This window comes from Mesoplodon bidens (genome assembly GCF_964165515.1).
Source record: "Mesoplodon bidens genome assembly, chromosome: 6".
Classification (NCBI taxonomy): Eukaryota; Metazoa; Chordata; class Mammalia; order Artiodactyla; family Ziphiidae; genus Mesoplodon; species Mesoplodon bidens.
Genome location: NC_138162.1, coordinates 37,729,446 through 37,938,753, shown reverse-complemented (window position 1 = coordinate 37,938,753; position 209,308 = coordinate 37,729,446). Strand labels below are relative to the sequence as shown.

Here is a 209,308-nt window from a genome sequence, read left to right as displayed (position 1 = left end):
TCAGCACCTAAGATACAGGCTGCTAAAATGCATTCATTTGTGCATTGAACACTTCATTTTAGAGGCTATTCCTCTAAAATCATATAAAGGAATTTTCCAAAGACACTTGACTTTTTCTTTGTTTTTTTCTTTTTTCTTTTTTGGACACGGTGCGCGGCATGCAGGATCTTAGTCCCCCTACCAGGGATCGAACCCGCGTTCCCTGCAGTGGAAGCGTGGAGTCTTTATCACTGGACCACCAGGGAAGTCCAAGTTTTTTCTAGGAAAGTATATAAACCCTTGGAATCTGGTCAATTATATTTAAAATTTTTTAAATTATATATTTACTTATGTAAGTTGAAAATATTTATATATTTAAGGAAAAATGCATGGTGATTATTAATGACCTTTTTATTTATTTTTTGGCAGCTTACACTATCTTATAAGAGGACCTTTATTTTTACTAAGAGGTTAAAAATAACCTGGAAAAGAGTGATTATTTTCTTTAAAATAGCTACCAGCAAGTCCTGTGATGCAGTGAATATCATCGGTATCCCCAAAGTATCAGACAAGTCCCCATTATCACTATCTTCCTGAACAGTGATTTTTTTTTTTTTCTTTTTTGTGGTACGCGGGCCTCTCACTGTTGTGGCCTCTCCCGTTGCGGAGCACAGGCTCCGGACGCGCAGGCTCAGCGGCCATGGCTCACGGGCCCAGCCGCTCCGCGGCATGTGGGATCTTCCCGGACCGGGGCATGAACCCGTGTCCCCTGCATCGGCAGGCGGACTCTCAACCACTGCGCCACCAGGGAAGCCCCTGAACAGTGATTATTAAAGAAGGTTCCCCAGGAGTTCTGAGTTTACAGTCATTGAAACAGAAATAATGTCCGATCTTTTAGCTGTAGCAGCAGAAATGTACCTTCACATGTGTGTTTTCAGCACTGGTATTGAGAGACGCGTTGTTTTCAGTCTGTAACAGCCTTCATTTTGACACAGGAATGGCAAGTATAGAACTCAGGTCACTTGTTTTTTAAATATTTATTTATTTATTTGGCTGTGTCTTAGTTTCAGCACACGGGATCTTTCGTTGCAGGGCGCGAGCTCTTTGTTGTGGCACAGGCGTCTCTCTAGTCATGGCGCTCGGGCTCTCTAGTTATGGTGCACGGGCTCTAGAGCACGCAGGCTCAGTAGTTGAGGCACAGGGGGCTTAGTTGCCCCACGGCATGTGGGAGCTTAGCTCCCCAACCAGGGATCGAACCCACGTCCCCTGCATTGGAAGGCGGATTCTTAACCACTGCACCACCAGGGAAGCCCCCACTTGTTTTTTTTAATCTTTTAACACTGAGATAAAGGAACTTAGCTTTTTCTGAATGGCCTTTTTAAAGCATAATTATCAAAGAACACCTTCATCATTAAAACACAGCAGACTGTTAGTTGTTCCTGAAATGGGCACTTCTTGGCATGGGCAGTCCAGCTAAGACAGCATTCCCAGCTAGGCACAGCCATAAGAATAAGTTGGTTTCAGTGGAGTGTGAGTGGAGGTGATGTAACTTCCACCCTATTAGCTCAAAAGGAGTATGTTTGTCTAGGATTTCCCCTCTGAGTCCCTTCCCACTAGATGGGATGCAGGCTGCCAGCAACAGCTTCAGCTATTCAGATAAGGATAAGATGATGCAACAACAAGAAAGAAGGAAACTGGGGCCCCAAATAACCTCCAGGAGCTGAGCTGTTCCAACAGCCTGACCAGCTGTACTGTGACTTGAAAGAGAACTTCATTCTTTTTAAGCCACACACACACACACACACACACACACACACACACACACACACATAAACTTTTAATTCAAGTTTAGCCATCACAGAGTTTCATATGTCTTAAGTTTATAGCTGGCTGAATTTTCTTAAACTGAACACACTCTAGTAACCTAGATGAAGAAGCATAATACATCCAGGAACGCAGATGGCCTCCCTCACACTCCCCTTCAGAACTATCTGCCAAGGTATTTGTAACAGCATAAACTGGTTTTGTCTGCTTTTCTACTTTATATAAGTAGAATCATATTGTAGTAGATGGAAGATATGGCCACAAGCTTCTCCCATCCCTGTATGTGTGACCCTTTGCAAAGTAACTTCTCATTAGTAGATGGGATCTATTTTCCTAGCCCTTGAATCTGTGATGGCCTTTGACTTGGTTTGACCAACAGAATGCAGAAGAACAAATGCTATGCAAGTCTGAGGCTCAGCCTTAGAGAGAGCTTGCCGCTTCACTTTCACCCTCTTGGAATGCTACTCCAAGGCTGCCACGTCAGGGAGTGACCTAGGCCCTGTGGAGAAGAACCCAGTACCACCACACATGTGAACAAGGTCACCTTGGGCCTTCCAGCCCTGCCAAACCTGCAGCTAAATGCAGCCATAGATGAAATCAGAAGAGAAACTGCGCAGCTAGCCCACAGAATCATGAAAAACAATAAATTGTTTTAAGACTAGTTTTGGGGACAGTTTGTTATCCAGCAGTAGAGTTAGGTGAAACAATATGTGCGCTTAATTTTCGTCAGGCTTCTTGGGCTCAACATGTTTGTGAGATGGATTGACATTGTTTGATAGTATTCTATTGTGTGACAATATTATAATTTACCCACTTAACTACTGATGGGCATATGGGTGTTTCTAGTTTGGGGCTCTTATAGTTAGTGTTGCTATGAACATTCCATTAGTATGTCATCTGGTGAAATATTCAGGCATTGTATTCACTGTAGAACCAGGGGAGGCCATTCTGGGCCATAGGGTAGAGTGCATGATCAGCTTTAGTAGATACCACCTGTTTTCCAAAAAGTTTGTCACAGTTCACATTCCCACCAGCTGTGGAGGACCTTCAGCAGAGTTTCTGTTGTTCCATACCCTTGCTAACACTTTGTGCTCTTAAACTTTGCAAGCCTCCGTTTTAAAGATCAGTGTGTAAATGTTGAAGACTGTACGAGGGAAGTGTCAGCTCTGCAGGCCAACATTAGAAAGAAGCTGGACCAGCTGGTTTTGATTGTACCTTTCTTCCTGATACCTCCAGTTAAGAGGCCAGAATTTTAACAGTAAAACCTTGTATGCTCTATACAAACTACTTTCACAATCATAATTTCATCTGAGTCTTCCAATAAAATAACACTGGTGTCAACTAGCCCTGCATGTCCAGGTGCTGAACTCGCAGTCCATCCAGAAATAGTCTTTTGGAAACCAGCCACCTTCACATGACTAATAACCTTGTACACATTTAAAATGGGGCTGCATGAAATGTTGTCCACGATTCACCCTAAGTGAAAAACACAGGTGACAAAACAGCCCCATATAGGCTCATCCCATTTTGGTAAAAATATATCTGCACATATGTCTATACATTCATAGATGAAGGTCTGGAAGAAATAGAGCAAAAATGTTAACAGTGCTATCTCTGGGTATTGAGTTTAAAGATGAATTTATCTTCTACTTTATGCCTTTTTTGTAATGAGAATGAATCAGTTTCATTTTAAAAACAGTTATTTTTGAAATAGATAACTCATTCACATAGTCATAATCAAGACTGCAAGAGTTTATACATTACAGTCTCTCTCTCATCCACATCTGCCTTCCATCTGGCTCCCTCCAGAGGTAACCAGTGTTACCAGCATCTACTGTACTCTTTCAGAGACATTTCACGCATATACTACAAGCAAATACATAAATTTGTTCTTTCCTTTGTCACTTTTATGATCAAAAACAAGACTATTTTCATTTTGAAGAAAAGGTTGTAGAAGACTATTTTATGATGTGGAAAGATAAGCGGAAAGGCTACAAAACAGTACATAGAGTATGACATATTTTATAATAATGTATGAAAAAAGTTTGCATTTAAAATACTTATAAAGGGACTGAAAGGCTATGATAAACGTACCTTTGTCCAGAAAGAATTTTTCTTTGTTTCTAATTACCATCGGTAGAAAATTTCTTATTGTGAAACCATAATTCAAGTTTCATACTGAAGATTCTATGACCCATTCGTTTGAACGATGTGATAATTAGGATACAATAATACAATTACAAAAACCACTTTGAGTTGCCTCTCATCCAGAAGATGTTATTTTTACAGTCTTATTTATTGTGGCGAGGGCTTTATGTTAGACCCTTCCCATTGTTTGGGTCCTGAGCTTTATTTTTTCGGTGGTCATCTCTGCATGTAGGATTTTGGGTGAGTTTATTTTCTCCTTAGAGGTGGCAGTGTGGCCTGGTTTTAGGGCGTGGACTCCAGCACCACCATGCCTGGTTCAAATCCCAGTCTGCCTCTTCTTAGCCTCACGACCTTGGGCAAGAGACTTAATCTGTGTCTCAGTGCCGTCATCTGTGAAATGGAGATGGTATGATGGCAGCACCTACTCACGGAGTTGTCATCAGGGATGTCATACGATTCAGGTAGAGCCTCTCGGATAGTGCCTAGCATTGTTCCTAAGTGTCAGTGTTATATTCATCTGAGTTGCCTAATTTCTCCATATTGGACATGTACTACGATAAAAGTTAAAGAATAAACTCCCATGAGAGAAGGGAAACTAGACAGATGTAGAGACCAGCACAAATGAGAAAGTGCCATAGAGAAGAGTGCCAACCATGAGGCCCTGGGAACCCAGAGAGGAGGGAGGGGCCCGGCTTCCTGATTTCGACTAAAAGCCCCGTGAAAGGATCCCTCTGTCGCTTTTGCAAGCTGAGCATTCCAAGAGCAGAGATGGACTTTGGCCCAGGAGCCTTCTCTCCGGGCATTTGGAGAAGGCCTTTTAGACCTTCCTGGAAACTGCCCTGGCCCTTTCTTGTACAAACGGCCTCTTGCAACTTTTTGCCACTGTCTTCCTGGCAGGGGTCATGTGGAGAAGGGCTTCAGAGTAAGTGTCAGGACTTACCCAGCTGTGCCTGGCCCAACTCACTCCAAGGACCTGCAGGGGCCAATTACTGCCGCCTTGATGTGGCAGCATGTCTGGGGGACTGGAAGACAAGATGCTTCATTCACAGCCCAGCTGGAGGAAGAACCGTCCAACTGCAGTTCTGTGTTTCTAAACACACCAGGTGGCATGGGCAGGAGGCCTGCTGTCCTGTGTCCTCAGCCGGGAACCCTCTGCCTGGGGACAGAGAGGGGAGGGGAAGGCAGATGAAGGGAGAGGAGGAAAGCGCAGGGCTAGGAGCTGGAGGCCCTGGGGTCTAGCCTTAGCTCTGACGTTTCGCACTGATGTTAGCTGGGATAAATTCTTAATTTCATCAAAATCCAGTCACTTCTCACAGAATCCCTTGAATCGATCTGGGAATAACAATGCCAGATGTGACCTGCTTGATGAAAGGAATTATGTGAACTACTTTATATTTGAAAGAATATCCAGATCCTGTAGTTCCTGCTAAGTCTGAGGTAAACGAGGGCTGGGAAATAGTGGTATATCAGTGTTTCTAAATTTATTCAATTGACACATTTTTAAAATAAAATAAAATAATAAAACAGTTCATAATCCTTATCCACAATGCTTAAAATCCCCCCATTCTGGAGACAAAGGTTTTTTTCATTAAATTTGGTGCCAAAACTGACCTGATGGTGCTTATCATTTTGGGTATCAATCTTTAAAATAAATTGCAGAATATTAATGCGTTTGATTACCAGGTGCTGCCTCAGGTCTCACTAGTATATGGTAAATGCATCATATTATCTTCCTAAAATATGAAAAATTCTGAATTCTGAAACACATCTGGCCCCAAGGGTTTTGCATGAGGATTGTGACGTGTAAAACAAACTCAGATGCTGCACACAGGAAATGGGGAGGGAGGGACGGTGTCCATTCCCAGGCTGAGATTCACCCAGCCCTGACTGGGACATCTTCTTCCTGGTGTCAGATCCTTGAGAAGTCTTTAAGAACCTGAAGACAAATGTACCCGGGATGAGTCAAGGAGCATATACTGGGGATATTTTTTTCCTAAATTAGTCCTCATACTTCAGTGTGTCTCTGAATCCCCCTGGAGATCTAGTGAAAATGCAAATTCTGATTCAGTAGGTCTGGAATGGGCCTGAGCTTCTGCATTCCTATCAATCTCCAGGTGATGCCTCTGCTGCTGGGACTGTTCTGGCCTCCGGATAAGCCTAAGACATGGCTCCAAGTGATAACAACGTGGTGCCCCACAGGGAGAGTTGCCCCCTGCCCTTGGCGGGGGTGGGAGCTCACTCAACACTGATCACCTGACCAAAACCTGCCTCGTCACCGCCTTTTCTCCATCCTCCACTGCCCATTTACTGCCTTCTGCTGCCTCTTCCTCCCCGCGTGGTTCATGCCACCCTCCGCCTCCATTCCCGACCTTGGCTGGGCCTCACCAAGTCTCATGACTTCACTCACCCGGTTCCAAGGTACTGCTTAGACGAGGTGCTTTTCCACCTGACTGACCTCACCTCCGAAGCATGAACTAAATTAGTTCAACTCTCAAATTCCTGAGATGGCTCACTATCTCTCCTGGGTATCTCCCCGGAAAGTTTTCCACTGTTTGCAAAGTACTCCCTCGCCCTGACCACCCAGCGATATTAATGATAATGCATTTGCTCACTAGACAAGCAGTGACCCGGGAAAGGGCCATGGGTTATTTTATTTTTATGTCAATGCTTGCAATGCCCTGACTGGTTTCTTACACACCCTCCTTGCTTCTTTTTAAGTTCTGGATTTCCGGGTTGCAGAAAACTCAGATTTCCTTGTTTTCCAAGTGAATTTTCCTATTGCAAAAATAATACATATTTATTAATAAAAGTCTAGAAAATATAGTTAAGAAGAAAATGGCAATACCAGTAAACTTAGCACGCAGAGATAACCATGGGGACATTTTGTCTCATGGCCTTTCAGGCTTTATGTATAAATTTTGTTTTACAAACTCTGGATCATACATATAACATTTTGTAACTCCTTTGCCCCCCTCCATTTATAGTATATTGTGACCATTTTCACAGATCAATAAAAATTCTTCTGCAATAGCATTTTAAATAAGGGACTTCCCTAGCGGTCCAGTGGTTAAGACTTCACGCTTCCACCACAGGGAGCGTGGGTTCAATCCCAGGCCAGGAATAGAATGAAGGCCAAATATACATATATTTCTTACTATAAATCACAATATCACACATACCTTTTGGATACTTACAGGGAATTATATTATTATGTAAAAGTGTATAAACTTCTTCATGGTTCGCATGAGTTGCCAAACCAGAAAGCATGGCTTCCAAACTCTCAAATACGAACCAGATCCTTTGGGCTGAATCAGTGTCTTGAATTCTCACTAACCTTAGTTAACCCGAAGTGATACTGGAAAGCAGGGCGTTCTAGGGCTGAGAGGGAATTCCAGGCCACCAGGTCATGCCTTGAGGTATCCCTCTGTCTCCTGCTCAGAAAGAGGAAAAACGCTTAGAGGTCTTTGTTAGGGATCTACAACTTCCCAAAGAACACAGCTATTTTTCAGACAATTCAAGGCTAATCTAAATCCTGCAATCATTTTGGCATTTATTTTTCCAGCCAATATTTATATATTAAAAATGAAGGGAGGGCCTCCCTGGTGGTGCAGTGGTTGGGAGTCCGCCTGCCGATGCAGGGGATACGGGTTCATGCCCCGGTCTGGGAGGATCCCACATGCTGCGGAGCGGCTGGGCCCATGAGCCGTGGCTGCTGAGCCTGCGTGTCCGGAGCCTGTGCTCCGCAACGGGAGAGGCCACAACAGTGAGAGGCCGGGGGAAGAAAAAAAAAAAGAAGGGATTAGGGGAACTTCCTGGCTGTCCACTGGTTAGGACTCAGCGCTTCCACTGCAGGGGGCCCAGGTTCAATCCCAGGTCAAGGAACAAAGATCCCGCATGCCTTGAGGTGCGGCCAAAAAAAAAAAAAACAAACAACAACAAATGAAGGGATTAGATCAATAAGGGAATGGTTAAGTAATTTGTGGTACAGCCATTCAATGAAATATGATACAACCATTAAAAAACTGAAAAAGCTCTTAATGCACTAACACAGAATGATATCTCAGATACATGGTTAAGTGAAAAAAGCAAGGTGTAGAACCATGTATACCAAATGCACATTTGTGTAAAAAGGAGGAATAGGAATACATAGACGTTTTGACATAGGAGTTTTGCTTGTGTATTCATAAAGCATCTTTGGAAAGATACACAAGAAACTGATAGTATAATTCCTTAATTTTTAGGGAAATTAGGTAGCTGGGAGAACAACATTTTCATTGCAAAATGAAACCTCTTGTGCTGAACATGCAAATGTATTACCTCTTCTAAAATAAGAATTTTAAAACACAAAATAAGGGGACTAGGGCATTTGATTACATCATAAAATACAGTTATTTCTGTTTATTCTCCAAACCCCAATTTAAATGGTCAATAAAGGAATAAAAGAAGAGGACCAAAAGAGAATAGGAGAGGGAACAAAAGATGGATCGTATGAACACACTTTTGGGAGACAGTGAGGCAACGGCACAGATTTCAGAGTCATACTTGCAGTCTCAGCTCTTTAACTCGCTTCTCATGAGCTCTTGGGCAAACAAACCCCTTACTTGCTTTGAGCTTCTGATTCCTTATCTGTGGAAGAGTAAGGACAAGTCATTTATTTTATGTGATCCATACTGTGCCTTGTGAGAGTGTTGGGAGGATTCATTGTCCCAGATCAGAAGCATTTAATAAAGCACATAAACTGCTATTATTACTTTTAATAATAGTAGCGGGTTTTAGTTAATATTATGTTAATGTTTGTCAGTCTGATAGGAAAAATAGCAGTATCTTATTTAAAATCTGAATTTCTCTAATTATAAATGAGGTTGAACAATTACATATATATTCCACTTGTATTTCTTTTTCTGTGATTTGCCTGATCATCTCTTAATAATAGTTAACATTTACTGCATGTTACTGTGTACCAGGCACTGTGTTATGATCTCTGCATGCATTATCTCATTTAACCTGTGGATCAAATAGGTAAAATTATTATGCCCATTTTCAGCTGAGAAAAATAATATTTAGAGAAATTAATTTGCTCAAGTCTCCATCACTAGTAAGTAGAGTCTGGATTCTGGGCGAGGACTTGACTCTGACCCAGAAATCTGACTTGACTGAGAACCCAGGCTCTTCAGGCTTATGCTTCAGTGACTCTCCCCTAATGGTTTTCCTTTTGGATTAAATAATTTTCTCAATATTTTACAAGTGCCCTTTGTATTTTAGTTGCAGGGCGCAGAGTAGGAAAGGATCGATCTGCGCCGAGGGGCAGAAGTGGCATCAGAGACAACCTGCCTGCCTGTCAACTGCCCATAAGGCTGTGTGTGAGCCAAGGCGGTGCAGTCAGAGGTGATGCAGGAGGCCAACCGGGTGCAGAACAGAGGCCTGCAAAGATGAGTGGACTTCGACCCCCTTAGAGAAAAAGCAAGAGTGACGCACAGGAGGAAGATGAAACCAAAGCTTCCAGGCTGTCCCTGGTAGGCTCAGACAGTCCAAAGGCAGCAGAGGGAAGGGAGAAAATCCTGAGATGGAGAGCTGGCCGACAGCTTCCTGAAGACCATGCAAATGAGGCACGCCCACAGCCGCCTGGAAACCGGGCCGGGAGAAGTCAGAGCCCAGAGCACATGCTGCAGGGCCGTGCTAGGCAAAGGAGCTGGAGGAGGTGGAGGAGGCGCTGAGGGAGCAGGTAAGGAACCAGGGAGGGTCATGGAGGGACGGCTCACAGGGCCCTGCATCCTGAGAGGCAGCATCGTCCACCGACCGGGTGAACGCTGTCCTGGGAGGCAGGGCTCCTGGGATCATCTTTCAAGCTCAGCCATTCTTTAGCTGTGAAGCCTTGGGCAAGTCACTTCACCATTCTGAGCCTTGATGTTCCCATCTATAAAATGAGTGTAAAAATAGCACGCTACTTATGTATGGAGCATCTGCTGTGCTTTGCTGGGCACCTAACAGTCATTATCCCCTCCTCACAGCAAGCTCATAAGGTGAGATCATTAGCCTATATTACAGAGGAAAACAAAGCTCAGAGAGGTTAAGCCATTTGTCTAAGACCTCACAGCAAAGAAGTCTGGTTCCATAGCTGCACACTGTCGACTCCTGATCCTGCTTCCTTCAGCGGGTGGTTTTACAGAATCAAACGGTCTATGCAAATGGAAAAAAATTGCAAAACGCAAATTATACCGTCAAGATGTGAGTCACCACACTTAGATCCTGGCCAGGACTGAGGCCCTTTGTAAACTGGGAAGTCCTATAAAAAGGCTAGTTCTTCCCCTCTCTCCTCTGGAGGTTGAAAGTATGGGGGTGATGCTACAGACAATGGATATTTGGCTGACTGACCTGGCCACAGACTGAGGCGATGTTTTTGGGGTGGTATTGGGATGTCCTGGCTTGAGAGTGAGTCGTCAGTGGTTAAGTGGCCAGAGTCCCTCCTGGAGACAGACTCTGAAACCACAGACAAGGCCTGAGGTGACCATGGCAGATAAGGGCCCAGGTGCTGATTCAACAGTGATCATCTCTCCTCTTGAGCATCCCTTTACAGCTCTGGCCATGGAACTGCAGAAAATGGAAGCCTGCTTTGTGGGGAGGGGAAGATCTTTAAGGGTAGTAATACAAGCTTAGTGCAATAAAGTTAGAATTTTCAGGCAAGAGAATGGAAAACAAACAAACTAACAAACCTATAATCTTACCCCCGGAGATAACCACTGTTGACATTTCAGTGTTTGTTTTTCCACACATTTTTTTTCCATTGCGCACATATATCGAAAACTTAGATCGTACCGTAATATGGTTTTATTACTGGTTCTTTTCACTAAATGACAGGTCGTGGACGTGTTTCCACATCAATAGATGTATTATCACATCATTTAAAGGCTGCAGAATGTCTCTTCGTATGGATGGAGCAGGATTTATTTAGTAAGTGTCCTACTATTGGATAATTAGGCGGTTTTCAATTTTTAACCATTAGAGCCGTGCTTTCTACCCAAATCTTGGCACAGGTCCCGGATTATTTCCACAGGATAAATTACCAGTGGGGGAACTGCTGAATCAAGGTTATGTATATTTTAAGGCCTTTGATAAATACTGAAGGTCTGCTTCTGATACACTCTGGAATTCAGGGGCTCCTCAAAGCTCAATGCAGAAAATTTCATGGCCTCAAGGTCAGCCTTGAGCCTTCCTCTCTCTCAAATCCATTTGAAGGCATAATGCAACCACCTCATATATAGTCTTTACTGGGTGCCAGGCTCTGTCTAAGAGCTTTACCCTCTGAGGCACCACTTTTAGCTTCCTCTTCAGAAGAAACTGAAGAACAGAGAGGTTAAACAGTTCACTTGGAATCACAGCCCTAACAAGCAGTGTGTTGGGGGTCAATAGCCTTGACAACCTGGTTCTAGAATCTATGCTGTCCACTGCTTCATGGAAAGTATATTTGATTGCATCTGCAAAGATATCTTTCACCCGTCCCTTTGATCTTCTCCACCAACGCCTCACATGCATCAAGCCCCACCATCCCAACCTGGACCACGGCTAGAGCCCCTAACTGGTCTTCCATTTCCACTCATCCCTTTCACTCTGTCTTCTGCTCTGCAGCTGGAATGTTACTTTAAAAATGGAAATAGGATCGGGTCACCCCCCCCAACCCCCACCCTTGCCGGCAAGCACATACATACACACAAGCTCAGCCCTAGAATAAAACCCAGACGCACTCCCCAGCCTCCAGGGCAGCATCTCTGGCTTCTTCCTAAAAGCCACTTCCCCATCCAGACCCACCCACTACACCCCAGTCACCCGGCCTCCTTTCACCTCCACAACGACGGAGCTTTTTCTCACCCTAAGGCTTTGGCACGTGCTGTTCCCTTGAGCTCGAATGCTCTTCTTCCACCCTGCAGGGCTGGATTCTTCTCATCCTCTGGTCTTGGCTTTCATATCCTCTCTCTGGAGAAAGCTTCCCTGGTGATCTCACCTGAAGCAACAAGTCCCCTAAGCCCATTTTCCTTTTTGTCCTTTATGGTATTAATTAAAATTGTGTATTTATTGCCCACCACTCATTAAATGTCTCTTTCCCTCACTAGACTCTAAACGTCATGAGGTCAAAGACCATGTCTATTTTGTTCCCCATTATTTACCCAGTGCCTAGCACAGCACCTGGCATGTGGCGAGCTCTCATTAACTCAATGACTGCTCGTAGAAAGGACGAATTGTCCACAGAAGGAGGCATTCATTGTTGAGGATCTTTGGCAAACTCTCCGAGCTTCAGCCAGAGCTGTTCCATCCTCCTCCTGCGTGTCTTCACTTCCTCTTCCCTGTCACGAGGCAGTGACAGAGGTCTAGGGTCTAGAAGGAAACCAGGAAGCCATGGGTGAGAATGTAAACAGGTTTTGCTTCAGGCACCAACTCAGTCAGGGTAGATGATGTCATATCGGGGGCACAAGGGAGACTCGTTACCCCCAAGTGCCCCCTGCACGGTTCCTGGATTCCTACCATGAGAGACTTCTGGCCACGAGGAATCTCCTAGTGAAAGGCAAACACTCACTACCCAGTTAATAACACACATCCAGCAGGTGGACTGAATGGCTGAGGGCTCTACCTTTCTGACAGCAGCATGGTGGTGGCCTGGAAGTCCAGGTGTTGCCACTGACTAGTGGGTGACCATGGGTGAGAGTCACTTCTTGCCTCCCATCTGCAGAGTGAGTGGTTAGGATGGAGAAGAGGTTTTTAAACTTCTTTTTCCTCAGAAGCTCAAGTCTTCAACTTGTTCAGATGACCAATATGAGAAAAGTCAAGTGTTTCTGGTTGAAATAGGGATGTGGGGCTGGAGTGGTCCTCCTCCCTGACTCCCGCTTTTAAGTCCCAAGCATGGTGGGAGGGCTGGGTCTTGGACTCCAAGATCTCAGCAGTCAGTGCCTGCCGGGCTGACCATCTGTGTCATCTAAGGACAAAGAAGGCAGCCGGGCTCGCATGTTCTGGGTGTAGCTCCTTGGGCACATTAAGTGATCGGAAGGGGATGGGAGAGGACTTGTTGAATCTGATATTCAGAGAGTATTCAGAGACTTTAGGCTGTGCAGCAGGTGAACTTCATAGCCATTGAAGGGCAGGGCAGGCAGCCCCTTTGAGAAGGAGGTTTCAGCCACTTTAGAAAAGAAATGAGGGCCCAGGAGAGAGGAAGCCCAGAGAAGGCTCACTTACCCTCTCCACAATCTAGAAGAAGGAAATTGCCACCCCTGCCTTTCCAGGCCGGCAATCCCAGGTCTTGAAGAGACTGCCCACAATCTCACAGATAACTTGGCTTCCAGGGTTGGTTGTTTGCCACGCTCCAGAGGAACACTGTTTCCTCACCTCACTACCCGCCACCTGGGCAGCTCTCTGGCCTTCGCTGCAGGCAGGTGCGCTCAGGAGACTGCAGCCTGGGCTACCTGGCAGCTCCAGGTGCTGCGTGTACGCTGCTATGGAGATGGGCCCCGGGGTTGGTGGTGAGAAAGCAGTCTCCTAAAGCTTTGCAGATCCTGGAGGGGAAGAGGCTGGAGCCTCAGGCCCTTCAGGGTAGTCTGCCTGACAGCCGTAGTGCCAAGGAAGGCCAGGTGGGTGCTCTGGGAGTTTCTAGGACAAAGGGGGGTGGGGGGAGGAGGAGCCAGGGGAGGCCAAATCTTGGGAGGAGGCTCTGGAAGGGCTGATCTGGGCAGGGGAGCCTCTCCATGTTTCCAGGTCAAGGGGAAAAGCCTTCCCAGAGGCCCCCTTGCCAGGCCAGTGCAGTGCCCTGCACAAAGACTGGGCCAGTCGCACTGAGGATTGGCCCTGCAGCCCAAGGGGAGGAGGGAGAGAGGGCCTGGCATTTGCCTCCAGAGGAGGGGTAGACCAGGGAATTCGCAAAGCCCATCTCTGGGCTAGTCAGGACCCGAGGCAGCAGGGAGGGAAGTATTTGCCCTGTAGCGGGAAGCACTGACTGTGGCTCCTCTCCCTCTCCCTGGAGCCCAAGAGGCCAAGGGCAATCACGTGTAGCACAAGGAGCATTTTTATCCATTTCCAAAGCCAGGGGGCCGTCTCCTCGCGGGAGCTCGATGATCGTGGGGTGCCTGAGGCCTGGGCCCGGTAGAGGGGATGCTGCAGGAGTGCCACACCTAATTCTACGGCTTAGGGACTGGGTGATCTGAAACAATCGCTTCATTTTTAAATTTTTATTGGGGTATAGTTGATTTACACCTGTTAGTTTCAGGTGTACAGCAAAGTGAATCAGTTATACATATACATATATCCATCCTTTTTTAGATTCTTTTCCCATATAGGCCATTACAGAGTATTGAGTTCCCTGTGCTATACAGTAGGTCCTTATTAGTTATCTATTTTATATATAGTAGTGTGTATATGTCAATCCCAATCTCTCAATTTATCCGTCCCCCCCTTACCCCCGGTAAGCATAAGTTTGTTTTCTACATTTGTAACTCTATTTCAGTTTTGTAGATAAGTTCATTTCACTTCACCTTTGAACCTAAGTTTTTTCATCTGTGAAATGTGGGCGATAATACCAGTTAACAACCCACAGGACACAGCCTAGGGCCAAGTACCGGCACGGAGCTTAATGGGTGTTCCTTTGCTCCTTTTCCCTTTCTGCCAGGACGTCTCCTGCCAGACCTCCCAGTGTCTGGTCTGAGGATGGCGGAGAAGCAGGGCCGGGAGCCGGAGTGCCCTGTGTGCTGGAACCCCTTCAACAACACGTTCCACACCCCCAAAGTGCTGGACTGCTTCCACTCCTTCTGCGTAGAATGCCTGGCCCACCTCAGCCTGGTGACTCCGGCCCGGCGCCGGCTGCTGTGTCCGCTCTGTCGCCAGCCCACTGTGCTGGCCTCCGGACAGCCTGTCACTGACTTGCCCACGGACACCGCCGTGCTCACCCTGCTCCGCCTGGAGCCCCACCACGTCATCTTGGAAGGCCGCCACCTCTGTCTCAAGGATGAGCCCAAGAGCCGCTACTTCCTGCGCCAGCCCCAGGCCTACATGCTGGAACTCGGCCCCGGGCCTGGGAGCCAGACTGGGCCCCCCCAGGACGTGGCCCCTACCACCATCCCCAGCCCCAGCCCCAGCCACGACTCTCTGAGGGGGTGTTTGCGCAACCCGCAGTTCCGGATCTTTGCCTACCTGCTGGCCGTCATGCTCAGCGTCACTCTGTTGCTCATCTTCTCTGTCTTTTGGACCAAGCAGGTTTTTGGGGGTGTGGGGTGAGCATCTGTTCCAGACAAAGGACCAAGCCTTTCTTGGCTGCCGCTGGGTATGAGGACTGCAGAGCCTCATTTGGGGTTGTCTTCCTTTGTAGTATTTTTCCTTTTTTACAATCCAGGGGTCGGCTAGGCTGTGCATCTGCTTCTGGGAGCGGAGAGAGTCCTATTATAATGAGAACCTCTGAAAGCTAATGGGAAAAGATACGAAGAGAGCTCTGGGTGTGAACCACGGGTCATGGAAGGGCCGAGAAGCAGATCTGTGATGACAGGGCTACATAGCATGTTGTACCAAAGGGCTGGGCGATGGCATCCAGGAACCTGACCCACTCAGACAGCAAGCTGCAACTCTTACTGGAGCTGCTTTAAACTCAGTTCACATTTTTTGGAGTTGCTAAAAAATTTGGAAAGTGAACTTCAATTGTGAGCAAATGTGTTTGTCTTCCCCTTTCAGTTTTCTCTTTGGATGTTTTGCCACCAGTCCCAGTAAAAATGGCCTGCATTCATTAATTCATTCACTCACTCATTCAACAACCAGTTGGCTGGTCCTCTGTCAGAACTAGGGGCAGAGAAGCGTAGGATGAGCCAGGGGTGGCAGAGTCCTTACCAGCAAGGAGGGCACGTTCACTCAGCTGCTGCTCGTACAAGACGACCTCTTGTCAGTGTGTAGTTTATGGAGTGTTAAGAGTAGAAAAGTTTAAAGGTGAAAGAAACCAGAGTCAGTGATCAAAAGAAATCTGGGATTTGGAGGAAAAGATTTTTATTCCTCCTGGTAGGTGCGGGGTGGAGCTCTGATTCCCCTCCTCCAACCATTGTAATTCTTGCCTTGAGAGGTAAGGCAGGGAATTCCCTGGCGGCCCAGTGGTTAGGACTCTGTGCTTCCACTGCAGGGGGCACAGGTTTGATCTCTGGTCGGAGAACTAAGATCCCACATGCCGTGTGGCATGGCCAAAAAAGGAAAAAAAAAAAAAAAAAGGGGGTAAGGCAGAAACCCCGCATAGAGTAAAAGCCTTAGTTCCCATCCCAGGCCATGCAGGCAGGGGATTCTGGTTTTCATTTTACATGACAGAATCTAGGAACCAAGGAAAACTAGATAGGATTTGGATGCTTCTTGACTACAGGTTGCCACCTCTGCAGTATCTAAAACTCTGATTTCTTCTTCACTTTTAATACTGCCTGGTGGCTCAGGGCTCTGAAACAATCTCAAAGCGGTTAAAACACCATCACAAAAAGATAACATTTTGTTTTTGGGGATATGTAGAATAAGCTTTCAGAGGCCAGAAATTGGTTTTATTTGCTCTAAATAACATTTTGTTAAGTTTAATGAAACCAGCTTCTATAAACTCTTAGGGGTCTTAATGTACAACAAAGTATCATCTGTCCCAAGATGCAAATAGTTTCCTGTTGAATAACACTATAGGCTCCTTGCAAGTTCACAAGGTAGAAGTGGTAAAGTTAACTCCCTTTTGCATGAAGTCAGAGTAAGAGATGCAGTGACTCCTCAAAAGGGCAGTATAAACGGTAGAGCAGGCTTTCCCGGTAAGTGGTCTGAGGTGACCGAGAGGTTCAAATCTTCATGTTCACTTTAAGAACACTCGTGAAACCATCCAGGCCATGAAGGGTATGCACATCCGAAAAGCCACCAAGTATCCGAAGGATGTCACTTTACAGAAGCAATGTGTGCCATTCTGTCATTACAATGGTGGAGTTGGTAGGTGTGCCCAGGGCAAACAGTGGGGATGGATGCAGGGTCAGTGGCCCAAAGTGCTGAATTTTTACTGCACATGCTCAAAAATGCAGAGTAATGCTGAACTTAGATGCAGATTCTCTGGTCATTGAGCACATCCAGGTGAACAAAGTCCCCAAGGTGCAGCACAGGATTTACAGAGCTCATGGTCGGTTCAACCCATACATGAGCTCTCCCTACCACACTGAGATGATCCTTACTGAAAAGGAACAGATTGTTCCTAAACCAGAAGAGGAGGCTGCACAGAAGAAAAAGATATCCCAGAAGAAACAAAAATTTACGGCCTGGGAATAAATGCTGCAAAAAACTAAATGCAAAGTTTTTTTTTTAAAAAAAGGTGGAGCACTTAAAAAGTTCAGACTTGGTACAGGGAACAGGCCATGCTGGCTGGACTGTTTTTTTTTTTTTTGGTCTGGCCCATGTTGCCGGCATACTCAGTAAAGCCCTATGAAATCTCTTATAAGGTCACAGACGGACCAGACTCTACCATTTACTAACTAGGTAACCTGGAACAAGTTACTTATCTTCTTTGAACTTCAGTTTTTTTGTAAAAGAGGGAATAATAATTAACTCCTAAGACTGTGAGGATTAAACAAGATGTCTGAATGTGCCTGGTGGTGTCTAGACGGCGGTTAAGTGTCCTATTAAGTGATGGCGGTGACGTTTGTCTCACCGTTAGCACGAAATGACACACTTGGGATATGCTCCTCAGCTAACGGCTTTTGGACACTGATACTCCCAGTAAGGAAGTGTATATCCAGCAAGACATTCGTCTGGCCAAAGGCTTAGATGAAATCTTTTCATCCAGTTGCTACCCCTCTAGATCTCTTGGAACCACCCACCCCCTGCAAAACAAATGACAAGTTTAATGGAACAAGTGGTAAAATTTCAACTTGAAAAACTGAAAACCTTCAACACACTATATTTGAAAGTTGCACGCTAATACACTAACATTCATTATTAGTTTAAACACACTACAAAGGTAATAATGAAAAATAATTCCTTTTCATGGCTAACTATGGAGGAAATAGAGTCCATTAATACTTAAACAGTGAAGTGCCCAACACAGAGTAGAGCTGATAATCCAGAAGCTTAACAGGTACACAGGATATGCAACTACTTGGTTATAATTGAAATCAGATTAAACAGACTATTTAGCTACATTTCACACATTCCTAGCTTGCACGACAGAGCCAGACAAAGTCACTCTCATCCTCCCTGGAACAGCAAAGGAAAAGTGTTTTGAACGTTCAAGGAGAAGCCATCATATAAGCCCTTCTTGAATTCTCTATACACAATCCTTTCTTCTTGCCAATTCCTCTATTTTTTGTGTGAATTTACTGTGTATTTCCAGAGTTCAGTGGTTGTATACCTGGGGTGGAAAGAGCTGAAAGTAACTGCTGCTTGGCCAGTGCGTAAGAATTAGAGTCCTGATACAGTTCACTGGTAGTCTCGCCCACAATGCAACAGCCCCCCATTTTTAAAAAAAATTACTAACAGAATGCTTACTAAGGAGACAGAATTGGAGTACGCCATACCTGAGATCATTTGCTGTATCTCAGACTAAAAAAAAGGGACCTCTGTGGACCAATGCCTAGGATTCAGAAAATGCTTAACTATACAAGATGATTCTTTAAAGAGCAGTTTTTTCAATAGGATTTTACTCTGTAGCAAGTGTATAATAAAGAAAAGGTTTATGTTTAGGAATATCCATTAGGGATTTTTTTCCAGAGTAACCTCAACATGAAGGGTATATCCTTTAAATAACCAATAGAAAAGAACTTGCACAATAGAGACATCATGTTTGCTTTCTAAAAATTTTATTGAAATCTTGGCACAATGGCCTAGCTTTTGGGTAACACAAAGGACGCCAAACTTGAAAGCAAAATGGAAGACATCTTCTGACGAGGAAAATGTTCAGTTCTGAGCTTCCTAATGCAGTTAGCATTCCCAGTGAACTCAACAGGAAGAGGTAAAATACTCTCTACTGCAGAACCCTGAGCATAGCTCTTCACCTCTTCACCTTCTGTTCTCAGGGTTCTTCTGTCAGGCATGGTTTAGCCAGTGCATGGTGAGGTGTCTCTCTCTACTCGAGGGCTTCCAGAGTATAGTCCAGCCACCTTGCTCTCTGGGTCACATGTAGTCCTGAAGTATGTACCATGTAATGGAAAGCCAAGTTTCAAGAATTAAAAATGGAGTCAGTCACAATCCAGAGTGCTGTGAGGGAAGCAATAGGGCATTCAAACAAAAGATTAATAAAAACAATGTCTACAAAGTTCATGGCAGGGCTGGAAGATGAAAGTTAAAATTTCAACCATGAAAGGGATTCACCAACACCCAGGGACTGGGCTGCCTGCTTGAAGTGGGAGCTGACATGGAAATCCAATTCTTTTGAATCTATATATGGTAATTAGCAAAACACATGACAGAACAAAACACATCAACTCCTTTCCTTTGAAAATGGCTCTAAAGAGAGAGTGAGGCTAGAATCCTTCTTCCATGGTCCTGCCTATTCAGCCATCCAGAGCTTGAAGGTCCTGTCATATGAGCAAGTGGCTATGAGCTGCCCATTGGAAGAAATGTCTAGGCCCATCACTTTGCCTTCATGGCCGGCCAGAGTCTTCAGTGGCGACCAGCCTGGGTGGGTCCAGATCTTGGCTGTGTTATCATAGGCACCAGTAAGCAAGAAATTCCCATGGATAGCTACAAAAGAAAAGGGGAGTTGCTTCAGGAATTCAAGTACTCAAAAAAGCGTAAGAAAATAAAAGACCCAAAATCTGCTAGAACATACTATTTTGAAAAAGAAGGTATCTACATTCAGAAAAACTCAACACTCTGATCTGTATTCCTACTAGACCTCGACGAAAAAGAAGACAACTACAGGCAGACTTAGGGAAACAAATAACATTATTAAGGTCTTTTGGCTCTTTCCCTGATAGACAACCTATTCAGAATAATATTAAGGATTCAGTGCTTGGACCTTCCATGGAAAAAAAATAATAAAGCAAAACATTCATGGAAGTCTTCTTTACTTCCTAGGAACAAGACGCAGGCTGTGTCATAGCTCTGTGTGAAAGTGTGGTGGAGGGAAGGAGATTATAATTTGCTCCTTCAATAGAGTCCAAATTCTCTCCTGTTCCACTTCCAAATCTTAACACCCGGACTGCATTCCTCAGAAGTGCAATTTGTCTGTCTTGTAATTAGGCCTACAACAGGAGGAAAGCTTACGCTCAAACTTGACACCAGTCACTAAGTTCTGGTGGGCAGGAATGGTATAGACACAACGCCGCTGTCGAAGGTCCCACACTTTGCAGGTGTTGTCACCACTGCCAGTTGCAACGTGGTAGCTGTGGATCAGATGTAGTACTGAAGTTAGAAACAAAGAATACTTTCTGGCCAATAACCCTCTCCACCCCTCACTCAGTGAGCTTATTTACCCATTGGGGGAGAAATTTATTCCATAGATTTCCTTCAGGTGACCTTCTAGGAACATGATGCAACGTCCTGTACGCAGGTCCCAAACTCGACCAAATGCATCCAGTCCCCTGACAAAATAATTTATGAATGAACATTTTGAATCCAGTTCTCTGTGGAAGCAAGTATACTTAAGAGGTGAGACTACTGAGCTGCCCCCGCTACGTGGAAGAAGCCTTACCCAGTGCCAGCCAAAGAGCCATCTTGATGGAAGGCAATGTCATACACACCCATGCTGTGGCCTTCCTGATGTAGGATTTCCTCTTGAGCCTCCAAATCCCATAAGCGCCATGAACGGTCATAGCTAAAAAAGTCAGACTAACGGTTAACCAGCAGATGTTCAGTTCCTACAATGTATAAAGTGCTATAAACAGCTGTAGCTCAAGTTATGTTTCTGAAACTACTCATACAACCATATTAACAAACTCTTTTCTGGCATAAACAAGGTCTCAACAACGAAGCATATCTGTCTTGGGTGCTAACTGGGAAACCATGGTTCCTATAAACCTACTTCAGTAGCTATTTTATTTTATATTTATTTATTTAGAAACATTTATTTATTTATTTAGTTATTGGCTGCGCTGGGTCTTCACTGTTGCACGTGGGCTTTCTCTAGCCGTGGCGAGTGGGGGCTACTCTTCATTGCGGTGTGCGGGCTTCTTATTGTGGTGGCTTCTCTTGTTGTGGGGCACAGGCTTCAGGTGCGTGGGCTTCAGTAGTTGTGGCTTGCGGGCTCTAGAGCGCAGGCTTAGTAGTTGTGGCGCACAGGCTTAGTTGCTCCGCGGCATGTGGGATCTTCCTGGACCAGGGATCAAACTCGTGTCCCCTGCGCTGGCAGGCAGATTCTTAACCAGTGCGCCACCAGAGAAGTGCCTTCAGTGGCTGTTTTAAAAACAGAATTCCTTAGAACGGCCCAGCAAAGATTCTGTTGCCTTCTTTCTTCCCTAATTTCACTGTTATGTCCTTCCATTCATTGAGCATTTATTGGGTCCTAAACTGAATGCTGGGCATATAAAAATCAATCACAAACAAATAGATCAATAGAATAGAATAGAGAGTATAGAAATAGACCCACATATACATGGTCAAATGATTTTCAATGAGGCCATCAAAGCAATTTCAATAGTGAAAGTCTCCTCCATAAATGATGGTAGAACTGTAATACATATGGAAATAAAGACAAAACAAACAAAAAACCCTCAATAAAAAAAATGGGCAAAGCACCTGGACACTGAACAAAAGAGAATATACAGTCAATAAGCATATGACAAACTACTCAACACCAGTAGTCATCAGAGTAATAAAAATTGAAACCGTGAGATTTCACTACATACTTGCTGAACTGAGCAAAATGATAAGATTGATTAATGACAAATGTTGGCAAGGATGTGAAAAAAACCAGAATTCCAGAATTCTGGGAATGTAAAATGGCACCAACACTATGGAAAACCACTTGGAAGTTAAAAAAAAGTTACATATACATCTACCCTATAACCTTGCAATTGCATTCCTAGGTATTTATTCAAGGAAAGAAAAACACATCCACAAAAAGCATTGTACAAGAGTATTTATAGCAGCTTTATTCTGACTAGCCAAAAGCTGGAAACAGCCGAAGTGTCCATCAACAGGAGAATGAATAAACAAACTGTGGCAGAGTTACACAATTGGATACTTCTCAGCAATAAAAAGGAATTACTGATACATGCAACGACATGAATGAATGTTAAAAATGTTATGCTGAGTAAAAGAAGCCCATCAGGGCTTCCCTGGTGGCGCAGTGGTTGAGAATCCGCCTGCCGATGCAGGGGATATGGGTTCGTGCCCCGGTCTGGGAAGATCCCACATGCCGCGGAGCGGCTGGGCCCGTGAGCCATGGCCGCTGAGCCTACGCGTCCGGAGCCTGTGCTCCGTAACGGGAGAGGCCACAACAGTGAGAGGCCCGCGTACCGCCAAAAAAAAAAAAAAAAAAAAAAAAAAAAAGAAGAAGCCAATCAAAAAGAAGCCAAATGAACACAAATGAGTTCATAAACTATGAATAGATAGAATTAATTTATGGTGACAGTAATCAGGTCAGTGGTTGCTTTGGAACAGGGAGTTGACTGGGAAAGGGCATAAGGGAACTTTCTGGGGTGATGAAAATGTTCTCTCTGTTGACTAGTGTATGGCTATGAGCATAACTGATGCTGTCTTGGGCCTGTACAGTTCTTCCTGTCCTTCTGCTGACCCGACCCAGAACTATACTGTGTGGTAAGTCACTTTCCTGTAGTCAAGGGCTTTGTAGTTAATTGATATTGTTTAATAATCATTAGGACCAGGTGGCCTCTATGCTCTGTTAGTCCTCCAACAATGATGAAGACCTTTGCTGATATATTCCCAGCACCCACTAGTTACCCATTCTTCACTTAGGAATGTACTTCCTGTTTCCAAACACGTACCCCCCATACCTTAGGTTAACTATAAAATTGCCTCAATGGTCTCTTGGGGGTGCAGAGTGCAGCTATGAATGCTTCTGGATTGCTGTCTGCCAGATCCCACCCTGTGAGTAAGTGACCCTATGATAAACGGATCCATTGGATATATGGAGCTGCTGGCCGTGTTTTTCAATCTCAAGGTGACTGCTCAGTTTGGTGGGCACCTTCTGTTCCCTTGGATCTCCAACAACAGGGATGTGGGCCACATGAGTGTATGAATTTGTCAAGACTGACTAAATTACACACTTAAATCCATTCCATTGCATGTAAATTGTATCTCAAAAAATTCTTTAACAGATTCTGGCCTCACTGAATTTATAGAACCAGAAAAGGGGACTGATTTGTAAGCAGAGAAATTACACTGTATAGCAAAATATATATATATATATATACCTCTAGTATTGGCCAAGAAAGAGAAGAAAGAGGGAAAAATAGTTTTCCGGGAGTCAGTGACTCTGAAATTTCAGATTAACTGCAATTTAAAACCAAATACACTTAGCCCTGACTATGTCATATATTATTTTCTGATTCTGATTTATTAAAGTCCAAGAAAATCTCTTGAAGATCTCTGCTCTAAAAATTTACTTGGCAGTTTAGCCATAAAAGGTTAACAAGATGCCACAGGCCTGTATGGATAGAACAATAAGAGGATGGCTTACCAGGTGGTACCCAAGAAACGTCCTGATGGATGCCACATTACACGGGCCACACGCACTGTATGGCCTTCAATATCTGCCACTGGTTCATCACTGAAAAGGAATCACATATATGTAAGTAAACTATTCTACAGTCATGGAAATACTCATTGAATTTATTAACTGTTGAGCACATATACGCCCATTCTGCATGGTTTGACAGGCCAAATTGTAACTAAACCTGTAATTTGTTAAACTTTTAGGACTAATGATAATTTAACTCACTTCCCAAGGTCATTATAAAAGCTTTGGGACTATTTCCTGTGCCCACGGGGCAAAATTGCTCTTCAATAAACACTGCCTATTTCAATTCACTATGTTAATAAACTCTTAATGCTGTATCATTTGCTTAGAGAAAAATAAAAGATATTTCAGCCTGACAAGCAAAATAAGCTCTCTGCACCAAAGGAGCGCTGAGATTCTAGAAAGAAAACATACTTTAATAGAGATGCAAGGCTACATCAAAAAGTTTTGGTGCAAGTGGATTACAGATAAATTTATCTCAAACTTCAGCTTGTCCAAGGATCCACATGAAAACAGGAACTCCTAAACAGAGGCTTAGTTTCCTTTTGGTGGCCATTAAATTCTACTACTAGCAACGACAGAAAGAAGGTCTGAACACCAGCAAGAGGAAATAAACATGAACCCTAAAGAGGGCAATTAAAAAGGGAAATTTGTCAATGTGCATACACAGAACTAACTAAAGCCCTAGGGGAACAAATATTGCTATGTATTACCAAAGCCAATTAAAACTTGCTGTGCTCACAGGTAAGATCTTGTCTGGCAAAGAGTGGAGACACTAATTAGCTCCTCACAAAATCCTGGAACAAAAGCCTCATGTGCTTTCCCAAAGAAAGAAAACTAAGCAACTGAATTCAGTTGTCTTTTAGGCAAACAAAGTGCTTCCAAAAATTTCTTGGAAAACAATAATCACAAACACATTAAAAAAAAAAAAAAACTGTTGCAGTTGGAAAATGTAGTCTAGGTAAAGGATGATGCTTTTGGAAGTAGACATCACTTCCTTGGCAATACTGCCAGACAGAACCTCCTTCCTCTCCCCTGTGGCTGTTTGCTAAGAACTAATGTGCTGTCTAGAATATTATTTTTAGTCAAGCTACCAAACAGTGCATTTCTCCAATGTCAATCTATTGCATGGGAGGTATAATGGATCCTTCCAGAATAGCTGGAGCCAGGAAACAGTGGCTACTATGTTAGAGGCAAAAATCAAGGTACAAAGTTAACAAAGAAGGAAACCTGACACAACTCCTCTGGTGAGAAAAGGTCTAAGAAAAAAATCCTCCATTCTATTTTCACACAAGTTACCTTGACTCAGAGCATCTCTGGGGTTAAATGGTAGATTTTTAAGTCTCAAGGACCAACCAATCAACTATTTACTTTAGCGATCGCAGTGTGGACAGAGGGTAATATTCACCTGTCAAGGCTCCAAAGCTTCACAGAACCATCAGCAGCACAAGAGGCCAGATTGACATCTTTCTGGTCCAAGGAGACAGTGGATTTTGGATGGAATACAATTGCTCCCACGTTTGTGTTATGGCCTGAAGGAGTGTGAGAGATGCAAATTAAAGGGCTCCTGCTCCCTTATAACTTAAGTGTAAATACAGACATGACAAATATTATATATACACATATCAGAGGACATGTGGACCTAGAGAGTATTAAAGTAGCTATTCAACTACTAAAAAATTGAACTACTTTAACTTAAATTAATATATAAATTGCATTAAAAAAAGCTAAACACACAAAAAAATGTTTCTTGGTTTAGAGATTATAAATGCCAGAGTGGGGCTTGACATGAGAGAAAAGTGGTATGCGTATGAAGTCAATATCATCCAGCCCTGCAGTCAGAGAAAAGCAAACCAAGTCAAATCAAATCAAGAATTAATCTGCGTGTACTGGGTCTGAGTGTCAGGCAGAGTTTTAGAGTTGTATTGCTTGAAAGAGTTCACACTGAGAAAAAGACTGAGATTTAGACAAGATTCTAACTCACCTCGAAGAGTATGGAGGAGGTTGCAATCAGGAACAGACCAGAGCTTGCAAAGCCCACTCCTAACAAACACAAAGGAAAGCATCTCAGCCAGGGTTGGTCTGGGAAGGAAAAGGTACCTTGGTAACATTACTAAAGGACAATCTCTCTCACCACCCCCACTCCGCAAAAATGTTACAGTGGCAGACAGAAAAAGAAACAGAAAAGGCTTGAAGGCTTAGAGAAGAAAGCTACACCCAGGTCTCATGCAAACAGAGGCCTCTACTGGACTGTAAATATTATAGCACAAGTTGCTCTTCTCCTTAACTTTTGGATCAATTTCTGAGGGAAGGTAGGACAAATTAAACTATCTAACATTAATATTAATAATGATACTATCTTCTTAAATACCAATAGCATTTTGCTGCTTACCAAGTACTTTAATTTTTTTTTTTTTTTTTTGGCAGCACTGTGAAGCATGCAGGATCTTACTTCCCCAACCAGGGATCGAACCCGTGCCCCCTGAAGTGGAAGCACAGACTCTTAACTACTGGACTGCCAGGGAAGTCCCCAAAGTACTTCAATTTTTTAAAAAATGTTTTACTTTGGAAAATTTCCAACAAATTACTTTCATATCTATCATCAAATGATCCTTATAACAGACCTGTGAGGTACATATAAGGCAGGAATGATCATTTCTACTTTATTATTTTTTTCTTATTTTATTTTTATTTTATTTTTTGTAATTAATTTTTTAAATTGGAGTATAGTTGATTTACAAGGTTGTGTTAGTTTCTGCTGTACAGCAAAGTGAGTCAGTTATACACATACTCATTTCTACTTTATAATGAACGTAACTGAGGCTTGGAGGCGGGGGCGGATCTGTGTAGGTCCCTGGCTTTCTCCTGAACCACAGTCTCAATTTCTGCCTAGTCAAGTAGTTCTTGTGCGTACAATGCAAGCGAGTTTCCCCCTCACTAGATGACAATGTTCCTCAAGAACAACTAAGTAACTAAATAGGACAAAACAACAAAGTTATCACATCCTAAGAGTTTTCTGCATATGTGGTGAGTAGAAAACAAAATGAAGATAAGAACAATAATTCAAGTTTACTGAGTCCTTACCACATACTAGGCACTATCAAGGCAAAATGTTTACGAACATTATCTCACCTTACTTTACAGGTGACAAAAGTGAAGCTTACAGAGATTAAGCATCTTGCCTAGGTCACATAACCAAAAAAGAAAAGTTATATCAAGGTGTGTATACTAGTCTATAAGCTCACTATCTGATCCAAAATGATGCTAATGCCAAGAATATGACTGACACGTCATGGGCCTCTGGGGTACCTTGTGAACAGTAAGAACTGCTAATTGAAGGCTATACTGTAAACTACAGTGGGTAGCTACTAGCATCTCTAGTTTGGTGTGATCATGAGCAGCAGAGGCAAATGGTACTGAAATGGCCTTCTAAGACAAATACTGATTTCTTCCCCTGAACCCCATTTAGAAAAAAATGTTACTGTAAAATGGGACTTACCAACAAGCTGTGGCCAGCATTTTGGAATTGGGACTAAAGTGACAGTAGGAGATAGGCCGATCATCCCCAATCTGACTGCAGAAATTATTCAAAGACTTAAAGACAGACAAACAAGGGATCATTAACAGGCTAACCCAAGACTTTCTTGGCTTTTCCACCATAAAAACAAAACCAAAGACCATTCCAGTTTTAACCCTCCCCAAGAATCTTCTACCACCTTTTTGTTGTTGTTGTTAGGAGACACTTATACAAATGAATGGAGTCAAGGCTTATCTGGAACTCCAGCATGCTGTCTCCTACAGTCTTAGTATCACTAGCTTCTATGTCAGCTAAATACAAACAGGAAGGCCATGGCGAGATCTGAAGTACAGTCTGACATATTAAAAGGGAGAATTAAAGAGGAGACCCATAGGTCTCTGCCTAGTACAAAGCACAGTAGGTTCCCTGCCACCTTAGCTGATGGCTCCTCCCACATAGCAACAGTGTAAGCACAGAGGAATAAGTATAGCTGCCTTTACTTGCTAGAGGTGGGCCAAAGTAGAGCATCTATTAAATACTTAAGAATCTTTAAGATATTAGACAATTATATATATGAGAGCATCTTATATATATAAGATGAGAGCATCTTACCCGGAGAGATTTGTGCAGTTCTTGCATCTGGGAGGTTCTCGTCGTCTCAGGAATCTCTTTATGAAGACGGGCCTCTTCCAAGCGCTTCATTGCCCTGTGACACAGAAATAACATTATTAACCCTGAGCAAATGGGTTGGAAACAAAGGTCCATACAAGTCTCTTTACCACTCAACTTCAATTAACAGCCACAGTCATTATAAAGCAGCTCCTCAGTCCTTGAGAGGAAATAAGAAAAAGTATGTTTCTTCCTCCTTCTCGAGGCTCTCCTTACCTGGGCAGTGAGTAATTAGCAATCCACAGTCTAGCAACCTTCAGGCTGTTTGGTCCTTCATGGTACCAGGTTTGCTGATACTGAAAGTTAAATTAAGAGCAGAAATGTCAAGTCTGAAGCATTCCTGCCCCTTTCATAGCTGTCAATTCCCTATTGTTAACTGCCCAGAAAAAAGATGAATTAGTTCAGTAATAGGATGAAATCAGGTATATGCGCTTTCCCTTGTGTTTCTTTCTATGAACTCTTATTGGATAGTTTCTGGTTACTTGTTAAAAGTGACACCAGGAATGCTATGGTTCTTTCCTGAATGGGGAACTCACTTATCTCCATTTATACCTACAAAGGAACCACAAACTATTGCCAACAACTATTCCGGAACAGTAGAGTCTCCAACTCCCCCTGTTCCCCATCCCACCGAAAACAGAAAATGAGAGAACTACCCCCTTGTTTCCTGCATGTTTATACTATGAAGCCAAAGACACATTTTTACCTCTTCTTTGGACTTCTTTGATTTCTCATCATCTTTTTTGGTCTTTTTTAAGGCATCAGTACCGACCACTGAAAGGATATTTCTTAACCTGCAACAAAAAAGATCAGAATTTAAACAGAGTTAAGACTGTGAAAAGTATACCTAAGAAGGCGGCAAGCCTGCCCTACTCTCTCACCATTCAAATCCCAAGCAACCTTCTTTAAGGGTCAAGTTGTGATGCCTAAACTTCCAGTGTGATTTCTCTCACTCAGTAGTCTTTATTTGAAGATTCCCTAAATTGAACTAAAAGCAATTACCCTGTTAAACTTAGAGTCAACTAGCTCCAACACTGCTACCACTTGGGCTGTGAATACAGACAACCTTCACTCAGTGCCACAATGTTCTGGATACTGCTCAGGTGCTAAGTATAAAAAATGACTAAGAAACAGTCCTTGATTTCAAGTAGCATAGTGGGGGGTGAGGGAGTGGGGGGTGGACAGGACATACAGAAAGTATCGGGGAACTAGAGTACGTTCCATTAAGTACTATGACAGTGGTAAGTGCATGGTGCTAAGGGAATCATAAAAGGAGTAAACAACCTAGGCTTGGAGGGAATCAGGGAAGGCTTCATGGAGAAGATGTTACCTGAACTGAGTCCTCAAGTAATCAAGTCAATGGGTCAAAAATGGGAAAGGACAGTTGAAGCAGAGGGTTCAACAAATGTAAAGGTCTGGAGGCAAGAAAAGCATGTTGAACTTGGAATCACAACAATTCAATATAGCTGGAGCACAGCGTACTGGGAAAGGGTTGGTGAGAGATAAGGCTGCAAATCTAAGCAGGGGCCAGGTCACAAAGAGCTCCTAATGCCATGGTAAGGAGGGTTTACATTTGAGAAAGACCCCTGGAAAAGTATGGAGAATGGACTGAAGAGGGAAGAACAAAGGCATATTATTGTATCCCCTGGGTCTTATGGACTGAATCAAGACAGTGGCAGTGGGGACTCAAGACATTCATTTAAGGGACACAATAAGACAGACTTTGCTGGTGGAGAAGACAAACAATAAACAGTAGAAGTAAACCCTCTGAAAGGCTATTAAGAAAGTATGTTACTTTCTTAATAATGGCAGGACTTACTTTACAAGGGGTCAGGTGTTAGGAAAGGCTTTTTTGAGGAGGTGGCATTTATGCTGAAACTGAAAGAATAAAAAAGCTCTAAAAGGCAAGAGAGGGGGACAAAAAGAGAAAAATTCAGTGGAAAGACAGCAAAAGAGCTTGAGTATCCCAGCAGGACCATTATGGCTGCTAAGTCTAGTAACCTGGGGAAGAGTGGCACAAGGCAAGGATGAAGAGCATGATTAGGAGCTTTTTACTCTAAGTTTAATAAGGAGACTCTGTAGGGGGCTTCCCTGGTGGCACAGTGGTTGGGAGTCTGCCTGCTAATGTGGGGGACATGGGTTCGAGCCCGGGAGGATCCCACGTGCTGCGGAGCAACTGTGCCTGTGCACCACAACTACTGAGCCTGCGTGCCACAGCTGCTGAGGCCTGCGAGCCTGGAGCCCGTGCTCCGCAGCGGGAGGTCACCATGATGAGAGGCCCGTGCGCCGTGATGAAGAGTCATCCCCGCTTGCCGCAACTAGAGAAAGCCCGCACACAGCAATGACAGACCCAACACAGCCAAAAATAAAATAAATTAAAATAAATTTAAAAATTAAAAAAAAAAGAAGACTAGGATTTTAAGCAAACAATTAACACAACACATCTGGGGCTATTACAACAGTCTAAACGTGAAAGCAATGGAGGTAGAGAAAAGAGGACACACTGGAGGTACATTTCAGAAGCAGAAGAGACAAGATTTTGCTGATGGGTTACACAGAAGGTGAGCAGGTTTTCAACTGAAAACTGTGTGAATGGTACTGTTATTTGCAAGGAGAACTGGAAAATAGATGAGTTCAATTTAGACATGTCAAATTTGAGTACCTATAGAATATCTAGGTTACAGAGACCTGGGGGTCATCAGAATATATATATACATAGAGTAAACCATGCCATGGGAATGGATTTGATCACTCAGGGTTAATGTAGGATAAGGGCAAAAACCAGCAGTTTATAAACAGGAAAAAAAGAGGCTTAGAAGAATTAGCTAGAGAAACAGGAGGAAAACCAGGATGATTTGGTCTTCTGAGAGCCAAGGAAACAGTGTTTGAAGGAGGGAATAGGTGGCAATGTACTAGGGCTATTCTTGATAAAGATGAGTTGATGACCTTAATTAAGAGCAATTTCAACGTGGTAGTTGGTCGATCAGTTTGCAGTAGGTTGAAGAGTAAATGAGCAGTAAGGGCCTTAAGAGAGTAAATGTAATGAGTAAGGAATAGCTGAGCCCCAAGTCCTAAAGAGGCAGGTAGGCAGGCCAGGTCCGCATAACTGCATAGAACCAGCCTGTCACTAAGAGGTTTTGTAACTTCAAAATCACAAGAGGGGCATTATATGAGGACAGTGCCTTTTTGCAATAACACCCAAAAACCACTTATCATTATGTCTTATGTTAATGACAAAGAATGTGTTTGTTGTTTAAATTTTCAGAGTTCAGTGACGGATGTTTACCCAACTCACAACTCCACAGTGAGGAGAGGAAGGGAGGGAATGTGTTAACATCTTCTTCATAGTTTATAAAGAAAAATTAGTAGTGGAGTAAAAACTGGCCTAAGACTTAAATTATGGGCTGAAACATATTAATGCAATTTAATAAGGTATTCTGTCAACATTATGTGAGACATTCTATTAAAGTTTTAGCTACAAATTCCAACTGAAATTTGGAACTGGAACCCTGTGATTAAAAGAGAAGACAGTAGATACTTAGAAAGGGCACCTTTCTCTTCTTTCAGCAGGACCCTCTCCAAAAAGTGTGATGGGTTCCCCCAAGGCCCTAAGGCAAGCCTTGACCTCTGAGTCATCCGTGGAAACATTGATTTGCCGGGCTCGCTTCCTCCTCTCAAACTCAGCTAACACTTCAGCCTGTCGCTCACTGATGTGGTCTTCAATTTCAAACACCTCTCCTGTACAAAGAACCGGCAACATCAGCATAATCACCAGACCTTCCTCAAGTAGGGAGAAAGAAATAATTTCCATTTTTTTTCTTTTTAATTTAATTTATCTTTGGCTGTGTTGGGTCTTCGTTGCTGCGCACGGGCTTCTCATCGCAGTGGCTTCTCTTGTTGCGGAGCACGGGCTCTAGGCGTGTGGGCTTCAGTAGTTGCATCAGGCAGGCTCAGGAGCTGCGGCACGCAGACTCTAGAGCCCAGGCTGAGCAGTTGTGGTGCACGGGCTTAGTTCCTCCGAGGCATGTGGGATCTTCCCGGACCAGGGATCGAACCCGTGTCCCCTGCATTGGCAGGCGGATTCTTAACCACTGCACCACCAGGGAAGCCCAGAAATAATTTCTTACATTTGGAGTCTGTATGCCTCTAGGGAAAGTTAACTGTTTAATCTACTACAAACTTTACAGTTTCTCAGTTTATTAAAGTATGCCAGGGACTCCCTGGTGGCTCAGTGGTTAAGAATCCACCTGCCAGGTGGATTAAAGTATGCCAGGACCTCCCTGGTGGCACAGTGGTTAAGAATCTGCCTGCCAATGCAGGGGACATGGGTTCTATCCCTGGTCCGGGAAGATCCCACATGCCTCGGAGCAACTAAGCTCATGAGCCACAACTACTGAGCCTGCACTCTAGAACCCACGAGCCACATGCACCTAGAGACCGTGCTCTGCAACAAGAGAAACCACCACAATGAGAAGCCCACACACCGCAACGAAGAGTAGCCCCCGCTCACTGCAACTAGAGAAAGTCTGCGCACAGCAATGAAGACCCAAGCAGCCAAAAAATAAATAAATAAATAAATAAATAAATAAATAAAAATAAAGTATGCCAAACACAGAAAACTAAACGAGGTTTTAAAAGGCAGAAAAATAGTTGAAGCCATCTTGTTTCATTTGGCAAACTTACATAAACACATAGCTTGCATGAGACAATAAGAGTATGGAGCATCTTTAACAAATAAGTTATGCAGAGGCTTTCTATCCATGATAAAATAGAAACATTATTTTAACAATTGCCAAGGCTACTCTCTGAAATAGTCTCAGTATAGGGACACTAACTGGAAATAATTACCATGAAAATGATATTCTTTGACTGTAAGGTTTTTTGGATCATCTATCAGCTAGTTTTAAAACTCACACCAAATACAAGCATTTCGATGAAAAAGGAAAAGTATAGTAGTGATGCAGCTACGTTTAAAATAACATAAAAGGTTTAAAAAGTCACTAAAGTGCATGTGTATAGAAAAGAAAATGCATGGGAGGATCCATGAGAAACTTGACAGAAGTCCTATCTGCAGAGAACTCTTTTTATACCCTTCTGTACTCTCTGAATTTCTCATAACATGAATAATTTTATTTCAAAAATATAGTGGACCACTAGTTACTGACATGAAAAAATATCCTCAACAGTATACAGAATGACAAATGCAGGTTACAGAACAATTTGCTTATCGTGGTTTCATTTATGGAAAAAGACTTGTATTCTGATTTCTTTCAAAATAAAAATGGCTACTACTTTTATAATTTAAAAGAGATATTTCATTTTGGGTGAAAAATAACTGGAAAACTAAAAAAGGGAGAATATTATGAACCATAGTAGCTCCAAACCAATGCCACAACTATGCTAGATCTCCAGAAGACAAATGGAATCAATTTGAATCCAAATACACAACGAATAAATTCCTAGTAAAATTACTAACAATTCACAGAAGAAAAACTGTATAAAAGGTTTTAAGAAAAAGGTTCTCCAGATGATACTGAGTGAGCAGAGAGTATGGCCTTATGATAGATGCAAGTTTAATATTTGAAAATTTTTGACACTAAACTAGTGATATCTAAGTTTAGGAAGGTAATCATTACAGATAATTTGAGCACCAAAGGTAAAGATGGACTCACAGTTTGCATCTTACCGGAGGTTATGTTAATGTTCCCTGCTTCAATTCCTGCTTTAAGTCCTTCTTTTCCCAAAATCCCAGATTCTCCTTTGGCCAGGCGCTCCCTCTCCTTCTCTTCCAAACTTCCATAATAGATGTGTGGTTTCTTCACAACAGGAGCGACTAAGTCATCAGATGCCTTAGTTTTGGTTGCCTGCTAAATTAAAGACCTGGATTAACCTAAAGCTTAATCTTAGCAATTTACTAGACCTCCCAGAAGGATGAAGCTTATCCAGAGCTTCAATCCCATTTCTTCTCTAAAGAAAAGACAAATTGGACACCGGTTAAGATGTGTCTTCCCTGATTTGGACGTGGTCGCGGGGTGATTCCAGTCTCTCGGTCACTTAAGTTTTGCAGATAGGAAGAGATAGATAAAACTAGTGAATTTCTCTTGGTGATTTTTCTATCAAAGGCGTGCTTTGGAACATGTTTACTTAATTCAGTTGCAAGTGCAATCTCTTCCTGGGTTTTACGAAACTTCCAGGGTTACTGCTCATCACAGGCGATATCAAGGATAACTGAAATAACCAACGCGATGGTAAGGGGGACAAGTTACAAAGTTACTGTCTATACATTTCAAACGTTTTCAGACGTGGGGCAGTAGATAGGAAGTTAGGAGGCCTCATTACAATTAAGAGGCCTGACATTGTCATAAATCTTGGCCAAGACACTACTCCCTTTCAGAACTCCGTTTCTGAACCAGACGGAAAAGGGGTTGTAGCAAGAGCTGAAAATGGGCTAAAATAGGAAAGCACTCAGGGATCAGGAAAACGCTGCTCCGCTCTCTAAGACCAGACCGAGTCTGGCAGCCTTCCTCCTTAGCCCTCCACCGCCGTAGCCCGTTCCCTAACGGCCCTGTTCCGCAGGGACCCCCACCCCTCCGCGCTCCCTGCCAGAGTTAGCCGAGACCTGTACCGCGGAGGAAGCTCGTGAGGAGGCCATGCTGGGCTCCGGAGCCGCGCAGCCCCACCGAAAGCCGTGCTCTATATTTCAGACCATCCACCGCGCGCCCAGGAAGGCGGAATTACGACACCTACCGGAAGTGGGCCGCGGGCGGACGTAGAGTCCTGCGCGGCGTGGAGCATGATGGGAATCGTAGTAGGAAAGAGTCTGGGCGCGTCGAGTGGTTTGTTCCGTGGAGCCTCCGAGAAAAGCACGCGGAGGACGGGGTTCTGCGAGGAGAGAGACTCAGAGCAGTCTGGGAAGTGTAGTCCAGTTGGCTTAGCCGGAGATTCGGGGTGAGCGCCGAGGTTCCGGGAAGGGGCTGAACAGGTCTGAAAAGAGGTAGGTGCGGCGAGTCGCGCGGCTACGGACTGAACTCGGGGAGTGAATAGACGGCTTCCGGGGCCTGCTGTTGCTCCGGGCCCTGCGAGGGGCTTTAAGTCCTACGGGAGCGAAGGACCGTGTTGCCATGGAAACCCTCGCTCTGGACCAGCGAGTGCGGCCTTGGAACTGCGGAAGGAGTGCTATTCTCTCCCGCTGTCAGGAAGTTCTCTCGGCGGTTTCTTCTGAGCTGGGTGGGTTTTCGGTGGATTTGGGCAGTGGCGAGAGAATAAGTTCGAAGAGCCCTCTAGCGCCAAAGGAAAATAAAGACCTGGCGGAGGAGCCAAGGCCTGCTTTTGCTGTCTTCAGCCCGGTCTATCTTACTCAGAGTGAGATGATGAATGTGAGGCGTCAGGTAAACTGCACGCTAGCCCTGTGTGCGCTGGGTGCTGGGGCATCAGAGATGGACAAGACAAGGTTTTGTCCCCGTGTCGGGGGTGGAGATGGTCAAAATATTGGTGTTTCCCGAGCTGGACAGAGCCCCCTACCCTCCCCGAGGACAATTACAATAATAATGCCTGTTTATTGAGCGTTTACTAAATGCCAGGTTATGTTACAGGAATTTACGCTGCAATACGACATTCAGTCCATACAACAATAGAGTACAGGTACAGACGAGGAAACCAAGATCTAGTGAAAGGTGAAGCTGATGGTCCAAGAGCAGTGGCGATGGGATTAGAATCTGCGCCCTCTGCCCTTTCGCCTCCAGAACAAGCACTTTTACCCATTACTCTGTACTGCTCCCTAGTGGCGATCTTTTCATAGTTTGCAGAAAAGTTAAAATGTATCACAGTTGTTTTTTCTTTTCCCTTTTTAAAAATAATTAATTATTTTTTGGCTGCGTTGGGTCTTCGTTGCTGGGTGGGCTTTCTCTAGTTGCGGCGAGCAGGGGCTACTTTTCGTTGTGGTGCGTGGGCTTCTCATTGCGGTGGCTTCTCTTGTTGCGGAGCTCAGGCACTAGGCGCGTGGACTTCAGTTGTTGTGACACGTGGGCTCAGTAGTTGTGGCGCACCGGTTTAGTTGCTCCGCGGCATGTGGGATCTTCCCGGACCAGGGATCGAACCCTTGTCCCCTGCATTGGCAGGCAGATTCTTAACCACTGTGCCACGAGGGAAGTCCCTGTTTTTTCTTTTAAGCATTCTCCCCCCTTGGAACTTGGCTTCCTCTACCTTTTGTCTACTTTGGAATCAAGATAGTATCTGTATCAATTTACATTCTCACCAACAGTGCAGCACTATTTACCATAGCCAGGACATGGAAACAACCTATATGTCCATCGACAGATGAATGGATAAAGAAGATGTTGTACATATATATAATGGAATATTACTCGGCCATAAAAAGAAATGAAATTGGGTTATTTGTAGAGATGTGGATGGACCTAGAGTCTGTCATACAGAGTGAAGTAAGTCAGAAAGAGAAAAACAAATATTGTATATTAACGCATATACGTGGAAGCTAGAAAAATGGTACAGATGAACCTATTTGCAGGGCAAGAATAGAAAGGCAAACGTAGAGAACGGACGTGTGGACATGGGGGGGAAGGGGAGGGTGGGATGAATTGAGAGGTTAGGTTTGACATAAATACAGTACCATGTGTAAAATAGATAGCTAGTGGGAACCTGCTGTATAGCACAGGGAGCTCAGTTCCGTGCTCTGTGATGGCCTAGTTGGGTGGATGGGGGGGAGGGAGGTCTAAGAGGGAGGGGATATGTGTATGCGTATGGCTGATTCACTTCTCTGTGCGGCAGAAACTAACACAACATTGTAAAGCAATTATACTCCAATAAAAAAATAATAAAAGAAAAAAAAGATAGTATCTGATTTAGTACAAAGCAATTTGAAATGTAATGTGTCATTGTTTCGTGTTGATAACATCACTTGTATCTGTCCCAAGCTTCGTGGTAGAAGGAGGAGACATTTCTTCCTTTGTATACTTCACAGTCCCTAGCTATATCCTAGATACATGTAATAATAATTTATATCTGTACATATTTTAAAGGAGCCTTCACTTACATCATTTTCATTTAATCCTCACCATGTGACCTATATATAATTTTCACAGGAGGCTGACTTTTGTTTTTGGTTGCTCTGCTGCGGCATGTGGGATCTTAGTTCCCTGGAGAGGGATCAAACCCGTGCCCCCTGCAGTGGAAGAAGAGTGTAGCCAGTTTATTCAACAGAACATTTAATGGCTGGTTATTGCAGACATTCTCTACTGGATGCTGTGAAAATATAAAGATGATGCCTTCAGCAGCTTTTAAATTCAGCTGGGGAGTTTTATTTTCTTCTAAAAAAACCCAGCTCTGGGCTTCCCTGGTGGCGCAGTGGTTGAGAGTCCACCTGCCGATGCAGGGGACGCGGGTTCATGCCCCGGTCCGGGAGGATCCCTCCCACATGCCGCGGAGCGGCTGGGCCCGTGAGCCATGGCTGCTGAGCCTGCGCGTCCGGAGCCTGTGTTCCGCAGCGGGAGAGGCCACAACAGTGAGAGGCCCGCGTACTGCAAAAAACAAAACAAAACAAAAAAACCCCAGCTCTTCTTCTTTTTTTTTTTTTTTTTTAAAGCATAAGCATTACTTTGGGTTTTCAGATTCTAGAGTGTTCTCTTGAGCTTCTGTGCGTACTTGTTCTCTCTGCCTGGGATGCCTTTAATCCTCTCTGCCTGCCCTTCACAAGGCAACTAAGACATCATCTCCTCTAGGAAGTCTTCCACATCCCTGTTCACCCCACTGGATTGCGTGTCTGTGTGATGCCATTGCATTACTCACATCAGAGTTCTTATTACAGTATACTGCAATTTTCCATTTTTGTGTTTGTTTTCCCCACAGACTGTGACTATGCCTCTTAACTCTGTAGCTGGAGCATAAGAACTGTTTGTTTAATGAATGACCTATCCATTTAGGACCTATTTAGACCCTGAGGATAACCCTGTGAATTGGTGAGTTAGAGGGAGTTTTCATAAGACTTAGTAAACTGATTTTAGCTTTCGGGAGTGATCACAAATCTCTCATAATTCCCACGTACTGTTGTTGATCAAATTTAATGGTTTGTATACTCTCCTACTAACTGTACCAAATTAAAATGTGATATTTTAACTTTATTCTCTTAGCTAGAATATTTCTTTGTGAATGGAGCATGAGATTAAAGTGATTGTTGCCTAGAATCCTCTTTTACAGGCACCTTGCTATTTTAAGTTCTGGAAGAAAGCTTTTGGGAATTACAGAGTGGTCAATCTCCATCACGTAATAAAATTGTAATAATTATACACTTAAAGACTTAGAAGTCAACGTGTGGATCCAAATGAGTCTTTTGTATCACCATTCGTTTAGTGTGCATGCTTACAAATTGAACATATTTGTAGCTGAGATTTATCCCTTCCAATTTTTCCTCCTCTCTGCCATTTTTAACAGCTGATAGTTCACTGGGTCTGTCCCTTAGTGTTGGTTTCATTATGCTGAGACGAAAACCAACCCGTCTGGAGCTGAAGCTTGATGACATTGAGGAGTTTGAAAGCATTCGAAAGGACCTGGAGGTAAGAGTGCAACTTTCAAACCGTTAGGAATATTTAAAACAATAACTCTAACTTTTGGACTCCAGATTCTTATACCAACAGCTTATTCGGAATCTCTATTTGGATGCTTTACAGGCATCTTAAGCATAATATATTAGTTTCCTGTGGCTGCTGTAACAAATTACCACAAACTTGGTGGTTTAAAGCAACAGAAATTTATGCTTTCACAGTTCTGTAGACCAGAAATCTGAAATCGGTATCACTGATCCAAAATCAGGGTGTCAGCAGGACCACGCTCCCTCCAGAGGCTCTAGGGAAGAATCTATTCCTTGACTATTGCAGTATTTGGTGGCTGCTGGCATTCCTTGACTTGTGGCCATATCACTCCAGTGTCTGCCTCCGTGATCACATTGCCTTCTCCTCTTCTGTCTGTGAAGTCTCCCTCTGCCCCCTCTTATAAGGATACCTGTGCTGGCATTAAGGGCCCACCCAGATAATCCGGGATAATGTCCCCATCACACCATCCTTAATTTAATCACATCTGCAAAGACCCTTTTCACATACAGGGCAACAATTACAGTATCCAAGGATTAGGACCTGATAGCTTTGGAGGTCATTATTCAGCAAACCATACTTAACATGTTAAAACAAAAAACTCTTGATTTCTTCCTCAAACCAGTTTCACCTCAGAGTTCCCTATGTCAATATCTAAGTAGTTGCTCAAGCCAGAAACCTAAGAGTCAATCTTGAGTTCTCCCTTTCCCTCACCTTTTGTATTCAATCTGTCCATAAATCCTCCGGCTCTACCTCCAGAATATTTCTAGAATCAACCCATACCTTTTCATCTCCACCATTAGAACCCTAGTCCAAATAACCATCAACTCACTCTGTACAATTTCAGTAGCATCCCAAGTTGTCTCTCTACTTCCATTTTTGTGTCTTCAATCCATTCTCCATCAGGTGTCTAGAATGATCTTTAAAAAATTTCAGATCATGTCATTCTCATGCTTAAAACTCCTCAGTGGTTTCCTGCACTTGGAATAAAACCTCAGTTCCTTATCATGGCCTACAAGCTTTTAAATGTTCTTTCACCTTCTGTCACTCTTTGCCTTGCCCTCTGTACCCTAGGCACATTGGTTTTCTTTTATTTCCTTGAATATGCCAAACTATTTATAACTCATGGCCTTTGCACATATTATTTTCCTCTGCCTGGAGTGCTTCCTGTTTCTTCATGTCTCAGTTTGAATGTCACTTCCTCAGTCTGAAAGGCCTCTTCTGACCCTATCCAACTTAGGTGTATCATTCCTACCCATGCTGCCTCCATCTCATTAGGGTCTCTCAAAGCGCTTTATTCTTTTATTTCATAGCACTTATTATAAATTATAATGATTTGTTTGTTTATTGTAAAATCATTTACATTAGGAACCCTGATTGTAGAAATCATGTCTGTCTTCTCCACCGTTGAGTTCCCAGCATCTAGTACATAGTAGGAGTTCAATATGTATTTTTTAAAATTAATTAATTAATTAATTAACTTTTGGCTGCACTGGGTCTTTGTTGCTGCGCACGGGCTTTCTCTAGTTGCGGCAAGCAGGGACCACAGTGAGAAGCGGTGCGTGGGCTTCTCACTGTGGTGGGCTCTCTTGTTGCAGAGCACAGGCTCCAGGCGCGCGGGCTTCAGTAGTTGTGGCACGTGGGCTCAGTAGTCATGGCTCGTGGACTCAGTAGTCGTGGCTCGTGGACTCTAGAGCATGGGCTCAGTAGTTGTGGCACACGGGCCTAGTTGCTCCACGGCGTAGGATCCTCCCGGACCAGGGCTCGAACTTGTGTCCCCTGCATTGGCAGGTGGATTCTTAACCACTGCGCCTCCAGGGAAGCCCCAATATGTATTTTTAAGTATAGCCTTATGCCACGGTATTAGATGTCCATTGACAAGACTTAAATTCTTTTATTGGCCTTCAGAATAAAGTCCAAATTCCTTAGGATGGCATGTAAGGCCCTTTGTGATCTGGTCCTTGGTCATCTCTCCACTTTATCTTCCACTGCTGAGCTATCTTTAATCTCAGTGCCTATGCACACTCTGCTCTTTTCCTGAAGTGCCCTTTATGGCTCACACTTCAGTTGTAATGAGTCTCATAAAGTGTTAGTCTTATACTGAACTTTGACTCTGCAGAGTCAGCTCACTATTGAGTTACTTTTTTTTTTTAATTGAAGTAATTTTTATGACTGAGTAGTATTCCATTGTGTGTATGTGTGTGTGTGTATATATATACACCACATTTTCTTTATCCATTCATCTGTCAAGGGACACTTACGTTTCCATATGTTGGCTATTGTAAATAATGCTGCGATAAACATGGTGGTGCACTTACCCTTTTGAATTAGTGTTTTCTTTGGATATATACCCAGGAGTGGAATTGCTGGATCATATGGTAGTTCTACTCTTTATTTTTTGAGAAATCTCCATACAGTTTTCCATAGTGGCTGCACCAGTTTACATTCTCACCAACAGTGTGTGAGGATTTCCTTTTCTCCACATCCTCTCCAACACTTATTATTTCTTGTCTTTTTGATAATAGCCATTCTAATAGGCATGAGATGATATTTCATTGTGGTTCTGATTTGCATTTCCCTGATAATTAGTGATGTTGAACATCTTTTCATATGCCTGTTGGCCATCTGTATGTCTTCTTTGGAAAAATGGTTATTCAGATTCTTGGGTTGTCTGTTTTTTTGTTGTTGAGTTGTATGAATTCTTTAGATATTTTGGGTATTAACCCCTTATCAGATAAATTGTTTGCAAATATCTTTTCCCATTTGTTAGGCTGTCTTTTCATTTTGTTGATGGTTTCCTTTGCTGAGCAGAAGCTTTTTAGTTTGATATAGTCCCATTTGTTTATTTTTGCTTTTGTTCCCCTTGCCTGAGGAGACATACTCAGAAAGATACTGCTAAGACCAATGTCAAATAGCATACTGCCTATGTTTTCTCCTAGGAGTTTTATGGTTTCAGGTCTTACATTCAAGTCTTTAATCCATTTTGAGTTAATTTTTGTGTATGGTGTAAGATAGTGGTCTAGCTTCATTGTTTTGCATGTGGCTGTTCAGTTTTCTCAACAGCATTTATTAAAGAGACTGTCCTTTCTCCATTGTATGTTCTTTGCTACTTTGTCATAAATCTATTATCCATACGTGTGAGGGTTTATTTCTGGGCTCTCAGTTCTGTTCCATTGATCTGTGTGTCTCTTTTTCTGCTAATACCATGCTGTTTTTTGGGTTTTTTTTTTTTGTGGTACACGGACCTCTCACTGTTGTGGCCTCTCCCGTTGTGGAGCACAGGCTCTGGACGCGCAGGCTCAGCGGCCATGGCTCACGGGCCCAGCCGCTTCGCGGCATGTGGGATCTTCCCGGACCGGGGCACGAACCCGCGTCCCCTGCATCAGCAGGCGGACTCTCAACCACTGCGCCACCAGGGAAGCCCTACCATGCTGTTTTGATTACTGTGGCTTTGTAGTATAATTTGAAATCAGGGACTGTGATACCTTCAGCTCTGGTTTTTTTTTTTCCAAGATTGCTTTGGCTACTCAGGGTTTTCTGTGGTCCCATACAAATTTTAGGAACTTTTGTTCTATATCTGTGAAAAATGTTGTTGGGATTTTGATGGGGATTGCATTGAATCTGTAGATTGCTTTAGGTAGTTATAGACATTTTAACTGTTAAATCTTCCTATCCATGAGCATGGAATACCTTTTCATTCCTTTGTATCTTCTTCAATTTCTTTCAACAATATCTCATAGTTTTAAGTGTACAGGTCTTTTCACCTTCTTAGTTAAATTTATTTCTAGGTATAAATTTATTCCTAGGTATTTTTGTTGTTTTTAGTCTTTCTACTAAAGGCAGTTATCCAATGGGTTTCACCCATTTTAGAGCAACTTAGGAGAGAGGGATAGTTTTTGCCCTGCACTAAAATAAAAACAGTAGAAAACTGGTATTTCATTTGTTACTGAAATTAGTTTGATTACATTTTGATGACTCTGGTTATTATTATTATTTTTTTTGGCTGCGTTGGGTCTTCGTTGCTGCGCATGGGCTTTCTCTAGCTGCGGCGAGCTGGGGCTCCTCTTTCTTGCGTGCACGGGATTCTCATTGTGGTGGCTTCTCTTGTTGTGGAGCATGGGCTCTAGGCGCATGGGCTTCAGTAGTTGTGGCACGTGGGCTCAGTAGTTGTGGCTCACGGGCTCTAGAGCGCAGGCTCAGTAGTTGTGGCACATGGGCTTAGTTGCTCCTTGGCATGTGGGATCTTCCCGGACCAGGGCTTGAACCTGTGTCCCCTTCATTGGCAGGCGGATTCTTAACTGCTGAGCCACCAGGGAAGCCCTGACTCTGGACTTTTTTTTTTTTTTTTTTGCGGTACACGGGCCTGTCACTGCTGTGGCCTCTCCCGCCGCGGAGCAACAGGCTCCGGACGCGCAGGCTCAGCATCCATGGCTCACGGGCCCAGCCGCTCCACGGCATGTGGGATCCTTCTGGACCGGGACACGAACCCGTGTCCCCTACATCGGCAGGCGGACTCCCAACCACTGCGCCACCAGGGAAGCCCGACTCTGGATTTTGAAACAGTCAGCAGTTGTTCATAGTGGGAAGCCTTTTAAATGATTTCACCCTACTTGGATATTCCAACTTTCTCATGGCTTATAAGATGAAACGATATCATCCTGTGCCTTTTAGAACTTGTTTTCACAAAGGTGTTTGGGGAGAACTTTCTAATGTTATTTATTGGGTAATGTAGCCTCGAGAGTAACTCAGGAAGGTCATTATGTTTGTATATATATAAAAAGTAATACCTCACTTATTCACTATAATACTTTGACGCTGGCATTTAAATGCTCACGGTTCAGCAGTAAGTGGTGAAGAATAGCAGTGATTCCAGGGATTAGTGTAGTGGAGCCATTCTTCTGGTAAGGAACTCTCAGGTAGTGGTAGTTGTGGGGTGTTAGTTTTTCTCTTTGAAAATGAGCAAACTGAGACAGACTTTGTGAATTCTGCAGTTACTTGTGGCTTAAGAGCCAAACCTTTTATCTGAAAACAATGAATTCCCCAAATCAGGCCTCATGATAAGATAGCACAAAACCTTCTTTTCCTGCATTACATTTAATCTCATGGTGTCAGCTAAGCTGTTAATTTCTGGTGGTTATTGTTTTACTGGTCGCTTTATTTTTCCATCTCTTGTGTGGACATTCCTGTGTCATAGCCCTGATCACCCTGTGTTGTAATGGTCTATTTACCTGTTTCCCTATTAGACTGTGACATCCTGGCGGGTAGGGGTTACATCTTTTATCGCTATATCCGTATCCCCCTTGTGCCCCTAACCATCTAAACCTAGGATTTCAGTTTATTGTTCTGTACACCCAAACCCTATCCTTTACCCTGTGCCTAATACATGGTAGATGCTAAATAAATGTTTGTTAATGAATAGAATATTGCCTTAATACTAAAACTTTTATACTTTCAGACCCGTAAGAAACAAAAGGAAGATGTGGATGTTGTAGGAGGCAGTGATGGAGAAGGTGCCATTGGGCTCGGCAGTGACCCCAAGGGCAGGGAACAAATGATTAATGATCGAATTGGTTATAAACCCCAACCCAAGCCCAACAATCGTTCATCTCAATTTGGAAGTTTTGAATTTTAGAGGTGGATTATCTTGTGTGCAGAACCCTGGAATGGAGTAAAATGATGGCAGAAATACAAACAAGATTTAGAGAATTGAGTGCTTGCAGTCAAGCCGGATATTTTACGTCCTGCAGAGAGAGATACTTCTGCATGAGATTGCTGATGCTTAACTTTCACTCCGAAAGCTGAAATTCAAACTGTGGTTTGTCTCTGGAAAATCTGACTCGATAAAACTTGTCTGATTTTTGTTTTTAAAAATAAATATATTTTTGGAAAAGTGTGCGACATCCTTAATGAAGTATAATAGCACCGTTAAATTGCTACATCATTTTTCCCATCTTTATTAAAAGACCCTAAACAGAACACTTCCAGTTGATCCCTGTCACTAATTTTTGTTTAACTCGTTTATTCAACAAGTATTTATTGAGAGTGCCAGGTACCATTCTAGGCACTTGGTAACATCAGTGAACAAATCAAAGATCCCTGCCCTTGTGGAGATTAGATTCTCATGACTTTGTATAAACACGATCAAGTTGTGGACTTCCAGTATCTTTACACAATGGCTTTGTAACCAGTTTGGGTGTAATTTTGGGAGGACAGGCAGTGGAGTATCAGTATTACCGTCATTCCAGTTTTCTTTCCTTTCCCAAATCGCCTAAGTTTTTCTGACGAGCCAATCTGCGAGGCACCTCAGAGGCCAATTTAGAATCATGTCTTATTGTTCTCACTCTTTAATTCAACTGCTGGGAACTGCTAACTGTGGTAGCAAGAACCTCTGGAATCATCAGTTCCAAAGAGACCTGTTAGCAGGATTTTACCCAGCCTTTCTGGGGCAGTTTAAGTCTGCGAAATAAGAATGTGGGAGAGAGGCAGGAATAGAGGATGTATAGTTTCCCTTCTTCCTCCAACCATTCTTACAAAACCTGTTCTTCCAGTTTTATCTGGGACCTTCCATTCAACCTTGAAAACACAGCAAGAATGGGCTCCAGATAAGGAAATTGAGTTTGATTATTTTGAATCCTACAAAATTCAGTCTGGAAGGGCAAAAGAAAAAAGAAAAGGATCAAATAAGACTGCTTCAACATGTCACTGTGACTTCCCAGCATGAACAGGCACAGAAGCATGAAACCATGGTGCCTCCTGATACCAATACTCAAGAGGAGTCTGGGTGGAAGACACTGTACCAAGTGCTTTATGCAGATTCTCTCATTTATTTTTTATTTAAAAATTTTTTTAGATTATCTCATTTAATCTTTAACTCTTACGAGGTGAGTACTTTTACCTAATTTTATAAAGGCAAAACTAATCCTCAGCTGTTAAGGGATAGAGCTGAGATTTGAACCTGGGCAGAATGATTTTTGAACCTGTGCTTCTAAACCTTGCTACACTGCTTTCCTGGTCTCCCACTAGTAGGTCTCACTCCCTCGGGGTAGAGTGGGAGGTTGCTGTTTCAGTTCTCAGGAAATATCCATGCTATTTTATTTATAAAGAATGAGGCAATTACCAGATTAGTAATAAATCTGAGCAGCTATAAATTGTTTTATTTTTTTGGCCGTGGCACGTGGCACGTGGGATCTTAGTTCCTCAACCAGGGATCGAACCTGTGCCCCCTGCACTGGAAGCGCAGAGTCCTAACTACTGGACCACCAGGGAATTCCCTGTAAATCTTTTTTGACACCACTGAAATCACATGTATTGATTTTTTATTTCTTAGGTCCTAGTGTTCATTTCTGGGTTGCCCAAACCCAAGAAGATGGTCAAGAGATACCAACTGGAGCCAGAAGCACATACCTTTCATTTTCCTGAAAGCTGGAGTGACAATAATCAGGAGATTAATTAAAATAGGTACTATTATTGCCTTTTTATAAATGAGAAAACTAAGGCTTAGGGATTATTAAAATAACTTGCCTAAGGTCACACTTCTAGTAAGTGGTGGAGCTAGGAGTCAAAGCCAGGTGTACCTGACTCCAAAGCCCATGCTCATCACACTACAGTCTAGGAGTGGTGCTGAATGGCAAGATGCCCGTCTTGGGGCCAACAGGAAAGGGACAAAACACCACCATTCTGGCACAAAGCGGACAGGCAGGGCCAATTCCTAGCCTCTCGCCTGACAGCAGAAACACAGGGAAGCGATCATATGACAAGTTCACTTTTAAATTCAGGAATCCTTGGTATACTGAGATACTGCAGCTTCATGAAGACCCTGTATCCTGTGCAAAAGGTCATGTAGATCTTCTGGCATGTACAAGGCTTGTCATGTAGAGTAGGAGAGTAGGAGGAGAGTGAGATGAAAACATAAAGGGATCACGCCACCTAAAAGGTGGACATCTTAAAAACCGATGATAATGACCAGACTCCATGTGGACAATGATGAGACCACTTATTCTGATGTCACTCTGGGTAGAAGACATGCATAGAATCACAAAATCAAAATATTTATTTGTTCTTTTGCACATGACACTGTTAAAACATTCCTACTACAGCAATACTGCCCTCCAGGAGCTTACAATCTAAAACAGTCAACATTAATTGTAGACCCAATGATTAAGGCATTATATCAAATGCAGACTCTGTATCTTTAGGTGTATCTTCTGAAGGAAGCAGCTGGAGAGGGCAGGATCAACATTAAATGACATGAAAGTGTACTCCCTGCTAACTCCCTTTCCAGCTTCTACAAGGAACCCCTGTGGCTAGAACCCAAAACCAGTACCCCACAGCCTAAAAGGGAATTCCAGACAACCCTACCATAGAAGTAGTGAAGAAACCTTCATCTCTAATTCCCTGGTGGACAGAGAGGACTCTGTTTGTGGGCAGTGTGGGGCTGAGTGTTCTTCCAGCATAGACTGGAGACGGCACCTAAGATGCTGTAACTTTGTGGATGGTACCAGGTAGCCCCTTACTCAGCCTTATAGAAATTCCAGTGGGACAATTGCTCCTCAAAGTGTGCCTAGGGTCTCTATCAAGTTTTAAAACTTCTGGCTGGTATCTATATCCACATCTACTGCACAGCATTATCCACTGCATCAGGAGGGTGAGGGAGATTTAATAAACCAGACACATGGGATAAAAAACTGAAAGAAAGGGAAAAGGAGAGCAGAATAAGGGGCCAAAGATATGGGGATACAGCTTCTAGTTGTGAACAGGAGGAAGAGAAATTTGGATTCAAAAGGAACAAAGAAGTCAGGCACTAAATTCTAAATGAACAGGGTTACAGAAATGAAAGTCAACAAGATCATTATATTATCACAATCCAAGAGCTCAAGAAAGATAGAATTTAAGCTTTACTTTTCTTCTTTTCCTCGCTAGTTTCTTCCTTTGGCAACCTAGCTCAAGATCACTACAATTCAGGTTTTTCATGAGACTCTATCTTGAATACCCGAAGACTTATCCCAAACTGATGTTTCTCTCTGAGAGTTTGAAATTCACAGCATTTTGTCTAAACTGGCCTTGATTTTTCTTACCTTACTGATAAGGTCCTGTTCCTGAAAGAGTATTTTATAACAGATCATGTCAAGATTTCTAGAGAGTACCCGGGTCACTACTAAACATTGATTTCTCAGGGTTTTATTATTCCTTGGCTTCTGAGGCAATAACAGGCTATTTGTACCTTAATGTTGGATTTTTATTAGTACCTGTCATTCCCTTTACTTATGCTAAGTATCAGCACTACAAGGGGTTGGAATGAGGGAAAAACATAAAATGTTGGTTCTTAGATTTTAACCTCGATCCAGTAAGCTCATAACCCTCTCTTGGTTCAAAGCCACGGAAGTACACATTTCTCGCCCTCCAATATTTAACTGGCACCAACAAAGAAAGTACAAACTTCAAAACCACAAGAGGCCAACAGGATAGCTGTGTTTTGTCTCTCCTGCCCTGAGGCACAACTGGAGTCTAGCACCAAGGAGGGCAGGATTTAATATACCAGCACAGGAAGAGTCACTTTACAGAGGTAGGTTGGACTGGGAACAAGACTGCGGCATAGACTAACAACAGAATAAAAATCCAATGTGATTCTTACTGAGGAAAGTATTTTTGGCCACTTGTGATCTAATTAAGTCCCCCCGAGAGTAACAAAGATGGTCATGCAGAGAGTGAGGATCTGCCTGGTGTGGGCATGGATGCCCATCAGTCGACCACACCCTAGGCCTCTCCAAAGAGAGGGCTGGGCTTTTGCCCCTCCAACCCATGACTGGCTGATTTACATTGCAGATCAAAGATTCTCAACCTTCAAGCCATTTCCAAGAAATTACAGATCTTTAAGAATAAGGACTAGTGATTTCATACATGATAATAAAAGTTACTTTGGCTACAGCCCTTTGTGCTTGTGTGCCTGGGCACAAAAACACAGTTGGGGCTGAATAAATGTTTGTGGAATGATTAAGTATTGACCAGCAGCATTTAGTACATGAGTTAAGCCCAGAAACACCACCAACTAATAACAAGTCAAATTCCTGTGCCCAGTACCAGGTAGCTCACCCACCAGGTGATACTCCCTCAGTTTAAAGCAGAGATGCTCAAAGTGTGGTCCCCTGATCATCAGTAGGAGCATCACCTGGGAGCTTGTTAAAAATAGCAATTTGGGGGCTCTGGGTGGAGGCCCAGCAATCAGGGCTTTAACAAGCTCTCCAGGTGATTCTGATGCATGCTGAAGCTTGAAAACCACTGGTTTAGAGGCAGACACATGAAAACAATAATGGGAGAAAATTATTTAAACGCTTACTTCAGCTGTGACATACGAAGGTACCAAGTCAAAGTAAAATGTCAGTGGTTTCATTTAAAAATATCTATTTTCTCAAATTGATTGTCATCTTTTTTTTGATTGACAAGTTCAATCTAATCAAAATGTTAAGTGGGAACACAAGTTGATGAGTCAGCCTCCCAAGAATGCACACTCCTGCAAGGTCTGGGCCTGTATTTATACAGTTTCAAACCACCTCTCTGCCCCCTACAGAGATTTCAGTTCAACACGTCACACCTACGGAAAGGCACAATCTGTCTCCCACTCATTGAGCCCAAAGACTAGAACGTACTTTTAAATGTTAAGTTTGGGTTCTGGGCTTAGCTGGGCAAGACCCTTCCTCACCTGCCATCAATCCTGGCTAAAGTTAATCCATTTCCATCACTGACCCAGGAAAAACCCACCAAATTCGCAAACTGTTAAAAAAAAAAAAAGAACAGAAGACTAAAAAAGGAAGCAGGTAATCAAGCCATCGAATAGAAAGCTACCTGGATTAGATAAGAACATATAACTTGGATCTAAGATAATGGGGGAGGAGAGGACATCTCATGGGTGGCTTCACCTCAAGAGAAATGGGAAACTCAGCTCATTAGGGAAAAAAGGCAGGGAGGTTACCACTTTAGCTCAGAGACTGTAAGCTAAACCTCTGTTGAGCAGGCGTGTGTGTGTGTGTGTGTGTGTGTGTGTGTGTGTGTGTAGATAAGGAGCAAGAAGAGAAGATTGGAATCCTGTCTTCCAGTCTTGAACTGCTTTCCACTGCAATCGATAAGGCCACACCATAGAGTTAGACGTTAATGGCAATGTTCTGTGATGTCCACTACCACTGCCTTCTTCCAGCTGAAGAGAAAGTACCCCATGCCAGCCCCTGCCGCTACAGCAATGCAGAGGTAGCCGTTGTAGGTCATGAAGATGAGCATGAGGAAGTAGCTGATGACCACCTGGATGATGTGCAGCACTGTTTGCAGAAGGTGAGGAAAGCTCAGCATCTGTTGCCTGGAGAGTAAACAGGGACACAACAGTCAGGGCCCCAGGAGTGCTCAGGCAGCTCTGCATGCAGATCAGGAGAAAGGGACAACAGTTGTAGTCATGAGCTCAGCTTGAGGTGGACTCTCTCATAGCCACCCTGGCAACTCACGGGTACTTGTGTCTCTGCAGGTTGTTTATTGTCCTTGGAAATGAAACATGATAGGGTTGTGAGGTTAATAAGCATCGGCCAGATATGATTATATGGCAGCAGAAGGAATGCTCTTCAGGAGGAGGGGAGAGGAAGGAGGAGTAAGCTGACTTACCTCCACCTTGGATACTGAAAGGGATGACCCACACCCTCCCATACTTATTTGCCTGAACTTTCTCAGGCCTTCCACCTTTGCAGAGTTCATACTCTATGTAGGGGACACGGGTTCGAGCCCTGGTCCAGGAAGATCCCACATGCCGTGGAGCAACTAAGCCCGTGCGCCGCAACTACTGAGTCTGCACGCCACAACTACTGGAGCCCGAGCACCCTAGAGCAGGCACGCCACAACTACTGAGCTCACGCACCACAACTACTGAAGCCTGCGTGCTCTAGGCCCTGCGTGCCGCAACTACTGAGCCCGCGTGCTGCAGCTACTGAAACCCGTGCGCCTAGAGCCTGTGCTCCGCAACAAGAGAAGCCACTGCAATGAGAAGCCCGCACACCACAACAAAGAGTAGCCCCTGCTCGCCGCAACTAGAGAAAGCCAGCGTGGAGCAATGAAGACCCAATGCAGCCAAAAAAAAAAAATTGGAAATAGAATTGAGGGTTGGGTGGTACAGTAGAAAGTTTTTAATTAGGGATCAGGAGACCCGGCTGTTTATCCCCTTTGTCACTAACTAGTTCTCTCACCTTAGTTAAGTCACAATGTTTGGCCCTCAATAAGCCCAATCACTGGTACAATTGGAATAAATAATATTGTGCTTACTTGAAAGCAGGACATCGGTCTACAGGATTCCTTGAATTCCAGTTTAGCTTTAAGACCTACATTTCTATTATAACTAAATCTTAAAGCATTTACCAATCTGTGGGAAAAACCAGTAGTCATCCATATACTTTCTTAGGTGGAATACAGACATTAGTACAGTCTTACATTGTAACAAAATGAGACTAGAGCTGGGCAGGTACAACTTTTTATAGAAAGGAATGAATTGGCTTCTGCCATTCTTCTATACCCTGACTTGAAATTTCTTAACTTGTTTATTATTATGTTGGCTAATATGTTAAAATATGGATTCTTTTCCTTTTTCTAAAGTGATCAAACTTAAAATTTGGAATAAATGTTCATATTAGCAGAAGGGTTCCTATCATTCCTCTTTTGGCCTGCTAATGACCCACAACCCCAAGCCTCCAAAAACAGTTTTTTTTGTTTTTTTTTTTGCGGTATGTGGGCCTCTCACTGCTGTGGCCTCTCCCGTTGCGGAGCACAGCCTCCGGACACACAGGCTCAGCGGTCATGGCTCATGGGCCCAGCCGCTCCACGGCATGTGGGATCTTCCCGGACCGGGGCACGAACCCGTGTCCCCTGCAGCGGCAGGAGGACTCTCAACCACTGCGCCACCAGGGAAGCCCCAAAAACAGTTTTGATTAAGGTCATATAGAATCATTAACTCAAGAAGAGGGCTGTTGCTAATAAAATAGCTGCTTTCCTATTTAGCTAATTCAGCTCTCCAGAACTTCCATCTGGATCTGTTCAATCTTCTTACCCAACAGTTTTGTGGGTCTCCATAAGGATGGTTCCATTCGGTCCTGGGACAGGCATGGAATTGTACCGAATGTTGACTTGTGACTTGCGCAGGAGGCCCTCTCGGGCTATCTTGAGTCCTTCGTAGAACATGGCTAGTAGAAACACTGCCACAAAAGCTCCAGCCATTTCTAAGTAGGGAGGGAAAAGATGGCGGTAATGTCAAACATGCAAAATCATTAGCTGGTGTGCTCTCCAAGCTAGAAAGACAACATAGAAAAACTGCTACTCTTTTTTTTTGAGGGGGGGGTTATGCCACGTGGCCTGTGGGGGTCTTAGTTCCCCGACCAGGGATTGAAACTGGGCGCACGGCAGTGAAAGCACTAAGTCCTAACCACTGGACTGCCAGGGAATTTTGAAAAACTGCTACTCTCTACTCTTAATTTCAGAGTATGTTATATTGTTACCTCTTCAGTCATACAGATGGAAGAGAAGAACTAAGATGGCGTTAGTGAGGATTACTGCCTCCACTGCAGATCATACTCATTTTCTGATTAAGATACAAAAAAATGAACAATAACCTTTTGGTCTGGCTGCTTGATGTCATTAAATTAGCCTGTCACACTGAAACACACAATGTAGAATATGCAAAAGAGGAAGAAAACAACTTATTTTAAAGTGCTGACCATTTCTTGAATGGGCGTTTCAATCTAAGTCTTTCACACTGTGAAGCACTGGTAACAATACGAATGTAGTCAAACTGATTTAACATACTACCTGAATTCAATGCTTCCCTTCTTCCCAAAACAAATTGATTTTGTGGGTCCAGAGATTTATCTTGTAACCTAAAGTGGTCCACCTGACTACTAAACTTGTGCAATTTGAATTTAAGGCACACCAACTCAACGTTATAGACACAAAAAATGGGCGATTAGCTACCCCAAAACTAGGACTGCCCCTAAGATGGGCCAAGAGTCAGGAATGATGTATACCAGTTTGGTAAGCTAGAAAGAGCACTGGATTAGGCAGCAATAGAAGCCCTAGGTCCCTGTCCTAGCTCTGACATACTAACTTTATGGGATTTAGGGCTAATCATTTCACTATTTGAAGCTTAATTTATCTGTAAACTGGAAGGATTGTACTTGATTAATAGTTTTCAAGCTAGGGTTATTTTGTGGTATGTATATATATAATGCTTTTTATGTCATTTGAACTTTGGCTATAGTCTTATATCCAAGATCAATAATTTATCAAACAAGGAAACACTCTGGAAAAAGATGAAAGGAAATGGTCTGCAAAAGACTCCTACCTGGTATCTAAATTATGTTTCAGAAATTCTACAACATACACATGCTATTTAAGGGAGGTTTACTGTAGGACCAAAATAAGCACCGTGTATCCTTACCTTCCAGGTAGGAAATAGGAAGCAAGATGGTTACGATCATAACCATAATGACTCAGTAATTATGGCAGGAAGAGGTGTTGGGTTTCCAGATTCTTTGTCACTGTCTCTCATGTGAGTGTCACCTTCAAACAAAACCTGATGGCTTACTCACCTCCAGCTGTATTGATCACCAAACCAGAGAACAATAGTTCCACGTTCTTAAAGCCAAAGTAGAAGGTCATAGGCTGCCAGGAAACCAAAACATGTCAATTAGAAACAATTGAAGCTTCTACATGAGAATTTCAGGTCAAGAAGCTTAGAACATTTAAAAGTAGCAGTTCTGGGTAATAAGAGGCATTCACTGAAGTGGGAGGCTTTCTCCCTCATCATAGTATAGTATTAACCACAGGCACTTCTCCACATGTATTCTTCTTTGTCCCCACCGTCAACTTTTGTCTTTTTCTCTTTTCTGCACAAAGTGTAAAAGACCAGAACTTAATCCAGAAAAAGGTCAATTTTGACAGAAAGGAATACTGAGGAAAGAACCATAGAAATCTTGGTTCTGGTGTGGCTCTGAAATTAACCTGCCACATAATCTTGGGCAAATCACTTGACTTCTCTAGGTCTACCTTAGTTTTTTCTCATTGGTAAATTGATCTTTAAAGATAATCATCTTCTAGTCCTAAAGTTGGATTATTTCTATTCCCCAAGTGGGTGGGAAAGGGCCTGGGCTGCCTCTCCTGTGGCACTTACCATCATCATCATCATGTGATCATGGGAGTGGGAGGCTGAAGAGGTCGGGTGATGGTGAGAAGGTGCCATGGTACTGTTGTCGTCCCCACTGCTCATCCCCATGCTCATCCCCATGTGGTGGAAATGGCCCATTTTTCCGGGAAAAGTTGAGTCAGCAGAAGATTCTTTTAAGAAAAAGAATTATATATAATAATTAAAAATACAAAATCTTGATTTTTAAAAAAAATCTTCACGATGTTTTATCTTGTCCTTTTTTGTTTTTTTTTTGGCCAAGCCGCACGGCATGCAGGATATTAGTTGCCCGACCAGGGATCGAACCTGTGACCCCTGCAGTGCAAGCACGGAGTCCTAACCACTGGACCACCAGGCAAGTCCCCAAATCTTGATTCTTGATAAATACTTTGTCTGTGTGGGATTTCAGCCAGTGAATACATGCTCTCCTAGCCTCTTTACTCAGAATTATTTTTTATAATCTACAGATGGAAAAAGAAGTAACTGTATAATAGGGATCACCTCTGGAGACTGCAGCAAAAGGGATTTGCACGTAGGGTTTCAGAACCTAACTCTTTTTTTTTTTTTTTTGCGGTACGCGGGCCTCTCACTGCTGTGGCCTCTCTCATTGCGGAGCACAGGCTCCGGATGCGCAGGCTCAGTGGCCATGGCTCACGGGCCCAGCCGCTCCGCGGCATGCGGGATCTTCCCGGACCGGGGCACGAACCCGTGTCCCCTGCACAGGCAGGCGGATGGTCAACCACTGCGCCACCAGGGAAGCCCCTAACTCTTTTTTTTTTAATTAATTTTTATTGGAGTATAGTTGCTTTACAGTGTTGTGTTAGTTTCTGCTGTACGGCAAGGTGAATCAGTTATACATTATCAGAAACCTAACTCTTATTCTGCAGAATTGTTCCTTTACTAGATATGTTCAATGTATGTTCAAATTTAAATGTGAGATAAGGAGAAGAAAAGTAGCTTCTTCGGGTTGCAGGAAACAATTTGTAATAATGGACAAATTGATGCCATTAATGAAATTTAACTGCTTTTCTAATCATAAATGTCAGTAGATAAAAAGCAAGTATTTCAAGATAATTCACCTAATTGGATGGCCTGTGTTCGATCAGGATATTAAGAAAACATTTTCACATATAGGACAACCAGCCTTCAGCTAATTTAAATTAGAAGAAAAGGTCTATTGCTGCCCTAGGCAAGCAGTGTGCTATGAATTTAGATACAGTATCAATCCCAGCAGGGCATTAGAGCTGAGAACACTGAAAACAAGGTATAAATTGGATATTCGCTATTAAATTAAATTCGCTATTAAATTAAGTCTAGACAACCTGCACATTCAGTCTTGTGTCTTTACTACCACTTCACTGTTTTACTGCAAAAGTCCATCTGAGACATAATCCAAGGAGCAAAAACTCCTATAGCTGGGGTGGGGAGTGGGAAGTTGAGGAAGGTGGAGGGGGAGGTGTTGGTGGATTCTCTTAGTGTCCCTCAACTCCAGTTTGTGGAGGAAAGAGTGCTTTAGAAATTCCAAGTAGATATTCATGTTCATGAGCCTAAGTGTGCCTCTTATTATTAATTATCAAGCTCTTACACGCACCAAACTCTGAGCTAAGTGCTAGTAATTCAACAGTGAATAAGACAAACAAGGTACAGGATGGAGAAACAATAAAGTAAACAGAACACTTTCATGAGGCGATTAGTGCTGTGATGGAAAGAAACAGGGTAATATGGTAGTATTACTAAGAGGTTGAAAAGAAGCATACTTTAGATAGGAAATTTATATAGATTCAGGGAGTCTTGGATATCTAATCAAAAGCACAAATATTCAGCCATCTATTTTCCCCTCTTCAACTCCTATCCTATGATACTATGACAGCAAGCTTAAAAAATAGGTTCTTATTGGGACCTCCCTGGTGGTGCAGTGGTTAAGAATCCGCCTGCCAATGCAGGGGACACGGGTTCGAGCCCTGGTCCGGGAAGATCCCACATGCCTCGGAGCAACTAAGCCCGTGCACCACAACTACTGAGCCTGCACTCTAGAGCCCACGAGCCACACCTACTGAGCCCGAGTGCCACAACTACTGGAGTTGTGGCGTGCCTAGTTGTGAAGCCCACGTGCCTACAGCCAGTGCTCAGCAACGAGAGAAGCCACCGCAATGAGAAGCCCGCACTCCCTGCAACTAAAAAGAAAGCCCGTGCGCAGCAACAAAGACCCAACGCAGCCAACATATAAATAAATTAATTAATAAAAAAATAGGTTCTTATTTCCAGCAAAGGAAAAGGCAAAGCATCAGTTACCAATAATCAAAATTCAACTCTGAATTTAAATAACTTTCATGCCAGACACTTTATTACTTCATAATTGGGGAGCTGGACAAGCTGGTATCATTGCCATAAAGGGACTAGATTGGAGGTACAAAGAGAGACATAATAAGATCTTTGTCCACAAAGGTTTTATAGCGAACAGCAAAAAAAAAAAAAAAAAAATACACACAAAAATAATCAACAAGTGAGAGCACACACAAAGTTTCAATGATGGAACAAATGGTAAGAGGACAGCAGTTTTCAGATAAAGAAACATAGTAGGATGGAGAGATCACTGGTATCTGAGTGATCATAAATTATGATGTTGAACCAAGCAAATGAAGTGAAATAAGAATGAAAAGACTTTTGCCTGCCAAGAAAATTGATAGCACATCCTCATGAAGAGTAGAAGTCACAAGTTTTGTTCTCTTCCAATAAGGGTCTAGAAAATGATTACATCATAAGAAAACCATAAAGGATAATTTCATTTCATGTTATCAACCTGAATCCTTGCCTTTGATTCGGTGAATATTGGTGGAGTGCCTTTTGGTGTAAGAGACTGAGGGACATACAGAGATGAACCAGACATAGACTCTTTCCTCATGGAGCTTCAAGGCTAAAAGCTAGAAAGGGAAACTGAACAGTCATAATTTTCATTTTGGGGCATAAGATGAAACGCAAAGGCCAATTAAAAAAGCAAGAATACAGCTCCAGAAACTACTTAAGATTTGTACCCTTGATTTCCCTGATAAACTTTTATAGTCTCCCCATCAACAGGTTTTTGTTTTTTTTGTTTTTTTTTTGTTTTTTTTATTGTGGTACGCGGGCCTCTCACTGTTGTGGCCTCTCCCGTCGCGGAGCACAGGCTCCGGATGCACAGGCTCAGCGACCATGGCTCACGGGCCCAGCCGCTCCACAGCATGTGGGATCTTCCCGGACCGGGGTACGAACCCGTGTCCCCTGCATCGGCAGGCGGACTCTCAACCACTGTGCCACCAGGGAAGCCCATCAACAGGTTTTTTTGAAGACCCAAGGTTCCTAATTGTTCAGGCACCTCACTACCAATCAGAGACACCCGCTCAGTGAAGATCCGTAATCAAATCTCTTTAGACATATCAGTGACCCAGTAATTCATATGCCCGAATCTCAAGAAGGCCTTTCAAAGTATGCACCTATTTTGAAGTGTCATCTTGTAGAATATATTTCACATTGAAATATACTAGGAAATACAGCAGGAATAGAATCTATTTCCTTTCATTGCAGATGGACAATGGATTTCTTTCTTCTTTTTATTTTTTTTCAAAAAAACCTTTATCAGGGGACTTCCTCGGTGGTCCAGTGGTTAAGATTCCGTGCTTCCACTGCAGGGGGCACTGGTTCGATCCCTGGTCAGGGAACTAAGATCCTGCATGCCCTGCGGCAAAAACAAAACAAAACAAAAAGCCTTTATCTTAATTTCTTTTTGGCCGTGCCATGCGGCTTGTGGGATCTTAGTTCCTTGACCAGGGATTGAACCTGGGTCCCCTACAGTGGAAGCAAGGAGTCCTAACCATTGGACCACCAGAGAATTCCCAACAATGGATTTCTTATAACAGAATCCTAGGCAAATGTCAGTTTTCTGTTAGCTTCTCTCCTGCAGAGTATGCCAGCCAAGACCACTTTCAAGCCCCTTTCTGCCTATCCTGTCTCCTGAAACCACAAAGTGACTATCGACACATGTGGATAGTTCATAATAGCTCCTTATTCTAGCACAGAAAACTTCTTTGATTTTTAAGGAAACAGAATAGAAATGGTCTAGGAGTTGGCTATAGAAAAAAATCAAGTATGAATTTCTATGGAAATTTGTTCATACGAAATAGGTGAGAAGTTTATTTCTTAGGAAGGCTTTACACTATTCAGTTTTTAGGGAACATTTAACTTCAGCTGGGTACTTGAAGTTGGCTATATGCCAACTTGTTTGTATTGCCCTGAATACTATTAGATATGGAAAATGAAATGGCACATTCTACATTGAATGCCATATAGCTTTGCACTTCTTTCTGCCTTCCCCTTTCCTCCATTTAGTAAGTATGGCGCAGCATTTATAAAAATAGGTTTCAAAACTTCCTTGTATTCAAGGGTCTAATTCCTTCTCAGTCTACTTCTGAGGATCATGAAAAAGAAGTTTCCTCTGTTCCTGTCAACACTCCCCCCCAACACACGCATTTTAAAGCTTAACTAGAGGGCCAGATTCTTTGCAAAATCTAGCATCTCTAGAAAAATGAATATCCATTTATAGACAGAAGTTAGAGAATTAGCAAGAAGGCTAAATTCTGATACCCATTCTGAGTCTTAGCACTGACCTTACTTCTAACAGGTTTAGTCTAAACTTCAAATTCTCTTTTATTTTCCTGGTATTGCACAATGATGAATAAGAAACAATAATCCATAGGGACTATGGAGATTAGACCCCACAAAAAGACTACACAGAAGTAGTCATACATCTGCCACATGGGCCCTCTCCTCCAGCTCAGACAGATGTAATCTGGAGTCTCATAATTCTTTTGGAGACTGCCTCCAGTCTTTCCTGACTTCAATGATAAGGAAGAAAGTTTTTATTCTTAAAACGATTAGGGTCGGGACTTCCCTGGTGACGCAGAGGATAAGACTCCGTGCTCCCAACGCAGGGGGCCCGGGTTTGATCCCTGGTCAGGGAACTGGATCCCACATGCATGCCACAACTAAGAGTTCGCATGCCACAGCTAAGGAGCAGGCGAGCCACAACTAAGGAGCCCACGTGCTGCAACTAAGGAGGCTGCCTGACGCATCTAGGACCTGGCGCAACTAACTAACTAAATAAATAAATATTTTTTAAAAATGATTAGGATCACGTTCCTTTTTGGATTTTTAAAAATATTAAACAAAGGGAAATCTATCTAGTCACTCTTCTGCTTTCTGTAGTCATTATTTATGATTGATGACAAAAGATTTTGGCAAGCACAGATAGGGGAAATTCAAGGTCAAAGATAATATACTACCATAAACAGGGATTCATGGTTATGGGCTATGTTCATGTGATCAAGCAATAAGTTTCACTGGACTAATCCTGCCTTTTTATGACCTGTATGGGGCCAGCAGATATTCTGAGATATGGCTCTGGCTTTGTTTCAAGTGCCTCTATAGGTGAACTTTGAAATTCTCCTATGGCTTTATGAATTCTGCACTTATGTTGTTCTTTGGGGGAAGCAGGTGGTAAAGGAGATGCAGGAATAAAGGGGAGACTTTTTGACATAATGCAATAACAAATAGGGCTTAGGTGCCTCTCCAAAACTTGGCATTCCAGGCCAATACACTGGAGTTGTTTAGAAAAAAATGTAGTAGTTCCCAGGGAAGGGAAATACAATTTGATGAATATATATGGGGAAGACCCTTCCCGTTGATGGCTATGATGTTGTTCCACTCATCCTCTAGGCCCTGGCCTCATATTCTTACTGCAAATTGACTGGCAGAAAAGTGGTCATAATTGTTCGAATATAACCACACCATGCTTTGGATATTTTAGCTGCCTTTCCTTGGCCTGTGTCCTTCTTGAGGTGCAGTAATCATAAGGATACTTACACCAGTTTCATTTCCAAAAGGTATCAGGCTGAGAAAATCATAGGTTTACACAGGTTCTAGCCAGAACTGGCAAAAACTTTTGACTCCCAAAGTTCTGCCATATCACTGTACTAAAAACAGTTCAGTGAAATGAGGCAGTAGAGGTACTGAGAAGACAAGTCAGGCCAATAAGAGAAAAGGAAATGGAAAAGACCTTAAAAATCACACACACAGAGTTCTCCCCAGACTAAATGTGGCAGGTGATAGGAGTTGATAGGGCACTTGCTACAACTGCAGGTTTATAAAGACAGAACTCTGGAGAATAACTGCCAAACCCCCACCACCATCACTACCACTACCACCAAAAAAAGTAAAAAAGAAAGAAAACTTAGATTTTATCCTTTTAAAAATCCTTCAATAAAACTAAGGCTACCATTTTCTCTTCTAACTTTGTGCCTTTGTTGATAATAAAAATAATTCCAAGGGATCATCTACAACAACAACAAATTCTCACTTGCTTTTCTTTGTGTCAGTGGTTGGGTTGAGATGAGAAAGATGTTGATAGACCTGGCAGAGAATTAATTTAGTGATTACTTGCAGATTTCAATATTATTTTCTCTTTCCACACCATATACCAAAGCGAGCTCTACTGTAAGCAGATAGTGTAGGGAGTCCCCGGAGAAAAGAGCCAGATATAGCTTTTTGTTATAAGAGAAGCCATTTTAGGCCAAAGCCATCTTGTCATCTAAGCCTGGCTACCATGCTTGCCCTTGAAAAGGTCTCAGTAATAATGACCTTAAGGGAACATAAGAACAAATGACTGTTTATCAGGCAAGAGAAGTAACAATAGCAAAGATTATAAACCAGTTGCAGGATTCCTTGAAAGCACTTTTTGTGGAAAGAAACCAACCTATGCACAGTCTACATATTCAAGTAATAAGCAGAGTCTATGTGGCTGTATTACTCATACATCAGACTAATGGGATGCATCAAAAGTAACCAACTGCCAGAGACATAAAGGGGAAAACTACTTCAAACAGTTACACTTAAAGGGCCTTGATTTATGAATGGCCAATGATCTAGGCAAACAAGAAATGCTCCATGGACTGACAAGTTTTTAGAAGAATAAAAGAGCAGCTATAAATTAGTGAGAGTAGCTCTTTAACATAGAAGTTCTTGGCTAAGGATACCTATTTTAGTAAAAAAGATGATAACTCAGGAGCTGCCCTGAGAATCTCTTTCTAACTATCCACAGAAAAGACAGAAAGCAAACCTGTGATTCGATTCTAATCAGAATAAGACGAAGAAAGGCTTTGCTTCCAGATAGTGGTTCAAGGTCACCCCCTTCTACCAAAAATTTTATCTTTCCATATGTCCACTCCACCTTATTAAGCTGCTCAGGCTGAGCAAAGGAGATGAGAAGCCTGTTTGTCTTGGAGGAACTGATTACATGGAGAATTATATGTATAATAATGGAGGGCTATCATTTTTAAAAGAAAGCATGCTAAGGACAAACTCAATTTTTTAAATACCCACTTTCCAATCTCTAAATCATCTATGCCTTCCAGGCAAACATGAATGGACCAGGCTACTACAATATAAGAAACAGGAGGATTGGTTCAAGATGGAGGAGTAGAAAGACGTCACTCCCTCTTGTGAGAGCACCGGAATCACAACTAACTGCTGAACAGTCATCGACTGGAAGACACTGGAACTCACCAAAAAAGATACCTCACATCCAAAGACAAAGGAGAAGCCATAATAAGACAGTAGGAGGGGCGCAATCACAATAAAATCAAATCCCATAACTGCTGGGTGGGTGACTCACAAACTGGAGAACACTTATACCACAGAAGTCCACCCACTGGAGTGAAGGTTCTGAGCCCCACGTCAGGCTTCCCAACCTGGGGGTCCGGCAACGGGAGGAGGAATTCCTAGAGAATCAGACTTTGAAGGCTAGCGGGATTTGATTGCAGGACTTCGACAGGACTAGGGGAAACAGAGACTCCACTCTTGGAGGGCACGCAAAAAGTAGTGTGCACATCGGGACCCAGGGGAAATCAAAAGAAAGTTGGAGCAGCAATACTCATATCAGATAAAATAGACTTTAAAATAAAGAATGTTACAAGAGACAAGGAAGGACACTACATAATGATCAAGGGATCAATCCAAGAAGATATAACAATTATAAATGCACCCAAAATAGGACCACCTCAATACATAAGGCAACTGCTAACAGCTATAAAAGAGGAAATCAACAGTAACACAATAATAGTGGGGGACTTTAACACCTCACTTACACCAATGGACAGATCATCCAAACAGAAAATTAATAAGGAAACACAAGCTTCAAATGACACTATAGACCAGATAGATTTAATTGATATTTATAGGACATTCCATCCAAAAACAGCAGATTACACTTTCTTCTCAAGTGCACACGGAACATTCTCCAGGATAGATCACATCTTGGGTCACAAATCAAGCCTCAGTAAATTTAAGAAAATTGAAATCATATCAAGCATCTTTTCTGACCACAACGCTATGAGATTAGAAATCAATTACAGGGAAAAAAACCGTAAAAAACACAAACACGTCCCTTGGGATGTTTCCCTTCCAGAAACATAAGGAAACAAACACTGTCTTTCCAGCCAAGCCAAGTACAGGAGATGGTTCATAGGAGCCTGCATTTTGCTATTTTTTGGTGATGGTGTTGATAATAGAACCAGTACTCCCACCTAAACTAGTGTCCAGATACCCTTTGCATGTATTTCTCAAGCTGTAATTTGCATTTTAGGTTGTACTCCCAGAAACTAATCTCTCTGCAAAGAGACACATAAGTATCCTCACCTCCAACTTCTCATATTGATACACTTATTTTATGTTCACTACGTGGCATTTATGTCTCTGTTACAGATTTACTTTCCAGCCTTATCCCAATCTCATCCTCTTCACATTCAAATATTCCACTGAAATTGATTTACTCAATTTCCCTGAATAAATTTAGTACTTTGACACTTGTATGCCTTTTTGGCCATGTCATTCTCTGTAGTCCCCGCCCCCCCCACCCCGGTTTTCTGAATATGAGCAAATCCTATCATTATTTATTCAACATTTACAGTGCACTTAAAATGTGTCAGAAGTAGGATAAAGTTAAAATACGGCCCCTGCTCTTTTGAGTTTACAATCTAGTTCATTCTTTAAGGCTGAGTTAAAATGTCACCTCTCCTATGAGGTTTTCCTTGAATTCTTGACAGAAGAAATCTCTCTCTCTTTTCTGAATTTTTCTAGCAATCTTCTCTTATGGAAAATTTGACTTAAGTTCTTAAAATACGAGATAAAAAATACCATATATACACAGCAAGTTCTTAGAGGGCAAGTAACTAATTTATACCTCCTTACTGCACCTGGAAGAACACTGGACAAATATTCACTCACTCAAAATGTATTTAATTCTTACAAAACCCATGTAGGTTTCATATCTCCTTACAAGGAGCCAGCTGCAAAAGACAAGATTCTTGCCTTTACGGAACCTACTCTAGAGGAGGAATCCTCATTAAATATGGAAACAAATAAATATGTATACGTATATATAATTATAAATTGTGATAAGTAATATGAAGGAAGTAAACATGGTACTGTGATAGGAGAATAACAGTAAAAGAACTAATTTAGATGGAGGCGGTTAGGTGGAGAGAGAAGAGAGAAGCCCTCTCTAAGGAGGTAACATTTAAACAGACTGATAAATTACTGGAGTTGGGTAGAAGGGCAGAGAATAGCACCCTTGAGGCAAGAAAAGAATCAAAGTCATTCAAGGTCAGTATGAATAGAACACATTGAGTGAGAAGAGAGGCCAATGAGGTTGAAGAAAGAGGCAGAAGGGGTATACTGAGGAAGGCCTTATAGGTCATTTAAAGGAGACTAAATTTTATTCCAAGGGCAACTGGAAGCTATTTAGGCGTAATAAGCAGGGGAGTGATGTGACCAGATTTATATTTTAACAGAATACTTTGCTGTGTAGAATAACTGGCCTTTATTTGTTCTTCCCTAATAATATTTCCTGCTCAAGTTTTCTGTGAGGCATTCACAGATGGAAAAAAAAAAATTCCTTACAGAGCCATGGGCCATAATCCTTTAATTTACCAGAATCCAGAAAGACATCTGTTAAAACTTTCAAAGGATTAGAAGAACCTTCTAATTTCTGGGTTATTTAATGGTTTGAGGGGCAAAACTGAAGGATATTCTACAAGGACTGTCCTGGGTTGTAAAAGCTTGTAAAGTCACACATCACCTTTCGTAGGAGAGAGTTAAGCTTACTGAATATTGTTAAGAGCATGAGTTTGGAGTCAGATAAGATCCAAATCTTGGCTCTGCTAATTTCTCTCTGAGTATCTTGGTGACATTTCCTATAAAAGTCCCATGAGTCTTTAGGTTGGCAGTAGGTACTATGCATAGAGGCTACTAAAGGGGCCATATCCAGATTTCAATACCATTTGGGTAAATTACTCAAATTTGGTAGTTGCTCAATAAGTTAAAAAATATGATGAAGGTAGATTAAGCTCCCTGTGGGGACATGGACAGCAGACTGTAAGACATACAGCAAATGTTTAGTAGATTTTTATTGGATTATACAATCTGTACTATACATGGAAACCTTTAACAGTGATATATGACAAACCCCACTTTTCACTCACACCTCCACGAAACATTAGCAATAAATCCAGAATTTATGTGACTGCAGTTTTTAATGCTAAGGGCAGTGGAGAATATACTAGACTGAGTCCAAGATCTGGATTCTGGTTCATCCAACTTTGTCACTTTGTATTCTTTTGGATAAAACACCAATGTCAGTTTCTCAATTTTAGCCTTATTGACATTTGGGGCTGGATAACTCTTTGCTGTATGAGCTGTCCTGTGCGCTGTAGGATGTTTAACAGTAAGTATCCCTAGCCTTTACTCACTGAATGACAGTAGCACTGTCCCATGTGTGACAATCCAAAATGTCTCCAGACTTTGCCAAACATCCCCTGGGGGGGGCAGAATCACCCTACTTCTTTGAGAGCCACTATTGATCTCTGAGTTTTAGCCTCTCATCCGAAACTCAGGGGAATGAGATAACATCTGTCTTGTTCTCCTTTAGGGTTATTGTATGATTCAAATAAGATAATGAACGGGGGGCTTCCCTGGTGGCGCAGTGGTTGAGAGTCCACCTGCCGATGCAGGGGATGTGGGTTCATGCCCCGGTCGGGGAAGATCCCACATGCCGCGGAGCGGCTGGGCCCGTGAGCCATGGCCGCTGAGCCTGCGTGTCCGGAGCCTGTGCTCCGCAACGGGAGAGGCCACAGCAGTGAGAGGCCCGCGTACCGCAAAAAAAAAAAAAAAAGATAATGAATGGGAAGAAATACTGAGAGAGAAAAAAAGACCATATAACATACATAAAAGCATTATTATTACTCTGTGAGTTATTGTTATTATTATGTTCTCTGAGTGCTCAAAAACAAGGCTGAAGAAAACTACTCACATCTTGTTTATGGAATGCACTGTAAGGCCTACGTTAGGCTATGTGCAATCTAATACACCTTTTACATTTGTATTCAATAAATATTTGTTGATTGAATGATTTTAAGTCTGGGCCCAGTAGTAACTTCATTTTCTCTTCTGGCATGTTCTCAGGTTTTTCTGCTGAGCTACTACAATGTAGTATGTTTCTAGACCTAAGTCCACATGAAGGACAGGCCTGGATTAAACAAGAATGGCTACTTATTTTACAGCTGGAAAACTGAGGTACACGAGGTTAACTGACTAGCCAAGGTCACGTGTCAGTCAGTCTGGAGGCAGTCTGCAATTAGAATGCAGATTCTGACCTCAAGTCCGGTGACCTATTACTTGTATCATTGTACTTTTACCCAACTATTTGCGTCCCTGTCTCTTAACACAAAGGCAGCTATTTTACTTTATGGGGGCAATTCTGAAAAATTGAGATAAGGAAACAGAGTTATAGTTTTTAGGGAGCTTAGAAAGAAATGTAGACCTATTTCTATTGGGAGGCACAAGTGAATATTCCCTACATTTGGGGTAAACAAAGATCAAGTTATCCAAGGGCACTGTCAAGTCTATAAACCCCATTAAGTTGTCCAGGAGGAGCTAAATCTAGTTGTTATCTACCTGCAGAGTAGTTGTGTCTTGCAACACTTTACACCATGCTATGGCCTACAATTTGTGTTAAAACTATTACCTGCAGTATTCTTGGCTGCCCTGCCTCTGTAGCTCTAAGTGAGAATGGACTTCCACATAGCCTGAGCTCCAGGCCACATTTCAGCATTCCATTAAAATTCACAAAAGCCCCAAATGCCATTCTACTCTATATTTTCAGTGTCAGAAACAGAACTTATAAAGAATAACTCATAAAAATGTCACCGTTAAAAAAAGTCACCATTTATTCTACTCCTTTAAAATACCAGAACACATTTAATTATTATGCCTCTGTGTGAACTTTCAAATGGTGAATGTCACAAAGAGTCATCACTCTCAACCATTGATTCAATAGTCTTCTGAGTAATTCTCAGGCAACGTATGGGTTGTAGCCTACCTTAACCTTTATAATTATTACAACTTGAAAGAAAGTAAGACCCGGGTTCTAGCCCGGGTGTTTCCATTATACTAAGCAATTTAATCTTTATGGTCACAATTTCCTTAGTGAAGAAATAGAATAACTCATCTTTAGGGCCTATTTCAATTAGAAAAGTTTACGTGTGTGTAATATCATTTCAAAGAACAAATGCATACTTGTCTTTTCTAGGAACATTCTGAATATTAGATGATATGCTTTAGACATTCCAACATTTCAGTGGCTTTAACTTAACAGACTGTTCATATCACTTTCTAATATATTCCAATTCACCAATCTTATACAATCATTTCTTCTGAGAAATACCTAAAGCAGAAATACTAAGAGCAACAGCCCTTCTGGTTCTTGGAGTCAGACTGCTGACTGTCATAATGCAATGCCATCTTTGGAGTTCAGAACAAGTTACTAAAACTTTGTGGGGGTAATACATACAAATAAACCTGGGTTAATAAAATCTCACAATTTTTTTGAACATCAAATGTAAAAATACATATGAAAGCGACTGGCACATTAGTAACATACATAGTAAATAATAAATGTTAATTGCTTCCCTCCTAACTCAAGGGTTTCTCAAAGTATGGTCCAAGGACCACCTGAATCAGAATTATTTGAGATGTCTGGCTAAAAATGAAAATTACAGACCCCACTCCAGACTACTGAATCTCCTCTCAGGGAATGGGGTCTCAGACTCTAGGTATATATCCAGATATATAGGCAATTCTTATGTGCTCTAAAATTTGAGAACCAAAGTTCTGGATTACAGAGATGTACAACATAGATATAGTACACAGGCTCTAAGGACTGTATGTTTAAGAAGAGGAAGCTAAAAAAAAAAAAAAAAAAAGAAAAGAAAGAAAGTCACGATTCAACCAGGAACTAAAATAAAACACTTGTTTATTCTGATATTCCAAAAGGGCACAAAGCTTGCCCAGTCTCACTTAGAATTTACACACACCACCACCTACTAATCAAAGAACTTTCTGGGCTAATACTAAATTTAATACCAAATGGCTCATCTTTGGGATTTGAGAGAGGTTTCTTTCACCCACTGTGTGAATAAAATCTGAGTTCCAGATGAAGGGGAAGATATATATCTTCTACAATTCTATTTTTCTAGATTAGTTGTGAAATACAGGAATTGAACTAACAGACTTTATTGCTGACTAATAAGACAACAAAAAACCTTCTGTGTGAAGAAAATGTTGTATATAGTTCCCAACATGATTAATGACGTTAAGATTTGTTCCCAGCTGAGCACTCCAGGGCCTGTCCCTAACCATCAACTCCTGCATTTCTGAGAATGGGAGTTCAGTTAGAGATCCTGAATAGGCCACTAAAAACAAACAAACAAAAAAAAAAACATGAGGAGGAAGCGGCGGGCAGAAGAGATATTTTCTTTCTTTTTTATGGCAGCTTTCCAAGTATGCAAGGAAGTTATTCTCTAACTGGTAAAACTGTACCTTCTGGTTGTGGGCCCTTGGGCAAATTACTTAATACCTCTGGGCCTCAGCTCTAAAATCAGGTAATAAAAGTAGCCTCCCTTGGGCTTCCCTGGTGGCGCAGTGGTTGAAAGTCCACCTGCCGATGCAGGGGACATGGGTTCATGCCCCGGTCTGGGAAGATCCCACATGCCGCGGAGAGGCTGGGCCCGTGAGCCATGGCCGCTGAGCCTGCGCGTCCGGAGCCTGTGCTCCGCAACGGGAGAGGCCACAGCACTGAGAGGCCCGCGTACCGCAATAAAAAAAAAAAAAAAAAAAATGTAGCCTCCCTCACAGGATTGTTACAAAGAGTTCATTGAGGCAACAGCATAGTGGTTAAGAGGGTAAGTTAGTTTCCTCTAATACAGGGATGACAGTAGCCCCTACCTCGTGACAGTGTGCATTTAAACACCAACTTAGCACAGTGCCTAAACACAGTAAGCCCTCGATAAATAGTCATTACCGTTACTTCTTAATCTACTGTTCTTTCTAAACTTGGCATAGGTATAATCCTCCAAATCCTTTGATTTGTCCTTCACCCATTGCCCCATAGCTAACCTTTCTTTCTAACCTTTGCTGTTCTCATTTTAGGAGTTTTCAGAATGTGCTAGTGAACTCTATCCACTTCACTTCACAGGGAGGGATGTTCTTCACCTATAATGAATCAGGTGGTCAGTAATTTGTTTCAATTTGATTCCAGTCTGCATTTATATTCTTTGAAATATCTCGAAGTTTCAGGCTTCTTTCTCTCTGTTTTCTAATGATAAAGGATACTTTTCTTACGGGTGGTTTCCCCACTGCCAAACAATTCTCCAACACCAGCTGGGTGTCCTACAGTTCAACTCAATTCTGACACTATCTTCTCAGAGATAGCATTAGATTACACAGATTTAGGACCCAGTCCTACAAGACTGCTCTTCACTTCAGATGCCAATTGCAAGCCTGTGCTTGTGATCAGCTGGCTATAAATCAGAGGCTCCCACAATCCCCTCTTCTTGAGTTCTACAAATTTGCTAGAGTGACTCACAGAACTAAGGAAATCCATTTACCCACTAGATTACTGATTTATTACAAAGTATATTAAAGGAGACAAATCAACAGCCAGATGAAGAGATATATATAGTGAGGTCCTGAACAAAGTAGCTTCTGTCCTTGTAGGTTGGGGCCGGCATGGTGGCACTTGGAAGCGTTCTGGTTCCCCAAACCAAAAGCTCTCGGAACCCTGTCCTTTTGGGTCTTTATGGAGGCTTTGTTACATGGGCATGATTGATTCAATTTGGCCACTGTTGATTAAACTCAATCTCCAGCCCCTCCCGTCTCCCAGGAAGTCAGGGGCTGAAAGTTCGAACCCTCTAGTCACTTTGGTTGGCTTCACAGGCAACTAGCCCCCATCCTCACAGAAGTCACCTTATTAACAAAAGACACCTTTATAGCTCTAGTCACTTAGGAAATTCCAAGGGTGTTAGCTCTGAGCCAGAAATGGGATGAAGACCAAATATATATTCATTATAAATCACAATATCATTCTTTTTCTTATTTTTATATTTCTAAAGTCATTTCATTAGGATTTTGAGAAGGAAACGAGATATGCTCAAAGCGCCATCTTGCAATGAAAATACATACATTATAAGATGTGCCGTGGACTACTTTGCAGCCATAAACAAGAATGAGGAAGCTCTTTGTATAGTGATAATGATCTCCAAGGTACCTTATGAGATGAAAAAAGAAGGGGCACTATATGCTATCATTTGTAAAAAGTTTTGAAAGGGAAAAAAGTATATACATATTATTTGTAAACACCTATACTACCTCTGCGCATGGGGGAATAAGAAGGTAGTAACATTGTGATCCCTAGGAAGGCAACTGGTCAGATGTGGGTTGGATTAGAAGCAACATTTTTCATTACTTATCCTTGTGTACCTTTTGAATTGTGAACCATGTGAATATATTTCCTACTAAAAAATTAAATTATCAAGTCCAACTCCTTTATTTTACAGATGGGGAAACTGAGGCCTAGGTCATTGAATAATGATGCTAATATACTCTTTAGTCAACTGAACCTATAACATCTGCTTCTCGTACGTTGCTTCTGTAACACTAGGCTAGCTACTTTCTCCAGCCCTCCCATTTCTCCAGATAGTTTGTCGGGAAGCAGCTAAGTAGGAGGGGTTTCTGAGCTTTATATATCCTGTTTTAGTGGCAAATAATATAGAAGTTCCTGTTTCTCTTGCCCACTCTCACCTTTCTGTACAAAGAAGATCAAGTGTACAACTACATTCTTCACAAAGGCCTTTGGAAAGCTTTTATTTGCCTGGTCCGAATAGGACAACTCAAATTTGATATGTCAAACAAACAAACTGAAAAGGTCTTTTAGTTATGCAATGATGGAAGGGCCTAAGTCCAATGGGGAGTGGATCTCCCAGTTACTATACTCTACTTCTCTGATACCTTTTGTTGTTTCTTAAGCCACATCCTGGAATAAAGCAATCCTGAGATGCACCCTTTCATACCCCTCTTACTGGATCCTTTTGTAGTCTTGACACATTTCCACCATGCTAACCATGAATGCTTAAGTATGATTTATGTAAAGATCTGAGTGTTTTATAAAAAGTGTGATAAGAGTAGAGACAGCCCTGGACTAGGCATCAGAGACTCTGAACTATAGACATAAGTTTGCCATACATTAGCTATGTGACATTAAGCAAATCACCTGAACTCAACATGTACTAGTTCATTTATTACAAAATGGATATAAAAATACCCACCCTGCCAATCTCACAGGTTGTGAGAATCAAATAAAATATGTCAAAATACTTCTTAATTCTAAGGTACAGTAAATATGAGATATTATTAATGGTAGCTTGCTTTCTCATTAGAGGACAAAATTAATCTCTGAAATGAGACGTCCAAGTCACACATAGGGCTCACTTTCATGTCACTTAAAACACAGACTCTTATAGCCTGATTTAAAGAACACTAGCTAGTCAGATATGTATAGGTTGGCAAAGCATTGTTTTAAATGCCTCTTTGTTATAATCAAAGGCAGACAAAGGTCCCCCTTGCTAAACCTTCCATTTAGTTATATTATACGGGATTTCAATCGTCTATATCACAGTGTTGTTGGTTTGCCTATGGAGAATGCTGGGAATTAATTTGGTGTGAGGCAGAAACTAGAAAACATTTTACCTTTTCCTTTTTTACTCCTCCCTCCGAGAGAAAAGTTGTTCAAAACCTCAGATAGAGGCTGCATGGCATGGTAGAAAAGTACTGGGCTAGGAATCAGGAGACCTGGGTTCTATATCTGGCTCTAGGGGTTTATTATCTGTGTGACAGGAGGAACTAAGTCTCTTCATTCATTCATTCATTCATTTGTTTGTTCATTCATTCAGATTTATTGTGTACCTACTGAGTGAAGGTACTATGATGAAACCCTATCCTCAAGAAGCACAGTCTGATGGAGAAGGGAAATATACAAATAATTAAAATACAGTATGAGATGTACTAAGATATAGATTATGCACAGGGTTGTGTGGGAACTGATAAAAAGCCATTAGAAAAGGTAGGAGACAGGAATAGGTGCCTACAGGTACACTTAGCAGCAGTAAACTGAACGGATACATGCTAGATGCTCTAAACTGTTCAAAATTATACAAATACTCTGTATAGTTCTATAATAACTCTACTACCTATTTAGGGAAAGACTCAAACTGGCTAAAAAAAGGTCCCGCTAACGTTTCACTGGTTGCTAAAGTTTTGCTCTTTATGTGTTCCCCCCAAATCATTTCTCTTATTTACTTTTGTCATGCAGGTTTCTATCTCATTATGCTGTATTGCACAATGTCCTCAGCCTACAAAAGCAGGTTGTATACAAAAGCCTAGGGCCTTTGTGCAAAGGAAAAGAGGTAGGGTGGACCCTTCTCAACCCTTTCCTTCTCTGCAGGGCTTTGTATTCCTAAGGATGCCCCCCCACCCCTGCTTGGGGATGTTACCTAAATCATGAAATGGTATTACTCAAAGCAATGGAACTTCAAAAGCATTTCCTTCCCAGTGCCTACTCTAAGATTTCTTTTGGCATAAACTGCTCACTTTAATGGATTAAGTATCAGACCCTTGCTGACTTCTCATACTTAGTCACAAACTACAGAAAACTTCTGATTTTTTTAATGGCTTTTTTATGCTAAAAGCTGCATGTGGGGGTGCAGGCATCAATCAGCAACCTGCCCTCTCCCTTCCCTCCCTTTTCCCCAACCATGCCTGGCTTGCCAACTTTAAATGGCAGAGTTATCTGGGTGCTGCCTGGTTATTGACTTATCTGACATCTTCCACTAGTTGAAGTCATCGTGTCGCTGTAAACACTTACTTTTTCAGGGATAACTATGTCATCTTTTTCTCTTTTGAGGCATGTCTGGTGAGGAAGGCAAAAAGAAGAATCAACAACAGAGGTAAACTGGAACAAGGAGAGGAACAGACTTAAGAATCAGAGACTCTTAAGAGTATGGTATAAATTGTTACCTTTAGAGAAGTCATTTAATTTTATTCACATTCAGTCTAGAACATTTATTTTTCTCAATTCAAAATTGAGATTATAATCAAAAGGAAAACTGGATTGAGGTCATTTAAAATAAAAAATTCCATTTCCTACTGGGCTAAGTACAAACTTGTTAGCTTGGCCTTCAAGGTATTTGACAAATATGGCCCTGGTCTCCTTTTCAGCTTTAATCCACTGTTTCCCTATGTATACTGTTTAAGACAACAGTAAACTATTAGCAAACTATTGCACAGAACTCTCTTAACCAATTTAACTGATCACACATTAGCTAGGCTATTCTCCAGTATCATGGGAGCAACACTTCTGCTCTCCCTGTCGGTGAAATTATGTGCTTATTGAGGGTATCAGTTGTGTTTATTCACAAAACAATTTATGCCGATTGTGTTTATTATTCTAAATATATAATTTAATAAAGTATTATATAAAGCAATGAAGTATAAATGAGAAGAGGAAAACAACAGCAGCAGCTAATATTAACTGAGTACTTACTACCTGCCAGGCACTGTTCTAAGTGTTTTACGTGAATTAACTCATATAATCTTCATAAGAACCTTGGGAACTACATACTATTATTGTCCCTATTTTACAAAGGAGGAGATTGAACAACATGCCCAAGGCCTATACAACTCAAAAATGGCAAAACAATCTGGCTCCAGAGCTTTAACTACTATGCTATACAAGTTGAAAGCTTAGGAAAGACTAGATAAAGATACACATAACTATACTCCACTCTACCTTGTATGTGAAAGTAGCCACAGATAATACATAAACAAGTGAGCAAGGCTGTGTTCCAATAAAACTTTATTTACAGAAAAGGCAGCAGGCTAGGAAAAGATTTAGCCCTCACACTGTAGTTTGGAGATCCCTGAGACCCACACTCCAAGAAAAGGCTTATGTCAAAAGAATGGCAAAAAGATGTTCAAGTTTTAAGTTAAAATAAAATGTTTAAGATCTACGGGTAACGAATATCTGTATGATTCCCTGCTTTGACTTACTTTTTTTACTTTTCCCTTCAACCTGGAAAGCCTTACTTCCTTACTTCCACTTGGAATCCCACTCATCTTCAAAGCCCATTATCTAACCCACACCTTCCTCCAAACTATGTAGATTTGATCTCTTCTTCCTTTGATATCCTACAATCATTCATTTCTACTTATGAGACTTACTTTGCTATATCTTCTATTATGGCTATTTGTATACTTCAATTATCGCCATTATTCAAGTATAAGCACTTTGAGGACAGGAACAATGACTTACTCATTTTCTCATCCCAGGCAACACCCAGCACAGCGTGTATACATAGCAGGTTTTCAGGTGATGTTTCCTGAATTGTGTTCTGACATTCTTCTGTTTCAGTGACTGAACAGAAAGAACACTATACCCCCCCAAACCTACGTTCAATTCATATCCCTAACACCACACCTAAGATCTAACTTGGTTATAATTTTAAACTATTAATTTTAAAATGCATCCACCAGAACAGATTAATATAGGTGTACCTGTATATAAAAACTGTCATCTAAATGGTAGCAAAATTGCTGATAATTCTAAAGGAACTGTTAAAATTGATGCTTTCTGGTTAATCTTCAGGGGGTCAATACATTTTATAAACACATCTAAAAGCCGTATACTTAAGCAAAACGAACAAACAAAAATACTTTATTCAAACTTGAGACAGGGTTGTGCCTATTTACCTTCCAGCAGTACTATTTGATAGATATCTGGGAGTGTCTAGGGAGCCTGGCCCAAGCTCAGAGTGAGTTAGAAGGGCTGGGACAGGAATTCAGGTTTCCTGATTCCTAGTCCAATATTCTACTTCAGGAAGACAGTGGCTTTTTAGGTACACTCAATCCTGCAGTTCAAAGCCTGGAAGACTGAGGAATCCTCACCACTATCTTCCCCTTCCTCATACTGCCAATCAGAACCAGCAGCTGTGTCCCACAGTGGCAATCTGGGCACCCATATTTGTGGTGTTTCCATCACCAAAAAGCCTGATCCAGATTTTAGGATTCCAGCCTATCTAGAAAGGCGACTTAAACACCCTGGATAAAAACACTCCCAACTCAAGAATGCAAAGTAAGTGCTCAATGATCCCACTTAGCATTTTTCCCCCCTTTAGCATTTTTACAAAGCACTCTTCAGATGTTGTGGCGCTGGAATGACAATGACCAGTACTGGGGAGAGGGGTAAGAAAGAGCTGTTACTTATGCAGCTTATTCTTTTTTTTTTTTTCCTGAGAGTAGCCAAGCTCACATTTAACAGAGAGCTACCACAAAGGGTTCCAGTTCCAGTGCTTAGATTCCAGTTGCATCATTGCTTTAACATTGTCAGCCTTCACTGCTTAACCATCTTAATCTGTACAATAAACACAGGAAGCAGACAACAGCCCTATCCTTCAGTGTAACAGAGGAATACTTTACTAACAAAAATTAGACCTACATATAATATTTTTAGCTATCCTATTTCTCTTTCCCCTCCCCTAGAGCTTTAAACAATAGGAAAATCATCTTCAATTGACACAAGAGACTAAGCAACCCAGACAGTTCACAGCTAGTACAGCGTTTTTATCTTTCTGGAAGCTACCTATAAAAGGCAAGAGCCATTGCTGGGCTCTCTGGGTCACACGGAAAAAAATATCCTAAGAGAATAAATTAAGGAATAAGGAAACAAGGATGAATTCCACTACTTGGTCTAACAAAGAATTAATGAGGACCCACAACGGGCAAGAAGGCGTAGTGCTCTGTGACACAGGAGACACCAAGATGAATAAAACTGTCATCGTCCTTGAGGAGCTTACAATTTAGTAGAAGCACACAAACTATAATAAGAAGCAGAAGAAGGCAAGTGCCAAGAGGTATAAAATCTCTGGGAAGGCGCTACCAACCACTTCCCTTTGATTTCATGCTAACAGATTAAAACATTCAGGTAAGGGACACCTGTTGTACTAATCTGATTGAAAGGAGAAGCCCAGAGTGAAAGCACTCCTGAGATCTATGGAAACAGAAGCTACAGTGGGACATGATCTGCTTATCCACACCTCCGCCAAGCCAGGCCTACCCCGAGATTGTTCCAAGAATGACCCTACGTTAACCAAAGAAATGCTTATATAAGATACAGAGAGGGTGGAAACCGGAGGCAGAGAAGTCGACAGCAACTGATGTTGTCTTAGGTCTGTGGCAAGAAGACTAAGCGAAACCCAGGCCAAGGTTGGTGCTGGGGGTTTTCAGCTTCTGAAGTTTCCTCTTTTCCATCACCCACCCCCAGAACATTCCAACTCTCCTGCTCATCACCTGCATAGGTGGACTCTAGGGAGGGGACTTCTCTCCAGATGTATGCCACAGTGGAGCAATAACCACTCTGTGAGAGAATACAGTGCTTAAGGACTGGTAAGGTTCTTGTTGACCCGGCAGCCCGCTAATTCCCGAATCAAGAGACTAGGGGTCCAGCCCCAGTCTGCCCTTTACTCTGTGTGACCTCGGACTAGTCATCCAAGTGCTTAGTTCCTCTCTTTCCCTATCTGTAAAGTCTGGGATTATGAGGAGACTGGGATTGAATTCGATGACCTCTGAGATCTTAAAGCTTCTTGACCAGTCGGCACACGGAAGCACTGGACAAATAGCCCGTTGAATAAATAGCGAGGGCGGCCACAGGGGACAAGCGGCAGGGGGATCAGGCTGGTTTTACAGACGGGGAAACTGAGGCACGGAATACCTTGCCCCAAGGTTACTCCGGCTATGTTACTATGGAGGCCGGGCCGAAAGCTCAGGTCTCCAGACCTCCAGTTCCGGGCCCTTTTTCCTTTCGCCGAGCTGAGAAGAGTGGCGTGGAGGTCCTCGTCTCGGAGGGGAAAGAACTGTGCTCGTGCCAGGGTTGCGAGAGGGGCGGGAGAGGCCTTACCTTCCCAGATCGAGTCGAGCCACCGGCGCCTCCCTCTCAGAACCTTATTCTGTCACACCCCCAGGACTCTTCAGAAGCCCCCTCCACTTCTGACCCTCTCGACGTGTCCAAGACCGCCACCGAAGCGCCGATTCCCGCCCCTACCCCGCCCCCTGCCTCTCCGGCCAATAGCCGCGCAGGGTTTCGGAGCGCCTGTGCGTCTCGCCGCCTCTGAGGACCGGAGAAGCCTTTCGTCACGCGGCGTGCCTCCCCCTCCAGGTCCTCTCATTTGCCTTTGCTCCACCTTCTCCAGAACCTAGTCTCCTCCTGGCCGAGTCACCGTGCGAGAGTTCGTCCTGCCGGAAAACAGCACGGCGCGGCGGCGTTTTACGACGTCGGCGGTGAAAGGCTCTGGAAACCCTCCGACTTCCTCCCCGAAACGGGGCGAAAGGCTGCGCGATGTTCGGTGCGGGCGACGAAGACGACACCGACTTCCTCTCGCCTAGCGGCGGGTGAGTGACACACGCGTGGGGCAGAGGGCGTGGCTGAGAGAGCCTGGCCGTACGGTTGGAGGGGCCGCTGTCTTATCAGACCTCTTCCCAACTTCCGGGTCCAGACCCTTGCCACATTCCGGTGCTCCACAGGTCTCAGAATCCAGGCACAGCTCGAAGCTGTGCTGCGTCTGTCCACCTGGATTCTGGACCTGGCATCTCCCCTGACGCGCGGTAGGACCCTGGGGTTCGACTTTTGCTTTCTGGGTCACAGTTTCTCCTTCTGTGAAATGGGAGTGATTATTGATGAAAATACCTGTCTCAGAGTTTTTATGAGTCAGCTGGTGCCTATATGAGACTTTCTCTTCTCCGTGGACAAGGCGGTGTCACTTCAGAATTGGAGCTGGTGGGTCGGCTTCAGCATCCTTCAAGGCCTAGCTCGGGTGTCATCTTTTTGGTGCTTTCCTTTCTCCCACGGCCCCAGGGAGAATAAATTGCTTTCTCTTACTTATTCCCACAACTAGGTGTGTTTACCTTTATCTTTGTACACAGAACCTACTAGATTTTGAGCCCTGACAGGACGAGAACTGTTTACGTTGTTCTGCGCTCGGCACGGTTCACCGTTCCTGGCACATTGTGAGTGCTCAGGAGGTGCCTGTTGAGTGAATAACGACTGTGAAATTGCACTGTAAAGCTTAAAACCAATGTAAGAAACTGCAGTTGCTGTCCCCTGTCCCCAGTCACTATATAAACTAGCCTGGGGTACAGGTCTTCAAGAGGCAGGGTTTTCTCTCTTCCACTAATCAGTTTAGCCTTTTCCCTTATGTTGTGTCCATCGACACAACAAACTTGTGAGCTGCCAAGTTCTGATCCTTGCAGAGTCTTTCTTTGAACATCTGGTTAACCAATTTAAGAATGTACCGAAGAATGATGAATACACCAATATATACTCCTCATTCTACTAAATACTTAGAGGTTACAAAAATGATTAAGCTTCTCTCTCTGGTCTCTGGTCTCTGGTCTCTCTGGTCTCAGGTTGCTTCTAGTCCTGGTGGAGAGTCCAGTACGTGATTGACCTAAAATGACACTGGCTCTCTTTTGGTCTTTAATAGGATCTTTTGACTTCCACTGTGATCAGCTCTACGTTAGCCATCCTAAGTCCTCTTTTCACTCTCACTGCCCTGTTCCACCCCTACCCTCACTTTGGACGTCCTACATCCACTTAGTTCCCCCTTGAGTTCTTTCAGTTGCTCAATTATTTTAGAGTTAAGCAGTGCTTTGGTTCCTTTTTTCCCTGCTCCACCCAAAACATTCACTGTTTCCACACATCCAGCCTGTTGCTGTTGACTATGTAGTCAGCCATTTGAATTAATGTTTTTTCAGACAAACCTGTTTTGTTAATGGCTGTGCCTTTTGAAAGTTTACAAGATATACTTTATTTATTTATTTTTAATAAATTTATTTATTTACTTATTTTTGGCTGTGTTGGGTCTTCGTTGCTGTGCGCAGGCTTTCTGTAGTTGCGGCGAGCGGGGGCTACTCTTGTTGCGGAATGCGGCCTTGCTCAGTAGTTGTGGCTCACGGGCTCTAGAGCGCAGGCTCAGTAGTTGTGGCACACAGGCTTAGTTGCTCCGTGGCATGTAAGATCTTCCCGGATCAGGGCTCGAACCCGTGTCCCTTGCATTGGGAGGTGAATTCTTAACCACTGTGCCATCAGGGAAGACCACAATATATACTTTAAATTCACATTCTTCACTAGGTGAAAGTCTTTGCGGGAAGTCTGTAAATGAATGTTATGGCTCCCAACTTTATTTTTAATTTAATTTTTATTTTATATTGGAGTATAGTTGATTTACAATGTTGTGTTAGTTTCAGGTGAACAGCAGAGTGTTTCAGTTATACATACATATATCCATTCTTTTTCAGATTCTTTTCCATATAGATTATTAAAGAATATTGAGTAGAGTTTAGGGCTTCCAGCTTTGATGCAACAAGCAGTACACTGCTGACTGAAAATTCCCGGGTAGATAACGACAGTCATGTGCTCTTCTCCAGGTTCCTGGTGGCTCAGCTATGCTGATTTCCTGTGCAGGCTCCTCAAGGACCTGAGAAACTAGTTCTAGGCAGAAGACTGTACTCCTAAACACAGACAACAGCTAATTGAATGATAAAAGGTTTAGTAAACAAAGTTATACAGGTAACTTATTTTTGTTCCCCTTAATAACCAGAAAAACTAAATCAAGTTTAAGATTGAGAATACAGAAAGTTTCACCAACATTCCCTGATTCAGCTATTCCTTTGTCAGTTTTCCCTAAGGAAGTAAAACATATGACAGTACTGCGGCTGCTTTTCAGTTCCTCTTGTACAACTGTAATTTACTGTAAATGTTACTTGATTATTATTTTTTAAGTATCTTGACTTAAATGTGTGACTTACTTGATTCCACTTAAGATAGTCAAGCCTGGGCTTCCCTAGTGGCGCAGTGGTTGAGAATCCGCCTGCCAGTGCTGGGGACATGGGTTCGAGCCCTGGTCGGGGAGGATCCCACGTGCTGCAGAGCAACTAGGCCCGTGTGCCACGGCTACTTAGCCTGCGCTCTAAAGCCCGCGAGCCACAACTACTGAGCCCATGAGCCACAACTGCTGAGCCCACGTGCCACTACAGAGTCCACATGCCACAACTGCTGAGCCCGTGCGCCTAGAGCCTGTGCTCTGCAACGGGAGAAACCACTGCAATGAGAGGCCCACACACCGCAGCGAAGGGTGGCCCCTGCTCACCGCAACTGGAGAAAGCCCGCACGCAGCAATGAAGACCCAACACAGCCAAAAATAAATAAATAAAATTAAAAAAAAAAAAGATAGTCAAGCCTAATAGAAGTGAGAGTATTAGTGTCTAGGATGGCTGTCTAGATGATTGATAATCTGTGTTCCAAATTTCCAGGCCTCTTGGTCCATGGTTAACCTAGCAATAGTAAAGTGGTAATCAGGAGGTTTGTGGTTTTTTTTTTTGGTCTTAGCCCTTTCTTTCCGTTGAGACTTTGAAATGAAGAAATATGTGAATGTCTACTAAATGTATGGTACTTGGCTTCAGCTAATATAGATAGGAATAAGGAACAGTTCCTGCCCCTAAGAAACTTCCAGTTTAGTAGTAGAATAAAACAATCCAGTAATGATAATCAAAAAGCATTCTTAAGGGGCCAGTAATGTATATACTTACGTTGTAGATTATATAAAAGTTATATCTAGGCAGGGACTTCCCTGGTGGTCCAGTGGTTAAGACTCCGTGCTTCCAATGCAGGGGGCGTGGGTTCGATCCCTGGTTGGGGAACTAAGATCCCACATGCCGCGGCACTGCAAAAAAAAAAAAAGAAGTTATATGTAGGCAAATCTGATTAGCATAATGATGATAAATCACCAGTGTAGAGGTGGAAAAAAGAAATCTGGAACTGATCATCAGAAAGCATTTTTAAGTTCTGTAAAAGATACAGAAAAGCCTAGATTCTGATGTTGATTCTGCCCCCAGTTAGGAGTGTGACTTTATGGACAACTCACTTACCATCCTTGACTCTCCATTCCCCAGTCTGTTAAATAATGGGGTTGCTCTAGGTGATCTTTGAGACTTTTCCCAATCCTGTAGTTTGTATCTATGCTAATATCAGCTTATAGTTGCAGGTCAGTTTGTGCACTGATCAAGCATGGTTTCTTCCTTCTAGGGGTATCTGAGTTGAATTGACATTTTAAGGTAATAGGATGTGTACACATGTGTATAAAACATATTGTGTACTTACTGTGTGCAAGGTACTGTACTAAGTACTATATATACAGTATGTATTAATTTCTTTCTACTACTCTCTGAGGCAGTTTTTACTAATATTATACTCATTTTGCAAATGGGAAATTAAGGCTGAGAGAGGAAAGTTGCTCAAGGTCAAACGGCTAAAAAGTAAAAGAACCTAGATTTGAAATCAGGCAAGCAGATTTCCACCAGACTGCCTGTATGCCTTATTATTATTATAGAAGTAAATGTTTGATACCACAGTTTGGAAAAGAAGTACTTGAACAACCAAAAGAGTCCCCGTTTATTAAAATACGTTGATACATCATAAATGCATGTATTACTGTTTCGTTGTTTTGTTTTTCATTTTTGGCTGCGTGGGTCTTCGTTGCTGCGCGCGGGCTTTCTCTAGCTATGGTGAGCAGGAGCTACTCTTTGTTGTGGTGCGTGGGCTTCTCGTTGTGGTGGCTTCTCTTATTGCGGAGCATGGGCTCTAGGCTTGCAGGCTTCAGTAGTTGTGGCATGCAGGCTCTGTAGTTGTGGCTTGCGGGCTCTAGAGTGCAGGCTCAGTAGTTGTGGCACATGGGCTTAGTTGCTCTGTGGCATGTGGGATCTTCCCGGACCAGGGCTCGAACCCGTGTCCACTGCATTGGCAGGCGGATTCTTAACCACTGCACCACCAGGGAAGTCCTGTATTACTGTTTTTAATGAGAAAAGAAAAGGAGTATAAAATTAAGGTTAGATAAGACTTTGATAACTAAATGCACAGGCTAACATTTATTTTTTAAATTTTTAAAATTAAACAAATCTTTTTTATTTTTTGGCTGTGTTGAGTCATTGTTGCTGCACACAGGCTTTCTCTAGTTGCGGCAAGTGGGGACTACTCTTCGTTGCAGTGCATGGGCTTCTCATTGTGGTGCCTTCTCTTGTTGAGGAACACAGGCTTTAGGTGTGTGTGCTTCAGTAGTTGCAGGCTCAGTAGTTGTGGCACTCAGGCCCTAGAGTGTGAGGTCTTCAGTAGTTGCGGCTCATGGGCTCAGTCGTTGCAGGGTGCAGGCTCTACGGCATGCAGCCTTCAGTAGTTGTGGCTCGCGGCCTTTAGAGCGCAGGCTCAGTAGTTGTGGCACACGGGCTCAGTTGCTTCGCGGCATGTGGGATCTTCCTGGACCAGGGATCGAACCCGTGTCCCCTGCATTGGCACGCAGACTCCCAACCACTGTACCACCAGGAAAGTCCAACATTTATTTTTTAAATGTGATTAATGCTGGAATGACTTTTCCTATGAATTATAAACATAGAGACTAAAGTCCAGAGTTAGCAAGCTCATTCTTGCTAACATAGTTAGGGAGATGTGTACATTTGAAAACACTTCAGAAGTGGAAAGTGTAATAATTTACAAAAAACCTATGCCCCTAAGTCTGTGTAGAGTTCATTTTAAAAAATTAATAGGGCTTCCCTGGTGGCACAGTGGTTGAGAGTCCGCCTGCCGATGCAGGGGACACGGGTTCGTGCCCCAGTCCGGGAAGATCCCACGTGCCGTAGAGCAGCTGGGCCCGTGAGCCATGGCCGCTGAGCCTGTGCGTCTGGAGCCTGTGCGCCGCAATGGGAGAGGCCACAGCAGTGAGAGGCCCGTGTACCGCAAAAAAAAATAAAAATAAAAATAATAATAGAAAATAGAATTAATCTGAACGATAATTAGGTTGACCTGGCTTTTGGATTGATTTTGCAGTCATCAATTGGCTGGCCTTTAGGGCACCTGTGGAAACTTAGTTTACCTACAACACTTTTGTCTTTCCATTGAAAAAAAAAAACAAAACGCACCTGCAAAATTAAAACAGCAAATCCAATACCCATAGTTTACGGAAGCTACCAAGGACATTCTTTCTTATCAATGATTTGTGCATAATCTGTTAATCTTAACTAGGTTCTAAGCTTTGCAAATTTTTCACAAGGTTAAAGGCATTGCTCAACTTCCTAGAATCTTATTCGTTTAGGGAATCTGCTCAGATTGCCCTGGGTAAAAGGAGAACTGTTGGTCTTTTCTAAATTTCATTAGCATTTGTTGATGTCGTAATGTAGGCCAGCACTGCTCTCTACAATTGCAATATCATTTAAACTTCTTGGTCCTTTAAATTAGGCATTGTTGGCCCCATTTACAGGAAACAACACTACCTTGAGAAAACAAGGTAATAGTTTCAAATCATATTAAATTTATTTTGCAAAATGCTAGTATGTATTATACATTAAAATTATCAGGGGAAAAAAGACCAAAAAAAGTTGTTGGGATGTTTCAGTATTTAACAGTAACTAATTACCATGTTAGATGATAAAGACTGAATAAGTTTTATTAATCTCTATGGAGTGTAACTCCATATAACAGCTGCTTGTTATATATCTCATGTTATAGTTTGCAATTATATAGTATATACCTAATTCCCTTGTTAGAGTATATAAGCTACTTGAAAATAGAACCGAGTTTTGCTCACCAACGTATACCCAGCACTTAACACAGTGTCTGATGCATATTTCTTGAATGAATGAAGTATAGAGTTCTGTGGGAGCCCCAAGGAAGATCACCTAACCTAGACTTTGAGATTAAGGGTCAGCTTCCAGGGGAAGAATGTTTCAGGCAGAGAGAACAGCATATCCAAAGGCTGGAGATTAGAAAGATCTTGCCTTATGTGAGAAATTAAAAGTTCCACAGTGTGGGCTTCCCTGGTGGCGCAGTGGTTGAGAGTCCGCCCGCTGATGCAGGGGACACGGGTTTGTGCCCCGGTCCAGGAAGATCCCACATGCTGCGGAGCGGCTGGGCCTGTGAGCCATGGCTGCTGAGCCTGCGCGTCCGAAGCCTGTGCTACGCAACGGGAGAGGCCACAACAGCGAGAGGCCCGCGTACCGCAAAAAAAAAAAAAAAAAAAGTTCCACAGTGTGACTGTAGCACGCAGTTGGAGATGAGAAATGGTCAGATAGGAATCTGGGGAGGTAAGGAGAGGTGTGGTCTTGAAGGGGCTTGTAAAACTGTCTTATGGAGTTTGGACTTTTATCTTGGTAATATTGAGGTGTCATTGAGAGTTTTAAGGAGGAAAGAGACTTGGTCAAATTTGGTTTTGAGAAAAGTCACTGTGGGTGTAGTGGGAAGGATGGATAAGAAGCAGACCAGGGTAGGGAGATGAGACGGGAGGTGGCTGCAGGAATTCAAGCTCTGTAGGTGTGATGGTGGTCTGAAGTAGGGAAGTGTCAGTGAGGCTGGGGAGAAGTGAACGAGTTCGAGAAATAGCAAGTAAGATCAGATGGACTTGAGGATTGATCATGAACACCAGGGGAAAGAAAAGTCAAGGTCGATGCCCAGATTTCAGTTTTGGTTGTGGATGTTTGCAGAAAAGGGTTAACATAGTAGACCTAAGACCGTTATCCTTAGAAAGTCTTGCTTACGGGGTTGGCTGGCAGCTGGAAACTCGATTGGTAAACAGTTCCCCACACTAAAGCTTTCCACAAATGATAAGAGCAGCTCGCTGTGCCTAAACTGTTTGTACAGACGATATGGTTTATTACTGAACCTTGTCTTCCTTCTGGGAGTCTAGAATTTTGGTACATGGTAGAAGGTTTCTGTGTGACTAGTCCACAATAAAAAACCTTGGGCACTGAGTGTCTAATGAGCTTTCCTGGCAGACCACTCTCACACACGTTGTCACAACTTATTGCTGGAGGAATGTAACATGTCCTGTGTTACTCCACTGGAAGAGGACTCTTGGAATTTTGTTCCTGGTTTCCTCTGGACTTTGCTCCAGTGTGCCTTTTCCCTTTGCTGATTTTGGTGTGTATCACTTCCTTGTAATAGACCTTAGCCCTGAGTATATATATATTATATGTATATATATATATATATTATATATTATGCTATAACTGTATGGTAAGTCCATTGAGTCCTTCTAGCAAATCACTGAGCCTGGGGGCAGTCTTGAGGATCCTGACACAAAATGTCATTCATCAAGAGAGGGAGCACAAGGGCTTCCCTGGTGGCGCAGTGGTTGAGAGTCCGCCTGCCGATGCAGGGGACACGGGTTCGTGCCCCGGTCCGGGAAGATCCCACATGCCGCGGAGCGGCTAGGCCCGTGAGCCATGGCCGCTGAGCCTGTGCGTCCGGAGCGTGTGCTCCGCAAGGGGAGAGGCCACAACAGTGAGAGGCCCACGTAACAAAAAAAAAAAAAAAAAGAGAGGGAGCACAAGAGTAAGAACAGGTTTTGCTGGGCAGTGGGCATTGGAAGATATGAGTCCTGGTTTGGACATGTTGCATTTGTGTTCCCTGTGGGATATCTGTGTTGTCTGCACTCAGGAACAAATTCTGGGCTACGAATACAGATTTAAGCACCATCAGAATTTGGATAGCACTGATATCAAGGTAAATAAATTAGATTGCCAAGGGAGAGAGAGTATGAAATCTTGGGGACATGGATATTTAAAGGTTGGGCAATAGTAGAAGAGTCCAAGGAGTTAAATGAGGAGCCAGAGAGATGGAAAGACAGTAAGAGAGGGATCCCATTAGCATTTATTGATGTCTTATTTGGGCCGGTCCCTCCTCACACCCCTGCAGGTATCCCCACAGAAGTCAAAAGAAGAGTTTGTTTAAAGAAGAACAAGTTAGTTGACAGTGTAAAAAGGCAGCACGAAAGCCAAATAAGATAAGGACTGATAAACTGTTTATTAACAAAGAGGTTGTTGGTGATTTTAGTAACAGCAGTTTCAGTGGAATAGTTGGAGCATAAGATTCATCACAAGGGATGATAAAAGAATGGTTCTGCTGGGAAAGATAAAAGATGAAATCATATATGGGACTATGTGTGATGCAGTAAGTTTGTAATACGTTTTTTTTTTTTTTTTTTTTTTTTTTTTTTTTTTTTTTTTTTTTTTTTTTTTTTTTTGCTGTACGCGGGCCTCTCACTGCTGTGGCCTCTCCCGTTGCGGAGCACAGGCTCCGGACACACAGGCTCTGCGGCCATGGGTCGCGGGCCCAGCCGCTCCGCGGCATGTGGGATCCTCCGGGATAGGGGCACGAACCCGTGTCCCCTGCATCGGCAGGCGGACTCTAAACCACTGCGCCACCAGGGAAGCCCATACGTTTTTTTTTTTAAGGTGGTGATTTTCTTTCTTTCTTTTTTATTTTTTGAAAGCGTGGAGTCCTAACCACTGGACCACCAGGGAATTCCCTGTAATACAGTTTTACTTCAATGTAATACACTAGTGAAAAATAGGAAACTATGACTTGCTAAAGGCAAGAATGTACAGTTTGAGGAGACCATAGAGAGCACCTGGACTAATCACCTTACTTTACAGATGCAGAAACTGAGGTCCAGAAAGAAGAGATGCCTTGACCAAAGTCCTGTGGACAGGCAAGGTCATTTGATGCTGTTCATATCAGAGATACAATCTTGATTTCGAAGAGACTTAGTTGCCACTTCTGATACTGAGTGGTGGGATATATAGTCAAGGAGGTATTTGTTCGAGGTAGGAGCATGAGCAGCTTTTATAATGATTCCAGGTTTGAGTTATGTCAAATGAAATGTCATTTTCATTTTCTACTAACAGTACCAGATTGGCCTCTCTTTTCGGACTGGATCAGACAGCTGCTGGCCATGGAAATGAATTCTTCCACTACACAGCCCCAAAGCAGCCTAAGAAAGGCCAGGGAACAGCACCAACAGGTAAGTTACGAGATTAGGATTGGCCCCTGACAGGTCAGTTGGAATGATAAACAACCTTCTAAAAGTGACATGCCAGGTCATCCCTCCTTGATCAGTCTGGCCAAGCTCACCACCAGTGAGGTGCATGCTGCTCTGAGCTCTGAGATCCCGAATTCCGGCAGCTGGGTAGTATGCTGTTTTTTGGAAACTGATGGAGGAAGATCACAGGCAGGCTCTTCTGCCCCGTGTGGACACCACTCTCCAAAACTTTGCCCGGGGTGCTCTGCGTAGGTGCCGTCCAGTATTTTGGCAAGAAGGAAGAGCTGCTTTTCCCATCTTTCACCTGGGTGGGTTAGATGTATGCTGACAGTGAATTTTTCCCAACTAGAGAATGATGCTCAATGCTGTATCCCCTGAACATTTCATCAGGATGAACACAAGACATATTGAATGAAAATTTGTTGAACGAAAGGAGAAAAGGGGGGACTAATATTTCTAGAAAACCTGCTATGTGTTTGGTCTCAGGTGCTTCACCTAGATTGTCTTATTTAATTCTCACAACAATTCTGTGAAATAGGTGAGACTACCACCATTTTAGAGGCTCAGAGAGGTTTAGGTACATGGTTAAGGTCATACAGCAGTAAGTGACAGAGTTGAAATTTGAACCCTGATCTGACTCACTCCAAAGCTTGTCTACCATCCTCTACACTTTGCTGTCTTTGTGTAAGAATCTGAAGAGGAGTGAGGGACTGATAGAAATAGCCCAGAGCAGAACAGGGGGTAAGGGACATTAAATTAAATATTTGTTGAATGAAGAAGAAAGTATTGAATGTCTTTTATGTGCTAGGCACAATGCCAACACTGAGGATGTTGTTACGATATTTAGAGTTGAACAGTTGCAACAGATACTGCTATGGCCCATAGCCTAAAATATTTACTGTTTGGCCCTTTACATACAATGTTTGCTGACCCCTGCTCTAAGTCTTACCTGTCACTTTTGGCAGCTTTGCTGTAGATTGCTGGCCCTGTTCTCCAAGCCATAACCTGGCCAGATTTCTAGTAGGCTATGCTTTTACATTTCCTGTGGCACATCTCTTCTCAGCAGTGTACTTCTAACTCAGTTTAAAGTGGTTGAGTTAATGAATGTGGATAAAAACAAACAATCTCAGTCCCCACCCAATGAAGTAACTTGCTTTTTAAAATTAGAAAACAACAACTATGAGTTAATTATACTTTTAAAGAGGAATTATAGAGGCATTTCAACTTAAAAATTACCTATACTACTGTCTTATTTAGGCGTTTACAAATAAAATAAAAACTTGCGGGCCTCCCTGGTGGCGCAGTGGTTGAGAGTCCGCCTGCCGATGCAGGGGATACGGGTTCGTGCCCCGGTCTGGGAGGATCCCATATGCCGCGGAGCGGCTGGGCCCGTGAGCCATGGCCGCTGGGCCTGCGCATCCGGAGCCTGTGCTCCGCAACGGGAGAGGCCACAACAGTGAGAGGCCCACATACCGCAAAAAGAAAAAAAAGAAAAAAAAAAAAAAAAAAGAACTTGCAATACAGGAGGCGCTCTCTGTTCAAGGAGTATTTATAGAACAAGTCTTTTTGGGAAAGGAGGTGGCTGCAGCATAGTTCTTGAATCTCTTAAAATCTCTAGAAAAACAGAGCAACTGGACAAACCTTGGATAATATTTACAATAAAGCCAATTGAAAAGATATCCTTATGAACCCCCCCAATACAAGCAGGTATGGACACAAGGCTTGCATGGTGTCAACATTTGCATGGGAGAAAACAAGGAAGCAATGGGAGAATATTTGAATCTGAGAATGGGCGAACCCAAAGTAGCCAACAGGTGTTCATGGGAAATGTGGCAGGCCAAGCTGGAACTGCAAAGCATTTTGCCCATTTTAGTTACGGGTAAGTACAAGGGGGTGATGATGGTGACTAGAACAGGAGCAGTCTTGCTCCTATGAAGTGTTGAAACTCATCCACTATGCTGACCTTCCAGGAGAGGTCCCCACCTGAGTAGGACCTGCTGAGAGTGGAATTAAAATGAAGGAGGATAGGGATATTAAAAGTGAAGAAGAAAAGATCCAGATAAAGGTAGCTCTAGAATAGAATCAGGAAGTCTCAGGAGGAAGCCCCCTCTTCCCGCTTTTTTGAACTCTGTATGGCAACAGAACAGTGAGTTCAATGAAGTTAGGAAAGCCACCCTGAGCCATGCCTCTGTCTAAAAGTTCAGAAAAGCAAATTTCACATAAAAATGAACAATAGAAAAGTATCAGAGTCAAACTCCATGCAAAGTTATTATAAGAGCAAGGAACAGAATAGCATCCCTACAGTGAGAGCTCTACTCTGTGAGAATGTTTCTTACTGAATAGATCAAAACTACAACCACCTATTACCATTAAGAAAATAACATAAGACATGAAATGAGAACATAAGTGAGAATTTTAAAATCTCAGAAGTAAGTGACAGGACTTAGGCAAGAATTAGAGATGTCAGAAAAATTATTTCAGAAATGAAGACTAAACTAGAAGGAACACAAGAATGAATAAACACAACAGATTATGCCTTAAGAGAAATAGAAGGTTAACAGGAGGACATTTTTAAAATAAGAATTAAAAAATTTAAGAGATAAAAAGTTTTGAAAGGGAAGTGACCAATATTGAAGATAGCAAAGAACTTCCAACATGTGGAATATACATATGTATATTCCCTGAAGAATTTAAAAAAAAAAAGTAAGAGGGGGAAAACAGGCACCTAAAACTATAATTCAAGAAAATTTTCCTTGGGAATAAAAAAAGATTTGAAAATACATATTAAAAGCAGTCCTCACGAGCAGGGAATTCAAGAATCTGTACAGTATTGATTTCCGAGAGGAAGAAATGCTTAACCAATGAGAAGATCACATGATTGTGGCATCTGACTCACTTACCCCTCTAGCAAATCCATGAACAAGGGCGTTAAGTAGGGAGATGAGAGTGTACTGGGAAAAGTTGAACTGACCTGAAGGAGGATGCTAGGCTGACCTTGGGGAGACAGTAATTTTTCTGTGTTTCAGACTTGGCCTGATAACTGAGGCCTTAGTTCCTCCTTTTTTTGGTATTCACTGCTTCTCAGGAGAGGAGTTTTATTGTAGCATTACATACAACTGGAAAGTACTGATTGAATTTAAAACTATGTTGTAGGTTTTTACAAAAGAATAAGGAAAACAAGAACAACCCAGACTAGGAAAATAAGCCAACAACATAAAATGGGCAATTCATCAAAATAAAACAAAGTAAATGGCCAATACAAGTCTAGAGAAAATGTTAAATTTCTCCTTCCCTGTAATCAATAAGTGCAAATGAAAACAACAGTGAGGTGGCATTCCCCTTTCCCTGATGCCACCGGTATCCCATTGGTAAAGATTTAGAAAGAATATCTCCTCTTGCTGGCAGGGATGCAAAGCTGGCCTACTCATACTGCTGGTGGGAGTGTAAACTGGTAATGGCATTTCTCAAGGGCATTTGGGCAGGTTGTAACAAAACCTTAAAAATGTTCACACTCTTGCATGCGATAATTCCATTTTGGGGAATTAATTCTAAGAAAGTAATTAGAGGTACATACAAAAATGTGTGTTTTAAGGATGCTCATCACAGTGTTATTTATCATAGAGAAAAATTGGAAACAGCCCAAAGAAATGTCAAACAATAGGAAATTGGATGAATTCTAGTAGAGTCAACATGGTATTTAACCATCAAAAAGTGTTTTTAGGACTCTTTTGTGTTTTGGAGACTGTTTTGAAAAGTATAAGGAAATGCTTACACTAAGTGAAAAAAGGAGATTGTCAAATCATTAATTTTCTTTAAAAAAAGATAATAAAGCTGGAAAGTTTATGTGTATAGAAAAAAGACTATGACTAAATACATCATATTATTAATGTTCATTTTTGGGTGGTGAGATTATAGGTCATTTTTTTATGTGTTTCTGTATTTGCTAAGTTTTCTACAGTTGTACTCTATAACCAGAAAAAGTTATTTCAGTACTGTTAACAAAATTCAACTGAGTAAATTTTAAAGATCTTATTGGCTGTATTCAGCAATTCACGAATTGAGCAGCATCCAATCTAGTAGATAGGGGCTCTGACAAAATGAAAGTCTTTTATAGGCAGAAGGGAGCAGGAACCAGGCAGAAGGGGGAGTCTAGCGTAACACTAGGCAAAAAAGTGGGTTGCTTATTACAAGGTTACTTTCCTTTAGGGGATAGCAGAGGTCTATCAAACAGATTACCTAACTAGTGTTGATCAGATCATTCTGGTTTAAGATTCCATTTCTGGGGGAGCCAAAACTGTAATTACATTGAATCTCTGTTTGGTGGGGTGGGTCTTAGGCTAAGTGACTCCATTTTGGGCCTGTTGTCTTGTTTTTAATAACAACAAAAAGAATCAAACAAGGATACTTTTGAAAATAAGTTCTTGGTTGCTATGGCCATGCCTGTGTTCTCAACAGATTCATGTGGTGAGTGTGAATATGTGATTTACTCTAAATACACTATTTTTAAATGTTAGTGTTACTTTATGCCACTGAGAAAGTAAAGTAATGGATGTAATCTGAATATCATAAATTTTCTACCCCAGAAGTAAGGGAAGGGGAAACAACTTCATTTTTATTTATTATAGCTGTCAAAATATTAGAAGGAGAAAAGGAAGATGGAATGTGACCTTGTTTTCTAGACAGTGCTTCTCGTCCAGCCCAAAGACTTGTTTGGAGTGGAGCCAGAATCCTGCGTTCTAGTCCTAGGCTTGCTACTGTCATCGTGTAAGGCACCTGGGGGGCTTAGAGCCTCAGTTTCCTCATCCCCAGACACGGCCGTAGGGCCATTTTGTGGATCAAATGAGGACAGTGGTCATGAAAGCATCGTAACACAACCACAAGGTTAAAGAAGAACTTTGAAGCTGCTTTAAGGGTTAAAAATCAGTTTCAAGCAAGAAATGAATGACAGCTTTGTTTTCTGCTTCATCTCTTCGTCTTCAGGAAATCAGGCGACACCAAAAACAGCACCCACCACAACAGGCACTTCCACGGTATTGGTTGCAACAGCAGTCCATGCATATCGCTAGTAAGTAGCTGAGAAGGAACTCTTTATAAAGTTGGTGGGGGTGTGGGTTAAGCTCCTGCTTTTTGCAGTAAGCCTTTCTGTTCATTGCAAAGTCGCTACTCAGTCCTGCCGTAGACAAAGTATCAGTCATGCTTTTTAATGTTTCATTTGGAGAATTTTGCACACAAAACTTTGAAGAGCCATTATCTTGTGTACTCTCTCCAGGAACTGCTTATACCCTCAACAACTGCCTTTTTAAGTGCTCAAAGAAAGCCACTCCACTGAGATATCATGAAGAGTAGATGTTTAAAGAGTAAAGAAGTTGTATATGAGTTTTAACTTATAAACTGCTCACCTCTGTCCCTTTCTAGAGGCTGAATGACTAGATTCCCCACTTTATATGGCAGAAAAGAAAGCTGGTTCTACTTAGTTGAAGGAAGTATTAATACCTGTTTTCCTTGCTTCTGTAGCACAAATGGTCAGTATGTAAAGCAGGGCAAATTTGGTGCTGCAGTCCTGGGAAATCACACAGCCAGAGAGGTAAGGTTGTCTCCTTGTCTCATGTATATTCACATGTCCCAAATCATATCAGTGAGCTGGTTTTTATCGGGACTTCTCTGATGTCTTACATATCAGAGGATTAGATTGATTGTACTGAACGTGAATTTTTAATGTTAGGTATATAATAACATTTATAGTCACATTTTGCTTACTGTTGTGCATTAAAACAAATTCAACTGCTCAAAGTCAGTAAGTTTGACCTTTGTGAAATGGATCTAGCTTAAGAATTTGGAGAGTTTCAGAGTAAACCATTTACCAAGGACATCCTTTTTTTGGTAGTGAACAACATTGAGTGTACCACTTAGAGCATGACCACCATTTATCCTTTGAAAGTTTGATGAGTTGGGTAGTCGATCACACAGCAAAATATTGGTTTGAGTCAAAAAGATGTGGATAGAAGTGCGGAGACTGATTTCCTTGTGTGGGTTGTATCTAGCTTCAAATTCTGCTCCAGAAGGTTTTGAACATTGTTGAAATATGCATAAGAAATAATAGAGGGCTTCCCTGGTGGCTCAGTGGTTAAGAATCCGCCTGCCAATGCAGGGGACATGCGTTCGAGTCCTGGTCCGGGAAGATCCCACATGCCATGGAGCAACTAAGCCCATGCACCACAATTACTGAGCCCGTGCTCTAGAGCCCGCAAGCCACAACTACTGAAGCCTGCGTGCCTAGAGCCCGTGCTCCGCAACAAGAGAAGCCACTGCAATGAGAAGCCCTTGCACCGCAACGAAGAGTAGCCCCCGCTCGCCGCAACTAGAGAAAGCCCGTGCATAGCAATGAAGACCCAATGCAGCCAAAAAGTAAATAAACAAACAAACAAATAAATAAAATAAATCTATTTAAAAAAAAAGAAATAATAGAATTTCAGAGGTCCAGGTAACATGGAGTCCATGCACCTCAGAGACTCTGAGACACTGAGAGAGAAGATGACCTGTTCAGGGTAACTAACATAATGGACAACACTCATTTGTATTAAAAACAAACAAAAAGCGTAATTTTGGAAATTTGGAAACACCTATAAAAATAGTGGGTCTAGAATAACAAACACCCGTATACCCATTACCAGACTCTAGCAGTTATTAATCTTGTTTCATCTGAACTGCAGCCTGTTTTCCTTCTTCCCCTGCTCAGATTATTTTGAATAAATCTCCAGCATACACTTTTAGCTATAAATATTTTAGTATGTATCTCTACAAGGTAAGGATTTTTAAAAACGCAACCATTACGCCATTATCGCACCTAAACAAAACCTACAAAAATTCTTTGATCTCATTCACTACCAGTTAGCATTCAATTTCCCTGATTATCTCTCTCTCTCTCTTTTTTTTTTTTTTTTTTTGCGGTACGCGGGCCTCTCACTGCTGTGGCCTCTCCCGTTGCGGAGCACAGGCTCCGGACGCGCAGGCTCAGCGGCCATGGCTCACGGGCCCAGCCGCTCCGTGGCACGTGGGATCTTCCCAGACCGGGGCACGAACCCGTGTCCCCTGCATCGGCAGGCGGACTCTCAACCACCGCGCCACCAGGGAAGCCCCTCTCTCTCTCTTTTTTTTAAAACAGTTTGTTTTAATCTAATAAGGTCCATGCATTGTAGTTGGTTACTGTGTTCCTGAAATCTCTTTCATTCTCCCATTGGGAGGTAAATAATGTCTGATTGTCTCTCATTTTGTTATGTTAGCAGCCATTGTTGATTATTATCTACATCTATTAATTCATTAGGGGTTGCCATTTGGATTTCAAAAATCTGGTATTGGGACTTCATCACCCTTCACCTCCAGATAGGATGTAGCATGTTGTGGCAGGCAGCATTCCCACTGTGACCATTATAAAAAGACAGATAAATTGCAAAAATTATATTTTAAAATTCGTTAGCTATGGAAATTATGAGGACTAGATGAACTAAAATTTTTAGAGGAAAGAGCCAATGAGCGGAGTGTTTCCTCTTCCCTTGGGGTCTTTGCTGATGCTTAGGAGTAGACTAAACATCAGGTATGTCCCAAACAGAGAGAGACTACTGGGGGAAGGAGACATTGGTAAAAACTAGAGGAGCTCCAAACACAAGATCAGTTTTTCCCCATGGGACATTTAATGAGTTTGGGGGTGGTGTGGAAGTCCAAGGGCTGTGCCAGAAAGGCAGAGGGAAACTTCTGCAATCTTGTGGGGCATAGGAGATAAAATCCTACTGTAGGGTGGGAAAGCAACAACTTTCCTCTCAATACATTTGCTAGATTTTGAACTTCATGGGGAGGAGGCTAAAGAATCTCAGCTCAGAATCTCTGATGGGCAGAAAAGTCAAGACTGAGGAGTCAGAGACCTTCCAGACTCTTAATCAACAGCCTACGAAGATAGTGCTCGAGAGTAGGGACAACCAGAAATGGACCAACTCTTAATAAATCTGTGATGCTTTCCTGACCAGCTCAGTCTATAAGATTAGCTCCTCACTCTATCTGCTTCACATAGGGTAAAGAAAGTCCTTTCTGGTGCAAGATTGTATATGAGCCCCCGTAGTGAGTCCCTCCCTGCCTTCTGGGGTTGAATTTTAATTTCTGTGTGTGTGTGTGTGTGTGTGTGTGTATGTGTATTTGTGTGTGTAGTAAATATATAGGAGACATAAAATTTGCCATTTTAACCATTTTTAAGTGTACAGTTCAGTTGCATAAATTACATTCACAGTATTGAGCAACCATCACCACTATTTCCACTTTTTTGTCACCCCAAACAGAAAATCTGTAATCACGAAGCAATAACTCCCCATCCCCCTTCCCTTATTCCCTGGTAACCTCTAATCTACTTTCTATCTCTATGAATTTGCCTACCCCAGGTATTTCATATAAGTGGAATCATACAATGTTTGTCTGGCTTATTTCACTTAGCAGAATGTTTTCTCAAGATCCATCCATGTTGTAGCATGTATCAGAACTTCATTATTTTTTATGCCTGAATAATATTCTATTGTATGTATATAACACATTTTATTTATCCATTCATCATTTGATGGACACTTGGTTGTTTCCACCTTTTGACTATTGTGAATAACAGGCAGTGAACATTGATGTATAAGTGTATGTTTGAGTCCCTGTTTTCAGTTCTTTGGCATGTATACTAGGAGTGAAATTGCTGTGTCATATGGTAATTCCTTGTTTAGCCTTTTGAGGAACCACCAGACTGTTTCTACAGCATCCATACTGTTTTACATTCCCACAAGCAATATATGAGGGTTCCAGTTTCTCTACTACCCTGCCAACACTTTATTATTTTTCCTTTTTTTTATAGCCATTCTAATAAGTGTGAAGTGGTACCTTATAGTGGTTTTAATTTGCATTACCCTAATGCCTAATGATGTTGAACATCTTTTCATGTACCTGTTGGCCATTTGTATATCTCGTAGTCACCCCTCATACAAATAAAAACACCAACAAAATAAAGACATAGCTAACTATATTTAAAAAGTAGGGTCAAAATGAGAAGAGATTAAAGTGGATGGTGAGAAGATGTAATTTAAACTCTAAGCTTTAAGGGATGAACTGAGTTTTGAGTTTTATGCCTGTATGAAGCATGACTCCTGACATCTTACTGCTGATTTTGTATTGCCTTTTAATTTCTGTTCTCTCTTTTTTTCCTGCCCATCTTTGCTTGAGTACAGTATAGGATTCTTCTTTATATCAGTCAGCAACAGCCAGTTACTGTTGCCAGGATTCATCTGAACTTTGAGCTAATGGTAAGACTTCCTGTATTGGAATCATCAGTCCTTTGGGATTGGTTTGTAGGAGAGATTGATGTGTGCGTACCTGGTGGGAACTAGGTCCACTACTTCCGCTCTGGAGAGCAGAGTGGATACCTTTTTTTTTTTTTTTTCCTTTTTTTGACTGTGCTTTGTGGCTTGCGGGGATCTTAGTTCCCCAACCAGGGATTAAATCCGGGGCCCCAGCAGTGAGAGCACCAAGTCCTAACCACTGAACTGCCAGGGAATTCCCCAGAGTGGATATCTTAACAGAGCCTCTTGGATAGGTCTCTTGGCTGCCTTCTGGGAATGTGGACTAAGGGGTGATTGGTGGAGGGTGGGAGGGAAGAAGAAAGTTCCCTGATAGCTCTCTTTGGGTCCACCTGAGTCAAGGCCCTTCTACATGAGCTTAGGCAGCCAGATTTATCTGCTACGCTGCCTGCAGTTGAGTTAACCCAACATTTCTCCTTTCCCCAGGTTCGGCCCAATAACTATAGCACCTTTTATGATGATCAGAGACAAAACTGGTCCATCATGTTTGAGTCTGAAAAGGCTGCTGTGGAGTTCAATAAACAGGTAATATCTATATATTTTTTAGTGACAAACATTAAAAAACCCACTAAATTCATCAGTTGAGCTTACTGTATTTTAGGGAAATAATAAGAATACTTACTGAAATTGCTTGAAAATGAGACTTTAAGGAGAAAAAAATGGCTAAATGTAAACTTACATCTTTAAAACCCTTTCCACTTCATAAATTATCTTAAGGAATAAACACAACTATCTTTTCAAAATAGTGTTTTAAGAGAATTTTTTTTTTTTTTTTTTTTGGCAGTACGCGGGCCTCTCACTGTTGTGGCCCCTCCTGTTGCGGAGCACAGGCTCCGGACACGCAGGCTCAGCGGCCATGGCTCACAGGCCCAGCCGCTCCGCAGCATGTGGGATCTTCCCGGATCGGGGCACGAACCTGCATCCCCTGCATCGGCAGGCGGACTCTCAACCGCTGTGCCACCAGGGAAGCCCTAAGAGAATTTTTTAAAGTTATTTCATGGTCATTATAGAAAATTTAGAAAAGCATTTTTTTTAAAAAGAATCATTCATAATCTTACTACCCAAAGTAATCACTGTTAATATGTCATGTTTCTTTTTTTTCTATTCATGAGTTACATAAGTAGTTATAGTCCTTTAAGAGCTCTTGCTTATTTTATTTAATGATGTAAAATGCATCTTTCCCCACCTCATGAAAAATTATTTAGAAACATTTTTGAAAGCTGCATAACATGAATGTTCCTTAATTTATTTAATCATTCCCTTTCTTTTAGGCAGTTAGATTATTTTCAGTCTCTGAGATAAATGATACTGTAGTGAGCATCTTTGTATACAAATCTGTCTTTTTTTTTCCCCTCTCATTATTTCTTAGGCTAGAAGAAGTGAAAGATTGAATCAAAGGGTTCATATATTTTTAGGTTCTGTATACACTTTGGCACACTGCTTTTCAGAGAGATTGTACTATTTTACATCCCTATCAGTTCTCTCACTATGCCTTTGCCAACATTTAGAATTACTATCTTTTTTCCTTCTTAGTCTTATTTGCTTGATAAAAAATGACTTCTCATTGTTTTAGTTAGCATTTATGTGATTGCGATAATGAAATTTTTTAAACAAAATGAGTAGCAAGTTTCTAAGGTGTACTATGTTTAAACATTGACTGTAGAAAAATTATTCCTAAAGATGTATCTGACTTCCTTGCCTAGAATCTGTGCTAAGGTAATATGGGTAAATCTGTAGGTGGTAGAGATATGAATTCTGGGAATACAGCATGGTTTTGTAAAGGGCCTTTATTTTATTGTCTTTAGAAATGCATTTTGAAATTTTTTAGAGGCTCCCCTAGCTTTCACAGGTTCCCAAACACTGAAGCAGTAAATCAGTATAGTAATGATAGCTAATGTTTATCGTGTACTTACTGTTATTTGCCAGGCACTGTGCCAAGTACTCTACTTGTATTAACTCAGTCTTCATAACTGCCCTAGGAAATACGCAAAGCTTTTATCTCCATCTTACAAAAAAAAAACTCTGAAATAAGGTTCACAGGAGTTAAGTTATTTGACTGAGGTCACAAGTTAATAAGTGACAGTGCCCAGATCTGTACCCAGACAGTCTGACTCCAAAACCATACTTCTTAGGCACTTTGATTCCTGGCAAGATTACTGACTTTGGAATGGTTTACTTCTAAACATGTAATATGTTTTGCTAGTGGGTGCCACTGTTCGGAAAAGAACATTAGCAATAACTGAGTGAGTACTTACCGAGCTTAAACTAAGTTTATGCTCCTTTGATTTCATCGCACAGGTATGCATCGCCAAGTGCAACAGCACCTCTTCCCTGGATTCAGTGCTGTCACAGGACCTTATTGTAGTAGAAGGCCCTGCTGTAGAAGTTGGAGATTCTTTGGAAGTGGCCTATACCAGCTGGCTCTTTCAGAATCACGGACTGGGCCAGGTAAGAAAATGTACCCTGCAAGTTCTTTTGTAATTTAAATAGCATGAGAGCTATTCAAATGTAAGGTATTATTACTATGAATTGGTGCTTTTGGCAAATAGAAATCTTTTAGGAGCCCTGCTTTAGTCTCTACAACTGCCTTTGGGGCATAGCCATGAAATGCTAATGTATAAAATCTGCTCAATGCCACTATGTCTCTTCTACTTAGAAAAAGGAAACCAGTTTTGCAAGTATCATTTTTGGTAATTGTTCATAGGTATGTCTCTTCCTATACCAGTTTTAAACTTGAATATATTCTTATGGGATTAGGTCTTAAAACTTTTTAGACTTTCCTCACAGTTGTTTCTCCGTTTTTCTTATACTAGATACTGTGAATACATTGGGCTTGTTTTGTATTTATATTATTAAGCCCTCAAAAGTAGTGTGGTATGATAGAAAGAGCTTTCGACTGTGAGTCCAAAAAATGTGGATTCGGGTCCCAATTTTATCCTAACTTGACTTTGTCGAGTCATTTAAGCTCTTAATTTTTTTTCCTGTGAATGGAGCTTAGTGGTGCTCACCCTGCTTTCTTGGCAGGATGGCTGTTGGCATCAAATGAGATAATTTATTTGAAAATTCTTTATAGATGAAAATATTTTTAAACACTTGGTAGGAGAAGTGTATTTTTTTCTAAACCTGGAAAATCCTTGCCTCAGTGATATTCAGTGTGATAACACCTTTAACCATGATGTGGTCTCTTCTTTTCAGGTCTTTTAAGAAGTATTTTTCCAGTTTATTTGACATTACCTATTTCAGAAGTACTGTGCTGGTGTGTATTAAGTTGAATATCATAATGATTATTATTATTTTTGAAATTGGCTAATCTTGTTTATTTTGATCAACTTTCAGGTTTTTGACTCCACTGCTAACAAAGATAAGCTGCTTCGCCTGAAATTAGGATCAGGAAAAGTCATCAAGGTAAAGGCTTAACTATGTTATTATTATATATGGGTTTATCAGTTGCAGCGGGCTTAATTTAGAGTGAATTTTGTAAAATTTCTAACCTGGGTATATTTTTGGAGAATCTGGGAAGGCTTGGTTAAAAAAATAGAGAAAAATGTGCTATGTTACCTACATTTGGGAAATTTTTACCTGTAAAACAATATATTGAAGAAGGGTACATTTCTTTTCTCTAGTCCCTACATTTTATTTTTCATCCTGTGGTTCTGAGGGAACTATTAAATTCTTCCTATCACCTAATTGAGAAAGAGGTGAAACTGTTTCTTCTAGAAGTGTATCATAATGGGTGATTCTGATCTGTCTGGGATGCTTTAAATCATGGTGAGAAGCAAGTACATCATAGCAAGAGGAACACTGGGATTGGAGTCTGAGGACCTGGGTTCATGTTGTGAATTTCTTTGTTAGCAACTGTGGAAGTATTTTATAAAGTAAAGAGTATTTTAGGGACTTCCCTGGTGGCCCAGTGGTCAAGACTCCACACTCCCAATGCAGGGGCCCTGGGTTCAATCCCTGGTCAAGGAACTAGATCCCGCATGCTGCAGCTAAGAGCCTGCATGCCGCAACTAAAGATCTGGCACGTGGCAACAAAGATCCCGTGTGCTGCAACTAAGACCTGGCGCAGCCAAATAAATAAATATTTTTTTTAAAAAAAGAGTATTTTACACATGTGGGGTACCATTGTGTCAGGACATACTGATACATTGTGAAGTACTCATTTATCCATGTGGCAGAATGGTTTTCTCCATAGCTTTGTTTATGACTCCTTTTCCCAGAATCCTTTGGAAACTTTTTCCTGTAGATCATAGCAGTTGGGGCATGACCCTTAAAGTTAGACTCATCTAGTGTTGAAATCTTGGCTTAACAATTTACTAACTGATCTTGGGCTAGTTACTTAACCTCCTTAAGCCTCAATTTTCTCTTCTGTAAAATGGAGATATTGCTATTAACCTTATGAAGTTATTTTAGGGATTAAACAACGTAATGGAAGTAAAGCACTTAGAAAAATGTGTTTAATAAGTGATAATTTTTGGGCTTCCCTGGTGGCGCAGTGGTTGAGAGTCCGCCTGCTGGTGCAGGGGACACGGGTTCGTGCCCCAATCCAGGAGGATCCCACATGCCGCAGAGCGGCTGGGCCCGTGAGCCATGGCCACTGAGCCTGCGCGTCCGGAGCCTGTACTCCGCAACGGGAGAGGCCACAACAGTGAGAGGCCCGCATACCGAAAAAAAAAAAATGATAGCTTTTATTTCTATTTTAATGCCATTCTTCTGTTCCAATTTCTCTCATCATCTAAGGTAAGTGTATTTCATACAGCCCCGGATATGCTGGCTTTTACAAGTGAATTGAGAAGCAGATGTTCGTATAACCAGTTGGGAGGGGGGAATATAAACCCAATGATCCTGTACTTTGTTTTGTCTAATGAAAAGATTTGTATCTGATGAGCTTTTCCTCTTCTCTGATTCCTAAAGAGCTGGGAGGATGGAATGGTGGGCATGAGAAAAGGAGGGAAGCGGTTGCTCATCATCCCTCCAGCCTGCGCTGCTGGCTCTGAAGGGGTAATAGGATGGACTCCATCAACAGACTCGATCCTGGTGTTCGAGGTGGAGATTAGGCGGGTGAGTGAAATTGTGCTGTGTTGTGTTTGATGAGTCCTCTTTGCTGGTTAAGTAAAATGAATAAATAAATGTGTCAAAAAAGATTCTGAAGATATCTTTTTTTTTTTAAGTAGAAATGGTATAGTTGGAAAGAACAACAGCTTTGGAATCTAAAGGCCAAGGTTTATGTCCTTCTTGGCTCTGTATTCATAGTCACTTCTCTACACTAACCTTCTTTTTATTTAAGCTGTAAAATAGTGATTCCTGCCCAATGTTCACACCTTTTGATTTAGTAATTCTATGGCTACAAGTGTATGCTATCAATATATTTACATAAGAGTGCAAAGATACCTGTATATAGATAGATAAATAGAGATAGATACATAGTTTCCTCCCTCTGCCACATTGTGATAGTAAAAAACTGGAAACAGCTTAAGTGTCTATTATTATGAGACTGGTTAAATTATGGTTCTTCATAGAGTGGACTTCTATGTAGTTCTTAAAGAATATCCAAAATCTATTTTTAAGTGAAAGAAGCAAGTTGCTAGACAGTATGGGGGGACTTCCCTGGTGGTCCAGTGGTAAAGAATCCGCCTTACAATGCAGGGGACGCGGGTTCGATCCCTGGTCAGGGAACTAAGATCCCACATGCTGCGGGGCAACTAAGCCCGTGTGCCACAACTACTAAGCTCCCGTGCCACGAGACAGCCCTCATGCCACAAACTACAGAGCCCACGCACCCTGGAACCCACACCCCACAACTAGAGAAAACCCACACGCCACGACTAGGGAGAAAACTGCGCACCACAACAAAGAGCCTGCGCCTTGCAGCGAAAGATCCCGCATGCCTCAGTGAAGATCCTGCATGCCACGACTAAGACCCGATGTAGCCAAAAATAAATTAAAACAAACAAACAAACAAAACAGTATGGGTAGTATGATCTTGTGTTTGTGTGTCTGTGTGTATACAAATGAATATATGCATATGCCCATATATTCATATAAAATTTCTGGAGGCATTAAAAGAAATGAAATGATTTTCTCTGGAGAATGGAAATGGAGTTCAGATACTTCTACTTTTTTACATTCTACCCTTTGTACCATTTAAAAATTTTATCAAGAATAATTTCTATAATAAAGTTTGTAACAAATTGCGGTTAATTAATGTCCCCCCCCACCAAAAAAAAGGCTCTGTTTGCTTTATACTGTGATTATTAGGTCTGAATGTGATAATGTTTGTGACTATAAACTATAAAGTACAATGCAAATAAATATTATGACCATCCTCATTGTGGTGGTTATTCCTGCTGCAACAAAGGATATGCATTTTTTATTAATGACTCTTTCCTAATTGGACACCCTTATCTCTGGTGGGCATTCCGGCCCTCTTTGACTGACGTGCTTCCAGCTGCCTTTTTCACAGCTTTTATATTCTTTCTCAATTTTCCTTTGAGTTTGAGGAAGTCAAGGGTGGTAATAGATAACAAACCATTTTGAATCCATTAAGACTGACATTTTGTAAACATAAGAAAAAAATACCCTATTTTACCAATAATCAAAGAATTACAAATTGATTATTAAACTGACGAGGCTGGGGGAGTTCCCTGGTGGCCTAGTGGTTAGGATTCTGGCTTTCACTGCCATGGCTCACATTCAGTCCCTGGTCGGGGAACTGAGATCCCGCAAGCCGTAAGACGTGGCCAAAAAAAAAAAAAAAAAGACAGGGCTGATACAGAACGATAATACCCAATGTGACAAGAGTGTTAAGAAAGATTTATATACTACTTACGGAGTATAAAGTAGTTCACCCTTTATGGTGTGAAATTTAGTGGTATATATCAAAAGTTTAAAAAATAAGCATACTTTTTATCTAACAATTTCACTTCTGGGAATTTGTATTTTGGAAATGATTATGTGCGAAGAGAGATAAAGCTATTCTTAAAAGTATTGTTTGGGGCTTCCCTGGTGGCGCAGTGGTTGAGAGTCCGCCTGCCGATGCAGGGGACACGGGTTCGTGCCCCGGTCTGGGAAGATCCCACATGCCGCGGAGCGGTTGGGCCCGTGAGCCATGGCCGTTGAGCCTGCGCGTCTGGAGCCTGTGCTCCGCAACGGGAGGGGCCACAGCAGTGAGAGGCCCGCATACAGAAAAAAAAAAAAAAAAAAAAAAGTATTGTTTGTATAGAAAAAATTAGAAATAAATTGAATATCCAACATATAGGAATTGGTGAAATATATTTTATGATAACATATTTATGACTTGTGTTCCCAAAATCCTTTGGAGACTTTTTCCTGTAGATGATAGCAGTTAAAGGCATGACCCTTAGACATACTCTTCAGTAGTTAAAAAGGATGTTGTTGATTAATACTTTAGTTAACGTGGAAATATGTTAATATATCAGTGAGTGAGCAAAGCAGGGTACAAAACAGTATGGCCCCATTGTTGTAAAACACATGCACTTACACACACACACACACACACACAGATAATATAAGTGCAAAATATTACATCCAAAATTCTAACAACGTTATTGCTTAGTGGTTGAATTGCAGGTGATTGTTACCTTTTTTTTCTCTTTTGGCTTATCTACATTTTCTGATTTGCCTACAGTGAATAGGTAATGACTTGTATAATGAAGAATAAGTAAAATGAAAGGAGAATGGAGGGGGAAGCATGCCTTTTTTTGTGGTTTATTAGCCTGTTCCATCTGTGGTTGATCTTTCCCTAGGTCAAATTTGCTAGAGATTCTGGCTCTGATGGGCACAGTGTTAGTTCCCGGGATTCTGCAGCCCCTTCACCCATACCTGGGGCTGACAACCTCTCTGCTGATCCTGTTGTGTCACCGTCCACATCTGTTCCTTTCAAATCAGGGTAAGATACTGGAGTTGTATAAAGCTCTTTTATTGTCCATGTAAATGATTCTTAGAGGGGTTCAGAAATAGGGACATAGTTGAAAACTAAAATAATTTTAAATAATTGGGAAAAAATGGGATGAGGGAAATGGGGAAAGTAATTGCATCAGATTTTCTGACAAAGGATTAATATTCATACTCTATAAAAGCACTAACTTAGATATAAAAGAATACCTGCCAAACTCTGGAAGAAAATTGGGCAGAAGGCATAAACACAAAATATATATCCAAGGAAAGAAATGTAAATGATAAGCATTTGAATGGAAAATTGTCCATCTTCACTAGCTTTCAGAAATTATACAAACTAAAGAAGAGTTAAAACTCTGTTTTACAGCGATTAAATTGGCAAACATTTTAAAAAACAATTTGTTTATACAGTATAATCTAGACTCATGATTATGGATTTTGTTTTTATCTCAGGATATGTCTTATTTGCTTTCAGGGAGTCAGTTCTTCGTTCCAAATCTAACTCCCTCAGTGAACAGCTTACAGGAAATACAGTGAGTATATAAGTCTATCTCCTCATCCCCAGTTGGCTAGAAGGGTTTCGTGTACCTAGGGTATAGTAGGTTAGAGAAAAAAAAATGTTGAAAAATGTTGATTTAGGCTAGAAATCAGTGGTTACTTTATTCATTTTCCCTTACTTGAGAGTCAGTATAAATTAGCTTGGGCTTCTGCATCAACAGACTTGGATTCAAATCTTTATTCTTATAAACATGTGGCTTTGAGGAAATTACCTGACTTCTCTGGTCTTCAGCTTCTTCATATGTCCACTCTTGCCACTCTTATTCAACATAGTTTTGGAAGTCCTAGCCACGGCAATCAGAGAAGAAAAAGAAATAAAAGGAATACAAACTGGAAAAGGAGAAGTAAGACTCACTGTTTGCAGATGACATGATACTATACATAGAAAATCCTAAAGATGCTACCAGAAAACTACTAGAACTAATCAATGAATTTGGTAAGGTTGCAGGATACAGAATTAATGCAAGAAATCTCTGGTATTCTTATACACCAATAACAAAAAATCAGAAAGAGAAATTAAGGAAACACTGCCATTTACCATTGCAACAAAAAGAATAAAATACCTAGGAATAAACCTGCCTAAGGAGGCAAAAGACTTGTACTCAGAAAACTATAAAACACTGATGAAAGAAATCAAAGATGACATAAACAGATGGAGAAATATACCATGTTCTTGGATTGGAAGAATCAATATTGTGAAAATGACTATACTACCCAAAGCAATATATAGATTCAATGCAATCCCTGTCAAACTACCAATGGCATTCTTCACAGAATTAGAACAAAAAATTTTACAATTTGTATGGAAACACAAAAGGCCCCGAATAGCCAAAGCAGTCTTGAGAAAGAAAAATGGAGATGGAGGAATCAGGTTCCCTAACTTCAGACTATACCACAAAACTACAGTAATCAAGACAGTATGGTACTGGCACAAAAACAGAAATATAGATCTTTGGTACAGGATAGAATGCCCAGAGATAAACCCACACACATATGGTCACCTAATTTACAACAAAGGAGGCAAGAACATACAATGGAGAAAAGACAGCCTCTTCAGTAAGTGGTGCTGGGAAAACTGGACAGCTATATGTAAAAGAATGAAATTAGAACACTACGTAATACCATACACAATCCAATTAAAAAATGGGTGGAAGACCTAAATAGACATTTCACCAAGGAATACATACAGATGGCCAAGAGGCACATTAAAAGATGCTCAACATCACTAATTATTAGAGAAATGCAAATCAAAACTACAATGAGGTATCACCTCATGCAGGTCAGAATGGCCATTATCAAGAAATCTAGAAACAATAAATGCTGGAAAGGGTGTGGTGAAAAGGGAACCCTCCTGCACTGTTGGTGGAAATCTAAATTGATACAACCACTATGGATAACAGTATGGAGGTTCCTTAAAAAACTAAAAATAGAACTACCATATGACCGAGCAACCCACTACTGGGCTTATACCCTGAGAAAACCATAATTCAAAAAGAGTCATGTACCACAGTGTTCATTGCAGCTCTATTTACAATAGCCAGGACATGGAAGCAACCTAAGTGTCTGTCAATAGATGAATGGATAAAGAAGATGTGGCACATATATACAATGGAATATTACTTAGCCATAAAAAGAAATGAAATTGAGTTATTTGTAGTGAGGTGGATGGACCTAGATTCTGTTATACAGAGTGAAGTAAGAAAGAGAAAAACAAATACCGTATGCTAATGCATATACATGGAATCTAAAAAAAAAAAAATGGTACTGATGAACCTAGTTGCAGGGCAGGAATAAAGATGTAGACACAGAGAATGGACTTGAGGACACGGGGTGGGATGGGAAAGCTGGGGCAAACTGAGAGTAGCATCGACATATATACACTACCAAATGTAAAATAATTAGCTAGTGGGAAGCAGAAGCATAGCACAGTGAGATCAGCTCGGTGCTTTGCCGTGACCTGGAGGGGTGGGATAGGGAGGATGGGAGGGAGGCTCAAGGGAGGGGATATGGGGACATGTATGCATATGGCTGATTCACTTTGGTGTACAACAGAAAGTAACACAGTATTGTGAAGCAATTATACTCTAATAAAGATCTATTTAAAAAATAAATAAAAAACAAAAAAAAGGAAATAATTCTCACAGCCCCTCTAAGTGTTCCTGTGATATGTTTATAAAGCACTAAGCTCAAAGCCTACATAGAGCTTGTCTTCAGTAATCTCTCGAGGTTTTTATGGGGTTTAAATGAAATGATGCCTATGGAATTTTTAGTATTGTGTCTGGCATATTGTAAGAGCTCAATTAACATTAGCTCTGTTATCATAATTACTGGTAATGCTACATATCTTCATACTTTCATTCTCTCAGAGGAATTCTACACTAATTCACCAATTAGTTGACTTCTATCAGGTTTCTGGGCCTCTGTGTTTCCCCAACTGTAACATGAGAAGACTAGCATACTGTTGTAGTAAAATTTGGATTTGAAGGCCTTTATAAGATGTACGCTGTGTTTGCTCCTGCTCTGCCTGGTCCGTGAAGGCATCTGAGTTTGCTACATGTGGATGAGATGATAGCTGAAGTGCTTCAAGTTCTAAAGCTCTGTGGCTTGCACCTGCCACATTGGGAAACAGGATAATTGTATGGAATGAAATTGATGATTAATTTCTCTCCAACACTAGTTTATTTGCTTATATTCAGTCCAAAGCAGGAATTAATTAAGCAAATAATTGATCTGATATGTGTAAAAAGTGATCTAAACCCAGAAGGTTAAGCCAGAGAATCAAGAAAATTGAAAAACAGTTTATAATCTCAGATCTTTGAATAGCCGCAACAATTGTTCAGTATTAGTTCTTTTGTAGTCTCAAGGCACAGCTACTTTCGTCACCTATTTCTAAGCTTCAGTAACTTTTGGTAGACTAATGCTCTCCAACCTTTTTTCTTCTTTTCTTTTTTTACAGTTTTGGTTTTTTAATTGAGGCAAAGTTCACATAATATAAAATTAACCATCTTTTGGTTCTTTTTACATTTAAGTTTTTGTTTTTTGTTTTGAATAGGTAATTACATTCATATGGCACAGTTAGCAAAACAATATCACAAGATATACATTGAGAAGACTCATTCCTACCCCTGCCCCCATGTACCCTATTTTATCTCATCCCCAACCTTGGGTAACTGCTTTTATTAGTTTCTTATGTATTCAACGTTTCTTTATGCAGATGCAAGCAAATAGGAATGTATATTTTATTTTCCCCCTTCACAAAAAAATAGCATATTATATATATTATCTACCTTGCTTTTTATAATAACAGTATCTTTCCATGTTAGTATATAGAAAGCGTCCTCATTTTTTTTTATCTTTAGATCACAAGATTCCATTGTGTGAATATTGGTTTATATAACTCGTCCTCTTTTGATAGACCCAACGTTTTTTGATTATGTGTCTCCATTAGTTAAGAAAAAATGATACACCCTCTCAGTATATGTCTGTTCACAAATTATATACATAAAGTACTCTCCATCCCTGTAAACAAGTTTAATGTCTGATGTTTACTGTAGCTTAAAAATAATTTTAAAATAGAGGTCATGGTCATTTCTTTTTACACTCATTAGATCATCTTGTGCACCCTTAGGAGTATACACTCTGCTCTAAAGGCTGCACTTTGAACCAGTTAATGCATACAGAGGCGTCTAGCTCAGGGACTAGTATGTCATCAGTGCCAAGTCAGTGTTAAATGAACCTAAATTTAGAACACAGAGCTCCTGTTTTCTTTTTGCCCTAAATCTCTTCTGAATATTTAGCTGCTGAGTTGCTCTTGGGCTTTTGAGAGGTTACTATTATCTAAAATGCCTCCCTCCCTTCATCTATACTTTAGTTTTTTATCTGTAAAATGAGAATACTTATGCTTGGTAGGGAGACTTGATTGCAGTGAAGGAATATAGATGAAATCACTTTGTCCATTCCAACATATAGGGAATTATTTTTCCTACTGTTATTAATTGTGACCCATGTATGTATCTAGGCAAGAAATCTTTAATTCTCATTTTCTAGAAGATAGTTTCAAATAGATAAGGCAGGGGAGACTTATTGAAAGATTTGATATAAGAGCCAAAAGACGTAGAGTTGACTGAAGGTAATGAACCTTGATTACAGTGATTTTTGTGACTTTCCTCTCCTTTTAGAATCCTGATACAGTCAAGGCCAAGTTGATCTCTCGGATGGCTAAAATGGGCCAGCCCATGCTGCCCATTCTTCCACCACAGCTGGATTCCAATGATTCAGAAATTGAAGTATGTCCCACTGGCTGTCTTAGAATGAATAGTGCAGATGTTGCTGTCTTCTTTTCTTTTAACTGAAATTATTGCTTTTTCTACCTCTAACCCAGAATCATTATTTAGAGAGCTTATATTCAAAATGATACAGGTTGGTATTGGTACATGTGTTTCTGCTATAATTATCACTTCCCCTGAGAAATGGAAGCAATTCTGTATATCTGCCACAAGAACTGGGCAGTTTTAAGTAGTTAATTTAGCTTTCTACTAGAATCTCTGTTGTCAGCAAACATAAGCCTTTAGGCAGCATGATGCCTGACCCATAAAAGAATGAATTCATATTTGTTGATTGAATGTTTAGATTATCTTGGGAAATGTTGATTTTTCCACTGATGTAATTTAATATGTAGATCACACTGTTGTAGGAATTCCCTGGCAGTCCAGTGGTTAGAACTCGGCACTGTCACTGCCAAGGGCACGGGTTCAATCCCTGGTTGGGGAACTAAGATCCCACAAGCCATGAGGTGCAGCCAAAAAAAACCACTGTTGTATCTTTTGGCTTTGTATGTGGCATGATTTTTTTTAATTAATTTTTTTTTTTTACTGCATTGGGTCTTAGTTGCGGCGTGCAGGATCTCCCATTGCAGCACACAGGCTTCTCTCTAGTTGTGGCGTGGGTTCCAGAGCGCGTAGGCTCAGTAGTTGGAGTGCGTGGGCTCAGCAGTTGGGGTGCACAGGCTCAGTTGCCCCGCGGCATGTGGGATCTTAGTTCCCCGACCAGGGATCAAACCCATGTCCCCTGCACTGGAAGGCGGATTCTTAACCACTGGACCACCAGGGAAGTCCCCTGTGGCATGATTTTTCTGAAGTTCAAAAATTTTATTGCAATCAGCTCTATCAATTTTTCCCTTTGTTTTTTGCTTTTGACATTATGCTTAGAAAGCCTTCCCACTTTCAGATACTGTAAACATCACATGTCTTTTAAAAATATTTATTATTATATGTTTAGATCTATTATTTCATATTTAATCCATCTGGAATTTGGTGAGTGGTGAGAAGTAACTTAATTCCAACTAAGTTCTTTTCCCATTGGTTAGTTCCTTATTGAATAAAATAATTCTTTCTCAACTGAATTGAAACACTTAACAGTGATTAATTTTTAGGATTCTTTGATATTGATGTAAAACAAAGCAAGCATGATGCTTTTGAGGAAAAAAAATTTCAAAATAGGCTTTTTTTCACAATTTTGTTTTATTTCTTCATGGAAAAGCTCTGTGTAGATTTAACATTTTAAAGGAAGATAGGATTTCTGGGACCTGTTACAGGATTGATTTTTACCTGGTTTCTGGAAATTAAATTTGGATAAGATAATATTCTTATTAAAATTTTTAGGTGCTAATTATTCATTGTAGAGTAATGTAAATTAAAAAGAGGAAACATATTTAACAAAAAGGACATTCTTTTTTTTTTTTTTTTTTTTTTTTTGCGGTACACGGGCCTCTCACTGTTGTGGCCTCTCCCGTTGCGGAGCACAGGCTCCGGACACGCAGGCTCAGTGACCATGGCTCACAGGCCCAGCCGCTCCGCGGCATGTGGGATCTTCCCGGACCGGGGCACGAACCCGTGTCCCCTGCATCGGCAGGCGGACTCTCAACTGCTGCGCCACCAGGGAAGCCCAAAAAGGGCATTCTTTATATGTTGTTTCATAATCTGATTTTTTAACTTAATGTTATATCACGAACATTTATGTTAATATCAGTAATATAAAAAAAGTAAATAAATAAAACAAAGCTTTATCACCTTTAAAGATAATCCAGTGCTCTGCTACATTGATTTATCATGATTCCTTTTACTCTGTTGTTAGACATTTAGGTTGATATATGTAATGATGTAAAACTGGGATGCCTTTCCAGAAATGCATAATACATTTCTGAGAATATTGGGAAACAAGAGGAAGTTCTGAAGTAAAAGAATGTCAAAGAGATTTCACCCCTTGAACTGTAGCATAGCAGATCACAGTCACTGTATATTGTGCCTCAAGTTTTTCTTTTCCTTGAATGAATCAGGAAAATGTTTGTATGTTAACTTTGTTTAGAATTATAGTAGGGACCAACATTGCTTTGCTTTTATGAAGAGAAAGAATGAGGGGAAAACACTCTAAAACTATATTGTCAAAAACAGCATCGTAATGAGGCACAGTGAACCCTACTCTGTCTGATTTTCTTTGAGTACCTTGAGGTCTGTGTATATTATTTGGCAGAAGAGAAAGGCTGCATTATTCCCTGGGTTTCCTTGTAAGAGGCCCTAATTCTGTGGAAACAGACTAGGTCACTCTGAAGGTAGCTAGCTGCTGGTTTGCAAAATGATACATTATGGGGAGCAGTCACTCTAGCTGCTTCAGACAAAATAACATCAACAACTTATACTGGAAATTAACTATGATTATTTGATATAATTTACAGGGAGAAGGGATCCTACTCCAGTATATAATAGAGTGCTTTCTTCCCATAGCCCACACCTTAAACTCTTGCCTTTCTGCTTGCCTTTCCTTCCTCTTCTTTGCCTAAAAGCACTGGTTGTAAGCAGGTTTAGGGTGGACAGTCACCCTCAGTCTTCAATTAAGGACCCATAGACACAGTAACCAAAATGCTCATGCTGTTGCAGGACGTGAATGCTCTTCGAGGAGCTGGGCAGCCTATGGTGACTCCGTCCATCCAGCCCTCTCTTCAGCCAGCCCATCCAGTGCTACCACAGATGACCTCACAAGGTAAGGAACCTCTCTGAGGCTCTGTGGCCTTGAATTGGGTCGGTACCAAAGTTGTCATCATTGTTCCTTAAAATGTTAGGCTGCATTGTTTTAGTATTGAAAACTGAACTAGAGTATAAAACTTGTCAGTTTGTCCCTGGGTAGGGCATTTTCAGACCTGGAGATGTATTTGGTCTGCTTGCTGTGTCTTCTGCTGTGTTGCATTGTCAGTTTTGGAAATCGGCACTCAGCTAATGAGCCATCTCCCTGTGTGTAATTCTGCACTTTGTGTCAGCTGATGGCGTCATAGGTCTGAGTCACGTGCACCTGAGCATGCCCAATTTCCTCCCACTAGCCCATTGCTGAGACTCCAGTAGAACTGATTTTAGGAGACTAGGTGAGAGAAGTGGTCAAGTCTGAAGGGTGGTGGTGTGAAAGGTGATAGTCCAGACTTATACCAAGAAGCAAGGGATGGATAACAGTGAAAACTTCTTGCTTTATCTTAGCACCTCAGCCATCTGTTTCTGGGCTCCAAGCACCGTCTGCTGCCTTGATGCAAGTTGCATCTCATGATTCCCACTCAGCTGTATCTGGAAACGCCCAGTCCTTTCAGGTAACAACATTTTTAAACCATATCAGTTATAAGCTATAATTGATTATGGTTCTAGTCAGTCTCTTTTCTTCTTCTTGCACGACTTGTACTGTACCAGTTCCTCACAGAGTTTATAATTTTTCTCCTTCCTGAACCCCTACTTTCTCATGTCTAAACAAGCAAAGGATTACCTACCTTATAGGTGGTTGTAAAGATTTCGTGCAAGAACAAGCAAAGCACCTGGCACAAGGCCTGGCACATAGTAAAAGCCCAAACAATGTTTGTTTGTTTTCCTTTTCACATATGTCTAATTGAGGGCTATAGATTCAAGTCTTCTGTGTTCTCTTCTGTCAAACAGCTGATAGGCCAAGATTCTGCAGTCCACTCAGCAGAACGGTTGTGGTGGAGGGTCAATGGATGGAGGCTGTGAGAAAATACAGCTGAACTCTTTGTCTAGTTATCCTCCAAAAGCGAGCTCTTAAAAGTAGGGTTTTTTCTGTTTTCACAGAAGGCAGTGGCAACAGCCTGTCTGCCTCTGCTGACTGTTTGCCCGGACAGTGGACTCTTTCTTTTGCCCTGACACATTTGATGGTTAAGACTTAGACTTAACTCCCCATGGTAACAGACCCTCACTTCCTTGGTGATTCTTGATGGAGGGATCAGAGTGATGGTGGCCCAGCTATGCCCCATTAGGAAGGGGTGTATCAGAATTGAGAAAAGTCCTACCTGGCCCTCTCCCCACTCCTGAATGGACCTAGTGTAGAGTTATATCCTATAGACTAAGATTCTTTTTTAGTAATGGATGGTCGGTTATACCAATCCCTGGAAATGAGCTGGATTTCCTTAATTCAAGGAAGAACAACCATCATCACTAAAATGATAGCTGCTGTTTATTGAGCATTTATTGTCTTCCAGGCACTTACTTACCAGCTGTTAGGAACTTTACCTATATATCGCTTCATTTAATCCACACAACAACCCTAAGAAATGGTATTATTATTTTCATTTTATAGTTGAGGTGGCTGAGGCTCAGAGGAAGATGAGAGCTCTTGGTCATACAGATAAGCATCAGAATCTAGAAGGGGAGAGGCATCCTTTGGAAACTGGTGGTTTTAGTTTGGAATCGCAGTGAACACCTCTTCTTTTACCTTAATGAAACCAAGCATCGTTTGCTTAGTTTTAAATTTTTTTAGACCATCAATAGGCCCAATGGCCGGAGGATGAATTCCTACTTAATTAAATCATCACAAGAGGACTGGGGAGTGACCTGAGACACGCTTCCCTCACTCTCTAGGTATGACTTTGGTGACCAGGCATCACTGGATTACATACATGACTCTTCTGCTGCAATTATTACCCAATACCAAACCCTGGTCTCATACATCTCCAGCTTCAATAAGTTTGAGTCTCCTTCCAGTGTAGCTACTTTATTCCATCCAAGACAAATTAAGCAGAAAAGAGAGATATGACTGTTTTATAAGCCATCTGTAACTTGGCATTTTCTCAGCCCTATACAGGTATGCAAGCCTACGCTTATCCTCAGGCACCAGCTGTTGCTTCCCAGCTGCAGCCCGTTCGGCCCTTGTACCCTGCACCGCTCTCTCAGTCTCCTCATTTTCAAGGTAGGAGTTTCTCATCTTCTGCTCTTGCTGTGCTTTTCTCCCTCCCATCCCTTTTTCATTTTGACTCCAGTAGATCTCTGCCCTTTTTTTCTTTTCTTTTTTTTAAACAAGTTAGTTGAGGTATGACTTACATACTGTGCAATTCACTCGTTTTAAGTATATAATTCAATGGGTTTTTTAAGGATGTTTACAGAGTTGTGCAACTATCACCATAATCCAGCTTTAGAACATTTACATCATCCCCACAAAAACCCTCATGGCCACTTTCTGTGTTTTGTTTCTTGCATTTTCTCCTGCCAGCCCTTTTTTTTTTTTTTTTGCGGTATGTGGGCCCTCTCACTGTTGTGGCCTCTCCCATTGTGGAGCACAGGCTCTGGACGCGCAGGCTCAGCGGCCGTCTTCCCGGACCAGGGCATGAACCCGTGTCCCCTGCATCGGCAGGCGGACTCTCAACCACTGCGCCACCAGGGAGGCCCTTGCCAGCCCTTTTTAATTCCTCTCTCAGAGTTGCTCTGTAGGGTTCATAGCTAATAGTAAAAGAGTAAAACATTGGAGGAAATTGGGAGAAAACATGATGACTGTTCAGTATCTCAGATGAAAGCTATTTTCTTAAAATTTTAAAGTTGTGAAAAGAATATACTTCTATAAAAAGGTCAAACAACACAAAAAAGTGTGAGGTGAAGTTAACTGTTTTCCATCATTAAACCCCCCTGACCTTAGGAAACAGTCCCTTGGGTAACTTTTCAGATATCTTGTATACATGTACAAATGTGGTTGCCTAGTGTAAAAAACAAAGCAAAATAAAATGCACACAGCTGGGATGGTATCCTGCCTTCTTGTTCTGCAGCTTGTCTTTTGTACAGTAATCACTTTGGGTATTAAGACAGTGGTAGGAAGAAGCAAGTATATCCCACAATGAAATTTATGGTCCTGGAGTGGTAAGGGTTTCCTGGGTGCATCCTTTGTCTGGAAGCCCTGCCCTTCTCCATCTGGGAAACCACTGAATCTGTCTTCTCCTCTGCTACCATCCCTCTCTCCTCTCCTTCCAGAGACATAACTGTATACGTGTGTCACCAAAGAGTTAATATTGCTTTTCTCTGTGCTTCTTTTGTACCTTGTAACCTCGTACATGGTTCATTCTTTGCACTTACAACACTCTGTTATAATGATCTGTTTGCGCGTGAGTCTCCTCACCAGACTGACCTTGCCAAGGGCAGGAACCATGTTTCATTCCTTGCTGTATCCTTGGTACCTGGTCCAATACCTGGCATGCAGTTGGGTGAATGGAGAAGCAATCTGAGTTGCTAGTGCACTACTTGTGCCCTTGAACCAGACTGTATCACTTGATGCATTTTGCAGGAGGATAGCTGGTTATTGTTAGCTTTGGAGCCATTTTGTCTTTAACCCCTCTCCATCTTCTCCTGACAGTGTAAATCACCTACAGCATTTTCCAGTATTTGGAAATGTCCATTTCTTTCTTTCCTCTGTTGATAGAGCTGTTGGCTTTTCCTCATACAGTATCCTCTGCTACAGTTTCATAAGTTTCTTTTTGGCTTGTGTCTGTTCAGGATCAGGCGACATGGCTTCATTTCTCATGACTGAAGCCCGGCATCATAACACTGAAATTCGAATGGCAGTCAGCAAAGTGGCTGATAAAATGGATCATCTCATGACTAAGGTGACTGAGTCATCTCATGACTAAGGGGCTGTGTTGAAAGTGGGGGTATAAAGAGGGGATACAAACAGGGAGCAACCAGGGCAATAGGTAAACTCTTCCTAGTTTCCTGTATTCATAGTAGTTAGTAGTTACTTCCCTAGAAGGGTCATTTTATTTGGGGATCCAGTTAGCAGAAGAAAACTCCTGCTTACACTGGAGATTGTCTCAGAAACTTATTAACCTCAAACAAGTAGTCAGACCTTGGGTAAATTGTATTTCTCCTTTTAAAAATTTCACGAAAAGTCTTTCTGACACTCCTTTTGTAGGTTGAAGAGTTACAGAAACGTAGCACTGGCAATTCCCTGCTCCTTCCTAGCATGTCGGTGACAATGGAAACAAGCATGATCATGAGCAACATCCAACGAATTATTCAGGTGAGAGTGATCAAGAGCAGAGCCCTCTAATATGTATAAAATAGATAACTAATAAAAAAAGTATATCATTAAAAAAAAAAAAAGAACAGAGCTCTCAACCTGGAGATCTTGCCCCTGCTCTCTCTGGAGATGTACTACTGCTTGAAACCTCTACTCCAGGAATAAGAGCATGTGATAAATGCTACACGGAGTTGGGAAATTCCGGAAAATCCATTATGGCTTAATTACTCCAAGTGACTTATCACTCTATTATCAGAAGGAAACATTTCTTTTTTGACCATATTCCAAAGTTTCCGCTTCATTTTATAGCCATTTATACATTTAGTCTATTGGATGTAGTGATTTGTATCCATCACGTAGAATTTGATACATTGTTTTAAGTATTATATTTATGTGGACATAAGTTCTAGATTTTTCTCTCAGCTATGTAACAGTTATCACCTGTCAGTTCAAGTTGATTCCCTTTTATCTGGTGCTTTTCTCTTAAACACTTAAGTTAAACATCATATATTTTGAATTAGGAAAATGAAAGATTGAAGCAAGAGATCCTTGAAAAGAGCAGTCGGATAGAAGAACAGAATGACAAGATTAGTGAACTAATTGAACGAAATCAGAGGTAATGACAGGTACGGGGCACTGGCTAGGATGGACAAAAAAGGGTTTAGTTTGTAAATGCCCAAGTTAAATAAGCATGTTTGTTTACAGAAGTTTATGTGTATTTCTGCTCTTTTCTGTTTCCTGCCTGTCATGTGAATTACTGCTTGTTGACTGAAGGGGATTTCAGGAGAAAGGGCTCAGGAGGCTGTGACGTCATGCACGCCTGCGTTTGAATCCTGGCTCTGCTTCTCATTTGTTGTGTGGCTTTGGGCGTTTTATTTATTCCCACCGGCTCTAGTTTCCTCATCTGTAAAAGCAGTGTTAGTGCCTAGAGAACTCCCGATGTCAACTCTTCTCTCTTCTGTGTGGGCTGACTCTTCTTTTATCAACCAGAACTTCACTGATTTCCATATAAAACCCAAGCATTGTATAATTTTTCTAGATCCTTCTGAAAATTTTTTTTTTGTGGGGAGGGGTCAGGGGAACATGTTACAGCAGCATTTCACTTTAAAATATCATCCTCCCATATTTCTCTTCTCCAGTGTCTCTTATCTCCCACATGGAAGGGGGAAGGGGATTGGCTTTCTTTTCTTCCCTCCTTGCAGCCTTCATACTCCTGTCTCTTTCCTCTCTTATTTCCCCTCACCACCCATGTTCAAATTCCTCTCCTCTTCATTCTGCAAATTCAAAGCAATTCACCCCGGTCCAGGTTCCCGCCTCCAAACTTGCTTACTGTAGATCTTCGGAAAGCAAAATGCTTTCAGGTTGTTCCTGATGAAGGTATAGAGCAGTGCTCTGACAGCTGAATGTATTGATACATTGGGTTATACCTGGCGTGCATTGAGTGCTTGACAAATGTTTTCTTTTCCCCTGTTTATTTCACAGGTATGTTGAGCAGAGTAATCTGATGATGGAGAAGAGGAACAACTCACTTCAAACTGCCACAGAAAACACACAGGCAAGAGTTTTGCATGCTGAGCAAGAGAAGGTAAAGTAACTGGAGAGAGAAAAGCCCAAGTCAGGGTGTGTGGAGCCAAGGAGTGTCCTCTGTACGTCCTTCCCAGTTCGCCTTTTAGCAGAATTTTTGCCATCATTGAGAAGAGAACTAGAAATCTTCCAACAGATTTTTAATATATCCAACATCCATATTTCTGTTGTACAAATGCGTTACAGTAAGTTGACTCAAAAACAATCACCGATGTTAGTAATCTGGTTAAGGTAAGGATTATACAGTTTATTAGAAACTAATCCTCTTCTGCTGAAAAAATCAACAGACAATTTCTGTTATGCCACATAGCAAATATTTATTGTGAAGTTTGAGATGGTTTAGTTTGCTCCTTCATCTGTGTCTGCCAAAGCATTTTAAAGTTTTGCTGTTTGACTTCAGTCAGTTCAGAATTAGGTATTTTGCCCTGTTTCTCAAGTAGCTATAAGGAAGGAAGACTGTTGTGGGTCTTGGGTTGAGATGACTGCTTTTGAAGCCCCACTCCTCCTGTCTTTGCTCCAGTGACACTGTTTTTCTGAAATGAGTTCCTTCTTGTTTGGGCTCCCCCTCATCAGCTGGGGCATCGCGACCCTTTCATCGGCTGTTTTCTCAGATTTAAGAAGTGTTTTACATTTTGTATTTGCATTTTTTTGAAAACATGAAAATTGAATGGAATGCACTTTATAACTTGAGATAAGAGCTTTTGAGTGATTTTCCACTCTGCTTATTCTTTGGTGAGAGTGACCATCCACCCCACTGCCTCTCCTCTGGAATTCATCCCCTCCAGTGGTCTTAGCTGCTGCAAGGCCCTGTGCAAGTGGTCTTCCCTCTGATATCAGTGAACGCTGGAGCCATGATAGACACAAAGCCCTCTGAGCATTGTGTTAGTTCAGTTTCTGTTAGGCCAGTTGAGGCAGGACAGTGAGTAAAACTTTGATTCTACTTGCAGCAGGTGAAAACTCCTCTTCTGCCTGGAAGTCCAAACTGTCATTGTCCTCTGAGTTTAACAGATGAAAACCTAAGGCTGCTGAACAGCAAAAATAAGTATCTTAGAGCTCACTCTAAAGGTCGCATGTTACTAAAAAATTTATTCTGACACTTATTAAAATAGTAAGGAAGATTTTATTCAAGACTATTGCAATAGATGGGAGTTCCCTGGTGACTTAGTGGTTAGGATTCTGGACTTTCACTGCTGTGGCCCGGGTTCAATCCCTGGTTGGGGAACTGAGATCTCACAAGCCACAAGGTGTGGTCAAAAAAATAAATAAAATAAAAAGACTATTGCAATAGGGAAGAAATGTTGAGCTGAGCTCCAAATACAGTTAAGGCCAAGAGGGCAAGTGGGGAATTTACAGCCAAGGAGCAGAGTGGGGGGGGCGGTGGTCAGTGGATGGAAAATTACTAAGAGGAGACATCCTGGGTAGGGGGATTCTTGCTAATGACAGGCCAAGGACTTAGACAGCAAAGGTTGGGATGGAGAACTTTGATCGATATCAAGGGTAGAGATTCACTCTAAACTGACTTAGCAGGGATTCTTGCTAAAACTGGGCTGGTCCGGCCAAAGACAGGAGGGGAGAACAAGGTCATGGGCTTAGAGGAACCTAACTTGAAGTGTGATCAAGGAGAGAGCCTTTGCCAGTGTACACTCAGATACTCATTCATAGCTTATTTCTTTTTATTTTATGTACAATTTGTTTTATTTCCCCCACCTTTAAGAGAGCCAAAATATCAGATTTTAAATGTAAGCTAGAAAACTGATTAAGCCTTTGGAATAAGTGTTTAAAACTGAGGTAGGCGCAGTGAATACCCTAAGAAGGGACAAGTGATAATAAGAAAGTAGACAGCAGTAAGAATGCATGTAAAGTATAGTGGTGTAGGAGGAGTAATGGTAGTAGCAGTGTAATAGTATAGGAGAGATGGTCCAACCCCGTAAATACACTGCTGCCCAAAAATCAAAACCAGCGGAGCAGTCACTCACTGCCTTTCCTGTCATCTGATTTCTCCTATTTTTTACAGGAGCACATCAATTCGGGTGAAATGAATGTAGTATTTGTCATTTGTTTACCATTCCTTTTCATTGACCATCCTTTTAATTATCATTTTCAGCATCGCCCTTCATAAACAATATCTGTAGACAGTTTTCCAGGGTAGTCATTTTGACTTCATCGGATGTTACTTGAGAATATTTAGCTCCTGTTTGGCCAGTACAGAGCACCATTTAAAATGCATTGAAAAAATAAATAAACAAATAAAATGCATTGATCAGTCAAAGAAGTTGGAGTGTTCCCTTCTTTTATTACCACTGTTCTTCAAAGAACCCACAAAGCAGTTACTCTCACGTGACCGATCTTTACAGTACTACTGTGGGTTGGCCAAAGAGTTCATTCCCAAGTGAACTCTTTGGCCAACCCAATATTAGTACAGTAGTGCTAGGGAGAAGTTGTAGCCTGAGAAGTGGATTGCCATCAAAGGCATTCAATTTAAAATTTAAAATACCCTTTTCTTGTTAAAAAAAAAATGCTTGTCCATTATAGGAAACTTAGAAAATGGCAGGAATACCATTTCTCATGTATCAGATTGGTGAGATTTAACAATAGGTGGTGACTGTATACCAAGCCACTGAGTATTTTTTCATAACACTATTCTTAATAGTTGCATACAGGATAGATATACCAGTTGGCTTAAGCTCATTTTTTAAAATTATTTTGTGTTTCCATTGTTTGGCAACTATAAACTGCTGCATCAGTCATCCTTGTAGCAAAATTTTTGTGTTCTTGCATAGTATTTCCTAAGGACAAAGTTTTGCAAGGGCATTCCTGAGTCAGAGACCTTGCACATTTGAGGGCTTGATTTGGGCTTAATTCAGGTTGAAGGTGGCCTTAGCTATCTTCCTACCAGTTCAGCCAGCACAGAATATGTGAGGTTGGGCCATCACCATCTTTAACGTGACATCGTACTTTGTTACTGTCCAGGCCAAGGTGACGGAAGAGTTAGCAGCAGCCACTGCACAGGTCTCTCATCTACACCTGAAAATGTCCGCCCACCAAAAGAAAGAAACGGAGTTGCAGGTACAGCTGACAGAAAGCATGAAGGAGACGGACCTCCTTAGGGGCCAACTCGCCAAACTGCAGGCAGAGCTCTCAGGTATGACCTTGCTGGAGGGGGCTGGGATTTTGACAATGTAAACTTAAAGAATTACACTGTTTCCTTCCTCCCAGTCCATTTGGCACAATGCTAATGAAGTTTGTGAAGGACAGAGCCAAAGGTTAAGGTGAACCAGTATAAACCTATTACATGATTGTTTGGCAAAAAGGACAGCAAAAGAACTGACTGTCCGTTTAGAGTGGATCAGTGGCCACAGTTCTGCTTTGTTTGGGCGAGTGTTGCGTATCCTTGGTACTTAGGATTGGCCTCATAGGCCTTGAAGAGTTCATCTAACTTGTGACTAACTAATCTAACTGAAGGGTTCCTTTAGCTTGTGACTCAGTAGAAGCTTAAGAAGCAGGTGCTTCCTGCTGCAATTGCCTCTTTCCTAGAACATGGATTGCAGTCCTTCAGCCTGGCACTCAAGGCCCCTCCACTTTGGCTTATTTCCTGTATGTTGCCCAATTCAACATAGCTCTGGACATACTAGCCAGCCTGCTGCTTCAACACATCCTGTATTTCTTGCCTTGCTTTTTATCCATGCTATTCTCTGGACTTGGTGTGCCCACCGTCGCCAAGTTTTGCCTCCAGTTCTCTCCAAAAACTGTCTCTTTCAGAAACTTTCCCTTTTTTTCCCTAGAATATTTGATCTCCTTTAAAATCCTTCATCTCCGAGTGCATTATTATGCCCATTATCAGAGATAACCTTTGATCAGCACTACTTATATGTGTTTTCCCTTCTAGAATGCAAGCCTCTGAAGGGCAAGGATGGTGTCTTGCTCATCTTTGTAAAGTCCTTCCCTTAGTATTAGTTTAGTGCCTGGCACAGTGGTGCTGCTCAAGACGTGGTGACTTGAAAGGCAGATTTGTGAAGACTGGCGTGTTGATTCATCCACCACTTTGTATAAAGAAAGACATGTGGAAGGCACAGATGGGACCAGTGGGTGGGGTGTGGCTGGAATAGCAGCAGAGTTAGGAAAAAGCAAAATTAACTTGCCCCAAAAGAAAGCTAAAAAACACTGATGTCAGTTGGTGAAGTGATACCTTGAAGATAAATCCCTTCCTTTATAGAGCATCACTTGGGCGCACTTGAGGGAAAATCTTATATTTGAATGTCGTACAGATACCCTCTTTTCTGTTTTTGTGGTGCTCTGTGACAGTTACCTTAAGGGCACCATAAGGATCTCAAAAGTCTTCCAACAAAATTAATTTTGATGCATTACATTTTTATTATTTTTTATTGATGTATAGTTGATTACAATGTTGTGTTAATTACTACTGTACAGCAAAGCGATTCAGTTATACATATATATATATATACATTCTTTTTTTTTAATATTCTTTTCCATTATGGTTCATCATAGGATATTGAATGTAGTTCTCTGTATTATACAGTAGGACCTTGTTGTTTGATGCATTACATTTTTTTTTTTTTTTTTTTTTTTTTTGCGGTACGCGGGCCTTTCACTGTTGTGGCCTCTCCCGTTGCGGAGCACAGGCTCCGGATGCGCAGGCTCAGCGGCCATGGCTCACGGGCCCAGCCGCTCTGCAGCATATGGGATCCTCCCGGACCGGGGCACGAACCCATATCCCCTGCATCGGCAGGCGGACTCTCAACCACTGCGCCACCAGGGAGGCCCGATGCATTACATTTTTAAGAAATATTCCAAATAGCTTTGTTTGAGAGGGAATGTTTTGAAAGCAGACTCTTGGTAGAATTTCCCAGCTACCAAGAGAGTTGAGAATATCTTACCCAGGCAGTGAGAAAGGGCCTGGACCACTACTAAACAAAGATCTCAATGTGTTGAGTCCAGTGTGTTGAGATGATGACTGAAATGGAATTGTGGGACTGGTAATATTCCGAAGGTGGTCTCTGACCGCTTGGAACATTTCTCTTCCATTTTGTATGTGTCGAAGGTGACATGTAGGTGCAGAGATAAATATGGATGGATGGGGGAGTCAGTTTATGGCTTGATAAGCCTGCTGTTGGTCAGTGAGGTGATGCTGGAAGAAGTGAGTGGAAGAGGCTCGTGTGGTAGGGTTGGGAGATGATGGGATGCAGCCTTGAAGGCGGTGCTGGGATGCCATGCAGCCCACTGCAGCTCTGGTTCTGCAGCCAAGTCTCTGTTCTGTCATATCCCAGAGCTCCAGGAAACCTCTGAGCAAGCACAGTCCAAATTGAAGAGTGAAAAGCAAAGCCGGAGACAACTGGAGCTCAGGGTAACGTCCCTGGAGGAGGAGCTGACTGACCTTCGAGCTGAGAAGGAGTCTCTGGAAAAGGTAAGTTCTACATCTGAAGTTTCTCTGTTGGGCCCAAGTGGCCAGGGTTAGCGGTTTAATAAACATTTTTATTTTCCTTTTAAAAATTACAGTTGCATGTGCTCATTGTAACAAATACAAATAATACAGAAAAATATAAAATAAAAAATAAAATTTATCTTTTCCCCCTCTCATACACTAGAGGCAACAACTATAAAAGGTGTATGATTATTCTTCCAGATTGTTTTCTGTGTATATAATATATACATACACACATGTATATACATGTATGTATAAAATAAATGTACATACATGTATGTATGCTGATAACATTTTTAACAATAATGAGATCGTATTTATTTATTTGTTTTTATTTATTTTTTATTTTTGGCTGCGTTGGGTCTTTGTTGCTGTGTGCGGGCTTTCTCTAGTTATGGCGAGTGGGGGCTACTCCTCACTGTGGTGCGCGGGCTTCTCATTACGGTGGCTTCTCTTGTTGCGGAGCACGGGCTCTAGACATGTGGGCTTCATAGTTGTGGCATGCGGACTCTAGAGCTCAGGCTCACTAGTTGTGGTGCACGGACTTAGTCGCTCCGTGGCATGTGGGATCTTCCCGGACCAGGGCTTGAACCTGTGTCCCCTGCACTGGCAGGCGGATTCTTAACCACTGCACCACCAGGGAAGCCCCTGGGATCATATTTAATACTTAAAAAAAATTGTATTGTGACCATTATACTAATGAGAACTTTCTCATTCTTTTTTTTTTTTTTTGGCAGTGTTGATTATTTATATTTATTTATTTATTTAAATTGGGGTATAATTGCTTTACAGTGGTGCTAGTTTCTGCTGTACAGGAAGTGAATCATCTGTAGGTGTACATATACCCCCTCCCTCCTGGACCTCCCACCACCCACCCCCATCCCACCCATCTAGTTCACCACAGAGCACCAAGCTGAGCTCCCTGTGCTATACAGCAGGTTCCCACTAGCTATCCACTTTACACATTGGTAGTGTATATATGTCAGTCCCAATCTCCCACCGCCCTGCCCTTCCACCCTGTGTCCACACGGCCGTTCTCTACATCTTCATCTCTATTCCTGCCCTGAAAATAGGTTCATCTGTACCATTTTTCTAGATTCCACATATACGCGTTAATATACGGTATTTGTTTCTCTCTTTCTGACTTACTTCACTCTGTATGACATTCTCTAGGTCCATCCACGTATCTGCAAATGACCCAATTTCATGCCTTTTTATGGCTGAGTAATATTCCATTGTATATATGTACCACATCTTCTTTATCCATTCATCTGTCAATGGACGTTTAGGTTGCTTCCATCTCCTGGCTATTGTAAATAGTACTGCTGTGAACATTGGGGTGCATGTGTCTTTTTTGAATTATCGTTTTCTCAGGGTATATGCCCAGTAGTGAGATTGCTGGGTCGTATGGTAGTTCTATTTTTAGTTTTCTAAAGAACCTCCATACTGTTTTCCATAGTGGCTGTATCAATTTACATTCCCACCAACAGTGCAAGAAGGTTCCTTTTTTTTTTTTTTCTTTTTGCGGTACGCGGGCCTCTCACTGTTGTGGCCTCTCCCGTTGCGGAGCACAGGCTCCGGATGCGCAGGCCCAGTGGCCATGGCTCACGGGCCCAGCCGCTCCGCGGCATATGGGATCCTCCCAGACCGGGGCACAAACCCGTATCCCCTGCATCGGCAGGCGGACTCTCAACCACTGCGCCACCAGGGAGGCCCAAGAAGGTTCCTTTTCTGAACACCCTCTCCAACATTTATTGTTTGTAGATTTTTTGATGATGGCCATTATGACCAGTGTGAGATGATACCTCATTGTAGTTTTGATCTGCATTTCTCTAATTATTAGTGATGTTAAGCATCTTTTCATGTGCCTCTTGGCCATCTGTATGTCTTCTTTGGAGAAATGTCTATTTAGGTTTTCTGCCCATTTTTTGATTGGCTTGTTTGTTTTTTTGATATTGAGCTGCATGAGCTGTTTGTATATTTTGGAGATTAATCCCTTGTCAGTTGCTTCGCTTGCAAATATTTTCTCCCATTCTGAGTGTTGTCTTTTCATCTTGTTTATGGTTTTCTTTGTTGTGTGAAAGCTTTTAAGTTTAATCAGGTCCCATTTGTTTATTTTTGTTTTAATTTCCGTTACTCTAGGAGTTGGGTCAAAAAAGATCTGTGATTTATGTCAAAGAGTGTCTTTCTTATGTTTTCCTCTAAGAGTCTTTTTTTTTTTTTTTTTTGCGGTACACGGGCCTCTCACTGTTGTGGCCTCTCCCGTTGCAGAGCACAGGCTCCTGATGCGCAGGCTCAGTGGCCATGGCTCATGGGCCCAGCCGCTCCGCGGCATGTGGAATCTTCCCGGACCCGGGCACGAACCCATGTCCCCCCTGCATCGGCAGGCGGACTCTCAACCACTGCGCCACCAGGGAAGCCCCTCTAAGAGTTTTATAGTGTCCGGTCTTACATTTAGGCCTTTAATTTTCATTCTTTATAACTACTACATAGTAGTCTACTGTGAGGCTGTACCATAGTTTATTTAACTATTCACCTGTTGATGGATATTTATGTTTCTCTTTTTTCACTATTTCAAGCACTGCTGTTGTGGACATCTTTGTACTATATAACTATTTTTGCAAATTCATTTGAGCATTTCCATAAAATGGATCGCTCGAATTAGAATTGCTGCATTAGGAGGGAGACGCAAGAGGGAAGAGATATGGAAACATATGTATATGTATAACTGATTCACTTTGTTATAAAGCAGGAACTAACACACCATTGTAAAGCAATTTTACTCCAATAAAGATGTTAAAAAAAAAAAGAACTGCTGCATCAGAGAAGAATGCTTAACATCTAAATTTTTGAAATAAATATTGCCAGATTATGCTTGAAGAGTTTGTTAGCTTACATTTCCAGCACTGTATGAACAAGCCCATTTCTCCATACTTTTTCCAACTCTGCACATATCAATTTTTCTAATCTTTATAGTCTGATAGGTGAAATATACTATCTTGTCTTAATATGTGTTTTTGTTAGTATTAAAGCTTTCATATATTTAATGCCTATTTGTATTCTGTGAATTCTTTTTAATGTCCTTTGCTATTTTATCTATTGTAATATTAGTTTGATTTAGAAACACTGTTAAAGGTGCTATCCTTTGTCAGTCATAGATGTTACAAATATTTTTCTAGTTTGCTGTTTTTTAACTTTATTTAATAGTATCTTTTGATGTTTTATAAATTTAATATCAGGGTAATACTAGCCCCACTGAATGGATTGGGAACAGTTCTGTCTTTTTCTATGCTCTGAAACAGTTTAAATATGAAAACAACAACCTCTTTCTGAGGTTTTAATAAAACTCTAGTAAAGTCCTTTTGGCCTAGTGCCTTTTTTTTTTTTTTTTTTTTTTTTTTTTTTTTTTTTTTTTTGCTGTACGCGGGCCTCTCACTGCTGTGGCCTCTCCCGTTGCGGAGCACAGGCTCCGGACACACAGGCTCCGCGGCCATGGCTCGCGGGCCCAGCCGCTCCGCGGCATGTGGGATCTTCCAGGATAGGGGCACGAACCCGTGTCCCCTGCATCGGCAGGCGGACTCTCAACCACTGCGCCACCAGGGAAGCCCAAGGCCTAGTGCCTTTTTAGGGGATAAATCTTGGTCTATATTTTCAGTTTCTTCTATGATTTTATCAGGTTTTTTAAAAACCAGTTCTTTGTGATTTTGGCGGCTGTTTCAGTTTTTCATTGTTCTAGATACTACTGCAGTGACCATCCTTGTAGCACGTTATCTTTATGAACACGATCTACTGCTTCCTTAAATTATAATTTGTGTAAATTCTGGGTGTGTGTGCATATTTTGAAAGTCCTTTCACAGGATTGTGATTTTCCTACCGGTAGATTGTGAAAGTATCTACTTCCCTCTACCCTCACCACTGTTAAGATATTCCCCATCTCTTCACAGAATGGTAGATAAAGCTCTTCTTGTTTTCCTTCTTCTTGTCACAATTTTTTTCTGCCAGTAGCCAAGAATGTTAAATATATAGGGGAAATTAAATTGAAAAAATGAATTGTTTCCAGAAACGAAGTAAGGACCCAGTGACGTTAATATCTACCACCACCAACCATCACCATCTCCATTTATCCTCTATCAGACAACTAGAACTGATATTGGTTCTCTTGTTCCTAAGAACCTCTCAGAAAGGAAAAAGAAGTCAGCTCAAGAGCGCTGTCAGGCTGAGGAGGAGATAGATGAAATTCGTAAATCACACCAGGAGGAATTGGACAAACTTCGACAGCTCTTGAAAAAGGCTCGGGTGTCCACGGACCAAGCAGCTGCAGATCAGGTAGTGGGAAGCTGAAGCACTTTGGAAATAAAAGGAAGGCATGAAGGACTCAGAAAAGTTTCTAGTTTCTTCTTTATCCTTTAGGATGAGATTTCTCATAGTTGATGGCCTAACCTTGGACAAAGGTGGAAGAAGAGCCAGGAATCGAATGGAGAATCTTCTTCCTTTTTTAAAGCTTAGTGAGAATTTTACTATAAGTAAAACATGAAGGAAAAAATTCTTTATAAAAACATTCCAAACATAAGGCCAAAGTCCTCACCCACCAGACACCATCCTTCAGGCACATTATCATCCTTGAAAAGAAGGGACTTACTTAGGTAATTAGGCAGGGAAACCAGGGATAGTGGCAGTACACAGCCACAGTGGATCTCTAGTCCACTTGACAGCAGGCTTTCTTTTTGTAAGTTCCTAAATTCATGTTTGTATGTTCTTTAATTAGAGTGAATTGGTGCCCTCAATTTGATCACCTATGGGAATTTGGACAAAAATAAGTTTCTTCTGAACCCATGAAGTTTAAGGGCCTGGATCCTGAAAAGTATGATCATACTAGGGCCCTGCCTTCCTGGGACCTGTCTAGACAGTCCTACCTTTACCTGGTTGGAGTACCTTTTAGAGTCCTAGCAACCAAGGTCTTCCAAACAGTTGTTTCCTTGCTAAATCTGGGCTCTTAGCTTACTCTTTTTGCCTTGTTGAAGATGGGCTTCTTTAGATGTGACTAGACCGCCCAGCATACGGGGATTACTTTCTCTTGGCAGCTGTCTCTAGTACAGGCTGAGCTGCAGACCCAGTGGGAAGCCAAGTGTGAACATCTGTTGGCCTCTGCCAAGAATGAACACCTGCAGCAGTACCAGGAGGCGTGTGCACAGAGAGATGCCAGGCAGCAGAAGCTGCTCCATCTTGAGGAGAAGGTGGGTGTTTTCCCTGGACTTCGACAGCCTGGTTAATTTGAGGCAAACAGGTTGTTCAAGTCTTGCAGATCCTTTTGTACCTGAAAGATGTTAATAGCTTGAAAACAGAATCATACTTGCTCAGCTCTCCAGTTTATCAGTAATCTTTCACATACTCATTTGGGATGACAGGTCAGTGACCTAGAAAAAAAAAAAAAGCAGCATTCATAATCTGGACCATGTTTTCCATTATAATCTGATCCTTCATTTATTAAGCAAATATTTATTGAGTGCCAGTTGGGTTCCAGACACTGTGTTAGGGAAAGGGCTTACAAAGAACTCTCCTCAAGAGTCTCACAATCAAGGAAGGGAGACCAAGGAACAGAGATAAGCATTAAATGCTGTGAGACCCAGAAGAGGAAGTGCCTAGGGGAGCATAGCCAAGAAAGACAAGGAGCTTCGGTGAGGTGGGGAAGGCGACAGAGGCTCTGGGCACAGGCCCTGAAGTGGGCTGGAGCACAGGTGTGGTGGGATCATCTGGCATAAAAACGAGAGAGAGAGTGGGATGGCTTAGCACCAAAGTCCTCATATCTGGAGGTCAGTTTCTTAAAGTACCCAGTTGAAAATCTGACTCAGAGATGAGGAAGGCAATCTTGTAGGTGAATAGGTTGCTTCTAACGTCCACTGTTCATATGTCTGTGTGACTAGGGTTATGAAACCCTGCCCCCCACCTGCCCCACCTTTTTATTTTATTCTTGACCTGATGAGGAACAAGGCAAGTGACCTTGTTGGTAAAGAGGAGATGAAGTTGTGAGTTGAGATTGCGTGATGATGAAATGGAGTGCCCTGAGTCAGCAGGCCTGGGCGGGGGGCGGAGGGTGTGGATGTCAGCAGACCGAAGTGAGATTGACACTTGAAGCTTAGGATGGTTCTCCTCCTCCTGGGTTTCCTGACCTTCACCTGGAAGTCCAGGTTCCAAGGCCACAGCCACAGTATGTTTTGCAGTGTTTAGCCCTCCAGGCCCAAGTCACAGCCCTGACAGAGCAAAATGCACAGCACATCAAGGACCTGGAGAGCAAGTCCCAGATGTCTGGGGTTGAAGCTGCTGCTGCTGCTGCGGACCCCTCAGAGAAGGTGAGCTGGTGATTTCGGGGAAGTGAGCCATGTCATGTCCGGGGGTTGAATGTGCACATCAGGCGTTCAGAAAGAACTTTTGTCAGTTTGTTGTGTTGTTAGCTTTTTTCCTAACTTTATCCATCTCCCATTTATCTGACTTAAGTCACAGTTAACCCATTGGAACCTATCTCTTTGGTGGCAACCCCCATAGGGCCTTATCCTGAGGTTTTGACAGATAAGGGAAATGTTTCTAAATCACAGGAGAGGAGTGGGAAGTGTGCCCAGCATCTTCTAGCCACTCATCCTCATAGCCCATGACAGCTCTAGTGGTGGCCACGGTGGGAGGAAAGCATCAGTGAGTGGTCTTTGAGCAGTCTTGGGCACACAGGCCACAGCTTACCCATCCTTCACAGCCCTCCTCTCAAGTGCTGCTCATTATTTAACATTGTCCCCTCCACAGTGACAGCCTTAGGTATCTCAGTCACTGACCAGCTGTGTCCCACTGCAGAGTTCTAAGAGGGCTTCATTTTAGCCTTCCAAACCTCTCTCTGGAAGTTACATGCCTCCCTTAGTCGCTTGATTTTGGCAGTGTACATTTTGATACTGTTTTTCTCTCCTCATGTCGTCACGCAGGTCAAGAAGATCATGAACCAGGTGTTTCAGTCCTTGCGGGGAGAGTTTGAGCTGGAGGAGTCTTACAATGGCAGGACCATTCTGGGGACCATCATGAACACTATCAAGGTACAGCTGGCTCTCGATTGTTTCACTGAGATGGGTATCTTGTTGCTTAAGTACCGTCTAAGGGATCCTGAGTAAAAAAATGATTCAAGGCTGTTCATCAGTAACTAGGATGCCTGGAATGACTTACCTGCACAGATATGGACAGCCTCCTTTGAGAGGAGGAAGCAAAGTCATTTGAACTGAAAAAAACTAACTGAAAAACCAAGTCACTTGAACTAGATGACCAGTTGTGTTAATAGGAGAGCTAGGAGCGCCTAGGAGTGCCTCTGTTTCCGGTCAGTGATCCTCTCCTCTTTCTTGGCTTTTGAACAGATGGTGACTCTTCGGCTGTTAAACCAACACGAGCGAGAGAAGGGAGAGAGCAGCAATGAAGAAGAGGAAGAGGAGCGACCTCAGAGTGCTTCCGGACAGTCTCAGGCACCCTTGAACAGGGAGAGGCGGGAGCCCCCCACGGTGCCGACAGAGCAGGTGGTCCAGGAAGCTGCCCCGCTGCCTCCTCAGGCCCTCCCCACTCCCCAGGATGATGCACAGAGAAGGGAAGGGGAGCCCTCAGAAGCAGAGGCGCACTCAGAGATAAAAGAACCGGCTTGCCTCCCCTCCCGAAGAGCTCTGGGGCCCCCAACTTCAATTCCCCCTGCGCCTCCAGGCCCTGTGACTGTGGACTCTGCGGGTGAGGAGGCGCTGGCAGCCAGCCCATTGGGAGATGCCTGTGTCGGGGAGCAAGAAAGCTCCACGAGACTGCCCCTGACTTCAGACCCCGAGAAGGTGGACCCACTGGCTGTGGGGCCTGAAAGTCCAGGAGGAGAGCCTCAGGCTCCAGAGCTCCAGGAAGACGAGGATGGCACTAGCTCCACTGCTCCCTCCCAGGAGCCGCACGGCACAGAGGCAGCGTCTGCAGCCGTAGGAGCAGTGCCTGGACCCGAACACTGTTCTCAGCATCCCAGGTGTGTCCCCTGGGCAGTTTCAGGAACAATGCGGCTGCGTGTGGAGGTTGTCTCTGGTTTCTCCAGGGCTGGTGACTCATCCTCAGAACCTGGCTGGCCGATTCGCTTACTCATTCATTCATTCATTCATGCATGCATGCATGTATTCGTAACAGGCTCTGTGGCAGGCACTGTGGTAGTGTGGGAGGCAAGGCAGAGTTCCTGAGCTGAGGAGCTTACAGTCTGGTGGAAAGACAGACAGACTCTTACACAGTTGAGCTCAAACAGCGCAGGGGTTAAGGATGCTGACCCTCTGTGTGTAACTTTACAGTTGGTTCATCCCCAGATTCAGCCAACTGCGGGTCGTGTAGTACTTTAGTACATATTCATTGAAAGAAGTCTACATATAAGTGGGCCTGTGCAGTTCAAACCTGTATTCTTCAAGGGTCAACTGTATGTTATAAATGCATGACAAATGCTTCTTTAAAAATAAAAACAGGGTGTCTAATAGAGAATAAAGGGAGAGTTATTCTGCATTAGACAGAGTGATAAGAGGGGCTTATTCTATTTTAGATAGAGTGATTAGTAGGAATTATTCTACTTTAGGTAGAGTGATTAGGGAAGGATTCTGAGAAGGTAACATTTAAGCTGAGACCTGAAGGATGGATAGAAGCCTTCCCTGCCAAGAGTGGGAAGAAGCATTTGCAGAAAGCAAGAACAGCACGTGCAAGGCCCTGCGGTAGGAGGGACATGACACAATCAAGGAGGAAGGCACAGTGAGTGGGAGGAGAGTGGCATTATGCTGAGGTTGGAAAACTCAATAGGAGCCAAGTCATGTGAGATTTTGTTGTCACTGTTAGAAGTTTGGACTTTAAGTGCAGTGAAAAGTTATTAAAGGGATTTAAGCAGAAGGGTGCCATGGTCTGATTTACCGGCTTTGAAAGATCGCCCTGGGGACTTCCCTGGTGGTGCAGTGGTTAAGAATCCACCTGCCAGTGCAGGGGACAGTTTCGAGCCCTGGTCTAGGAAGATCCCACATGCCATGGAGCAACTAAGCCCGAGAGCCACAACCACTGAGCCCGCATGCTACAACTATTGAAGCCCGCGCGCCTAAAGCCTGTGCTCTGCAGCAAGAGCCGCCACCCCAATGAGAAGCCCGCGTACAGCAGCGAAAACCCACTGCAGCCAAAAATAAATAATAAATAAAAATAAATAAATCTATTTTAAAAATTATATTAAAAAAAAAGATCGCTCTGTAGGTTATGGAGGGAGTCAAGAGTGCTGGGAGGCCAGTGTGGAGAGGGAGGAATTCCTGGGTGATTACCCCAGGATTCTGTTGGATTCTTACCCCAGAGCCTGTGGGCATTGTGGCCTGGAGCAGAAACAACATTTTCCTATGACTTGATTTTCCTGATTTTTCTTTCAGTCTCTCTGAGGATGAAGAGGATGAACTGTTTGAAGGGACAACTCTGAAAGTTGCGAAGCCCAAAGCACAGGCTGAGGAGGAGGATGAAGATGAGGTGGTAAGGAAGTCCCAGGCGCTGCCAAGTCCTCACACTGCTCCCTGGGGGCCCTTCCCTGCTGGCTGTGAGAAGAGGAATGGAGTCTGTTGGTGGCCCTCTCCCTGGGCTCTGTGCTCAGGGCCCTGTGGGAGCAGGCTTGGGGTTGGGAGGGGGCAGCTCTGTAAGCATGGTGGGGATGGTCAGATACCACTTTATTCTTGACAAAGGACCACAGTCTCCATTCATGCAGCAGTGGTTTCTACTTTAAGTAAAGAAAGTTGGGCTGCTTCGTCCTGTACTAGAGTGCTAAAGCCTCAGGTTTCCTCAGCTCTGCTAAGGGATTATATTTTAGAATTGGAAAGGACTTTGATGATCTTCTTGTCTGGCATCCTCATTCATAAACAGACTGAGCCTCAGAAGGATGATTTACCTAAAGCCACAGAGTGAGTTAAGGGCAGAGCTAGCACTACAACCCCAGGCTCCTACTAAGACCACCCGTTTCTAAGCATTTTCTGCTTCATCAGCCTGCTTTCCAGTCAGCTGCCTTGTTTTGTCACAACATGCCTGGGCAGAAAATGGGTTAAGCCCTGATAGTGTAGCCTCACTTCTCAGGAACTACTCTGGCCCATGATCAGTCTTCACGGGACCATCCAAAGGGAAGGCCACCAGAGCAGAAGGTACCTTAGTAGAGGACACTCAGTGTGCCTGTCTCCAACATCAATCCCCGCTGCCCCCGTGGGACCTGTTCTCTGCCAATCCGGAAGAAAAAGGCCAGGGGCTCAAGTCACGAGAAGTGGGGAGAGTTTCCTCGGAGGCCCGTTAATCCCCCTTATCCTCCTACCTGATTGGAGGGTGTGAGGGAGGGAGGGAGGGAGACTAGGGCTAGGAGGCTGTGGCCCTGGGTTCCTGGGGTTTCTTCATCTCGGGATTCTCCACTTGGTCGTGTGGCCAAGCCTCTGAACTCGACTCTCTCTCAGCTGGTGGGGCCGCATCCAGAGCCAGACAGACCGCCTCAGGCCACAGCGTCATTTTTTCAAATGTGATTGTATTCTTCCCTGCTTCCCTTCACCCTCCTGCATCCTCTTCCCTGAGGGCTGCTCTGCTTCTCTGTCCCTTCATCCTACTCCCACTTTGCCCTTCGACCCTTCCTTTCTGACAGGAAATGTGTAAGTTACCACATGAGAGGAGACCTGTCCAATCAGTACACGTTTCTCAAATAAATGACAGAATTAGCCAAACAAAGTTGGTCTTCTTGTCTCCGTGTTGAAAGATTGCCTCCCTTCTCTGACTGCTTGTCTCAGCTTTTCCGGAAGCCTAGGGTTTGCTGGCCTCAGGGTTAGTCCTTTCAGTAAAACCCTAACCAGCAACCTCCTTTCCAACCTGGAGCCGGGAACAGATGCTGGTCGCTTCACCTTGCCCAGGCGGGAAGTCCATCTGGTGCAGGGACAAGTGAGGACTGACTGCTCTTTCCTGTTTTGTCAGAGCATGAAGGGACGCCCGCCCCCAACACCCCTTTTTGGAGATGATGACGATGACGATGACATTGGCTGGCTGGGATGAAGACCCAGGAAACGTGCAAAGGTTTTTCTACCAACCTTTCCCTAAGCATGATTTTGCACAGCCAGCCCTGGGTCTAGACGAGCCACAGGGTGAGGTGAAGGTGAGCATCCTGAGGACAGTAGTTCAGATATCTGACTTAGCCAATTTCTGAGCCCCCGCCTGGCCAGGTGAAGCAGAGTGTGAACCTGTCTTCAGAACGCTGGGGTTGTCAGCAGCCCGCCATGGTCCTGCCTCAGAGTCCCCCATGGAAGAAGGGCTGGGGGGCTCCCCTTCAGCCAGTCCCTACAAGAGTCCTGCCCACTCCCAAGCTTTTTATTCTCTGAACTCTCAAACTGATCTGCCTCTCAGTACTCAACTGTGTCCCAGCAACAGGACTGTCACCTGGGGTGAGGTCTCCCTGGTGGAACCGAGGGTGGAGTATACCATCTAAACCCGGTTCAGTTAACAGCCTTGCCTGTAGTCCTGGGACATATATCTTTTCTCTGCCTTAAAGCTGATATAAGAGGTCAATGAATATTTGAAATTAACAAAACTAAAATAAATGTTCAGTGAAACTTGACTCAGGGTGAAATCGAATTTGGTTCTGAGGGCAGTCTGTGCTCTCTGGGAATCTAAGGGTAGGAGTTGTAACAGATCTGGGTTAACATGCATGAAAGCATTGTGACATGTTCCCTTTGGTACTTAACCCTGGAACTTTTAGGCTTTCAAAGAAGGTCACCACTCTGCTATTCCAGCTCATCCCAGCTACTTTAAGGCTCAGGGCAGCAGGGTTGTCTGAGAACCAGTCCTGTCATCCACTGGCTCCTGCAGGTGTAGTCCTACACCCTAGGAAGCCATGCAGAGAAGGTGGGAGGGTCCCTGTGTTCTCTTGTCATCCATGATGGCACCTGAGAGACTGAGTCTTCACTTTGAGAGCAGCTTCCATTCCCTCTGAGTTTAGTCCCAGGACTAATGTAGGGAATAGTGAGAAAATATCTGTGGTCATTTTACTTATTCCAGGATTTTCTAAAGACCATGCAGCCAGTCTTCAAAAAGTTGAATAATTTTAATAAAAATGTTCCCTGATTTAAAATGTTTATAAGATAGGAACCTGAATTCCACTCCATCTGACCTGACATCATCCTTTTTGATGACAGCTTTGAGCGTGTCTCCCATTTGTGGGCCTGGGAGGCAGTAAAAACTACCATTTACTAAACTTTGTTGTTCAACAAATAGGCACCGTTGTGGAGTACTTTACCCAGACTGTCTCACCCCCAGCAACCCTTGCAGGAGACACTGTTGTCCTTGTTTTATAGAGGAGAGACTGAGGCTTAGAGAGGTAAAGTAACCTGTCCAAAGTTACATAGCTAGTAAGCAGCAGAACAAGAATTCAAATCCTGGTCATTGGATTCCGGAGCCAGGGCTCTTGGCCACCCCAGCAGCATTCATCTTGAGGGTTGAGGGAGGAGGGCAGTGATGTTTGTCAGAAATACAGGCTCCTGGGCCCCACCCCAGATCTCCTGAAACAGAATTTTTGCCCCATTAGGGTAAATAGAGCGTAGACTTTTCGGTCTCCACTGCCGTAGCCAGTTACTCTCTCAGCCTCAACCCTCATCTAAGTTGATGAACAGACTCCAGGCCAGGCTGCCTGGCTCTGCATCCTAGCTCTGCCACTTATTAGCTGGGTGACTTTAACTTCAGTGTGCCTAAGCTTCCTCATCTGTAAGACAAGGACAGATATAGTTTCTACGTTATTCTGGGGATTAAATGAGTTAATATTGTAAAGTGCTTAGAACACTGCCTGGCACATAATATGCACTATATAGGTGTTTGTTAAATTTAAAAAAAAATTCAAGTAGAGAAAATACCACCTTTTGTGATTTGGCTCTGAAGAACGTTGAAGTGCCTACTTAACTTGGCCACATAGTCCATTTCTCTAGAGCATAGATTTTTTTAAAAAGCCCTTCATGCTGTGAAAGCCTCAGATGTATTACCACATTTAAAGAGACTATCAGGGACTTCCCTGGTGGCGCAGTTGTTAAGATTCTGCCTGCCAACGCAGGGAACATGGGTTTGAGCCCTGGTCCGGGAAGATGCCACATGCCGCGGAGCAACTAAGCGCGTGCGCAACTACTGAAGCCCGCGCGCCTAGAGCCCGTGCTCTGCAATAAGAAGCCCCCGCTCGCCGCAACTAGAGAAAGTCGGCACACAGCAACGAAGACCCAACGCAGCCAAAAATAAATAAATTTATTTTTTAAAAAAAGAGAGAGAGAGAGACTCAAACTGAAGAGGTTGCTGGTCACCTATGGAGAGTCTTATCTCAGCAGTGCCCCAGGGCAGGGGTGGAGCCTTAGCTGGTTAGGACACGTAAGTGGATGCCAGAGCCTCCATCAGCAAGACAAGAAATCTTACACTTGTTGTGATGCTGAGCAGCTTTCTAACTCCCTGCTTATGTGGGGAGAATGCACTGACTGATCAATACTGAAGGCGTCACGTGCTATACTTTCTGTTACAGCTATTACTGTAAATTTTTAAAAGTGGTTTTGATATATTTTTGCTTCTGCCCTCAGGGAGAGAAGGTGCTAATAATTGTGCCGACGTGAGCGTTTATAGTCCATGTGACAATTATTTTTCTCGTAGCAGGTTCACCATCAATGTCTGTTACATGCACAAAAGAATAGTTTGTTGACTAGGCTGGCATTGGTGTCTGCCTGAGGGAATGGTGTTTCAGGGCTGGGTTTCGCTGAGCACAGAGTTGTCCTCTTAGCAGACAGACAGTCTTTGGACGGCCCTACTGCCAGCACTACCAGCTCCACTGGCCCCACTCAGCTCCTGCAGTTGTTATCAGGGTTACATGAGCTTGCTGTGTGAATGAGGAGAAACAGAAAAACAGTCACGGACTATTTAAAAATATATATTTATTAAAATATATTTCTTTTTAAATTCTCAAAGCTTCAGACCATCTTTCATCTAGCCCATGAGGTACTTGAATGTAGACATTACAGTATACAGCAGTGATTTCCTCTCCCTGGGTCTATTCTTTCCTTTTCTTTAAAGTGAAAAGGCTCATATATCTGAAGAGCCCCACCTAACTCTACTAGTGTAGTGCTTTGGTTTGACTGCTTATTGCATCTTCAGTCAGTACCCGCTGTGGCTTACTCAGTATTTTAAAGGATAAATCATGTTTCCCTACCAGATCATTATGGGTGAGCAGTAAGTAATAAATAAAGAACATTTGTATTGAATATTATTCAGTGCAGTTCTTGGTTTTGCATAGAAGGAGGATCAGGATAAGAGGGGGGAATTAAGGCCATGAAGAGCTCCCTGACACCTAAAGCCATTAAAGTAGCATCTTCCTGCAGGCAGTGCTGTCTGGTGGGAGGAGCTCACTCTATCTGGAGGACAGGTCAAAGCCTTGCTGACATCCTGCTTCTCTGCCTTTAGTCTGCTGTCACTCTCCCCACAAGAAAGGGAAACAGGTCCCGCAGATGCTGCCATCATCATGAACCTGCCCTCCGGGTTCTGGTCTCTCCGTCCACCCTCTGGTCACAGCACCCTTCTTAAGGCACAGAAAGACTATGCCTGGGCCCTCTGCAGCCTGGCTGAGGAGCTACAGTGGCCTCAACTCCAGGGAGCAAGTGCTGGCTTCAGCTGAAAGTTTCCAGGAGCTGGGGATGCCGTGAGAACAGCCAACAGAAGAAAAAGGAGACGTGGGGCTGGAAGTTCAATGTCTGGAAGGAGGGGCCCCAGCTCTCTCCAGCCCCCAGAGCCTGCACAGCTGTCACCAGCTAAGTCATGCTGAGAAGTGGAGAGGCTAGGTAGTAGCCCACACCTGAGCCCAGGACCACGCCGAAGAAAATCCAGGTGTTGTAGGACATAACAGCCAGCATCATGAAGTAGCCGATGACCACCTGAGCGACATGAAGTAGAGACTGGCCAAAGTGACACAAGAACCACCTAGATAAAAAGGAGAGCCAAGTTAATGCTGGTAATGAGCTGGAAGCTAGGGGTTGGTGTCAGGGAGTAGAAAGAGCAACTGAGTTACAGGACGAGCTTACTTATAACTTGTACGCTTAACCCAGGAGAGGTTTCTTTTAAAGAGACATATCAGAAACCAGTGATTGAGAGGGGAAGAGGGACCTGTACAAGGAGATTAGGATAGTCACTTCTCCACCACATTTAGCTCCGAGCTTCCTGGTATCCAGGGCAAAAAGGAAGAATGAGATGTGTAATCTGACAAGGGATAATACAAAATCATCAGTAAGGCAGATTTTTTTTTTCCTGAATCTACTGTGAGAGGCAGTATTACAATGGAAAGAGCATGGACTTTGTTGACAGGTTAATTCCTAGCTCTGCCACTTACTAACTGTGGCTTAGCACAGATGTCTTAACCTGTTTGACCTTAAATTTCCTCATCAGTAAAACAGATAAGAAAATACCTCCCTTGCAGCGGGGTTGTGACTATTTGAGGCACTCATGTAAGAAACAGGCAGGCCCATTAAGCACAACTGGAGCTGCAGAGAGGGCAGAAGGGGGATCCTAAGTGGCTGTCCTATCAGAACAGGAAGAAAGGAGAGAGAGGCCACCCCGCCCTCCACCACCAAGCTGGATACATTGCTGACAGCAATTCTTATTTGTGTGGGGACAGCCACAGGTCCCATCTTGGGTTTGGAAGCCTTAGTGACCTAAGGAAGCCTGCTGAGATTTGGGGGAGGGCTGGGTGGACACCCCTGTTGCTAGACTGAGGCCTGCACCAGAGTCCTGAAGATTGGAGCCTCCCACGTGGCTGTTCAGAGAGCTCCAGCCTGGGCGTTAGAAGACCTGGGCTCTAGCTCACGTCACTACTTACTAACCGTAAGCACTTCAGGAAGTCCTGGTCCTTCCCTGGGCCTCAATTTCCTTTCTGGGAAGTGGGGCTAAGTGCCCTGTGGGCCCAGGCTAGCTCTCAGGGTGAATGTGAGGACTCTGCCCTCCCCCTTCCCAACCCCCGCCGTCCCGAGCCTGTTACCTGAGGTGGGCTCTGCTGACTTGGGGGGAGTCTGAGCTTGAAGAATTCTGGTCTGTCTCTTCAATGAGCTGCTGGCTGGTAGAGATGGACAGGCTCATCAGGGCCTGGTGGAGCAGCCTGGCTTTGCCAACCTTGATGCCTTCATACAACACAGCCAGGAGCAAGATGACCAACACCGAAAGGGCCATGCCTGTCAAAGGAGGCTGAGTTACAGAGGCCCAGCCAGGCAAGCACTGCTCCTCTTCTGGCAGCTTCCCCGGGGAACTGGCACAGGAGGCAAAAGGGTACCTCCCCCAGCCACTGTGAATCCATTCCTCCCTCCCTCTCTCATCTTCTTCCCCACCCTTGCTGGGCTCAGAACTTCCTGTCTCTTTCCCACTCCAGCCCTTTCTTGATGGGGGTGGCCTACTGGAGTGTGGCTTTGAGATCATGAAGAGAAGCTGCCCGGCAAAGCCGGGGGCTGGTGCAGGGGGGGCGGGATTGGCGGTGGCATGGTGAGGGGCTTGGTGGGGGGAGAAGCCACCTGTGCCCCACTGCCCCAGCTGCGCCCCAGCAGGCAGCCCAAGTCTCTGTGCTGACTTCTTGTTAAGGGAGAAGCATGTATAGCAAGTTCCTGTTTACATGTGCATATACAGAAAAGTCTGGAAGGAAGAAGATACGATGAAGGAGTCATAATTATCTCGGCAAATTAGGATACAGTTTTTTATTTTCTATTCACCGAATTTCCCTAAGTTTCTACTGTGTACTACTTTTGTAATAGTGGGAAGAAACCAATCAGCTATTTTACAGAAAACATTAAGTGCTTACTAGAACTGCTGTGTAAAATTAACTGCTAATTGCTACTTCTCTTTTACAAGTGGAGGGATACTAAATGGTCCAGCTGTAGTATTTTTGGCAGCCTCCAGGAGGAAATCATCTGCAAAAGATGCAGGTTTTTGAAATATAAAATTACAGGTAATTGCATGCACATGGTACAAATTCAAACAGTACAAAAGGGTATACAGTGAAAAGTAAGTATTCTTCCCAGCCTAGTCTCCCAAAACTCCAATGCCCCTGTCTAAAGCAGCCTCTGTGTATATAGCTTTCCAGGGATACTCAATGTATATATAAACCTTTGTCTAAATGACAGCACCCTATCTGTGCATACTCTTCAGCATCTGACATTGTCATCCAACTGTACATTGTGCATGGGTTCCCCTTAGTTCGCACAGATCTACCTTATTCTCTGGCTTCATAACATCTGTGATAGATTAGATTCGCCAAAGATGGCTGCCTCACTGTATCTCACCCCACGTTCATCTTACAATGTCAACACTCCTGCCATCAAGTGGTGTGGTCCATGTTCCCTCCCCTTTAGCCTGAGAAGACCTCTGTGACTGCCTCAAGCAGTAAAGGTGGAAGTGATGTTCTCTGAATCCAAGGCTAGGTCTTAAAAACTAGGCATGAGTTCTTTTTTTTTTTTACCTTGTTCTCTCTCTTCTTTTTTTCCCCTACCTTTTTCTCTTGGGACACTCATTCACTCTTGGAACCTAGCCACCCTGCCACAAGGACCTCAGCTAACAACACCTGCTGAGAGTCCCAGCTTACAACCAGCATCAATCAGTAGACATGAGAGTAAGTCTTCAAGATGACTCCAGTTCCAGCCACTGTCTGATTATACCTGCATGAGAGACTTTGAGTGAGGCCTGCTTAGCTGAGCCCAGTCAACTCAGAACCTTGAGAAAGAATAATAAAATGACTGCTGTTGTTTTAAGCCACTAGGTCTACCCCACAGTAGATAACTGGAGTGGTAACACATTGTAGGGAGGGCCATAATTTATTTGATCAGTACCTGCAATGATGGACATTTGGGCTGCTTCCAGTCTATTTTTATTTATTTTATTTTTTTGAAGGTACTCAACAAAATTTATTGAATGAATAAATTAAGAACTAAGAATTAACACTTCCAAAACACTGCAGTCTTTAAATTGTTTTAAATGGACCTCAGCTGTGTAGAATTGGATTATTCATACATAATCTTTGCCTTTGCCACTATCATCACTGATCTAAGAACAAGAGGACTGTCCTCTTGTAGTCACTTCTATTTTACAATTTGCCTAGCAAGCTATAGTTAACAAAATCACATGTACTGTTTTAAAATAACTTGAGAAACATGTATTACTTCTACTAACAGATGTAATAACAGACTTCAATGCACTAAGTAACTGGATAAAGCTACTCAGCTAGGAAATAACATATCCTACTCCGTTTCTAATGCCTGTGTTCCTTCTACTATGTTACAATGCCTTTCATAGTCCATTCCCAGGTTTTAGAGATCCTGGTAGGTGGCTGATGTGTATTGAATATTGTGATCAATGCAATTTCCATCCATAGGTTGCCAGCAGAGATTATAAACCCAGAAAGTAAAAATGGCGACACGTGGAAGAACACAAATATGAATCGGGTCTAAAGGTATATAGGAGGAGAAAGTAGAAAGAGCTAGAAGGATTGGAGAGAATGGGCAAATGGGAGATGTGGGCTCCTAACAGAGATAACTGGATCATGGGAGTGAAAGCTCTCATCTCACCAGTCTATTTTTAAAATGCAAGTACTAAAGTGGGAATATAACTCCATCATGAATTAGTGCCCGACTCTGCCTTTTCAAGTTAAAGGAATACTCTTCTCATTTGAGGTCAATGGCTGCAGCAGCTGCTCTGGGCTTCTGATCTGATGCTGGACAGTGAACCCTGTATAAAGGAGGTGCTAAGAGGTAACAAGAGGCCTTGATCTAGTTCTGGCTCTGATGCTTCCTCTGTGTGACCCTGGACGAGTCTTTTCCCCTCTCTGGGCTTCAGTTCCCTCCCCTGTAATAGAGGGGAAAGCTGCACCCCATAGCCTCTCTCTGGGCCTTTGTGAGCATCAGTGAGATAACAGAGCCCTTTGCAATCTGAAGGGCAGTGGTTCCAAATGGAATTATAAATGCAAAGTTCCCGCTCAATGTTTATGCAAGAGGAGTCAGGCTTGCTAAAATGTCCACCGAGAATAACAATAATGAGAACCCAGGTTCCCACTGCCTGGAGGTACAAGGCTTCCCAATTCTTACCTGCAGGACTGTGGACACTCCAGAAATCAAAGAGAAGCACTACCTCATCTGAGAAGATGAAATGCATCTGAAAGAGAAGGGACTGCATCACAGGGGGCTTAGGGCAGTGGAAACTGTGTTCCCTAATGCTCTCCAGCAAACTCTTGTAAAGGCCCAGGAAAATGAGGTCACTGGACTTAAGTGCTGGAAGGGCCATTAGGGGTCATCAGGGCCAAATGAGGCCAGATAAGGCAGGGATTTGCCCAGGGTCCCACAGTGGGTCAGCAGTACAGCTGTAGTTGAGCTGGCCCTGTTCCAGGTAGAAGTAAGGTGTTGGTGGGGAGTTGCCCATCCTCACTGGGCCAGTTGGGCCACAGTGCTCTCAGGTCATGCTGAGATGACTCCCCTATGCCCTCCAAAGCCAATGGGAGAAGCACTAGACTGAGGAATGACTACCTCTTCTTACACCCTGGGCCCCAGCTGTTCTGCTCCAGCAGTGTTTATCATGGAAGGGCCCAGGGACAGCTGTCTTCCGTCTGTACCGCCCACCTGTTCGCCTGAAATTCACTAAACATTTGCTGAGCCCAATTGTCTGCCCAACATTATGGACAAAGGTTAATGTCTCTGCCCTTGATGAACGCACAGTCTTATAGAATGAAGGTAGAAGCAATGAGCACACAGCACCTGTCTGAAAGCTCTTCTCGAAAAGCAGCTGGTCCACCCTGTGTTCAGGGTGGCATCAAGGGCTTTTCATATATTATCTCATTTCACCACAGTCTTCTGTGTGACAGGGCCAATGAGACCCAGCTTACAGGAAGGAAAATGGGGAACCAGAATCTGAAAAGTTAGGTAATTTGCTGAAGGTCACAAAGCTAACAAGTTGGCAGAACTGGGATTCAAACTTGAGCCTGGTTAGATGCCAAAGCCCTATCCATCTATGCTGCCTGCCTCTCAATGACCAAGAAAGGAGAACAAGATGGAAACTGAATGGTGATTCTAAATGCCTGCACCAGGCTTAATGACTATGTTTGGCAAGATTAAAGCCAGAGAGATCAATCAGTTCACCCTCTCAAGGAACAGAAGTTTCCCTCTTGTCACAAGGTAAGACCTCAGCCAGCAGAAGCAGCTCTAGAAACACTGTCAGTGCTCACCCAGCTGAGGAGATCCTGGCTGAGTTGGGGTCAGTTGGTGGAAGCCTTTGCCTTCAAAGACAATGGCCAAATATTAGAATCCTCAAACGCCAGAGCTAGAAGTGTCCTCAGAAAGTTGTTTTTCTTTTAATTGAGATATAATTGACAACATTATTTTCAGGTGTACAACATGATTCGATATATGTATATATTGCAAAATGATCACCACAGGAAGCCTAGTTAACATCCATCAAGACAGTTACAATTTTTCTTTCTTGTGATGAAAACTTTGAAGATCTACTCTCAGCAACTTTCAAATATACAGTATTATTAACTAGTCACCATGCTGTTACATTACATCTCCAGGACTTAATTATTTTCTCAGAGAATTTTTAGTCCCCTGGTTTTCACTTTTTTTCCACGGAACACCAGCAAATAAAATCTTCCTTGTAACTCCACTATATAAAACGCAGGGCTCTGGGTGAAGAGGGGAGAGACGTGTGAGCTCTGCTGAAATTCAGTGTGGAAAACATTGATCTAGTCCAATTCTAGTCCCTTTCTAACCCCTTCTCATTTGCAGATGGGGAAAAGGAGTCCCAACAGGGGAATGGATTTGTCCGAGACCTCATAAGACAAAAATGGAAACCTAGGCAGTCTTTTAAAAATCATGTTGAATAATTTTAAAAATACCTTTTTATCTCCCTAGTATGAAAGTGGTACTTGCTCAATGTAGAAAGTTGAAACAATACCAAAAAGAAAGTGAAAATAATTTTGAGTCCTACTACCCAGAGACATCCCGAGTTAAGATTTCAAAGAGAATATCAGTTGAGGTGGCAAAATGTTCACAAAAGATTAATATGCAGAAACAAACAGGTACAAATAATCCTGTGAAATTCCATTTATACTGGAGGTGCGCTCATTCAATTTCAGAAGCCTCTGGCACCATCTGTGCAGGTGGGGTGGAGGGGGTGGAGCCTAAAGGCGCCTACCCCATCTCTGAGTTCACGTGATAAAGCAGTTGGCATGACTGGAATGTCCCCTGTGGCTAATTAATCAGAGAGGTTCCATAACTGGGTTCCTTCTGTCATCCTTGGGCCTGAGCCAGCTATCTCTGGGGCCCCAAACAGTTTTTGCAATAGACCGGAACACCCACCAAACAGTACAATTAATTCAATCAATAAGCATTGTTGTGCTGGGGGTGCAGGTGCTGGAGATAGAGAGATAAATGAGACAAGTCCTTGGCCCCCAAGGAGCTAGCATCTGTTAGGGGAGAGGGAGTGAACAGATATTACAACGGGGTGTATGTATTCAGCAAGGGGGAGAGGCACAGGGGAGCCAGCTGGGGTACTGGGGATGAAGACCCCTGGGGGACACCTAACCCATCCAGTAAGGCAGGTGGCTAGGACATCTTCTGAAGCAGGAGAAGCAGGAGGCAGCTAGGGGAAGATGGACAGTCCAGTATTTCCAAGCTGAAAGTGTCCATACAGAGTGTCCACCCCACTGGGGAGTAAGGAGCCAGGGAGGGACAAAGACTCACCTCTCTTGCCTTTTCACAGCAGACAAAGATTCAAATCAGCACACCCTGACTTGGAGCTGCAGTTTTCAGTTAAATAGTCCCGTGGTCAGATATGCAAGGGGCGGGCCTCTCATCCTGTTTCACTGCTTAGGATAAATCCGAGCCTCCAGTAGCTGAGTTATCTGCGCCTTGTTCAGGGCCCCACCCTGCTAGGGAGGGGCTGTGGTGAAGAAGAGAGCAATCATGGGACTTGCTTTCTTCATTTTCTCATTTGGGGTTACTTACACTTTTGAGAAAAGTGCCCTCAGTTATAACCCGAAGAGTTTAGGGGAAGATTAAGGTCGCTGTCCTGCCGCTGACTGGGGATTTTTTTTTTTTTTTTTTTTTTTTTTTTGGCCGCGCAGAGTGGCATGTGGGATCTCTCAGTTCCCCGGCCAGGGACGGAACCCACGTCCTCCGCATTGGAAGCGCAGTCTCAACCACTGGACCACCAGGGAAGTCCCTGGGTAACTTTTCACATAAGCTCTTCCCATCCGTTTCCCCTTTTAGAGGACCTGCAGGAGGTGGGTGTGTGCGTTTGACTAAATGACGTGCGTTGGCTTCCTGAATCTTCAATTCTACGACATTTTTCATGGGATGAAGAAAATTGCGTATATGATTTATTCAAATACCAAAGAGGTTTGCAAGCTGTCATTCTCTCCAGCCCAGGTGAACTCTACCAAGAAAACTAGTTTATCTGAAACGCTATTTCTAACACAAGTGTAGGGAAGATGGAAAGTAGCTGGGTCTGGGGTTTTTTTCCCCAAAAGAATCAGACCACGAACTTGCCAAGACAGGGAACTAGCCCGGGGGTGTGTGCGCGCCCGGCCTCAGGCTGAAATGCTCTGGGCACTCCCTCTTCGTGGGAACCTTCCCAGAATCTCTCTCAAGTCACTGCGCCCAGAGCTGGGGATCCTCGACTCCGTCTTCACCCACCGCGCCCCGACCCTCAGCCGCCCCACAGCTGCGCGTAATGACTGCTCGTCGAGCCGGACTGACTCCCAGCAGGAGGGACAAATAAAAAGGAAACCCCAAAGACGCGGCCGGCTCTGCCTCTCGCGTGCCCCCAGCCCTGTTCCCGCTGTTGACAAAGCTGCCAACACACCCCCTCACCGGCCCTTGGCCAGCGGCGGCGGCACCTCGGGATGCCAGAGGTCGGCTGCTCCTGGGACCCCGCCCCAGGGCCCACCCCGCGTCCTCTCCTCTCGGCGGCGCCCGGACTCACCGCCATGGTGAGCAGGCTGGGCGGCCGGGCGCCGGGGCCGCGTCTGCTCGCTCGGGTCTCCAGGCTCCAAGTCCCGCCCGCAGCCGCCGGGATCGCAGTAGAGGCCGCGCGATCACGTGGTCGGGGCGAGGCGCGCGCGGGCGCCTGGGAGTTGTGGTCCCCACGGCGCGCCCCACTCAGCGCGTCCTCGGGCGCACCCACGTGCCGGACACCCTGCCGAGCCCCAGGTCCCAAGCCAAGCGGGTCGCTGGGCCAGAGCCGCCAGCACAGCGGACTCCCTCCTGCCTTCCGTTGGCCCCTTTCTGTTTTGCACTTGACTTGTCTTCGCAATTATCATAAAAAGACTTATTTGCTTGTTATAATAAACCGTGCGAAGCTTAACACATGTTGAGTTATATATTGAAGAGTCCATCCTATGGACTTAATAGAAACAAATTAGAAGTAAATTAAAGAAATTATGCCCTAAGCTTTTAATATAGCCATTCTTCTTCTTTTTTTTTCTTTTCCAATCTGATAAGTGAAAAGCAATACACAGTTGTAAATTTAATTTGTATTGCTTTGATTACTAGGATGGGAAACTTTTTTCTTATTGGTATTTCTATTTTTCTGTATTGTTTGTCCATTTCACCCATCCAGTTTTTTGGGGGAAGTTTTACAGGGGATGAGGGACTTTTAACAGTATTTAATTTAAAATATATTTAGTATCCTAAATATATTTAGAAGAACTCTTTGCCAGTCCTTCTATGAGGAAAGTGGCTTCTTAGAGAAACCTTTCCAGAGACCTTGAACCTTACTAGCAGACCTTGAACCTGGAGTGTGACCTCAGTTCAAATCCTGAGCCAGCAAGAACTGGCTATGGGACCTCCAGCAAAAGGCTTTATATTTTGAGCCTTGGTTTCCTGGTCAGTCAGTAAAATGGAAAGAATAGTAGAATCTATGTCATAGAGGTATTGTAAGGCTTAAATGAAGTCTTGTGTGTTAAATTATCAGCATAGAACCTGGCAGTGGGAACTTGCTCAAAAAATGATAGCCATTGTCATCGTTAGCGGCAAATATTTCTGTTCTGTTGTAACTGAGCAGGACTCTATGGGGCCTTCCAGGGACAGACCCCTCCCAGCATGTCCTCTGCCTGCCTCTTCTTTGTAGAAAAGCTGTAGTCTCCTAAGCCTCCCCTGACTCAAGAATTAGTGATTGAAAGGGTGAACATGTAGTGACAAAAATAGCAGCTGGGCCAGGAGAAACAGGTAAGAATTTAAACAGTAAATCAGCCATGTGGCAGTCACAGAATCTTTTTAATTCCTCCCTGAAGTACCTAGATAACAGTATCTGATGCAAATTTCCTGAGTTGTTTTACAGATGCTAAAACCCCAACAAACGGAAGAAGTTAACCACTAGATGATCATGAGCATGTAACCCCCAGACCCACTGGAGCCTGAGGCTTAATAATGTTGACCCCTGTGACACCAACCTGTTACCTCACCATCAACCAATCAGAGAACTGTGCACCAGCTGATCACACACCCTGCGATGCCCCTCCCTCACCTTGCCTTTAAAAATGCTTCCCTGAAGCCCATCGGGGATTTTGGGTCTTTTGAGCATGAGTTGCCCTGTTCTTCTTGCTCGGCCCTGCAGTAAACTTATGTCTGCTCCAAACTCCGATGTTTTGGCTTGTTTGGCCTCATTGTGCGTCAGGCACACGAACTTGGGTTCAACAACACTGAGAGAGGAAGCCACTTCAACGGTCAAGCCACTTGCTCAAGATCACACAGCTTCTAAGGACCTCAGTCTGAAAGACAGTGAGGGTTGAGGGAAATCAGGGATTGGGGCAGCCTCAGGGAAAGAGTACAGGGCCAGCACTGTGAGGAGGTCTGGGAGGGAGGGCTGCTGCTGTCAGGGATGTGCTAGGCGCCATGGAGAAAGCAATGGGGAGAAGAGGTATTCTTGAAGCATCTGGACTCCAAGGGCTTGGTGATTTGGGTGTAACTTCTCACCTCTCTGGGTCTTACCTGGGCAACAGAAATAAGAAGACTTGACCTTCACACTGGCAGGCACCCATGCACTCCCCCACTCCCCCACCCCCCATCAAAGGATTTTCAACACAGCTTTATTCATTTACTATTTTTTGTTGGCTTTGTTACAATCTGATGACCTTCACACTTTGTTCTCACTTCCTCGTGTGTGTTAGGATTCTAACAGTCCTGAAGTTCTGAAGTGCCCCTTTTCTTTCTGAGCCACCAGACTCCCCTCCTCTGCCTCTCAGGCAGGGAACAGAATCCCAGCTCATAAGATAATACCACAGATGGCCAAGCCTTTGTCCATGGCAAGAGATTCTTTCCAGATTCCGTACTTGACAACCTGTAGACTCCCCTTCTCCCGAGGAGCAACAGAGTCTGCCCTTGTCTTTCCAGTGCGCACCCAGAGCCCTGGGACAGAACAGAATCCCCAGCCAGAAAAGATGGTGCTGCCTTGGGTGCCACAGAGATCAGCCAGGGGCCCTTTAAACTGGGTGCTCAGCTCATGTGTGGTCAGTTGGTGGAGGGGAAATCCAACGAGTCATTTCTCCTTTTGAGGCTCAGTAGAGGAACTTGAGGTTTCATGAAAAGCCTACATGCACAAAATATTACTTCTGCAGAATATCTGGCCTTGATGCACAGATAAGGCTGTATGACCCCATGGGCACCACTATCCTTCTCTGGGCCTCTCTGGAATGGATGACCTCTAAATGCCTCTTCACATCTGATGATCTGCAATTATAAGTGAGCTTGAGTGTGGGGTTGAACATTCTATGGCTAGGATTTTTGCATGTTTTCCATGTAGCTCCATCCAGCTAACCTCCCCTGTTCTTCCACAGACCTCTAGTATTTTATTTTACTTTATTTTATTTTGTTTTATTTTATTTTACTTTATTTTACTTATTTATGTATTTTGCGGGGCAGCTGTGCTGTGTGGCATCCCTAGCTCCCCGACCAGGGATCGAACCCACACCCCCTACATTGGAAGCATGGAGCCCTAACCACTGGACCACCAGGGAAGTTCCAAACCTACTATTTTATATTTATACTATGAGTAGCATAATGTATAATACATACATAATACATAACACAGCATTATGCATCTGGTGTGTGTGGCACAGGGAGAGTATGCACATCAGAGGTTGATCAGAGTGTGGAGACAGAGAGTGTGTGTGTGTGTGGGGGGGGGTGGGTGGGTGGGTGGGTGGCATGGACTTTGTGAGGTTGGGAAAAGCAGGAGCCAGGCCACTGACAACCTGAAGGCCATGTGTAAAGTGGGGAACTTATTCTGGGACAGAGAATCACCAAAATGTTTTTTTTTTTTTTAGAAGATGTTGGGGGTAGGAGTTTATTAATTAATTTATTTATTTTTGCTGCGTTGGGTCTTCGTTTCTGTGCGAGGGCTTTCTCTAGTTGCGGCGAGCGGGAGCCACTCTTCATCGCGGTGCGCGGGCTTCTTACTATCGCGGCCTCTCTTGTTGCGGAGCACAGGCTCCAGACGCGCAGGCTCAGTAGTTGTGGCTCACGGGCCTAGTTGCTCCGCAGCATGTGGGATCCTCCCAGACCAGGGCTCGAACCCGTGTCCCCTAGCATTAGCAGGCAGACTCTCAAGCACTGCACCACCAGGGAAGCCCACCAAAGTGTTTTTAATGTATGTTTTTCTCCCTGCAGTTTCCCTTTTCTTTCCCAGATGTCACTCTCTTAGTGAGGTCTACCCTGACCACCTGATTTAAAGCTACAATCCTTCTTGTATCCTTCGCCCTGCTTACTCTCCTTTGTTGTTTTTCTATGGTATGCATCACTGTGTAGCATCCTGTTTAATTTTGTTATTCATTCTTCCTTTCTCTGCACTCATATGGAAGTTCAAGGAAAACAGAGATTTCTATGTTTTTATTCAAGAAGGCACTCCCAGTCCCTTAAATAGTTCATGTCACAACACAGACTGTCCATTAACAATCACTGAATGAGTGAATGAACCCCAGCAGGCACACGCTCTGTGCTTCATTGATTCAGAGGAAGGAAGTGGCAGAAACAGAGGCAGCCTCCATAAGAGTGTGGCAGCTTTGGGGCGGTTTGTGGGAGAAGTTAGAAAATAATTTGTGGAGAAGCATGAGGTAAAGCGGGGTTCCCTTCCCCAACCCCCAGAATACCTCAGCCTAGAAGAGGGAGCCTGGAGCAAGGGGCCTCTGGATCACCAGGGGAAGGCCCTGGAGGGAATGGCGACAGACAGGACAGAGGGCCATGCCCCAGCTTGGGGAAGGAGCAACTGAGAGGTCAAGAGACCTTGCAGTCAGGACAATGATAGCAAACCCAAGTGTGGCCCTGCCTCCCAAAATCATGGACCAGGGGTAGAGAGACCACCAATCATACAAATAAACATACAACCTGTTTAGAGGGGGTTAAAAAAAGATGAGCGCTTCTTTAGGAAGCCCTGGTCTTGAGTTGTGAAGTCTTAGGAAAACTTAAACAGAGGACAAGCAGGTGGGAGACAGATCCCTGGAGGGCACCCTACCTTTCAGCCCTCTCCTCTGCTCATGTCTGGGCTGTGACTCCCTTTCACTGATCACCTCAGGCATTTAGATCAGCCTGATTCCTCCTGGGTAAACATGGAGCAAGTCCCCCTGCAATCACTTCCTCTGTTTGCAAAGGCTCTCGCTGTTAACCTGGATTTTTGCGGCAATCTAGGGGCCAGAAGGCCAGACGTGGCCACCCAGAGAGAGGATAGGACTTCCCAGGGTCTACAGTGAGTCAGTGGCAGACAAACCCCCCCCAACTTGCACCTGGCCCAGCACTGTGTCCAACTGTGGAAGGCTGTGAGCAGCTGTTACAACCTCAGACTAGCATGTGCAGGATGAGAACTCCCCGCAACTACAGTGGGAAAAGGGGCCCTGGAGTGGTGCACACATTTTACCCAAATGTACCTGAGATGCTTCCCGAGATAACCCCAAACAGGGCCTTAAGATCTCATGCTTTACTTGCACGGTGTTTTTTGGTTTGGTTTGTTTTTTGAGGGTACTAAATCGTTTATTGATTACCCATGATAATGGATGATACACAAGCTTCATTCCCGTCTATAACTTTATCTGGTACCATAATTCAATTTAGATAGTTTGCATGGGATATGCCAACAACCATATTAATAACAAAAAAACTCCATGACTTGGCTTGGGTGACCCTTTTAATGGTGAACTCCAGGTTACAGCACAGTAACTCTCAGTTCAACTATACCTAGGTTTCTGAAGACAATGGCTTCTCCATCCTAGCAGGTTGTAATAGAACCTGGCATCACCCTGAAGGAATTCTTAGTTCACACTGTTGGGGTAGTTTACCAAAATGGCCTCAGAGTAGACTAACTTTATGCAGCACATTAAAAAAAAAAAGACACATTTATTCAGTGTCATGATCAGACTAGTACACTGAGCAATCAACAGCATGGGTGCAAAAAAAAATATCTACATTAAAACCCTTTGCTGGAATGCTTGGCTCTTTCCACAGAACAGAAACTAAAATAACCTGTTATACAATTAGTCACAAATACAGTCTTTGAGGGTTTTTTTTGTCCATACACATGAGTATGATCTAAAACATGTCTTCTTTGTAGCAGCTAGGCTGCCTCGTTTGCAGAGGGGGAGATGGGGTTGTCACCTTCCAGAAAGCAGCCTAGAGTTGCTTCTGTATAAGTGGGTTGAGCACAAGAACCAGGTAAAGAGGTCACCTGGCCGGTCTCTCCAGTCAGAGAGATACCTGGCTCTAGAAAACTATAATCAGAGCTCCAGGGAATTTGAAGGAGCAAGGATATGTCTTTTTCTTTCAGAGGGATAAACAGTAAGGGATGTCCCCCCTGAACTGAGACTCAAGAGGCCTGACTCCAGACTGTGCTATTGCCTTAGTAACTCAGGAAAGTCATTTCCCTCCTCTGGGCCTCTGTAGGAATAAAGATACAACACAGAATCTCTAAATTTTCTTCTTTTCCAAGTGGTTAGCACATGGTATTTTAATGATCTGTAAATTTATCTGTCTCCCCGACTAAAACCTAATGGACTGTTCCTGTCCCCCTAACCCCCATTCATACGTTGAAGCCTTAGCCCCCAACGTGATGGTATTTGGAGATGGGGCCCTTGGGAGATAAGTAGGTTTAGATGAAGTCATGGGGTAAGGCCCCTATGATGGGATTAGTGTAATTATAAGAAGAGAAAGAGAGACCGGAGCTCTCTTGCACACGCTCTCTCTCACTCTCTCTCTCTGTCTCTCTGCCATGTGAGGACACAGCTAGAAGGCAGCTGTCTGCAAACCAGGAAGAGTATTCTTACCAGGAACCAAATCTGCTGGCTTGATCTTGGACTTCCCAGTCTCCAGAACTGCAAGAAATAAAAGTCTGTTGTTAAGTCACCCAGTCTATGGTATTCTGTTAAAGCAGCTCAAGCTGACTAATGCAAACGTGGAGTTTTCTTCAGTATTTCCAGGGCTTGCCTAAGTTTCTGGCTTTTTTTTTTTTTTTTTTTATGTTTGTCTGTGTTGGGTCTTCATTTCTGTGCGAGGGCTTTCTCTAGTTGCGGGGAGCGGGGGCCACTCTTCATCGCGGTGCGCGGGCCTCAGTGTCGCGGCCTCTCTTGTTGCAGAGCACAGGCTCCAGACGCGCAGACTCAGTAGTGTGGCTCACGGGTCTAGTTGCTCTGCGGCATGTGGGATCTTCCCAGACCAGGGCTCGAACCCGTGTGGCCTGCATTGGTAGGCAGATTCTCAACCACTGCGCCACCAGGGAAGCCCTCTGGCATATATTTAAGGATGGCAATAGCAAAAATGGAACCTAGAGTTATTGTACATTTCCTGTACCTGGTTCTATGCTGACCATTTCACACAGATTATCTTTTCTAATCTGCACAATAACTGATGATGTGGATGCCATGATGATCCTCATCTTTTCAGAGAGGCCAAATAGCTTGCTCAGGGCATCCAGCTGGTAAAGGGAAGACCCCAAGCAGTCTGATTCCAGAGGCCCCCTTCTTAGGCATACACAAAATCACCTTCCTTAGGAGACATATCACAGTGCTCAATAAATGAGGATTAAATATTGTTTGAGTGAAAGAAGCTGTTCCCTGCAGTTGAATGCCCTCCCCTTCCCAGTTTGCCTAATCCCTTTTCAGGGCTCAGTTTCCCTGACTCATAATAAGGACACAGTACTGTCTTGTGGATACCTTTTTTTAAACAATTTTTGGTGCTTTTTCCTTATTCTTACCTTAGTGATCTCTGACTTATTTCCTATATGCCTTTGTGGGCTCCTCCAGGATGGACCTGTGTCTTATCTACTTCTCTATTCCCAGTCCACTACCTAGATGTTTCTAGGTATATGGTAGGTGCTCAGTTGATACTGGATTGACTGACTAGCAAAAAGCCAAGGATGATTTCTGAAAATTTCCCCAAAGTGACCACATAATTAACATATATAAAACCACTGACCTATGGAATCATACATGCAGAACAAAATGTGTAAGTAGAGTTATGGAGAAAACACATTTTTCCTAAAGCAACTCTCAGTCTTTCCTCAATTTTGACTTTCAGAAATAATGTATAATTTAATAAGGTATTATTAATTTACTCAGTGAGGTATAATGTACACTTTGATGAGTTTTGACAAATATATACACCTGTAAAACCATCACCCCAAAGAAGATATAAACTTTTCCAACATCCTAAAAAGTTACTTTGTGTCCCTTTCTAGATAATTCTTCCCACCCCTTGCCCTCTACAAAAATTGTTCTGATTTTTATCACTATAGTTTTGTTTGTCGGTCCTAGAACATCATCTAAATGAATCATACAGTATATACTCTTTTGTATGTGGCTCTTTTCGTAAACCTAATGTCTCTGAGTTCATCCATGATGTTGTCTATAGTTCATTCTTTTCATTGCTGAATAGTATTCACTGTGTGGATATATTATTTCCTGTCAGTATAAATTTGGGTTGTACATGAACTATCATGTACAAGTGATTTTGTAGGCTTATGATTTCATTTTTCTTGGGTAAATACCCAGAAGTGGAATTGCTGTGTCAGGCTATTTTCTTTGATACCCAGAGTCCTTTGTAATTGTTAGAAACAAATTATTTTTCAGAAATGTGACCACTTAAAATGGCACATCATCATCATAAGGCCTGGAGATTTCCTGGAGCATGAATGCTTTGTGTTCCTTTAATTGGCACACTAGGCAGTATATTCAGGGCTCCGAGTAGGCACAGAAAAAAGAGAACAAAGAAAGAGTATGGGGCTTCCCTGGTGGTGCAGTGGTTGAGAGTCCGTCTGCCGATGCAGGGGACACTGGTTCGTGCCCCAGTCCGGGAAGATCCCACATGCCGTGGAGTGGCTGGGCCCGTGAGCTATGGCCTCTGAGCCTGCGCGTCCAGAGCCTGTGCTCCACAATGGGAGAGGCCACAACAGTGAGAGGCCCGCGTACCACAAAAAAAAAAAAAAAAAAAGAAAGAGTATGACCTGTTCACAGAACTGTATGAAGTTTCTAAGAGCACTTATGGTTTGAGCAGAGCAAAAGCACTTGGTCGTTGCAGACCTTTGGAGTAAAGACTTCGACAGGATTAAGAGATTCTCAGACCACATGTTGGGTGTTGGCTAAGCCATGTCCTACCTGTGTGACCTCATACAAAGTTGCACAACTACCTCTGCATCTCAGTTTCTAGCTTGTAAAATGAGAGGAAAACCTTGTGAAACAAAGACAGACATTCTCTGCCCCCTGCACAGGGGTGCTGTAAGGATGAGCTAAGATAAAATCTACCTGTCTCACCTTGATAAACTGTAAAGTGTTGTGCAATGTGAGATAGCACCATGTGGAGAGAAGCGGGAACACACACAGAGCTCGCTTTGTGCTCCGATGACTGGCACTTATTGCCATGAGGACTCAGATGCCCTGCTTTCAGGGGACTGCGGGCAAGGTCAGACACACAGTTACAGTAACTCTTTGTGAGTTGCCAGCTGGACCCAGATACCTCTCTCCATTGTGTTCATCTCTGCAATGGGGGACTGTCAGGCTCTTTATTCCTTTACACCTGCAGGAAAATCGTTCCCCGAATCACAGCCACCTCCCCGCCCTCCACACAGTATGTCTTCAACAATTTTGTCCCTCGCTGATCTTTATCACCCAACTCATTCTCGGTCCACCACTGCAGATGACCTAAGGTGACTATTTTATGGAAAGTCTGTCTGGGGTAGTTCTAGCCAAAGACCTCAGGAAGAGATCTTAACTGGAGACAAAAGGTGAATGCAGGCAACATCACATACCAGCTGTATTTATTGAGAACCTACCTCTGAGTGCTAAGTGCTCATAACCATTTTATGAGTTGGGCACTATTATTACCCTTAGTTTACAGATGAGGAGCATGAGGTAGGACTAGAAGTCTTAGAAACTGAGGATTCCATTGTTGTCACTACCAAGGCTGCTGCCAGGTCACATGATCTTGAGCCTCAGTCTCCCTACCAGTAAAATGACAGTGAGGACTACCTCCCTTTAATTTTAGACATCTTTTCCAGCATCAACATCCTGTGAGTCCGTGTCTGACTCTGGATGAGTCAGATAGCCCCTCTGAAACTGTTTTCTCATCTGTAGAATGGGCAGAACCACCATCACCTGGCTAGGTGCTGCTGTGACAGCGTCCTGTGAAGAGGGAACTGTGCTGAGATACTGCGTGTGTGTCTCCTCAGGGCCCCTGAGCCCCTAGGAAATGGTGGGAACCTGTGATGAGCCGGAAACCAGGCACTTCCTTACAGGTTCCCCGTTCACTTGGTCAGGAGTGGATAGAAGAAACAACAGAGATTATGGGACATTTTACCCTGATAGGATCTTGAGATCAGCTTGTTAAATACTTTCCATTCGATAGAAGAGAAAACTGATGCCAGCAAGGGTAGTGCTTTCTCCAAAGACACTTAGAGAGCAAAGGAAGAGCTGGAATTTGCAGCCCTGGCTCGCTGATGCCGGGTCAGTTCTTCCTGGAGCATCAGGATGCTCACCTGCAGAAGAGAATGCTGCATCACTCCCTGGGCCCCACTCTCTGCCTGGGTTTGCTTCCTGTCTAGCCACATTTCAAGTAATTAATAGTCACGTGTGGCTAGTGGCTGTCGAACTAGATAATTGCAGCTTGAGAGAGACGTGATGCTGTTTTATTGGGGATTGGCCACTGGGTGGCGCTGTTATCCATTTTGATCCGCACTTGAGAAAAGACTCAGACACAGGAGTAAGGCCAAAGCAAGGCATTTATTACCCTGTCCTTGCCCTCCCCTGCCCCTCCCCCTCCTTCAGAAGGCCCACTTACAAAGAACTGCCGCCTAGCCTAGGCACAGACTTCCCAGAGCGCAGGAGGTGAGTTCTCACACGCGGCTGGGGCGTCGGGGCAGTTCAGCAGAGCCAGGTGATGGGTAGGGATGCCCGTTGGAGCCAAATGCCCTCGAGTCCTGTCAGGCTTCCAGGTTACACAAGGAGAGGTGCTGTCTTACAAGAAACTTGTGCAGAATTTTACAAAGGAGTTTGGATATCCAAGTCGATGTTATCAAAGCTTTATTAGGAAAAGGCAGAATATACACCTGTGACCCATTTCTTAAGAAAAATCATTTGGAAAGAAGCTAAATAATCTGATAGGAAATTCTAGCTAACCATGAGGTCTTTGGAATTTTAGCCACTAGGCTCTTTCTTGTGTAAACTTTGCAAACAAGCTTTAATATTTTCTTTGCTCTCTGGTGAGGAGTACAGAAATTCATTACAAATGTGCTTTGCATCTAAGAAGACTAAGCCTGCAAATAGAGTTTGCCTAGTTTCACCCTAAGACAGAGTAGTCCATGGGAATTTCATTATTCTCAGGCTGAGACAGTCCAGTGAATGGGTCATGAATCTGGGTATCCCTACCCATTTTAGAGGCAGCATGAAAAGTGTGAATTGAAGGGCTGAAACACACACAGCCTCGGTACTGTGTCTGCATTCTGATCTATTGGGAACACTGTCCTTCTAAGTTTCTTACCTTTCAGACACTGATCTAGCATGAGATCTGAAACACCAAAAAGACACCACAGTGGGGGTAATACTCTGGATCCCAACTTTTGGAAGGCTGAGGGGGAAATCACTTCCATTCCTCTCCCACTTACGGGTCATGTAGAACACCTGCCACCATCTGTGAAAGAAAGCTCAGTGTGAGTTCCTACCATGTGCACCGTGACCCTTCTCTGAGCTTCTTGTGTTTGCTGGGAGCCCCTGATCAAGTTGAGTTCACTGTTAGGAGGCAGTCTATTTCCTCAAGCGTGGCTCTCTAGGTGTGGCCCTGCAGGTGGACCCAGGGCAGGGGTGGAGCACAGGAAGGGAGGAGTGCTGGCCAGGGATCTAGGAAGCAGGCTTGTCTATGACCCAGGAGCACTGGAGGCAGAAATGAGCTGTAGCCCAGCCCTGATTTACCATGAGAAGGCTTCCACCTGCCCCCAGCTGCTTCCCCATTGCACACCAGTGCAATAAGCCAAGGCCAGCTGAGGACGTTTGAGGAACAAGGAGGGTGAGGGAAGAGATATTTGAAGGTATGACCTCTGGCGGGACAGTCAACTTCAGTAGGTCTGAAGTGAACATTCCCTGGAGATGGAGCAGGCTTGAGAAGCAGAGCAGGATATCGACACTGTCTAAACTGGCTTGGCCAGTAGGCAAAAAGAATCATAATCCTGGATTCTGAGATACTTTAGGACTCAAACATTCCTTTTCTGGATTTTTAAAACTCAGATCCATGGACTTCTGGGTGTCAAAAAGCCACAGGAATTATATGCAAAACAGTGTGTATGTGTGTGTGTGTGTGTCTATGCATGCAAGCACACAGGGCATTTCTATGGAGAGAGAAGCCATAGTCCATCAGACTCACAAAAAAGAAAATGGTAACAATTCCTGCACTAAAGTTCTCTGTGCAAAGGGGATAAATGAACTCAGGGGGTTGTGAAAAGAATAACTTTGGAAGAATAAAGTTCTTGGTAGAACTTATTGGAAAAATAGGCTTCATGGCAAGACAACGCATATTTAAGATTTGACAATTGTTTAGTAAAGGAACATGCTTTTAAAAAAAACAACCAATACCATATTCAGGTATGACTGACATACAAAAGGCTGACCATATTTAATGTATACAACTTGGTGAGTTTGGGGATAAGTATACAGCCATTAAACCAATACCACAATCTATGCCGTAAACACATCCAAAAGTTTCCTCCTGTCCTCTTTGTTATTACTTTTTGTGATATGAATATAACTTAAGATCTACCCTCTTAGCAAAATATTAAGTATACAATACAGTATTGTTAACTATGGACACTAAGCTGTACAGCAGATCTCTAGGACATATTCACGGTGTATAACTGAAACTTTGTATCCTCTAACCAACACCTTCCTGTTTCCCTCTCCCCATAGCCCCTGGCAACCGCCATTCTACTCTGTTTCTGTATATTTGATTATTTTAGGTTCCTCATATCATGTAGTATTTGTCCTTCTGTGACTGACTTATATTACTTAACATAATGTCCTCCAGGTTCATCCATGATGTCGCAAATGGCAGGATTTCCTTCTCTTTTAAGGATGAATAACATTCCATTGTATGTAGATACCACATTTTCTTTATTGATGCACCCACTGATGGACACTTCAGTTCTTTTTATATCTTGGCTATAATAATTGTCAATAATGCTGCAATGAACATGCGAATGCAGATATCTCTTCAAGATCATGATTTCAGTTCCTTTGGATATATACCCAGGAATAGGATTGCTGGATCATGTGGTAGTTCTAACTTTAATTTTTTGAGGAACTTCCATACTCCTTTCCATAATGGCTGCACCAATTTCCATTCTCATCAACAGTGTACAAGTGTTCCCTGGAGACCTTAGTGAAGGTCTCCAGACCTTCACCAACACCCCCCCCCCTTTTTTTTAAATAATAACCATCCTACCAGGTGTGAGATGATAGCTCAGTGTGGTTTTGATTTGCATTTCCCTGACGATTAGTGATGTTGAGCACCTTTACATACACCTGTTGGCCGTTTGTATGACTTCTTTGTAGAAATGTCTCCCCAGATCCTTTGCCCATTTAAAAAATCAGGTTATTTGGATTTTTGCTATCGAGTTGTTGGAGTTCCTTATATATTTTGGTTATTAATCCTTTATAAGATATAGGGTTTGCAGATATTTTCTCCTATTCCATAGGCTGCCTTTTCATTTTGGTGATTGTTTCCTTGCCGTGCAGGATCGTGCTTTTTATATACATCATCTCACCGACTTTCCCAAAGCTGACAGTCCAGAGATACTAAACAGCTTGTCCGGGGTCTCACAGCTTTTACCGACCAGTCTCCGGGTCTCCCGACGCCTGCTCAGTGCTCTTTCAACTCCAACTCCGAGACCCAGGCTCCCCGACCTACCTGGTGCTGTGGCTGGCCCCCTCTGTCCAGACTCTGGAGCTGAATCAGCTCTTCTTTTCACGGAGAGATACCAAGAAGTGACCTGCCTTCGCCAGAGTCTTGCTGCTGACAAATCTGGAACCCTTGAGTTCAGAAACACACTGGGCCAGATCCTGAAAGTGCCCAGCATGGCAGCTTTCTTTTTGAGCAATTCTCTCCCATGTACATGGAGAAGGGTTGCAAGTGGCCCTGGTACAGGGATGTCATTGCGTGTGAGCTCCTGGAGGGGGATGGGCACTGTGGGGAGGGAAAGGTGGAAAGGGATCCTGTGTCCTGGGGCTGGGCCTGCTACAGCGCACACAGCTCCTGGTGCCACCTGGAAAACAGGTTTCCTAACTCCCAGGCCACCTAATTTTCCCTCCCACTAAACCACCCCTCTGTTGCATCTACCCCAAACCAGTTGAGCAAGCCCAGTGACTGGAAGGATAACCACGGTGCTCATCTTCTGTCCAACCGCGCTACCTTGGGTGGAGTTAATATTGAGGAACCTCTGAGGTTCAAGAATATCACCTATGAAAATAAAAAGACAAAGTAAGATCATGGTTTAAGCTGAACCTACTTTCAGTTTCATGCGTAAAAATGTCTTTCATTTCTACAACACTACTTTAGAGTTCACATGATAGGTTCACATATTTGAAAAGCATCTATGGGATTGTCGCGCGGCCCCCACCGCCGGCGGCCTCCTCCGCCCGCCGAGCGCGCTCCCGCGAGGGCCCGGGAACCCGGCGAGCCGGCCGTGCGTTCCGAGTAGCCGCCGTCGCCGCCGGTCTCCGAGGCAGGCGCTTCCAGGCGGGGCTGGACGGGCACCTCCCGCCCCTCGAGGCAACCGCCGCCTACCCGCATGTGTGGGAGGAGCCGCCGCCGCCGCTGCTGGTGCAGACCGCGGAAGAGTCCGCGGCCCCGAGACATAGGGAATATACCGCCGCGCTGCGAGAACAGGTTCCGGTCACTTCCGCCTGTCGGAACCCCGTTTCCCGCAGCCGCGCTAATTCCGGCGCCCGGAACCTGGCGGGGACGGCGTGGAGTCCGACCCGAGACGCGGCCGAGGCTGCGGCCACGACCGGCCTGCAGCCCCAGATGGAGAGCGGAGCCTAGCGGGCCCGGCCCGGCGGCGGGGACTTGCAGGCCCCCGATACCCGGCGCAGGAGCCGACACCCAGCCCTGAGCCAATCCCGCCCTGGCCCCGGAGGGACTCCCGGGCGCCCTTCCCCGTGGCTCGCCGACTTCCCTCCGTGACGAAGTTTTCTCCTGTGCCTTCCCGAGGAGGATCGCTCTCTAGCTCTAGGGCTCGCCTTCTGGCGGACTTGCTTGATTCGCTTTGGGAGGTAACTTGCTTCGCTCCCACCCACATCTCCTTTCCTTGACCTCTTCCAGTCGGACGTTCTAGGTGACTGAATGGAGTTTTGAGTTGGTCTCTTGTATGCCTTACAGAGTTGAGCCTGGTCGTGGAGCGCTGGGGGTGGCGTGGTGTCAGCTGTAAGATGCAAATTGGGTAAAAGGAGGACCTCTCTCCAAGGGCCCCAATGAATGGCACACAGTCTACTATCACCGACGGGTTGGTATGAAGCTCCCCTTGCGCTTAGCCTCCCTGGATGGGGCCCGACCTAGCCGGAGAGTCAGGGTTTGCCGATTCCCTTTGCCCAGTGAAGTTGACAGGCGTCAGAGAGAGGGTTGTTTTGGAGCTCTGCAATTTGCCTGGGGTTGCTGCCAGGTTATCCGGTTAATTGAATTTGGAAATGTGGGGGGGGGGGTTGTTTGTTTGGTTGGTTTTTGTTTTTGTTTTTCTGAAGAGAAACATTTCTCCAGATTCTCAGAGGAGGGGTAGGTAAAGCAATGACTGTGTTTTTCTGTCTGCAGTGTGTATTAGGATTCTGTACTGATCTTGGAATCAGAGGGTGAAGGTCAGTGCCCGAAGTCAGCTGGGGTATTGGTGCATCGTCAGTTTTACTCCTGTCCTGTAGTTCTCTAGACTCTGTTGCATTTTAGGAATTTCTGTTTGTGAACTTCATTCTGAGACTGCCACATGATGATTTATGAATTTGACATCTTTTAAGTATTGACTTGCACAGTGTTTATTATCTAATAGTTTTCCAGAATGTTGGAGTTAGCAGTAAATCACAGGCTCCTGGTGGGGACAGTATCAAGGAGCTAAAAAAAAGGCGAGGGAACATCATGGGGCTTGATTTTTTTTTTTTTTTTTTTTAGTAATTTTATTTATTTATTTTTGGCTGCGTTGGGTCTTTGTTGCTGCGCGCGGGCTTTCTCTGCTTGCAGCGAGCAGGGGCTACTCTTCGTTGTGGTGCGCGGGCTTCTCACTGCGGTGGCTTCTCCTGTTGCGGAGCAGGGGCTCTAGGCTTGCGAGCTTCAGTAGTTGTAGCACGCGGGCTCAGTAGTTGTGGCTCACGGGCTCAGTAGTTGTGGCTCACGGGCTCTAGAGCGCAGGCTCAGTAGTTGTGGCTCACGGGCTCTAGAGCGCAGGCTCAGTAGTTGTGGCGCACGGGCTTAGTTGCTCCGCGGCATGTGGGATCTTAATGGATCAGGGCTCTAACCTGTGTCCCCTGCATCGGCAGGCGGATTCTTAACCACTGCACCACCAGGGAAGTCCATGGGGCTTGATTTTAATTATTGCGTTTTTAGTATTTCATCTTCCAGAAACATTTACATTTAAGGGGTATAAAGCCTAAGTGAATTATGTAGTAGAAACTGGCAGGTGGATTTGTTGAGTTGGGTGAGTCCTTTATAGTACTTACCTATGTTGCTTGGTGGTGGTTGGTAAATTGAGCTAGACTATGTGTGGTTTAAGTAGAGTTCCCTTATTCTTAAGAGTTATTCTTTGGACTATTAGGTGAAGTGATAAAAGCATATTCCTTTACTACATTTTACTTCTCAGTTTAATTATGACATTGTATCCAGGTCACAGGTTTTATCAGCCTTTTTTTTTTTTTTTTGGTCAACCTTCAAAGTATTACATCATTAAAAAAAATCAAATAACTGAAGTAAGGGACCAAAGAAAGCACTTTGATGAGAAGTGCAACAGTTGTGCTCCTGCAGAAAGTAGTTGAATTTCCTAATAAGAGAGTTTCACCCAATTTTAAGACGCATTTGTTGATTTTAAAAGGGCCAAATTCCATGATCATACCATAGCTATTCCAGAAACAGAATTTCCTCTTCCTGTGCATGCTTTCCAATGTCATGTGAATGTTCACCTAAAAGATTCCATTAAATATTTAACCTTTTTTTTTTTTAAAGCATCTGTGGAGTGTACCTATGTGCCAAGCACAGAGCTGTGCTTAGGAGGCAGTGGTGAACAAGTCATTCATGGCTCCCTGTCTACATGAATTCACAGCCTGGCAGAGAGTGAAGCCCTAAGCCCTGGCAGGTTTTGACAGTTTACTGGGAAGCCACATCACCTTGCTGGCTGGTAAGGCTTTTCTGCCTCTTCCCAGCTGACACTTCCCAAGTCACGCGGTGTCCTCGGTACCACATAAAGGACTGCTCAGTGAGCAGCAATGCCTGCATTCTCTCTCTGAGGCCCAAATATGTGCACCTTTTGCACCTTCACTCTGTATCCAGCAGAGGAGTACTTCCTAGGCTTATTCCTCTGGTAGTGCCTTTTCCTCGGAGGTGTCGGCTACTTCTCTCTCCTTGACCTACAGGCAGAGTGAAGAGGTCTGTTTCCTCACACTCAGAGTGATGCAATGGAGGATCATGGAAAGATGGTTTTAAGAAGGGTAATTAAAGTTGTTTCCTGTGCTGTGTGCCCTCTCCCTCTTGGCACAGTGTGATAGAGGTCTCCATCTCTAAATTACATCAGCTTGAAAGTGCCATTTCTAGAAGCGACCTCTTTCTGGTCTTTCTTATAAAAGAGCTTCTTGTACGGGAACAAATGAGGAAGATCCACATTGACTGCCTCAGACAGGGACTTCCACATGGAAAGAGATACACCAGCAGCTTTACATCTTCCTGTCCTAAAGAGTACACTCACAGTCCTTTCCTTCTGGGATCTCTACACCCTTTTCGGCTCCATTAACTCTGAAGGTGGTATTCAAGATAATTAAGAGGTGAAAGGAAGGTGTGATAAGGCGGTTTATTCCTAATTCTGAAAATTAATTCTTTAAATCCAGTGCCTTATTTGGTGAATAAGGAGGGGAGAGGGTAATCTAGTACCTTGTTCTTTACTTTAGAATGCTAAGTTCCTATTAATTAATTTTTATTTTTTTTAGCCACGCCGTGTGGTGTGCAGGATCTTAGTTCCCCTGACCAGGGATGGAACCCGTGTCCCCTGCAGTGGAAGCACAGAGTCTTAACCACTGGACTGCCAGGGAAGTCCCTCATTAATTTTTTATATATACAGAAAGATATTTATTATACGGAACTGGCTCACGCGATTTTGGAGACTGACAAGTCCCAAGATCTGCAGGTGAGTCAGCAAGCTGGAGACCCAGGAGGGCTGATGGTGTAGTTCCAGTCTGAGTCTCAAGGTCTGAAATCCAGGAGAACTGATGTTTCAGTTACTGTCCAAAGGCTGGCACAAATTTTTATAGATATAGAAAGAAACTTTAAGTATCCTCTTTATGATGGAATGATTTGATTGTGCAGCATAACCAGTTCTGTAGCTACTATTTCATAGTCCCAGGCTGAGGGTTTGTTCAGAGGGAAACAGAGGAATATCTAAGTACATATACCACCTTGCATTCCTAAGCACTTTGAGTCGTTTCTTTCAAAAGATTAGCAAACATGGCATAGTTATTTTATTTTGTATCTCTTTAATTGTTAGTGAAGATGTCATTTTTTTGTCACCACCTGAAGTTTAAGAGCCTGTATTTTATCTGAACACTTATATTTGCATAAATTCTGTGTATATTTGGGTAGTAACCTTTTATCAGCTCTCACCTTCCCCCCATTATGTTCCTTTCCTTTTGATATTTTATGCATTTCCTGATATTTTATGTACATAGTACCACAGAATGTTGCTTCCTAGCAGTGTACTCAGCAAGTATTTATGCAGACATGTTGAATTTGAACTTGAATGGGCTTTGAGGCTTTCTAGTCCAGGAACCTAAACATACATATGTAGAAGATGAGGCTCAGAGCAGTTCAACAATGATTTATCTAAGGTCATAGCTGGTAAATAAAGAACATTGAGCTAGACCTTGATGTCCAGTAAGGTTCTAGACACCACACCAAATTGGCTCAAACCCTAGAGCAGGGTTTCTCAACCTCAGCACTACTTTTTGGGCCTAATTGGCCAGATAATTCTTGGTTGTAGGGGACTGTCCTATGCATTGTAGAATGTTTAGCAGCATCCCTGGCTTCTATCCTCTAGAAGCCAGTAATGAATGCCCCCACCCTTGAGTAGTGACATCTGAAAATATCTCTAGACATTGCCAAGTGTCCCCCGGGGGACAAAATTTTCCCCAGTTGCTCTAGCAGGAGGTAAACACTTCCTAGGCTTTGGGGGGGAGTGGTGAGTTTCCTCTGCAGAAGTTTAGAGTTGGAGCCTGGCACTCTTCTCAGACAGGTGGAGGATGTGGACAAACCCATATAGTTGCCCCATTCTACCTCTACAGAGCCAGGAGTATGGATACTGAGAACCCCTATCCCATCATATGGTTCTGAGTCAGCCCTTCTTCCACAAGGCTCTCGGAAGGGCTGAACTGGCAGGCTGGGAATGGGCAGGGAGGAGGTGGGGTCTGCACACTTGTTGGAGCCCAGGCTTCTGCTGAGATGGAGACAGCAGTTCAGACCCCTGAAGGATGACACAGGCAGAGTGCTGAGCAGGTCTTCCCAAGATAATGAGTGGGAAGCCCTGGTGAAATCAGCACCAGAGACAGCTCCCAGGGCAGACAGTTTTTCAGGCACTAGATTGACCCAGAGGAGTTCCTTCCAGCCCTGGTAGTTTGGATCTGAATACCCTTTCCCTGCTGATCTCCTCCACCAACAATGTTCAAACTATATGTTTAAGGTAAACTTCACCACTGCACTATGAGATTATTACTATGATCCTAATGTTACAGAAACTGAAAGCAGGCTCAGAGGTTCCCTTGCTCAGTGTTACACAGCTAGAAAATCTCAGGCTTCACAGTTGGACTGAGGATACTGGCTTCAAAGTCTGCTCTTTACCAAATGCCTCCTCCAAGCAAAGCTTAAGCATCACATCTTCCATGAGGAACTTCCAGAAACTCTATTCCCAATGGAATTGACCACTCCCTCCTCTGCCCCCCACCCCCTGACACCATACCTTGTAAACACTTCACAGCCTCTATAATACTTTGTTGCACTTGTCTCTACATCTTCCCCTGCTATACTGTAGACTTCCTTAAGGCCAGGTCGAATATCCCCAATTAGTAACATGGTGCTGCCTGACAAACAGTAGACACTTAATAAATGTCATTGAATAAATAGATTCAGAGGAGCTACATGAATCAGTTATGGGGACATTCTCCCATGATCAAATCCATTATAGGCGGATCAGCAAGAAGAGAGTTCTCTAATTCCTAATTCTGAACTCTTTTCTATAGTCTTAGGGAATGAAACCAAAGTGATGATTTTGGCAAATGTGGAAAACAAAGATTACTGACTCATTATTTTCCAAGTTGGTCACACTGCTGTTAGAACAACAAATGAAAAAGAAGAAATGAAAGTTACTAGACAGTGTTAACAGATTCAGGTTATTGAATTTTCAATGTTTTCAAGATTGGAGAAGAAAATCCTTAAGGAGGAAAGAAAGAAACAGCAGAATTTGTCCCTGAGCATCTTTATAAGGCAAGAAGTTCAAACTTTGGAAAGGGTCTGATCAATCTTTGGGGTTGGTCACTGCTCTCCAAGACCTGTCAAGCATCACTCCAGTCTAAGGAGAACAAGCTCTCTTGGTTGACTGAGGAATTGATCTCATTTATCACCAGATTTTTTGCTCAATGTAAGGTTGTGTTCAGATGTGCCACCCCCAAAAAACTGGGTCTTCCTCAGGGAAGCATCTATTTCTAAGCCACATGAAGGCAAGCTAAGGGCCCTGCTCAGACTCTGCAGTCTTTGGACGACCCTCCACCATTCCTAGTGGAAAGAGACTCCCTATCATTAGTGATCACTTCTAAGGGTAGAAGGCCCTTCGCTTTGGTGAGTCTTTACTTATTATCAGACCCAGAGATCTTCCTGCCACTTGGACTTGGCATTTCTAAGAGTCAAGCACTGGGGACAGGGAGGGATGGAAGAAACAGTTTAAACCCTGCGAGTGCCTGAGGGTATTGGACTTCCAGTTAAACACTTTTGAGTAATTACAACTTTTATCCAAAAGGCACACATAACTATTGTATTATTTTTTATATATAAATTTATTTATTTTTGGCTGTGTTGGGTCTTCCTTGTTGCATGCGGGCTTTCTCTAGTTGTGGCGAGCAAGGGCTACTCTTCGGTGCAGTGCACGGGCTTCTCGTTGCAGTGGCTTCTCTTGTTGCGGAGCACGGGCTCTAGGAGCGCGAGCTTAGTAGTTGTGGCTCGCAAGCTCTAGAGCGCAGGCTCAGTAGTTGTGGCTCACGGGCTTAGTTGCTCCACGGCATGTGAGATCTTCCTGGACCAGGGCTTGAACCCATGTCCCCTGCATTGGCAGGCGGATTCTTAACTACTGTGCCACCAGGGAAGCCCAACTGCTGTATTTTTAAAATTTTTTATAAGACATCGAAAGGCAAGGCTTCATATAGATGATGAAAATAAACACTAAGATTTAAAATAAATGGGCTATATAATTTACAAAGGAAAAAACACACTAACAACTAGTTAACACACACGGATAAAATCATTCCGGGTAATTTAAAGATATGTCATTCAAAACAAAAGGCTTTATGTTCTGCTTCTTACATCAGGAGTTAAAAAAATAGTCTCACTGCCAACAGTAGGATTTATAATCCTGTCATCACTGAGGGAAATCAGTGATGATAGGATTGTAAATTGGACACAGATCTAGGAGACAGCATGGTGCAGTGGCAGGGTCAGAGAGAGCTGCATTCCATTCTTGGCTCTGCCACTTACTGTCTCTATGATCCTGGAAGTTTCTTTGGGTCTGTGTCTTTCACATCATCTTGAAAATGGGGGTAATACTATCCACTACGTATACATATACTCTTTTTTTTAAAATCTGTAGTTTAACTTTATTTTTTTTAACATCTTTATTGGAGTATAATTGCTTTACAATAGTGTGTTAGTTTCTGCTGTATAACAAAGTGAATCAGCTATACATAAACATATATCCCCGTATCTCCTCCCTCTTGCATCTCATATACATATACTCTTCAATGAGTAATTGATGTAAACTGTTTAACAGAGAACCTGACATGGATAATTAATGATGGTTGATCTCCCTAGCCCCATGGAAGGGAAGAGGTGACAATTCTCAGTGGAAGCAGCATGGATATTTGTTATATTATTCTTCTCTTGAATATGTTATACCATTATTCTATTCTTGAAAAGAGAGATAGAGAAAGATCTTTAAAACTGGAGATGGTATTTCAGGAAAAAGGCAGCCGTGACTCACCTCTAATTTGGGTATTTTCTTCTCTTCTTGGGAAGGAACAGACCAGGGAAAACAGAGCTGAAAAGAGAAAGGAAAGCCGTGGGATCAAGCCTGGCCAAACACTGCCTTAGAATTGGAAGGGATCCTTTACCTCAGCTGTGCCATCTGGCCTCTTCTTCCTTCCTCACTGCTTTCTGCCCTTTCCCCCAACCCTCCCACATGTACAGTAAGTCTCCTACATATGAACGAGTTCCATTTTGAGAGCACATTCATAAGTCCAATTTGTTCGTAAGTCCAACACAGTTAGCTTAGGTACCCAACTAATACAATCGGCTATATACCGCTGCTTTTATGCTTGCTTCCGGACATCCTGGGTTTGAAATAAAGATACTGTGCTAGTGTACTCTATACAGTACTGTATAGTAAAGTATACAAAAGCACAACCACTTGTAGAGGATGCACGCACATGACAATGTATGCCATACACATGAACTAACTTACGTGATTGAACATGCGAACACATGTTCGCATCTTTGAAAGTTTGCAACTTGAAGGCTCGTATGTAGGGGACTTACTATAATGCTCACCTCTCTTGTCCACAGCCTTCTCCTTCCTCGGGCAGTGTGGGAGGGGACTACACAAGGGTGTGACTACCAGGAAGTGGAGATCACTGTAGGGCATGTTAGAGGCTGCCTGTTACAGCATTTCTTAATTAATTAATTGAAATATAGTTGATGTACAGTATTATGTTAGTTTCAGGTGTACTCCATTGTGATTTGACACTTGCATACATTATGAAATGATCACCATAATAAGTCTAGTGGACTTCCCTGGTGGCGCAGTGGTTAAGAATCTGCCTACTAGTGCAGGGGACACGGGTTCGAGCCCTGGCCTGGGAAGATCCCATATGCCGCGGAGCAACTAAGCCCGTGCACCACAGCTACTGAGCCTGCGCTCTAGAGTCCGTGAGCCACAACTACTGAAGCCTTCACACCTAGAGCCTGTGCTCCACAACAAGAGAAGCCACTGCAATGAGAAGCCCGCACACCTCAATGAAGAGTAGCCCCCACTTGCTGTAACTAGAGAAAGCCCGTGTGCAGCAAAAGACCCAACACAGCCAAAAAAAAAAAAAAAAGTCTAGTAACTGTCTGTCCCCATACAAAGTTACTACAATATTATTGACCATAGTCCTTATGCCTTATATTACATCCCCATGGCTAATTTATTTTTTAACTGCAGGTTTGTACCTCTCAATGCCCTTCACCTATTTCAGCTCCTCCCACACCCTTTCCTCTGGCAACTACCTATGTTTTTTCTGTATCTGTGAGAGACACCATTTCTGTGTTGTTGGATAGTTAGGTTGGTTCCAATTTGTCAAGACCTTAAATAACACTACAATGAACATCTAGTATAACAAGCATTATGTTTAAATTAGGAAAAATATATTGTTAATTTTTTAAAAGAATTAAGAGCAATTATTGAGAACCCTGATGAAAAGTTGTTATACTCACAGTTATGGTTTATTACAGTGAAAGGATACAGACTAAAATCAGCAAAAGGAAGAGAAGCATGGGGAATGGTCCAGGAGAGTTCCAGGTATGAGCTTCCAGTTGTCCATTCCCAGTGGGATTGTGTGGATTGTGTGGATTGTGCTTACTTCTCCCAGCAACAGGGTCTGGCAATATGCATGGAGTATTTCCAACTAGGAAAGCTCACCTAAGCCTTGGTGCCAAAGGTTTTTATTGGAGATCAGTCATGTAAACATGAATGATCACCAGTGTAGCTGATCTAGAATTTCTATTTGGATCTTTTTTAAAAATGTAATTTCTATCTCTTTATTGATATTTTCTATTTTATGAGATAGTATTCTCATACTTTGCTTTAGTTAGTTATTCACGGTTTTCCTGAGTTCTTAATCATATAAAATAGCTGATTTAAAGTCTTTGTCTAATAAGTCTAATGTGTGGGCTTCCTTAGGGATAGTTCTTCGACTGCTTTTTCTTTTCTTTTTTTTAGTATTTATTTATTTATTTATTTTTGGCTGCACCGGGTCTTAGTTGCGGCATGCGGGCTCTTCGTTGCGGCATGTGGGATCTTTCATTGCGGGGCGTGGGCTTCTCTCTTGTTCTGCTGCACAGGCTCCAGAGCGTGTGGGCACCGTAGCTGTGGCGTGCGGGCTCCAGAGTGCGTGGGCGTCATGTAGGCTCTCTAGTTGTAGCTCGCATGCTCAGTAGTTGTGGCGTGCCGGCTTAGTTGCCCCGCGGCATGTGGGATCTTAGTTGCCCGACCAGGGATCGAGCCCACGTCCCCTGCATTGGAAGGTGGATTCTTAACCACTGGACCGCCAGGGAAGTCCCTTGGCTGCTTTTTTCTTATGTATGGGCCGTACTTTCCTGGTTCTTTGCATGTCTTTAACTATTTTGTTGAAAACTGGGCATTTTAAACAATAAAATGTGACAAGTCTGGAAATCAGAATTTGATCTCCTTAGGGTTTGTTATTGATGCTGTTGTTGTTGTTTGATTTGTGACTTTCTGGGGCTACTGCTGAACATTCGTATTTTATATCACGTTGGCTACTGAAGTGTGTACTCAGTTAGCCTAGTAGTCTGCCAATTATTAGATAGAGATTTCCTTAAATTAACTGAACCAATAAGTCTCATAGTCTTTGCTGAGGGTCTGTTGTGTGTTTCTGGGCGCGTCTTCAATCCTCCAGCAATTTTTAATTCTCTCTTAGCCTTTGCTCTTCGTGCACAATCTCAAGGTTAGCCAGAGGTGAGTGATTAGGCCTTCCTAGGTGTTTCCTGGGTGTGTGTACAGTCCTGCATGCACACGTAACCTTTTAGATCCCCAAGAATATGTGAGAGCATTTCAACCCTCCTATGGGCATCTCATTCCTTAGGTTTTCCTTATGTTTTTGGCTGGCCTCTGTTTGCCCCAAGCAGTATCAATGCTTCAGGCAGCTGTGGTGTTAAACAACTGTCACTGACTGTTTTAGATCCTCTCTCTGGGGACAGGGGCTTCTCCCATGGAGTGAGTTCCGAGTTGGGTCAAATAAAGACAAGCCTGTGAATGAGGCCTTTTCAGGGAGCTGAAAAATAGTTCAAATAGTGACAGTTCTCCGGAGATGGGGCTTTGGGGAGCTCCTGAACCAATTGTCCCTTCCTGTAGGCTGCTGTTTTTCACAGCTACCTTGGTTGTGAACCTGCTGATTTTCAAGTTGCCATGGAACTGGGAAGAGAAGGATGGAAGAGGGCAATTTAAAATGCCACAAAGCTCACTGTTCTTATTGATATTGACTTAAAAAAATATCCCTTTGGCATGCCTTGTAAATTTTTTTTTTTGCGGTATGCGGGCCTCTCACTGTTGTGGCCTCTCCCGTTGCGGAGCACAGGCTCCGGACGCACAGGCCCAGCGGCCGTGGCTCACGGGCCCAGCCGCTCCGCGGCATATGTCATCCTCCCAGACCGGGGCACGAACCCGCATCCCCTGCATCGGCAGGCGGACTCTCAACCACTGCGCCACCAGGGAGGCCCTGGCATGCCTTGTAATTTTTTTTGTTGAAAGCCAGACATGTTGTATTGAAACATATGAACTGAGGTAAATAGGCCTTTTGTGTGAAGATTTATGTTAACTGGGCTAGAAGTTGAGCTGTTCTTAATGTTTGTTGTAACTCTAGGTTCTAGAGCCTTCAAACACCTCTAGTGTCCTAGTTTTCATTCCCTAGGGACTCTGGGCTTCCATAAATTCTCCTCCTCAGAGAGAGTTTGTGTCTTGTAGCTCTTTCAGCTGTTATCCACTCTTGTTATACTGAATTCCTTTTAGTATGGTAAACTGTGGGGGAGGGGGAGCATTCTATAATCCTTTGATTAAATCTCAGTCTTAGAATGAGCCTGTTTCGGGAGGCTATGACCATTACATGTGTTTCTCCATTAGTATTGCTTTCTTTCCCCCACCTTATTTGTGTAATAAAATTCCAAACGAATTTATAATGCTAAGAAATCACATTTGATCTGAAATACCATGGAGAAAGTAAGACGCAAAATATTATACTTAACTTATTTTTAATTGTATGACAGATGCATTCCTTGCTGCAGAAATGTCAGATTATAAGGCATGTTCACTTTAAGAATACTGTCATAACAACAGAAGAAAGATTTATTAACTTTATTGAAATGAAAGAGAAATTTAGATATTATCTAGCTTAGGAAATCATTGATACTACAGAAAAAGATGATATTGACATAATGCTAGTGATCAGCTATATAAGGAACAGTGGTGACAGGTACACACAAGGTTGTAAAATCCATTATTTCCACCAAAAAAGTGATTATGTCACATGACTCTGTGGGCACTGGCCCCAGCTTTTTCAACTGGAAGCCCCAATATTTGTATATTTTGCCCTGATCATGGATATGTTTTCCCTTTCTCTGGATTTGTGTCGGGATCTCTCCCAAGAAACAACCCTGAATATGGAAAAATTAGTACAGCACGTGATGATTTCTAGCCTCTAAATGCCTCAACAAATGGATACTCCAAATGCCTCAATAAATGGATACTTTTGTAAGATAAGTCTCGCTAAAATGTTATACGAGAAAGTTGAGAGTAAAAAGATGGGGGGCTTCCCTGGTGGCGCAGTGGTTGAGAGTCCGCCTGCCGATGCAGGGGACGCGGGTTCGTGCCCCGGTCTGGGAGGATCCCACATGCCGCCGAGCGGCTGGGCCCGTGAGCCATGGCTGCTGGGCCTGCGCATCTGGAGCCTGTGCTTCGCAACGGGAGAGGCCACAACAATGAGAGGCCCACATACCGCAAAAAAAAAAAAAAAAAAAAGATGGGGAAAGCGCGGAAAACGGGAGGTTCTGTGCTCATTTTTTCAGAAAATAGTCTCGAGAGATCTCCGTGGCCGAGCTCCTCCTGGCAGTCAGGGCCTGGGAAAAGAAACTTTTTATTCACTATTTCCGCAACCCCCAGGGGTCACTCAGGCGGACCTGCAATAAATGTAAGTGGGTTTCTCGTCCGGGAAAAGGCGCCACATCTCCCGGACTCAGGACGTGGATCCCGGACCCAGGGCGTGGATCCCGCACCCACTAAGGAGCCTATCGGTCCCGGGGCGAGTCGGGCGCCCTCTGCAGGCCGTTGATGAGTGGCGAACAAAGCCAAGCGCCTCCTCGCGGCCATCTCGGAGAATCACGGAAATTTTCGAGGCCCTGATTTTCGTTGATGGCCCTGGAGATGCTCTGCTCTAGCCATACCTGTTCTCTTTCCTGGGACAAGCCTTCGTGTCATAGCTTGGAGAGCAAGGAAATCTTCATGGCTTTAAGATATCTGGAAAGGATCTCTTCTAAGTCATTCCATAATGTCAGGACTGACTTCAAGTTTCAGGAGAAGAACAGGGGATATCAAAACCCCAAAGGCGGGCCTTCCCTGGTGGCGCAGTGGTTGAGAGTCTGCCTGCCGATGCAGGGGACGCAGGTTCGTGCCCTGGTCGGGGAGGATCCCACATGCCGCGGAGCGGCTGGGCCTGTGAGCCATGGCTGCTGAGCCTGCACGTCCGGGGCCTGTGCTCCGCAACGGGAGAGGCCACAACAGTGAGAGGCCCACGTACCGCAAAAAAAAAAAAAAAAAAAAACCCCAAAGGCAGCGAAGCACCTGTTTTGACCATCCGTCGCTTTTCAACCTGCTTGACAGAGGACTACAGTGCAGCCTGAGATAAGAGCCTCCTTGATAAATCTCTCTCTAACTTTGATCACAATCAGGAACAACTGGAGCAGAAGATAAAGGTAGAATCTCTTCAGGCTTGTACCTGTCTTGGAATTGTCCAGAGGAACTTCCAAGAACTCAGTAGCTCTCTGAATCAGGGGTCATTCAGCCAGTGTGCCTTGGAGCTTATCAGAGGGGAAATTGAAGTGAGCTTTCCCCCATTTAACAAATCCCTATGAAAAATCAGGAAATAAAGAAGAAAGTGAAATTGGAACACTCTTAATTTTATTATTGTTTGCTAAGTACAAGAAGGCAATCTACCCTTGTATTTTTGTATCAGATCTAAAATACCAGAAACCAAAATCATGCTTGTACATCTTCAATTTCCACAAAAAAAAAGTTTAGAGAGAAGAACATGATTTATATTCCTTAAATAATTACCTTTATGATTTACATTTATCATTTAGTTTTGCAAATTTTCAGGGAGTCTTTGATATTTCCCCAATTTGAAATATATATATATATATATATATATATTTTAAGTTTAATTTTATTTTTTTTCTGCTTTATAACAAATTTAATCAGTTATACATATACATATGTTCCCATATCCCCTCCCTTTTGCGTCTCCCTCCCACCCTCCCTATCCCACCCCTCCAGGCGGTCACAAAGCACCGAGCTGATCTCCCTGTGCTATGCGGCTGCTTCCCACTAGCTATCTACCTTACGTTTGGTAGTGTATATATGTCCATGCCGCTCTTTCGCTTTGTCACAGCTTACCCTTCCCCCTCCCCATATCCTCAAGTCCATTCTCTAGTAGGTCTGTGTCTTTATTCCTGTCTTACCCCTATGTTCTTCATGACATTTTTTTTCTTAAATTCCATATATATGTGTCAGCATACAGTATTTGTCTTTCTCTTTCTGACTTACTTCACTCTGTATGACAGACTCTAGGTCCATCCACCTCATTACAAATAGCTCAATTTCGTTTCTTTTTATGGCTGAGTAATATTTCATTGTATATATGTGCCACATCTTCTTTATCCATTTATCCGATGATGGACACTTAGGTTGTTTCCATCTCCGGGCTATTGTAAATAGGGCTGCTATGAACATTTTGGTACATGACTCTTTTTGAATTATGGTTTTCTCAGGGTATATGCCCAGTAGTGGGATTGCTGGTTGTTTTTTTTTTTCCGGGAGTGCTTTGATTTTTATTTTAAATCTGAATCAATTGAAAAATCTGCTTCTCCCCTCCTGGCTCTTCAAGCCCAAGTGGCTGGCTGCTGTGGGGACCATTTGTCTTCTCCATGTCCCTGTTTCCTTCATCGCTGCTGCACAGCAGCTAGGCCATCAGCAATATCAGGAGGTAGAGAGGCAAAAGGAGATTGTCTATCTGCGTAGTGTATGCTTCTAGGAGGGACACGGTGCTGATGGACCCCAAAATCCAAGCATAACTGTAGTTTAAGTCCACTCCACTGTCGAAGATTAAGATCAGAGCTACAGAAATGATCTGGGCAAATATAGATGTCATGGTCCCCTCAAAAGTCTTTTTATTTCCAGGCCAGCAAATCTCCCCCATGGTGCTGCCGAATATGGAGGCCACCGTGTCGCCCACACCGACGGCCAGGACTCCTGCATAGGGGACTAGGGCCCTGGCTCCCCCTAGGCTACCTTTCTGTGTGCAGGGTCTGGGGACTAACCAGATGGGAAGAGACATGCCTAGGAGCAGGTAGATGTGGGTCAAGATGAGCGGTCCACTGTCTCGTTCATCCAGGAAGAGGGACAGGAGGCTTCGCAGAGTGTGGCCCAGGGGCTTGATGCAGAAGTAGCGCACATACTCTAGGAAGATGAAGACCGCCAGACATACGGTGGCGGCCACGTAGAGCAGTGCCCGGTCCAAGATGATACCTGGGATGTAGGTGGCTACCACAATGAAGTGGAAATACTTCCGAGCAATAGTGGGGGCCTGGTGCTTCTTGGACTCAGAAGATGACCGCTTGGCATTCTGGTATAGCACCACCAGGCAGGCAAAGGTGGCCAGCAGAGACCAGTAGGCTAGGAGGTAGACTCGGGTCTCTGTCTGGAAGAGGAATTGAAAAAGCCACAGCAGGGGGTTCCTGCGGATGAGCCGGTGCAGCCAGGGCAGGACCACGCCAAGGCCCAGTACACAGGTCATGAGGTGGAAGAAGATGGAAGAGGCCCAGGTGCCTGAGTCCATGAAAACAAAGAGGGTGCTGAAGAAGATGCCCATGAGCACCATCCCTACCACCACTACCAGCAGGAAGAAGTCCAAGGGGTCCCCCTGGCTTTCCACCACAGTCAGAGAGTGCTTGATGAGCTGGTTGAGCATGAAACTGATACCACCCAATACCAGCAGAGCCTCTCCAGGAGTGAAGCAGCGGGGCAGCAGATACAGCAGGATCATGTTGAGGTAGATGAAAATCAGCAGGACCTCCAGGACCTCAATCACCTTGCCTACACTCAGTGAGTGCTTCATGATGTAAATGATGACACCTCCAGCCAAGCCCGAGATGACACAGGTGTTGTTGGGCACTGGGCGAGTGATGCCCAGTGCCAGTACTGATGAGAAGAGGGCCACTGCCATGCCAGTGGCCGCCCCCACAATTCCAAACCGCTCGAAGTATGGGTTCCCCGCAGCCTGGCAGCGCTCCTTCATAACCAGCCCGAGCAAAGGCATGACCACCGAGGCGGGCAGTAGGCCACTGTTTGCAGACATTCGAAACTGGAAGACAGCGCTTCCCTGCTGTAGCAGCCGGTCCCACTTGTATTGGACATAGAAGGCCTGCACCGCGAGGGCCACGGCGCACCACGAGTATCAATCCCACACGGCTGCGTGGATGCTCAGCACCACTACAAACACCACTGCCACCTCTGCCAGCACCGAACCGCTCAGCGGAGCCCCAGGCCCAGGGGCCGGGGAAGCGCACTCTCGGGTCATGTCTTTAGACCTGAGACTCTGGGGAAACTGGGGTGACTAGGAACGCCCTGGACTCTGGGCCCTTTAATCCCCGCCAGGCAGAGAGCGGTAGCTTCGTCCAGCTAGCACCTTCTCTCTCCATTCTCCAGCTGCGAGAAGGGAATATATATATTTTTTATGGAAAACTTTCTTTGGTGTACAGACTCCTATCAGTTAAGGTGAAGTTAGCTTCTGCAACAGAAAAACACGTGAATATTGTTTGAACACCATACAAGCTTATGTTTGCTTCATATCACACCTAAATGTAGGCTTTCAAAATCAAGTGACTCTGCTTATGGCTTTTCTCCCAACAATGATCCAGGACCCCAGGACCATCTTTTTTATGGATTTGCCATTGTCAACATATGGCTTCAAATCTGGCTCCAGTGCTTGGGTCTATCCCACTCATTGTAGAGGGTGAAAGAGCATGTTATGTCTCTTGGGGGAGTGTTTTCATAGGCCAGGCCTGTGCGGGCCAAATATCACTTCTAGCCACGTAAACTTGGCCAGGACTCAGTCTCATGGCCGCACCTAACAATAAAGAGGCTGTGAGACAGTCTTAATTTTGTGACTGAGGAGAAGGGGATGTAATAGGGAAGAACCTTTGTATTTTATCACAAGTTAATTACTAAAGGGGTGTTGCCTATAAACTTCAATTTTACATATGGCCCATCTTTGGGAACTCTGCCTCCCAGGTAATGAGCATTAAGCCAAAATACCTTAGTTTAGCTCACCAGAGACATCCTGACCACGTCCACCTGTGAATGACTGTAGGAAGGAAGAAATTAACACATCCCCTCTGGAGGCTGACCAGAACCAGATGTTTGATTTTACTTCCTCCCCTTTTAGTATAAAGGAAGCCTGAATTCTAACTCAGGCAAGATGGTTCTTTGGGACACGAGTCCACCATCTTCTTGGTCTGCCGGCTTTCTGAATAAAGTTGCTATTCCTTGCCCCAGCAGCTTGTCTGTTGATTTATTGGCCAGGCATGGGGCGAGCAGTATGAGCTTGGACTCTGTAACTGAGAGACGAGATTGGTGAATAAGTGCACTGTTGATTTTTACATTATAAACACTAATTCGGTTTTTAGAATTAACATCCACTTTTCTTGCTTGAACACAATTTACCCAATAAAACTGTGACTCACAATCTAATTCCATATATTAAACCCAGGAAATACACTCAAGGATGTCAATCATAAGGTTCACAGAATCATCGGTTCTTTTTAAAAAGGGAGATTCACACTGTGTTTCAAGAGCGTAGATTAAAGTTGAAAAAGAGCCTAGACTATTGTTGTCTCAAAATAAGAAAGAAAGTAGTTAATAGACTTAGTAATACTTAGATAGAGATTGACACTGGGGCCATCAGTCAGTGACTGTGACAGATACTCCCATGTCCAGGATGATGTATGTGTTCTTTCACTCAGCATACAGAGAGGTTGGCAATGGGACTCACTCTTGCATGTGCTTTCATTTTACTGTCCTTCAGTTCACGTGTGATCAGTTAAGTGAACATCTCAAGAGTTATCCTTTCTTTATTCAGGTCCTTGACAGTTTCTAGAAGCCCTTATTATGCAGTTTGTAGTGCACCAGGGTGGGGCCCACTCTTTAATGTCCTTGAACACGAAACACAGTTTAAGATGAGTGAGACCCAATCCCAGCCTCTTCCCCAGTACACCTTTATTCCTCATCCACACGTTTCGAGGACTGACTGACTCCACAGAGACATCTCAGGGAAGGCAGCCATGGTGAGGGCTCCCTGGAGCTGGCTCCCAGAGCTGGTCCCTGCATCTTGGGGAGCCTGAAGTCAGGTCTGTCCTCCCGGATTGGCAGACATAAAACACTCACTTTTTGGTGGAGGAACATGAAGATGTCCCCTTTGCCCAGATAATGGCCTGAGCCAGATCACAACCCATAAAAAAGATGGGGCTGGAGAATGGATGTTCTTTAAATTGAAAAAAGTTTTCCTTTAAATATTTTTGACAGATTTGATTTGTTTGGAGACACTTCACCAGAAAAGATGTGTGGATGGCAGATAAAAACAATGAAAAGATGCTTAGTATCTTAGTCATTAGGGAAATACAGATTAAAACCACAATTGAATACTACTACATAACTATGAAATGGGTACAATTTTAAAATATGACTCTAGTAAGTGTTAGAGGATGTGGAGTGAATGGAATTCTCTCCACTGCTGGTGGGAATGTACAGCGGTGGCATGGCCACTTTGGAAAACACTTTGGTAGTTTCTTAAAAAGTGAAATTTATCTCTTCTGTATGAGTCATCTATTCCACTCCTAGATATTTGCTTAGAGAAATGAGAGTATATGTCCTCACAGGACTTATACAGGAAAATCCATAGCAGCTTTATTTGTATTGCCAGAAACTGGAAACAACCCAAATGCCTATCATTAGGTGAACAAGTAATGTGTACATCCATGCAGTGGACTACTATTCACCCACGAAAAGGAACCAGAGAGGGGTGCATCTCAAATAATGAAGCTGAATGAAAAAAGCCAGACCACCCCAAAATCATTTATACTGCATGATTCCATTTACATAAAATTCTAGGAAATGTAAACTAATCTATAGGGATAAAAAGTAGCTCAGTAGTTGTCTGGTGGGGAGAGAGTAAGAGACAGGCAGGTAGCAGAAGGAAGGGACTATAACAGGGAAACTTTTGGAGATGATAGATATCTTCATTACCTTGATTGTGGTGATGGTTTCATGGGTGTATACACTTGTCAATGCTTATCACATTGTATTGTTTAAATATGCCCAGCGTATATTATATCAATTATACCTAAGAAAATTTTAAAAAAAGAAAAAGAAAAGCTAACTTGGACATGAGGGCAGTCCAGGGCTGCCCAAAGTAAGGCAGCATCTGCTAAGAAACAAAATCCAGGCGCTAGTGACTTTGTAGGGAGGTGGAAATCACAGGAGGGAATTCACGCCCTCTACTGGCCACCAGAGACAAAGACCATTTATCCCTGTGGGCAGAAGGCAGACAAGCACATGTGTGACCTAAGTAGAGCTCCTCCGGCTTTCCTAGCAAAGCTGAAAAGAACTCTTTCTAGTCAGGACTTCTCTTATCTCTGTGACAAAGAAATTTGTCTTCAGCGTCAGTAGAGAAAAACTACAAGTTATTTAATCTCTCTATACCTCATGTTGCTGATATATGGATAATAATAGTGCATGGGTCATAAGGCTCAGTGTGTAACCTATAGTTTTCCAGCTCAATAAGGCATATCTACTGTGATGTAGGATAAATGTAATGTGAATAGATGTGGAAATATATGAAGAAATAATATAATACACAATAGCAGACACATAAATGCCTAATAAACGTTTTAGTGTATTTGGAATCTAAATAAATGCAAATCAAAATGAGATATCATTTTAAAGGCCAAAAAAGCAAATATTAAAAAGAATCTTTAAGATTGTAGGGGAAGGGTGGGACTTCTCTGGCGATGCAGTGGTTAAGAATCTGCCCGCCAGCACAGGGAACACTAGTTGGAGCCCTGGTCCGGGAAGATACCACATGCCACGGAGCAACTAAGCCCAAGTGCCAGAACTACTGAGCCTGTACTCTAGGGCCTGCATGCCACAACTACTGAATCCCACGCGCCTAGAGCCTGGGTTCTGCAACAAAGAGAAGCCACCACAATGACAAGCCGGCCACTGCAACAAACAGTAGCCTCCACTCACCACAACTAGAGAAAGCCTGCCCAGCAATGAAGACCAAATGCAGCCATAAATCAATCAATCAATCAATTGATAAATAAATAAATAAATTTATTTTAAAAAAAGAATGTAGGGGAAGGGTAAGATGGATTGTCATTGCTATATGTCAAAACCCCCTAAATGTCACAAAAATACACAAGATAATAGTAAATAATCGAAATATCAGAATACACCCCAGGCTTCCCCATGCCTGTCACCTGCTCCACTGAAGGGCACCTTCCAAATACAATGAGGCATTTTTTCAGGGGCTTCACCACTGGAAAGCAGGGGAGGGTCCAGAAGATGCATGTCACAGAGGCAAGAGTGTGTTCGGCTCTGTGCAGAGAGAGCCCAGGCCCACCAGAAACCAGAGGTGTTTCCAGGACAAGGTGGATGTTAAAACTCTGAAGAACAAGTCAGTCTTGGACCAGTTCCTAAATTACAAAACAGGGGTAGCTTGTGGAACTAATGCAATGAGAAAAGTCCTCCCAAAGATGTACTCACAGCCCAGGAGGGAACCAGATAAGCAAAGTCCTTAAGATTACAAGGCTCCCTCTTTCCCTATACAGGGAAGGACATCAAATCCACATCTTCAGACTGGAGCAGTCTTGAGGTCACAATGCTCTTAACAAGCAACAGGAAGGTCAAGGTCAGAGTCATGATGCCAGGAACTGTGAGGCTCCAGGATCAGCACCTGTGTCTGAGGGAACCACCTCCTGCTCCCCAGGGGTCTTCTGTCTCTGAGAGAAGAGGCTATGGGACCAGACCCAGAATAAGCAGAGACTCCTGGGGAGAACCACAGATTCTGTCCAAGGGTAAAATTAAAAAAGAAATGAGGCATTTTTTTCAGGGTCTTCATTTACTGAAAAGAGGGAAAATCAAAAAGAGCCATGGTCCAAACCAAGACACGTCAGGCTGCGTGCAGAGCCCAGACCCCGAGAAATCAGACCTGCCTCTGTGAGCAATGGACCTCGGCCACGAGGTCCCTGGCCACCCCAACTTTGCCTCATGAGTTTGGGAGGTTTTCCATCATCAATCAGAAATCACCCTCCCTCCCATCCATCCGGGCATGGATCCCTAGAAGCAACGTTTACTACATGTAGACAAATCCTACTAACTCTCTCCCAACCACTGACCTTGATCACAGGACATGCCAGGTCTCTAGCCTTGCAGCCCATACCACGTCATCCATACGCATCGTTCTGTATTACTAAGAGTAAGTGATGAAGTGAGACTGAAGAAGGGCCATGCCATGCAAGTGGACAACTTTATGAATAGGCACAATATGTCAAATCAGTGAGACACAAAGCTCCATATAATGTCCAAAGGAATTGCTTTTCAGAAAGACATGAGTTCAGATTTTCAGGTTGGTTGGTATAAAGATTGCACATGACGGAAATATTCTGTGTCTTGAGGGTGAAGTGGTGGTAACACGGGTTCGAATACATTTGTGAACATTTGCTTGATGTATGCACTTACATGCTGTGGAATCAGGTTTAAAGTGGATACAGTGGAGAAAGGAAACAGGAAAATGAAGGGTAAAGGAAGGATTCAGGACACAACCAGGACACTTGTAAGCACATTCACAAAGTCACACTGACAAAGGACTGCCAGAATAAAAAATTTATTGCAGTACATGGAAAATACAATGGTCCATAATAAGTAAAAATGTAAATTTACTTTTAACACCAAAAATCTACAAAGTCCCTCCTAGAACCCAGATTGCTCATCTGATACACAGGTTTGTTCAAGGTAGGTTTCTAAGCATAACCTCGAAGAAACCCAATCTCTGGTCAAACCCGAAGACAGACAATTGTTCTTTGCAGTGGAACCTACCCCGGAATCGATCTATCTCTACCTCCATCATCTAATCTATCTATCTATCTCTATCTATCTACCTATCTATCTGTCTATCTCGTCCTCCTCCTCCTTCTTCTCCTCATCCTCTTTTTCCCATGTCTCTCATTTTACACATGAAACAAGAAGATATGGAGGGATGAAAAGGCACAAATCACATCTCTAAGGTTCGCAGTCTGAACCGCAGAAGAACAGAAGTGTTTTTCTCTGAATGCACATCCTGGCTGCCTGTCTTCTGGACACGGGGACACATCTCGCTGAGCTGGGATGCGGCAGGAGCTGATGTCTGGTGCGTGCTGAACAGCGTTCCCGGGACAAGTGGATTTCTGTCGGCTGTGGGGGAAGCTCGTCGCCTCCGGGTACACGACGCTGCCGCGGAGCCTTGCACGGCGAGGTGGCGGCGCGGAGTCCGGCTGTCTCTTGGGCGGAAGGGAGCGGCCCTGGGAAGGGCGGGGAGCAGCTGGGTGCGCCCCTAAGGCGATGGCGCCCAGGGCGGGGAGGGCTGCGGGCCGGCGGGCCCGGAGCGCGCGGCGAGCAGGGAGTCGAGCGCCGCCAGCGCCCAGTGCAGGGCCGCGCCCGCGTGCGCCAGCTGCCAGGCGAGCCAGGCGCGCTGCGCGGCCGTGGGCTCCGTGCGGCCGGTGGACAGCGGCAGGAAGGCGCCCCCCGGGGCCCGCAGCTCGCCCAGGACCACCTCCAGGGCGCCCATCTGGTTGCAGAGATTGGACGTGAGCGCCGCCAGGGGCGCGCGGGTTTCGGGCCACAGGGTTCCGCGACGGCGTTTGCGGGCGGGGGGCCGGGCCTCCGCCGGCTTGTGCTGGCAGCGTCCCCAGCTCCTGACCCACGCTGGCGATCGCGACCGGGTCCTCCTGCCGTGGAGGCGCCAGGGAGTGTGGGCCGAACCTGCGCGGGAGACAGAACGGGAGGGATTCAGGTGATGCGCGCCGCCCCGTGGGTCAAGGTCACCATCGCCCCTTCCCTGTCTCCACTCCCCCACCCGACGCCCCACACCCCACCACGCCTGACTCTGGTGGCCTCTTCCAGGATCTGCTGGCAACCGGGGCCAGGTCCTGGATGCCTTGCTCTCAGCCCTTCTGCCTTCAGGGGCATCTCACCGGGGTCAGGGTCTTTCTCGGCACCCTGGGGGCTCGGCTTGCCCCTCAGGTCCTTCCCTCACATCCCCACCTCTGCCGAGGCCCAGCGCAGACACCTACCTCGTCTGCGGTGAAGTCCTGCTCTGGAGGAGTCAGGCTGCTCCTTAGCTCTCCGGTGGGCTGGGGGTGGTCGTCCCCTCACCTTCTCTTCTCCAGGTCCGTTTCCTTGGTGGAGACTGTCAGGGGGAGCCATCGGGGCTTCTCCCCGCTCGTGCCTGGTGACCGCTGTGGGTGGAGAGGAGGAGAGGAGTGAGTGTTCCCTGACCTACCTCTGGAACGTGGGGGAGAGTGGATTGGAGGAGATTCCAAGTCCCACCGCTCCGCCCACCTCCATTCCACCAAGTCCCCCAAGCTCTGGTTTCCTCCTGCTCCCCACAGCCTCCATGGGCAGCTCCCTAGGGCCGGGTCTTTCCTGTCACTGTGGCAGCTCCTGAGCTGCGTGGCAGGCATGCCCCTGGAAACCCTCCCTCAAGTGCAGCCCCCAAGGATGGATGGCACAGCTGGTAGAGAGCCCCGGGTCACAGGGAATCGGGACTTCACCTCGGGTTTCTCTCACCACTTGCAGTGGTGTGAATGTCACGTCTGGCCCCTGTTCCTTTGCTCCTTAGCCCAGTATCTTGTGTCTCCCAAACCCTCTCAAGCATCACTTAAAACAAATGTCTGCAAAAAAGAACCTAGAATTTTACCTCCTTTGCTCTGACAGCCCTCTCGGGTCTCAATGCTTCCTATTGCTCTCCGTCTTTCTGAGGGGTGTGCATCTCCTCCCTTCTGTTTTAGAGGCAGGTTCTCCTCGGAGGAAAGCCTTCCATTTTCCCTGTGGGAAAGACCTTTTCTCTGCTGGCCAGGCTGCCTGCCACTTGCTGCCCCTGCCATTTCATCCAAGCCTCCCGGCTGAGCCACAGGTCTGGAGGCCTGGGGAGTGGTTCAGGGAATGACTAGGCCAGCAGAGGCCGTGGCCTTTTATGGCTTCCCAGCAGCCCACTGCCGGGTCTCAGATTGGTGCGCAGGAGACCACACCCACCAAAGAGAATTGCAATGATGAGGTTAAGGGCTGTTTGGGGTATCCCACTGACTTCCTTGGTCCTCAGGACGTTGTAGCTGTACATTTCGGAGCATTTCGGCTCTCTGCTGTATGTTAACGTCACAAAAGGGCACTTGTTTTCTGGTTTGTTTCACGGTGCTTTTTATCTGTTTGTTTCACCAGTTCTGTGTGTGTCTGCATGTGTTAGCATGGGTCCCTCTTATGCCAGGGGTCAACAAGGTGTTGGTATAAAGGACGAGGAAACCTTTTGGTCTGTTTTACTTGCATCCCCTTTGGCCCCTACTCAGGTCTGACATCCTGACAGGAATGCCACCATAGACACTATAGGATGAAAGACTGTGGTTAGGCCCCAAAATAATGTTGTTTACAAAATAGGCAGCTGCATACACCCAGCCTTAGGACTTCTGCCCTCCACAACATATCAAGTTTTGAATTTAATTTTTTTTCACTCCTCTTTCTTCTTTTGTACTGGATATCGACTTTTTTTTTTTTTTCAACTTGGTCCAAAGGGTACAAAAAGACATAGGAGAGTGTTAAAAATAACCTAGGACTCAGCCAGTGAAAGCAATGGTCCATGATTTCTTTGAAGCACCTGATGGATATATTTGCTGGCTCTAATGGCAAACAGTGTAGTTGTGGATGGAATAATTTCTGTGAGTGAGCAGGAGGGAGGGTATGGAGACCGATTTGTCTGTTTGCACAGCTACTCTTCTATAAAAGCAGCCTCCACCACATCAGTGGGACCTGTAGGTCAGGTTGTTGCTGCCTATGGCTGATAAAACCAGCAAAAGCCAAACAGAATCTTGTTAGACTCAAGGTACCCAGACCTCAGAGCAAGGAGCTCAGTCCCATTAATGAGAAGGTTCACTCTGCTGTACACCTGAAACTAACAACATTCTTAACTATACTCTAATAGAAAATAAAAAGTTAAAAAAAAAAAAAGAAAAAAGGAATGTTCTGGGTTGCTGGGGCTTATGGAGTCCTTACCTGTTCTGAGGCTTCATTAACTGTTACTTACTTGGATTCGGAGACGTATCAATATTTTTTCACCAGTTATCTTGGACCACGTATGATATAAGGTGTCACATCTTGCTAGAAAGTGTATGAGTTACGAGAGTGGCAATTAATTCCAAGTGCTCATGTGTCTGGAAGTCCCTGCTCTCCCCTCATTCTGGGGTCACCATTGGGATGGTTTGTATGTCACGTCTGGAAATAAATCCTTCAGCTGTAATCATGGTAACTGGCCACGTGAATGTAGGCTTCTTGAAGTGTTAAAATCCAATGTGGCTCCCCGAGCAGGTTCCCATGGGGGAGTCAGTATTCTTTATAATTTTGCTCAAAATATCCAAATTTCATATATCCCAGAGGTTTGCCTTTAATGGGCACAGAATTTAGATCCGAAGAGATCACAGATAAAACCAGTATAAAGTGGATGATTAAGGGCTACACCTGCACTCAGGGAAGGTGCTGTCCTCCTGGTCTGGATGTTGTGATTCATAATAAGAAATATATATTTGGTGTTTGCCAGGGTTTCTGGCTCAGCGCCTAAACCCACTGGAATTTCCTAAGTGATGAGAATGATAAATGGGTTTTGTTATGTTAATGAGATGACATTTAGAAAGCACCCAGGTCACCAAAGGGTGGGGGCTGCTTTCCAGAAGACCCCATGTGGTGATTAGGGGATTAGCACTTTTTATCGGAACCCCCAGGTCCCCGGAAGGGGAGAGAATCTGGAGGTTGAACCCATCATCAATGTGTAATGAGTTAATCACGTCCCTGTAAAAAACAAAAAGGCTGGGGTTTGGACAGCTTCCAGGTTGGCGAACACATGGAGATTTGGGGAGATGCCTTTTGGAAAGGCATGCCCCTTCCCCATGCCTTGCCTTATGCATGTCTTCCATCTGGCTGTTCCTGAGGGACAGCCTTTTATAATACAGTGATACTCTAATAAGTAAAATGTTTCTCTGAGTTCTGTAAGCAAATTAATTGAATCCAAGAGGGGTCGTTGGAACCTCTGAGCTATAGTGGATCCCCCAGAAACACAGCTGACAACCTGGACTTGCGATTGCACCTGAAGTGGGGAAGGGGCTGTCTTGTAAGACAGAGCCCTGAACGTGTGGAATCGGAAGCTGTCCCTGAGTAGATAGTGTCAGGATTGTAAGACACCAGACTGGTCTCAGAAATTCCCTGGCGGTGTAGGGAAAACCCACAGACACATTGGAACTTGTACTAGAATCTTCCCACCCTTACCAGGCTACTGTCACCGCCAGCTGCGCCTGTGGGCCCCTACATTTGTAGGACCCCTCTAGGTTCAGAGCAGCCAAGCCGGGGAGGTCCTGTAGCCTTCAGGGAAACCAAAACAGTAGCAAGCATAGCTCATGTGAGGCTGACTTCTCTTCATTTACCACGTATTTATACTTCCCATAGCAAGTATAAATTGGATTGTTTTCCCATCATTCACTCTGGATTCTCCTGTCTTCAGAGGTCTGATTTACTTCGTGTGAACAACATTGGGCCACATCGCCATTACTAAGGGTGACCTGTTGCTTTCCCTCGGCCACACGCCATGAGCACAGAAGCCCTTCCAGGAAAAAAAAAATTTTTTTTTGTGATCACTTTCCCTAAGGCAGTTATATTGCAGCATCTGGCACTGGCTGGTTGGTTTGTTGGTTGGTTTTAATAGTCTCTACTCACAGCATTTCTAAGTAGAAAAATGACTATCTAATCTATGCTAATGTGAAGAGAGGAAAGGACTCGTCTTGCCCTACATCCCCGTTCTGGAAGGCTCACTTTAGTCCATATCTCACAGGACCATGTGAGATGAGTAACCTCAAGGAGAACGTGCCTTTGTCTTTTAAATTCTGCCAAGTAGGTGAGTGGTTCACAAAGTGTGATCCCAGGACCAGCAGTATCACCATCACTTGGGAACTTGTTACAGATGTAAATATCAGGCTTCAATCCAGACCTAGAGGGTCAGAGCACTGGGGGTGGGGCCATGTGTTCTGTGTTCCAAGGCCCCCCAAGAGATTCTGATGCAGGTTCCAGTTTGAGAAGCACCGAAGGAGGATATTCAGATAGAGAGGGAGGAGGAACGTCATTCACTTACAGCCAGTGATCAGGATCCTAAGGGAGCAGTCTGGATCAGGTCATTTTACTTTTTTTTTCTTATAAGGGCAACATATAATAATTTTTGTGTGTTTATGCCAATATAGGTTTTAGGGAAATAAGAGCCAATTTTCTTATTTGTACAAGTTGTATCCTAAGCTTATCTTCCCTAAGGTGTAAATTCAAAAATTAAACAGAAGGGAGGGAACTGAAAAATGCTCAATCATCCTTGTCACTGAAAAACCAAAAGAAAACTCTTGAACTGAAAAATACAATGTCTGAAATTTGAAATTCACAGGATAAATTTGCCAAATGTAAATTAGAGGGGAGAGAGTCACTGACTTGAAATAGATCAGTAGAAATGATCAAACAAGTCAGAGAAAAATGATGAAAAGACACTAACCTGTGACCTGTGGGACAAAAAAAAAAAATGTCTTGCATATATGTAGATGAAGTCCCAAAAGAGGAGAGGCGAAAATGGGACATACAAAACTTTTGAAGATATAATGGCTGATATTTCCCCAAGTTTGGTAAAAACATGATTTTGGGGCCTAACCACAGTCCTTCATCCTGTAGTGTCTATGGTGGCATTCCTGTCAGGATGGCAGACCTGAGTAGGGGCCAAAGGGGATGCAGACACACACAGAACTGGTGAAACAAACAGATAAAAAGCACCGTGAAACAAACCAGAAAACAAGTGCCCTTTTGTGACGTTAACATACAGCAGAGAGCCGAAATGCTCCGAAATGTACAGCTACAACGTCCTGAGGACCAAGGAAGTCAGTGGGATACCCCAAACAGCCCTTAACCTCATCATTGCAATTCTCTTTGGTGGGTGTGGTCTCCTGCGCACCAATCTGAGACCCGGCAGTGGGCTGCTGGGAAGCCATAAAAGGCCACGGCCTCTGCTGGCCTAGTCATTCCCTGAACCACTCCCCAGGCCTCCAGACCTGTGGCTCAGCCGGGAGGCTTGGATGAAATGGCAGGGGCAGCAAGTGGCAGGCAGCCTGGCCAGCAGAGAAAAGGTCTTTCCCACAGGGAAAATGGAAGGCTTTCCTCCGAGGAGAACCTGCCTCTAAAACAGAAGGGAGGAGATGCACACCCCTCAGAAAGACGGAGAGCAATAGGAAGCATTGAGACCCGAGAGGGCTGTCAGAGCAAAGGAGGTAAAATTCTAGGTTCTTTTTGCAGACATTTGTTTTAAGTGATGCTTGAGAGGGTTTGGGAGACACAAGATACTGGGCTAAGGAGCAAAGGAACAGGGGCCAGACGTGACATTCACACCACTGCAAGTGGTGAGAGAAACCCGAGGTGAAGTCCCGATTCCCTGTGACCCGGGGCTCTCTACCAGCTGTGCCATCCTTGGGGGCTGCACTTGAGGGAGGGTTTCCAGGGGCATGCCTGCCACGCAGCTCAGGAGCTGCCACAGTGACAGGAAAGACCCGGCCCTAGGGAGCTGCCCATGGAGGCTGTGGGGAGCAGGAGGAAACCAGAGCTTGGGGGACTTGGTGGAATGGAGGTGGGCGGAGCGGTGGGACTTGGAATCTCCTCTAATCCACTCTCCCCCACGTTCCAGAGGTAGGTCAGGGAACACTCACTCCTCTCCTCCTCTCCACCCACAGCGGTCACCAGGCACGAGCGGGGAGAAGCCCTGATGGCTCCCCCTGACAGTCTCCACCAAGGAAACGGACCTGGAGAAGAGAAGGTGAGGGGACGACCACCCCCAGCCCACCGGAGAGCTAAGGAGCAGCCTGACTCCTCCAGAGCAGGACTTCACCGCAGACGAGGTAGGTGTCTGCGCTGGGCCTCGGCAGAGGTGGGGATGTGAGGGAAGGACCTGAGGGGCAAGCCGAGCCCCCAGGGTGCTGAGAAAGACCCTGACCCCGGTGAGATGCCCCTGAAGGCAGAAGGGCTGAGAGCAAGGCATCCAGGACCTGGCCCCGGTTGCCAGCAGATCCTGGAAGAGGCCACCAGAGTCAGGCGTGGTGGGGTGTGGGGCGTCGGGTGGGGGAGTGGAGACAGGGAAGGGGCGATGGTGACCTTGACCCACGGAGCGGCGCGCATCACCTGAATCCCTCCCGTTCTGTCTCCCGCGCAGGTTCGGCCCACACTCCCTGGCGCCTCCACGGCAGGAGGACCCGGTCGCGATCGCCAGCGTGGGTCAGGAGCTGGGGACGCTGCCAGCACAAGCCGGCGGAGGCCCGGCCCCCCGCCCGCAAACGCCGTCGCGGAACCCTGTGGCCCGAAACCCGCGCGCCCCTGGCGGCGCTCACGTCCAATCTCTGCAACCAGATGGGCGCCCTGGAGGTGGTCCTGGGCGAGCTGCGGGCCCCGGGGGGCGCCTTCCTGCCGCTGTCCACCGGCCGCACGGAGCCCACGGCCGCGCAGCGCGCCTGGCTCGCCTGGCAGCTGGCGCACGCGGGCGCGGCCCTGCACTGGGCGCTGGCGGCGCTCGACTCCCTGCTCGCCGCGCGCTCCGGGCCCGCCGGCCCGCAGCCCTCCCCGCCCTGGGCGCCATCGCCTTAGGGGCGCACCCAGCTGCTCCCCGCCCTTCCCAGGGCCGCTCCCTTCCGCCCAAGAGACAGCCGGACTCCGCGCCGCCACCTCGCCGTGCAAGGCTCCGCGGCAGCGTCGTGTACCCGGAGGCGACGAGCTTCCCCCACAGCCGACAGAAATCCACTTGTCCCGGGAACGCTGTTCAGCACGCACCAGACATCAGCTCCTGCCGCATCCCAGCTCAGCGAGATGTGTCCCCGTGTCCAGAAGACAGGCAGCCAGGATGTGCATTCAGAGGAAAACAGTTCTGTTTTTCTGCGGTTCAGACTGCGAACCTTAGTGATGTGATTTGTGCCTTTTCATCCCTCCGTATTTTCCTGTTTCATGTGTAAAATGAAAGGAGAGAGAGATGGGGAAAGGACGATGAGGAGAAGGAGGAGGAGGACGAGACAGATAGATAGGTAGATAGATAGATAGAGATAGATAGATAGATTAGATGTTGGAGGTAGAGATAGATCGATTCCGGGGTAGGTTCCACTGCAAAGAACAATTGTCTGTCTTCGGGTTTGACCAGAGATTGGGTTTCTTCGAAGTTATGCTTAGAAACTTACCTTGAACAAACCTTTATATCAGATGAGCAATCTGGGTTCTAGGAGGGACTCTGTAGATTTTTGGTGTTGAAAGTAAATTTACATTTTTACTTATTATGGACCATTGTGTTTTCCATGTACTGCAATAAATTTTTTACTCTGGCAGTCCTTTGTCAGTGTGACTTTGTGAATGTGCTTACAAGTGTTCTGGTATTGTCCTGAATCCTTCCTTTACCCTTCATTTTCCTGTTTCCTTTCTCCACTGTATCCACTTTAAACCTGATTCCACAGCATGTAAGTGCATACATCAAGCAGATGTTCACAAATGTATTCGAACCCATGTTACCACCACTTCATCCTCAAGACACAGAATATTTCCGTCATGTGCAATCTTTATACCAACCAACCTGAAAATCTGAACTCATGTCTTTCTGAAAAGCAATTCCTTGGACATTATATGGAGCTTTGTGTCTCACTGATTTGACGTATTGTGCCTATCCATAAAGTTGTCCACTTGCATGGCATGGCCCTTCTTCAGTCTCTGAATAATATAGAACGATATGCATGGATGATGTGGGATGGGCTGCCAGGCAAGAGCCCTGGCAATGCGAACCATGTGAGTCAACGTCCTTTATACAGAAAATAGGCATTTTCTCCAAGGGAACCTGTCCCTTAAAGAGAAAGGAGAAGAATGAGGACACAATAATGGATGGAGCAAAGGAGGTTCTTGAGACCCAGGAGGGCTGTAGGGGAGATAAGGAAGGTTCCAGATTCTTCTTTGTAAAGATGAGAGTTGGCAAGTGGCACTAGGCTTTGCACATGCAATTATTCAATCTGTAATGCTGTCATAGTTAATTCTTGTTCATCCTTCAAATGTCAGCTGAAATGTCCTTTCTTCCTGGTAATTTACATAAATCTAAGTCTATAATCCATACTCTCATGGCACCATGTATCTTTTTTGAAGCACTTATCATAGTCCTAATATTGTGTGTGCTCATTTGAATACTACTCGTCTCCTCCCCTGCATCCTAAGCTCCCTGAATGGGACCCATGTTTCAATATTTTTCCCATTATTGTATCCACAATACCTGGCCTAGTACCTGGCACATTATAGATGTTCAATAGATATCTACAGGTGGAAAATGAATTATTGAATGCATGCATGAGAAAACATAGATAGGTGAGATCACACAGTTCTCTTAACTTTTCTGGACAAGTCTCACACAAAGTCCATTGGTAGGACATTTCCTAGAGACTATTGTAAGAAAGTCTTTATAGTCAAGAGCCAGACTACAGGCTAATGGAGGGAACAGAGTTTCTAAGTCAGGTACCTAAAATTGTGCAGATAGTAGAATCTCATGAGACCAGAAGAGGTAGTAGAGGTCATGGAAAGCAGAGACAATTTCCTGGGCTTTCTTTGATATGACAATTGTTTTACTCAGTTGAAAATGTCTGCACATACACAAAAACTCACATGTAAGTGTACAACCCACACACTGATCCTTACCATCTTGACAAAATTGATTCAAGTGTTAGATTCACTCTTTTCGGACTTCTGTGGCGGTCCAGTGGTTAAGACTCCACGCTTCCACTGCAGGGGACGCAGATTCCATCCCTGGTCAGGGAACTAAGATCTAGCATGCAGCGCAGTGTGGCCAAAAGGAAAAGAAAAAGAAGATTCACTCTTTCACTATTTATCCTGAGCCTGGAAACTGACAGACTCTGCCATGCCAAGAAATGATGGCACTTCTCTGGTAGATTGAAAGTTCCTTGTCACCATTCCATGACCTATTTTCACCAACCTCATTTATCTTCTTAATTTCTCTCCCCTCTTCCTTGCTTCTCTTCCTCCTCTTCAGTGCAGGGAATATCCATACCCTGCCTTTCCTATGCTTTTCCACCCACTTCTGTCTCTGAATACTGCCCCCTAAGGGCCATATGAGGATGATAAGTTAATTATTAGAATCAAGGTTTGGAGAACTGTTACAGTAGAGAACAGCATTTTGTTTATAGATAGGTTGGAATTTGTTTGGATTGGTGAGGAAACACTGATATTGTTAAAGCAAAGTCTGGAGAAACTGGACTGCCTCTCTTCTCTCACAGCTAGCTGGGATCAGATAGAAAGTAGAGTTATTTTTTTTAATGTAAGTAATGGACCTCTTTGGACTGTACTGTAAGGACAAAGTCAGGACTTTATCTGAGGAGGATGGGCGTCAACTGCTCACACGCAGAAGGCGAGGCTCAAAGATGCTCTGTCAGGGACACAGGGGAGGTGCTGTGTCTCCAGTAGATGAAGAGGAATCTCAATCACAATTATCCTTCAATTTTCGCTGAGTCCTTAGTTTTCTATTGCTGCAGAGCAAATTATCACTAATTACTGGATTAAAACAACACAAATTTATTATATCAGTGTTTCACGACATCAGAAGTCTGAGCATTGTATGGCTGGGCTCTGTTCAAGGGCACACAAAGTTGAAATCAAGGTGTTGGGTGATTGTGTCCTCATCTCGGGCTCCACTAGAGAAAGATATCCTTCCAAGCTCCCTCAGGTTTTTGTCAGAAACATTTGCTTTGCAGCTGTGGGCCTGAGGTCCATGTTGTCTTGCTAGTGGTAGACCAAAAAGCACTCTCAGTCCTCAGCCGCTGCTCTCAGGTCCTTGCCATGTGGCTCCTTCCACAGGCCTTCTCACATTTGGAATTTTGGAATTTCTGACTTCTGGAAGGGCCTAGCCACTTTTAAGGGCTCACCCAATTAAATCAGCCCCACCAAGATTATCTCCATTTTTATCAACTGATTTGGGATCTAATCATGGAAGTAATATTCCATCAAACCACAGGTTCCTCTTGCATTGAAAGTTAGGAGATCCCACAAAGGTATTACACTAGGGAGCAGAGTTAATGGGGGCCATATTAGGATTCTATGCATCATAATATTTACAACATACTTTGCTAGGCCCTAGAGTTGATGTCAGAAGACTAGGAAAGCATTGCTGGGCCTGGGGACCAACCCCCTTACCCTTTTCCTCAAAGGAAAGTGACCTTGCTTGAAATAATCCTTTGTTTTGTTTTTGACTCCCCTATCCCAGCCCCTTTCTGCCTTTAAAAGCTCCCCATTTTGTACAGCTCCTCAGATGGCCTTTCTGTTTGCTAGATAGGATGCTGCCCCACTGATGAATCGTTTAATAAAGCCAATTAGATCTTCTAATTTACTCTGTTGTATTTTGGGATTCTTTAGCACATATAAGTGGAAGGTGCAAAACAGGGTATGTTTGGCTCTGGAAAAAAGAACAATATATTTGTGATAACTTACCAGCCCTCTGCCTCATTGTAAATTCCACAAGGGTGAACAAAGGCTGTGTCTGAATCTCCAGTTTTCTCGTTAGCTAGCAAACCCAAGCAACTTAGTCTGCATATAGTATAAAAGCTCAACAAACAACTATTAAATGAACGAAGTTTGTACATGAACTGGCCCATTGGGAAACTATTTCTACTCCAATTGCTTGCTTATTTGGGTTTGATTATTTGGCTGAAACATCACCATCAAACTCTGGTTCTCACTGAGGATTGATGTATTCACTTAATCTGATGCTTCATGTTTTTTCATTGTTCTTATACCATAAATGAAAAGACATATATTTCAAAGATTAGCGTTCTCTCTCTATAAAACAATGGCATCTGCCCGATTGGGCTTTTTCTTCTTTTTCCCTCCAATTTCTCTCATTATCCCAGCTTTCTGGAGTCTGCGGTAGGCAGTGCGATTCCCGGTTTCCCCGCAGCTGGCTGCACTTACTGGGAAAAGCAACTCCAAATTCTGTCCTTAAGTGTTGAAACCTTTGAGCGCCGGGGGTGGGTTGTCAGGCACAGTGAAGCACTCTGCAGGGAGCAGTCTGCAAGCCAGGTTTTGCCCGCTTGCATTTCACCACTGCGAGACCATCTCAGCTGGCCGGGCCACCCACCTCTGAGCCCGTCGAGAGCGCCAGGTCCCCACTGTACGGCGGCGACTCGGTCAAGATGGCCGCGCCCGGGCGGATACCCAGGGGCGGCGCCATCGCAGCTGCCGAACTGGCAGAGGCCGCGCTCTGGGGGGCCGCCATGTCGGCCTCCGCCTGCGCCCTGATCCTGACAAAGCCAGAGACCGCGGACCGGAGGAGGAGTGTAGGGACGGCTGAACAGGCCGGGTGTCCCCTGGAGATGGCTGTGTCGGAACCCGGGGGCAGCGCCGCGGTGAGTGCGATGATGGGGAGGGGGGTCTGGTGGTCAGCTGCGGTCGTATCGGGCGTCAGTGACTGGAGGGTTACTGTAGTCTGTGAAGATAGGTGATTCGGGAATTGGAGTCGGTACTGGAGGGCCTCTTGCAGGGGTGGGGGGATGGTGTTAGCACACTCAGGGATCTATGGAGTAGTGCTCGGGAGGTGTCTGTGGAGTCCGTGACTGCTGCAGTTTGAGGAAATCGGTGTTTGAGGGATATGCGGTGACAGTGGTTGGAGGGGAGGGGTCTGTGGAGGTCCCTGGAAAGTCAGAGTTTGGGAGGCCATGGGGATCAGAAAAGGGGGCTTTGTGGTGTATCAAAGATTGGGGAGTCTGTGGGGGTCGCAACTGGGAATGTCTAGGGGAGCCAGTGATTACGGTGCCTTTGGTAGTTAGTTAGACTGGATTGTCCCGGGCTGCGTGCAGAGGTGCAGGGAGGTCCGTTACTAGCTTATTGCAGTAGTTAAAGCGAAGAGATGATGATGATGGTTTACAATAGGCCAGGATGTTGAAAGGCTCTTCTGCATCGATATAGAGATAGTGCAGGGCTGTGGTGAAAAGGGATCTGGTGTTAAAGTTTTCAGTGAATGAGGGAGGATGACTGTGCAGAAAAGTTGACATGAAAGACCTGAAACAGCTGTCCTTAGAAAGGTCTGATTGCAAGGTTAACCTTTGGCGAACATCCGAGAACTTAGATTTCAGGAGAGTTCCCACTATTCCCAGGAATTTTAAAAGTGGCTCACTGTTCCTAAACTATGGAAACAATGTGGTTTATGCTGAATGCCTGATTTCTTTCTGGGAATCTGGGACTTTTGTATATGCTAGGCAGAGAGTGCCTATTTGACCAACCCCTAAAAATGTTGTTTACCAAGCATTGGTAAACAACATTTTTTTAAATTGAAGTATAGTTGATTTACGATGTTGTGTTAGTTTCTGGTGTACAGCAAAGTGAAAAAAAATATATATATATACATATATTCTTTTTCATATTCTTTTCCATTATGGTTTATTACAAGACATTGAATATAATTCCCTGTGCTATACAGTAGGACCTTGTTGTTTATCTATTTTATATATAGTAGATTGTATCTGTGAATCCCAAACTCCTAATTTATCCCTCCTCCACCCCCTTTCCCCTTTGGTAATCTAAGTTTGTTTTCAATGTCTGTGAGTCTGTTTCTGTTTTGTAAATAAGTTCATTTGTGTCATATTTTAGATTCCACATATAAGTGATATCATATGGTGTTTGTCTGACTTACTTCACTTAGTATGATAATCTCTAGGTCCATCCATGTTGGTGAAAATGGCATTATTTCATTCTTTTATATGGCTGAGTGGTATTGCATTGTGTGTGTATATATATATGTATGTGTGTGTGTGTGTGTGTGTGTGTGTGTATATATATATATATATATATATATATATATATATATATATATACACACACACACACCACATCTTTATGCATTCATCTGTCAACAGACATTTAGGCTGTTTCCATGTTTTGGCCATTGTAAATATTGCTGTAGTGAGCATAGGGGTGCATGTATCTTTTCGAATTAGAGTTTTCATCTTTTCTGAATATATGCCCAAGAGTAGTGGGATTGCTGGATCCTATGACAACTCTATTTTTAGTTTCTTAAGGAGCCTCCGTACTGTTCTCCATAGTGGCTGTACCAATTTACATTCCTACCAATAGTGTAGGAGGGTTCCCTTTTCTCCACATCCTCTCCAGAATTTATTATTTGTAGACTTTTTAATGATGGCCGTTCTGACCAGTGTGAGGTAACACCTCATTGTAGTTTTGATTTGCATTTCTCTAATAATTAGCAATGTTGAACATTTTTTCATGTGCCTATTGGCCATCTTTATGTCTTCTTTGGAGAAATGTCCATTTAGGTCTTCTGCCTATTTTTTTATTGGGTTTTTTTTTAATTGAGTTCTATGAGCTGTTTGTATATTTTGGAAATTAAGCCCCTGTTAGTAGCATCTTTTGGTAAACAACATTTCATATGTGTTAGCACAACTCATTTCTGAAAGAATTAAGTATGTACTGTGTGACTCTACTGAGAGAGGACTCTTGAAAACTTGTTCCTGGCTTCCTGTGGACTTCACCTCATGCAGCTTTTTCCTTAGCTGATTTTGCACTGAATTCTTTTGCTGTGCTAAATCATAGCTATGAGTACAGCTATACGCTGAACCCTGTGAGTCCTCCTAGTGAATCATCGAACCAGACTATTAATGAGTTAAAGTCTGGTGATACTCTAAACAAGATAGGGATTTTGAAGGATGAGTGAAAAACTGTTGAAAGTATAATTTACTTCATTTTCAAGCCCTGAGGTACATGGGTTGGGGTGGAGGTGGGCAAACAACCTCCACGGGGATCACTGTAAGGGAACAGAGTCCTCAGGAGACAGGTAGGTTTTGGTTAAAGCAAGCAGGCAAAGGGAATGGCTAAAGAGGGTGAGCGTGTAGTGAAGTTTACTGGCAGTGATTAGAGTTTCTGTAAAAGCCACTGTTTGAGATTTCTGTTGGCATCAGTGACTGGAGATTGATAGGATTTGGGGTGATATCAGAGATGGAGATTGATATGTTCCACTGGTATCAATAGTTGAGGAGGGCTTCCCTGGTGGCACAGTGGTTGAGAGTCCGCCTGCCAATGCAGGGGACACGGGTTCCTGCCCCGGTCCGGGAGGATCCCACGTGCCGCGGAGCGGCTGGGCCCGTGAGCCATGGCCGCTGGGCGTGCATGTCCGGAGCCTGTGCTCTGCAACGGGAGAGGCCACAACAGTGAGAGGCCCACGTACCGCAAAAAAAAAAAAAAAAAAAAAAAAAAATAGTTGAGGAACCTGTGGGAATATGTAATCAGAGTGTTTGTGGGGCAAGTGACTGGGGAGATCTGTTGCTGTTAGTGATTGGGAGGTTTGTTGGGATCAGTAATTTTGGAATTATAGGCTTAGTGATTAGGAAGGGCCATGCTGGCTCAGTGATTGGGAGGCCAGTGACAATTAATGACAGGAGTTATAGGAATCAGTGACTGGACGTTTGTGAGGTCAGAGATTGGTGAGACATGCAGCTAATTTATTGGTGGTTTATGGTGGTCAGGGGTGATCTTTAAATGTTAAACAGACATGTTTGAATGTATACTTATCAGTTTCAGAATTCTCCAGTAGCTGCCTAATAAGAGGAGAAGTTTAACATGCTTTAATTTCTCCCCTGTCCCCAACCAGTTATATGCCTGCTTATTTTTCTTACATCATACCTCTTGATTTTAAGGTTACTTTTATAACAATTGCACAAGAATGTTATCAAGTTACTTGGATGTAACTAGACATTTTACTGGTTTTATTATTCATAGTTCTCTCTTGTATATGCTTAAGTCTTTCCCAATCTTGAAATCTTTATTCTGATCCAATTTTCCTTCTTTTAAAAATCATTCCTCTTCTTCTTCCCCTATCTCTCCTTTTCCTACCACATTCCCAGTTTCTCCCTCCCTCCTTCTCTTTATTTCTAAAGTACATAGGTAATATACTTTCTGCATCCTTACATGCCTAAAATACCTACTTTTGCTTCCAAACATAAATTATTTTTTGACTGGTCATAAAAACCAAGGGTCTCAATTCTTCTACCTCAGAACTCTATAAACACTACTCCATAGTCTTTAGTTACAGAAGAAAAGATGAAGACTGATTCTGGTTTGTTTGTTTGTTGTAATTGCCTTTCTCTCTGATAATCATAGGATTTTTTTTCAAAGTACCGTAGACTAAGTGGCTTATAAACAACAGAAATTTGTTTCTGACAGTTCTAGAGGCTAGTAGTCCGACATCGGGTCGGGATCTGGTGACAGCCCTCTTCCAGGTTTCAGACTTCTTGTTGGATCCTTACTTGGCAGAAAGCACAGAGACAGGAAGCAGGCTCTCTCATTGACTCTTATAAGGGCACTGATCCCATTTATGAGGACTCCCCTCTCATGAACTCATTGAATCCTAATTATCTCCCAAAGGCCCTATCTCCTAATATCATCACATTGGAGGGCAAGGTTTCAACAACGAATTGGGGGGACACAAACATAGAGTCCATTATAGGGACATTTCTTAACATGATTTTTGTCTCTCAAAAACAAAAATGCAAAAGTGGGTAAAAAAATAAGCCCCACGTATAACATTATGATCATCAGTGAATGGTCAAGGTAAGAGAAAGTCATTATTATCTTGTCTGCATCTTTCACTGATGTGGATAACATTGGACTGAACTAGGAATGTGCTATTACAGGGATCGGTAACATTCAAAGATGTGACTATGGCCTTTACCAAGAAGGAATGGGAGCAACTAGATCCTGCTCAAAAGAGCCTGTACAAGGATGTGATGCTGGAGAATTACAGCAACCTAGCCTCAATGGGTAAGGACAAAGTAATTCAAAGTGTGCCTACTGTGATGCCTTCTCTCTGAAGTCCTTGGATAAATTTATCCTTAATTTTTATGAATCAAAGAGTTTTAATCCCCTTTGGGTACTAGCTAGAATACTTGTGCTCCTGCCTTGAAAATGGAGGATCTACTCAGATGGGGTACATGGACATCTGCACTGTGAAATTCAGAAGCCATGTGTTCTTTTATCCTTTAAAAGCTCTGAAGCTTAAATGGTAGGGCTTGATTTCTGGAATGTTTGTTGTTCTAACACTCAATTTCTATCTTTTCTCATGAATAGGGTATCAAGCTCTCAAACCAGACATGATATCCAAGTTGGGAAAAGGAGAAGAGCCATGGCTGGGGAAGGGGAAAAGACCCAGACAAGGTGGTCTGAGTGAAATAACAAGACCCAAGGGAATAGGAGCCAATGGAAGTAAGTTCCTAGTTTTTTGGTGGTAACTTTGGAATTCTTTTTTTTCACATTTTTATTATTTATTAATTTTAAAAATATACATTTTTCTTTTTATTGAAGTATAGTTGATTTACAATATTGTGTTAGTTTGAGGCATACAGCAAAGTGATTCAGTTATACATACATATATTTTTAAAGATTCTTTTCCCTTATAGGCTATTGCAAAATATTGAGTATATTTCCCTGTGCTATACAGTAGGTCCTTGTTGGTTTTCTGTTTTATATACAGTAGTGTGTATATGTTAATCCCAAATTCCTAAATTATCCCTTCCTCCCATCTTTCCCCTTTGGTAACCATAAGTTTGTTTTCTATGTCTGTAGGTCTGCTTCTGTTTTGTACAGTTCATTTGTATCATTTTTTTTAGATTCCACATATAAGTGATATTGTATGATATTTGTCTTTCTCTGTCTGGTTTACTTCACTTAGTATGATAATCTCTAGGTCCATCCATGTTGCTGCAAATGGCATTGTTTCATTCTTTTTTATGGCTGAGTAATATTCCATTGTATAAATATACCACATCTTCTTTTTCCATTTATCTGTTGATGGACATTTAGGTTGCTTCCATGTCTTGGCTATTGTAAATAGTGCTGCAGTGAACATTGGGGTGCATGTATCTTTTCGAATTATGGTTTTCTCTAGATATATGCCCAGGAGTGGGATTGCAGGATCATGTGGTGGCTCTATTCTTAGTTTTTTAAGAAACCTCCATACTGTCTTCCATAGTGGCTGTACCAATTTACATTCCCACTAACAGTATTGGAGGGTTCCTTTTTCTCCACATCCTCTCCAGCATTTATTATTTGTAGACTTTTTGATGGCCATTCTGACTGGTGTGAGGTGATACCTCATTGTGGTTTTGATTTGCATTTCTCTAATAATTAGCAGTGTTGAGCATCTTTTCATGTGCCTGTTGGCCACCTGTATGTCTTCTTTGGAGAAATGTCTGTTTAGATCTTCTGCCCAGTTTTTGATTGCGTTGTTTTTTGCTTTTTTTTTTTTTTTTGCTATTGAGCTGTATGAGCTGTTTTTATATTTTGGAGATTAATCCCTTGTTGGTTGCATAGTTTGCAAATATTTTCTCCCATTCTGTAGATTGTCTTTTCATTTTGTTTATGGTTTCCTGTGCTGTGCAAAAGCTTTTAAGTTTAATTTGGTCCCATTTGTTTATTTTTGATTTTATTTCCATTACTCTAGGAGAAGGTCCAAAAAGATATTGCTGCAGTTTATGTCAAAGATTGTTCTGCCTGTGTTTTCCTCTAGGAGTTTTATAGTATCTGATCTTACATTTAGGTCTTTAATCCATTTTGAGTTTATTTTTGTGTATGGTGTTGGAGAATGTTCTAATTTCATTCTTGCACATGTAGCTGTCTAGTTTTCCCAGCACCACTTATTGAAGAGAACTGTCTTTTCTCCATTGTATATTCTTGCCTCCTTTATCATAGATTAATTGACCATAGGTACATGGGTTTGGAATTCTGTGAATAATTTATTCTTAAATTCATCTTATAGATCCTAGGAAGTAGCAGTAGAAAAATATCAAAATCTCCTGGGGGAAAAAGAGTTCAAACTCTTTTTCTCCAACCTTGGAGATTCTAATATCTCTTCCTTCTGTGAACCTGTCCACATGAGAGGTTCTCATAGGAGATTCACTGTAGTCGGGAGCCAGTGTGACTTATGGGGATTTGCTTATACTATTTGTATCAGTCAGCTTAGGCTAAGTTACATCCCATTAAAGAAGGACCCCAAAATCTTAGTGGCCTACAAAAAGAAAGATTTGTTTCTTGCTCAAGCTGCAGCCCCTTTCCACATTATCTTGTGACCTACACTGAAAGAGCAGTCCCTATTTGGCAAATTCTGGTCTCATTACAGAGGCAATGAAGAGGGAGTGAAACCATATGATGACTTAAAGTCACCGACTGGATGTGGTAGATATCTCTTTCTGCTTACATTTTATTGGTTCATTAGTCAGAGCAGATCACCTGGCCACTCCTGAGTTCAACTGGGTAGGAATGTATACTCCTTTCACAGGGAGGATTCAAATGGCCATGCAGTGGGCCTGGGAGGTGTAATCCACCAGGAACAATAATACAGTCTGCCATACCACTTGGGTTGTGGTAGGGAAAAAGGTGAAAAACAGGGCTCTAAACCTTGAGTACCGGACCATCAGATGCCTAACTGACCCTTCCATATAGCCATCTTTCCTCATCCTTGCTCTCTGTTGCTCAGTTTTGAGAAAGAGCAGTGAACGCTTTTAGCTGTTTTCTTAAGTAATCCCATTCCTGCTTACCTCTCTAAAGCAATGCTTTTTAAAATTATCCTCCCTTTTCCTAGTATCCTCAGCTTTTCTCCCTTCGTCCACCCACACTCTTAGACCCCATAGTATCAAATTTCTCTCCTTAGAGATTCAAGCATTCTTAAATCTGTCCCTATCCAGATCTCTTGGCGTGATCCTCCTGCCCCTCATTACTTTCCATTTCCCCCCTTTCACTGTGAAGTGCTCTAGACCTGTGGTCTATACCATCAACATTATTTCCATTTTCTCCCTAACCCTTGCAGTCAAATTCCATAGGATCCATGCCTCTAACAATTTCTGACTTTAAAGTCAGCAGTGGTAACCTTCCAGTGCATATTTTAATAGTTTTGATCAGCCTGAAATTCTTGCCCACCTAGCTCGAATTATACCACTTGAATCTGATTGTATCGTTTAAGTGTTCCTTTACCAATTTTTTCACCAGATTCTCTTCTTTCTCACTTTGTTGAAGTATCCCTAAGGTTTTGTCTTCTACTATCTATTCTTTTTTTATTTTTATTTTAATTTTTATTTTATTTATTTATTTATTTTTTTTGCGGTACGCGGGCCTCTCACTGTTGTGGCCTCTCCCGTCGCGGAGCACGGGCTCTGGACGCGCAGGCTCAGTGGCCATGGCTCGCGGGCCCAGCTGCTCCGTGGCATGTGGGATCCTCCCGGACCGGGGCACGAACCCGTGTCCCCTGCATTGGCAGGCGGACTCTCAACCACTGCGCCACCAGGGAAGCCCCTATTCTTTTTTTAAATTCTGTTTCCCTCAAAGGAATAATCTACTGTGTAAATACAAGCTATTTATTCTGTACTGGTGACTTCCAAGATAAATTTATCTTGTCCAGATAAATCTTCAATTCCTTTGTCTTATATTTTACCTCCTTACAGGATAGCTTATTCTCAGATGGTCAGAAACTGAAAGCTTTATCTTTCTTTCTAAATTAGAGCTTCCTTCCACCTTCCTTGTTTTTATCAGGGTCAGATTTTAGGCCTGTCTGCCATGGAGTTCCCATGAATCCTTGCTCTCTGCCTTCCCTCTTACTATTCTTTCCTCAGTTCCTGATTTTTTTCCCCCCTCAGTTCTGACTGACATCACCCAAATTAGATTCATATTGTCCCATACCTAAATTGCTCCAATTCTTAGGTAGATTATTAAATCCCCCCTTTAAAAAATTCATCTTAGATGTTGCCACCAAACATTAAAATATTCAGTTATTATATATCACTGCAGTCCCCAAATTAGCAGAATATCCACAATATCTTTTTCAGTTTCTTCTAACATTGAATTTTTCAAGACTCCATGAATTTCCCAAAACCAGAGGGACCAGTCCTTCAAATGACAAATGAAGAGACTTCATAGAGTTTTCTTTGTTTGTTTGTTTTTGTTTGTTTATTTTATTTTATTTATTTATTTTTGGCTGCGTTGGGTCTTTGTTGCTGCGCGCAGGCTTTCTCTAGTTGCGGTGAGCAGGGGCTACTCTTCATTGCTGTGTGCAGGCTTCTCATTGCGGTGGCTTGTCTTGTTGCAGAGCACAGGCTCTAGGCTCCTGGGCTTCAGTAGTTGTGGCATGAGGGCTCAGTAGTTGTGGCTCGCGGGCTCTAGAGCGCAGGCTCAGTAGTTTCAGTGCACGGGCTTAGTTGTTCCACGGCATGTGGGATCTTCCGGACCAGGGCTCAAACCCGTGTCCCCTGCATTGGCAGGCGGATTCTCAACCACTGAGCCACCAGGGAAGTCCTTCATAGAGTTTTTGATCCATCCATTAGTGTCTCCAGTTTTGGCCGTCTTCACTTTTCTCGCTGATACTTGGTGTTACAACTAAAAAATAATCCTGAGTCATTTAATACATACATTTTTGTCATTGCTACAGTGACTCTATTCTTGGCTCAGGTTCTTCTATCGTCCTTGAAGTTTCTTCAAGGAGGGACTATTCTATTCCCTCCAATGATACGCTGGGTCTAATGAGCTCCATGCTTCAGTTTCTGAAGTTACAGTCATTTTAGCTTAAAATTCATGTCTTAGTTACTGTCTCAGATTCAGGACAAGCTTATAGCCTTAATTACATGCTCTGCCAGACCCAGCTCTCTCGTAGTATTACCCTATTATTATACCAGTTCACTAGTTCAGAGCCTCCTCCCCTCCCTCATGGTAAATTTCTCTTGTGGTGCTTTATATCTTTTCCAGCTGGCCAATGTCAGTTGGAACCAGCCCAAATCATCATAATAAGAGGTTCTTATAATGTTACACCTCAAGGGGAAAGGTTTGAGTTTTGATCCCTTTCTTCCCAGAAGGAGATTTGCCTCCATCCTCCCCAGCATCCTTGGACATTGGAAGATTCAGCCTTGTCATGCTACATAAAAGTTCTTGTTATACTCTTTCTCTCAGGATGCTTGCATCACTTAAAATTTCCTAGATGAAAAAACAGCTGGCAACTCCAATTCTTCCTACTATAAGTATAACACTACTTTATGTATACTTATAAAAATTGATCTACTCCATGGGAACTAATCTCTTAAAAGTTCTCCATAAAAGTAATAGTATTTCCCAGCTATATATTCAAACACCATAACTCTTTTCTGTTTGAACTCAGTTTTCACTTTATCCATGTAATGTTCTTTTACTAGTAAAACAACTATTCACTTTTTATCTCTTTCTTTCTGAGGTCATGGGGACTCTTATATCTGCTTCTCTCTTTGAGTCTCTTTGATTCCTATCCTGAAGCTTTTTCTGTTTTTCCATGTCCATAGCTGAAAAAGGCCACCCCCCAAATGGTAGTCCTAGCTTCTGAATTGTTTGGTTTTTACATATGTAACGTCCATATCTAGCTAACAGAAGTCTTCAAGTTTCAATTCTAAGTTCTTAGGAGAATTGTTGAATAGCTGGAGCCTGGTGTTTACCACTGTCCGATCAATTGTTTTCAAGGAGAAGTTGGATCATACACTACAAACATGGCTGCCTACATCTGTCAATGTGGGTGGTGGTCTCAGAGAAGGGAAGCATAGATTGAGAAGATATCTCAAAATGTATAATTGTATAATGTGTGGAGGAAAGAATGTGAGCAATCACTTAGAGTTAGGAATTAGCTTAAAATTTATAATTGGCAATTAGAGTGACCTGACAGGAAGGTGTGCTCCATAGCAAACTATTGGAAAACAAGTGTGTGTGTACACTGTAAATCCAAATGGTGTAAAGTTTATTTGCCATTATCAAACTTTATAATATGGTTAAAACATCAGGTAACTCATAGAAACTGTGGGATGTTTCTTACTACAGGAATTGCATTATTATATTAATCATGGGTGGTAGCAGTGGAACATCCTTTCCTGCTAATCCCTCAGTCATCTATATGCTGTTCAGTACTCTTTGATGGACTTACCTTATTTTCTCTTATTTTGGCTCTTTGGGGAGCAATAACAAAATTTTACTTGAGCTATCCTAAGTAAATGGAGGAATTTATTATAAGGCTTCTTGTAACCTAAGGGGTGATACTTCAGCTGGGGACTAGAACCAGTACTGGGAAGCCATTAGGAACTGGGATTATGCAAATGGTCTCTTTGAGGACACATGATCTTACATCTCTGCTTTTCTTTGGATGTATGCTTTATTCTTTGTACTGATGAACTTTCTGTTTACATAGGGAAAATGTGGCTTTGTAGTACTTGTCTTATATCATTTTTAAATTTAGCACCCAGTGGAGACTAACTAGAGTCTAAGTTTTTAGGAGACATACTCTTATTGGACATCTTGGCTGGAGCCAGCTGTCTCCAACCGTGACTATGGAGAGTTGGATGAATATAGATGGGCTGTAAGAGCCAAATACTATTGGTGGATTGGCAGTTATTAAAGCTGGGCAGCTTGGGCTGAGGAGAGACTTCAAAAAGTGTCAACAACAATTACAAGCTTTTAACTTCATCTGTTTTTTATTCACTGCTCCTTGTGTTTATTTCATCTTTTATCCCAGGTTGCAAGGTCATATTTATAAACAGCCAAAGCCTTTTTCTAATCACTATTGTCAATTTTCTTTTCCTGTTTTTACTACAGCACTTTCCCCCTCAAGTCCAAAAAGACAGGGACACTTGCACTTGATATTTCATTCACTTTAGGATACTAGGCTTGAATAAAGATTCAGCCCCATAACAAGGCATTTCTTTATAAGTTGTATTCCAAAATATAAGAGTGCAAAGATTCACAAGAATGTCTCATTGAATTCCACTTTAGAAGAAGTCCAGCAAGATGATGACCAGCTAAAGAACCACCAGGAATCTCAAAACAAACTCCTTAGGGAAGTTGCTTTCAAGAAAACAACTCTGACTAAGAAAAAGGGCCATGAATGTAGTTCTTTGCGGAAAAAAAATGTGAGTACAAAATATGTTCCTTCAAAAAAAAAGCTTCTTAAATTTGATTCACATGGAAAGAATTTAGACTTACCTGGTCATGTAAGAAATTATGTAGAAAAGAAACCTGATGTAGCTAAAGAGCGTACGAAATCATTCAGCCATAGCTTATCTGATACAAAGAAAGACAAAAATCAAACTGGAAAAAAATGTGAGAAATTACCCAACCATAGCTCATCTAATAGGCCTGACAAAACTCAAACTGGCAAGAAACATACTGAACAGGACAAAATTCAAACTGGAGAAAAACATAAGGAATCATCCAGCCATAGCTCATCTCCTACTAAGCGTGACAAAACTCAGAATAAAGTGAAACCATATGAATGTAATGAATGTGGGAAGGTTCTTAGCCACAAACAAGGACTCGTTGACCATCAGAGAATTCATACAGGTGAGAAACCATATGAATGTAATGAATGTGGGATAGCCTTTAGCCAAAAATCACACCTTGTTGTGCACCAGAGAACTCACACTGGAGAAAAACCATATGAGTGTATTCAGTGTGGCAAAGCCCATGGTCATAAACATGCCCTCACTGACCATCTGAGAGTTCATACTGGGGAAAAGCCCTATGAATGTACTGAATGTGGGAAAACCTTCAGACATAGCTCAAACCTTATTCAACATGTGAGATCTCATACAGGCGAGAAGCCCTATGAATGTAAGGAATGTGGAAAGTCCTTTAGGTATAACTCATCTCTTACGGAACATGTGAGAACTCATACAGGTGAAATACCATACGAATGTAATGAATGTGGAAAAGCCTTTAAGTATAGCTCATCCCTTACTAAACATATGAGAGTTCATACAGGTGAGAAACCCTTTCAATGTAGTGAATGTGGGAAAGCTTTCAGCAAGAAGTCGCACCTCATTATACATCAAAGAACTCATACTAAAGAGAAACCCTATAAATGTAATGAATGTGGAAAAGCCTTTGGACATAGCTCATCTCTTACTTACCATATGAGAACTCATACAGGTGAAAGTCCTTTTGAATGCAATCAGTGTGGGAAGGCTTTCAAGCAAATTGAAGGTCTTACTCAACATCAGAGAGTTCATACTGGGGAGAAGCCCTATGAATGTAATGAATGTGGGAAAGCCTTTACCCAAAAGTCACACCTCATTGTACATCAGAGAACTCATACTGGGGAGAAACCCTATGAATGTAATGAATGTGGAAAAGCATTCAATGCAAAGTCACAACTTGTTATACATCAGAGATCCCACACTGGAGAGAAACCTTATGAATGTAATGAATGTGGAAAAGCCTTCAAACAAAATGCATCCCTTACTAAACATATGAAAACTCATTCAGAAGAGAAATCTCATGAGTGAAATTAGTGTGGGAAATCTGAACTAAAGGTTTTATTTAATCTTAGAAGTATTCTAACTTTAAAGAATGTTAGAAAGCTTTTAACAAGAAGTCACACCTCGTTACACATGAGAGAATTTGAAAATGAGTCATCACATGGAAGAAATGGGTGGAGAGTTTAAACCTTTTATATAAAATATTGTTTTAAAAATAATTATTATAGGGCTTCCCTGGTGGCGCAGTGGTTGAGAGTCCACCTGCCAATGCAGGGGACACGGGTTTGTGCCCCGGTCTGGGAAGATCCCACATGCCGTGGAGCAGCTAGGCCCGTGAGCCATGGCCGCTGAGCCTGCGCGTCCGGAGCCTGTGCTCCGCAATGGGAGAGGCCACAACAGTGAGAGGCCCGCGTACCACACACACAAAAAATTATTATAAATGATCTATATATTCAGATTGAATATAAAGCTTTTAAAATTGTTAAAAATTGAATAATCAGAGCACTAGAGAAACAAATTACATTTTCTGACAATTCCTGAGTTGCTTGAGGGTTGTGTACGTAAGCACCACATACGAGAATTGAATTTGCATATCTGTTTATTGCCATGTATAAATGTGTGTGACCATTGGTATGAGTTTCATCTTTGATGCTATCATGCAGCTCTTCTTAATGTCTTTGCTAGTCCCTGCGTCAGCAGAAAACTTTATAAAAGGGTTATTATCTATGTGAAAAAAATGTTAACACAAAATTAAGAGAAAATGAAAGAAATCAGCTGAGAACACACAGGTGCTGGTAGGGAATGCTATCCAAGATATATTGTTGAGTGAAAAAAGCAGGTTGCTCAACTGTGTATATAGTTTGTTCCCACTTGTGTACAAAAGGGTGTGTGTGTTTTCCTGTCTGTCTGTGTGTATGTATGTATGTATTTGTGTATATATACGTATATTTATATGTGAGTAGATTGGTTTGAAAAATTACAAAAGAAACTTAGTGGTTGCCATTGGGCACAGGACTACAGGAATGGGGTCTGGGATGGGAGGGAGACCTCCTTTTTATTGTATACTCTTTAAATTTTTAAATCATGTACATATACTATTTTCACAATTAAAATCCTTTTAATATGTATAAATCAATACTAATGAAAATTTTCACTGAACCTACTCCATGATGTCATTTGACAAAGTAAGAGTTTCTATGCTTATTCATGAATGAGGATATGGTATTAAATTTGATATTGAATTCACAAAGGCTTTTCCTATCAAACATGTTCTTTCATTAAAATAATGAATTACAACTATAACTCAGCACTGTGCTTCTTTTATTCATCATATTTTTAAAGACTGAAGGTGAACTGTGATTGCAGCTGAATGAAAATGATTTTCTGCACAATCACTCTATTTTATCTCATATTCAAAGTGCTTATACACAAATACCTCAATCTGGGATTTCAAATGTATTGCAACAAATGGCACTACTTCCTGTTCTTGCCCAATAGCAGACCTTGTTAATGTATCACTACACTCTTTCTGAGTGAATCTAGACTTGGCCTCAGAATCATTCTTAAGCATGCATTCCAGAAGATACTGTTAATCAATTTGGGTTTGCACAGGAAACCTATTTTCCTATTTTTACTCATGAGTCATAGATTAAAAAATACAGCTAAACTGTTCTAAAATTTAAGTTGTTACAATAAAAACAGTAACATAAGGACAAAAATGGTTTTGTAATATAAGGTAATAATAATATTTGATATGTATGTCACCTTTTACATTTTTCACAGCACATTCACTGCATTACCTGATTTATTCCTCAGAATAAACATATAAGTTGGTAGGAAAGACTTGTCTAGTCATGGTCAATACTTCTCAATAAATATTTCACCTAGATACTAGCCTAGCATAATTATGGACCCTCAACCATATGTGATTAAATGCCATCTTTGCAAATATTTCCTATTCCAATGCCTGCCTTCTTGAACTCATTTTGGAGAATTAAAAAGTATGAATATTTAGAATGGAACGTGTGCATGTGTGTATGCACGTGTGCACATACATGTATTGAAAGATTAACTCACGGATATTATGCTCTCATTACCAAGTAACATTTACTGTCAGGGAAGAAAATGAAATGTGAAAGCCATTTCCATCAGTAATTTATTACCAGGTGAAAATCTAGCACTATGCATAGAATGAATCATCACTGTCCAGAGCTGTAGAAAATCTGTATTTTGTAGAAGAATAAAACAGTTGCACATATGGCTAGAAATTTCCTACACTTCTTGGAGAACCCATGGTAGTGCCACACCTGGGACAGTCAAGAATATAGGTATACTTGAACAGTAAAAATGAATGATGAAAGTCATCCTGTGCAGTAAAAAA

The 209,308-nt window shown here is 43.3% G+C and overlaps 8 protein-coding genes across 20 annotated transcripts; 4 read left to right on the top strand and 4 right to left on the bottom strand.

Annotated features, from left to right (window-relative positions):
- Positions 1-13,450: 13,450 nt before the first annotated feature.
- Positions 13,451-15,198, top strand: RNF183 (ring finger protein 183; the record flags this gene model as incomplete). The annotated part of the gene is made up of 2 exons (XM_081237090.1): positions 13,451-13,562; positions 14,594-15,198. Exon 2 carries the CDS (start codon positions 14,632-14,634, stop codon positions 15,196-15,198), a length of 567 nt encoding a protein of 188 aa, XP_081093216.1. The 5' UTR covers positions 13,451-13,562; positions 14,594-14,631.
- A 3,551-nt stretch (positions 15,199-18,749) lies between these two features.
- Positions 18,750-34,521, bottom strand: PRPF4 (pre-mRNA splicing tri-snRNP complex factor PRPF4). 2 transcript variants are annotated; one of them, XM_081237430.1, is made up of 14 exons: positions 34,414-34,521; positions 33,475-33,655; positions 31,340-31,526; positions 28,495-28,582; positions 28,005-28,084; positions 27,732-27,825; positions 27,102-27,196; positions 25,587-25,645; positions 25,011-25,134; positions 23,543-23,632; positions 20,594-20,716; positions 20,376-20,483; positions 20,167-20,285; positions 18,750-19,641 (listed from the first exon to the last, which is right to left on the bottom strand). In XM_081237430.1, the coding sequence occupies exons 1-14, from the start codon at positions 34,438-34,440 to the stop codon at positions 19,448-19,450; spliced, it is 1,569 nt and encodes a 522-aa protein (XP_081093556.1). In that variant the 5' UTR covers positions 34,441-34,521; the 3' UTR covers positions 18,750-19,447. The 2 variants fall into 2 exon arrangements, with proteins under 2 accessions (XP_081093556.1, XP_081093557.1); XM_081237431.1 differs by having other exon boundaries at positions 33,475-33,652.
- Positions 34,522-34,577: 56 nt separating this feature from the next.
- CDC26 (cell division cycle 26) lies at positions 34,578-44,276 on the top strand. Of its 4 annotated transcripts, none has more exons than XM_081237426.1 (4): positions 34,578-34,782; positions 37,650-37,759; positions 38,260-38,353; positions 43,842-44,276. In XM_081237426.1, exons 2-4 carry the CDS (start codon positions 37,707-37,709, stop codon positions 44,016-44,018), a joined length of 324 nt encoding a protein of 107 aa, XP_081093552.1. In that variant the 5' UTR covers positions 34,578-34,782; positions 37,650-37,706; the 3' UTR covers positions 44,019-44,276. The 4 variants fall into 4 exon arrangements, with proteins under 4 accessions (XP_081093552.1, XP_081093555.1, XP_081093554.1 ...); XM_081237429.1 differs by having other exon boundaries at positions 34,580-34,782; positions 38,232-38,353; XM_081237428.1 differs by lacking the exon at positions 34,578-34,782 and adding an exon at positions 34,811-35,015.
- Positions 44,277-46,413: 2,137 nt separating this feature from the next.
- SLC31A1 (solute carrier family 31 member 1) lies at positions 46,414-76,135 on the bottom strand. Of its 2 annotated transcripts, XM_081238291.1 has the most exons (6): positions 76,009-76,135; positions 71,923-71,967; positions 53,571-53,734; positions 52,990-53,062; positions 51,456-51,624; positions 46,414-49,730 (listed from the first exon to the last, which is right to left on the bottom strand). In XM_081238291.1, the coding sequence occupies exons 3-6, from the start codon at positions 53,700-53,702 to the stop codon at positions 49,529-49,531; spliced, it is 576 nt and encodes a 191-aa protein (XP_081094417.1). In that variant the 5' UTR covers positions 53,703-53,734; positions 71,923-71,967; positions 76,009-76,135; the 3' UTR covers positions 46,414-49,528. The 2 variants fall into 2 exon arrangements, with proteins under 2 accessions (XP_081094417.1, XP_081094418.1); XM_081238292.1 differs by lacking the exon at positions 71,923-71,967 and having other exon boundaries at positions 76,009-76,129.
- Positions 76,136-76,288: 153 nt separating this feature from the next.
- Positions 76,289-133,775, top strand: FKBP15 (FKBP prolyl isomerase family member 15). 2 transcript variants are annotated; one of them, XM_081238273.1, is made up of 28 exons: positions 76,289-76,499; positions 85,836-85,951; positions 90,950-91,034; positions 91,484-91,553; positions 95,215-95,289; positions 95,770-95,868; positions 97,642-97,791; positions 98,680-98,748; positions 100,258-100,404; positions 103,110-103,252; positions 103,736-103,793; positions 107,997-108,104; positions 110,751-110,853; positions 111,339-111,445; positions 112,932-113,046; positions 114,615-114,724; positions 115,030-115,137; positions 115,659-115,753; positions 116,620-116,722; positions 119,692-119,863; positions 122,007-122,143; positions 126,332-126,487; positions 127,243-127,395; positions 128,380-128,508; positions 129,124-129,231; positions 129,544-130,175; positions 131,581-131,677; positions 133,139-133,775. In XM_081238273.1, exons 1-28 carry the CDS (start codon positions 76,447-76,449, stop codon positions 133,214-133,216), a joined length of 3,576 nt encoding a protein of 1,191 aa, XP_081094399.1. In that variant the 5' UTR covers positions 76,289-76,446; the 3' UTR covers positions 133,217-133,775. The 2 variants fall into 2 exon arrangements, with proteins under 2 accessions (XP_081094399.1, XP_081094398.1); XM_081238272.1 differs by lacking the exon at positions 133,139-133,775 and having other exon boundaries at positions 131,581-132,948.
- Positions 133,776-133,881: 106 nt separating this feature from the next.
- Positions 133,882-145,256, bottom strand: SLC31A2 (solute carrier family 31 member 2). Of its 4 annotated transcripts, none has more exons than XM_081238294.1 (5): positions 145,175-145,238; positions 143,932-144,130; positions 141,286-141,352; positions 138,204-138,393; positions 133,882-137,152 (listed from the first exon to the last, which is right to left on the bottom strand). In XM_081238294.1, the coding sequence occupies exons 3-5, from the start codon at positions 141,350-141,352 to the stop codon at positions 136,984-136,986; spliced, it is 426 nt and encodes a 141-aa protein (XP_081094420.1). In that variant the 5' UTR covers positions 143,932-144,130; positions 145,175-145,238; the 3' UTR covers positions 133,882-136,983. The 4 variants fall into 4 exon arrangements, with proteins under 4 accessions (XP_081094420.1, XP_081094421.1, XP_081094419.1 ...); XM_081238295.1 differs by having other exon boundaries at positions 143,932-144,116; positions 145,175-145,235; XM_081238293.1 differs by lacking the exon at positions 143,932-144,130 and having other exon boundaries at positions 145,175-145,256.
- Positions 145,257-159,576: 14,320 nt separating this feature from the next.
- On the top strand, positions 159,577-208,171 carry ZFP37 (ZFP37 zinc finger protein). 4 transcript variants are annotated; one of them, XM_081237817.1, is made up of 5 exons: positions 159,577-159,977; positions 160,084-160,207; positions 198,319-198,445; positions 198,752-198,886; positions 205,445-208,171. In XM_081237817.1, the coding sequence occupies exons 3-5, from the start codon at positions 198,346-198,348 to the stop codon at positions 206,953-206,955; spliced, it is 1,746 nt and encodes a 581-aa protein (XP_081093943.1). In that variant the 5' UTR covers positions 159,577-159,977; positions 160,084-160,207; positions 198,319-198,345; the 3' UTR covers positions 206,956-208,171. The 4 variants fall into 4 exon arrangements, with proteins under 4 accessions (XP_081093943.1, XP_081093941.1, XP_081093942.1 ...); XM_081237815.1 differs by having other exon boundaries at positions 160,084-160,211; XM_081237816.1 differs by lacking the exon at positions 159,577-159,977 and having other exon boundaries at positions 159,984-160,211.
- On the bottom strand, positions 174,057-176,853 carry LOC308618911 (dolichol kinase-like). The gene is given in 2 exon segments (XM_081237255.1): positions 174,057-175,694; positions 175,698-176,853. Coding segments are annotated over 2 exon segments (1,614 nt in total). The 5' UTR covers positions 175,818-176,853; the 3' UTR covers positions 174,057-174,200.
- Positions 208,172-209,308: the final 1,137 nt, after the last annotated feature.

Bases quoted from the DNA above. Each gene is read 5' to 3' on its own strand.
- SLC31A1 (XM_081238291.1), bottom strand. From the start codon at position 53,702: ATGGGCCATTTCCACCACATGGGGATGAGCATGGGGATGAGCAGTGGG. The intron at 53,063-53,570 runs GTAAGTGCCACA...GTTTCCTGGCAG, and splicing joins ATCACATGATGATGATGATG to CCTATGACCTTCTACTTTGG. The intron at 49,731-51,455 runs GTAAGAAGATTG...TTTACTCTCCAG, and splicing joins GAGACCCACAAAACTGTTGG to GCAACAGATGCTGAGCTTTC.
- SLC31A2 (XM_081238293.1), bottom strand. The intron at 138,394-141,285 runs GTAAGAATTGGG...CTCCTTTGACAG, and splicing joins GAGTGTCCACAGTCCTGCAG to GCATGGCCCTTTCGGTGTTG. The intron at 137,153-138,203 runs GTAACAGGCTCG...CTTTTTATCTAG, and splicing joins GTCAGCAGAGCCCACCTCAG to GTGGTTCTTGTGTCACTTTG.
- FKBP15 (XM_081238272.1), top strand. From the start codon at position 76,447: ATGTTCGGTGCGGGCGACGAAGACGACACCGACTTCCTCTCGCCTAGC. The intron at 108,105-110,750 runs GTATGTCCCACT...ATGCTGTTGCAG, and splicing joins CCAATGATTCAGAAATTGAA to GACGTGAATGCTCTTCGAGG. The intron at 113,047-114,614 runs GTAGGAGTTTCT...GTGTCTGTTCAG, and splicing joins TCAGTCTCCTCATTTTCAAG to GATCAGGCGACATGGCTTCA.
- ZFP37 (XM_081237814.1), top strand. From the start codon at position 193,891: ATGTCGGCCTCCGCCTGCGCCCTGATCCTGACAAAGCCAGAGACCGCG. The intron at 194,023-198,318 runs GTGAGTGCGATG...GTGCTATTACAG, and splicing joins AACCCGGGGGCAGCGCCGCG to GGATCGGTAACATTCAAAGA. The intron at 198,887-205,444 runs GTAAGTTCCTAG...ATTCCACTTTAG, and splicing joins GGGAATAGGAGCCAATGGAA to AAGAAGTCCAGCAAGATGAT.
- PRPF4 (XM_081237430.1), bottom strand. From the start codon at position 34,440: ATGGCCTCCTCACGAGCTTCCTCCGCG. The intron at 28,583-31,339 runs GTGCCCTTTCTA...TTTTTGTTGCAG, and splicing joins CCTGCTGAAAGAAGAGAAAG to GTTAAGAAATATCCTTTCAG. The intron at 27,197-27,731 runs GTAAGATGCTCT...TCTGTCTTTAAG, and splicing joins AACTGCACAAATCTCTCCGG to TCTTTGAATAATTTCTGCAG.
- CDC26 (XM_081237426.1), top strand. From the start codon at position 37,707: ATGACCTATCCATTTAGGACCTATTTAGACCCTGAGGATAACCCTGTG. The intron at 37,760-38,259 runs GTGAGTTAGAGG...TCTGTCCCTTAG, and splicing joins GAGGATAACCCTGTGAATTG to TGTTGGTTTCATTATGCTGA. The intron at 38,354-43,841 runs GTAAGAGTGCAA...TTATACTTTCAG, and splicing joins GCATTCGAAAGGACCTGGAG to ACCCGTAAGAAACAAAAGGA.